The sequence below is a fragment of the Ranitomeya variabilis genome, chromosome 5 (genome assembly GCF_051348905.1).
Source record: "Ranitomeya variabilis isolate aRanVar5 chromosome 5, aRanVar5.hap1, whole genome shotgun sequence".
NCBI classification, from domain to species: Eukaryota; Metazoa; Chordata; class Amphibia; order Anura; family Dendrobatidae; genus Ranitomeya; species Ranitomeya variabilis.
This window is the reverse complement of record NC_135236.1, coordinates 41,573,682-41,862,039: the sequence shown is the minus strand read 5'-3', so window position 1 is coordinate 41,862,039 and position 288,358 is coordinate 41,573,682. Positions and strand designations below refer to the sequence as shown.

The window sequence follows — 288,358 nt, the reverse complement described above, 5'->3', positions numbered from 1 at the left end:
ACCTTTACTTACCTTCAGACGGGCTAGAAATTTGAGGGATATTCTGACTAGGAGTCATTATACAGCACAGGGACCCAGGACATTTCTTGATAATGTATCGGCCCCAGGGGGTTGCACCCCATGCGGCCGTTGCATTGCATGTCCGAATGTTGATAGGTGTGATACGTTCACCAATGCAGGTGGATCAAAGCTATACACCATCCGGAAGCGCATCACTTGCGTTTCAATATATGTTATATATTATGCCACCTGCCCCTGTGGACTTATTTACGTTGGAATGACAACTAGACAATTAAAGGTCAGAACTAGGGAGCACGTCCTTGGAATTGAGGCGGCCGCTACACAAAAAGATACATACGTCCCTTCTAAAAACAATTCCGAGGCATTTCCAGAGGTACCATCAAAGTGATAGTTCACTTTTTAGGGTTCGTGGTATAGACATGCTTAATGTCAACATTCGGGGTGGGAATCTTTTCAAGCGGTTGGGCCAGTTAGAGACACGATGGATCTGGCTGCTTAACACAGTAGATCCATCTGGCCTGAACGAAAATATCAGTTATGCCCCATTCTTGTAGTCGTCACATTGCTGCACTCCGCTTATCCGCATCCTGTTTTTGGTTTTATATGATGTTAACTGTGTGTTTTACTATTTATTAGGATTGGTTACATCACCTATTGTTCCGGGTCACTTCCATTTTTGATGAGGTCTTACAACTTGTTGCTGCAAGCAGAGGAATTAAGCTGGAAGAGAGAAAGAAATAATAAATGGACTACCCCTGATACTGTATGCCATCGTATGGACTGATTTTTGCTAGTACTGTGCGATTTGATATGGTTGTGTGAGATAATTTCATCCATGCTTATACAGTTCCACTGGGTGTGTACTTATTAGGTTTAAGCATTCCGCACTATTCCATTGCTGCTTCTTAGCTTTTATAGCTTTGTTATTATTGAGATGTGTCCTGTTCTTTATGACCTGTATTTGTTTTTTATATATCGCAAAATATTAGTGTACTGCTCTGTTGCCCATTTGGCTGTAGATTCTATGCTCTCCGACTACTATACAATATACCGTTGTTGCCCCTCTTGTTGCCCTTTACCAATATGGTGTTCCGATTCCTATGTTTTTATTGCGCATGCGCCGTTCCGTCCTGCTTGTCTCGCGCCGTCTGGGTACGCACTTCCGGATCACGTGGGGCCCCACGTGTTTCCGGTTGCGGCGTGCACCGCGGCGTCGAGATGGGCGGGCGTATTACGGCGCGCGAATAGAATTTTGGCAGTCTGTATATAAAGCTGTTATCGTGCCCTTTGTATTTACGCGCCCCCTGAGGAAGGTATTCATGCCGAAACGCGCGTCGGGGTGGATTGGAGCCCCCGTACCAGACAACACAGTCACTACGGGTATGTGCAATTATTATGTGTTTGAATGCATTTTTCAGCCACTACTATGGCTGCTAGTTACTGAATAGGAGTCATTTCTCCTTAGTATATTATCTTTTTGCTTTGTGGCGTTCAGTAATCCTGTCTGCCACTATGTAATGCACTTTATTGTACCTTCAGGGACTGGTTTTGTCTGGTTATGGGTGAGCACCAACCTTGGGCTCCTTTCACATGATGCTGGTGGCTGTTTCCATCTGGTAGCCCTGCTACACACTGTCTGTTCTTAATTTTTATGTGTATCATTTATGTCTATTTAAATAAAGTATTATATATTTAGGATCTTATGACTGCTTGGTTGCTTTTTGGTGTTTGTTTCATATTGGTGCAGTTATCCTTATGTCCATGCATGAGTGGTACACTCCTACACCCTCTGGGATTGATATTGTGTGTATTTATCCTTTGTACTACTAATTATGCATATTAGAATTTCTCTATATATTTGCCAGAATTGCCAGATGGCCAGTCTGGCCCTGGTCATGGCTCTCACTTGATGCAGTTTGGCAATTGTAACGGGGTCTGATGTGCTGGAGTACCTCTTTCAGTACCACCTCGTGGTTCAGGAGGTCCACTCTGCTTTGGCTGGATTCTGAATGAAGGATCTGGCCCTCCGATCGTACCATACGCGCTGGCGCCGTTGGGCCACCTGCAGGTTCCCACGTACAGCCTGGGTCAGCTCCTGTAGGCGGTCCCGGAATTCCAGCACATAGGGTACAATAGGTACCCCTTCTATGGTACCCTCCCCTTCCCAGTGTTCTAGCACTAAGTCTAGGGGTCCCCTTACCCGCCTCCCGTATACCAGTTCAAACGGGGAGAACCCTATGGATTCTTGGGGTACCTCCCGGTAGGCAAACAGGAGGTGTGGCAAGAATTTCTCCCAATGAGTTGTTTCAACGTTCCGTTAAAGCGTTCACACAACCCATTGGTTTGCGGGTGGTACGGGGCGCTTCTAATGGACTTTACGCCGCACAGCTTCCACAGTTGGTTGGTCACCTCTGCTGTAAACTGAGTACCCTGGTCCGAGATAATCTCCAGGGGAAATCCAACCCATGAGAAAACCTGGAGCAGGGCAGCCGCCACCGTCTCTGCCAATATGTTAGGTAACGCAACCGCCTCTGGATACTGTGTGGCATAATCTACCACTGTCAATATATACCTTTTCCCTGACGGACTGGGTTTGGCTAACGGCCCTATCAGATCGACCGCTACTCGGCTAAATGGTTCCTCCACAATGGGGAGGGGGCGTAATTTGGCCTTGCATCGATCTCCCCTCTTGCCAATGCGCTGGCAACTGTCACAGGTCTGGCAGTACTGATGAACAACATAGGTTACCCCCGGCCAAAAGAAGTTTTCTGTCAGACGATGCCTGGTGCGACTGACGCCGAAGTGCCCGGCCAAGGGTATGTCATGAGAGATTCGCAGTAACTCCTGCCTGTACTTCTTGGGAACTACCAGATGTCTTTTATAGTGGGGCTCGTCCCTGTGTGGTGCTGCTCTGTGATCCGGTAGAGGAGTCCCTGCTTCCATATAAACTGTTCCCCTTCCAGTACCCCTCTCCCCTCCTGTGCCTTCCCACGATATCCCTCCAATGAAGGATCCTCAAGTAACTCCCTCTTAAATTCAGCTGGGGTGGCCCAAGAAATGTGTCTGGCTATGGGAATACATGTAGGGCTGGGGTGTCTTACCTGGGCCTCCTCTGAGTGTGATTCTGCCTCCGCAGCTCGAGCTTGTCTCCGGGTGGTCACAGGATATGTCTCAGCCAGAGGGGCAACCGAGAAGGCAGACAACATGGGCCGCAAGTCATTTCCCAGCAAGACGTCTGCAGGCAATTCCTCCATCAAGCCGACCTCAACCAGGCCATCCCCGACTCCCCAGTTCAGGTTAATCCTGGCAGTGGGCAGTCGATGTATGGCTCCCCCTGCTACACGGACTGCCACTGTCCGGTCTGTCTTATCTTGGTCCCGGACGAGATGAAACTTCACAAGGGTCAAAGTTGCTCCGGAATCTCTTAGTCCCTGCATACGTTTCCCATTAACCCACACGACCTGTCGATGCTGTTGCCGATTATCTGCCCGGGCCGCCTGCACGGAGTCTACTTCATGCAGCACTTCCTCCATCTCTTCCATCCCCTGGTTAGTCATAGCCCCCAATGCCGGATCACCTTCGCCTTGGTAGCAGTGTACAGCAGCCCGGCTGAAGGTAGCTGTTCCCACCTTTGGCCACTGGGTACGCTGAGACCGGTTGGGACATTGTCTTTGCAGGTGGCCCAGCTGATGGCAGGTGTGGCATCGCGCCCCAGGGGGACTGTGGTAGGTCGGGTTTTGAGCTCGTCCCCCGACAATCTTCTGTGGTTTGGGGGCTTTCAGACCCATGGGAGGACCCCTAGTGACCATCTTTGATCCGGCCGACTGAGACCTCCTGGCATCATTGTGTTCGTCGGCCAGACGAGCGGCCTCCTCAAGAGTCGTTGGTCGTCTGTCCCGAAGCCATTCCTGTGTCTCGGGGGTTAGTCCATTAAAGAATCGTTCTAACAAGAAGAGCTGGAGGATGTCCTCCTTAGTGGTTGCTTGGCTCCCTTGAACCCACTGTAGCAGTGACCGCCGTAATTTACACGCCCATTCAGCGTGGGTATCGGTTACCCGTTTTATAAGTCCGCGGAACTTTTGGCAGTATGCCTCTGGTGTCAGTGCATACCGGGCCAAGATCACTTCTTTGATCCGCTCATAGTCCATACAGTCCTCATCAGGTACCGTGCGATAGGTGTCTGCTGCCCGGCCTGCCAGCTTGCTGGCCAGAATCTGAACCCGTTCCTCCGGCTTCACTTGATGAAGGGCACAGTCGCTCAAAGTCCTGCAGAAAGCCATCAATGTCTTCCTCTGCCTCTCCCAACTCTCGGAAGGCATTATACTGGATCTTTTTGTGGCTTACGTTTGAAGGTACCTGGGCGGAGGCCAGAGCTCCCCCTGCTCGCTGACTCTCCTCTCTCCGCTCTGCCATCTCCATCTTGGCCAGCTCCACTTTGGTCCGCTGTGCCATCTCCATCTTGGCTAGCTCTATCCTGGTCCGCTCGGCCATATTTTCCTTCAGATCAGTACGCACATCAGCCATCACCTCTCGTATGATCTCTACTGCAGGGTTTGGGCCATAGAACGCCAGTCTGTTCCTTACCTCCCTCTGGAATTCAGTCTCCTCCACGCTCACATTGGGGGGCGCTGCACTGTCTTGTTCCATGATGGCTGCTATCAAATCTGCTTTTGTTTTGTTGCTGGCGATTAACCCCCGAGCTTCCACCAGGTCTTTTAATGTAGTCCTCTTTAACTACTGGTAGTTGTTTTCCATTCATTCCTTTCCTCCTGTAGATGGGGTATCACATCCCGCTGTCTGCCACCAGTGTACCGGGGTCTGCTGTGCTGGAGTACCTCTTTCAGTACCACCCCGTGGTTCAGGAGGTCCACTCTGCTTTGGCTGGATTCTGAATGAAGGACGCTGGCTGGAATTCCTTGATTACATGGGCGCATATAAAATATCACTGCTTCTCCACGTATTTCCAGTGTGACAACTCTTTACTCACAGAACACAGAATATACATCACAACAGATACAGAGGGCAGGCCCATTCAAAAGTGGCAGGCCAGACTTACATTACAATAGCTGCAGGTGGCCGGAGCCTGCTGATATTTATTGTGGGAATTACAAAGGTGGGGGAGGTCAGAAGGGGGATATCTTGTCTCCTCTGCCCAGGGGCGCAGCCTGTGGGCTGATGCATTAGGGACATATATCTCACATGGAACCTATTATATATATAAATAACTGCATAACATATTCTGGGTGCTGGGGGGTTCTGTAACAGCAATTTTCTTGATTTCTTTTGTAATCTTCTTCATGGCTGCTCCTCGATTCGAACCAGTGACCTTTCACTTGGGAATCAACCTAATGGCACACTGAGCTAATAGGGAATATTAGAACTGGTTGTATTTTGTAGTATTCAGGAAGAAAAATATTTTTTCACCACCATGAGCAAAACAGTAACAATGTAGCGACGTAACAAGAATCTGCATAACTAATAATATGCTAAATAGCTGCAAATCAAATTTATGTATGAGATTACCAAGATGATTGTCTATAAACTAATGGTAGTCTCACATTAGAAGCAGTAGAGGATGGTGAGATATGGAGCCTGAAAGTCAAAAGTTCAAAACATTGTTACCCTTTTGCTCTTCACTGAATGAACCCATTATATTACATGGAATTCAGAGATGAGGACATTAAACTGTATGGGAGCCATAGAGGGGGCCATTATACTACATAGGGTTCAGAGAGGGGGACATTATACTACATAGGGTTCAGAGAGGGGGACATTAAAGTACATGGTGGCCATAGAGGGGGACATTATACTATATAGGGTTCAGAGAGGGGGACATTATACTACATAGGGTTCAGAGAGGGGGACATTATACTACATGGTGACCATAGATGGGGACATTATACTACATGGTGGCCATAGAGGGGATATTATACTACATGAAGGTCACAGATGGGCACATTATACTACATAAGAGCCAGAGAGGGGGATATTATACTACATGGGGTGCAGAGAGGGTGACATTATACTACATGGGGACTATAGAGGGGGACATTATACTACATGAGATTCAGAGAGGGGGGACATTATACTACATGGAGACGATAGAAGGGACATTACATTACATAGCGGTCATAGAGGGGGACATTAAGCTATATATGAGCCAGAGAGGGGGACATTATACTACATGGGGACTATAGAAGGGGACATCATACTACATATGAGCTGGAGAGAGGGGACATTATACTACATGGGGACTATAGAAGGGGACATCATACTACATATGGGCTGGAGAGGGGGACATTACACTACATGGAGTTCAGAGAGGGGGACATTATACCACATGGAGAGCATAGAGGGGGACATTATACTACATAGGGACTATAGAAGGGACATTATAGTACATGGGGTTCAGAGAGGGGGACATTATACTACATAAAGACCATAGATGGGGACATTATATTACTTGGGGGTCATAGAAGGGGACATTATACTACATATGAGCTAGAGAGGGGAACATTATACTACATGGGGACTATAGGGGGGACAATATACTACATATGAGCCAGAGAGGAGGACATTATACTACATGTGGACCATAGAAGGGGACATTATATTATATGGGGGCCATAGAGGGGGACATTATACTGTATAGGGTCCAGAGAGGAGGACATTATACTATATGGGAGCCATAAAGATGAACATTATACTACATGGGGTTCAGAGAGAGGGACATTATAGTACATGCGGCCATAGAGGGGGGCATTACATTACAAGAGGGCCATAGAAGGAGATATTATACTACATTGTGGCCAAAGAGGGGGAAATTACATTACATGGGGCCATAGAGGGGGACATTATACTACATGTTGGCCAGAGAAAGTGATATTATACTATACGGGGGAAATATAAAGAGACATTATACTGCATGGGAGCCAGAGAGTGGAACATTATGCTGTATGGGAGCCAGAGAGGGAGATATTTATTGCATGGAAGCTAGGGAGGGGGATATTATACTACATGTGGCCCAAGAAGGAGATATTGTACTACTTATTGGCCAGAGAGGGGAATTTTATACTATATGGGGGCTGAGAAGGGGACATCATTTTACATGGGGACAAGGGAGGGGACTTTATACAACATGGGGGCCATAGAGGGGGACATTATATTACATAGAATATAGGGGGACATTATATTACATGGAGGTCATAGAGGGGGGACATTATATTACATAGAATATAGGGGGACATTATATTACATGGAGGTCATAGAGGGGGGACATTGATAACTAGATGGGGCCCAAGAAGGAGACATTATTCTACATGGGGGCCAGAGTAGGGGACATTATGATTCATGAGGGCAAGAGAGAAGGTCATTATACTACATATGAGCCAGACATGGGGAAGGGGATGTGATAACATAATTAGTGGGACGATTAGTTCATGGGAAGAACACTCTCCCTTAAATAGTCTGCTTTGCACACTATTTAAGGGCACATGAAATAAACAATTTTATGGAAATGTATTAAACAGAAAACAAAAGAAAGGGGCTTGTTGGAAGCTGTAGAAAGAGTGGGATAATGACATGGGGCTGGCCTGTGGAATGTGAGGAAGCTGTCAGGTTACCTTTAAATACTTGGAAGTTTACCCCTCTCCCTTCCCTGTCCTGTGACATATTATAATATTATATTATTACACAGTGGCAGAGATGCACTTAACCCCTTCCCGACCCATGACGCCACGTAGGCGTCATGAAAACCCGTGCCAATCCGACCCATGACGCCTATGTGGCGTCATGGAATGATCGCGTCCCTGCAGATCGGGTGAAGGGGTTAACTCCTATTTTACCCGATCTGCAGGGAGAGGGGGAGTGGTACTTCAGCCCAGGGGGGGTGGCTTCACCCCCCCGTGGCTACGATCGCTCTGATTGGCTGTTGAAAGTGAAACTGCCAATCAGAGCGATTTGTAATATTTCACCTAAAAAACTGGTGAAATATTACAATCCAGCCATGGCCGATGCTGCAATATCATCGGCCATGGCTGGAAATACTAAAGTGACCCCCCCCCACACCCACCGATCGCCCCCCAGTCCTCCGTTATGGGGTCCGGTCCCCTCCGTCCGCCTGCCGGCTCCCCCGTCCTCCTGTCCGCTCCCTCCTTGCTCATATCCACCCCCCCTATGCTCCGATCCCCCCCCTGTGCTCCGATCCACCCCCCCACCACCCCTTCATACTTACCGATCCTCCCGGTGTCCGTACGTCTGCTCGCTGGGCGCCGCCATCTTCCAAAATGGCGGGCGCATGCTCAGTTCCCCCGCCGAATCTGCCAGTCGGCAGATTCCTTACAAGTACATTTTGATCGCTGTGGTAGGTTCTACCACAGCGATCAAAATAAAAAAAATAATAAATAAACCCCCCCCCCCTTTATCACCCCCATAGGGACAATAATAAAATAAAGAAATTTTTTTTTTTTTTTCCACTAGGGTTAGGGTTAGAACTAGGGTTAGAACTAGGGGTAGGGTTAGGGGTAGGGTTAGGGTTACGGGTAGGGTTAGGGGTAGGGTTATGGCATGTGCACACAGAGCGGATCGGCCGCGGATCCGCAGCGGATCGGCCGTGGATCCGCAGCGGATCCGCAGCGGATCCGCAGCGGATGGGCCGCGGATCCGCAGCGGATCGGCAGCGGATCCGCAGCGGATCGGCCGCGGATCTGCAGCGGATCCGCAGCGGATGGGCCGCGGATCCGCAGCGGATCGGCAGCGGATCCGCAGCGGATCCGCAGCGGATCGGCCGCGGATCCGCAGCGGATCCGCAGCGGATCGGCAGCGGATCCGCAGCGGATCGGCCGCGGATCCGCAGCGGATTGGCCGCGGATCCGCAGCGGATTGGCCGCGGATCCGCAGCGGATCGGCAGCGGATTGGCCGCGGATCCGCAGCGGATTGGCCGCGGATCCGCAGCGGATTGGCCGCTGCGAATTCGAAGCAGTTTTCCATCAGGTTTACAGTACCATGTACACCTAAGGAAAACCAAATCCGCTGTGCCCATGGTGCGGAAAATTCCGTGCAGAAACGCTGCGTTGTATTTTCCGCAGCATGTCAATTCTTTGTGCGGATTCCGCAGCGTTTTACACCTGTTCCTCAATAGGAATCCGCAGGTGAAATCCGCACAAAAAAACACTGGAAATCTGCTGTAAATCCGCAGGTAAAACGCAGTGCCTTTTACCTGCAGATTTTTCAAAAATCGTGCGGAAAAATCTCACACGAATCCGCAACGTGGGCACATAGCCTTAGGGTTAGGGTTGGAATTAGAGTTAGGGTTGGAATTAGGGCTAGGGTTTGAAATAGGGTTAAGATTAGGCTTGTGGTTAGGGTTACGGATAGGGTTAGGGTTGTGTTGGGGTTACAGTTGTGGGTAGGGTTGGGATTAGGGTTAGGATTAGGGTTGGATTTAGGGTTACGGGTGTGTTGCGGTTAGGGTTGTGGTTAGGGGTGTGTTGGGGTTAGGGTTGTGATTAGGGTTATGGCTACAGTTGGGATTAGGATTAGGGGTGTGTTGGGGTTAGTGTTGAAGTTAGAATTGAGGGGTTTCCACTGTTTAGGCACATCAGGGGTCTCCAAACGCAACATGGCGCCACCATTGATTCCAGCCAATCTTGCGTTCAAAAAGTCAAATGGTGCTCCCGCCCTTCCAAGCCCCGACGTGCGCCCAAACAGTGGTTTACCCCCACATATGAGGTATCAGCGTACTCAGGACAAATTGTACAACAACGTCCGTGGTCCAGTTTCTCCTTTTACCGCTGGGAAAATAAAAAAATTGTTGCTAAAAGATCATTTTTGTGACTAAAAAGTTAAATGTTCATTTTTTACTTCCATGTTGCTTCTGCTGCTGTGAAACACCTGAAGGGTTAATAAACTTCTTGAATGTGGTTTTGAGCACCTTGAGGGGTGCAGTTTTTAGAATGGTGTCACTTTTGGGTATTTTCAGCCATATAGAACCCTCAAAATGACTTCAAATGTGAGGTGGTCCCTAAAAAAAATGGTTTTGTAAATTTTGTTGTAAAAATGAGAAATCACTGGTCAAATTTTAACCCTTATAACTTCCTAGCAAAAAAAAAAATTGTTTCCAAAATTGTGCTGATGTAAAGTAGACATGTGGGAAACGTTATTTATTAACTATTTTGTGTCACATAACTCTCTGGTTTAACAGAATAAAAATTCAAAATGTGAAAATTGCGAAATTTTCAAATTTTTTGCCAAATTTCCGTTTTTTTCACAAATAAACTCAGAAATTATCGACCTAAATTTACCACTAACATGAAGCCCAATATGTCACGAAAAAACAATCTCAGAATCGCTAGGATCTGTTGAAGCGTTCCTGAGTTATTACCTCATAAAGGGACACTGGTCAGAATTGCAAAAAACGGCAAGGTCATTAAGGCCAAAATAGGCTGGGTCATGAAGGGGTTAAAGGGATTCTCCGGTGAAAAAAAGTTAAAATGGAGCATCATGTTCAAGCCCTGCTCCAAGCTATCCTTATGTGGGAGCCGAGGACTGCACTTGGCTTTTTCTGGTAGGATAGATGGAGAGGACCCCAAGAGCAATAATATAGATATGGTGATAACTGTGGATAGGTGATAACTTCTGTTCACCAATATCTGAGTTATCAGTATTATAAATATTATAATTACTGTGACAAATAGTATAACATGGCTATAGTGCACTGGATTATGTAGCTACAGTTGTAGTGATGCGGTTTGGCCACTAGATGTCGCAGGATAAATGCAGATGTCTCCCTGCGGCGGATGGATGGCGCAAATGCAGTTTGTGTCCCCAGTACGTTCCTATATCTATTATATACGAGTCCTGGGACGTAATCCATTGGTCGAATACATATGGGATCCACTGTACCGGGATGAGTCAAGTGTTTTTTTTTCATATTTGACTTGTGTTTATTCAATCTACATTTGCATTCAGTGAGATAAATGACATATTTCGCTTTCCATCTCATCTTATGCGTTATTATAAATTCTTCCTTGTTGTGGTTGGATAAATATCTGAACTATACGGAATTGTTCCTTCTCGGCTTCTGTGTCTACAGGGACATTATTTACCGTTCGATTACTTCATAATTTGAGAGCAAACCTCAACCAAAATCGATCTAAGAATCTATGGGCTGCACAGGATGCATATAAGAGACTGTGTGCTCATGAATATAAATCATTCTCTTGGAAATTATTGCATTACTGCCATTTATTACACTAATTATTATAATATTCACATGCTCAAAATGCATAAAATAAAATAAAAATTATATATATGTATATGTAAATAAAAACAAACTTCCTTCTCACCCCCAATGGGTCTTTGTTGTACTTCCTCATTCTCGGGTCCTCTACCAGAGGCCTGGGAGTTTGAGGGTTCTGTGCAGGATCTTAGCTGTTCCCAGCATTGTGCTTTTCTGGGCAGAGAGCTCAGATGTTGCTCCCGGGATCTGTTGTAGCCATTCTTCCAACTTAGGGGTCACTGCTCCTCTCACCACTGGAATCACTGTTGCCTTCACCTTCCACATCTTCTCCAGTTCTCCTTTGAGGCCCTGGTATTTCTCCAGCTTCTCATATTCCTTCTTTCTGATGTTGCCGTCACTTGGCACTGCCACATCTACTATCATTTATATCTTCAGATCCTTGTCTACGATCTCAATGTCTGGTTGGTCAGCCAACAACTGCTTATCAGTCTGGATCTTGAAGTCCCACAGGATTTTAGCCCTTTCATTCTCCACCACTTTTTCTGGGGTCTCTCACCGGGACTTAGGGGGCCATATCCCATATGCTGTGCAGATGTTCCCGTATACAATCCCCGCTACTTGGTTGTGGCGTTCGGTATACGCTGTTCTTGCATTTTGCATCCTGCCACTATGTGTTCAAAAGTTTCTGAGGTTTCTTTGCATAGTCTGCACCTTGGATCTTGTCTTGTGTGGTAGATTCCTGCTTCTATGGATCTGTAGTTCTTGCTCTTGTGCGGCTATGATTAGAGCCTCTGTGCTGTCTCGGAGATTTGCTTTCTCCAGCCATTGGTAGGATTTCTCCATGTCAGCCACCTCCATTATCTGTCAATGGTACATCCCATGTTCTTCCTACCAGATCTGTTGCTGCCTTAGGCTTTCTCTCAGCAGCTCATCTTTTGGTGCCATCTTTCTGATGTATTCCTGGATACTCCTTGTTGGCTTGGATGCTTATCAAGCCTCGACCACCCTCCTTTCTGTTGGTGTACAATCTTTGTGTGTTAGACTTAGGGTGGAGACCTCCTTGCATTGTGAGGAGCTTTCGTTTCTTCACATCTGCAGCTTCCATCTCTTCTTTGGGCCAGCACACTATTCCAGCAGGGTATCTGATAACTGGCGGGGCATATGTATTGATGGCGTGGATTTTGGTTCTGTAGCTTGGTGGCTATGATGCCTGACAGGAGTTTCCATGTTGTTGTAAGGCAGGTTATTGGGCGGAAATTGGATGGAACTGTTCCTTTGTGAGGATTCTTCATGATCAGCACTGTTCTTCTTTGTGTTAGCCAAGCTGGATGGTGGCCTGCTTCTAGCAGTTGGTTCATCTGCTTTGCCATGTTCATGTACCGCTGATAATTTCTTTAGCCAGTAGGTGTGGATCATGTCTGGGCCAGGCCCTGTCCAGCTCTTCATGTTCTTGACGCACTGCTGGATATCTGCTTCTGTAATGGTGACTGATTCTTGCTCTAGGTGGTTGCTGTGTTTCATTCTCAGATCTTGCAGCCATATTGCCCTGGTGTTGTGTATTTTTCCTTCTCCCATATGTTCCTCCAGTATTGTTCAGTCCCTGCTATTGGTGGAGTTGCTGCCTTTGTGCTGTTACTCTGCAGTTGGGAGTACATCTTGGATGGTTCTTTGGAGAACAGGGCATTTATCTTCTTGGTCTCAGCTTCTTTGGTGTATCTCCCTAGTCTTGCAGCGAGTGCCGTGAGCCTTTGTTTAGCCGTCTCTAGGGCTTCAGTTGTGGTCAGGCCTTTGTACTTGTGCAGCTTGGATTTATTCTTGATCTTTATACCCTTCTTTATTTCTGTTAGTTGGCTGACTTCCACGTCGGGGCAAGGCACATCCTAGGGACTATCCTCAAATACAGCAGGTAAATACCAGGTTACTTTCTTTGTTTTTTCCCTCTGTTTATTCTACAGTACTTTGGTTTATATTACACTGGCAGCACTGTGATTGCAGTGTTATATATCAACTTGTTTAGTATTGGTTTTTTTCTATTGGTTTTCTTGCCACCTCATTAATTTTGCACATGCACTTTATTAATCTATACAGTTTTTGGTATTTCACCAAGTATAATTACACTTCTTTCATGGCATATATATAGATATGCATATTTATATGTTGAATTTCCACTGTGACTATTGGCATTTGTCTGTCCCTGGTGTAGTGCCCATTTCTGGTATTCGTTTCCCACTCTACCACATTACCATATATTTTAAATAAATTTTGTTATATATACCTCACATCGGACTTTGTTTCGGGTTTTTCTTTGTGTTTTCTGTTTGAATTACCGATTTGCCCATGATATATTCCATTGGTGCACATTGGTGGTGATGGTATCCTCCTTCACATGATTTTTTACTTGTACCGTGCCTTGAGTTCTCTATATTTTGCTGAGGCAGTAGCATAGATCACATTATTAGTTTGAGTTATGGAAGGTATTGGCATCTTCTAGCATACTGTTTGGTGGTGTTCCTTTGCTGAGCCTTGGCTGTCAATCTCTGGTATTGATGGTATTTAGGTTATCTAAGATCTTCTGTTTCAGATCAGCTGCAGTGCTCTCCAGTTGCAGGATTGGATCAGGATCTTCAGGGACCATACATGGACAAGGCAGGAGAATCTGGATCCGATGAAATGCTACTATAACAGCAAACCCAATGAGAGGAGATACATGAAGCGTATGAGGAAATTCTGGATGGATAGATACAAGACCAGCAGGTCCACTGACTGAGAAACAACTAGTCACCCAACATTTCAATATCATAAAGAGAAAGCTATTATCACAACTTGAGATAGATCAACTGAACTGCAGATCCACCCCACATGAAGACCTGGAAGCTGGAAGAACAACATACAGTAAATAACAAAATCACATCAGGAAAAATAATGTCATAATCTGTACAAATCCATTGAGCAACAAACTAAAGTCCATTTGAGGGTTAAAAAATAAAAATAAGAATGCTAAAATAATGTGGTTGCATGAGGGTGAACACCCTCTTATAATTGGGGATGTGATTGTGTTTAGAATTAGGTGCTCACTTTTACATTAGTTACATAGTCGCCTTTATTTACAGTGATTTATATTAACCCCATAAAAGGTTTTACTGTTTTACGATTCTTTTCCTGACATTTTCTTAGTTGCCGTTTCTTAGTTCTGCCGTAAAAGCAGTAAATAGCTGACAACACAGCAAAGGTATCTTATTTTGAAAAGTTAACAGAAGAGTACAAAAACTTTTCCAAGGCACTGGATCTACCACAGAACACTGTGAAGACGTCATCAAAGAGTGGCTGAAATTTAGCACAACAGTGACATTACCTAGAACTGGATGTCCCTCAAAGATTGATGGAAAGATAAGAAGAAAATTGGCCTGGGAGGTTGTTGTTGTAGCTGTTTTCGCTCTGACCCAGAGTCAGTACGTCAGATCACCAGTGAGGCCTAATTGTGGAATTACGCCCTTAATTGACAAGCGCTTGGAGACAAAAGAATCACACACGTTGTTCTGTGTGATATTCACTTTTATCTGATGTAATGCAGCAAAAGGCAATATTTTATACCATTTACAACAAATGCAATTCAATGTAAGTCATGTAGCCCCCACCATCACCCAGGGTCATACTTTATTTACCATAACCCAGAACATGTTGTGGCTGACTATTGAGAACATACATGATAAGAAGTATAGTCTCCTTGAAAAGGAGACCGTCAGACTACTGCGTCAACAGATTCTAGTAATTCTAACACTTGAAGGCAAAAGGCACTTAAAGGCAAACTATTAACCCTTCTATATCAATTTCCCCCTTTTGTAAATGGTATAACCTTTGCTACGGGGTCAGCTGATGTCCACAAAGGAGCTACTGTCTCATGGATCTAGTACCCACAAGGGGACTTCCTACCTGCTTCGCCCATCCACCCTCAGTGTGGACACTCAACTTCCCCATCAGCAGTGGCCATACGGGGCCTATGATACACTACAGAAGGTTCAGCCTTAGATTTTTTTCCTGCACATACATTATTCCATAGCTTAGGTAATACATATATTAGCGCTTTTACGGCTATATAAAACAATAAGCAAAGCAACAAAATTTGCATACAAGTCTGTATAATGCCAGAAATCCATCCTGCTAGGCCATTAAACCAATTTGCTGGATTTAAAAAGGAGAATGTGTTCCCCCACCAGGAGTCTCTGTTTGCACTGTGTTGGGTTAACCATCGGTCTCTACGTTCACCTATTTTATCTATACTGGCCCTGATCTGGAGATTGCCAGCAGGGTCAATATAATTGCAACAGGTGGGACCAATTATTTGACACATTCCTCCTTCCTTTGCTGTCAGGTAATCGAGTACTATAGTATGTTGGTTAGTAACTATGATTAATTGTCTCTGTATCGTATTAGTTTCATTAAGAACCTCAATAATCTGGAAAATCTGATCGTCCAGGTAGTCAGTATCCTCCACCAATTTATCCCACATTTGTGTTATGAAGGGGTATATTAGTATACTACTGAATATTTTGTTATTCCCATTTCTACTAAATGTGGTCTACCGCTTGAGCGGGGCTTATTGTCTGCAACCCTTCTGTACATGGTGTGAATTGGGACGGCTGCTGTGTCTGTTATACTATGCGGAACTATGAAGGTGGCTGGTGTTAGTTTGGCAAGAGTGCAAACCCCTCTTATGTCTGGGCTCACCCACCTGAATGCACGATGTCCGCACACTAAGAATACTCCTTCTGGGAGAACACAAACGTGACCAGGGGTCTGTATACATTGGTATAAACTCAAAAGTCCCAACATAGGTTTATGGGCACACCAAGTATTATTCATTTGTTTTCTGCTTATACCATATGTACATTTACCCCTTTCTTTCCTTAGTGTTTCACTCATAGCTGCTTTACAGCCTTCAACACCATCTTGGTATATTGTCTTGTTAACTCGTGTTTGATCATGAGTGTATATACGGAAACAATTATTGTCCTCACCACAGGTATTTGCTCCAGCGTTTTGAAGACTGAACCATAATCCATCGTTGGGAATGGGGTCGGAACGAGGGATTTCAGTCCTCCTCCAGAATGGCCGTACTGGGCCCCTGGCAATTAGGGGAGGCCGCCATGACAGGGGAACGTGCGACGTAAGTGAGCTTATTAGGACTGCTGGGGGTGACAAGGTTAAAGGAGCTGAGGGGAGGGGAAGAGTTTTTTGAATTTGAAAGCGGAGGAGGGGTTATGGGCAGGGGGGGGGACTTTATAAATAGGGGCGGCCACGTGAGTGGGGCAACCATTTTGGGTACTCACCGGCCACAGACGAAAGCTCCAGAGTACTCATCACGATGGATGTGGAGGCCTTACTGCAGCAGTTGAGGGACGCAGCGGGCACTCAGGGCGCAGATTGGCTGCAGGCTTCGGTTTCCAGCCTGCTCCAGGGGTCGGTAGCCGGAGCCTCCATCGCTCCTCCAGCAGGACGCCGGCCACGGAGGTCCCGACCTCCGGCGCGCTTAAGCCCTGAGGCTACCCCCCGGGTCCGGCGCCGCATTAGGAGCCCCTCCAGGGACCCTCCAGCCAGGGCCGGCGGGCGCACTCCCCCTGCCCCGCGCCCACAGGCTGGGAGGAATCCTTCCAACAGGCGGGACCCACAACAGGGGCCGGGTTCCCCCCCCCCCCGCGGCACAGAGGCGCCGGGATTCAGGACCGGGAGCGGCAGGTGCTAGCGTCCCTGCTGGCCCTGCTCGGCGTGGAGGAGCGCGAGGAGCCAGGGGACGGGCCCCCATGCGGAGGAGATCCAGCGGCCGGCAATCGGCCGGCCTGTCTTCAAGTGCGCAAAGGAGAGTGGCGCAGGACGGACACCAGGGACCGGACACAGCGAGAGCGGCTCCGGTGAGAGGCGGGCAGCAGCCGGCTGCCTCTGTCAGCAGCGCTGCGGCATCACTACACGGCCGGAATCTCAGGCAAGATGGCGCCGCAGCAGGGAGCTCGGCGTCACATGATCAAGATCTTCACCAAGATGGCGCCGCATCCTGGAGTTCTGCATCTGCAATCCAGGACCCAGGACCTCCCCAAGATGGCGGCGCCCTGTGGACAGCGGCGGCAGCTCCGAGGGGCCCTGCCACTATCACCGGTTTGCCTGCTTCTGGCGGTGGGCAGCTGGTGAGGCAGGTTGACCCGGGAGCTGCGGAGCCAGCAGTATCCAGACCCAGCATTGAACCAGCACTCATTCATCAGGATCCAGGATCTGCGGCTGCTGGGTTCACAGCACCCAGGCAGCCAGGTGAGAGCCAGCATTTTTCTATATTTAACCCCTGCTTAGCTCCTAACGAGGTTAGGGAGGCAGTTATGGGGGGGGGCTAGTGGGGGGATGAGTTTAATATTACATGGCCTTAGAGATTTGGCTAGAGTATGGTACGGGGGTCCTATTGGGGTAGGGTCACCTACAGCGGCTTGGTTAGGGAGCGCAGAAAGGGCGACGGGTGTAGGTATGCTATCGGACACTGAAGTACTTTCACAGTGTGGAGGCCGGGGTACGACAGGCTCAGCTGCGTCAGGGGGAGGCAGCAACGAAGCAGAAAGGGGGTCTGGGTCAGCCGATTTGGGAAGCGGGGCCCAGAGCGCAGGGGCTAGCAAAGAGAAGGAAAACGAGGAGGCAGTGCGTTTGGACGATTCAGCAAGGAGCGAGGTATACGTGTGCTTTGAGGGGCCGCTGGGGTCACATTTAAAGGGGGAGGTGAAGGAAAAGATTTGGAAAGGGGACTATGTGGATATCTTTTCATTGCTACCGTTAGAGAGATTCAATCTTGATAGGTTACGGAGAGATGATTCAAAAAAAGAGGACGAGGAAAAAAAGAGGTATCGTCTGATCCCTCGTTCTTTTTCGAATTGGTTGCAAGCTTTTGCTATATTGGCGAGCATTATAGGGGAAAAGGCACCGGAAAATTGTTCCGGTCTCTTTTGCTACATGGACGCAATTGGTGAGGCTTACAGGGTTTATGGAGGGCAAGGCTGGCTGCGATATGACGAGCAGTTTAGGCAGCGTAAGGCAGTCCGCTCGAGCATACGTTGGGACCATAAGGACATTGCGTTATGGATGAGGGTTATGGCACCGGCTAGAGCAAACCAAGGTAATCAGCCATTTCATGGGGGCGCCGGGAATTCAGGGCAGTCGGGACATTCGGTCGCAATGCAGAAGGGACTGTGTTTTTCCTTTAATGAGGGGACCTGTAGGTTTGGGAGCAAGTGTAAGTTCAAGCATGAATGTTCAACTTGTGGGGGCACACATGGGGCAACCAGATGTTTCAGAGGGGGGAAAACAAGAGGTGGGGAAGTTGCTGAAAAAAGGGGAGACGCCGGTGCGACTGGACGCGATGGAGGCGTATCTAAATAGATACCCTGATAGAGCAGCAGCGTCACTGTTGAGGGAGGGTTTTGGTTACGGCTTCAAAATTCCATTTATTGAGCAAGATGTTTGTTTGTCAAAAAACAATTTAAAGTCGGCATTGCAGTTTCCCAATGTAGTTTCTGAGAAGTTGAAAAAAGAGGTTGATTTAGGACGGATGGCAGGACCTTTTGCAGTGGCTCCGATCAGTAATCTGAGAGTGTCACCGCTTGGAGTGGTTCCAAAAAAGGAACCTAACAAATTCAGGCTTATTCATCACTTGTCATTCCCGAAAGGTTTGTCAGTGAATGATGGGATTGACCCTCAACTGTGTGCAGTCTCTTACATGTCGTTCGACGCAGCAATGAATTTGGTACGGCTATGTGGTCGGGGGGCTCTGATGGCAAAGACGGATATTGAAGCGGCTTTCCTCCTGTTGCCAGTACACCCAGAGAGTATACATTTGTTGGGGTGTTTTTGGGACGGAGGTTTCTTCATTGATCGGTGTCTTCCCATGGGCTGTTCGCTATCATGTGCTTACTTTGAGGCCTTTAGTACATTCTTAGAATGGGTCATTAAGGATGTATCTGGTTTGAGTTATTGCTTACATTACCTTGATGATTTCATGTTTGTGGGCCCACCGCAGTCTGCAATTTGCTCAATTTTGCTACACACAATGGAGAGGGTAGCTCGGGGATTCGGAGTTCCTTTGGCGGCGGAAAAGACTGTCGGGCCAATGACCACGCTGAGTTTTCTAGGCATAGAAATTGACACCATAGCGATGGAATGCAGATTGCCTGAGGACAAGGTAGTTGTTTTTCGGGAGGAAGTTCAGAAAGCGTGTACACGGAGTAAGATAACGCTGCATGATTTACAATCTTTGCTGGGCAAGCTGAACTTTGCTTGCAGGATTATGCCAATGGGCCGTCCATTTTGTCGGCGTTTGTCTTTGGCTACGGTGGGAGTGAAATCTCCTCTCCACTTCATCAGATTGACGAGGGATTTGAAGCAGGACTTGAGGATATGGGCCCGGTTCTTGGAGGACTATAATGGCAGATCCATCTGGATTCAAACAGTTGAGAATGCGGTGGATTTAGGTTTTTGCATTAACGTGAGCGAAAAGTGTGGTTTCAATGTGCAATATTGTGGTCAGAGCGTAGTGGCGGAGTGGCCACCTAGGTGGCGTGAGCAAGGCTTGTTGCAAAATCGGGTTTTGCTACAATTGTTTCCTCGAGTAGTGGCATTGTCAGTTTGGGGTGGAATGGTGATGAACAAAAAAATCCGTTTTTCTTGCGAACACGTGGGCGTGGTGGAAGCCATCAATACGCTATCGGCAGCATCTACGGAAGTGGTCAGGGTACTGCAGCATCTGGTGTTCCTGGGCCTCAAGTTTAATTTGTGGATAGTAGCAGATGGCAAGGCAACTGTGCCTACTAACGCTGATAATGTCTTTTTCCATCCACAGTGGCATCAGTCTCAAGGGCTGAGACCTTGCTTGGATTCGGCGGGCCAGGATTGTCCAGCGGAACTGTGGAACCTGCCCTTCGGGCTGTAGGGGAGTTATTTGCTAGATCACTTTCGGATAGGTCTTGGTTGCAGTACAATCAAGCTTGGAGCACATGGGAGAATTGGAAGGGGTCATATGGGGCTGGTATGGACGATGAGTATAAGCTGTTGTTGTTGGTTGGGCATGTATGGGAGTCGGGTTGGTCAGTGTCCAAGGTGAGTAAGTTCCTAGCCAGTCTAGCGTTTGGCTTCAAGGCCAGAGGTTTACGGGATGAGACGAAATCCTTTTTGGTTGCGCAGTTAGTAAAAGGCTGGAAAAAAGGGCAGAAGTCGTTGGACGTCAGACGACCGGTTTCCTTTGAAGTGTTATTAATAATTGGTAGGCACCTGAGTTCTGTTTGTTTCTCGGAATGGGAAGTAACGTTGTTCCATGCGGCTTTTTCGTTAGCCTTTTTCGGAGCATTTCGTTTGGGGGAATTGGTTAGCCCTTCCAGATTCAAGGGAGGGGGTTTGAGGAGAGAAGACGTGGATGTTACATCCGATAGGGTGGTTGTGTTTATTCGGTCATCAAAAACGGACGTTACCGGTAAAGGTTGTAAAATAGTGTTATTTGAAGTTCCGAGTTGTCCGTTGTGCCCGGTAATCTGTGTGAGTAACTTGCTGAGAAGAGACGGGGTTCTATCTGACCCATTGTTGGTTCATGCGGATGGTTCTTTCTTATCTCGTTTCCAGTTTGTTTCGATATTTCGGAAGTGTTTGGAGTTGGGGGGAATTTCACCGGCGAAGTACAGCGGGCATTCATTTTGTATTGGGGCTGCGACGGAGGCGGCCAGGAGAGGTTTGGGGGATGAGGTGGTTAAACGAATCGGGCGGTGGGAATCGGAGAGATTCCGATCTTATGTTCGCCCGGGTTTGATATAACCGCATGGTTCCAATGTTTGGGGGTCTTTTTGTATTGAGTTTGATAGATGTTCTCCTTTATTCTCTTACAGAGCACGGCACAAGGCTAGTTTGGATTATGGGACATTCATTCGTGTTCTGGGCGGCAGAGAGGGCAGCGGTTCGTCCTGATGGTCGGCAGTTGGGTTTTTCACGTGACGTGGCAACCTTAAGATGGATCGGAAAAAGGGGAATGACGTGGAGCCAATTTTTACCGGAGTTTCATCGTTTTGTGCGCTGGGATCAGTTCCCGCAAATTTTGGTTATTCATTTGGGAGGTAATGACTTGGGGAAGAGGCCGTGTAGAGAACTTATAAAGGACATTAAGTTCGATATGTTAAGGTTGTGGGCAATGTTTCCTAAAGTTTTGGTAGTGTGGTCGGACATAGTCCCGAGGAAGGTTTGGCGGGGCGCTAGGTCATTGGAGGGGATAAACAAAGCACGGATTAAGGTGAACAAAGCTGTTTCGCGTTTCATGGCAAGGAACGGAGCGGTAGTGGTGCGGCACGTCAACTTGGAGTCCGGTACGGGAGGTTATTGGAGATTGGATGGGGTGCATCTGAACGCTGTTGGTACCGATATGTGGTGTTTGGCGATCCAGGAGGGCATCGAAACAGCTTTGAAGGTTTGGCGGGACATAAATGTCTAAGGTTTTAGGGCATTTATGTTTGTGGCATGGGGTGGTGATCCTCGAAGTTGGTGGAAGTGGAAAATGGTGGATGGATGGGGGGGGGGGATCTCAATAGGTCCTGGACTCCCCGGGGTGATTTTAAATTGGTCAAAGGGGCACAGATAATCCCAGGAAGGGATTAGTAGGGGAACCAAAACAGGTGTACGGGTTTGGCCTGGCGGGTGGAGTTTGCCTCTGAGCTGGTGCATAGCGGCTGGGGGTAAGGCGGATATAAGGCCAAAAATAGGCGGGACGTTTGGCGGAAAAATGTTGGACATATGTTTCGGGCTTCGAGGGTCACCCACTTCCGGGGTTTATTGTTTCATGATTTTGTATGTTTAAATGTTAATAAACGGCTGCTGTGGCCAATTAATCCAACCTAATTGTCTGTGTGTTTTAATGGCGTTTTCTGTTTTTTCTTAGATAAAGGGGGTGGCGGTCGTTTATGTCAGGGGTAATATGAGGTAAGGTAAAGGTTTTTATACTAAAAGCTCACAGGAGTCACGGATACCCATTGTCATGGCGACCACATTTCCAACATCTGAATCATACTCCCGCCACCACATTTGTACCTTAGGCCGTGTTATATTAAACTGGAACCAGGGATTAGTGGTCCATTCGATTATAGCCAATGAGGCAGATACATCACGGGGGACATCTTTTCCCCAAAACCTAGATTGAGTCCAAGTCTCATTGTGTATGCAGTGTGGGGTTAGTACCTACCATGGCTCCAGAGGTAAGGCTAAATATGGCATAGTCCTTGCAGATACTGGGCTGTGTGTGCAGATCCAACAGTCTTTTGGTTTCTGCCCTTCCATGTCCTTTATAAGCAGAGCATGATGTCGAATAAGCTTGTTGTCCCAGTCAACATTTAAAAGTTTATCTTGTGTCTTTGTAAAGTGCAGTAATCCTGTCACTGCCAGCAAGGTGATTAGGAGAACAGTCATTCTGCTGGTAACAGGACCTTCTTGCAGTGACTGGCGTGGATCCAGGTGGGCTTTCCCTCAAGTTTTACTGAGGTGGATGTGGTCAGCTGGACTTGGAAGGTGCCATCAAATCGTGGGTCCAGGTTCCTTCTCACGTGTCTGCGTATAACCACCCAATCACCCGGATTCAGCTGATACACATCTGCACTTTCATTAGGATCTGGAATGGATGAAAACACATGTTTATGCACCACATTAAGTCTTTCCTGCAAGGCCTGGACATAGGCTGTCATAGCACCGTGTTGCATTTTTTGCACCTGTGGGAAGTACAGACCAGTCTTTGGGGCACTACCAAACAGGATTTCAAAAGGAGACAAGCCTGTCTTTCTATTTGGAGTGTGTCTGACTGAAAAGAGTGCAAGAGACAAGCACTCTACCCCGCTCTTTCCTGTGTCTGCCATGGCCTTTTGAATTTTCAGTTTAAGTGTCCCATTTAGTCTTTCCACTTTCCCACTGCTTTGTGGTCTATATGGAGTATGAAATGCTTGCTGTACTCCCAGGGCCTGCATGACTTCCCTCATTATTTCTCCTGTGAAGTGTGTGCCCCTATCGCTTTCTATGGTTTCTGGGACACAATATCTGCAGATCAGCTATTTTATCATTTTAATCCAAAAACACCCTCTCGGCCAGCAGAGGGGCTACCTCTAAGCGGATGCAGCGGCGCACCATGGGGCATGGGCGGGAGGACGAACGTCATCTCCGCCCATCCCCACGGCAACACCGCAAACACCCGACCCGGCCGGGGGCACCACAGCGCATGCGTGGGGCGCGTTCAGGACAGAAAGCCAATACCGCCGCTGGAAACAATACAGCGGACTATCCAGTCTGACGGTTCCATAGCCACCGATGTTTTTCGCAAGAGCACGTCCACCAACGCACTGTTACATTTCTCCTCATCCCATCCGCCCAAACTTAAGAGCTCCATACCCGTTGGACAGTTTCTGCGGGACCGCAGAATCTGTTCCAGTGATGACACTTTCTCTAGGCAGGCGGGAGAGCTTACGCGTCGGTTTAAGGATAGGGGCTACAAACAGGTTGACATCCAGCGAGGGTACTCGCGGGCTTTATGTTCAGACAGGGCCTCCCTTCTGGCAGGACCACCCAGGAGGTCTGTAACTAATGACGCTTCAACACCACGCTTTATTACTCAGTTCAATTCGAATTGGTCAAAAATTAATGACATTATCAGAAGACACTGGCCGGTCCTCCTGACAGACAGGGACCTGTCTGGACAATTGACTCCGCATCCACTCATTACATGGCGGAGGTCTCGCACGCTGCGTGATACACTCTGCAGTAGTCATTATGTTCCCCCCCAAAAGTAACCCTTTTGGCTCCTTTGGTGTTGCTTCCAAGGGTCCCCCTTGGGGCTGCTTTCCGTGTGGCAGCTGTTCGGCCTGTAAATACATCCCCAGAACTAAGGAGTTCACTAACTCCGCTGGGAATAAAACATATAAGATTGTGCACCATATTACGTGCAACACAGAAGCCCGTTAAGGCGAAACGTACGTCGAGGTTCCTTCCTGCCCACACCACGCTGGTGCCCGGTTGCTACCATGTCTCAAGGTAATGTTTTTTACCATCTTCAGCATGCATACATTTTTCCTTAGACTTGGAGGTACCGGTGCTTGGTACATCTTTATGCCCTGTTTTTGATCTGGCGCAGTGACATTGTTATCTGATACTATACATGTGATTGTATGCCATTCTCACTGGGTTCACTCCATGGATATATTGGCTATTTCAACTTTTACTTTATGCATCTGGAGGTCCCAGTTATTTAGTTACATCACTGTTTGCCATTGGTCTCATTCTTGGGCATTTCCCAGCGTGGTTGTGGAGTCAGGCTGCCTGAATGTGTTGTGTCTGCCTCCAGCAATTTATTAACATCTGCTTGTGCTGGTGATATTGACAGCTATTTTATCATTTTGTCTGCAGTAGTTTTAGCATTTGCAGATTTTACCGGATAGGCTTCCGGCCAACCAGAAAAGAGATCTACACATACTAGGACGTATTCATACACTCCTACCTTGGGTAGCTGTATGTAGTCAATCTGCAGTCTCTGAAACGGGTAGAGAGGCCTGGGTGTCGCTTTCTTAGGGACTTTTACTGTCTTACCTGGGTTGTGCTGTGCACAAATGAGGCATGATTGTACGAGTTTTGCGGCTGCGTAACTGAAACCAGGAGTGATCCAGAAGGCATTTACCATGGCTCACATGTGACTTTTTGAAGCGTGAGTGGGGCCATGTGTTGCTTGCACCATAATTAGGAACAGGGACCTTGGTAGACACAATTTATCCTTATTCTCCCATACTCCATTCGAGTTCAGCTCAGCTCCCGCTCTTCCCCATTGCTCTTTCTCTGCCACCGTCCACTGCTCCCTAGGCTGCCTTGCTGCTATTTTAGCAGCCTCGTCCGCTCTTCTGTTGCCCTCTACCTCCACAGAGTCACCATTCGTGTGTGCTTTTACCTTGACGATGCCAACCTGGACTGGTAACATCAATGCCTCCATTAATTGTTTCACCAGCTCTGCATTTTTAATGGGCTTACCGGCTGATGTAAGGAACGCTCTGCTTCTCCAGATAAAGCCATAATCATGGGCTATTCCCCATGCATAATTCGAATCTGTGTAAATATTAGCGACTTTACCTGCAGCAGCTCTACACGCCTCAGTGAGTGCCTTCAACTCTGCCTCCTGTGCCGACATGTGAGGAGAGAGTGGTTCAGCTCGGATTACCTCATGTGAGGATACTACTGCATGTCCAGTGTAGAATCGCCCATCCTGGTGGTATCTGGAGCCATCTACAAAAAACTCAAAATCTGCATTAGAAACAGGTCTTTCATGAACATGTGCAAAACCCACTGTCTCCTGACTCATTAGTTCTATGCAGTCATGTTCGTGTGTCATGTCAAAGTACTCTTCCTCACTTGCTAAGACTGTCACCAATTCCCCCTTTTCTGAATCCACAGGCAGGAGGGTGGCTGGATTCAGAACATTACATCTTTTTAAGGTGACGTATTCAGGAATCAGTAGAGCACATTCAAGTCTGAGTTGTCTAGCCATCGACAAATGTTTTGGTTGAACTTGTATAAGAATGGCATGGATGTCATGTGGGGAATAAATTGTCAAAGGAAAAGTCAGCGTGATCTCACATGCTTTTCCTAGTAGTAGTGCAGCTGCTCCTACTGCACGGACACACGTAGGAGACCCTCTGATCACTGGGTCTAATTGTGCTGAGTAGTAAGCTATTGCTATTGGTCTCTGTTCCTCTCCATGTTGTTGTGTTAGTACTGCGGTAGCATGTCCTCCCTGCTCTGTACAAAACAAGAAAAATGGCTGATCATAGTTGCGAATGCCTAGGGCCGGGGCTGACACAATGAGTAGCTTGAGAGAATAGAAGGAATCAATTGCTTCTTGAGTGAGATTGTAGGGGTCTGATGACAACCTGTCATAGAGTGGTTGCATCATTTGTGAAGCAAACCTTATCCAAGGCCTTCAGTAGGTCACCAAACCTAGGAAGGTGCGTAGATGCTGGTGTGACCTGGGTAAAGGGAGATTTTGTATTGCCTGTTTCCTGTCTTCAGTCAGGTGTCTTGTACCTTCAGCAATACAATGTCCTAAAAATGTCACCTTTTGTTTGCAATACTGTAATTTGTCACGTGAGACCTTGCAACCCTTCTCTGCCAAAAGACACAGCAAGGAAACTGTAGCTTCCTTGCAGGACGTCTGGTCCGGGCAGCAGAGCAAGAGGTCATCCACGTACTGCAATAGTACAGTCTGTGGATGAGGTGGTTGCCACTGCTCAAGAGTCCCTGCCATCGCTGTTGAATAGATGGTTGGGGAGTTCTTTCCCCCTTGTGGGAGGACCGTCCAACAGTATTGTTTACCTTCGTGAGTGAAAGAAAAAAGATACTGACAGTCAGAGTGCAGGGGTACAGGGAAGAATGCATTTGCCAAATCAATAACTGTGAAACATTTTGACGTCGCTGGAATCTGTGACAGTAAGGTGTGTGGGTTAGGGACAATTGAAGTCATACTCTCTGTAACCTCATTAATAGCTCTTAAGTCATGAACCATCCTGTAAGCGCTAGGGAAACCCTTGGGTCCTTTTTTCTTAATGGGATACAAAGGGGTGTTGCAGGGGGAAGATCTTTGCACCAGAACCCCTGCCTTAACATACTCTTCAATATCCCTGGTCAGGGCCATTGATATAGCTAGGCTCAAGGGGTATTGCTTTAAGCAAGGAGGAGTGGTTCCTTCTTTTAATTTAATCATGACAGGCGGAATGGGCAGCCGACCCACATCAGTTTTCCCCTTTGCCCAAACTGTTTCTGGTACCTGATTCATTTCCCCATCCTCAGACATTTTGGTGTCAGGTGTTACTTTCACTGTTTTTGTCATATACACCATTGCTGCAATCTTACATAAGTGCTTGTCTGAGAGGGGACTTGTGACTATAATACCCTCAGGAGAGTACTGTATGGTGGCCTGGATAGCGCTCAAAACATCTGCTCCCAGCAGGTTCATAGGGGTATTGTCACTAACAATAAGTTTTGTAAGCACCTCTTGGCTGTCCCGTAATTTTAGTCTCATTTGTTTAGTCATTAGGGCTTCTGTCACTTGTCCTTCCACCCCCACACATTCCACAGTCTCGTTAGTAATCATCTCTGGCATTATCAAGTCCTTGTGTACCACAGTCCCGGCTGCCCCAGTGTCAATCAAAAAATTCTGCCTCCTTCCCGGCATTGTTATGGTGGTCATTAAGGCAGGACTAGGTCCGGAGGGGACAAGTACAGGGCACACATTTGTCACTGGGTTGCCAGTTTCCTAGTCTGAAGGAGGTGGAGGATTGGTCTGGTTAGTTTCCTTTGTAGGATTTCTACAACGGTTGGCGTAGTGCCCATTTTCTCCACAGTTGTAACATTTTACTGTTTCTAAGTCCCTGGGTCCTTTCCATTTTCTCCACTGTTTTTCCTGTGTTCCAGCATACATAACAGGTCGTTTTGTGGTCCAGGTTTGTTCAACTCCTTTAGCTACCTTCAGGAGGTCTTTTGGATCTACATTCCTCCATTCAGGTCTAGCTGTCTGTACTGCATAAGCCTTTGGTCATGCCATCAATAAATGTATTTACCAGTATTTTAACATCAAGTGGATTTATTGGACTGTACCCCATGTCTGCCCATTTTAGCTGTAACCGTCCAAAGTACATCTCTACACATCTACACATCTCTTTGCTGTGTTACGTCAGTCAGGAGTACAGATTGTTCTGATTGTTTTACTGTCGCCCATTGTTTTAGTGATTCACAGTATGTCTCTCCAGACCGTGCAGATTTATCATCCATGCACCATGCTTGATCTTTTGCCACATCTGTATGTGTCTTAATTATGTGTCCTAGTACGTCACCTGCTTTTGAACTCACCAAGCTCTCTAGGTCTGCCCAGGTGCATTTATATGCCCGCTGTATTTCCTTTATTTGTCTGTAAAATGGGAAAGGTTGGGTCTCAGGATTAGGCAACTGTTTTAACATAGCCAGCTGGTCAGAGGGGCTCCAGGGATAATATTCCTGTATCTGTCTCACTCTAGTCACCCTCCTAGGTCTTTATGTGGATGTTTCTCTGGTGTTGGGTCTGGTGGAGGAGATGACTGGATGATGATCTGTGGGGGTGACATGCTGTTCTACATTTTCCTCTCCCTCAGAAATACTGTCAGCTTCCTCCCTAAAGGTCAATGATCCCGCTACTGAGTCAGCTTCCTCTGTCACTACATGTGATCTTGTCCGGACAGGATTTAATGCAATTGGCTTAGGTCGGGTTGCAGCACAGGTCATACAAGTGTTTCTCCAGTCTGGGTTTGGCTGACCACAGTGTTTACAAGTCCATCTCTCTTGTCTCAGTCTCTGGTTATACAGAGGTGGGGAGCTAACAGTCATAGATTTTTGTGCATCAAAACAGTCATAATACACCTTGTGCCCCACCGTAGTCTCTCTACTTCCATACTGTTGTGTTGTGAATTTACTTTTTGGCTCCCTCTAGTGGCTACTAGGGATTTGACTCTGGGTATGTCTGTCATTCCTTTTATGCTCACCTGGGTCGTTAGGTCAGGGGTGTTGCTATATAAGCTCCCTGGACCTTCAGTTCAATGCCTGGCAACGTTGATATCAGAGCTAATCTGTAGTGCTCTTGTCTACTGATCCTGGTTCCTGCTTGATTAAGCTAAGTCTGCTTTTTGCTTTTTGCAATTCGTTTTTGTTTGCATTTTCTGTCCAGCTTGTATATAATCTGTATCCTGACCTTGCTGGAAGCTCTAGGGCGGCTGGTGTTCTCCCCCCGGGCCGTTAGACGGTTCAGGGGGTTCTTGAATCTCCAGCGTGGATTTTTTGATAGGGTTTTTGTTGACCATATAAGTTATCTTACTATATTCTGCTATTAGTAAGTGGGCCTCTCTTTGCTAAACCTAGTTCATCTCTGTGTTTGTCATTTCCTCTTACCTCACCGTTATTATTTGTGGGGGGCTTGTATCCTACTTTTGGGGTCCTTTCTCTGGAGGCAAGAGAGGTCTTTGTTTTCCTCTTCTAGGGGTAGTTAGCTCTCCGGCTGGCGCGAGACATCTAGCGACCAACGTAGGCATGTTCCCCGGCTACTTCTAGGGTTGGCGTTAGGAGTAGATATATGGTCAACCCAGTTACCACTGCCCTATGAGCTGGATTTTTGTACTTTGCAGACTTGCTGATATCTCTGAGACCCTCGCCATTGGGGTCATAACAGTTTGCCAGGCCAGTATTAACCCCTTAGTGACAGAGCCAATTTGGTACTTAATGACCGAGCCAATTTTTACAATTCTGACCAGTGTCACTTTATGAGGTTATAACTCTGGAACGCTTTATCGGATCCCGCTGATTCTGAGATTGTTTTTTCGTGACATGTTGTACTTCAAGTTAGTGGTAACATTTCTTCGATATTACTTGCGATTATTTATGAAAAAAATGGAAATATGGCGAAAATTTTTAAAATTTTGCAATTTTCAAACTTTGTATTTTTATGCCCTTAAATCAGAGAGATATGTCACAAAAAATAGTTAATAAATAACATTTCTCACATGTCTACTTTACATCAGCACAATTTTGGAAACAATTTTTTTTTTTGTTAGGGAGTTATAAGGGTTAAAAGTTGACCAGCAATTTCTCATTTTTACAACACCATGTTTTTTTTAGGGACCACATCACCTTTGAAGTGATTTTGAGGGGTCTATATGATAGAAAATAACCAAGTGTGACACCATTCTAAAAACTGCACCCCTCAAGCTGCTCAAAACCACATTCAAGAAGTTTATTAACCCTTTACGTACTTCACAGGAACTAAAACAATGTGGAAGAAAAAAATTAACATTTTACTTTTTTTTGCAAACATTTTACTTCAGAACCATTTTTTTTAATTTTCACAAGTGTAAAAACAGAAATTTAACCACAAATTTTGTTGTGCAATTTTTCCTGAGTACGCCGATACCCCATATGTGGAGGTAAACCACTGTTTGGGCGCACCGCAGAGCTTGGAAGTGAAGGAGCACCGTTTGACTGTTTCAATGCAGAATTGGCTGGAATTGAGATCGGACGCCATGTCGCGTTTGGAGAGCCCCTAATGTGCCTAAACAGTGGAAACCCCCCACAAGTGACACCATTTTGGAAACTAGACCCCCCAAGGAACTTATCTAGATGTGTGGTGAGCACTTTGAACCCCCAAGTGCTTCACAGAAGTTTATAACGTAGAGCCGTGAAAATAAAAAATCGCATTTGTTTTCACAAAAATGATTTTTTCGCCCACAAATTCTTATTTTCACAAGGGTAACAGGAGAAATTAGACCACAAAAGTTGTTGTGCAATTTCTCCTGAGTACGTCGATACCCCATATGTGGAGGTAAACCACTGTTTGGGCGCACCGCAGAGCTTGGAAGTGAAGGAGCACCGTTTGACTTTTTCAATGCAGAATTGGCTGGAATTGAGATCGGATGCCATGTCGCGTTTGGAGAGTCCCTGATGTGCCTAAACAGTGGAAACCCCCCACAAGTGATACCATTTTGGAAACTAGACCCCCCAAGGAACTTATCTAGATGTGTGGTGAGCACTTTGAACCCCCAAGTGCTTCACAGAAGTTTATAACGTAGAGCCGTGAAAATAAAAAATCTCATTTTTTCTACAAAAATGATCTTTTTGCCCCCAAATTTTTATTTTCACAAGGGTAACAGGAGAAATTAGACCACAAAAGTTGTTGTGCAATTTCTCCTGAGTACGTCGATACCCCATATATGGGGGTAAACCACTGTTTGGGCGCACCGCAGAGCTTGGAAGAGAAGGAGTGTCGTTTTACTTTTTCAATGTAGAATTGGCTGGAATTGAGATCGGACGCCATGTCACGTTTGGAGAGCCGCTGATGTGCCTAAACAGTAGAGACCCCCCACATATGACACCATTTTGGAAACTAGACCCCTTAAGGAACTTATCTAGATGTGTGGTGAGCACTTTAAACCCCCAGGTGCTTCACAGAAGTTTATAACGTAGAGCCGTGAAAATAAAAAAATCGCATTTTTTCTACAAAAATGATCTTTTTGCCTCCAAATTTTTATTTTACCAAGGGTAACAGGAGAAAATGGACCCCAGAAGCTGTTGTACAATTTGTCTTGAGTACGCCGACACCCCATATGTGGGGGTAAACCACTGTTTGGGCGCATGGCTGAGCTCGGAAGCAAAGGAGCGCCATTTGACTTTTCAATGCAAAATTGACTGGAATTGAGATCGGACGCCATGTCGCGTTTGGAGAGCCCCTGATGTGCCTAAACAGCAGAAACCCCCCAAAAGTGACCCCATTTTGGAAACTAGACCCCCCATGGAACTTATCTAGATGTGTAGTGAGAACTTTGAATGCCCAAGTGCATCACAGAAGTTTATAATGCAGAGTCGTGAAAATAAAAAATATATATTTTTTAACAATAAAGATTTTTTAGCCCCCAAGTTTTTATTTTCACAGGGGTAACAAGAGAAATTGGACCCCAAAAGTTGTTGTCCAATTTGTCCTGAGTATGCTGGTACCCCATATGTGGGGGTAAACCACTGTTTGGGCGCATGGCAGAGCTCGGAAGGGAAGGAGTGCCATTTTGGAATGCAGACTTTGATAGAATTGTCTGCGGGCGTTATGTTGCCTTTGCAGACCCCTAATGTACCTAAACAGTAGAAACCCCCAACAAGTGACCCCATTTTGGAAAATAGACCCCCCAAGGAACTTATCTAGATATGTGGTGAGAACTTTGAATGCCCAAGTGCTTCACAGAAGTTTATAATGCAGAGTAGTGAAAATAAAAAATATTTTTTTTCCCACAAAAAAGATTTTTTTAGCCCCCAAATTTTTATTTTCACAAGGGTAACAAGAGAAATTGGACCCCAAAAGTTGTTGTCCAATTTGTCCTGAGTATGCTGGTACCCCATATGTGGGGGTAAACCACTGTTTGGGCGCACGGCAGAGCTCGGAAGGGAAGGAGCGCCATTTTGCAATGCAGACTTTGATAGAATTGTCTGCGGGCGTTATGTTGCGTTTGCAGACCCCTAATGTACCTAAACAGTAGAAACCCCCACAAGTGACCAAATTTTGGAAACTAGACCCCCTAAGGAACTTATCTAGATATGTGGTGAGAACTTTGAAAGCTCAAGTGCTTCACAGAAATTTATAATGCAGAGTAGTGAAAATAAAAAAATATATTTTTTTCCAACAAAAAAGATTTTTAGCCCCCAAGTTTTTATTTTCACAAGGGTAACAGGAGAAATTGGACCCCAAAAGTTGTTGTCCAATTTATCCCGAGTACGCTGATGCCCCATATGTGGGGGTAAACCACTGTTTGGGCGCACGGCAGAGCTCAGAAGGGAGGGAGTACCATTTGACTTTTTTAGCGCAAAATTGGCTGTCGTGTTTGGAGACCCCCTGATGTACCTAAACAGTGGAAACCCCCCAATTCTAACTCCAACCCTAACCCCAACACAGCCCTAACCCTAATCTCAACCCGATCCATAATCCTAATCACAACCCTAACGATAATCACAACCCTAACCCCAAAACAGCCCTAATCTCAACCCTAACCATAACCCTAATCAAAACCCTAAATCCAACACACCCCTAACCCTAATCCCAACCCTAACCCTAATCCCAACCCTAATCCCAAACGTAACACTAATCCCAACCCTAATCCAAACCCTAACCCTAATCCCAACTCTAACCCTAACTTTAGCCCCAACCCTAACTTTAGCCCCAACCCTAACCATAACTTTAGCCCCCGTCGTCACAAAAAAAGTTCAATGTAACCTTTTTTTTGTACGTCGCGTCCGCCATTTCCGCGGATGCGTGGCCGTAACTCTGCCCCCTCCTCCCCAGGACATAGACTGGGCAGCGGATGCGTTGAAAAACTGCATCCGCTGCCCACGTTGTGCACAATTTTCACAACGTGCGTCGGTACATCGGGCCGACGCATTGCGACCGCCCCGTACCGACGCAAGTGTGAAAGAAGCCTTAGGCTACTTTCAGACATAGCGCATTTTTGAGCGCTATTTTGCGGGCGCTTTTCAAAAATGCGCAATGTCATTTTCGTCTGCCGGCAAAGTGAATGAGAAATTCACTTTGCCGTTCAGACACACCGCAAAAAAACGCGGCGCTTTTGTCTGCAAACACGCCGGCGTAAAAAGAATTGACATGTCAATTCTTTACGCAGCGGCGTGTCTGCGTATCCCCCTAGGGCCCCATATTACCTTCCACACACAGCGCCTTTGTCCTGGGTGTCGGCGTCTTTGTACGGAGGGGTTGACACCCAGGACCGGACGTGACGTCGGACAGGAAGAGGGAAGCCCCCGCCCCCCAGTGAAGCAGCATGGAGTCCTTCTGTGTGTGTGTGTGTGCGTGTGTGTGCGTGTGTGTGCGTGTGTGTGTCCCCATGCGACCCTAGTGCCACCATTGTGCTAAGTCGCCGTATGGGACTACTACTCCCATCCGGTATTAGGATGGGAGAGTTGTCCCTGTGTCCGGCGACTTAGCACAATTGTAAAGTTACACAAAACACCTACACACAATACACATACATGACACACAGTACATACAACATATAACACAGAGTATATACTCACCAACAGCACACTTGTAGGCGAAGCCCTCGATCCTCCAGGAAAAAATCCAAAAATAATAAACCAAATTCATACTCCCTGTCCGCAGAATCCATAAAACGAGTGTCCCACGCCGATCGGCTGCTCTCCGGCGATACACTGCCAGGAGCGAAGCTCCTAGCAGTGTATCGCGTACTGTTCCGGAGTTCAATGACTCCGGCGTCTCGGTTAACAGCAGTACAGCTGCGTTGAACTTTCCCACGCAGCACTGCCGTTAAGCGAGAGTGCCGGGGTCAATGACCGCCGGTAAACTCGCTCGCGCATGCGCAGTGACACACCGACAGGAACTATGGCTCCTGTCAGTGTGTTGCTGCAGCCGTGGAGAGCAGACATATCTCTGGATGTGTCTGTTCTCCATGGAAAATCTTGATACGTGGCACTTAAATATGTGGCAATTAAATACGTGACACGTGGCACTTATACGTGATACGTGTCACTTAAATACGTGGCACTGAAATACGTGATACGTGGCACTTTGATACGTGGCACGTGTCACTTAAATACGTGGCACGTGGCACTGAAATATGTGGCACGTGGCACTTTGATACGTGGCACGTGTCTCTTAAATACGTGGCACGTGGCACTGAAAGATGTGGCACGTGGCACTTTGATACGTGGCACGTGGCACTGAAATATGTGGCACGTGGCACTTTGATACGTGGCACGTGGCACTTTGATACGTGGCACGTGGCACTTTGATACGTGGCACTGAAATATGTGGCACGTGGCACTTTGATACGTGGCACGTGGCACTTTGATACGTGGCACGTGGCACTTTGATACGTGGCACGTGGCACTTTGATACGTGGCACTGAAATATGTGGCACGTGGCACGTGTCACTTAAATACGTGGCACGTGGCACTGAAATATGTGGGACACGTCGCACAAAAAAGTTACATGTAGTTTTTTTTGTGTCGACGGTCCGCCGAAGCACGACGCATCCGTCGCACGACGGATGCGACATGTGGCAATCCGTCGCAATGCGTCGCTAATGCAAGCCAATGGAGAAAAAACGCATCCTGCAAGCACTTTTGCAGGATGCGTTTTTTTCTCCAACGACGCATTGCGACGGAAGCCAAAAAACGCTAGTGTGAAAGTAGCCTAACCCTAACCCTAGCCCTAACCCTAACCCTAAATTTAGCCCCAACCCTAACCCTAACTCTAACCCTAACCCTAACCCTAACCCTAACCCTAACCCTAACCCTAATTTTAGCCCCAACTTGTCTTCTCCTGCCGGCCGGCAGATGGCAGCAGATGGCGGGCGCACTGCGCATGCGCCCGCCATGATGAAAAAGCCGGCTGGCAGGAGAAGACAGAAGAGGACCCAGGGACCCCGGGTGAGTATGATAGGGTCCCCGAATCCCCCTATTTCTCTGTCCTCTGATGTGCGATCACATCAGAGGACAGAGAAATAACTGATCGCTTTTTTTTTTTTTTTTTGCGGTCGCCGGTAAACTGTTAATTACCGGCGATCGCAAAGCAGGGGTCGGTGCAAATCGACCCCGATCATGTTCTTTGGGGTCTCGGCTACCCCCGGCAGCCGAGACCCCAAAGAACATCCGGGTGCCGGGCGGCGGGCGCACTGCGCGTGCGCCCGCCATTTTTTCCCGGAAAAAAGATGGCGGCGCCCATGGGGAGACACGAGGAGCACCGGGGGAGGTAGGTAAGTATTGGGGGGCTATTGGGGGCCATCGGGGACCACATTTCTCTGTCCTCCGATGTGCGATCACATCGGAGGACAGAGAAATTAAACGGCAAATCGCGTTTTTTTTTTTTTTGTTGCGACCGCCGGTAAACGGTTAATTACCGGCGATCGCAACTCGGGGGTCGGTAAAAACCCCCCGAATCATGTTCTCTGGGGTCTCGGCTACCCTTGGCAACCGAGACCCCAGAGAAAATCCGACTCTGGGGGGCGCTATTCACTTTTTCCACAGCGCCGTTAATTAACGGCGCTGTGGTTTAAGTACCCTTAGCGGCCGCCGTTAAAAGGCGTATCGGCGGTCGTTAAGGGGTTAAATGTTAAATGCATTGCAGAAGTGGGATTATAAGAAAGAAAGCTCTGAGTTTTTTTTTCTCTCTCTCATTTTTTTTTCTTTTCCCCTTTACCTTTGAGTGGCTTGTGATTGCTGCAGACATGAATGTCCAGACCTTGATTACAAGTGTGGACCAGCTTCCTGCTCGTGTGCAGGGCATACAAGATTATGTTATCAGAAATCCTATGTCAGAACCTAAGATACCGATTCCTGAACTGTTTTTCGGAGATCGATTTAAGTTTAGAAATTTCAGGAATAATTGTAAATTGTTTTTGTCCCTGAGACCCTGTTCCTCTGGAGACTCCGCTCAGGAAGTGAAAATTGTTATTTCTTTTTTACGGGGCGACCCTCAGGATTGGGCTTTCTCGCTGGCGCCAGGAGATCCGGCATTGGCTGATATTGATGCGTTTTTTCTGGCGCTCGGTTTGCTTTATGAGGAACCCAATCTTGAGATTCAGGCAGAAAAAGCCTTGCTGGCTATGTCTCAGGGCCAGGACGAGGCTGAGGTGTATTGCCAAAAATTTCGGAAATGGTCCGTGCTGACCCAGTGGAACGAGTGTGCATTGGCTGCAAATTTTAGAAATGGCCTTTCTGAAGCCATTAAGAATGTGATGGTGGGTTTTCCCATTCCCACAGGTCTGAATGATTCCATGGCCCTGGCAATTCAAATTGACCGGCGGTTGCGGGAGCGCAAAACCGCAAATTCCCTCATGGTGTTATCTGAACAGGCACCTGATTTAATGCAATGTGATAGAATCCTGACTAGAAATGAGCGGAAAATTCATAGACGCCGGAATGGCTTGTGTTACTACTGTGGTGATTCTGCACATGTTATCTCAGCATGCTCTAAGCGTCTTACTAAGGTTGTTAGTCCTGTCGCCATTGGTAATTTGCAACCTAAGTTCATTCTATCTGTAACTTTGATTTGCTCACTGTCATCGTATCCTGTCGTGGCGTTTGTAGATTCAGGTGCTGCCCTGAGTCTTATGGATCTGTCATTTGCCAAGCGCTGCGGTTTTGTTCTTGAGCCATTAGAAAATCCTATCCCTCTTAGGGGTATTGACTCTACGCCATTGGCAGAAAATAAACCGCAGTTTTGGACACAGGTTACCATGTGCATGACTCCTGAACATCGGGAGGTGATACGTTTTCTTGTTCTGCATAAAATGCATGATTTGGTTGTTTTGGGGTTGCCATGGTTACAGACCCATAATCCAGTCTTGGACTGGAAGGCAATGTCAGTGACAAGTTGGGGCTGTCATGGAATTCATGGAGATTCCCTGCCCGTGTCTATTGCTACTTCTACGCCTTCGGAAGTTCCGGCGTATTTGTCTGATTATCAGGATGTCTTCAGCGAGTCTAGGTCAAGTGCACTGCCTCCTCATAGGGAATGTGACTGTGCTATAGATTTGATTCCAGGCAGTAAGTTTCCTAAGGGGAGACTGTTTAATCTGTTGGTACCTGAACATACCGCGATGCGTTCATATATCAAGGAGTCTCTGGAGAAGGGGCATATCCGTCCTTCTTCTTCCCCTCTTGGTGCGGGATTCTTTTTTGTGGCTAAAAAAGACGGATCTTTGAGGCCTTGTATTGACTATCGGCTTTTAAATAAGATCACTGTCAAATTTCAGTATCCTTTGCCGCTGTTGTCTGACTTGTTTGCCCGGATTAAAGGTGCCAAGTGGTTCACCAAGATAGACCTTCGCGGTGCGTACAACCTTGTGCGCATTAAGCAAGGAGATGAATGGAAAACCCCATTCAATATGCCCGAAGGTCATTTTGAGTACTTGGTGTTGCCATTTGGGCTCTCTAATGCACCTTCAGTTTTTCAGTCCTTTATGCATGACATTTTCCGGAAGTATCTGGATAAATTTTTGATCGTTTATCTGGATGATATTCTGGTTTTTTCTGATGATTGGGACTCGCATGTGGAGCAGGTCAGGATGGTTTTCAAGATTTTGCGTGAAAATTCTTTGTTTGTTAAAGGCTCAAAGTGTCTCTTTGGTGTACAGAAGGTTCCCTTTTTGGGGTTCATTTTTTCCCCTTCTGCTGTGGAGATGGACCCAGTCAAGGTTCGAGCTATTCATGATTGGACTCAACCTTCGTCAGTTAAGAGTCTTCAGAAGTTCTTGGGTTTTGCTAACTTCTACCGTCGTTTTATCGCTAATTTTTCTAGCGTTGTTAAACCGTTGACGGATATGACCAAGAAAGGCTCTGATGTGGCTAACTGGGCTCCTGCTGCCGTGGAGGCTTTCCAGGAGTTGAAGCGCCGGTTTACTTCAGCGCCTGTTTTGTGCCAGCCTGATGTCTCACTTCCCTTTCAGGTTGAAGTGGATGCTTCGGAGATTGGGGCAGGGGCCTTTTTGTCGCAGAGAAGCCCTGGTTGTGCTACTATGAGACCTTGTGCCTTTTTCTCTAGGAAGTTCTCGCCGGCAGAGCGAAATTATGATGTGGGCAATCGGGAGTTGTTGGCCATGAAGTGGGCATTTGAGGAGTGGCGTCATTGGCTCGAGGGTGCTAAGCATCGTGTGGTGGTCTTGACTGATCACAAAAATCTGATGTACCTCGAGTCTGCTAAACGCCTGAATCCTAGACAGGCCCGCTGGTCATTGTTTTTCTCCCATTTTGACTTTGTGGTTTCATATTTACCAGGTTCTAAGAATGTGAAGGCCGATGCTCTGTCTAGGAGCTTTGTGCCTGATGCTCCTGGAGTCGCTGAACCTGTGGGTATTCTTAAGGAAGGAGTTATCCTGTCAGCTATTTCTCCAGATCTGCGACGTGTGTTGCAGAGATTTCAGGCTGGTAGGCCTGACTCTTGTCCACCTGACAGATTGTTTGTGCCTGCTAAATGGACCAGCAGAGTCATTTCCGAGGTTCATTCCTCTGTGTTGGCAGGGCACCCGGGAATTTTTGGCACTAGAGATCTGGTGGCCAGGTCCTTTTGGTGGCCTTCCTTGTCAAGAGATGTGCGGTCATTTGTGCAGTCCTGTGGTACTCGAGCTAAGCCTTGCTGTTCTCGTGCCAGCGGGTTGCTCTTGCCCTTGCCTGTCCCGAAGAGACCTTGGACACACATCTCTATGGATTTCATTTCGGATCTTCCGGTGTCTCAGGGCATGTCTGTCATCTGGGTGATATGTGATCGTTTCTCCAAGATGGTCCATCTGGTTCCTTTGCCCAAACTGCCTTCCTCTTCTGATCTGGTTCCTGTGTTCTTCCAGAACGTGGTTCGTTTGCACGGCATTCCTGAGAATATTGTGTCGGACAGAGGATCTCAGTTTGTTTCCAGGTTCTGGCGATCCTTTTGTGGTAGGATGGGCATAGATTTGTCGTTTTCGTCCGCTTTTCATCCACAGACTAACGGTCAAACGGAACGAACTAATCAGACTCTGGAGGCGTATTTGAGGTGTTTTGTCTCTTCTGATCAGGATGATTGGGTGACCTTCTTGCCGTTGGCTGAATTTTCCCTTAATAATCGGGCTAGTTCTGCCACCTTGGTTTCGCCATTTTTCTGCAACTCTGGTTTCCACCCTCGTTTTTCCTCGGGACATGTGGAGCCTTCTGACTGTCCTGGGGTGGATTCTGTGGTGGATAGGTTGCAGCGGATCTGGAATCATGTGGTTGACAACTTGAAGTTGTCACAGGAGAAGGCTCAGCGTTTTGCCAACCGCCGCCGCGGTGTGGGTCCCCGACTTCGTGTTGGGGATTTGGTATGGCTGTCTTCTCGATTTGTTCCTATGAAGGTCTCCTCTCCCAAATTTAAGCCTCGATTCATTGGTCCTTACAAGATATTGGAGATCCTTAATCCTGTGTCCTTTCGCCTGGATCTTCCGGTGTCGTTTGCCATTCACAACGTATTTCATAGGTCCTTGTTGCGGCGGTACGTTGTGCCTGTGGTTCCTTCTGCTGAGCCTCCTGCTCCGGTGTTGGTTGAGGGCGAGTTGGAGTACGTGGTGGAGAAGATCTTAGACTCTTGTCTCTCCAGGCGGAGGCTTCAGTACCTGGTCAAGTGGAAGGGCTATGGTCAGGAGGATAATTCCTGGGTGGTCGCCTCTGATGTGCATGCGGCCGATTTAGTTCGTGCCTTTCACGCCGCTCATCCTGATCGCCCTGGTGGTCTTGGTGAGGGTTCGGTGACCCCTCACTAAGGGGGGGGTACTGTTGTGAATTTACTTTTTGGCTCCCTCTAGTGGCTACTAGGGATTTGACTCTGGGTATGTCTGTCATTCCTTTTATGCTCACCTGGGTCGTTAGGTCAGGGGTGTTGCTATATAAGCTCCCTGGACCTTCAGTTCAATGCCTGGCAACGTTGATATCAGAGCTAATCTGTAGTGCTCTTGTCTACTGATCCTGGTTCCTGCTTGATTAAGCTAAGTCTGCTTTTTGCTTTTTGCAATTCGTTTTTGTTTGCATTTTCTGTCCAGCTTGTATATAATCTGTATCCTGACCTTGCTGGAAGCTCTAGGGCGGCTGGTGTTCTCCCCCCGGGCCGTTAGACGGTTCGGGGGTTCTTGAATCTCCAGCGTGGATTTTTTGATAGGGTTTTTGTTGACCATATAAGTTATCTTACTATATTCTGCTATTAGTAAGTGGGCCTCTCTTTGCTAAACCTAGTTCATCTCTGTGTTTGTCATTTCCTCTTACCTCACCGTTATTATTTGTGGGGGGCTTGTATCCTACTTTTGGGGTCTTTTCTCTGGAGGCAAGAGAGGTCTTTGTTTTCCTCTTCTAGGGGTAGTTAGCTCTCCGGCTGGCGCGAGACATCTAGCGACCAACGTAGGCATGTTCCCCGGCTACTTCTAGGGTTGGCGTTAGGAGTAGATATATGGTCAACCCAGTTACCACTGCCCTATGAGCTGGATTTTTGTACTTTGCAGACTTGCTGATATCTCTGAGACCCTCGCCATTGGGGTCATAACACTGTTGTATTTCCTCTGCCACATGACACCATTTATTCACTTGTTGCTCTCTCCCCTTGTCTTTTATCCAACCCCTATTCTCTTCTCTGAAACTGTGCATTTTTGTACATCCAAACATCCACATTCTGGCATTTTTGCCTTTTTCAATATTAGTCCCACACCTTTCACTGCTTCCTTTCCTTCTCTGTCTTTTACAATCTGCATAGTGGTTTTGCATCCCATTGGGGGCCCTGACTGCACACAGAATAAGTTGCCCATGGCTTCAACTTATCCGCTCAACAACACCGAGCAGGTTCACCACCTACCACTCGGTGGACTTAAAGGATTTTACCAAGCAGGTTCACCACCTACCACTCAGTAGATCAGCTGGCTAGCACAGCTCCATGGAACGGCAAGGTTACACCACCTAATGCCGTAGGCTGACTGTAGCAGGTTACCCCGTACACTACATCAGCCGTGCAGTTGGCTACCTCCTCTGTTGATCTTCAATTTGCTATATCAATCACTCAACTCGAAGCAGGTGAATCTTTTACCAATCTTTTCAATCACTTACAAGTTTCCTTCTAAGACTTGGCACAGTTCTTTCCACTTTCAATTTCCAACTTCAACTTACAACATTCCTTTCTACTTCAATACATACAGTACTATTCCTTTACACTGTACAATACCAAGGACAGAGAAACTGAGAATGCAGCCACGTGCCCCCCCTTCCTCTGTCTCACAGCCCAGAGGGGAGAAATTACAAGCAGTTCACGCAGGGGTTCGACTCCCCCCTCCCATCAGGCATTCAGCAGAGATAAGAGAGTCACAAGCAGTTGCGGCTTAATTCCAGCTCCAATCAGAATTTTTAGTGTCCCTTACACAGTAACAGCATGCAGCAGTTCTTAGATTTCAATCAGAATCAGAATCTGTCTCCTCAAAACCCTCATCCTCCTCTGGGACTGGAAACCACGGAACTTCACTGTAAGGGCAAATAACTGTATAATGTGAGAAGCCACACCTTGCCCTTTTCTGGCCAAATTCTTCCAGGAAACTTTCCAATGTCATGCCACATATAATACGAGCTATATCATTACTCAATTCATTCAATCTCAGATGTAGATTGAAATATCTGTAACGCACCCGTCCTGGGCCTTGCACAAGAACTGGAAAGGTAACAATATTAGGAGTCCATGAACAAATTCTGTAGGGCTCTGCCCCTTGACTCACTACACCTAAAACTCCTCTGCAATCTTGACAGAATGGTCCAAATTGTGCTCCTAATTCATTCATAAGTGCTCATTCACTCACCTCTCATCTCATTCAGAGGTTCTCATAGACATACATACATACAAGGCTCACACAGCCTGCCTATTTTGTACTTTGGAATTAACACAACTCTATATAAATAAAACTGCAGCAGTGTCCACTGACACTCTGAAAGCACTTTAAGGCCAAACAACAAAAACCACGGCCTTATACAAAATACAGCTTCATATAATGTACTGCCAATCCAAAATGACCAAAATAACAACACAACACTGCACAGAGTTTATCCCAGCTCTGTACTTCACACTTATACAAATACACAACCAATTAATATATTGACAAATATTACAGATGAGATCTTATTTCTCTATTATTTAACTCTCATAAAAAACAAACAAAACACAAAACTCACTGGTGATGTGGATTCTTTTAAACCGTGTTCACAGCCTTTTACCCAGAGGTATGGAGAGATCCAAAAGAGATTGCAAATGCAAAACTGAGTGTAAGAATAAAACTTCCTACCTTGCTGCAGCTGTGCTTTGCATGTCCAATCTCTCAGGAAGCTCCCACATACGGATTCCGAATAGGCTGTGAACACGGTTTAAAAGAATCCACATCACCAGTGAGTTTTGTGATTTGTTTGTTAGGCTTAAAGCAACATTAAAGGAGCTGCTGGATTTTTTAGCCAGTACTGGCTGTGCACAGCTTGTGATGTCTATCTCCCAGATTCTCCATACAGTATGTCTTACCTGTGGGGTATAGTCGCTAAATGGAAGCCTTTTCTTACACAGAAAAACATCCAAGCCCGGCCACGGTTTGCCAAAACCTCCATTAAGTTGCCAAAAAGCATGTGGAAAAACCTGTTATGTCTGATGAGACCAATGTGTAACTTTTTGTCAAAAATTCCAAAAGGTGCAAAGCTAACACTGAGCATCACCAAAAGAATACCATCCCCACAGTGAGGCATGGTGGAGGCAGCATTGTGCTTTGGGACTGCTTTTTGGAAACTGGAACTGGGGCATTAATCAAGGTGGAGAGAATTATGAACAGTTCTGAATATCAGTCAATTTTGCAACAAATCCTTCAGGCCTCGGTAAAAAGCTGAAGATGAACTTCACCTTTCTGCTTGACAAGCACCCTAAGCGACCTCCAAATCAGTAGAACATTCGTTTCACCAGAAGATGATGAAGGTTTTAGACCAGCTCAGCTGAAGTCCAGATCTGAGTCCAAGTGGATGGGTGACCTGTAGAGGGCGCTGTACACAAGAGATGCCCCAGCAATCTTACAAATGTGGAGCTACTGCAATAAGTGGGAAAATATCACCAATTCTAGATCTTCCATGTGATAGACTATGACCCCAAAAAGAATGAATGCGGTCATAAATTCAAAGGGGGACCTCAACAAAGTATTGGTATAGGGGTGTGCTGATTTATGCAACCATACACTCCCTGACAGAAGTTATGTCGTTTATCCATGTTATGTAAATAAAAGCTTATAACCTGACTTTAAATTCATCCATTGGTTGTATAAATTATTCTTTTGAAAGCTGAAACCCTCCGAAATGTGGTTTAGGTTAAGACAATAAGTTGGCATCAATGCAGAAATATTGATCAGTTAATGGACACAGAATGGTCAGATTTTGGCAAGACAAAAGTTTTGTCGCCCACAGAAAGTAATGTGATATTCAAACAAATAATTGACTTAAAATACAAATATATGTTGCATAACATTGGTGAATGAAGTTGTAGTGCTATTAGTCATATTTAATATTTTTTTGTGACGTCCATCAGCTTGAAGGACTGCATCCATGCGGTTCAACAATGATTCATACAATTTATTAATGAAGTCATCAGGAATAGCAGAGAATGCAGTCTTACATGCCTCCCAGAGTTCATCTAGATTCTATGGTTTTGTCTTCCAAGCTTCCTCTTTCATCCTACCCCAAACATGCTCAATGATGTTCATGTCTGGTGACTGGGCTGGCCAGTCCTAGAGCACCTTGATCTTTTTTGCCTGGAGGAACTTTGTTGTAGAGATGGATGTATGAGATGGAGAATTTGACCCCTTTTATGATTTGGAATATAAGAGGTAGCTAATACTTCTTGATATTTTATCTAGAACACAAGAAAACGCTAAAAAGTGCCGATTTCTGCGAAGGCTTGGGCAGTTTTGGCAAAGACGTGAAAATTTGCCAACATTTTTGGAACTTCTAAAATCCTTAAAAAGAAAGACAGGGAATAAATTGGAACAGGAATTAAGAGAGAAGTTACCAAAATATAAGAATGTGACCAAAAATCTCCCACAAAGGTCTGCAGGCTTCGAGAAAAAAGGGAAGACCTCTTGAAGTCACTTTCCATAAAAACGTAACTAATCAAGTAATATAAATGCCACTGCTCTCCTGAATCCGGCGATGTTTCTCTTGTGTTCCTGCGCCTCTCCATTCCTGAGATATGGCCTTCTTTTTCCTACACATAAGTCTAGGTTTTTTTTTACAAATAGGTGTGGGCCTCAAGTTTTCTTTGTGGGCGTTTCTGTTAATTACCACGCCCAGTTGGCTAAAATGATTACATTTATATAGAGGGATAAAAGAGCCCTATCTCAGGAATGGAGAGGAGCAGGATCAAAAGAAAAACATTGCCGGATTCAGGAGAACAAAGACATTTACAGGAGGCAGGAACTACAAAAATAGGCAGGACGCACAGAAACAAACTGGTATAAAACAAGAAAGGCAGTGGGTACGGGAATAGGAATATAGCCAAAACCTATAAGTATGAGCAAATGTCAATATTTTATTTAATTTTTCACAAAACAGACAAAAATTATTATAAACACTAAAGGAACCTAATTATGGATAATATAGAAAAACGACATAAAAAAAGATAACAGACACCAGTAATATAGAATGATTAACCAATATACAGCGCAGACTGGCCATAAAAGACAATGCAAACACAGGTGACAACAATAAAGGTGATAAAAAGATCGAGATTATGTATTGTGGTAGATCGGCTCACTCGGCCGCACACGGAGGTAGTCACAAGAACACTGCGTCTTTAAGGATACAGCATAAACCAAGTTTTATGCACAAAATAAACATGTCTCTCGGGGCAAAACAGCAAAAGAAAACGGTAGCACTATGTACAGTCCTTATTTAGTATGGGTCAGCCCACTCAGGGTTAGCAATGTCCTGCAACAGGCACCACGTGCACAAACACTTTCCTGAAGTCTTCCTCTCCAGACACTCAACAACCCTGACTGCCCCTGTAGTTCAGCTATTTAAGCCCAAACCATGATGTGACTCCTCACCCATGTGACTGGTCACATGACTGTGACATAACACAGGTACTGTCAGCACATGGTGGTTCTTGATATACAGGTGGAGGTAAGGTGGACAACCTCCCACCCGCTCTGTGGTTGTCCACATAAAAACCAGACCATTATGCAACTCATCTTAAGCCTCACAATACTTAATGTGCTGGAGGAAAGACTTCGGAGTTTATATCACTGATAGCATTAGGCGTAGAGAAACATATCTCCCCTCCAGCATTTTACTAATGACTTTTTCATATATCCCCTCCCTCTGCCCAAAGCTGGGGGTTTGACACTTTCACTCACTTAACAGGGGAGTCTAGACAAGGCATCTGAGTTCCCATGCAGATTCCAAGTCTGGTGTGACCGACTGTCTGGACAGGACGAGCTTCAACTCCTGGAGCACAATCTCAACTTCAGAGGACCGTTTGACCATCGATAGCTTTGTGCCCTTCAGAAGATTCATCAGGGGCGGCTATCATGGCGAAATACGTGGTTAAATCACCAATAATATCCCACAATTCCCAGAAATGCCCAAACCTGCCTTTTGGAGACCGGCTGTGGCCACTTTTGGATGGCCTCCACCTTGTCTATCTGTGACTTTATTTCACCACTTCCGTCAATGTAGCCCAAGTATTTTGTCTCTTCTTTCCTGAGAGTGCACTTCTTTGGGTTTATGGTAAACCCTGCCTTCCTCAGTGCTTCCAGGACCACCTGGACTGTCTGCAGGTGACTTCCCCACTCCAGGCTGAAGATTATGATGTCCTCCAAATAAGCAGCGGCGTACTTCTAGTGAGGGGCTAGGATCCGGTCCATAGCCCTCTGAAAAGTAGATGGAGCTTAATGTGAAGCGAGAACTACATAATGACATGGCGGTGGACATGGTGGTGGTGGTGGTGGTGGCAGGCATTGCCCAAAATTTAAATGAGCATGTTTTGGCTGGCATTGTAATAGGATGGGGAATATGTATTCCATGATCTTGCTAACTACCGTATTTTTCGGACTATAAGACGCACCAGACCATAAGACGCACCCCAAATTTTCAGAAGGAAAATAAGGAAAAAAAAATCAAAATTGACAAATGGGGATCCATCTTACAGTCCGAATTCAGCTTAATAGGGAAGGGATCGGCACAAGTGGAGGAGTGGTCACAGGGGTCGTTCGGTGGTCCAGGCTGGTGCCATGGCCTATGGGAAATCTCATCCCAAGCTGTTGCAGTGGTGACGGCTCTATGCTGGGGCAAGGGCTCTGTGTTGGGGCTCTGTGCTGGGGCAGTGGCTCTGTGCTGGGGCAAGGGGGCTGTGCTCCGGGGCAGGGGCTGTGCTCTGGGGCAGGGGCTGTGCTCCAGTGCAGCGGCAACGGCTCTCTGTGCTCCATGGGGGGCTCTGCCAGCATTTCGTCAAAGCCCGGAGGCCCCCACAGCCATGTTGCAGTGACCTCTGGGAACATGGCCTCCGGGCTGGGGGCGGCGCATGCTCAGATTCAAATCTCGGCAACGAGATCTCGTCCTGAGATCTCGTATCCTGAGATCTCTGGATAAGATCTGAATCTGAGCATGCGCCGCCCCCGGCCTGGTGGCCATCTTCCCAGAGGCCATGTTCCCGGAGGCCACCGTAACATGGCAGCAATGGATATGAAGGTGTGATGCCCCAGGGTCCTGGTTGTCACAGTGGCATTGCTTTCCTCACAGGGAGAGTGATGTCACGCTTTGAAGCGATGGAGGATTCCTTTTGACAGGTAACTAGCACATACAACACTGTTCTGACTCCAGGCCAGAAGGGGGAGCTCTGCAACTGACTTCAGGGGAGCTGCTCTCTCTGGTCGGGAGGAGGAGTTAGTTGATAGGCAGTTGCTAAGCAGTTAGAAAGATTTAGACAGTTGGTGCCAGACAACAGACTGGAGCAGTTTGAGGCAGAAGGACCGGTGAGGGGCTATCTATTATTTATCTATCTATCTATCTATCTATCTATCTATCTATCTATCTATCTATCTATCTATCTATCTATCATTTATCTATCTATCATGTCTATCTATTATCTATTATCTATCTATTATCAATTATCTATCTATTTATTATCTATCTATTTATTATCTATCTATCTATCTATCTATCTATTTATTATCTATCTATCTATCTATTATCTATCTATTTATTATCTATCTATCATCTATTATCTATCTATCTATTATCTATCTATTTATTATCTATCTATCATCATCTATCTATCATCATCATCTATCTATCTATCTATCTGTTAATCTATCTATTATCTATCTATCATCTATCAATCATTTATCTATCTATCTATCTATCTATCATCTCTCTATCTATATATCTATTATCTATCATTTATCTATCTATTATTTATCTATATATCTATTATCTATCTATTATTTATCTATCTATCCATCTATTTATTATCTATCTATCATTTATCTATCTATCTATCTATCTATCTATCTATCTATCTATCTATCTATCTATCTATTATCTATTTATTATCTATCTATCTATTATCTATTTTCTATCTATCTATTATTCTATCTTATTACAAGATAAGGGGCTATAATCAGAGCGATATTATGGACCATGGTGGGGTGCGGCGGATCTGCGGGATAGATATTTAGGGGCGTCTTGGGGCATGTGACTGCGGCAAACTCTCGGATCATTGAGCTGAATATCTCCGGAGCTTGGAGAGTAATAATTGGGGGAAGTGAGGACCTTGTGTATCATTACAACAGGTGCAGATGGTGATGGCGCACAGTGGGGCAGGCAGCGGATGTCGTATGTGCAGGACAGGAGGACTTTGACCATTCTGTACAGGAGCCCGGGGTGTGGGCACTCCCAGATCAATGCCACACTCAGCTCATAAGTATCATCCGGTCACCAGGTCTTATGATGCATTTGAACAGCAGAATGACCCAGCAGTAAAATATGTGATTTTGCAATAATTCCAGAAATATCATATACATGGAGACTTGCAAAAGTATTAATTCCCATAGTTTCTTCCAAGCCTCATATCCGGTCATGCAAATCTTTGAAATGTAAATCCATTGACACCTTTATATCTTCTATCTGTTGCTGCATTTTAAATCATATGCAAATGAGACATTCAGTGCTCTGGGCGTGACTGAGCACTTCCCAAGCCGCTGCCTCTCAAGGTTGTTCTCCTGCCCATCACCTCTTTGGCCTGATTAATAGCTCACTGCCAGAGATTGACAGCAGGATTTAACAGGTTAACAGCCGTGAGCGAATTTACACTCCATCCACAGCTGTTAAAGACACATGATGGCTGATTAAAGGCTCGGTGTGTGAGGACAGGACATATGACATAAATGTACGTCATATGTTGTGAAGGGTCTAAAGGGAATCTATCAGCAGGATTTTACCACACCCAAACTATTTATATGGGCGTGTAGCTTTTCAATAGACAAGTCCAGCAATACCTTTTCATTGCCAGTCTGTTCCTCCTCTACTGATAAATGAGTGTTTGAATTGATATGCAACTATCTATGGTAGATCTGAAGCCTCTGTCACTCCAGCTCTATTCCCCATCCAGCTCTGCCTCCCCCTGCTTGACTGATGGCTCCCTAGCCTTAAATAACACAGCAGAGAGGCTGCCAGTAAATCAGGAGGAGACGGAGTTGAGCTGGGAATAGAGCTGGAGTGACATAGGCTTCAGATCTACCATAGCTCTTCAGCCTCATTTGTAAATTAAATTAAACACCAAGTTCTCAGTAATGGAGGAGCGGACCGGCCATGTAAAGGTGTTGCTGGACTTGTCTTTAAAAGATCTACATGCACATATATATATAGTTTGGGGGGTGAATTTCTACTGACACTTTTCCTTTAAGACAATAATTTATGGTTAATTACATATAGTAAAATTCTATGATTGGATACAGTCATGTAATTGCCTTTATATGCTTTTTAATTATTAATAAATGACTATAACCAGTGGAGCCTGAATTCACATCCTTGTGAGTTTTTTTAATCTCCCCGGTGCCTTGGGGTGGATCCTACTTCATCTTTTCGGTGCCAAACATATATCTGTGGCTGCGCTTGGTTCTGTAGCTGTGTCTCATATAAAGTTAATGCGTTATAGCTACAGTACCAGGCACAGCAACAACTGTGTGTAAGGCGTTATGTCTGGATAAACAGTGAAGACGGATTTCTTGATGGTTACATATAGGCGTTTAAGGACCCATGGCAGCCAGCTGGACCCAAGATATCTGCCAACTCCCTACTGTCCAAAATAAAAGTACCAAAAATACAATAAAAGTAGATGTTAAAAAATATTTAAAAAAAACCAGATAGACTGAAGGCGCTACAGCAAAATCTCCATTTAATCACAAGTTTACAATATAAATTATATGGAAAAATATAACAGCTATATACACGTCGCACAATGGGACATTCAGGGCCGGGGTCAGGATACCCTTCATACTGTCACTTGGAGTTCACGCTGTCTGTCGTCAGTGATGATGAAGGGTTAATTAAGTGTGCAAGGCAGGAGCATTCAAAGGAACTAGCCCTCAATGATACAGTTCATCTTTACGTAGCATGATAGGGGGTGCGATGAGTCAAACTGTAAAAGAAGAATAAAATACATGAATAAAATAAATCCGTGACAGTAGATAAATAATTAGAACAAACAGCCTCTCCCAGGATTCAAACCCATGACCTTGCTGCAACCAGGTGGCAGTGCCAACCATGAGATCTGTGATTCACGGGCCTTGGACAGCAGTTTGCAATATAAATCTAATCAGTAAAGCAGTAAATGATATTGCCCCAACGCCCACTTGCATATTCAGGGCCGTGTTATTAATGCCACCATGTACCTTACCTGAATATAATTATTAATTAACGTTATCTCCATGCCAAGTATTTTTATGCAGTTGTATAACGATTTTTGTATTATCACCCATCTCTTAAAGAGACCTGTCACCGGGTTAAAAGTTATCAGTTTTTGCCCTTATCTTATTTCCCCTGCTCCCCTGAGTATTCCACTTTTTTCCTTTTTAAAATCTGTCAAGCTTTTCCAGAGATATGAGCCTTTTTATTTAGAGCTCATTTTTACGGTCTTTGGGGCGTGGCTTGCAGGGTAATAATGCAGAGCAGTCTAAGACACGCCCACAGTGGATCTGTTAGTCACGCCTCCTTGTGAAGACCACAGAAAAGCCTGATATCTCTGGAACAATATAGGGGATTCAAAAAAAGAAAAAAGCAGAATACTCAGCGAAACAGCGAGAATAAAATAAGAGCAAAAACTGGACACTTTTGGTCTAGTGACTGGTTATCCTTAAAGCAGTGTAAGCATCAGTATTTGGCTTACAGGTAAGTCTACACACCTTTTAGTCCTTGTTTTGGCAGGTTCCACAAAGGCAGCCAGAGAGGCCATTGATCATCTGCACACCGCACAGAATCAGAGAGAGAGCCGTTGAGGCCATGACCATAGAAAAGAGGATGACGTTGAACTCCACCACATCTTTGGGATACGTGCAGACATTCCACAAGTTTTGATTGAATAGGTAGTTGTCCTTACTGTAGGAGACAATTGGAAAAATCACGCATTCAGTCCTGAAGTCAAAAGTTACCAGCAGGTCTTCCAACTACAGCTTTAGAAGTCTCATTTAGTCAGTATACAGTGGGAAGAGGTAAATCTACATGGCAGAACAACTCTAGAGGTAGTTTTTTTTTTTTTTAAATGTGATGTGAAGAATATGTCAGGATGGGTAATTCTCACCTGAAATTTTCAATTTCCGAGTTAAATGGTCGCCCCCATTTGAGACCCAGATATAGGCACTGAGGTCCTTTCACCATTCCTACCAAAGATATCACAAAGCCGTACAGAGATCCAACAACTCCAACGGCGGCAAAGATGATTGACAGGAACATCTGTGGGAGGGAAGTGAAAAATTTTACGAGATTGTTTCAAGCCCTACGTATAATTAAAGTCAACCTTCACCAACGAAGGAAGGGCCATGCTACTGAAGAAACAGCCTTCAAAGCTCTTTTGAGCAGCATTCGAGAGTTCGATCTTCCCTCCCTTCTCAATAGATGATATAAACCTAAACAGGACAAATTTCCCATGTTTAAGGGGTTGTCACTGTTAAGAGAAGAGTTGGGAAGAGTAAATGGGACGTACAAGCAATGAGTCTAATGTAGAGATTAGTGAATTGATTAGAAGACAAATTCAGATTTGCCAGAATCTTCAATTGGATTTATGTCCTTGAAGGAGTTAAAAATATGAATAGTCATCTGTCCCTCACCTGACCTACCTCAGCTTAGCTCGTCTCCTTCTCCGGTCGCTCATTAGAGCTCTTCAGTTTTCATTTGGCCTCATGATATCGCCTAATCAATGCCGGAGGTGCCGAAAAAACACAAAGAGTGACTGGAGCTGCAGGAAGCCGTGTGGTTATACTCGTGAGGGCAACGGAGAAGCCCTAAAGCGAAGCAAATCTGAAGAAATTCAGATTTCATTTTTTTTAAACCATGTGTTCTGGAGAAACCTCAGAGCATAATAATCGTCTTTAAATGGCAAATTCGATTTGCATAAAGCACATTTTTTTGGCCAAATTTGAGCAAACCAGTCAAGTTATAATTTCAGCAGATTAAGACTCTTCTGCTAGGATGGGTGGGCGATCATATTGGTATAACCCGAACGAAGGAGGAACTATTTTACTCTGGGTGTGCTCCAATGGAGCTTTATATGGGCGAGCTTTTGAGAACCCAAAAATGCAAAAATTCTCCCACCCTGAGTCATGGAATAGACATTAATGGTGGACAGGTCAAACTTTCTGTGCTCAGTATTGCTTTCTAGTCTATATGCCCTAACGGCTGTTGCCTTGTTTGCCTCTCCGTTGAGAGTAACACTGTATTGGAACAATAGCATATGAATAGTAGACTCACCCCACATCGATTATTGCAGCAGCCCTCTCGACCGGTGGCTTGGATATGGATCGCTGGAATGAGGACCTGGGATCAGAACACATTGATTATGGGTTTGCGCAGAGGTGGAACACATGATTTTGAAGAAAACCCTTTCAGGCTGATAATCTCACCAGTATTCCTCCTCCGATAACCCCTCCAAGGTAAATAACTTCTGGAGTCATCTGTTCTGATGGTTTTGTCACTGGTTCAGTCTCCCATCCTGGAAAGAACTGGATCACATTGCAGACAATAGAGATGACAGCCAAGGGGTACAATGAAATCCCAATAAATTTTGAACATTTCCCTGTGCACATGGTGGTGGGATGAGCTAGAGGCTGAGAGCAGAAGGACAAGGCTTGAGCTGTGGTCGGAATACTGATCTGGTCCTTTATATGCCCAGCCCCAGCCCCATAGATAACAGAATGAGTCACATGAGAGTGAAGTTTGAACTCCATTTCACACAGTGAGGTAGAGTGAGCCGTCACTTTTTCCAAAGAACAACCGTCGATTACCTTATGATGGAACAATACAAGGGTCATAGAAATTTTTGAAGTGGAGCTCATCTGATGCCTCAAATGTATTCTCATTAAAGATTGTATGTGCTCCCCCCCCTCAGTAATAGGAATGTAAGAAGGGTATTAATGTGAACCAGTCAGAGCATCTCTAAACCTGGAGCTATGTTATTGGACTCTTCAGATGTTTAACTGATCTGTAAAGTCAATTTTATATGAGATTGTCTTCTGTCGGATTTTTTGGAACTGCTGTGGCTGGTATCCATTATAATGCTTACTGAACTGGGTTCCTTTAGGTCGAGGGCGGGGAACCAGTTGTTCTCAGACAGATTCCAGGTGGGTGGTAATGCAGTTTTCTGACAGCTCTCCCTTTAATTCTTGCCTAGAGTGCATGCACAAGACTATGCATACAACACTGGATTACGTCATGACGTTATTTGTATCCTATGTGATGTATACAGCACTGTCAATGTCTGTTTTGTGTTGTATACCGCAGTATACTGTATACTGCAGTCTCAAAGTATTGTATGTGTGGCGCCCCAGGGTCCTGGTCATCACAGTAGCATTGCTTTCCTCACGGGCCTTGCGCTGGCGTGTACTCCGGAGGACAGAGAATGAACTTCAATCCAATATTGCGGCCAGCATGCAGCCAGCGGGTAAGGAAAGGGTGAATCAAACACCCGAAAACCCCGCCCATATGACCCAAAACTGGTCCCGCCAAATTCAGGTGACAGGTTCCCTTTAATAGAGCAGTCTAAGTGTATTCTATGTGAGATATATATTTATACAGTATATATATATATATATATATAGATATATATATATAGATATATACAGCATAGTCTCAAGGTCTCCTATGTGATGTATATACATCAGTATCAGTGTAACCTATATGATATATACACAGCATTTTCAGTGTCTCCTATGTGATTTATCCATCATTCTCTGTGTATCCTATATGATATACATATACAGCGTAGTCTAAGTGTCTCATATATGCAAACATTAGTCTCAGTACATCATATTTGAGGTATAGACAGCAGTCACAGTGTCTCCTATGTGATGTATTTACAGCAGAGTCTCAGTGTCTTCTATGTGATGTATACAGCAGTCTCAGTTTATCCTATGTGATATATATAGCAGTCTCGGTGTCTCTTATGTGATGTATATACCACAGTCTCGGTGTCTCCTATGTGATGCATATAGAGCAGTCTTTGTGTATGCTATGTGATGCACATACTGGATCTCTGTGTCTCCTACAAGTTGTATACAGCAGATTCTCAGGGTCTGCTACAATATACAATGCATAGAGCAGTATTAGAGTCTCCTATGTGATGCATACAGCAGAGTTTCAGTGTCTTGCATGTGATACATACAGCAGAGTCTCAGTGTCTCCTGTGTGATGCATTCAGCAGAATCTCAGTCTTCTATGTGATGTATACAGCAGTCTCAGTGTATCCTAAGTGATATATATTTCACATTGACATTCTTTAGCACTATAGAGTGCAACTTCTTTTGTATATAAATATCTAAATGGTCTTGACAGAAAAAAAGGTTCCCCACACCTGTTCTAGGTTTATAACTTCCATTTTAGATCTGAATTCTATTAGAGAGGACTCCGCTAACCATAAGAGCTTATACTCTACAGGAGAGTAAAAGAGACTTACCCAGTGACTCTGGAGCTGGAAAACAACTCTGCTATACAAATTGTGCTCCACTGGGAATCGCTGATCTGTGATAGCCCAGGTACTGACCACCACTGTACAAGGTATGATGACCCGCTCGATGTCATAGCTGACGTGCATTATGGGAAGGCCCCTTCGTTGCAATGCAAAATGATGTTAGGCTGCTCTCTGATACTTCAGTAATGTGGAAAATGGTGCCGGGCAAGGTTTTTTTTTTTCAAACCACAAATTGAATCTCAAAATGTTTGAATTTGTGTGAAACCTTGAATTTCAGAAAGATCAATTTGAACTCGATATTCCGAGGACTGACTCCCTCATCTCTACTATCAATCTGCAACATTGGTGACCAGGACCAGTATTGGTTCCTTCTCTAGATCATTAGAAGTCTCATTGACCAGACCTCATCTAGGTGACCACTACTTTCCTGCCTCTTGCGGGCAACATCTACGTCAGATCATCTCAACACAAGGAATGGGGATAGAGAGATTGCAAAGAGCAGGTTGTTTCTCCACAGATGACATCACTACAAGGAACTGTTCAAATGGCTGACACCCCTAATGGGTACTATGTTTTTACTCATGAAGGCATGTGTGCACCTAGACCAGAGGTCAGTTTGCTTCTATTATTTTCAAGAGCGCGTAAATGTTACTTTTCCAAAACATCAAGAGGTTTCCTTAAAAATATGTCGACTAGGTGGCTCTATGGATAATATTACTATTGATTATATTTTTAATACATATCACCATTTGCATGTAATTATGAGTCATCGGAGAGTTACGAGTTAACTGGACTTTAATAAATAAGGAATATGTATCACATTAATGACCTCGGTGTTTGACTTTCACAATGATGAAACCATAAATACTATTAATTTTTAACTGCCTTGGACGTTGGAGTGCTTGGTTTTGGAACTTGAAACTTGATTTGCATGTAGTCATCTGTCTTCTTATTAGGTGGTTTATATTGACACATATTAGGGGGACTATTAGGTGAAGCCACAGACAGTCCATATCGTTATCCAAGACATTATATGGGTACCATCATACTGTATGGAGCACTATGTGGAGAGCAGTATAATGTATGGAGCACCAGTTGGGGCCTATTATACTGCATGGAGAAATATATGGGGTCCATTATACTGTATACAGCACTATGTGGGGCAATTATACTGTATGGAGCACTATATGGGGCCCATTATACTGTATGTAGCAATATAGGGGCACATTATACTGTATGGAGCCTATTATACACTATGGAACATTGCATTGGGTCCATTATACTGCATGAAGCATTATATGGGGCCCAATATGCTGTATCGTGCACAATGTGGGGCCCGTAATACTGGATGGAGGACTATGTGGTGCCCATAATACTGTATAGAGAACTGTGGTCCCCATAATACTGAATGATGGACTATGTGGTTGCCAAAATACTTATGGAGGACTATGTGGTGCCAATAATACCATACAGAGGACTATGTGGTGGCAATAATTCTGTATGGAGGACTATGTGGTGCCCCTAATACCATATGCAGGACTATGTGATGCCCATAATACTATATGGAAGACTATGTGGTGCCCTGTCAGGACTCTGAACATTTTTTACCTTTTGTGCATTACTGCCCTTTTCCAACATGGCGTCTTTGGTCTCATGTGCACTTGTCTTCCTGCTATAAAACTCCACCCCAGCCTTCAGTCTGTGCTAGAGTATTCTGCTTTGCATCCAGCTCCTGATTACTCCCTGGCCTTGCACCTGCACCTGCTCCTGTGAACCTGTGTTGGAGATCGTGCCACTCTGCTCTGAGTTCCTGCTGCATACACCAGTGTTCAGTAATCCTCCTTCATCTGCTGCTCGTGTTACTTCCATCTGCATTTGTTGGACATGTAAGCTGTTTCTGCTCTGCAAAACCTGAGACTATTAACCAGGCCTCCCTGGTTGAGCTAAGATATGATTTGAACTGCCTAAGGCTACGTTCACATTTGCGGTCAGCGCCGCAGCGTCGGGCGCCGCAGCGGCGCCGCATGCGTCATGCGCCCCTATATTTAACATGGGGGCGCATGGACATGCGTTGTGCTGCGTTTTGCGCCGCATGGCCGCAAGCGTTGGACGCAAGAAACGCTTCAAGTTGCATTTTTTTTGCGTCCAACTTGCGGCCAAAAACGACGCATGCGGCGCAAAACGCAGCGTTTTAGCGTGCGTTTTGCCGCGTTTTCGTTTGCGTTGTGCGCTGCGGCGCCGACGCTGCGGCGCACAACGCAAATGTGAACGTAGCCTAATAGCATATCTATCTGTGTCTGGACTAAGTTAAGGATCTATTTGTGTCAAGTTTCCTCAAGAATAACTGTGCTTCATAGACTTTCGGTTTGTTTACATCTACCTCTGAAGTTTCCTATAGACTGCTAAGCTGCGTTTATTATTTGCACCAAGTGTTGTGGACTTGAGTTTCTCTCTGCACCTGTTTGAATCACTGTGTGATAATATAGACTTTACCACTTATAAAACTGTGTCCTGTAGTTGTCTTGTTCCACGCAAAGAGTCTCCTGAATTATCCCCTATAATTATTACAGGATAATCTAGCCATAAAAAAAAAAGGAGACTGCTGGAACAATGACTGCAGAGAGCAGATTAGAGCAGGTGTTTTCCATAATTAGATCACTGCAGAAAGATGTGGAAGGTCTGCAAAAGAAGTTTGGAAGCTTTGAACACAATCAACAAGTGTTTGGACAAACTTTACAGGACTTAAGCAATCGCATGGCAGTCCCAGTATGGACGGGCTTTTCAGGACATAAGCACGCAAATAGCTGCACAAGTGACTTTACCCTCTGGGCAACCGCCACCAGCTAGCCCACCTAAGTTGCCCCCATTCAGATTTAATGGTGATCGCGACAAATTTCGTGGCTTTGTGAATCAATGTATGCTATATTTTGATGTGCATGCTGACCGTTTTCCTACTGATAGATCCAAAGTATTGTGTGTAATAATGCTACTGACCTCACGAGCGCTCGCCTGGGCGAATCCGATGATTGAGTCTCTTGACCCACGGTTAAATGACTTGGATGATTTCTTGGCCGCTATGGCATTAATGTTTGATGACCCTAATCGCCGTGCAACCGCTGAATCTGCTTTGTTGTCTTTACGCCAGGCTAGACGTTCTGTTATTGAGTATGCCACTGAATTCAGGAGATTGGCGGTAGATACCAATTGGGACAGTTATGCACAATTGCCTATTTTTAAAAGGGGTCTGTCTAGTATTATAAAAGATGAACTAGCTCGCTCAGAGTCACCACAAGAGCTAGAGACATTTATACAGCATTGTGTGCGCATTGACATTCGCCTTACTGAGCGCAGGCAGGAGAAATTTGCTGCATATAACCGTGTGTCTAACTTTTCCCTTCCTTCCAAAGAGTCTGCAGGTAAAACCTCTCGGGAGGTGGAGGAGGTGCCCATGCAAATTGATTCCGTTCAGAGACGCGAGATCAATGAGCGCTGGGAACATCGCCTTCGTGAAAGTCTATGTTTCTACTGTGGCCAGTCTGACCACTTCTTGATCAATTGTGCTAAGTGTCCTAGACGGCCTAACAAGGTGCTAGCAGCAGTAGGGGAGTATGACAACTGTGATGATGAATCTGACATCTCTGAATGTAGCCTGCCTTTAAATGCTGTATTCCATTCACTTTCTATGACTTCACCCCCCAAGGAGCTGAAGGAAAAGAACTCTCACTGTTCTCTCCCAATTAAGATCCTGTGTTCAGGAAAGTGGATTTCCAGTTCAGCTATGATTGACTCTGGTGCAGGTGGCAATTTCATGGATATCGCATTTGCCAAGGAACATGGTATTCAAATTCAGCAAAGTGCCTCTCCAATTACCATGGAAACAGTGGATGGGTCACCTTTAATCTCTGGGCCTGTGGATCAGGAGACCGTACCCCTTGAAATTTTGTTGGAGCCTAATCATCAGGAGCAACTTTCTTTCTTGCTAATTTCTTCTCCTCATTTTCCTGTGATTTTAGGCATTCCTTGGTTGCGTTCTCAGAACCCAATTATCAACTGGGAGACAAAGGAGCAACTCAGCGTTAACAGAAGCTGTCCCTGAGTCCACGGCTACAGAACCACATGTACAGGTATCTTCTTTATCTCCAGCATATAAAGAGTTCTCTGACCTCTGTGACAAGAAGAATGCAGATCAACTTCCTCCACACAGGCATTATGACTGTTCCATTGAGTTGCTTCCTGGGGCAGATATTCCTTTTGGTCACGTATACCCTTTGGCGGCACCTGAGCTTCAAGCCTTAAAGGAGTATATTGATGAAAATCTGGCCAAAGGCTTCATACGTCCTTCTTCCTCACCAGCAGGGGCACCCATTTTTTTTGTAAAGAAGAAGGATGGGACCCTGAGACCCTGTGTTGACTATCGGGAACTCAATAAGGTAACCGTACGAAACCGTTACCCTTTGCCTCTGATTCCCGAATTACTGGAAAGAGTCCGCCATGCTAAGGTGTTCTCTAAGCTGGATCTTCGTGGGGCTTATAATTTGGTGCGTATTCGTCCAGGGGATGACAGCATTCAGATGCCGGTATGGACACTTTGAATCTCTTGTGATGCCCTTCGGGCTTTGTAACGCCCCTGCAGCATTTTAACACCTTGTTAATGACATCTTCAGAGATTTGTTGGACCAGTTTGTGGTGATCTATTTGGACGATATACTAATCTTTTCTGACTCTCTACAGGAACATGAAGAACATGTCAAAACTGTTTTAAGACGTCTGAAAGAGAACCAACTGTATATCAAGCAGGAGAAATGCGAGTTCCATCGTTCTGAGATACAGTTCTTGGGTTATATCATCTCTCCCCAGGGGCTGAACATGGAATCTGGTAAGATTCAGGCTATCCTTGACTGGCCGGTACCCAAGAACGTTAAGGAGGTCCAACGTTTTATTGGTTTTGCAAATTTCTACAGACGCTTCATTCGAAATTTTTCTGATATTGTCCGTCCCATTACTTCCTTGACAAAGAAGGAAAAGCCCTTTAAGTGGTCATCACAGGCTCAAGAAGCTTTTGATCGGCTGAAGATCTGTTTCACATCAGTACCACTGTTGATACACCCAGATCCAACACATCCTTTCATTGTGGAGGTGGACGCTTCTGATAATGCTTTGGGGGCTATTCTCTCCCAAAGAACTGGAGAGAAGGGTCTGCTACATCCTTGTGCTTTCTTTTCCCATAGACTAACCTCAGCAGAGAAGAATTACGACGTGGGAGACAAGGAATTGCTGGCTATTATTGCGGCTTTCAAAGAATGGAGGCATCATCTGCAAGGAGCTGCACAACAGATCATAGTGCTAACTGACCATCGCAATCTAGAGTTCCTTAGATCCGCTAGATGTCTTTCTCCTCGTCAGGCTCGTTGGAACTTATTTTTAAATCAATTTAACTTTGTTATCTAGTACCGTCCAGGTTTTCGTAATGGGAAGGCTGATGCTTTATCCCGAATCCATGCTGCGGATTCCGTACCTGGATCCCCGTCCAAGACCATTCTATCTGATGCCAATTTCATCGGAGTTATCCACGATCAGGACTTGTGGAAGGAGTGCAGTGAGGCCTATGAAGGTGATGTATTTCTGGCCAACCCACCTGTGGATTTTAATCTTATATTTAAGGGTGGCATGTGGTTCAGACGTATCTACGTCCCGGAGGTCGTCCGTCTGCAGATCCTCAAGTTGGTACATGACTCCAAGTTGGCTGGTCACAGGGGGGTACAGAAGACACAAGAGTTCCTGAGCCGATTCTTCTGGTGGCCAACTTGCCTGAAGGATACCAAGGACTATGTTCTCTCTTGCGAGGTATGTGCCCGTTACAAGACTCCTCATGTGGCACCTACGGGTCTTCCACAACCATTACCTGTTCCATCCCACCCTTGGGGGTCTATATCAACGGACTTTATTGTGGAGCTGCCTACATCGGGGGGCATGAATACAATCATGGTGGTAGTTGATCGCCTGACTAAGGCTGCTCATTTTGTTCCGTGCACCGGCCTCCCCTCTGCTAAAGATACAGTGAACTTGGTTATACAGAATGTCTTTCGGTTGCATGGGGTGCCGGATGAGATCATCTCTGACCGTGGAGTACAGTTCACTTCAAGATTCTGGAAGGGGTTTTGCTCTGCACTCAATATTAATGTCTGTCTCTCTTCTGCTTACCATCCCCAGACAAATGGTCAGACTGAGCGTACCAACCAGACGCTGGAACAATATCTAAGATGCTACTGTATGTCAGCCATCTCCAGGATGATTGGTTGGAGTTGTTGCCGTTAGCCGAATTTTCATATAATAATTCTCAGAGCGCCTCCACTAAATTTACACCTTTCTTTGCCAATCTGGGTTATCATCCGTGTATTTTACCTAGGTCTCCAATTAATTCTCCGGTTCCAGCAGTGGAGGAAAGGCTGACTGCGATGAGACAAAATCTGGAGGTTCTGAAGGAATCCCTGACCACGGCTCAAAAACGTTATAAGAGATCGGCTGATAGATTCCGTAAACCTGCACCCATGGTCAAGGTAGGAGATTCGGTGTGGTTAGCAACTAAGAATCTGAAGTTAAATGTTCCTTCACAAAAGCTTGGACAGAAATTCATTGGCCCTTTCAAGATCAACGGTATTGTGAGCTCTGTGGCCTGCCGGCTGAAGCTACTTAGGACAATGAAGGTACACCCAGTTTTTCATGTATCTTTACTAAAGCCTGTATCTCCTAATACCTTCCAGGGACGTGTTGTGCCACCTCCGCAGCCTGGGGTGATTGATGGGCAAGAACAATTCGTGGTGGAGGAAATTATTGATTCCAGGATTCGCAGGAATCGGCTCCAATATCTGATAAGATGGCAGGGATATCCCCCTGAGGAAGACTCTTGGGAACCTGTGGGAAACATCAATGCCCAACAGAAGATTTCTCGTTTTCATCATAGATTCCCTGAGAAACCAGATCCAGGATTGTCCTGAGGCCGCTTCTAAGGAGGGAGTAATGTCAGGACTCTGAACATTTTTTACCTTTTGTGCATTACTGCCCTTTTCCAGGACGTCCCTCCTGACAGCACCATGGAGGACGTCTCCCCTCCTCCTTGCTGGGACAGGAAACACACGAGAGTTTAAATATCCGGTACCACCCCTCACTCCTCAGTGTTTTTCCTGTCCCTGCACGGAGGGACACACGAAGAGAAGCAGCATGCTTACCGAGCTCAGGGGGATCGTGCGGTTATCCAGATCCTTCCCCCTGTCAGTGGCTCAGGGTCGAAACTCCCCAGTCGGGAGTCCCTCTACCCCAAAGGCCCGGAGCGGGACTAAGCTCCGGGATTGAACCGCTCCTCCCGGTGGGGGGCTCTCGGTTCTCGACGCGGCAGCGATCCCAGCAGGTCCCCAGGCTACAGGCGTGGTGCGGGAGTCGTTACAGCTGGCCGGCACTTCCTGAGCTAAAGAGCCGCCTCACTTCCGGTTTCGTCAGAGCCGGCGAAAAACGTCACTTCCGGTGGCGTTCTAGGAGCGGGGATTTCAAACGCTCCACGGTGGAGAACGCTGTACTGAAGCGGTCGCTGTGGGTAGCGTTCAGCTTCGGACGGCGGTGCACGGTATACCTCAGAACCGGAATATGGAAGACCGAGTGGAAGAGGAAGGGGTAAGTCTGCCTGTGGCAGTATACCCCTACATCATAAAATACCGCACACCGTCTAGCCTATTACTCCCTATCTTATGTTGTATAGGATAAGGGAAACCCCGCTGCTCCCCCTGCTACGGCTAAAAAATCTGGGAAGGCCACGGCTAAGAGCATAAGATGTCCCGTATGCCACGTAAAGCTCCCAGATTCCCATGGCAAGACCCTATGTACTTCTAAGGTCATGAAGGACGAGCAGTCGTCTCTGCTATCCGAGATGAGGTCCCTAATTCGGGAGGAGGTTCAGGCTTCTATATCCAGCCTCGCACAGTCTCGCCCGTCCAGTCCTATAATGGGTCGCAAGCGTGCTAGACGGGAAGAACCCCAGGGGGAGCCAGAGTGTTCTTCTGATGAAGGTTCCGAACTCAGGGATTCCCCATCAGAAGAGGAGGGAGAAATCCCTGCAGGAAGCCATGATCAGAACAGGAAGTATCTCTTCCAGTCTGAAGAAACGGATGAACTCGTACTGGCAGTACGAAACACGATGCAGATCGAAGACACCTCCAAACCACAGTCCAGGCAGGACTTAATGTTCGGGGGACTAGTAGCTCGGAATCAGACTGTGTTTCCTATAAGTGAACATATTAAAGCTATGATCCTGGAAGAGTGGAAAGAGGCCGAGCGTCGTTTGGTTCTCTCACGTGACTTTAAAGGCCGTTTGCCATTCGATCTTGAGGAAGCTAAATTATGGGAGGAGGTCCCTAAAATTGACGTTCCCGTGGCTAAAGTCACCAAGAAAACGGCTATACCATTTGAAGACTCCTCCAGTCTTCGTGATCCTATGGACAGGAAGGCAGACATTCTCCTGAAAAGGGCCTGGGAGGCATCTGCGGCCCTGATTCGAACAAACATAGCAGCCACCTCGGTGGCCAGGTCTATGTATTTGTGGATGGGGCAGTTGGAAGAGCAATTAGCTGATAAGACCCCTAGATCTGATATTTTGCATTCCCTTCCTATCATGAAGTCCGCTATGGCATTCCTTTCAGACATGACTGCAGAGTCAGTCAGATTTTCAGCTCGTAACAGCTCTCTGTCTAATGCAGCTAGGCGGGCAGTATGGTTGAGATCCTGGTCTGGTGACAATGTATCCAAGTCCAAACTCTGCTCTATTCCATTTTCGGGACAGAGGGTGTTTGGACCAGCTCTAGACTCTATCCTTGAGTCAGCATCTGACAAAAAGAAAGGGTTTCCGGAGGATAAACCCAAAAGACCTCAGCCCTTTCGGAGAAACTTTTTATCCAAGAGGCAGTTCGATACAAGAGGCCAAGGTCGGTCCAGCAGAGGATCCTACAGAGGCTCCCGTGGACAGAGTAGCAGAAACAAAGGCTTTTTCTTTAGTCCATCCACTAGAAATAAGCCACAATGACGCCACCAACATTGGGGGAAGACTGCGGGGGTTTGCAGAAAACTGGGCTCAGATTACTCAGAGCCAGTGGGTTCGCAGGACTGTATCAGACGGATACAGCATAGAGCTTTACTCACCTCCCCCAGAAAGATACATTGCTCCTACTATAGTCACGGCAGAGTCGGCCATACTAAAAGACTTACAGGTCATGCTCAGGACAGAGGTAATAATCCCGGTTCCCCAGTCAGAGATAGGAAGAGGGCACTACTCCTCCCTATTTACTATCACAAGGCCGTCGGGCGACACTCGCACCATAATAAATCTAAAGCCTTTGAATGCCTGGATGAGATACAAACGGTTTCGAATGGAATCCATTCGATCAGCAGTTCAGCTCATAAACCAGAATGCGGTCATGTGTACTATCGACCTAAAGAGGGCCTACTACCAGGTTCCAGTACATCCTTCATCTCAGAAGCTGCTGAGGTTTGCAGTAGCACTGCCATCAGGGACCTTCCATTATCAGTTCCAGGGCCTCCCGTTCGGACTGGCTTCAGCTCCTCGCATTTTTACAAAGCTTGTATCAGAAATGGTGGCCTTCCTGCGAAGTCAAGGCATTATAATAATTCCGTATCTGGACGACTTCCTTCTCGTGGCAGATTCAGTAGATCGTTTGGTGGCTCACAGAACTCGAACAATTGCAGTAATGGAACATCTGGGATGGGTACTAAATTGGCAGAAGTCCGATTTACTACCAGAACGGAGGAAAACTTTCCTGGGTGTATGTCTGGATTCCAAATTAAGAACGTCCTTTTTGCCAGATGTCAGACGAGAGACGATCCAGACGCAGGTCAAGTACCTATTGGAACATCGAGTCACCATAAGAATGGCGATGAAAGTTCTCGGGCTAATGACAGCTTGTATACCATGCGTCAGGTGGGCACAAAGCCACTCCAGACACCTGCAGAGGCAGATCTTGTCAGTATGGGATCGTCGGCAGTCTTCCTTAGAGGCTCCGCTAAAGGTGTCAATCTTAACACGGAAGTCTCTTCACTGGTGGACACATACCAAAAACCTAAAGGTGGGTGTCCTATGGATTACCTCCCCCTACGTGGTTGTTACCACGGACGCCAGCGCTTGGGGATGGGGAGCACATCTACAGTGCAGAATCCTGCAAGGCAGGTGGCCAGCAAGCATCAGAAGCAGATCTTCCAATTTCAAAGAGCTATATGCCGTCTGGCAAGCACTAAGACACAATCAGCTTACACTCTCAGATCATCACGTAAGAATCTTCTCCAACAATATAACAACGGTCGCATTTCTGAACCACCAAGGAGGCCCAAGATATCAGCCACTGCAGGATCTGGCAGAGACTATTTTCAAATGGGCAGAAGAAACAGTATTATCAATAACGGCTATCCACCTAGAAGGCTCTCAAAATATAGTAGCAGATTATCTAAGCAGAAGGGATCTGCACCCAACAGAGTGGGAATTGGAACAGAGTATCTTCCAGACATTATGTCACAGATGGGGAACCCCCGATATCGATTTATTCGCAAACAGAAGAAACGCGAAGACCCCAAGATTCTTTTCTCTGAACCCCGCGGATCTCCCAGAAGGGATAGATGCACTGAGCCAGCAGTGGAACCAGCCTCTCTCATACGCGTTCCCTCCCCTGGCATTAATTCCAGCGGTCCTACGGAAGATCAAGGAGGATCAAGCAAAGGTCATCCTGATTGTCCCGTTCTGGACAAGAAGAAGCTGGTTTCCCATACTGGGGAGCTTAGCAGTCGACCATCCCGTCGAGCTGCCGATCAAGGGGAGAGTCATCCACCAGGGTCCAGTATACCATCCAGACCCCAGCAGACTTCGTCTTTCAGCCTGGATCCTGAAAGGGACATCCTGAAATCAAAGGGACTTTCTGATCAGGTCATAACTACTATCCAGAGTAGTAGAAAACCTGTTACTTCAGCGATCTACCAGAAAATCTGGAAACGTTTTTGTCTAGAAGGTGGCAGATCCGACGTTGTATCAGGATCTCCGGACATCCCCCGTATTCTGGACTTCCTTCAAAAGGGATTCAACCTGGGTCTCCGTCCCAGCACATTAAAAGTCCAGATTTCTGCACTAAGCTCATTTCTGGACTACCCGTTGGCATCTCACCCATGGATAATAAGGTTCATTCGGGCCACTCAACGAATGCGTCCTACCATTAGGCAGCTATTACCATCATGGGATCTTAACTTAGTCCTTAGGGCCCTGTGTAAAGGCGCTTAGGCTACGTTCACATTTGCGGTCAGCGCCGCAGCGTCGGGCACCGCAGCGGCGCCGCATGCGTCATGCGCCCCTATATTTAACATGGGGGCGCATGGACATGCGTTGTGCTGCGTTTTGCGCCGCATGGCCGCAAGCGTTGGACGCAAGAAACGCTTCAAGTTGCATTTTTTTTGCGTCCAACTTTCGGCCAAAAAGGACGCATGCGGCGCAAAACGCAGCGTTTTAGCGTGCGTTTTGCCGCGTTTTTGTTTGCATTGTGCGCTGCGGCGCCGACGCTGCGGCGCACAACGCAAATGTGAACGTAGCCTTACGCTATGGGGGATGACATGCCCATTTCTATCCGCACCCGGAAAACAGCTTTCCTAGTAGCTGTCACTACGGCCAGGAGGGTTGGAGAAATTCAGGCCTTATGTACAAGGGATCCCTATCTCCAGATCAGGGATGATAGTCTAATCTTAAAATTAGATCCCTCATTTATCCCAAAGGTAGCCTCTATCAAAAATAGGAACCAGGCAATAATACTTCCGTCCTTTTGTAATAACCCTTCTAACGAGAAAGAGAAAGTCCTTCATTCCCTGGATGTCAGACAGGGGGTCCTGGACTATCTTAGAGCTACAAACTCTTGGCGTATAGACCCAAATCTTTTTATTCTATTTGGGGGTAAAAACAGGGGTAAGAAGGCGTCTAAAGCCTCAATTGCACGTTGGATCACGGATGTGATCTCAGAAGCCTATCAGTCAGAAGGCATGTCACCTCCGGTAGGTCTTAAAGCCCATTCTACACGGGGAGTATCTGCCTCCTGGGCAGAGCACGCAGGAGCCTCAGTAGAACAAATCTGTAAAGCGGCTTCATGGGCCAGGGCTGACACATTCTGTAGACATTATAAACTCGATGTTATGTCCAGTCAGCACACGGCTTTTGGGAGGAAAGTCCTCCAAGCAGTAATCCCACCCTAAGGAGGGTCTTTGGTACTCTCCATGGTGCTGTCAGGAGGGACGTCCTGGAAAATCGGTATTAGTCTTACCGGTAATTATGTTTCCAGGAGTCCATACTGACAGCACCGGTACTTCCCCCCATTCTGTCTTTTGGTTTAATCAGTTTGTGTGCCTATATACTATTTGTTATATGGTTTATTCATTAAAAGTTTTATTTGCATCATTCCATGAGTTGGTCCTTGTTACAACACTGAGGAGTGAGGGGTGGTACCGGATATTTAAACTCTCGTGTGTTTCCTGTCCCAGCAAGGAGGAGGGGAGACGTCCTCCATGGTGCTGTCAGTATGGACTCCTGGAAACATAATTACCGGTAAGACTAATACCGATTTTCCAACATGGCGTCTTTGGTCTCATGTGCACTTGTCTTCCTGCTATAAAACTCCACCCCAGCCTTCAGTCTGTGCTAGATTATTCTGCTTTGCATCCAGCTCCTGATTACTCCCTGGCCTTGCACCTGCACCTGTGAACCTGTGTTGGAGATCCTGCCACTCTGCTCTGAGTTCCTGCTGCATACACCAGTGTTCAGTAATCCTCCTTCATCTGCTGCTCGTGTTACTTCCATCTGCATTTGCTGGACATGTAAGCTGTTTCTGCTCTGCAAAACCTGAGACTATTAACCAGGCCTCCCTGGTTGAGCTAAGATATGATTTGAACTGCCTAATAGCATATCTATCTGTGTCTGGACTAAGTCAAGGATCTATTTGTGTCAAGTTTCCTCAAGAATAACTGTGCTTCATAGACTTTCTGTTTGTTTGCATCTACCTCTGAAGTTTCCTATTGACTGCTAAGCTGCGTTTATTATTTGCACCAAGTGTTGTGGACTTGAGTTTCTCTCTGCACCTGCTTGAATCACCGTGTGATAATATAAACTTTACCACTTATAAAACTGTGTCCTGTTGTCTTGTTCCACGCAAAGAGTCTCCTGAATTATCCCCTATAATTATTACATGCCCATAATACTATATGCAAGACTGGTGCCTGTAATACTGTATGGAGGACTATGTGGTGCCCATAATACTGTATGGAGGACTATATGATGTCCATTTATTTATTTTATTTTACTCACTTATATAGCGTCATTATTTCTACAGTGTTTTACAGACATCACCATCACCATCTCTGTCCCCATTGTGGCTCATAATATAATTTCCCTATCAGAATGTCTTCGGAGTGTGAAGGAAACTGGAGCACCTGGAGGAAACCCATGCAAAGATGGAGAGAATATACAAACTACTTTAAGATTCTTCTTCGAACATCTTCATGGAGTCAGGTGACCGAAGGGTCCCATTCCTGGCTTTCACAATCATATCCATAGGTCAGTGATCGTCAATGGAGCAGATCTGCATTCTTCCAGCTGGGGCCGTGGGCCCCTAAGCTGCCATCCTGTAGAGTCTCTGGTTCTTTGGATCTCTGGATCTCTGGGCTGAATATTTGACTCCTCATACAGAGGCCTATAACCTCTTTTTATAGTTAACAAGTGTCTTTCATACCAGTATTCTCAGGTAAAGGGCTCATACCCATTTGCGAGAAAAAAACAGTCAGATTTCTGGACTGAAAAAACAGACGAGTGCTATGCGAGTGTAATGCGATTTTCGTATGATTTTTCCATGGAACATCCATATGACATGCGTATGCACCAATTCGCATGCAATGCGATTTTAACATGAGGTTTTACATACAGCAGTTTGCTGTATGTAAAAGCTCATGTTAAATTCGCATTGTAAAATACAACTGTACACATCGTTTTAAAACCAAATAATCTTCAAAACATATATATATATATATATATATATATATATATATATATATTTATGCACTGCTCAAAAAAGTAAAGGGAACACTTGAGCAGCAGAATATAATTCCATGTAAATCAAATTTCTGTGAAATCAAACTGTCCACTTAGGAAGCAACACTGATTGACAATCAATTTCACATGCTGCTGTGCAAATGGAATAGACAACAGATGGAAATTATTGGCAATTATCAAGACACACTCAATAAAGGAGTGGTTCTGCAGGTGGGGACCACAGACCACAGCTCAGTACCAATGCTTTCTGACTGATGTTTTGGTCACTTTTGGATGTTGGTTGTGCTTTCACACTCGTGATGGCATGAGACAGGCTCTACAACCCACACAAGTGGCTCAGATAGTGCAGCTCATCCAGGATGGCACATCAATGCGAGCTGTGGCAAGGTTTGTTGTGTCTGTTAGCGTAGTGTCCAGAGGCTAGAGGCGCTACCAGGAGACAGGCCAGTACACAAGGAGATGTGGAGGGGGCCGTAGGAGGGCAACAACCCAGCCTCAGGACCGCTACCTCAGCCTTTGTGCAAGGAGGAACAGGAGGAGCACTGCCAGAGCCCTGCAAAATGACCTCCAGCCGGCCACAAATGTGCATATGTCTGCTCAAACAGTTAGAAACTGACTCCATGAGGATGTTCTGAGCGCCGACATCCACAGATGGGGTCGGGAGACGCCGTGGAGAGTGATCTGCTGCCTGCAACATCCTTCAGCATGACCGGTTTGGCAGTGGGTCAGTAATGGTGTGGGGTGGCATTTCTTTGGAGGGCCGCACAGCCCTCCATGTGCTCGCCAGAGGTAGCCTGACTGCCATTAAGCCCCGAGATGAGATCCTCAGACCCTTTGTAAGACCATATGCTGGCACGGTTGGCCCTGGGTTCCTCCTAATGCAGGACAATGCCAGACCTCATGTGGCTGGAGTGTGTCAGCAGTTCCTGCAAGATGAAGGCATTGAAGCTATGGACTGGCCCGCCCATTCCCCAGACCTGAATCCGATTGAGCACATCTGGGACATCATGTCTCGCACCATCCACCAACGTCACGTCCAGGTCTGGGAGGAGATCTCTCAGTAAACCATCCGCCGCCTCATCAGGAGCATCCCCAGGCATTGTAGGGAGGTCATACAGGCACGTGGAGGCCACACACACTACTGAGCATCATTTCCTTGTCTTGAGGCATTTCCACTGAAGTTGCATCAGCCTGTAACTTCATTTTCCACTTTGATTTTGAGCATCATTCCAAATCCAGACCTCCGTGGGATATTAGCTGTGATTTACGTTGATCATTTTTATAATTCTATAATTTTTATAGTATAGAATAGAATAGGTTAGAATAGAATAGATAGAATAGAAATATTCACATAGTATAGGTCTATTTATATATACCAGTGACACACACACACACACACATATATATATATATATATATATATATATATATATATATATATATATATATATTGTAAGATTGCTCTTACTGAGTGTATTGGGGGACACTCGCTTGGCACGGGATTCAAGTACTTAGACACAGGTTTTCAATTTAACAGTCCTTGTGGTTTATTATGGAGCCATAAGCCACAGAATTATGAACAAGCAAACAGTCTTTACATCAATTCTTCACATTATAGTATACGGCTATGAAACGCGGTCACTAAACACGCCGAACCTCTGTGTCCAGTTATCGTGGGTGACCACACGCCACACAGTTCATTAATCTCCATGGAGCACAACAGGCACCAACATACGATATTACGGTTGCAGTCTCTAATCATGCTGGACCTTACTCTGTCCAGTTGCCATGGGTGACTGCACAGCACCCCATACGCTGGGTTACCTCCTAGGAGCTCCTGCTCCACATGCTGACTCCTGTCAGTACTCTCTCTCAGGGAAGCTGCCGAACAGGGATCACCGTCCCGGGCAATGCCTTGCTCACCAGGCCACCTGACAGTCCAGATCCTCAGACGGGCTGTAGCTTCCCCAAACGCAGTGCCATCACAGACTCTGCACACGCGTCTTCTCTGTGCGCTATTCAGGACATCCATCCCCATCTGGGACCGTCCAACACACAGGCCCCCAGGTCCAAGGCCTCCCCCATGTGCTCTCATGTGACCCACATGGTCACATTATATACTTGCAGCCACACCCCTAGGTGGGAGGCGTGTGTGGCTATTTCAACCTTTACAACTACAGATATGCCTCCATGCATATCCTGAGGAGCACATGCAGTGCCCCCTAGCTGTAACAGGGGTCACTGCATCACAATATATATATATATATATATATATATATATATATATATATATATATATATATATATTTCATTTGTCGGCTTCTGCAAAATCATTGCAGAAGCTGACAGGATAGAAGACATGGTTTACATACAGTGAACCATTGCAGAACAGTTAGATTTATAGATGTCAGTGACCAATACTGTTAGTAGCATGTGTGTGTAAAATTTGGGACCTGTATGTATTTAATAAAAGAATGTTTTCACAGAAAAAACTGGCGTGGGCTCCGGTACAATTTTCTGCGCCAGAGTGGGAAAGTCAGTGACTGAGGGCAGATATTAATAGCCTAGAGAGGGACAATGGTTATTGCCCCCCCGGTTAAAAATTTCTGCCCCCAGCCACCCCAGAAAAGGCACATCTGTAAGATGCGCCTATTCTGGCACTTAGCCACTCTCTTCCCACTCCCCTGTAGCGGTGGGATATGGGGTAATAAGGGGATAATGTCACCTTTGAAATCCCAGGATTACCTCTATGTGTGAGATCTTCACGGCAAGCTGAACTTTGATATACATATATGTATTTTTTTCTACCTTTCTCTCTATCTGTATTGTGCCTATGAATTGGGATAGGGTGTAATAGGGCTAGGAGGGATACCGAAGTTGAGCGGGGGCATACAAATTAGGGTGCCAACCTCAGCTGCCAGGAAGGGAGAAGAATAAACAGTAAGGGATTTGACAGGTCTGTTTATACTGCGTCCTGGCCCAACTAAGACTAACCCTGTATATTCTGTATATACACTAAGGCATCTCTGTCTGATATACATTTTTTAGAATGATTAGTCCTATACGCTTTTAAATATCAATAAAAGTTAATTTTCAGGGGTCTCATTTTTTGTTTCTCAGTTAATTGTTATAATTTGGGGATTATCAGAAATAATGTAGGCTACTTATTTTAGAGAAGGGGCAACAGGGGTAGGAATTATCACATAGTGGCTTTCCAATACTCTTTGTCATGTAAATATAGTCTTTTTAGCCAAGTGGATGTGATCCTTAACTCTTCTCTCTGGGCGTCTTCTTCATGACAACGCCCACTTGGGGAACAGTGTTTGATTAACAGTGAGGGTTAGGTAAGAAATAAGTATGTAATAATGATTAGGGTTAGATTTGTGGTTAGGAGTATTTTTAGAGTGAGAGTTAGGGCTATTTTTTAGATTAAGAAAAGGTTTAGCGTGAGGTTTAGGCTCCCCCTATGTTAGGAAGAAGTTTAGGGTGAGGGTTAGGTTTCACCTTAGGATCTGGTTTAGAATGAGCATAAGAGTAGGATCATTTTTAGGGTAAGGACTAGAGTGAGTTTTTTTGGGGGTTATGTAGATGTAAGGTTAGATACAATGAAGGACACAGTTGCTGTTGTACACTATTCTTCCATGTTGTACACTATTCTACCACGTTGTACACTATTCTTCCATGCTGTACACTATTCTTCCGTGTTGTACACTATTCTACTATGTTGTACACTATTCTTCCATGTTGTACACTATTCTACCACGTTGTACACTATTCTTCCATGCTGTACACTATTCTTCCGTGTTGTACACTATTCTACTATGTTGTACACTATTCTTCCGTGTTGTACACTATTCTCCCATGTTGTACACTATTCTCCCATGTTGTACACTATTCTTCTGTGTTGTACACTATTCTACCATGTTGTACACTATTCTACCATGTGGTACACTATTCTTCCATGGTGTACACTATTCTTCCGTGTTGTACACTATTCTTCCATTTTGTACACTATTCTCCCATGTTGTACACTATTCTTCTGTGTTGTACACTATTCTATCATGTTGTACACTATTCTTCCATGGTGTACACTATTCTACCATGTTGTACACTATTCTCCCATGTTGTACACTATTCTACCATGTTGTACACTATTCTTCCATGCTGTACACTATTCTACCATGTTGTACACTATTCTCCTGTGTTGTACACTATTCTACCATGTTGTACACTATGCTTCCATGCTGTACACTATTCTACCATGTTGTACACTATTCTTCCATGGTGTACACTATTCTACCATGTTGTAAACTATTCTTCCGTGTTGTACACTATTCTACCATGTGGTACACTATTCTCCCATGTTGTACACTATTCTCCCATGTTGTACACTATTCTTCCGTGTTGTACACTATTCTCCCATGTTGTACACTATTCTTCCATGGTGTACACTATTCTACCATGTTGTACACTATTCTTCCATGCTGTACACTATTCTACCATGTTGCGCACTATTCTCCCGTGTTGTACACTGTTCTTCTATGTTGTACACTATTCTTCCATGTTGTACACTATTCTTCCATGTTGTACACTATTCTTCCGTGTTGTACACTATTCTCCCATGTTGTACACTATTCTTCCATGTTGTACACTATTCTTCCATGCTGTACACTATTCTACCATGTTGTACACTATTCTCCCATGGTGTACACTATTCTTCCGTGTTGTACACTATTCTCCCATGTTGTACACTATTCTTCCATGGTGTACACTATTCTACCATGTACACTATTCTTCCATGCTGTACACTATTCTACCATGTTGTACACTATTCTCCCGTGTTGTACACTATTCTTCTATGTTGTACACTATTCTTCCATGTTGTACACTATTCTTCCATGTTGTACACTATTCTTCCGTGTTGTACACTATTCTACCATGTTGTACACTATTCTTCCATGTTGTACACTATTCTTCTGTGTTGTACACTATTCTCCCGTATTGTACACTATTCTTCCATGGTGTACACTATTCTCCCATGTTGCACACTATTCTTCTATGTTGTACACTATTCTTCCATGGTGTACACTATTCTACCATGTTGTACACTATTCTTCCATGCTGTACACTATTCTACCATGTTGTACACTATTCTCCCGTGTTGTACACTATTCTTCTATGTTGTACACTATTCTTCCATGTTGTACACTATTCTTCCATGTTGTACACTATTCTTCCGTGTTGTACACTATTCTACCATGTTGTACACTATTTTTCCATGGTGTACACTATTCTTCCATGTTGTACACTATTCTTCCATGCTGTACACTATTCTACCATGTTGTACACTATTCTCCCATGTTGCACACTATTCTTCTATGTTGTACACTATTCTTCCATGGTGTACACTATTCTACCATGTTGTACACTATTCTTCCATGCTGTACACTATTCTACCATGTTGTACACTATTCTCCCGTGTTGTACACTATTCTTCTATGTTGTACACTATTCTTCCATGTTGTACACTATTCTTCCATGTTGTACACTATTCTTCCATGTTGTACACTATTCTTCCGTGTTGTACACTATTCTACCATGTTGTACACTATTCTACCATGTTGTACACTATTTTTCCATTGTGTACATAATTCTACCATGTTGTACACTATTCTTCCATGCTGTACACTATTCTACCGTGTTGTACACTATTCTCCCATGTTGTACACTATTCTTCTATGTTGTACACTATTCTTCCATGTTGTACACTATTCTTCCATGTTGTACACTATTCTTCCATGCTGTACACTATTCTACCATGTTGTACACTATTTTTCCATGGTGTACACTATTCTTCCATGTTGTACACTATTCTTCCATGTTGTACACTATTCTTCTGTGTTGTACACTATTCTCCCGTATTGTACACTATTCTTCCATGGTGTACACTATTCTCCCATGTTGCACACTATTCTTCTATGTTGTACACTATTCTTCCATGGTGTACACTATTCTACCATGTTGTACACTATTCTTCCATGCTGTACACTATTCTACCATGTTGTACACTATTCTCCCGTGTTGTACACTATTCTTCTATGTTGTACACTATTCTTCCATGTTGTACACTATTCTTCCATGTTGTACACTATTCTTCCGTGTTGTACACTATTCTACCATGTTGTACACTATTTTTCCATGGTGTACACTATTCTTCCATGTTGTACACTATTCTTCCATGTTGTACACTATTCTTCTGTGTTGTACACTATTCTTCCATGGTGTACACTATTCTCCCATGTTGCACACTATTCTTCTATGTTGTACACTATTCCTCCATGTTGTACACTATTCTTCCGTGGTGTACACTATTCTCCCATGTTGCACACTATTCTTCCATGTTGTACACTATTCTTCCATGTTGCACACTATTCTCCCACGTTGTACACTATTCTTCCGTGTTGTGCACTATTCTTCTGTGTTGTACACTGTTCTGTCATGATCTCAATGGCAAGAGATCATAGCATCAGCATATAAAGGAACTAGCTCTTGGAAGATGGGAACTGAGCTGACCATGAACTAAACCTAACGCACAACTAGCAGTGGCCGGGTAGCATGCCTACGTTGATTCTAGATGCCCAGCACCAGCCGGAGGACTAAATAATGCTAGCAGAGGAAAATATTAGTCCTAGCTCACCTCTAGAGAAATACCCCGAAAGGAGACAGAGGCCCCCCACATGTATTGGCGGTGAATTAAGATGAAATAACAAACGTAGTATGAAAATAGGTTTAGCAAATTTGAGGTCCACTTACTACATAGCAGAAGACAGAAAGGACACTTTCATGGTCAGCTGAAAACCCTATCAAAACACCATCCAGAAATTACTTTAAAACTCTGGCATTAACTCATAACACCAGAGTGGCAATTCCTGTTCACAAGAGCTTTCCAGACACAGTAACGAAACTACAGCTGTGAACTGGAACAAAAATGCAAAAACAAACATGGACAAGAGTCCAACTTATCTAGTAGTTGTCTAGGAGCAGGAACAAGCACAGAGAGGCTTCTGATAACATTGTTGACCGGCAAGCAACTAACAGAGCAGCAAGGTTATATAGCGACTCCCACATCTTGATGGGAACAGGTGAACAGAGAAGATGAAGACACCAGTTCAATTCCACCAGTAGCCACCGGGGGAGCCCAGAATCCAAATTCACAACAGTACCCCCCCCTCAAGGAGGGGGCACCGAACCCTCACCAGAACCACCAGGGCGATCAGGATGGGCCCTATGAAAGGCACGAACCAGATCAGAGGCATGAACATCAGATGCATTCACCCAAGAATTATCCTCCTGGCCGTATCCCTTCCACTTGACCAGATACTGGAGTCTCCGTCTGGAAACACGAGAGTCTAAGATTTTCTCCACAACGTACTCCAACTCACCCTCAACCAACACCGGAGCAGGAGGCTCAACGGAAGGCACAACCGGTACCTCATACCTGCGCAATAATGACCGATGAAAAACGTTATGAATAGAAAAGGATGCAGGGAGGTCCAAACGGAAGGAAACAGGGTTAAGAATCTCCAATATCTTATACGGGCCGATGAACCGAGGCTTAAACTTAGGAGAAGAGACCCTCATAGGGACAAAACGAGAAGACAACCACACCAAATCCCCAACACAAAGCCGAGGACCAACACGACGGTGGCGGTTGGCAAAAAGCTGAGTCTTCTCCTGGGACAACCTCAAATTGTCCACCACCTGCCCCCAGATCTGATGCAATCTCTCCACCACAGCATCCACTCCAGGACAATCCGAAGATTCCACCTGACCAGAGGAAAATCGAGGATGAAACCCCGAATTACAGAAAAACGGGGACACCAAAGTGGCAGAGCTGGCCCGATTATTGAGAGCGAACTCCGCCAATGGCAAAAAAGCAACCCAATCATCCTGGTCAGCAGACACAAAACACCTCAGATATGTCTCCAGGGTCTGATTAATCCGCTCGGTCTGGCCATTCGTCTGAGGATGGAAAGCGGACGAAAAAGATAAATCTATGCCCATCCTAGCACAGAATGCCCGCCAAAATCTAGACACGAATTGGGTCCCTCTGTCAGAAACGATATTCTCAGGAATACCATGCAAACGAACAACATTTTGAAAAAACAGAGGAACCAACTCGGAAGAAGAAGGCAACTTGGGCAGAGGAACCAAATGGACCATCTTAGAGAAACGGTCACACACCACCCAGATGACAGACATCTTCTGAGAAACAGGCAGATCTGAAATAAAATCCATCGAGATGTGCGTCCAAGGCCTCTTAGGAATAGGCAAGGGCAATAACAATCCACTAGCCCGAGAACAACAAGGCTTGGCCCGAGCACAAACGTCACAAGACTGCACAAAGCCTCGCACATCTCGTGACAGGGAAGGCCACCAGAAGGACCTTGCCACCAAATCCCTGGTACCAAAAATGCCAGGATGACCTGCCAACGCAGAAGAATGAACCTCAGGGATGACTGTACTGGTCCAATCATCAGGAACAAACAGTCTACCAGGTGGGCAACGATCAGGTCTATCCGCCTGAAACTCCTGCAAGGCCCGCCGCAGGTCTGGAGAAACGGCTGACAATACCACTCCATCCTTAAGGATACCTGTGGGCTCAGAGTTACCAGGCGAGTCAGGCTCAAAACTCCTAGAAAGGGCATCCGCCTTAACATTCTTAGAACCCGGTAGGTATGACACCACAAAATTAAACCGAGAGAAAAATAATGACCAGCGCGCCTGTCTAGGATTCAGGCGCCTGGCGGTCTCAAGATAAATCAAATTTTTGTGGTCAGTCAATACCACCACCTGATGTCTGGCCCCCTCAAGCCAATGGCGCCACTCCTCAAAAGCCCACTTCATGGCCAAAAGCTCCCGATTCCCAACATCATAATTCCGCTCAGCGGGCGAAAATTTACGGGAAAAGAAGGCACAAGGCCTCATCACGGAGCAGTCAGAACTTTTCTGCGACAACACTGCCCCAGCTCCGATCTCAGAAGCGTCGACCTCAACCTGAAAAGGTAGAGCAACATCAGGCTGACGCAACACAGGGGCAGAGGAAAAACGGCGCTTGAGCTCCCGAAAGGCCTCCACAGCATCAGGGGACCAATTAGCAACATCAGCACCCTGTCTAGTCAAATCGGTCAATGGCTTAGCAATATCCGAAAAACCAGCAATAAATCGACGATAAAAGTTAGCAAAGCCCAAAAATTTCTGAAGACTCTTAAGAGAAGAGGGCTGCGTCCAATCACAAATAGCTTGTACCTTGACAGGATCCATTTCAATGGAAGAGGGGGAAAAAATATATCCCAAAAAGGAAATCCTCTGTACCCCAAAAACACACTTAGAACCCTTCACACACAAAGAATTAGACCGCAAAACCTGAAAAACCCTCTTGACTTGCTGGACATGAGAGTCCCAGTCATCCGAAAAAATCAGAATATCATCCAGATACACAATCATAAATTTATCCAAATAATCGCGAAAAATATCATGCATAAAGGACTGGAAAACTGACGGAGCATTTGAAAGACCAAAAGGCATCACTAAATACTCAAAATGGCCCTCGGGCGTATTAAATGCGGTTTTCCACTCATCCCCCTGCCTGATTCGCACCAAATTATACGCCCCACGAAGGTCAATCTTAGAGAACCACTTGGCCCCCTTTATGCGAGCAAACAAATCAGTCAGCAACGGCAATGGGTATTGATATTTAACAGTGATTTTATTCAAAAGCCGATAATCAATACATTGGTCTCAAAGAGCCGTCTTTTTTTGACACAAAGAAAAAACCGGCTCCTAAGGGAGATGACGATGGACGAATATGTCCCTTTTCCAAGGACTCCTTTATATATTCTCGCATAGCAGCATGTTCAGGCACAGACAGATTAAATAAACGACCCTTTGGGTATTTACTACCCGGGATTAAATCTATGGCACAATCGCACTCTCGGTGCGGAGGTAACGAACCAAGCTTGGATTCTTCAAAGACGTCACGATAGTCAGACAGGAACTCAGGAATTTCAGAGGGAATGGATGATGAAATGGAAACCACAGGTACATCCCCATGAGCCCCCTTACATCCCCAGCTCAACACAGACATAGCTCTCCAGTCGAAGACTGGGTTGTGAGATTGCAGCCAAGGCAATCCTAGCACCAAATCATCATGTAGATTATACAGCACCAGAAAGCGAATAATCTCCTGGTGATCCGGATTAATACGCATAGTCACTTGTGTCCAGTATTGTGGTTTATTATTAGCCAATGGGGTGGAGTCAATCCCCTTCAGAGGAATAGGAGTCTCCAAAGGCTCTAAATCATACCCACAGCGTTTGGCAAAGGACCAATCCATAAGACTCAACGCGGCGCCAGAGTCGACATAGGCGTCCGTGGTAATAGATGACAAAGAGCAAATCAGGGTCACAGATAGAATAAACTTAGATGGTAAGGTGCAAATGGAAACAGATTTACCAAGCTTTTTAGTGCGCTTAGAGCATGCTGATATAACATGAGTAGAATCACCACAATAGAAACACAACCCATTTTTCCGTCTAAAATTCTGCCGCTCGCTTCGGGACAGAATTCTATCACACTGCATACTCTCTGGCGATTTCTCAGTGGACACCGCCAGATGGTGCACTGGTTTGCGCTCCCGCAAACGCCTATCGATCTGAATAGCCATTGTCATGGACTCATTCAGACCCGCAGGCACAGGGAACCCCACCATAACATCCTTAATGGCATCAGAGAGACCCTCTCTGAAAGTCGCCGCCAGGGCGCACTCATTCCACTGAGTAAGCACAGACCATTTACGGAATCTTTGGCAGTAAATTTCCGCTTCATCTTGCCCCTGAGATAGGGACATCAAAGTTTTTTCTGCCTGAAGCTCCAAATGAGGTTCGTCATAAAGCAACCCCAAGGCCAGAAAAAACGCATCCACATTGAGCAACGCAGGATCCCCTGGTGTCAATGAAAAAGCCCAGTCTTGAGGTTCGCCCCGGAGCAAGGAAATCACAATCCTGACCTGCTGTGCAGGGTCTCCGGCAGAGCGAGATTTCAGGGACAAAAATAATTTGCAATTATTTCGAAAATTCTGAAACCCAGATCTATTCCCCGAGAAAAATTCCGGCAAAGGAATTCTCGGCTCAGATACAGGTGCATGACAAACAAAATCTTGCAAATTTTGTACCTTCGTGGCGAGATTATTCAAACCTGCAGTTACACTCTGAAGATCCATTACAAACAGGTGGACACAGAACCATTCAAAGATTAGAAGGAGAGAAAAAAAAAAAATTTTCAGCAGACTACTTATTTCTCTCCTTTCTCAGCCAAGGATTTTAACCCTTTAGTGGGCCGGTCAAACTGTCATGATCTCAATGGCAAGAGATCATAGCATCAGCATATAAAGGAACTAGCTCTTGGAAGATGGGAACTGAGCTGACCATGAACTAAACCTAACGCACAACTAGCAGTGGCCGGGTAGCATGCCTACGTTGATTCTAGATGCCCAGCACCAGCCGGAGGACTAAATAATGCTAGCAGAGGAAAATATTAGTCCTAGCTCACCTCTAGAGAAATACCCCGAAAGGAGACAGAGGCCCCCCACATGTATTGGCGGTGAATTAAGATGAAATAACAAACGTAGTATGAAAATAGGTTTAGCAAATTTGAGGTCCACTTACTACATAGCAGAAGACAGAAAGGACACTTTCATGGTCAGCTGAAAACCCTATCAAAACACCATCCAGAAATTACTTTAAAACTCTGGCATTAACTCATAACACCAGAGTGGCAATTCCTGTTCACAAGAGCTTTCCAGACACAGTAACGAAACTACAGCTGTGAACTGGAACAAAAATGCAAAAACAAACATGGACAAGAGTCCAACTTATCTAGTAGTTGTCTAGGAGCAGGAACAAGCACAGAGAGGCTTCTGATAACATTGTTGACCGGCAAGCAACTAACAGAGCAGCAAGGTTATATAGCGACTCCCACATCTTGATGGGAACAGGTGAACAGAGAAGATGAAGACACCAGTTCAATTCCACCAGTAGCCACCGGGGGAGCCCAGAATCCAAATTCACAACACTGTTCTTCAATAACATGTTGTCAGTAAATTACAGCAGTACATATAGAGGTGTCTGTTATCTCATTACTGGGATTGACTCATGTGACACCTGCTGGTCCATAATCTGTGTCCTTCAGCGAGTGATAAATTCTTAGCATCTGACATAAATTCTCAGGTCACCATTCAGTTACATCATCTGAATTGTTAACCCAGAGATTTGCCCTCTGGATATTACACGATTGGAGTGGTCGTCATCTGTGAGCTCATCTATTTCCTAGTAGAAAAGAAGCGGCTGCTACTCTATTACATACTATACCTGAAGATGCACAAACAGGGCCAGCTCCAGATTTTCGTCGGTCCCAGCCGAAAGAGTCTCAGTGGTAGAGATGAGCGAAACTTTCAAGGTTCAAGTTGGTTCAAAATTCACAAACGGACGGCCAAACGGTTCGAGGAATGCATCTGAACCCCATTAGGTTCAATGGGAGGCAAAACCAAGCGCATAGACAGCACCTTCAGGGGTGACACAAAGCTTGCCGAACAGCTAAAATTAGGGATAGACACCATGAAAAGTGGCATCAATTGTCCCACAGTAGAAATTTGCAAATGGCACAGCAGCAGTCAGCCATGGGCCATGCATGAGGTTTCATGGTCTGGCCCAGCATTTACAGCTTGGAACTGAGGTTTCAATGAGGACCTGGTGGTTAAGGCAGCGGTGTAAACCTTCTTAACTAAAAGAGCTCAAACTGCATGCAACACCTCCAATTTTTTACTCCAGCCACACTCAGATATCACAAGCATCAGTTTCATAGACTACTATTGATAGAAAAATATAAGAATAGTAACACAGGTAGCTGACTGAAAGTAAGTGCAAGCCTGCCTGTCTGGGAGCCCTACCTGCACAGGCAACCCACCAGACGGACACCCAACTTGGAGTCTCCAAATTTCAAAAAATTGCTTGTAACATCAGCAGCAGTAGCAACAACAGACACAGAAGCCACGACAAAGGAGACACACACTGCAATAACGCGAGACCAATACATGACACTAAAAACGAGATGATTGCCTAGTCTACCCAATTTGACTCCAGTGCAAAAGTTATCGGAGATCCATGACTTCTTCATTTTGATGAAAGTTAGTCAGCCTCCACTTTCAAGGGACAGCCGGATATGCTTATCCATCAGAACACCACCAGCAATGCTGTAGACATGTTTTGAGGGAACGTTGGCATACCGGACATGACAAAACCTCCAAGGCGTGAGAAGTGAGCTCAGGCGACTCTTCCATTTTTGAAGACCAAAATGTAAAAGGGTTCAAACCCTGCTGATGGCATTCATATTGAGCTCCAGATACTCCTGCACCATCCTCTCAAGTCGTTCACAATGTGTAAAACTTGTACTCTGCTCTGCTGGTGCAAGGGCTGGCCTAAAAAATGTGTGAAATGACTCACAGAAATTGCTTATGCCACTTACACTACTGCTGCTAATGTGTTTGCGATGATGCCTTGATGTTCCCAGGGTTGGACGTCTAGAACTTGGATGCACACTGTGTGCCTCACTGCTGTCTTGGGGAAAATTGTCTACAAGTGAGTTTGCATACTCCAGCATGTGCATATCCCTTTCCAGGGGGAGAAACATCTGGCTAAATTTACTCTTGTCCCGTGGATCTAACAGAGTGGCAACCCAGTACTCAGCATTATTTCAAACCCTAAGAATATGGGCATAGTGTTGAAGATAGTGCAGCAAGAAGGCGCTCATGTGTTGGGCTCTACCATGAGGTCCAAGTCCATGCTGTGTTGGTAGCGGGGTAACACTCCAGGTTGCTTCCTCCACCCGCTGCCGCCAACCACGGACAACAGAGCGCGTATCATTATCCTCATTATCTCCTGACTGTTGTGCGTCCATCACCTCGTCCTACTCAATTTATTCCTTGGCTCCTGCACCTTCACTATCAGTTTGTCTGGTACCATGAGCCCCCTTTGATCACTGTAAGCCACCTTCCCATGGCACCCGCCTGTGAAACAACAATCTGGAAATTTGAAATATTGTTATCCCTTCTGCATCCTCCTCTGCTTCCAGCTCTTGCTCTGGGATCATCATCTCCTCACGCAGACTATTCAAAGTGTACGCCAGCATGTAGATGACCGGAATAGTGATGCTGATGATGGCATCATCAGCGCTAACCATCTTAGTAGCCATTTCAAAACTGTGCAGAAAGGTGCAGAGGTACATCACCTGTGCTCACTTCGCAAGCATGAGTTGCTTCAGACTGGGTTGACCGAGGCTGTGTAAAAGGATATACTGCACCAGGGCTCTTTGCTGCTGCCACAGCTGCTGCAACATGTGCAGAGTGGAATTCCACCGTTTCAGAACATCACTAATCAAATGGTTAACCGGTAAGCCGAAAGACCTCTGTAGCGATGCAAGTCAATGAACTGTGGGGTGAAACCGTGCTTTCTGCAGCAGCGCATCCAGGCCTGGATAGTGGTGGAGAAATTGCTGTAGCACCAGGGTGAGGACGTGAGCCATGCAAGGCACATGTGTGAGGTTGCCATGGCATTGAACCACCACCAAATTTGCATCGTTATCGCACATGGCCTGCTCTGGCTCCAGGTTTAGTAGAGACAGCCATCATTGCTCTAACTCAGCCAGGATACCTGTCCACAACTCTGGATCTGTGTGACTGCGATCACCAAGGCATATTAATTTGAACACTGCCTGATTGCGGTGAGCCATGGTTGCGCAGTATGGAGGTGGGGGAGATTCTATCTGCACTCTTGGAATGCGTGTCTAATTAAGGGAGAGGTTGAGGGTGCAGGTGGAGGCCATAGAGGAGGTATGTCCCGCAAGCCCTGCGGATTCAAAGACTTGTGAGCAGCCCCTTGACCACCTGCCCCCACAGCCACGAGAGTCACCAAATGTTTGCTTATCCGGGTGTCAATGGTGAAATGCACCCTGGCAGACATAGATTTTTTCAGGAAACGGGTTATGTTGTCGGCAACATGCTGGTGTAACACAGCCACAGCTTTCTTAGAAAAGTAATGGCGACTGGGCAACTAGTACTAGGGGACTGCAACGGCAATCAACTTGCAAAAACTGTCTTTATCCACTAGGCGGAAAGGCAGCATTTCCGTAGCCAACAGATTGGAGATGGTGGAGTTCAAGCTCTTAGCTTTGCCATGTGTAGAGGGAAACATTCTTTTCTGTGACCATAACTGCGGGACCGAGAGCTGGCTGCTGGGCTGAGAAAAGGTGGAGTACAGAGAACAGGACAAAAATGCTGTACGGTGAGTGAGGTGCTGTCACGACTCATTTTTGGAGTCATGACAGCTCTAATTCTGCTTTAACAATAATAATAATAATAATTTTTATTTATATAGCGCCAACATATTCCGCAGAACTTTACAATTAAGCAGGGACATGTACAAACAATAAATTCGGTACGAGTTAAGACAATTTAAACAGTGACATTAGGAGTGAGGTCCCTGCTCGCAAGCTTACAATCTACAAGGAAATGGGGAGACACAATAGGTGAAAAGTGCTTGTTATTTCAGGTCTGGCAATTATAATAAATAGGGATTTTCATATAAAGCTGCATGATCCGGTCATCAGCCCGTGTGTTTAAGTGCAATCGTCAAGTATCAAGTGCAGTTATCATGTGCATGGAGGGTGTGGAGACAGATGAATAGTAGGGTGCAGATACAGAGTAATATTTGGAAGCAAGGAACAGGGCAAAGTTAGTTTACTGAGTAGTTGGTGTGGTAGGCTTGTTTGAAGAGATGGGTTTTCAAAGCGCGCTTGAATAGGTCGGGGCTAGGTATCAGTCTGATTGTCTGGGGAAGTGCATTCTAGAGAGCTGGCGCAGCACGAGAGAAGTCTTGGAGACGGAGGTGTGAGGTTCTGATTACGGGGGATGTTAGTCTTAGGTCGTTTGTAGAATGGAGGGCACGTGTAGGGCGATAGACAGAGATGAGAGAGGAGATATAAGGCGGTGCAGAACTGTGGAGGGCTTTGTGGGTGAGAGAGATGAGTTTATACTGGACCCTGTAGCGAATGGGTAGCCAGTGTAATGACTGGCACAAGATGGAGGCATCGGTGAAGCGTCTGGACAGATATATGACCCTGGCTGCCGCATTCAAGATGGATTGGAGAGGAAAAAGTTTGGTAAGAGGGAGACCGATCAGAAGAGAGTTGCAGTAGTCCAGACGAGAATGATTGAGAGCGACAGTAAGAATCTTAGCAGTTTCAACGGTGAAAAAAAAGTCGGATTCTTTAGATGTTTTTAAGATGCAGGTGACAAGAGCGAGTGAGTGATCGGATATAGGGAGTAAAGGAAAGTTCGGTGTCGAATGTGACCCCAATACAGCGGGCATGCTGCTTGGGAGTTATGGTTGAACGCTCCAGGGTAATTTCGATGTTGGGTAGAGGGAGGTTAGTAGAAGGGAGAAATATAAGAAGTTCCGTTTTGGAGAGATTTAGTTTCAGATAGAGGGAGGACATGATGTTAGAGACAGCAGACAGACAATCCTTGGTATTTTGAATTAGGGTAGGGGTGATGTCAGGGGAAGACGTGTATAATTGGGTGTTGTCAGCATAGAGATGATACTGGAACCCAAATCTGCTGATTGTTTGTCCAATAGGGGCAGTGTATAGAGAGAAGAGGAGGGGGCCTAGGACTGAGCCCTGCGGAACCCCGATAGTAAGGGGACGAGGAGAGGAAGAGGAGCCGGCAAAAGATACAGTGAAGGAGCGGTCAGAGAGGTAGGAGGAGAACCAGGAGAGGGCTGTGTCCTTGAGGCCTATGGAGCGGAGCATAGTGAGAAGGAGCTGGTGATCCACAGTGTCAAATGAGGCAGAGAGATCCAGGAGAATCAGCAGAGAGCAATGACCTTTGGATTTAGCTGTTATTAGATCATTAGAGACTTTAGTGAGGGCAGTTTCAGTGGAGTGTAAAGAGCGGAAACCAGATTGTAAGGGGTCGAGAAGAGAGTTATCCGAGAGATAGCGGATTAGACAGTAGTGGACCAGGTGTTCCAGGAGTTTAGAGATGAGGGAAAGGTTAGAGACAGGTCTGTAGTTAGCAGTGCGGTTCTGGTCCAGGGATGGCTTTTTAAGTAAAGGGGTTATGATGGCATGTTTAAATGAGGAGGGAAAGATACCTGAAGAAAGAGAGAGGTTAAATATTTTAGTCAGGTGAGTGGTGACCACTGGTGAGAGAGACTGCAGGAGATGTGAAGGAATGGGGTCACTGTTGCAGGTTGTAGGCCAAGCAGAAGCGAGGAGCTTGGAAACTTCTTCTTCTGAAACAGGCTCAAAGACACCTAGTAAGCTTGAGGTGCGGCAGGGAAGGGGATCCAGGCACTGAGGAGATTGCGCTGAGATATCCTGATGGATGTGCGGCGCGCCCCCGCACCGCCGCAGGGCCGAGGGGTACCCGGAGCCGGGCCTCTAGTTCTCAGTCTCGGGGTTGTCACGGTGGCTAGACCCGGTCCGTGGCCCTGTCCGTCAGTGGGGGACGTCCGGTGTAATAGGTGGTAGTAATGGTAGCGATGTAGCGGTGCGGTTGTGGGGTGTAAGTCGCGGTAAATAACGAGGACACCAGGTTGCAGTCTCTTTACCTCTTTACTGGAGATCTCTGAGTCCTCAGTCCAGAACACGGTTCACCAGGCTACGCAAGTCCGGCCGGTCCAATGGCACCTCCAGAGTCCTCCTCTCAGGTGGAGATCTGTGCCTTCCTTCTAGCGCTATGTGTTGTAGTCCTTCCCTGCTGTGCTCACGGAAAGTAACCCCACAACGGTTGTGTCTGTTTCTTAAGTTCCCTCACAACTCGATTTGATGTTCCTCTGTAATCCACCCCTTCCCTGTATTCAGGTTGGAATGGCACCCGTTTGTCAGGTAGGCCTGGAGTTCTTCCGGGACCCTAGAGTCGCCCCTCTCCCGCAATTGCCCCCCAAGACTTCATAGGTGATATGTGGTAGACAGCCCGCCTGAGACCGACTGTCCTGCCGCTGTTTGGAGTATGGCTTGAAGCTGTATTCTAATCCACTCCCTCGGCGTTCCGGCCACCGGTATTGCGCCTCAGCAGGGTGCTGCCTCTTTCAACAAAACCCCTGCTGGTATTCTCCTTCTGCTTGATCTCGTTTCTCACTCAGCACAATCTATCTCGCTTCTAGTCCTTTCTTGAGTCCCGCCGCTTCCAGGAGCCTGCGCGGACCCGTTACGTTCTTTCAATGCCAAGCCTCTGCCAGGATCCCACCCCTGGCAGAGACCCTACAGTCTCTCCCTTCACAACACCCCCTGCCACAGGGTGTTGCTCCGTTCAATCCCGTCAGCGTTCTGTCTAACTTCCTGCCTGACCCCCAGTTTACCCACTATGGTGGGGAGTGGCCTAATGAATAGCACCCTTACCTCCCCCCGGAGGCCCAGCTGTGAAACATATTGGTGTCTGTGATACCTGATTGGAGGAACTCCTTCGGTGCCATCGAACGTACCATGGCTCCCCTTAGCGGCGAAGCCACAGCACTGCAACGACCAGGACTCTGGGGCGCTGCACTCCCCCCTGGTTAAACACAGTACTCCGGGACTGGGAAGAAAAACAACAATACAGATTAGCAAAAAGACATACAATTTTGTTGAGTGCAAAACGATAAGTATACTTGAACAGGCTTCCCTTTATGGGAGGTGAGGACACTTTTAACGTTACTAACATGGTCAACATTATAAATTACAGGCTATGCATAACTCCTGTTACCCAACCGGGTATTCTACTTAGTGCAAATTCTGGAACAATAAATTAACATTGCCTTTAAGAAACATACACTCTTAGTTTACCAAAGGCCTTCCTATAATCACATTACAGGGTAAGGTAACTTCACATTCTCCTACTTTGAACCTGCAGGACCGCCTGTCCCTATGGCACCAGACCTACTGCCTCTCCTTTCTTTTACAGGACCGCCCCGTTCAGCCAGGGCCTACTGCCTTTCGCTACTATACATAGTATAGACATAACATTCCTTTCGTTTAAAGAACTCTGAGCCCGCTCTACTCGGCTCCTTTAAGGACTCACTCTCTAACCCCTACGGGTTCGCCTTCTGTCCTTAGTAACAAAGTAACTTTCTATGGGGACGCAGGGTTGACCTTCTATCCTCACCTTCATCATTACTTCCTTACTTTCAGCTATGCAGATCTCTATCTCTACCCCTACGGGCTCTCTGCATCTTTTCTTTCTGCAAAACATTATTTAGATTTCACATTTCAACAAATTCAACACATATAACTTAGCATGTAAAACAGTTACATTTCTTTTTCAAGCTTCATTATCACATTACTGTTCTGCAACAGTATCTTTCTCAAGTTCAATTTCACACATCCCCTTTAAGAGGGGACCAAGTCTTTCTGAGGTAGCTCGTCTTCTCAGCCTACCAGCCCACGCAAAGGTTCCGGTATGGTATCTTCGCAAAGTGTCTTTAACTAGAACCGGTAGGAAAGGTATCTTCACAAAGTGTCTTTGGCTCAAACCAATAGGGCAAATATCTTCGCAAAGTGTCTTTGGCTAAAACCAGTAGGGAGCACCTTTAAGAAGGTGCAAACTATTTACAAAAGAAAGTTCGAATCATGCACAGTCCATGATTTCTGCAGTTTGTGTAACTTGGTGCAAAAACTTCAAGAAAAAGAAAAACAAACTAAGGGGATCCCGGGTCAACAAAGGGATCCATTAACCCTGGACAGGTTTAGCAGCAACTTAAAAGAACAAACAGTAACTATTTACATTTTCACAAAGCGAAATCTTACTCTTCTTTCAGAAGTTTCCATGAGGCGCCACCTGGCGGGCGGACCCCTGCAATTCAGGTTTCAGGTCCACTCCCGCTGCCAGATACACCCCATGGGTTCAGGTCTGTTGCACGACCAGGTCGTGCGCGGCGATCAAGGTCTGTGTCCCCACTTCTCTCTGTGCTGGTACATCCGGAACATCGGTCACTCGAAGGGGCACCTCCTTAGGCACGACGGTGGTGGCGGCGATCGGGTGGCAGATCGCAAGTTCTGTGGTCAGGCAGGTGGGGCCGACCAGGGTGGTTACAGATCGGTCACACGGCGGCACTTTGGCCACAGGGGCTGGTTTCTCTTTCTTGTAGACGTTCAGAGCGAACCACCCCTTTTCCCCAAGATGCCGGGTGTAGGTAACACTGTCTCCCGGATAGAGGTCTCGATCGGGGTGACCCTCTCTAAGGTGTGACTCGACATCCCGTCGGTTAACAAAGACCTCCGCGTATAGCCCCGGTTCTTTAATGAAGCCCCAGCCTCCTTGGAGTTTAAAGACGGTGATGATGCCCTGCCTGCGCGGGGCCTGGTGAGTGGTGGGGTCCTTACGGGCCCGGTCCTTGACCGCCAAATCTTTTTGATGGTAGGCCTCCCGTTTAGCCTGATGTGTTTCCTCTTCCTCTCGCCACCGCTGTTCTAGCTGGATCTGGTATTCTTCCCAGCTTAGGGCCTGTACCATTTCTCCCTTCTGGGTCTCCACCCCGGGGAACCCCTTGAGATTGGATCCAGGGTTCACCCAGCGGCACACCGTGCGCTCCGCGCTGACCTCACACGGCAAGGGAGTAGGGGTGATTGGGGCTCGCATACGGTGTTCCATGCCCGTGGCTTCCTCCCATGGTAACAGGCGCTGAAGTCTATGGGTCCCCGGGAGAGGTGGTGCTGCTACGGGACCCACTAACACACCCTCTGCTGGTGGGGCAGGATCGGCGGACTCACCCACTGGTACGATTCCACTTTCCGCAACAGGTCCCGCTGGTTCTTCCGATGTCCGGGAATCCACTGCCGGTCCCACCTGATGCGGGGCCTGGACTCTTACATGCAGTTGGAGGAGCTGGTTATATAAATCCTCCATCTCGGCTCTCAGGAATTTGGTGTTATCCACGGAGGACAGGCTGCTGGGCTCATCCGGGTAGTCAGGGGAGACTTCCACTTCAACCCCGCTGTCGGGTTCGGAGCTGCTGGCCATAGCGTCCTCCACGTGGGTCGCTTCCTGGTCTTTTTCCCGCTCTCTCCTGCGTGAGCAGTTTCGTTTTCTCTGCCTCCGCCCCCCATTAAGGATTAGGAGGCGGATCTCTGCTGCTGACGGACACGTCCTCACTGCACAGAAATATTTAGACTGGGCGGCCATTATTCTTCGCGCTCTCCAGCTCGTCTACGCCCACTCCACGCCCCTCTTCTCTTCCTGCGCTCTCCTCAGCGCTGCAATGGCGGCGGATTTTGGCGGCAACTGGCGCAGCACAGTCTTTGTAATAAAGTACAGTCCAAGCACAACAAATCACAGTCTCTAGGCACACATGACCTGATTCTTCAGGCTTAAGTAGATCCTGTTCGTGACGCCAAGTTTGCGGCGCGCCCCCGCACCGCTGCAGGGCCGAGGGGTACCCGGAGCCGGGCCTCTAGTTCTCAGTCTCGGGGTTGTCACGGTGGCTAGACCCGGTCCGTGGCCCTGTCCGTCAGTGGGGGACGTCCGGTGTAATAGGTGGTAGTAATGGTAGCGATGTAGCGGTGCGGTTGTGGGGTGTAAGTCGCGGTAAATAACGAGGACACCAGGTTGCAGTCTCTTTACCTCTTTACTGGAGATCTCTGAGTCCTCAGTCCAGAACACGGTTCACCAGGCTACGCAAGTCCGGCCGGTCCAATGGCACCTCCAGAGTTCTCCTCTCAGGTGGAAATCTGTGCCTTCCTTCTAGCGCTATGTGTTGTAGTCCTTCCCTGCTGTGCTCACGGAAAGTAACCCCACAACGGTTGTGTCTGTTTCTTAAGTTCCCTCACAACTCGATTTGATGTTCCTCTGTAATCCACCCCTTCCCTGTATTCAGGTTGGAATGGCACCCGTTTGTCAGGTAGGCCTGGAGTTCTTCCGGGACCCTAGAGTCGCCCCTCTCCCGCAATTGCCCCCCAAGACTTCATAGGTGATATGTGGTAGACAGCCCGCCTGAGACCGACTGTCCTGCCGCTGTTTGGAGTATGGCTTGAAGCTGTATTCTAATCCACTCCCTCGGCGTTCCGGCCACCGGTATTGCGCCTCAGCAGGGTGCTGCCTCTTTCAACAAAACCCCTGCTGGTATTCTCCTTCTGCTTGATCTCGTTTCTCACTCAGCACAATCTATCTCGCTTCTAGTCCTTTCTTGAGTCCCGCCGCTTCCAGGAGCCTGCGCGGACCCGTTACGTTCTTTCAATGCCAAGCCTCTGCCAGGATCCCACCCCTGGCAGAGACCCTACAGTCTCTCCCTTCACAACACCCCCTGCCACAGGGTGTTGCTCCGTTCAATCCCGTCAGCGTTCTGTCTAACTTCCTGCCTGACCCCCAGTTTACCCACTATGGTGGGGAGTGGCCTAATGAATAGCACCCTTACCTCCCCCCGGAGGCCCAGCTGTGAAACATATTGGTGTCTGTGATACCTGATTGGAGGAACTCCTTCGGTGCCATCGAACGTACCATGGCTCCCCTTAGCGGCGAAGCCACAGCACTGCAACGACCAGGACTCTGGGGCGCTGCACTCCCCCCTGGTTAAACACAGTACTCCGGGACTGGGAAGAAAAACAACAATACAGATTAGCAAAAAGACATACAATTTTGTTGAGTGCAAAACGATAAGTATACTTGAACAGGCTTCCCTTTATGGGAGGTGAGGACACTTTTAACGTTACTAACATGGTCAACATTATAAATTACAGGCTATGCATAACTCCTGTTACCCAACCGGGTATTCTACTTAGTGCAAATTCTGGAACAATAAATTAACATTGCCTTTAAGAAACATACACTCTTAGTTTACCAAAGGCCTTCCTATAATCACATTACAGGGTAAGGTAACTTCACATTCTCCTACTTTGAACCTGCAGGACCGCCTGTCCCTATGGCACCAGACCTACTGCCTCTCCTTTCTTTTACAGGACCGCCCCGTTCAGCCAGGGCCTACTGCCTTTCGCTACTATACATAGTATAGACATAACATTCCTTTCGTTTAAAGAACTCTGAGCCCGCTCTACTCGGCTCCTTTAAGGACTCACTCTCTAACCCCTACGGGTTCGCCTTCTGTCCTTAGTAACAAAGTAACTTTCTATGGGGACGCAGGGTTGACCTTCTATCCTCACCTTCATCATTACTTCCTTACTTTCAGCTATGCAGATCTCTATCTCTACCCCTACGGGCTCTCTGCATCTTTTCTTTCTGCAAAACATTATTTAGATTTCACATTTCAACAAATTCAACACATATAACTTAGCATGTAAAACAGTTACATTTCTTTTTCAAGCTTCATTATCACATTACTGTTCTGCAACAGTATCTTTCTCAAGTTCAATTTCACACATCCCCTTTAAGAGGGGACCAAGTCTTTCTGAGGTAGCTCGTCTTCTCAGCCTACCAGCCCACGCAAAGGTTCCGGTATGGTATCTTCGCAAAGTGTCTTTAACTAGAACCGGTAGGAAAGGTATCTTCACAAAGTGTCTTTGGCTCAAACCAATAGGGCAAATATCTTCGCAAAGTGTCTTTGGCTAAAACCAGTAGGGAGCACCTTTAAGAAGGTGCAAACTATTTACAAAAGAAAGTTCGAATCATGCACAGTCCATGATTTCTGCAGTTTGTGTAACTTGGTGCAAAAACTTCAAGAAAAAGAAAAACAAACTAAGGGGATCCCGGGTCAACAAAGGGATCCATTAACCCTGGACAGGTTTAGCAGCAACTTAAAAGAACAAACAGTAACTATTTACATTTTCACAAAGCGAAATCTTACTCTTCTTTCAGAAGTTTCCATGAGGCGCCACCTGGCGGGCGGACCCCTGCAATTCAGGTTTCAGGTCCACTCCCGCTGCCAGATACACCCCATGGGTTCAGGTCTGTTGCACGACCAGGTCGTGCGCGGCGATCAAGGTCTGTGTCCCCACTTCTCTCTGTGCTGGTACATCCGGAACATCGGTCACTCGAAGGGGCACCTCCTTAGGCACGACGGTGGTGGCGGCGATCGGGTGGCAGATCGCAAGTTCTGTGGTCAGGCAGGTGGGGCCGACCAGGGTGGTTACAGATCGGTCACACGGCGGCACTTTGGCCACAGGGGCTGGTTTCTCTTTCTTGTAGACGTTCAGAGCGAACCACCCCTTTTCCCCAAGATGCCGGGTGTAGGTAACACTGTCTCCCGGATAGAGGTCTCGATCGGGGTGACCCTCTCTAAGGTGTGACTCGACATCCCGTCGGTTAACAAAGACCTCCGCGTATAGCCCCGGTTCTTTAATGAAGCCCCAGCCTCCTTGGAGTTTAAAGACGGTGATGATGCCCTGCCTGCGCGGGGCCTGGTGAGTGGTGGGGTCCTTACGGGCCCGGTCCTTGACCGCCAAATCTTTTTGATGGTAGGCCTCCCGTTTAGCCTGATGTGTTTCCTCTTCCTCTCGCCACCGCTGTTCTAGCTGGATCTGGTATTCTTCCCAGCTTAGGGCCTGTACCATTTCTCCCTTCTGGGTCTCCACCCCGGGGAACCCCTTGAGATTGGATCCAGGGTTCACCCAGCGGCACACCGTGCGCTCCGCGCTGACCTCACACGGCAAGGGAGTAGGGGTGATTGGGGCTCGCATACGGTGTTCCATGCCCGTGGCTTCCTCCCATGGTAACAGGCGCTGAAGTCTATGGGTCCCCGGGAGAGGTGGTGCTGCTACGGGACCCACTAACACACCCTCTGCTGGTGGGGCAGGATCGGCGGACTCACCCACTGGTACGATTCCACTTTCCGCAACAGGTCCCGCTGGTTCTTCCGATGTCCGGGAATCCACTGCCGGTCCCACCTGATGCGGGGCCTGGACTCTTACATGCAGTTGGAGGAGCTGGTTATATAAATCCTCCATCTCGGCTCTCAGGAATTTGGTGTTATCCACGGAGGACAGGCTGCTGGGCTCATCCGGGTAGTCAGGGGAGACTTCCACTTCAACCCCGCTGTCGGGTTCGGAGCTGCTGGCCATAGCGTCCTCCACGTGGGTCGCTTCCTGGTCTTTTTCCCGCTCTCTCCTGCGTGAGCAGTTTCGTTTTCTCTGCCTCCGCCCCCCATTAAGGATTAGGAGGCGGATCTCTGCTGCTGACGGACACGTCCTCACTGCACAGAAATATTTAGACTGGGCGGCCATTATTCTTCGCGCTCTCCAGCTCGTCTACGCCCACTCCACGCCCCTCTTCTCTTCCTGCGCTCTCCTCAGCGCTGCAATGGCGGCGGATTTTGGCGGCAACTGGCGCAGCACAGTCTTTGTAATAAAGTACAGTCCAAGCACAACAAATCACAGTCTCTAGGCACACATGACCTGATTCTTCAGGCTTAAGTAGATCCTGTTCGTGACGCCAAGTTTGCGGCGCGCCCCCGCACCGCTGCAGGGCCGAGGGGTACCCGGAGCCGGGCCTCTAGTTCTCAGTCTCGGGGTTGTCACGGTGGCTAGACCCGGTCCGTGGCCCTGTCCGTCAGTGGGGGACGTCCGGTGTAATAGGTGGTAGTAATGGTAGCGATGTAGCGGTGCGGTTGTGGGGTGTAAGTCGCGGTAAATAACGAGGACACCAGGTTGCAGTCTCTTTACCTCTTTACTGGAGATCTCTGAGTCCTCAGTCCAGAACACGGTTCACCAGGCTACGCAAGTCCGGCCGGTCCAATGGCACCTCCAGAGTTCTCCTCTCAGGTGGAAATCTGTGCCTTCCTTCTAGCGCTATGTGTTGTAGTCCTTCCCTGCTGTGCTCACGGAAAGTAACCCCACAACGGTTGTGTCTGTTTCTTAAGTTCCCTCACAACTCGATTTGATGTTCCTCTGTAATCCACCCCTTCCCTGTATTCAGGTTGGAATGGCACCCGTTTGTCAGGTAGGCCTGGAGTTCTTCCGGGACCCTAGAGTCGCCCCTCTCCCGCAATTGCCCCCCAAGACTTCATAGGTGATATGTGGTAGACAGCCCGCCTGAGACCGACTGTCCTGCCGCTGTTTGGAGTATGGCTTGAAGCTGTATTCTAATCCACTCCCTCGGCGTTCCAGCCACCGGTATTGCGCCTCAGCAGGGTGCTGCCTCTTTCAACAAAACCCCTGCTGGTATTCTCCTTCTGCTTGATCTCGTTTCTCACTCAGCACAATCTATCTCGCTTCTAGTCCTTTCTTGAGTCCCGCCGCTTCCAGGAGCCTGCGCGGACCCGTTACGTTCTTTCAATGCCAAGCCTCTGCCAGGATCCCACCCCTGGCAGAGACCCTACAGTCTCTCCCTTCACAACACCCCCTGCCACAGGGTGTTGCTCCGTTCAATCCCGTCAGCGTTCTGTCTAACTTCCTGCCTGACCCCCAGTTTACCCACTATGGTGGGGAGTGGCCTAATGAATAGCACCCTTAGCTCCCCCCGGAGGCCCAGCTGTGAAACATATTGGTGTCTGTGATACCTGATTGGAGGAACTCCTTCGGTGCCATCGAACGTACCATGGCTCCCCTTAGCGGCGAAGCCACAGCACTGCAACGACCAGGACTCTGGGGCGCTGCAGATGTGGTTGATTTTTTCTAAGAAATAAGTGGCCAGATCCTCACCGCTGAGGTTCGTGATGGGGGCCTGTACTTTAGGTTTCAGGAGGGAGTTTAAGGTTTCAAAAAGTCGTTTTGGGTTGTTGGATAGTGAGGTGTTGAGGGTGGTGAAGTAGGATTGTTTGGCCAGATAAAGGGCAGAGTTATAGGTTTTGAGCATGAACTTATAGTGGATGAAGTCTTCTGCTAAAAGAGATTTTCTCCACTGCCACTCTGCACACCTTGAGCAACGCTGAAGAAAGCATATTTGCATAGTGTGCCAGGGCTGCCTTTGTCTGTGTCGGGTCTTTCTGCGTGTAGAAGGTGCTGCTTCTTCTAGGGCATTCTTCAGTGTATTATTGAAGTGTAACAATGCTAAGTCTGGACAGGAGAGGGAGATGGGGGCTAGAGATGTGTGGAGATTGTCCACAAGCTGCTGGGTATTAATGGTATGTGTATTCCGATAAGTGTGGTAAGTGGGGATGTCCCGGGTGAGGAGACAATTCTTGACAGAGAAGGAAAGAAGGTTGTGGTCCAAGAGCGGGAGAGGGGAGTTAGTAAAGTCATGCAGCGAGCCGGGATGGGAGAAAACCAGGTCCAGAGTATTCCCGTCCTCATGCATAGGAGAATTAGGAAACTGTGAGAGGCCGAATGAAGAAGTTAGAGAAAGAAGATGAGAGGCAGATTGGGAGAGGGGATCATTGATGGGGATGTTAAAGTCTCCCATGATGATGGCAGGGATGTCACAGGATAGAAAGTGAGTAAACCAGGTGGCAAAGTGGTCTAGAAACTGGCGGGAGGGGCCTGGAGAGCGGTAAACAACCGCCACTCGCAAGGAGAAGGGCTTAAAGAGTCTGACGGCGTGGACTTCAAAGGAAGGAAATGTGAGTGAGGGACCCGGGGGGATGACCTGGAAAGCACATTGTGATGAAAGGAGCAAACCACCACCTCCACCCTGTCTGTTCTCAGGTCTGGTGGTATGTGAAAATTTCAGCCCACCAAATGAGAGAGCGACAGCGGCGGTGGTGTCTGAATGCTGGATCCAGGTTTCTGTAATAGCCAGAAGGTTAAGGGAATTAGAGAGGAAAAGATTGTGAATGTAAGTTCATTTGTTACACACAGACCGTGCATTCCAGAGAGCACAGTGGAAAGCAATATGAGAAGGCATGCACTGAATGTTAATAAGATTAGCAGGGTTTCTAAATGTAGCTGGAGGAGAGTAATGTATGCTGGTGGAGGGAGGGCCAGGGTTGGGGGAGATGTCGCCTGCAACTAGTAAAAGGAGAAAAAACAGAAAGAGCAGGTGGTGGGATGATTTGTATGAACATGTTGAGTGCTGCTTGGAGGTAGTGGCTGGTTTGGAGTAGGTAAGAAATGTCAGTAGAGCCTCAGAGTTATACATGGGAGAGGGGAGAAGGGAGTGGTGGATATAGAGAGAGTGCCCAGAATGTGTTAAAGGGCGGGCGAGTTGTGAGAAAGCAGAAGTAAAAACAAATAAGAAGCAGATTGATATGATCAATGCATAATGTAGTATGACTGACCAAGAAGCATGATTGTGGGAAAAACTTATGCACCTTACCTATCTCCTGCCCTGTCCAACTGCCTTTGTCTAACTGCCAAGCACTTTAGACTGCTGCACTTAAAATCTGTTGCACATGCGAACCCGCACGCGTGCTATCCCAGCCACACTAAATATATATGAGATGGAGTGACTGCTAGCATCAGGAACCAAATGGTCACAATCAGCAATCAACCAATTAGCATAAGGCCAGAGCAGGCATTACTATGGAGGGTAAACAACCAATGCTGAACAAGGCCATAAAGCGGTGGGACAAAAGGAAAAAAAAAGAAAAAAAAGATAGCTTTGAAAACTTTAAATCAGAAACCAAAAACAGAAAAAAAACAAAAAAAAAACACAGGAGTGATGGATAAAATACCATGTGCAAAGCTTGCTAAATATGGTTCAGTTCACACTTGCAGTCAGCACACAAATGCTTTCATTTAACCCCTTCCCAACATACTAGTACTGTTCTGCGTGAGGTGTGCTCCCGCAAACAGCAGTACTAGTATGGCTCACCAATCGCATAGCCTCACGCTGAGTGCCACGGCGATCGGGTGTGGGTGTCAGCTGTATGTGATAACTGACACCCCGCAGCAATGCCCACGATCGTTGCTAGCACCGACTGTGGGCATTTAACCCCTCTGATGCCGCTGTCAGTAGTGACAGTGGTATAGAGAAGCATTGCGCAGAGAGGGGGCTCCCTGCGCACTCCCACCAGAACAACGAGATGTCCTGATGGTTTCCATGAAGAATCCCAGCTCCAAAATGGCCTCGTGGTCCTTCTGTGTCCTGCAGGGAGGTGGCTTGTGAGCGCCTGCTGAGAGCAAGTGCTGGCATTCCTCCTTCCCTGCCTGTCAGATTGCTGATCTGATACTCTGAAGTCATTATATAGTGATGTTCCATCCTGGGACAATGTAAAAAGTAAAAAAGAAATATTAGAATGTGCAAAAATATATTTTTTTAAATTCCTAAATAAAGAAAAAAAAATATTTTCCCAATAAATGCATTTATTTAAGTAAAAAAACAAACAATAAAAGTACACATATTTGGTATCGCTGCGTCCATAACGACCCACTCTATAAAACTAGTTAACCCCTTCAGTGAACACTGTAAAAAAATAAATAAAAAATTAGGCAAAAAACAATGCTTTATCACCATACCGCCCAACAAAAAGTGCAATAAAACGCAATGAAAAAGACGGATGTAAATAAAAATAGTACCGCTGAAAACGTCATCTTGCCCCACAAAAAGCAAGCTCCATCAGCAGAAAAATATAATAGTTATAGCTCTCAGAATAAAGCGATGCAAAAATAATTATTTTTTCTATAAAAACAATAAAAGCACCAAACATAAAAAAGATATACGGTAACTGTGGAATCGCTGTAATCGTACTGACACAAAGAATAAAGCTGCCTTACCAATTTTACCACACGCAGAATGGTATAAAAAAAACAACAAAAAACTATTTCTGAATTGCTGTTTTTTGTTCATTCTGTCTCCCAAAAGTTGAAATAGAAAGGGATCAAAAAGTGTCATGTGCCCGAAAATGGTACCAATAAAACATAAGCTTGTCCCTCAAAAAATAAGCCATAATGTGACCCTGTCGGACGAAATATGAAAAAATTATAGCTCTCAAAATATAGTGATGCAAAAACTAGTTTTTGCAATAAATAGCGTATTTTAGTGCGTGACAGCTGTCAAACATAAAATCCCGATATAAATCTGGTATCACCGTAATCGCACCCACCCAAAGAATAATGTCGCCTAATCACTTATACCGCATGAGGAACGGCGTAAAAAGTAAATAAAACCAATTCTTCACCTGCTGTTGATATTTTTTCATTCAGCCTCCCAAAGATCGCTGTAAACCTCTGCACACATTTATCCTGTGCTCTGCGCTGAACGCTTACACCAGTGTTTCTGTGTAATTCTCTGAAATATGTGATTCAGACAAAACCCCTGGCAGAAGATTATCTATAATGAGGCAGATGGAGGCACTGTGGATGCCGTCTGACCTGTGATCTGGCGGTGTCTGTCTTTTTAGGATTGCATGAAAGTGCCATCGGCCACAGTTTTGTGCACTTCTGAAAAGGACACTGCTGAACAGAGGCCAGATGGAGTCCAGAGTAAATCTGCTGCCTCATTATAGTGAATGGATCCCTCGGGGGGGTTTCATCCGTTGGTTTCATCTGTTGCAACGGCCATCAACTTGCGAAAACTGTCTTTATCCACTAGGCAGAAAGGCAGCATTTCCGTGGCCAACAGATTGGAGATGGTGGAGTTCAAGCTCTTAGCTTTGCCATGTGTAGGAGGAAACATTCTTTTCTGTGACCATGACTGCGGGACCGAGAGCTGGCTGCTGGGCTGAGAAAGGGCGGAGTACAGAGAACAGGACAAAAATGCTGTATGGTGAGTGAGGTGCTGTCATCATTTTTGGAGTCATGACAGCTCTGATTTTGCTCTCATTTAACCCCTTCCCGACATGTGCCGTACTAGTACTGTTCTGCGGGAGGTGTGTTTCGGCAAACAGCAGGCAGGGAAGGGTTCCATCACACGGAGATTTAGATGGAAACCCCAAAGTAAGTGCTCAGGGCAGAGTGCCAGATAAATATGATCCCTAACGTTATGTAAAATGTTCCCAATGAAAGCTTCAACTAAATCCACAAAAAAACCAAGCTCTCTCTCAGGTCCGTCATCTGTTAATGGAAATATAGGGGGCTTCCACGTTACTGGTAGCACAAAGGCTCTGGAAAAGCTAAATGGCTTCATGCTCCCCAAAAGAAATTCAGTAAATTCTCCACTCCAAAATCCCAATGCCACCCTCCCTTCTGAGCCCCAGTGTGCCTAAACAACACTTAGCGCCCATATGTTTGGCATTTCTGTAGTGATGAGAGCCCGCCTAATTTACAGGTGCGTGTCTCCAGAAGCATGAGCTGGGCATAATGTACTGGGCACTACAACATACTGGTCACTACAGCGCTCTGGCCACTACAACGGCAGTTTGCAATTTTCATTTGGCAACATCCACTGCTGCCTGTTTATGGAAAATATCCATGAAGTCAAAATTGTTACTACATCTGTAGATAAATTCCCAAAGAGTTATAATTTCCAAAATGGTGTCACTTGAGGGGAGTTTCCACTGTGTAGGCACATCAGGGGCTCTCCAAACACGACATGGCGTCCGCTAATTGCTCCAGTAAATTTTACATTCAAAAAGTCAAATGTCGCTCTTTCCCTTCCAAGCCCTGCTGTTCACCCAAACAGTTGTTTTCCACCACATATTGGGTATCTGAGCACTCAGGAGAAATTGCACAACATATAGTATTGAGCAATTTTCCTTGCTACCCTTATGGAAGTGCAAAATTTAGAGTAAAAAAGATTTATCTGTCAGAAATTTGACTTTCTTTTTTTTCACAGCTTAACGTTAGAAACTTCTGTGAAGCACCTCAAGGTGCTCAATACACATCTATATAAGTTCCCTAAGGGGTCTAGTTTCCAAAATGGTGTCACTTGTTGGGGGTTTCCACTGTTTAGGCACATCAGGGGCTCTCCAAACGCGACATGGCAAATGGTGCCATCAAAACAAGATGTCCACTTTTTATATGTCTAGGTACATGTGACTTTGGCAACCATTCACAGAAGACCTTGTGTCATGACGTTGTGGATGGTTTCTGCGCTCTGATTGGTTGCCGGAAGCAACACACATAAAGTTAAAGGGAATCTGTCACCCCATTTTTTGCCTATAAGCTTCGGCCACCACCATCAAGGGCTTATCTACAACATTCTGTAATGCTGTAGATAAGCCCCTGATGTAACCAGAAAGATAAGACAAAGAAGTTAGAATACACTCGCCCAGGGGCGGTCTCGGTTCGATGGGTGTCACGGTCCGGTCCGGCACCTTCATATGATGACGTCCTCCTCCTTGCTTCCTTTCACGGCTCCGGTGCAGGCGTACTGATTTGCCCTGTTGAGGGCAGAGCAAAGTACTGCAGTGCGCAGGCGCCGGAAAAGGTCAGAGAGGCCCAGCACCTGCGCACTGCAGTACTTTGCTCTGCCCTCAACAGGACAAAGTACGGCTGTGCCGGAGCCACGACCGTAAGCAAGGAAGAGGACGTCATCGTAAGAAGATGGGAGGCAGCGGACCCAGACCGCGACGCCCGATGGACCGGACCGCACCGGGACCGCCCCTGGGTGAGTATAATCTAACTTGTTTTTCTTATCTTTCAGGTTACATCGGGGCTTATCTACTGCATTACAGAATGCTGTAGATAAGCCCCCGATGGCTGTGGCCGCAGCTTATAGGAGAAAAATGGGGTGACAGATTCCTTTAAGTGAAAAAAAAGCATGCGCCGTGCCTGTAATCTCTTCAGATGCTCCTTTATCCTCTCCACATCCCGTCATAAAACATGTAAAGTCGACCACCCAGCTCATCATACAGCAGAAAAATCCTAGCCAGAGTCATACAAAATCATTATCGGAAACGCAATGATTTGCCGAACTGTGACCGACTTTTACCGATTATGAGCAAATATGCTTGTGAAAAGGAAGATGAACCTGAATGTGCTACGTTCGTGCCGATTTTCAGATTAGCAAATGTTTTCCGAACACGTTTGCTTATATCTACTCACTGGGCCCCTTTAGCACATAACACAATTCATGACGCAGAGATACGTCAGAGAATTATAGGGATAGTACAATGCCAACGATTTCACTTACTTCTAACATTACATGAGTGATATCAATAGCTCAGAAACTGGACAGTAAAGTTCTTCATGCAGTATAATGAGCCCCATATATTTCTCCATGCAGTTTAATGAGCCCCATATATTGCTACATATAGTATAATGAGCCCCATATGTTGCTCCATACAGTATAATGGACCCCATAGAATGCTCCATACAGAATAATGAGTCCCATATATTGCCCCATACAGTATAATAGACCCCATAGAATGCTCCACATGGAATAATGAGCCCCACATAATGCTCCATACAGTATAATGGACTCCATATGCTGCTCCATACAGTATAATGAGCCCCATATATTGCTCCATACATTATAATGGACTCCATATGCTGCTCCATACAGAATAATTAACCCAATATATTGCTCCATACAGTATAATGAGCCCCATATATTGCTCCATACAGTATAATGAGCTCCATATATTGCTCTACACAGAATAATAAGCCCCATATATTGTTCCATACCATATATTTATTATTATACATTTTTATAGCGCCATTTATTCCATGGCGCTTTACATGTGAAAAGGGGCAAATATAGACAAATACATTAAACATAAGTAAAAAACAAGGCACACAGATACATAAGGAGGGAGAACCCTGCCTGCAAGGGCTCACAGTCTGCAGGGGATGGGTGAAGATACACTAGGAGAGGGTAGAGCTGGTTGTGCGGCGGTTCAGTAGGTTGAGGATCACTGCAGGCTGTAGGCTTGTCGGAAGAGGTGGGTCTTCAGGTTCTTTTTGTTGGTTTCTATGGAAGGCGAGAGTCTGATGTGTTGGGGTAGAGAGTTCCAGAGTATGGGGGAAGCATGGGAGAAGTCTTAGATGCGATTGTGGGAAGAGGAGATGAGAGGTGAGTAGAGAAGGAGATCTTGAGAGGATCGGAGGTGGTGTGTAGATAAGTACATAAAAGACCCCATATAATACTCTAAACAGTATAATTGGCCCCACATAGTGCTTCATACAGTATAATGGGCCCCATATATTGATCCATGCATAATGAGCCCCATATATTGCTCCATACATAATGGGCTCCTTATAATGCTCCATACAGTATATGATGAGCCCCATACAATGCTCCATACATAATGGTCTGCATATAATGCTCCATACAGTATATGACGGGCCCCAGATATTGCTCCATATATTATAGGTCCCATATAATGCTCCAATATATGATGGACCCCATATATTGTTATATACATAATGGGCCCCATATAATACTCCAATATATGATGGGCCCCATATAATGCTCCATACACAATCTGCTCCATATAATTCTCCAGTATATGATGAGCCCCCATATAATACTCCAAACACTAAAAACAATAAAAAATAAACACTCACCTCTCCTCACTTGGCCGCAGGTCTGGATTCCTCAGCGTTGCCGTCTTCCTGATCTCTGCACTGTGACTAGAACAGGGAGAGGTAAGTATTGCAAGTGCCGGGGCCCTGAGCAAATGGGGGGCCCACACCTAAGCACTGGCATTGGCCCCACATAGCACACCGATGTCCCCGACGAGCAGTCAGGGCCCCGGCACTTGCCCGGGTGCACCAGGTACTGACACCGGCCCTGTGCACAAAAAGTAAAAATTGTGAGTTTACCATGCTTCACTAGTTTTATAAAAGGCATAAGACCAATCACATGTGAACACCAATAGTTAGTGATGAGCAACGTGTGTGCGTGATTCAACAAAAGACACACAGGTGATGATAATATACACCTGACAGGAAAAAGAGCGCAAAGTCATTTTAACCCTAATCTCTAAATTTCAAAAGAAAACACAGCCGCACTGCCGCTGATATAAAACATCGATGACTACATATATAGTATTCCTCGTTGCATTGGAGGTGCTTGCAATGAAAACCAGTCCATAAAAGTGCAATTCTAAGAAAAGATGCAATAGCACTCACCAATGAGGTGCGGTAACGGTCCTTTTTATTGAAGAAACAGGTGCATAAACAAATCTTCACGGCATCGGGGGTGAGGAAAGGAAGTGAGCAGGGGAAGGCAAGACGACGGCAACCGTTTCGCGCTAATCCAGCGCTTCTACGGGTCTGATGGATCGGGAAATGACGCCAGTATAAGTAGGCAGGCCAAATGGGCTGTCCCACTCACACCGCGCGCCATCTCAGTCGGTCCATTCATTAATAATACAAAACATGACATGAACAACACTGGAATAGTTAATAACATACAAAAAATGAGTGTAAATAAGTTAAAACGAATAAAAACATTTTCAGTGAAGCTCCAGAGATAAAATACATTTATCGCGACGTGACTACACACAGCAAAGGAGTAATGCCTATAATCGTCTTTTAGTAAAGCCAGATATTTATATATACATCTAAATTAGAGGAAGGAGAGAAAATATCCTTCCAAAAAACTTAGAATCAGAAAATGAGAATACCAAAAAAGAAGAGATAGGTTAGGGCAACCTTGCTAGGGATCGAACCCGAAGGTATTAAAGAAACACTGACATGTCCAGCTTATCGTTAAAGCCGGCAGGTCCCGCGGCTCTAGTTCGCATTATCCAGCGTGCCTCCTGTCTGAGTAAGGATCTGTGTAAATCACCTCCTCGTGCAGATGGTGTAACCCTAATCTCTATCTATTTGATATCATAATCTAATCTTTTTGCTATTTACTTTAATTAAAGATTCCCCATCCTTCCCTCTCTACCCTAAGGCCATGTGCACACGTTCAGGATTTTTAGCGTTTTTTTCGCGTTTTTTCGCTATAAAAACGTGATAAAAACGCGAAAAAAACGCTAACATATGCCTCCTATTATTTACAAGGTATTCCGCATTTTTTGTGCAAATGTTGCGATTTTTTCCGCGAAAAAATCGCATAGCGGAAAAAAAAGCAACATGTTCATTAAAAATGCGGAATTGCAGGGATTCCGCACACCTAGGAGTCCATTGATCTGCTTACTTCCCGCACGGGGCTGTGCACACCATGCGGGAAGTAAGCAGATTATGTGCGGTTGGTACCCAGGGTGGAGGAGAGGAGACTCTCCTCCACGCACTGGGCACCATATAAGTGGTCAAAAAATAAGAAATAAAATAAAAAACAGTCCTATACTCACCCTCGATGTCCCGCGCAGTGTTCCCGCCTCACCGCTGCACGCTGCCGTTCGGTTCTTGTAGCTGATGTGCGGCGAAGGACCTTGCCGATGACGTCACTGTCCTGTGATTGGTCGTGAGCGGTCATGTGACCGCTCACGTGACCGTGACGTCACGGAAGGCCCTGTGCGCACAGACCAGCTATAGGAAGAGGAGCCGGACGCCGCTGATGAGATGTCTGGGTGAGTATAAGCATTTTTTTATTTTTTTTATTATTTTTAAACATTCTATCTTTTACTATAGATGGGGCATAAGCTGCATCTATAGTAAAAAGTTGGTCACACTTGTCAAACAGTATGTTTGACAAGTGTGACCAACTTGTCAGTCAGTTTTCCAAGCGATGCTACAGATCGCTTGGAAAACTTTAGCATTCTGCAAGCTAATTACGCTTGCAGAATGCTAAAAAAACGCGAAAAAAACGGGAAAAAAACGCAAAAAAAAAAAATGCGGATTTCTTGCAGAAAATTTCCGGTTTTCTTCAGGAAATTTCTGCAAGAAATCCGCAACGTGTGCACATGGCCTAACTGCTTTATTTTGGGGTTTTTCTACTTCCTCTTTGATGACAATTTGTTTGAGATCTCGGGGCATGCTGGGAAACTAGTACTGAAGAGTTAATAGTGACATTTCTTTCAGAGGCGCCAACATATCCTCAGGAGATTCTAGTCACTATACACACATCCATTCTGGTGTTTGATGGAGGAGTCCGGTTTTGGTGTTTTCCGGAGAATCTTACCCCCTGACTGCACTGTGCCTGTTGTACAGATGATGGAGGAGGATAACGCTATGAGCTGTTATAAGGGGTCGGCCTCGGCTTCTGAGTTCCATCCTCTTCCTCTTGTCACCTTCAGCTTTTTTACAGATGGTGTTATGTTTGCATCAAGAATTTGTTGAAATTTCATTGAATCTCTCCACCCGTGAAATGTTCCCTGTGCCATTGGCTGCAACACAGCCACAAAGCATGATTAATCCACCTCCATGCTTAATGGTTGGCGAGATGTTCTTCTCCTGAAATTCTGTGCCCTTTTTTTTTCCACATATACCTTTGATCATTGTGGCCAAAGAGTTCTATTTTAACCTCATTGATCCACAGGTCTTGTTTCCAAAATGCCTCAGGCTTGTTTAGGTGTTTTTTTTTTGCATATTTCTGATGCTGAATTTAATGGGGATGACGCAGGAGAGGTTTTCTTCTGATGACTCTTCCATGAAGGCCATATTTGTGCAGGTGTCTCTGAACAGTAGAACAATGTACCAGAACTCCAGAATCTGCTAAATCTTTCTGAAGGTCTTTTAAAGTCAAGTGGTGGTTCAATTTGCCTCTCTACCGATCCTACAAGCAGCTCTCACTAAAATTTTGCTTGGTCTTCCAGACCTTATCTTGCCCTCACTGTTTCTGATAACTGCCATTTTCTAATTACATTTCAAACTGAGGTAAGGAGAACTTAAAAACTATTTGCTTCTATCTTCTTATAGCCTTCTTCTGCTTTGTGCTTTTCAGTGCTAGGCAGCTGCTTAGTAGAACCCATGGCTGCTTTTTGGCACAAGGTTAGAGGAGGCTGGGTTTTTTATGAAGCTGGTGAATGTGCAGCACCCGGCCTTTCCTAACAATGATAGTGAACAAGCCATAACCACAACAGGTTAATTAACATCTGAAAACTTGGTCAAACTTATCTGAGCACAAAAATCTCCAAGGTTGCCCAAACTTTTGCATCAGCCTATTTTCCTTTTTGGAATTTTTTTAAATGTAAAAAATGAAAAAAAAAAAAAAAAAAAAAGGAAGGCAGCACTTCAGTACTTTTCAGAAAGTGACGTAGACTTTATTGGACCCACATGGTGTGGCGACGTTTCAGCTCACATGAGCCTTTTACATGCCAATATGAATGGCAAATTGCCACTTTTTCCAATAAAGGTTTCCAATTCATAATGTCTATTCTGCAAATATAAATGGAGTAGAGGAAACATTACAACCATTTTAGGGCCTATAAAATGTTCTGATGTTATTTTGTTCTTTTTATGGGAAAGGGAGTAAACAGCAAAAAAGACCAGATGTTCATTGCTGAATTTCAAACGGGCCTGGACATGTGCTGTGGTGAGCAGGGGGACCTTGCGTGCTCTGCACAATTTTAATTCATGATGGTGTGGTGTCTTACTAATGGTAATGTTTGAGATCTGGGCTGATTCCTCACCTTTCTCAGAATCATCCTTACCCCATGAGGCAAGAAAACATGGAGCCGAAGACCAAGGAAGATTGACAGTCATCTTGTGCCTCTTCCATGTTCTAATAATTGTGCCAACGGTTGTTGCCTTCTCACCAAGATGTTTGCCTACTGTCCTGTAGCCCATTGCAGTCTTGTGCAGGTCTACAATTTTGTCCGTGGTGTCCTTAGACAGCTCTTTGGTCTTGGCCATGGTGGAGAGGTTGGAGTGTGATTGATTGTGTGCACAGGTGTCTTTTATAGAGTGCCATCCCTTATTATATAGTGTTCCCCCTTGTTATGCATAGAGCTGTACTTTATTTCATAGCATTCCCTCTTGTTATGTATAGCGTTGCCCATTAATACATAGTGTCCTCTCTTTTAATGTATGTTGATGTTCCTTATTACGTAGTATTCTCTTTTGAGCATTTCACCATCCCTTATTACATAGTGTCCCATCTTGTTATATATAGTGCAGTCCCTTATTACATAGTATCCACTTTTGCTGTTCCTTATGACATGGTGTCCCCTCTTGTTATGTATGGTGATATCCCTTACTACCTAGTAATACTCTTTTGTGTATAGCGCTGTTCCTTATTACATTGTGTCCCTTCTAGTTATGTATAGTTCCTTCCATTGTTACATAGCATCTTCTCTTGTGATGTATAGCACTGTCCCTTATTACATAGTGTGTCCTCTTGTTTTGTATAGCACAATTCCTTTTTACAGTGTCCACTCTTGTTATGCATAGAGCTGTCTCTTATTATTTAGTGTCTCCTCTTGTTATGTATAGCGCCATCCCTTATTACATGTCTGTAATTATATAGCATCTCCTCCATGTTATGTTTACAGTTGTTTTTTATTACATAGTGTCCCCTCTTGTAATATATGAAGAGCTGTCCCTTATTACATAGCACCTCCTCTTGTTATGCATAAAGATGTTCCTTATTGCATAGCATCCTGTGTTGTGATCTATATCATTGTCCTGTATTACATAGTGTCCCCGCTTATTATGTATAGCATCACCCCTTATTAAATAACATTCTCTATTCTCATGTATAGCACAGTCGCTTATTATAGGTTGTAGAATCCTTTGTTGTTATGTATAGCGCTGTCCTTTAATACATATACAGCTCTGGCAAAAAATAAGAAACAACAGCAAAATGTTCAGTTTGTCTGATTTTTCTCTTTATAGGTATATTTTTGAGTAAAATCTAAATTGTTCATTTATAAACTTCTGACAACGTCTCCAAATTTCCAAGCAATAAATTTAGTATTTTTTTTCTGAAAAGGAGAAATGGTCAAAATAAAAACAAACAAACAAACAAACAAACAAACAGTGCTTTCAGACCTCAAATAATGCAAAGAAAACAAGCTCATAATCATTTAGAAACAACAATACTAATGTTTTATCTCAGGAAGAGTTCAGAAATCAATATTTTGCGGAATAACCATGATTTTTAATCACAGCTTTCATGCATCTTGGCATGCTTTCCACCAGTCTTTCACACTGCTTTTGGTGCAAAAATGTAAGCAGTTCTTCTTGGTTTGATGGCTTGTGACTATCCATCATCCTCCTGATTACATTCCAGAGGTTTTCAATGGGGTTCAGGTCTGGTGATTGGGCTAGCGATGACAAGGTGTTGATGTGGTGGTCTCTTTATTTTTGACAGAGTTGTATTGTCCCCTTTTGTTTTGTATAGTGCCGTCCCTTACTATATAGTGTCACCTCTTGTTGTATAGGGCCATCCCTTATTACACAGTGTCCTCTCTTGTAATGTATAGCACTGTCCTGTATTACATAGCGTCCTCTTTTGTTATGTGTAGCGCTGTTCCTTATTATGCAGCGTCCTCTCTTGTCATCTATAGCACCGTCCCTTATTACATATTGCTCCCATCTGTTATTTATAGCTCCGTCATTTATTACATAGTGTCCCCTCTTGTTATGTATAGAGCTTTTCCTAATTACATAATGTCTCCTCTTGTTATTTATAGGACCTTTCCTAATTACATAATGTCTCCTCTTGTTATGTATAAAGCCTTTCCTAATTACATAATGTCTCCTCTTGTTATTTATAGGACCTTTCCTAATTACATAATGTCTCCTCTTGTTATGTATAAAGCCTTTCCTAACTACATAATGTCTCCTCTTGTTATTTATAGGACCTTTCCTAATTACATAATGTCTCCTCTTGTTATGTATAAAGCCTTTCCTAATTACATAATGTCTCCTCTTGTTATTTATAGGACCTTTCCTAATTACATAATGTCTCCTCTTGTTATGTATAAAGCCTTTCCTAATTACATAGTGTCTCCTCTTGTTATGTATAGAGCCTTTCCTAATTACATAATGTCTCCTCTTGTTATTTATAGGACCTTTCCTAATTACATAATGTCTCCTCTTGTTATGTATAAAGCCTTTCCTAATTACAGTGTCCCCTCTTGTTATGTATAGAGCCTTTCCTAATTACAGTGTCCCCTCTTGTTATGTATAGAGCCTTTCCTAATTACATAGTGTCTCCTCTTGTTATGTGTAGAGCCTTTCCTAATTACATAGTGTCTACTCTTGTTATGTATAGAGCCTTTCCTAATTACATAATGTCTCCTCTTGTTATGTATAGAGCCTTTCCTAATTACATAGTGTCTACTCTTGTTATGTATAGAGCCTTTCCTAATTACATAGTGTCTCCTCTTGTTATGTATAGAGCCTTTCCTAATTACATAGTGTCCCCTCTTGTTATGTATAGAGCCTTTCCTAATTACAGTGTCCCCTCTTGTTATGTATAGAGCCTTTCCTAATTACATAGTGTCTCCTCTTGTTATTTATAGGACCTTTCCTAATTACATAGCATCCTCTCTTGTGTATTGCTCTGTCCTGTATTACATAGCGTCCCCTCATGTTATCAGTAGCACCCTCCCTTTTTACTTAGTATGGTCTATTCCTATATATGAGGAAAAAATTGTCGTAACACGCTATGCTCCCTCATCATCCTTACTTCCTATATGGGCTGCTGTGGGGGGCCATGCACTTCCAACTTCCAGGGCCCCTGGCTACCCTCAATCTGCCACTGGATAATGAATACAATTTTTAATAAAAAAGACATCAGCAGATATAAGAGACAGATGTAGACAACTGACATCACATATAGATATACAGCAGGTGAAATAAGTATTGAACACGTCACCAATTCTCTAAGTAAATCTATTTCTAAAGCTGCTACTGACATGAAATTCTCACCAGATGTCAGGAAAAAAGCATCCAATCCACAGAGGCAAAGATCAACCCAAAGATGTCCATACATGAAGTTGAATACTTCTTTCACCTGCTGTATTGCTGACAGCACAACCTGTCAATTTTATCAGTGCGATCAATGCCTTTATATTTTTGTCAGGTGGTGACACCTAGTGGTAGAAAGTGGCAGCACATCTGATGTGAATGTAAATAACGCATCATGGAATATTTGTTTTTCATATGAATATAATTGTCTAAATATCAAATTATTGGTATATGGATGCCCAACAAAATTTGTAATGGCCTCCAACTAACTTGTCATTTCTATTACTGTTTTGGACCCCAACTTACAGCACAGATACTGAACACCCAAAGGCCTATGTATAGCCTTTAGGTATTCACACATTCCTTGCCAGGATTCTCTTATTTCTCATAACTGCGATGATTATTCTTCAGTGTTTACAAAGGAGAGGACGAATGATAAAATAATCCTGCCTGCTGAACTCTGATTCAAACTCTACCTGCTGCACCATCCAGTCTGTCCTTCTGAGACCATCTGCTGAGCATCCGTTGGTCTGTCCTGGAGTGGCACCTGGCGTTCATCGGGAGCAAAGTCTAACCTCACCATCAGAGGCTCTAGTGAACAGTCCGCTGCTCGCTTAGTCACGCCCCTCCAGACTCTCCGCGGTCCGAGGCACAGTGGTTCCACAAACCACATCTGTGACAGGGAGTAATAATAAGAAAATGGAAGACCTACAAGACCACTGATAATCTCCCTCGATCTGGGGCTCCACATAAGATCTCATCCCGTGGGGTCAAAATTATCACAAGAACGGTGAGCAAAAATCCCAGAACCACACGGGGGACCTAGTGAATGGCCTGCATAGAGCTGGGACTACCGTAGCAAAGGCTACCATCAGTAACACACTACGACGCCAGGGACTCAGATCCTGCAGTGCCAGACGTGTCCCACTGCTTAAGCCAGTACATGCCCCGGCCTGTCTGAAGTTTGCTAGAGAGCATTTGGATTATCCAGAAGAGTATTGGGAGAATGTCATATGGTCTGATGAAACCAAAGTAGAGCTGTTTGGTAGAAACAAAACTCGTCGTGTTTGGAGGAGACAGAATGCTGAGTTGCATCCAAAGAACACCATACCTACTGTGAGGCATGGGGGTGACAACATCATGCTTTGGAGCTGTTCCTCTGCAAAAGGACCAGGACGACTGACCTGTGTACATGAAAGAATGAATGGGGCCATGTATTGTGAGATTTTGAGTGCAAACCTCCTTCTATTAGCAAGGGAATTGAAGATGAAATGTGGATGGGTCTTTCAGCATCATACTGATCCAAAGCACACCACCAGGGCAACGAAGGAGTGGCTTTGTAAGAAGCATATGGAGGTCCTGAAGTGGCCTAGCCAGTCTCCAGATCTCAACCCCATAGAAAACCATTGGAGGGAGTTGAAAGTCTGTGTTGCCCAGCGACAGGCCCAAAACATCACTGCTCTAGAGGAGATCTGCATGGAAGAATGGGCCAACATACCACCAACAGTGTGTGGCAACCTTGTGAAGACTTACAGAAAACGTTTGACCTCTGTCATTGCCAACAAAGGATACATAAAATATTGAGATGAACTTTTGTTAAAGGGAACCTGTCACCTGAATTTGGCGGGACAGGTTTGCCGTCATATGGGCGGGGATTTCGGGTGTTTGATTCACCCTTTCCTTACCCGCTGGCTGCATGCTGGCCACAATATTGGATTGATGTTCATGCTGTGACCTCCGTAGTACATGCCTGCGCAAGGCAAGATTTACTCTGTAATATAGGCGTGTACCATACTATCCAGCCGAGGTCAGAAAGAAGTTAAGGAAAGATTTAATGTGGACATTATTTTTTCCTTTTGAGTCCATGACGTCACATCTTTTCACATAGGGACACATTTTACAACATTTGGATCCACATTTGAAAAAACCCTTAATTGACTGACAATTGTTGGTATGAAAGTTGCTGATCATGCAAAACTAGGAGATAACAAATGACCAAGAGAGGTGGCACGTCTAGATACAACGCGATAATTGTTTTTGATCATTTTGACTAAATCTTGACCATCGTCCAAAATGGACAGATTTTTATAAAAAAAAAATTGGCTTAATTTGATGGAATCATCTGATGTATTGGAGCGCTAGAGTGGATGGAATTACAACGAAATTTTAGATAGGTATGTTGATTCTAAAGCGCGGTTTGGCTTGAACTATTTTATTAGTTCTTTGTGGGATCCAATTTTTGAAACCTCTACATTTTAGTCTCTGTTGTATATTAGAATCTTTAGCTAGAAAAGCTTCATTGATGTTGCAATTTTGCGCAAATTAGTTCTCTCACTGGAATAGTGCACATGGTATGGCTGGGGTGGTGACTACTACTGTGCAAAATTATATTTCCTGCTGTTGGCTTCCTAGGTGTGGTTGTGGTCACTGTTGAAACTGCTTGACCTGTAAGATTTAGGCCTACAAATTCAACTGAATACATTTTGGATTCTACTTTGAAGCTTAAATTTAAGGGATTTTTGCTCAAGAAGTAATTTAGGTTTTTTGCAGCAGATACGTTTGAATTCCATATCATTAAGATGTCATCTATGTATCTGCCGTACCGCCAAAGATCTTTAACAAATGGATTGTTTTAATAAAAAATCTATAACTCCTCCCTACAACTCATAAACAGGCTTGCTACTGAGGGAGAATATTTGGCCGCCACTGAAACTCAATTTTTCTGTAGGTAGCATTTGTTGTGAAACCAAAAATAATTGTATTGCATTAGAAAATTGACTACCTCTAAAATACAACCAAAGATAAGACAATGTGTGCACATACCCTAATGGAAATAAATAAGTAAAGAAGAAAGTGCATTAAATAATTAACATAGGGTATTTAGTAAACAGTTTTTGTTAAAAAAAAAGCATAAAGCTGTCCCACCGCGACAAGGTATACCCTATTGGGACTGTACCTACACTCTGTAATGTTAAAACCTACCTAGTGTGAACACTGGCAGAGAGTCACAGTGTCCCAACTGGACACCCAGCTTTGGAGAGACTATACATGAACTGCCCAGCTGGGTATACCTTGTGTTAATTATTTAATGCACTTGCTTTTTTATTTATTTATTTTCATTAGGGTATATGCACACATTGTCTTTTCTTTGGTTTTGTTTGTTTCCATGGCCAGTTTGAACATGCATGTTTTCAAGTCATACTCCGGCTAAGTTTTTTTGGGTTTTACCACTAAAATACATCTACATTCCAATGGTGATGTCGCTATACAGTCATGGCCAACAGTGTTGACACCCTTGAAATTGTTCCCGAAAATGAAGTAGTCCTCCCAGAACATTATTGCAATTATACGTTTTGTTATAGAATTTCACACAAAACCCCCAAAATGGGACTGACAAAATTGTTGGCACCCCCGACCTAATATTTGTAATGACTGCAATCGCTTCTTATAACAATTAACAAGCTTCTTACACCTCTCACCTGGAATTTTGGACCACTCTTTTTTTGCAAACTGCTCCAGGTCTTTCCCAACAGCAATTTTAAGGTCTCTCCACAAATGTTCAATGAGATTTAGATACAGAATTATTGCTGGACACTTCAGAACTATCCAGCACTTTCTTTCCATTCATTTCTGGGTACTTCTTGAAGTATGTTTGGGGTCATTGACCTGCTAGAAGACCCATGACATAGGACGCAAACCCAGCTTTCAAAGAATAGGCACTACATTTTCCCCAAAAATCCACTGGTAATCTTCAGATTTCATGATGATGCCTTGTGCATAGTCAAGGCACCCAGTGCCAGAGGAAGCAAAATAGCCTCAAAACATCTTTGAACATCCACCATATTTGACTGTAGGTACTGTGCTCTCTTCTTTTTAGGCCTCATTCCATTTTCAGTAAACAGTAGAATAATGTGCTTTACCAAAAAGCTCTATGTTGGTCTCATCTGTCCACAAGATGCTTTCCCAGAAGGACTTTGGCTTTCTAACGTACATTTTGGCAAACTGCAATCTAGCTTTTTCTGTCTCTGTGTCAGCAATATGGTCCTCCTGGGTCTCATGTAATAACGTTTTATTTCATTCAAATATCAATGGATAGTTCGCACTGACACTGATGCACCCTGAGCGGGAAGGACAACTTGAATTTCTTTGGAATTTGATTGGGACTGCTTATCCACCATCCAAAACTATCTTGTGTTGCAACCTTTCATCAATTTTTCTTTGCCGTTGTTGTGTACTGTGGACAAAGGGACATCAAGATCTCTGGAGATGGAGTTGTAACCTTGAGACTGCTGATATTTTTAAATAATTTTGGTTCTTGAGTCCTAAAATTACTGCATGACTGGGAACACTTGTGCACCCGGTCTTTTTTGACTGTCTATATAATCATATGTTCATGAGCTCTCCCAGGTCATATAATGGACAAGTGACCTTCCCTCTGTGTACCTGTTTTGTTTCCTCCTTTTTTTTCTATTTACTTTGTATTATGTTATATGTGATCTTGGTATATGTTTAATAAAGATTCACTTTTAATTAGCTACTTTCTTGGTGTTGTTGATATTCTTCTCATTTAGTATAAAATATGTCTTCTAGAGTATTTCACCTGGCGATATACCGTTTGGATATATTGGGAGGGTTTTCATGGTAGTATACCTTTGTCCTTTGATTATATGATGTGCTTGATGATTAGTTATAAGAGATGCAAAAACAATAATTTACTGCAAGAAAAAGTAAACCTGTGTGGAGGCACAAGGATCAATGGGTTCTCTTGTCGGCTTGCCTGAGACCGCGTGGACCAGGTGTCATCCCACTAAATGTCCACTCTTTCCCATGGGCATAATACTACTCAGACAATATAGGCTGAGGGTAAAACAGCATGGCAATACTTTATTGAACCAACAACAGACAATAACATGTAAAGCAGTCCCAGCAAAATACCCAAGGTGGTGCAAAATTATAGAGTCTCAACCTTACATTGACTCGCCAGGATTAGAGCAGCTGCAACTTCAGGGCTTCCAGGGTTGTCTACCCCCACCATTGGCACCACGCTTTTGGTGGGCACCCACAGAGGCGAGTTAGTGACAAGCTTAGGAAGCTGATAGTTCATTGAGGCAGGTGTCCAGGTGACTGGAGGGTCCCAACCCTTCTCTGAATGTCTCCACGGGGCCAGATGACCATATGGTTGCAACCTGGCTTCCCCAAATGTATTCAAGGATCCAGGTGACAGGTGGGTCTCAACCTGGCTTCTCCAAATGTCTCCATGTGTTCAGTGATTGTCAATGGAGCAGATCTGTATTCTTCCAACTGGGACTGTGGCCCTTAAACTGGCGTCCTGTTGAATGTGAAATCTGTGTTCCCCTTGATGGTGCCTTGGCTGTGGTTCTATAGAGACTCTCTTGAAACATAAGCCAGCAGATTCCCTTTTTAAAGTTCAGTTTTATTCAGGCATTTTTCCACAGGATTTGGGTAAGGAAGGCGGTAGGCGGTCAACTCTCATTGTTTGAGTATTTAATCAATCTGAGTAGTTTGTCCTGCACTGTTTTCAGATCAACAAACTGGATGGCCTGGTACAAAGGTAATCAACATATTAGCAAATATCGATTGTATAATAACCCTGTACCTCCTTGTACTTCAAAAATAGCAGACAATAACCTGTAGGCACTGATATAACATGTAAACAGCAGCCATTCAACAATTCACAAATATCAATTTCACAGGTCCATGTTCAGACACAAATGACAACAGTCTATGTGTCTTGGCCCACTGAAGAAAAACATCAATTCAATAGTCAATGTTCAGACTATGTCTCCTGTTATGATCTGGTGGCCTAAGAGCAGTATGAGACGTACTCTGGAGAAGGTGGTACCTGTACTGACCGCAGACCCTGAACTTAACACCGCAACTAGAAGTAGCCGTGGAATGTACCTAGCGCTCCCTAGACATCTCGACACAGCCGGAGGACTAATTACCCCTAGAGATAGAAAAGGGAAAACTATCTTGCCTCAGAGAAAATCCCCAAAAGATAGGCAGCCCCCCACAAATATTGACTGTGAGAGGAGAGGGAAAAAACATACACAGACGGAAATGAGAATTTAGCAAAGGAGGCCACTTCTAGCTAAATAGAAAGGATAGGACAGAGTACTATGCGGTCAGTATTAAAACACTAGAAAATATCCACCACAGAAAATACAAAATCTCCACAGCTAACTAAAGATATGGAGGGTATATCTGCATCTCCAGAGATACCAGCTTGGCTAAACAAATCTGTATACAGACCAAGCTGGACAAGAAAAATACATGGAAAAGAACTGAACAATAAGGCCACAACATGTGGACAGCAAAAATCAAGATCAGAACTTGTCTTTGTTGAAATGAACTGCAAAGCAGAAGAGACCAGGCAGAGATGTGAATCCTCCAGGAACAATGGCAACTGGCACTGACTAAAGGGTGAAGCAAGACTAAATAGCCCAGTCAAAATTGCAAAAAGTGAACACACCTGATAATTGCTGCGATTCAGAGACAGCAGCGCTACCACTTACAACCACCGGAGGGAGCCCAAGAGCAGAATTCACAACAGTCTCCTTGTCTACTGAAAATAGACGTCTGTCATAATTAAGATTAAATGTTGTGTCGTCACATTGCTCCCCCATCTTAATTATCAAACGAATTAGGATTCCATTCATCCTTCTCCTGGTCATCGGCTTGACCTGGGTAACTCCTTACTATGCTACGTAATCGTTGAAAACCGATTCATATCCATTGGGACCATACATGGCATCCCCTGCATGTGGTGGTTCCTGGATAAAATCCGACCAAGTGTCAGTGGCCTGGTATTCAATCCATCAAAGCTGGCACAGCTCCTGTAGTTACCATTTCTAGTTGCGGTTATGCACCCTCTCCGGTCCTCTTCTCAAGGCATATCTGATGGGGTTGTACATCCAAAACCTGCTGTGTATGCCTCATCTATGGTCTGCTGGTTCTGTCTATATCCCTTCCTCATTGTGGAGCCCTTTGGATGGTGCCCACAAGCACAAGTCCCCTGCAGCTCCCCCGGATCTGTGTAGTATCCCACTGCTGCCACTGTTATGATCCGGTGACCCTGGAGCCGCATGTGACTATCTCTGGAGTTAGTGGTACCTGTACTGACCGCAATCCTAATACTGACACCGCAACTAGAAGTAGCCGTGGGATGTACCTAACGTGGCCTAGACACCTCGACACAGCCGGAGGACTAAATACCCCTAAAGATGGAAAAGGGAAATCCTATCTTGCCTCAGAGCAGAGCCCCAAAGGATAGGCAGCCCCCCACAAATATTGACTGTGAGACTAAGAGGAAATATGTACACAGGCAGAAAAGACAGAGTTTAGCAAAAGAAGCACTACTAGCTAAAATAGAAAAGGATAGGACAGAGTACTAAGCGGTCAGTATTAAACCTCTAGAAAAATCCACAGCAGAATCTACTATCTACTACATCTTACTAAAGACATAGGATGTATATCTGCATCTCCAAAGAATCCAGCATGACAGAAAAATCCAAACTAATGTCTAAGCTGGACAAAAACACAATAGATTGCACTGCACATAAAAGCACACAGCATGCGTGCTACAGAGAACAAAATCAGACACATATCTTAACTGAAATGACAGCAGGGCAAGTGGAGCCAGAAAGAGATGCAATCCCTCCAAGATACAATGGACAACAGGCAGGGATTGATGGATCCTACAAACCAAAATACCTAATAGGACTGCAATAGGAAAGAAACACCTGCCCAGATTACAATCCAGAGACCACTGCACTACCACTAGCAACCACCGGAGGGAGCCCAAGAGCAGAATTCACAACAGTACCCCCCCTTGAAGAGGGGTCACCGAACCCTCACCAGAGCCCCCAGGCCGATCAGGATGAGCCGGATGAAAGGCCCAAACCAAATCAGTAGAATGGACATCAGAGGCAAAAACCCAAGAATTATCCTCCTGGCCGTAACCCTTCCATTTGACAAGGTACTGAAGTTTCCGTCTCGAAAAACGAGAATCCAAAATCTTCTCAACCACATACTCCAACTCCCCATCAACCAACACAGGAGACGGAGGATCAACAGAGGGAAGAACGGGCATCACATATTTCCGCAATAAAGATCTATGGAAAACATTATGGATGGCAAAAGATGCTGGAAGGGACAAATGAAAAGAAACCGGATTGATAATCTCAGAAATCCTATAAGGACCAATAAACCGAGGCTTAAACTTAGGGGAAGAAACCTTCATAGGAACATGACGGGAAGACAACCAAACCAGGTCCCCAACCCGAAGCCGGGAACCAACACACCGACGACGATTAGCAAAATGTTGCGCCTCCTCCTGAGACAATACCAAATTGTCCACCACATGAGCCCAAATTCGCTGCAACCTGTCAACCACAGAATCCACACCAGGACAATCAGAAGGCTCAACCTGCACTGAAGAAAAACGAGGATGAAAACCAAAATTACAAAAGAAGGGTGAAACCAAGGTAGCCGAACTAGCCAGATTATTAAGGGCGAACTCGGCCAATGGCAAGAAAGCCACCCAATCATCCTGATCAGCAGACACGAAGCATCTCAAATAAGTTTCCAAAGTCTGATTAGTTCGCTCGGTTTGTCCATTTGTCTGAGGATGAAAAGCAGAAGAAAAAGACAAATCAATGCCCAGCCTAGTACAAAAGGCACGCCAAAACCTAGAAACAAACTTGGAACCTCTGTCGGACACAATATTCTCCGGAATACCATGCAAACGAACCACATGCTGAAAAAACAAAGGAACCAAATCAGAAGAGGAAGGCAACTTAGGCAAAGGCACCAAATGAACCATCTTAGAAAACCGGTCACAAACCACCCAGATAACCGACATCCTCTGGGAAACCGGAAGGTCTGAAATGAAATCCATAGAAATATGCGTCCAAGGCCTCTCAGGGACCGGCAAAGGCAAAAGCAACCCACTAGCGCGGGAACAACAAGGCTTAGCCTGCGCACAAGTCCCACAGGACTGCACAAAAGAACGCACATCCCGCGAAAAAGAAGGCCACCAAAAAGACCTACCAACCAAATCTCTGGTACCAAAAATACCAGGATGGCCAGCCAACACAGAACAGTGAACCTCCGAAATCACTCTACTAGTCCATTTATCAAGAACGAATAGTTTCCCCACAGGACAGCGGTCAGGTTTGTCAGCCTGAAATTCCTGAAGAACCCATCGCAAATCAGGGGAGATGGCAGAAAGGATCACCCCTTCCTTTAGAATGCCGACCGGTTCAAGGACCTCCGGAGAATCAGGCAAAAAGCTCCTAAAGAGGGCATCAGCCTTAATATTCGTAGAACCCGGAAGATACGAGACCACGAAATCAAAACGAGAGAAAAACAAAGACCATCGAGCCTGTCTAGGATTCAGCCGCTTGGCAGACTCGAGGTAAATCAGATTTTTATGATCGGTCAAGACCACAATATGGTGCTTAGCTCCCTCATGCCAATGTCGCCATTCCTCGAACGCCCACTTCTTAGCCAACTATTCCCGGTTGCCGACATCATAATTACGTTCAGCAGGCGAAAATTTTCGGGAAAAGAAGGCACATGGCCTCATCAAGGAACCATCAGAATTCCTCTGAGACAAAACGGCCCCTGCCCCAATATCAAAAGCGTCTACCTCAACCTGAAATGGAAGAGAAACATCTGGCTGACGCAACTCCGGGGCCGAAGTAAATCGGCGTTTAAGCTCCTGAAAGGCAGAGACAGCCGCAGAGGACCAATTCGTAACATCAGCACCCTTTTTCGTCAAATCGGTCAGGGGTTTAACCACACTGGAGAAGTTAGCAATGAAACGGCGATAAAAATTAGCAAAGCCCAAAAATTTCTGAAGACTCTTCACGGACGTGGGCTGAATCCAATCATGAATGGCCTGAACCTTAACCGGATCCATCTCTATAGATGAGGGAGAAAAAATAAAGCCCAAAAAAGAAACCTTCTGCACCCCAAAGAGACACTTAGACGCCTTCACAAACAAAGCATTATCACGAAGGATCTGAAACACCATCCTGGCCTGTTTTACATGAGACTCCCAATCATCGGAAAAAATCAAAATATCATCCAAATATACAATCATGAATTTATCAAGATAATTCCGGAAGATATCATGCATGAAGGACTGAAAAACAGATGGAGCATTTGAGAGCCCGAAAGGCATCACAAGGTATTCAAAATGGCCCTCGGGCGTATTAAACGCAGTTTTCCATTCGTCACCCGGCTTAATACGAATAAGATTATATGCCCCTCGAAGATCAATCTTAGTAAACCAACTAGCCCCCTTAATCCTAGCAAACAAATCGGAAAGCAAAGGCAAAGGGTATTGAAATTTGACCGTAATCTTATTCAAGAGGCGATAATCAATACAGGGTCTCAAGGAGCCATCCTTCTTGGCAACAAAAAAAAATCCCGCTCCCAATGGTGAAGAAGATGGCCGAATATGGCCTTTCTCCAAAGACTCCTTAATATAACTCAGCATGGCGGTATGTTCAGGCACAGACAGGTTGAAAAGTCGACCCTTAGGAAACTTAAAACCTGGAATCAAGTCAATAGCACAATCACAGTCCCTATGCGGTGGAAGGGAACTGGACCTGGGCTCATTGAACACATCCTGAAAATCAGACAAGAACTCTGGAATTTCAGAAGAGGGGGGTGAGGAGATTGACATCAAAGGAACGTCACCATGAACTCCCTGACGACCCCAACTAGTCACAGACATAGATTTCCAATCCAACGCCGGATTATGTACCTGCAACCATGGAAAACCCAGCACAATAGCATCATGCAAATTATGCAACACCAGAAAGTGACAATCCTCCCGATGGGCTGGCGCCATGCACATGGTCACCTGTGTCCAAAACTGGGGTTTATTGTTAGCCAAAGGTGTAGCATCAATGCCCCTTAAAGGAATAGGGTTCTCCAAAGACTGCAAGGGGAAACCACAACGTCTAGCAAATTCAAAGTCCATTAAGTTCAAAGCGGCGCCAGAATCCACAAACGCCATGACAGAAAATGATGACAATGAGCAGATCAATGTCACAGACAACAGAAATTTAGGTTGTACGGTACCAATGGTAACTGAGCTAGCGATCCTCTTAGTACGCTTAGGGCAGACCGAAATGACATGAGAAGCATCACCACAGTAAAAACACAACCCATTCTGACGTCTGAATCCCCGTTGTTCCGCTCCAGACAGAATCCTATCACACTGGTGTCTGCTCTGAGGACAACGCCACAGCGCGCACAGCTCTGCGCTCACGCAGGCGCCGATCAATCTGAATGGCCAGAGACATGGAATCGCTCAGACCAATAGGCGTGGGAAACCCCACAATAACATCTTTAACAGATTCAGAAAGACCCTTTCTGAAAATTGCCGCCAAAGCATCCTCATTCCACTTAGTCAGCACAGACCATTTTCTAAATTTCTGACAATACGATTCTGCCGCTTCTTGACCCTGAAACAGGGCCAACAAGGTCTTCTCAGCATGATCCACAGAATTTGGTTCATCATACAATAACCCTAGAGCCTGAAAGAAAGCTTCTACATTAAGCAAGGCAGGATTCCCAGATTCCAGGGAAAATGTCCAATCCTGAGGATCGCCACGCAGCAGGGAGATGACAATTTTTACCTGCTGTATGGGATCACCAGAAGAACGAGGTTTCAGAGCAAAAAACAGTTTACAGTTATTTTTAAAACTCAAAAATTTAGACCTGTTCCCAAAAAATTAATCAGGAGTAGGAATCCTAGGCTCTAAAACCGGAGTCTGAACAATATAATCGGAAATACCCTGTACCCTAGCAGCCAGCTGATCCACACGAGAAGCCAATCCCTGAACATCCATGCTAGCACAAGACTCCTCAGTCACCCAGAGGTAAAGAGGGAAGGAAAGACAAAACAGACTACAGAAAAAAAAATGGCTCAGCACTTTTCTTCCCTTCTTCTGAGATGCATTTAACTCATTGTTGGCCAGTTGTACTGTTATGATCCGGTGACCCTGGAGCCACATGTGACTATCTCTGGAGTTAGTGGTACCTGTACTGACCGCAATCCTAATACTGACACCGCAACTAGAAGTAGCCGTGGGATGTACCTAACGTGGCCTAGACACCTCGACACAGCCGGAGGACTAAATACCCCTAAAGATGGAAATGGGAAATCCTATCTTGCCTCAGAGCAGAGCCCCAAAGGATAGGCAGCCCCCCACAAATATTGACTGTGAGACTAAGAGGAAATATGTACACAGGCAGAAAAGACAGAGTTTAGCAAAAGAAGCACTACTAGCTAAAATAGAAAAGGATAGGACAGAGTACTAAGCGGTCAGTATTAAACCTCTAGAAAAATCCACAGCAGAATCTACTATCTACTACATCTTACTAAAGACATAGGATGTATATCTGCATCTCCAAAGAATCCAGCATGACAGAAAAATCCAAACTAAAGTCTAAGCTGGACAAAAACACAATAGATTGCACTGCACATTAAAGCACACAGCATACGTGCTACAGAGAACAAAATCAGACACATATCTTAACTGAAATGACAGCAGGGCAAGTGGAGCCAGAAAGAGATGCAATCCCTCCAAGATACAATGGACAACTGGCAGGGATTGATGGATCCTACAAACCTAAATACCTAATAGGACTGCGATAAGCAGAAACACCTGCCCAGATTACAATCCAGAGACCACTGCACTACCACTAGCAACCACCGGAGGGAGCCCAAGAGCAGAATTCACAACATGCCACCGAGTTTAGAGACACAAGGGCCAGTGGGTGCTTTCATCCACTGACCCATGACCACATGGACCAGGGCTCATCCCTTTGAATACCTGCTCTCCTTTCCCAAAGGCATAATACTGCTCAGACAACACAGGATGAAGGTTAACTTCGAGGGAATACTTTATTGAACTGCCAACAGATGTAACATATAGAACAATCCCAGAAAAATGAGGCTCATCATAGTTGAAAAGGCTTTGAAGTTTGGAGACTTGAAGGTCAGTGGGTGCTCTCATCTGCTGGCACGAGGCTGCATGGACCAAGGCTCATCCCACTGAACACCCACACCTCTTTCTCATGGGCATAAAACTAATAAGACAACACAAGGAGAGGGGAAAACAGTATAGCAATACTTTATTGAACCACCAACAGACATTAACATATAGAACACTCCTAGAAAAATACCCAAAATGGTGCAAAATTACAGAGTCACCCTAACGCTGACAGTGTGGGATTACAGCAGCTGCAATTTCAGGTCTTCCAGGGCCATCTACCCCCACCAGTGGCACCTCACTTTTGGCAGGCGCCCACAAAGACAGGATGTAACGCCAAGCATAAGAAGCTGACAGTCCATTGAGGCATGTGGCCAGGTGCCCTGAGGGTCCCAACCTGGCTTCTCGGAATGTATCCACATGGCCAGGTGACCTGAGGGTCCTAACCTCACTTCCCCAAATGTCTCCATGGGTTCAGTGATGGTCAGTGGAGCAGATCTGTATTCTTCCAAGAAGGGCTATAGTTCTTAAGTTGGTATCCAGAATGTCAAATCTGTGTTCCCCTTGAGAATGCCATGGTGCATTGGCTGTGATTTTGTAGAGACTCTCTTGAAACATAGACAGATCCCTTTTATTGTTCACAGTTCTTATTCAGGCATTTTTCCACAGGTTTGGGTGAAGGTGGCAGGAGGTCAGCTCTCATTGTTTGAGGACTTAATCAATCTGCATAGTTTGTCTTTCACTGTTTGCAGATCAACAAACTGCATGGCCTGGTATAATGTTCAATCAACATATTAGCAAACATTGATAGTTCAAAGACCCTGTGTCACTGTCCTCCAAAGATAGCAGACAATAACCTGTAGGAGCTGATATAAGAGGTAAACAGCTGCCATTCAACGATTCACAAGCATCAATTTCACAAGTCATATGACAACAGTATGTTTCTTGACCCACAGAAGAAAAAATTATAAATTCAATAGTCAACATTCAGACAATAGCCTATGTCTCCTGGCCTACTGAAAATAGACATCTGGTATAATTAAGACTAAATGCTGTGGGCACCCACTGCACCCGATGCGCGTTTCACTTTGACCCCTGGATGAAGCATTTCAAAGCAAAATGTGCGTTCGATGTGTTGGTTCCCTCGATTTCTGTTCTCAGGTAATTATACCATCCTTTTGCAACTAGTTATCTTATAGGCTTCGTTACTGTGCCACACTACTGGACACCTGTGCATACCTTAACTTATTATTGCAACCTTGATGCAATACGATAGGGGCTATTGTAATGTAGTGTTTTTGTACTGTGGTTTTTTTTACTAAATATTGCCTTCTGATACACTGAGGATACATCTCCTTTTTATGAGATGGTAACCATAATATGTATGCATAATGGAACATATATACAACCCCTGGCAAAAATTATAGAATCACCGGCCTTGGAGGATGTTCATTCAGTTGTTTAATTTTGTAGAAAAAAAGCAGATCACAGACATGGCACAAAATTAAAGTCCTTTCAAATGGAAACTTTCTGGCTTTAAGAAACACTAAAAGAAATCAACAACAAAAAATGTGGTAGTCAGTAATGGTTACTTTTTTTAACCAAGCATAGGGGGAAAATTATGGAATCACTCAAATCTGAGGAAAAAATTATGGAATCACCCTGTACATTTTCATACCCAAAACTAACACCTGCATCAAATTAGATCTGCTCGTTACTCTGCATCTGTAAGGCTACGTTCACATTTGCGGCCAGCGCCGCAGCGTCGGGCGCCGCAGCGGCGCCGCATGCGTCATGCGCCCCTATATTTAACATGGGGGCGCATGGACATGCGGCGCACTTGCGTTTTGTGCCACATGCGTCGCTGCGGCGCCCGCGTCGGGGCGCAGAGGACGCAGCAAGTTGCATTTTTGCTGCGTCCAAATTCAATGAAAAAAACGACGCATGCGGCGCAAAATGCAGCGTTGTGCATGCGTTTTGCTGCGTTTTTGTTTGCGTTGTGCGCTGCGGCGCCGACGCTGCGGCGCACAACGCAAATGTGAACGTAGCCTAAAGGAGTGATCACACCTTGGGGAGCTGTTGCACCAAGTGGACTGACATGAATCATGGCTCCAACACGAGAGATGTCAATTGAAACAAAGGAGAGGATTATCAAACTCTTAAAAGAGGGTAAATCATCACGCAATGTTGCAAAAGATGTTGGTTGTTCACAGTCAGCTGTATCTAAAATCTGGACCAAATACAAACAACATGGGAAGGTCGTTAAAGGCAAACATACTGGTAGACCAAGGAAGACCTCAAAGCGTCAAAACAGGAATCTTCAAGCAGTATGTCTCCAAAACAAGAAATGCACAACAAAACAAATGAGGAATGAATGGGAGGAAACTGGAGTCAACGTCTGTGACCGAACTGTAAGAAACCGCCTAAAGGAAATGGAATTTACATACAGAAAAGTTAAACAAAAGCCATCATTAACACCTAAACAGAAAAAAACAAGGTTACAATGAGCCAAGGAAAAGCAATCGTGGACTGTGGATGACTGGATGAAAGTCACATTCAGTGATGAATCGTGAATCTGCATTGGGCAAGGTGATGATGCTGGAACTTTTGTTTGGTGCCATTCCAATGAGATTTATAAAGATGACTGCCTGAAGAGAACATGCAAATTTCCATAGTCATTGATGATATGGGGCTGCATGTCAGGTAAAGGCACTGGGGAGATGGCTGTCATTACTAGGGTTGAGCGAAACGGAACGGACAAATTCAAAAATCGACGACTTTCGGCAAAGTTGGGTTTCATGAAACCCGACCTGATCCTAGTGTGTGATCGGCCATGAGGTCGGCGATCTTCGCGCCAAAGTCGCGTTTCATATGACGTGTTCAGCGCCATTTCTCAGCCAATGAAGGAGGATGCAGAGTGTGGGCAGCGTGATGACATAGGTCTCGGTCCCCACCATCTTAGAGAAGGGCATAACAGTGATTGGCTTGCTTTCTGCGGCGTCACAGGGAGTATAAAGGGGCGTGCACGCCGGGCACCATCTTACTTCTGCCGATCTGAGCTTAGGGAGAGGTTGCTGCAGCTTCGTCAGAAGAAGGGATATAGTTAGGGAGGGAAGATTAACCCCAAACCGCTTGTGCTGTAGCGATTTCCACTGTCCAACACCACTTTTTTTTGCAGGGACAGTGGAGCCTATATTTTTGTGCATCAGCTCTGTAGCTTATTAGGCTGCCTTATAAGGCTCCCTGATAGCTGCATTGCTGTTTGCACGCTGCTGTGCAAACCAACTGCTTTTTTAAAAGCAAAAATCATGTTGCTTCTTTCTGCAGTTATCTTGTTTATTTGTCCACACTTTTGTGTGCAGCAGTCCTTTTTGTTGCTGCCATACTTGTCCTGACATCATTGTAGGGAGATTGAAATTGTACTACAGTCCTTGTATTTTTTCAGAAATTTTCCACCCACTTTCTGCCACTTACATTGTGTTGTGTTACACACTGGGCCTGAGTTGTGGTGCTGTCTCCCCCCCAAAAAAAAGGGAGATTCAAATTCTCACAAAGTGGATATACGTCAGTTCTGTTAGTTTGTCGTATATCAGCCAGCCACGTTCTGCCACATACATTGTGTTGTGTTATACACTGGGCCTGAGTTGTGGTGCAGTCTCCCCCCCAAAAAAGGGGATTCAAATTGTCACAAAGTGGATATACGTCAGTTCTGTTAGGCTACGTTCACATTAGAGTTGTGCGATGCAGCGTCGGGCGCCGCTGCGTCGCCGCATGCGTCATGCACCCCTATATTTAACATGGGGGCGCATGGACATGCGTCGCACTTGCGTTTTGTGACGCATGCGTCCCTGCGGCGCACGCGTCCGGGCGCACAGGATGCAGCAAGTTGCATTTTTGGTGCTTCCAAAATCAAGCAAAAAAAGGACGCATGCGTCACAAAACGCTGCGTTGTGCATGCGTTCACATTTGCGTTGTGCGTTGCGTCGCCGACGCTGCGGCACACAACGCAAATGTGCACGTAGCCTAGTTTGTCGTATATCAGCCAGCCACGTTCTGCCACTTACATTGTGTTGTGTTATACACTGGGCCTGAGTTGTGGTGCAGTCTCCCCAAAATAAAAAGTGAGATTTAAATTCTCAACAAGTTTATATACACCTTCTACCTTGTTTTACAGTACCATATAACGGTTGTTATTTTGGTTACATTTTCCCAAAAATGAGGAAGTCTGGTGGAAGAGGCTGTGGGCGGTCGTTGCCAGCTGGTACTGATGGTGGTGGTGGTGGTGGAGCATCTGGTGTTAGTGGGAAAAGCAAAATAGCACCTAAGGCTGGAGGTGTTGAGCCAGCGTCATCGTCTGGCTACACAAGGCCTCAAAGGCTCCCTTATCTTGGAGTAGGAAAACAACTTTTAAAGCCGGAGCAGCGGGAAAAAGTTTTGGCTTTCCTTGCTGACTCAGGCTCTAGCTCTTTCGCCTCCCCTTCAGAAAGTTCAAAATATAAAAGCAGCGAGTCGTCAGTGGATGCTCCAGGTCAGGAACAAGACGTTTCCTTGTGTCCTTCACCCAAACCAAAAGTGAAGGATGCGTCAGGCGACACTACAGGTTACTCCATGGAGCTCTTTACACATACCGTGCCTGGGTTAGAAAGGGAAATTGTTAACTGCCCATTACAAGATTAATTGGACATGGAGTGCACTGATGCACAGCCACAGCTAGATTATTATGCTGTTCCATTGACTCAGATCACTACATTGCCCTCGCAGTGTACTGAGCCAGAATCTGACCCTGATGAGACTATGGTGCCCCGTCCCGAACGCTATAGCACCTTACACGGTGACACAGAGGAAGGTGCACATGACATTGAAGAGGACGTGATAGATGACCCAGTTGTTGACCCAGATCGGCAGCCATTGGGGGAAGAGGGTGCCGCTGACAGCAGCTCAGAAGCGGAGAAGGATGATCCACAGCAGCCATCTACATCGCAACAGCTGTCATCTGGCAGGCCCGTATCAGGCCAAAAACGTGTGTCAAAAACAAAAACAGTTTTAGGACAGCGTGGCCATCTGGTGAAAGTAGCACAGAGTGCAATGCCTGAAAAGGTATTCGATAGTAGGAAGAGTGCAGTGTGGCAATTTTTTAACCAAGATCCGAATGATCACTCAAAAGTTATATGTAAGAAATGCTCAAAGACCTTTAGCAGAGGGAAGAATCTTCAAAATTTAAATACAATGTGCATGCGTAGACATTTAACCAGCATGCACTTGCAAGCCTGGACTAACTACCAAACGTCACGTACTGTTAGTGTACCTGCTCAGAATGAAGGTAGTCAGCAACGCTACATTGCTTCCCTCACTGTAAGCCCACCGGTTAGGACACCACCAGCAGCAAATGTGGAGGTATCGTCGCAAGGCCAAAGCAGTCAGGGAATCACAAGGTTATTGGTAGGAAACAATGTATGTAGGCCAACATCAAGAATACCATCACCAACCCTCTCTCAATCCGCCATGTCCACCACCACCACCGCTAGTTCCACCATATGCAGCTCTCCAGTCCAGCTCACCCTACAAGAGATTCTCTTTAGGAAAAGAAAGTACTCATCCTCTCATCCGCATACACAGGGTTTGAACGCCCACATTGCTAGACTAATCACGTTAGAGATGATGCCCTACCGGTTGGTTGAAAGCGAAGCTTTCTAAGACCTGAGGACCTATGCAGTACCACGCTATGACCTGCCCAGTCGGCAATTCTTTGCGAGAAAAGCCATCCCAGCCTTCCACCAACATGTCAAAGACCGTCTTGTCCATGCACTGAGGCAATCAGTCAGTGGAAAGGTGCACCTCACAACAGATGCATGCACCAGTAGGCATGGCCAGGGACGTTATGTATCCATCACGGCGCACTGGGTTAATGTGGTGAATGCAGGGTCCACTGGGGACAGCCATAGTGGGACAGTTCTGCCTAGCCCACGGTCTAGGAAACAATTGGCTGTAGGTGTTCGCCACCCCTCCTCCTCCTCCTCCTCCAGAAGCGAAAGCTTGTCCACAGAGCGCAGTCGCATGACCACTCCATCCGCAGCTGCCAGTGTTGCACACGAGGAGTCCCATTATGGAACAGCTAGTGGTAAGCGTCAGCAGGCTGTGTTACAAATGAAGTGTTTGGGCGACAACAGACACACTGCGGAAGTACTGGCAAAGTACTTGCAGCAAGAAACTTAGTCATGGCTGGGCAGTGTACATCTTGAGGCAGGCAAGGTAGTCAATGATAACGGAAGGAATTTTATGGCTGCCATAGCCCTTTCAGAACTGAAACACATACCTTGCCTGGCTCACACCTTGAACCTGGTGGTTTAGTGCTTCCTGAAAAGTTATCCAGGGTTACCAGCCCTGCTCCTGAAGGTGCGAAGACTTTGCTCGCACATCCGCTGGTCGCCCGTACACTCCAGCCGTATGCAGAACCATCAGCGATCTTTGCAGCTTCCCCAGCACCGCCTAATAATCGACGTTGCAACAAGGTGGAACTCCACACTGCACATGCTTCAGAGGCTGTGCAAACAGAGGCGTGCTGTAATTTATTTGTGGGAGGATACACATATACGGGCTGGCACTTGGATGGCAGACATGGAGTTGTCTGGTGTGCAGTGGCCGAAGCTACAAGACCTCTGTCAAGTCCTTCAGTGTTTTGAGGAAAGCACACGGCTGGTAAGTGCAGACGACGCCATCATAAGCATGAGCATCCCACTAATGCGTCTGCTGATGCAAAGTTTGATGCCAATTAAGGAGCAGGCGTCTGCAGCCGAGGAGGAGAGAAGCCTTGATGACAGTTAGCCATTGTCTGCTCAGGGAACTCTCCTGGACGAGGTGGCGGACGAAGAGCAGGAGGAGGAGGATGATGGGGATGAATATTTATGGGAGGAGGATGCTTCTCAGGGGCAATAGAAACTGGTGGCGTTGCAAGGTCAGGTACAAGGTTTTTGCGGGACACAAGTGATGTTGATTTGCAAGAAAGTGCTCCTCAACCCGGCACAAGCAGTGAATTGACACCTGGAACATTGGCCCACATGGCTGAGTATGCCTTGCGTATCCTAAAAAGGGATCCCCGCATTATCAAAATGATGACCGATGACGATTACTGGTTGGCCTGCCTGCTGGATCCACGATATAAAGGAAAATTACAAAATATCATGCCACATGAGAACCTTGAGCAAATATTGGCTACCAAACAAGCAACTCTTGTAGACCGTTTGGTTCAGGCATACCCAGCACACAGCAGCGGTGATGGTTCTCACACGAGCCATAAGGGGCAACATGGCAGAGGTGGTAGAGGTTCACAAATCCAAAGTGGCTTTGGACAGAGGGGTTTTATGACCAGGTTGTGGAGTGATTTCGCAATGACCGCTGACACGACAGGTACTGCTGCATCGATTCAAAGTGACAGGAGACAGCATTTTTCCAGTATGGCTACAAACTACTTTTCCTCCCTCATCGATGTTGTCCCTCACAGGTCATTCCCCTTTGATTACTGGGCATCTAAAATAGACACCTGGCCTGAATTGGCAGGATATGCATTACAGGAGCTCGCTTGCCCAGCTGCTAGTGTGGTATCCGAAAGAGTCTTCAGTGCTGCTGGTTCAATACTGACCGAAAAAAGGACACGTCTGGCTACCCGAAATGTCGATGATCTAACCTTCATTAAAATGAACCAATCATGGATTTCAAATTATTTGGCCTCACCTTCCCCTGCTGACACATAGCTTGCCTGAAAAATGTCTTGCTTTTGGCCTCCTCTTATTGACTGCTTCAATTCCTCCATTTGTAGCTGCTGATTGTCCACCATAGGCCATTTTTATACCTCCCTAAATGGGCTGACTCCCCCCACAGGGCATTGGTCACCACCTGGCACAAGCACCCGTGCGAGTGCCATTTGCCTGGACAGGTGGGTGTGCCCACTCTTGGGCGACAGCACTGGCACAGGGTCCCTCATAGTACAATGAAGTGTCTCTGACGGTGGTGGTGCACAACCAACGTCAGACACACTGTCGTAATATGAGGGGCCCTGTGCCAGTACCGCCGCCCACGAGAGAGTGTTCCCCCCAGCTCGAACAGTGCTCTACCACTTGCAATACTTACCTCTCCCTGCTCCACCATTGTGTAGTCTGTGCTGTTAAATCCTTCAATGGCACTGCCAATACAAATTTGTTGAAATGATAGATGATAGTTAAAATATACAGGGGCCCTGGCCTCCATTTAGACCAGTTAATACTTTGCACCTACTACCACTGTCTGCTACTCAGCAGAGGAGCCCACCCCTGTACCTAGCTATGTCACCTGTTTATTTATGAACAATTTTTTTGGCAGACATTTAGCCTACTTAATTATTTGGGCCTACTAACTGTGTCTGCCTCTCCTTACAGTTGTCCTCCGCTGAACAAAGCAATGCCGCCAGTTTAGTCCTGTTACCAATTTTGAACTGCATTTAGCCTACTTACTTTTTTGGGCCTACTAACTGTGTCTGCCCCTCATTACAGTTGTCCTCCGCTGAACAATGCAATGCCGCCTGTTTAGTCCTGTTACCAATTTTGAACTGCACTTAGCCTACTTACTTTTTTGGGCCTACTAACTGTGTCAGCCTCTCATTACAGTTGTCCTCCGCTGAACAAAGCAATGCCGCCTTGTTTAGTCATGTTAATTTTGAACTGCATTTAGCCTACTTACTTTTTTGGGCCTACTAACTGTGTCAGCCTCTCATTACAGTTGTCCTCTGCTGAACAAAGCAATGCCGCCTGTTTAGTCATGTTACCAATTTTGAACTGCATTTAGCCTACTTACTTTTTTGGGCCTACTAACTGTGTCTGCTCCTCATTACAGTTGTCCTCCGCTGAACAAAGCAATGCCGCCTGGTTAGTCCTGTTACCAATATTGAACTGCATTTAGCCTACTTTATTATTTGGGCCTACTAACTGTGTTTCCTCCTCATCCTGCCCATTGCCCAGCCACTGCTAGATGAGTCTGCTGGTACATTGACCCAGACAACTACATTCCCCTTGCACTCTACACAGCCAGAATCTGACCCTGCTGAAAGTCAGGTTCCCCTTCCCGCATACTATACCACCTTACACGGGGACAAAGAGGAAGGTGCAGATGAAAGTGCAGGTTCCTTCATCAGGTGGGGGGGCATACTCGTTGGCGATGTCACTGGCACAGGGCCCCTCATAGTATGCAAAAGTGTCTCTGCCGGTAGGAGGCGCCACCCGCCGTCAAACACACCACCGTACTTTGAGGGGCCCTGTGCCAGTGCCAATGCCACCGAGTGGGCCCCCCCTGCTTGCTCAGGATCACAGCACTTGCAAAGTTGAAATACTTACTTCTCCATGCTCCACCGCCGTGACGTATTCCTGGGCCCACGAAAATCTTGACCCGGCCCTACCTCCCCCACAACTTTAGCCAAATGACCCCCAGTTTTCAATGCCTAACTATTATTATAAAGTGAATTAAGATTGACAAGCTTCAGTAATAAGAATTGATGTTTTTGGCATTAAAATGGGCACTGTAGGTGTTTTCCTGTCCTCCACTCACTGCCGACTATGCTTCCCCATTGACTTGCATTGGGTTTTGTGTGTCAGTCGGCCCCCGACTTTACGCAATAATCAGCTGATTTCACCCGACCCGACTTTTGACAAAGTCGGGTTTCGCGAAACCCGACTCGATCCGAAAAAAGTTAAAGTCGCTCAACTCTAGTCATTACATCTTCAATAAATGCACAAGTTTATGTTGATATTTTGGACAGTTTTCTTATCCCATCAATTGAAAGGATGTTTGGGGATGATGAAATCATTTTTAAAGATGATAATGCATCCTACCATAGAGGAAAAATTGTGAAAATATTCCATGAAAAAAGACACATAAGGTCAATGTCATGGCCTGCAAATAGTCCGGATCTCAATCCAATTGAAAATCTTTGGTGGAAGTTGAAGAAAATGGTCCATGACAAGACTCCAACCTGCAAAGCTGATCTGGCAACAGCAATCAGAGAAAGTTGGAGCCAGATTGATGAAGAGTCCTGACACTCATTAAGTCCAGGCCTCAGAGACTGCAAGCTGATAGAAAAGCCAGAGGTGGTGCAACAAAATACTAGTGATGTGTTGGAGGGTTTTTTTGTTTTGTTTGTTTTTCATGATTCCATAATTATTTCCTCAGAATTGAGCGATTCTATAATTTTTCCCCTCTGCTTGTTCTAAGAAAGTAACCATTACTGACTACCACATTTTTTTGTTCTTGATTTCTTTTAGTGTTTCTTAAAGCCAGAAAGTTGCCATTTGAAATGACTGTAGTTTTGTGCCATGTCTGTGATCTGCCTTTTTTTCTACAAAATTAGAGAACTGAATGAACATCCTTCAAGGCTGGTGATTCCATAATTTTTGCCTAGGGTTGTACAATGAATAAATTACGCATTAACATGTTTATTTATTAAATCTAAGAGTCTTATTAGTCTGTGAGGACTACTACTTTCTCTGGGTTATCCACCTAATTGTCTGTACTAGGGTTGAGCGAAACGGATCGAACATTTTCAAAAGTCGCCGACTTTTGGCAAAGTCGGGTTTCGTGAAACCCGATCCCAGCGTGGGATCGGCCACGCAGTCGGCGATCTTCACGCCAAAGTCGCGTTTCGTATGACGCTTTCAGCGCCTTTTCTCAGCCAATGAAGGTGCACACAGAGTGTGGGCAGCGTGATGACATAGGTCTCGGTCCCCACCATCTTAGAGAAGGGCATGACAGTGATTGGCTTGCTTTCTGCGGCGTCACAGGGGCTATAAAGGGGCGTGCACGCCGACCGCCATCTTACTGCTGCTGATCTGAGCGTAGGGAGAGATTGCTGCCGCTTCGACAGAAGCAGGGATAGCATTAGGCAGAGTAAATTAACCCCCAAACCGCTTGTGCTGTAGCGATTTCCACTGTCCAACACCACCTTTTCTTTGCAGGGACAGTGGAGGCTAGATTTCTCTTCATCAGCTCTGTAGCTTATTGGGCTGCCCTAGAAGGCTCCCTGATAGCTGCGTTGCTGTGTGTGTACACCGCTGTGCAAACCAACTGCTTTTTTAAAAGCACAAATCCTGTTGTTCCTTCCTTTCTGCACAGCTATCTTGTTTGTTTGTCCACACTTTTTGTGTACAGCAGTCCTTTTTATTGCTGCCTGCCATACTTTTCAGAGATTATTGTAGGGAGATAGTAATTGTAGTACAGTCCCTTTTATTTTTTTTATATATCTTCCAGCCACTTTCAGCCCCTGAAACTGTGTAGTGTAAAACAGTGGGCCTGTATTTTTCTGCACTGTCCCACACCTGAAAAGGGAGATTAATATTGCCAATCAGTGCATCTGCGCCAGTCCTGTCTGTGGTATCTCTGTCAGTCATTTTCAGCCACAGAAACTATACTGTCATACATTGGGCCTGATTTATTCACTAGTCTCCCATATAAAAAAAATAAAAATAAAGGGAGAATAATATTGCCAAATCTGTGCATCTGTGCCAGTCCTGTCTGTGGTATCTCTGTCAGTCATTTTGTGCCACAGAAACTATACTGTTACACATTGGGCCTGATTTATTCACTAGTTTCCCATATAAAAAAAATAAAAATAAAGGGAGAATAATATTGCCAAATCTTTGCATCTGTGCCAGTCCTGTCTGTGGTATCTCTGTCAGTCATTTTCAGCCACAGAAACTATACTGTCATACATTGGGCCTGATTTATTCACTAGTCTCCCATATAAAAAAAATAAAAATAAAGGGAGAATAATATTGCCAAATCTGTGCATCTGTGCCAGTCCTGTCTGTGGTATCTCTGTCAGTCATTTTGTGCCACAGAAACTATACTGTCATACATTGGGCCTGATTTAATCACTAGTCTCCCATATAAAAAAATAAATAAATAAATAAAGGGAGAATAATATTGCCAAATCTGTGCATCTGTGCCAGTCCTGTCTGTGGTATCTCTGTCAGTCATTTTGTGCCACAGAAACTATATTGTCATACAGTGGGCCTGATTTATTCAGCACTCACCCACACATAAAAAGGGAGATTTATATTCACAACAAGTTGACATACACCTTCTACCTTGTTTTTCAGTACCATATAATGGTTGTTAGTTTGGTTGCATTTTTCCAAGAATGAGGAAGACTGGTGGAAGAGGTCGTGGCCGTGGGCGGTCATTGCCATCTGGTAATGCTGATGGTGGTGGTGGTGGTGCTGGTGGAGCATCGGGTGGTAGAGGGAAAATCAAAATAGCACCTAAGTCTCGAGTTGTTGAGCCAGCGTCATCGTCCGGCTACACAAGGCCTCGAACGCTACCTTTTCTGGGAGTAGGAAAACCGCTGTTAAAGCTGGAGCAGCAGGAAAAAGTTTTGGCTTTCCTTGCTGACTCTGCCTCTAGCTCTTTCACCTCCTCTTCGGATAGTTCAAAATTGAAAAGTAGCCAGTCGTCGGTGGATGCTCCCGGTCAGGAACAAGTTGATTCCTTGTGTCCTTCCCCCAAAACAACAGTGAAGGATGCATCAGGCGACACAACAGTTTACTCCATGGAGCTCTTTACACATACCGTGCCTGGGTTAGAAGGGGAAATAGTTAACAGCCCACTAGAAGATGATTCGGACATGGAGTGCACTGATGCACAGCCATAGCTAGATTGTTATGCTGATCCATCGACTCACATCACTACATTGCCCTTGCAGTGTACTGAGCCAGAAACTGACCCTGATGAGACGATGGTGCCCATTCCCCACGTTATAGCACCTTACACGGTGACACAGAGATAGCTGAACATGAGATTGAAGAGGAGGTGATAGATGACCCAGTTGTTGACCCAGATTAGCAGCCATTGGGGGAAGAGGGTGCCATTGGCAGTAGCTCAGAAGCGGGGGAGGAGGATCGGCAGCAGCCATCTACATCACATTTGCTTTCATCTGGCAGGCCTGTCTCTGGCCAAAAAAGTTTGGCAAAACCAGTTTTAGGACAGCATGGCCATCCAGTGAAAGTAACACAGCGTGCAATGCCTGAAAAGGTATTCCATAGTAGGAAGAGTGTAGTGTGGCAATTTTTTACCCAAGATCCGAATGATGAGTGCAAAGTTATCTGTAAGAAATGCTCAAAAACATTTAGCAGAGGGAAGAATCCCCACAATTTAAATACAACGTGCATGCTCAGACATGTAACCAGCATGCACTTGCAAGCCTGGAATAACTCCCAAACGTCCACTACCGTTGGTGCACCTGCTCAGAATCCAGGTAGTCAGCAATGCTACATCGCTTCCCCCACTGTAAGCCCACCGGTTAGAACAACAACAGCAGGAAATGTGGAGGTGTCATCGCTAGGGCAAAGCAGTCAGGGAATCAGAAGTTTATTGGTAGGAAACACAGCATGTAGGCCTACATCGAGAATACCATCACCAACCCTCTCTCAATCCGCCATGTCCACCACCACCACCACCGCATGTCCCACCATATGCACCTCGCCAGTCCAGCTCACCCTCCAAGAGACTCTCATTAGGAAAAGAAAGTACTCACCCTCTCATCCACGTACACAGGGTTTGAATGCCCACATTGCTAGACTTATATCGTTAGAGATGATGCCCTACCACTTGGTTGAAAGCGAAGCTTTCAAAGCCTTGATGGCCTACGCAGTATCACGCTATGAGCTACCCAGTCGACACTTCTTTTCGAGAAAAGCCATCCCAGCCCTCCACCAGCATGTCAAAGACCGCATTCTCCATGCACTGAGGGAATCAGTCAGTAGAAAGGTGCACCTCACAACTGATGCATGGACCAGTAGGCATGGTCAGGGACGTTACGTGTCCATCACGGCACACTGGGTTAATGTGGTGGATGCAGGGTCCACAGGGGACAGCCATATTGGGACAGTTCTGCCTAGCCCACGGTCTAGGAAACAGTTGGCTGTAGGTGTTCGCCACCCCTCCTCCTCCTCCTCTTCCAGCCGAAGCGAAAGCTCATCCACAGAGCGCAGTCGCACGACCACTCCATCCGCAGCTGCCAGTGTTGCACATGAGGTGTCCCATTATGGAACAGCTAGTGGTAAGCGTCAGCAGGCTGTGTTGGAAATGAAGTGCTTGGGCGACAACAGACACACCGCAGAAGTTCTGGCCGAGTTCTTGCAGCAAGAAACTCAGTCATGGCTGGGCAGTAGTGTTGAGCGATACCTTCCGATATCGGAAAGTATCGGTATCGGAAAGTATCGGCCGATACCGTCAAAGTATCGGATCTAATCCGATACCGATACCCGATCCCAATGCAAGTCAATGGGACGAAAATATCGGAATTAAAATAAACCCTTTATACACTTGTAGGTTCATTCTACATGAAGGAAAACAACTAAGAATAATGTAGGATGTATTGGGGGATGTGGCGGAGATATTAAAGGCACAGAGGTTTAGCCCAATGTAATAGAATAGCAGGATTTTGCGTTTTTTTTTATGACGTTCGGCGTTAGAAAGAATTTGACTATGTTAATTTTTTTTTTAATGTCAGATATTGATGTTTCACTGCTTCCACGCCCTTCACCTTTTTTTTTACTTCTCCCACGCTTTCTTCTTAATTATCCTCATCATCAGCTTCTTTGACATCAACTTCTTCACCTTATTCATCTTCTTCTTCATCTTCTACCTATTATTTTTTGGGTTACATTGTTCATATTGTTTTTAGTTTACTATTATCTTCATCATATTCTACTTCTTCATCATATTCTTATTTGTGACAGGCATTCCTGTAGTTGTTATCTATAAAAGTTTGAAGATTACACCTTCCGTTCTGCCTGTCACAAAACAGTTACATTTGTCCGCGTTCAGTTTGGCCTGCAGCATCAGGCTTTATCCAGGGGCACCACGAGGAGGAACGGACTCACCCCCATACACTGCTTAGTCTTCTTCTGCTTATAATTTACATAATATTTTTTGCTCTGATATTTTGTGTTATGCTTAATGTCCTTCTGCTCTTTGTTCTGCAGCCTCTTGTTCTTCTGCTTCTCGGTCTTCCAGGTCGTCGTCGTCTCCAGGGTCGTCGTCTCCGGGGTCGTCGTCATCGGGGTGGTCTCCGGGGTCGTCGTCATCGGGGTGGTCTTCAGGGTCATCGTCTCCAGGGTCGTCGTCATCACGGTGGTTGTCGTCTCTGGTGTCGTCGTCATCTTAGGGGTGGTCTTCCGGGTCATCGTGTTTAGTCTCTTGAACTTGGAAATGTAGCAGAAGGTACAAGAAGGCTGAGAAAATGCCGAGAACCAGCTGATGGAACTGGAACTCGGATGGCTACCCGAAGGTCCAAGAGCCAATGGAACGACCGAGGACCAGCTGACGTTACTGGAACCCGGTTACTAAGCAGGAGGTACCTGTGCTGAAAGCACTACCAAGGACCACCTGACGTTGGTGGAACTCGGATACCCAGAGGGAGGCACCTAAGCCAAAGGCTCTGCCCGGAACCAGCTGACGGTACTGGAACCAGGATGGGGAGCAGAAGGTACAAGAGCAAAAGACACTGCCGAGAACCAGCTGACGGTGCTGGAACCCGGATGGGTAGCCGAAGGTCCAAGAGCCAATGGAACTACCGAGGACCAGCTGACGTTACTGGAACCCGGTTACTAAGCAGGAGGTACCCGTGCCTGAAAGCACTACCAAGGACCACCTGACGTTGGTGGAACTCGGATACCAAAGGGAGGCACCTAAGCCAAAGGCTCTGCCCGGAACCAGCTGACGGTACTGGAACCAGGATGGGGAGCAGAAGGTCCAAGAGCAAGTGTCTGCGTGGCTTTTGCAGGACACGTTGCCGGCTGCACAGCAGGGGAACAGCTGGCGGTGCTGGACCCCACTGACACATTGGCGAGGTGTTTGGCTCTGTGCAGCCAGCACTTCCGGACAGCAACTAGCGGTGTTGGAGCCCGGGCTCTGCAGGGGGAGCAGAGTGTAGGCCGAAGCCTACTTGAACCAATTTCAAAGGTAACCTTTAACCCCCCCTCAGGGGTTAGAAAGTAGAAGAGCCACAGCTTATGCAGCAGTAGTGCTGCACAAGTCAAAGGTTGCTCTTTTAATTTCGCTCCTTGCACACGCTGAATGAAACACGTATAACATTTAGCCCTTTATACAGTCAAACTGTGTTGGAGGCGCGAGTTCCCTTTGTAATGAGACGCAGCACAGATGTCAAGAATCCCACCTTGGTGCTGGGTGCAGCCTCCTGAGCGTTGTTATTTGCTGTACAGGAGTCTGCGCTGTCGTGTTATCCCCTGGCCTAGCGCTGTTAGCGCTGCCCATCTTCTGACCTCATTTAATGTTGGCTGGTGCGGTTCGCGATGCCCATGAATCACAGCCCCGCAGTGTATTGACATAGTTAAAACACTGCGGGGCTGGGATTCATGGCCTGGCGCAGTACATATGTTCGCCTCTCGCTTGGGTTCTTACACCTGCTTCAGACTATGTGGCGTCAGCTGATCCCTTATCGCATGCCACGGCCATGAAGCCGCACAGTCTGAAGAAGGCGGAAGGAGATGAGGGACAGGCGAACTGATGCACTGCTCATGCCCATCAAACACACCCTTGCAGTCCCAAGAAATAAGACACCGAGGGGCGTTGTGTGGGTCAGGGCGGCCGCAGAGGCGCAGGCAGCCAAACAATGATGCCAGAAGACGGGCAGCGCTACCAAGGGGGTTGCAGCGTGTCATTACAAAGGAAAGTCACACCACCGGGACGGTTAAATGGTCACACAGAGGACACATTGCAGACGTGTTTTCAGTTCCACATGTGCGAGGAGAATACGTTTCTGAGCCACCTTGCACACATGCAGCATTACCGCTGTACAAGGTGGCTGGATAACGTAAAAACGCCTGGGGGAGGGGGGACAGGTTCCCTTCAATTTCAGTTCTTGTGTCTGCGTGGCTTTTGCAGGACACGTTGCCGGCTGCACAGCAGGGGAACAGCTGGCGGTGCTGGACCCCACTGACACATTGGCTGGTGTTTTTCTCTGTGCAGCTAGCACATCTGGGCCCCAACTGGCGGTTTGTTAGAGCCCAGGGTCAGCAGGAGGAGGAGGAGCAGGAGCAGGGGGAGGGGAGTGTAGGCCGAAGCCTGCACTGGCGGCAGCTTTGGGTCTGTTGTGTCTGCGTGGCGGTCGCAGGACACGATGCCGGCTGCACAGCAGGGGAACAGCTGGCGGTGCTGAACCCCACTGACACATTGGCGAGGTGTTTTTCTCTGTGCAGCTAGCAGTACCGGGCCCCAACTGGCGGTGTTGGAGCCCAGGGCTCTGCAGGGGGAGCAGAGTGTAGGCCGAAGCCTAATTGAACCAATTTCAAAGGTAACCTTTAACCCCCCCTCAGGGGTTACAAAGTAGAAGAGCCACAGCTTATGCAGCAGTAGTGCTGCACAAGTCAAAGGTTGCTCTTTTAATTTCGCTCCTTGCACACGCTGAATGAAACACGTATAACATTTAGCCCTTTAAACAGTCAAACTGTGTTGGAGGCGCGAGTTCCCTTTGTAATGAGACGCAGCACAGATGTCAAGAATCCCACCTTGGTGCTGGGTGCAGCCTCCCGAGCGTTGTTATTTGCTGTACAGGAGTCTGCGCTGTCGTGTTATCCCCTGGCCTAGCGCTGTTAGCGCTGCCCATCTTCTGACCTCATTTAATGTTGGCTGGTGCGGTTCGCGATGCCCATGAATCACAGCCCCGCAGTGTATTGACATAGTTAAAACACTGCGGGGCTGGGATTCATGGCCTGGCGCAGTACATATGTTCGCCTCTCGCTTGGGTTCTTACACCTGCTTCAGACTATGTGGCGTCAGCTGATCCCTTATCGCATGCCACGGCCATGAAGCCGCACAGTCTGAAGAAGGCGGAAGGAGATGAGGGACAGGCGAACTGATGCACTGCTCATGCCCATCAAACACACCCTCGCAGTCCCAAGAAATAAGACACCGAGGGGCGTTGTGTGGGTCAGGGCGGCCGCAGAGGCGCAGGCAGCCAAACAATGATGCCAGAAGACGGGCAGCGCTACCAAGGGGGTTGCAGCGTGTCATTACAAAGGAAAGTCACACCACCGGGACGGTTAAATGGTCACACAGAGGACACATTGCAGACGTGTTTTCAGTTCCACATGTGCGAGGAGAATACGTTTCTGAGCCACCTTGCACACATGCAGCATTACCGCTGTACAAGGTGGCTGGATAACGTAAAAACGCCTGGGGGAGGGGGGACAGGTTCCCTTCAATTTCAGTTCTTGTGTCTGCGTGGCTTTTGCAGGACACGTTGCCGGCTGCACAGCAGGGGAACAGCTGGCGGTGCTGGACCCCACTGACACATTGGCTGGTGTTTTTCTCTGTGCAGCTAGCACATCTGGGCCCCAACTGGCGGTTTGTTAGAGCCCAGGGTCAGCAGGAGGAGGAGGAGCAGGAGCAGGGGGAGGGGAGTGTAGGCCGAAGCCTGCACTGGCGGCAGCTTTGGGTCTGTTGTGTCTGCGTGGCGGTCGCAGGACACGATGCCGGCTGCACAGCAGGGGAACAGCTGGCGGTGCTGAACCCCACTGACACATTGGCGAGGTGTTTTTCTCTGTGCAGCTAGCAGTACCGGGCCCCAACTGGTGGTGTTGGAGCCCAGGGCTCTGCAGGGGGAGCAGAGTGTAGGCCGAAGCCTAATTGAACCAATTTCAAAGGTAACCTTTAACCCCCCCTCAGGGGTTACAAAGTAGAAGAGCCACAGCTTATGCAGCAGTAGTGCTGCACAAGTCAAAGGTTGCTCTTTTAATTTCGCTCCTTGCACACGCTGAATGAAACACGTATAACATTTAGCCCTTTAAACAGTCAAACTGTGTTGGAGGCGCGAGTTCCCTTTGTAATGAGACGCAGCACAGATGTCAAGAATCCCACCTTGGTGCTGGGTGCAGCCTCCTGAGCGTTGTTATTTGCTGTACAGGAGTCTGCGCTGTCGTGTTATCCCCTGGCCTAGCGCTGTTAGCGCTGCCCATCTTCTGACCTCATTTAATGTTGGCTGGTGCGGTTCGCGATGCCCATGAATCACAGCCCCGCAGTGTATTGACATAGTTAAAACACTGCGGGGCTGGGATTCATGGCCTGGCGCAGTACATATGTTCGCCTCTCGCTTGGGTTCTTACACCTGCTTCAGACTATGTGGCGTCAGCTGATCCCTTATCGCATGCCACGGCCATGAAGCCGCACAGTCTGAAGAAGGCGGAAGGAGATGAGGGACAGGCGAACTGATGCACTGCTCATGCCCATCAAACACACCCTCGCAGTCCCAAGAAATAAGACACCGAGGGGCGTTGTGTGGGTCAGGGCGGCCGCAGAGGCGCAGGCAGCCAAACAATGATGCCAGAAGACGGGCAGCGCTACCAAGGGGGTTGCAGCGTGTCATTACAAAGGAAAGTCACACCACCGGGACGGTTAAATGGTCACACAGAGGACACATTGCAGACGTGTTTTCAGTTCCACATGTGCGAGGAGAATACGTTTCTGAGCCACCTTGCACACATGCAGCATTACCGCTGTACAAGGTGGCTGGATAACGTAAAAACGCCTGGGGGAGGGGGGACAGGTTCCCTTCAATTTCAGTTCTTGTGTCTGCGTGGCTTTTGCAGGACACGTTGCCGGCTGCACAGCAGGGGAACAGCTGGCGGTGCTGGACCCCACTGACACATTGGCTGGTGTTTTTCTCTGTGCAGCTAGCACATCTGGGCCCCAACTGGCGGTTTGTTAGAGCCCAGGGTCAGCAGGAGGAGGAGGAGCAGGAGCAGGGGGAGGGGAGTGTAGGCCGAAGCCTGCACTGGCGGCAGCTTTGGGTCTGTTGTGTCTGCGTGGCGGTCGCAGGACACGATGCCGGCTGCACAGCAGGGGAACAGCTGGCGGTGCTGAACCCCACTGACACATTGGCGAGGTGTTTTTCTCTGTGCAGCTAGCAGTACCGGGCCCCAACTGGCGGTGTTGGAGCCCAGGGCTCTGCAGGGGGAGCAGGGGGAGCGGAGTGTAGGCCGAAGCCTGCACTCGAGCAAGTTGAAAGGAAACCTTTAACCCCCCCCCCCCCCAGGCGTTTGTAGCTGAAAGAGCCATTGTGTACAGCACTAATGCTGGAAAAGGTAAACTTAGCTCTTTTAATTATGGTCCTTGCACATGCGGAACCTAACAGTTATGAAATGTGTCCCCTCACAGCGTTAAACCGTCCGGTAGGTGGAACTTTCCTTTGTCGTGTGACGCAGCACAGCCATCATTTTTACCCCCTTGGCGCCGTGCACCGCCTCCTCAGCGTTGTTTGAATCTGTCCCGGAGCCTGCGCTGTTAGGTTAGCCCTTGGCCATGCACACATTTTGCGCAGCCCGTCTTCTGACATCATTTGGTGTCAGGCTGGCTGCGCCTGTGCGGGTGCGCTGGCCGAGATCCCGCCTCGCAGTGTCGTCTAATGTAATCCCACCGCGGGCCTGTGATCCGCGCCCGTGCGCAGTGCATATCCTCGCCTCTCACTCCCCTCCCTACGGCTTTTTCAGACTGTGCGGTGTCACGGCCGTGGCATGCTATTAGGGACCAGCTGACATCGCACAGTCTGAAGAAGCCGTAGGGAGGGGAGTGAGAGGCGAGGATATGCACTGCGCACGGGCACGGATCACAGGCCCGCGGTGGGATTACATTAGACGACACTGCGAGGCGGGATCTCGGCCAGCGCACCCGCACAGGCGCAGCCAGCCTGACACCAAATGATGTCAGAAGACGGGCAGCGCAAAATGTGTGCATGGCCAAGGGCTAACCTAACAGCGCAGGCTCCGGGACAGATTCAAACAACGCTGAGGAGGCGGCGCACGGCGCCAAGGGGGTAAAAATGATGGCTGTGCTGCGTCACACGACAAAGGAAAGTTCCACCTACCGGACGGTTTAACGCTGTGATGGGACACATTTCATAACTGTTAGGTTCCGCATGTGCAAGGAGCACCACGAAAAGAGGCACTTTTTCCCTTTGCATCATTACTGCTGCACAAGGTGGCTCCTTCAGTAACAAACGCCTGGGGGGGGGGGGGACAGGTTCCCTTAAAGTAAACTTGTTGTGACTGCGTGGCGGTCGCAGTACACGTTGCCGTATACACAGCAGGGGAACAGCTGGCGGTGCTGAACCCCACTAACACATTGGCGAGGTGTTTGGCTCTGTGCGTACAGCACTTCTGGACGGCAACTGGCGGTGTTGGAGCCCAGGGACAGGTGGAGGAGGAGGAGGTTGGAGGAGGTTGGAGGAGGTAGGAGGGATTGCCACACACACAGCAGGGGAACAGCTGACGTTACTGAACCCCAATAACAGAGGAGGGACTGTTGACTGTGCGTACAGCACTTCTGGACGGCAACTGGCGGTGTTGGAGCCCAGGGACAGGTGGAGGAGGAGGAGGAGGTTGGAGGAGGTAGGAGGGATTGCCACACACACAGCAGGGGAACAGCTGACGTTACTGAACCCCAATAACAGAGGAGGGACTGTTGACTGTGCGTACAGCACTTCTGGACGGCAACTGGCGGTGTTGGAGCCCAGGGACAGGTGGAGGAGGAGGAGGAGGTTGGAGGAGGTAGGAGGGATTGCCACACACACAGCAGGGGAACAGCTGACGTTACTGAACCCCAATAACAGAGGAGGGACTGTTGACTGTGCGTACAGCACTTCTGGACGGCAACTGGCGGTGTTGGAGCCCAGGGACAGGTGGAGGAGGAGGAGGTTGGAGGAGGTTGGAGGAGGTAGGAGGGATTGCCACACACACAGCAGGGGAACAGCTGACGTTACTGAACCCCAATAACAGAGGAGGGACTGTTGACTGTGCGTACAGCACTTCTGGACGGCAACTGGCGGTGTTGGAGCCCAGGGACAGGTGGAGGAGGAGGAGGAGGTTGGAGGAGGTAGGAGGGATTGCCACACACACAGCAGGGGAACAGCTGACGTTACTGAACCCCAATAACAGAGGAGGGACTGTTGACTGTGCGTACAGCACTTCTGGACGGCAACTGGCGGTGTTGGAGCCCAGGGACAGGTGGAGGAGGAGGAGGAGGTTGGAGGAGGTAGGAGGGATTGCCACACACACAGCAGGGGAACAGCTGACGTTACTGAACCCCAATAACAGAGGAGGGACTGTTGACTGTGCGTACAGCACTTCTGGACGGCAACTGGCGGTGTTGGAGCCCAGGGACAGGTGGAGGAGGAGGAGGAGGTTGGAGGAGGTAGGAGGGATTGCCACACACACAGCAGGGGAACAGCTGACGTTACTGAACCCCAATAACAGAGGAGGGACTGTTGACTGTGCGTACAGCACTTCTGGACGGCAACTGGCGGTGTTGGAGCCCAGGGACAGGTGGAGGAGGAGGAGGTTGGAGGAGGTTGGAGGAGGTAGGAGGGATTGCCACACACACAGCAGGGGAACAGCTGACGTTACTGAACCCCAATAACAGAGGAGGGACTGTTGACTGTGCGTACAGCACTTCTGGACGGCAACTGGCGGTGTTGGAGCCCAGGGACAGGTGGAGGAGGAGGAGGAGGTTGGAGGAGGTAGGAGGGATTGCCACACACACAGCAGGGGAACAGCTGACGTTACTGAACCCCAATAACAGAGGAGGGACTGTTGACTGTGCGTACAGCACTTCTGGACGGCAACTGGCGGTGTTGGAGCCCAGGGACAGGTGGAGGAGGAGGAGGTTGGAGGAGGTTGGAGGAGGTAGGAGGGATTGCCACACACACAGCAGGGGAACAGCTGACGTTACTGAACCCCAATAACAGAGGAGGGACTGTTGACTGTGCGTACAGCACTTCTGGACGGCAACTGGCGGTGTTGGAGCCCAGGGACAGGTGGAGGAGGAGGAGGAGGTTGGAGGAGGTAGGAGGGATTGCCACACACACAGCAGGGGAACAGCTGACGTTACTGAACCCCAATAACAGAGGAGGGACTGTTGACTGTGCGTACAGCACTTCTGGACGGCAACTGGCGGTGTTGGAGCCCAGGGACAGGTGGAGGAGGAGGAGGTTGGAGGAGGTTGGAGGAGGTAGGAGGGATTGCCACACACACAGCAGGGGAACAGCTGACGTTACTGAACCCCAATAACAGAGGAGGGACTGTTGACTGTGCGTACAGCACTTCTGGACGGCAACTGGCGGTGTTGGAGCCCAGGGACAGGTGGAGGAGGAGGAGGTTGGAGGAGGTTGGAGGAGGTAGGAGGGATTGCCACACACACAGCAGGGGAACAGCTGACGTTACTGAACCCCAATAACAGAGGAGGGACTGTTGACTGTGCATACAGCACTTCTGGACGGCAACTGGCGGTGTTGGAGCCCAGGGACAGGTGGAGGAGGAGGAGGAGGTTGGAGGAGGTAGGAGGGATTGCCACACACACAGCAGGGGAACAGCTGACGTTACTGAACCCCAATAACAGAGGAGGGACTGTTGACTGTGCGTACAGCACTTCTGGACGGCAACTGGCGGTGTTGGAGCCCAGGGACAGGTGGAGGAGGAGGTGGTTGGAGGAGGTTGGAGGAGGTAGGAGGGATTGCCACACACACAGCAGGGGAACAGCTGACGTTACTGAACCCCAATAACAGAGGAGGGACTGTTGACTGTGCGTACAGCACTTCTGGACGGCAACTGGCGGTGTTGGAGCCCAGGGACAGGTGGAGGAGGAGGAGGAGGTTGGAGGAGGTAGGAGGGATTGCTACACACACAGCAGGGGAACAGCTGACGTTACTGAACCCCAATAACAGAGGAGGGACTGTTGACTGTGCGTACAGCACTTCTGGACGGCAACTGGCGGTGTTGGAGCCCAGGGACAGGTGGAGGAGGAGGAGGTTGGAGGAGGTTGGAGGAGGTAGGAGGGATTGCCACACACACAGCAGGGGAACAGCTGACGTTACTGAACCCCAATAACAGAGGAGGGACTGTTGACTGTGCGTACAGCACTTCTGGACGGCAACTGGCGGTGTTGGAGCCCAGGGACAGGTGGAGGAGGAGGAGGAGGTTGGAGGAGGTAGGAGGGATTGCCACACACACAGCAGGGGAACAGCTGACGTTACTGAACCCCAATAACAGAGGAGGGACTGTTGACTGTGCGTACAGCACTTCTGGACGGCAACTGGCGGTGTTGGAGCCCAGGTGGAGGAGGAGGAGGTTGGAGGAGGTTGGAGGAGGTAGGAGGGATTGCCACACACACAGCAGGGGAACAGCTGACGTTACTGAACCCCAATAACAGAGGAGGGACTGTTGACTGTGCGTACAGCACTTCTGGACGGCAACTGGCGGTGTTGGAGCCCAGGGACAGGTGGAGGAGGAGGAGGAGGTTGGAGGAGGTAGGAGGGATTGCCACACACACAGCAGGGGAACAGCTGACGTTACTGAACCCCAATAACAGAGGAGGGACTGTTGACTGTGCGTACAGCACTTCTGGACGGCAACTGGCGGTGTTGGAGCCCAGGGACAGGTGGAGGAGGAGGAGGTTGGAGGAGGTTGGAGGAGGTAGGAGGGATTGCCACACACACAGCAGGGGAACAGCTGACGTTACTGAACCCCAATAACAGAGGGACTGTTGACTGTGCGTACAGCACTTCTGGACGGCAACTGGCGGTGTTGGAGCCCAGGGACAGGTGGAGGAGGAGGAGGTTGGAGGAGGTTGGAGGAGGTAGGAGGGATTGCCACACACACAGCAGGGGAACAGCTGACATTACTGAACCCCAATAACAGAGGAGGGACTGTTGACTGTGCGTACAGCACTTCTGGACGGCAACTGGCGGTGTTGGAGCCCAGGGACAGGTGGAGGAGGAGGAGGAGGTTGGAGGAGGTAGGAGGGATTGCCACACACACAGCAGGGGAACAGCTGATGTTACTGAACCCCAATAACAGAGGAGGGACTGTTGACTGTGCGTACAGCACTTCTGGACGGCAACTGGCGGTGTTGGAGCCCAGGGACAGGTGGAGGAGGAGGAGGAGGTTGGAGGAGGTTGGAGGAGGTAGGAGGGATTGCCACACACACAGCAGGGGAACAGCTGACGTTACTGAACCCCAATAACAGAGGAGGGACTGTTGACTGTGCGTACAGCACTTCTGGATGGCAACTGGCGGTGTTGGAGCCCAGGGACAGGTGGAGGAGGAGGAGGAGGTTGGAGGAGGTAGGAGGGATTGCCACACACACAGCAGGGGAACAGCTGACGTTACTGAACCCCAATAACAGAGGAGGGACTGTTGACTGTGCGTACAGCACTTCTGGACGGCAACTGGCGGTGTTGGAGCCCAGGTGGAGGAGGAGGAGGTTGGAGGAGGTTGGAGGAGGTAGGAGGGATTGCCACACACACAGCAGGGGAACAGCTGACGTTACTGAACCCCAATAACAGAGGAGGGACTGTTGACTGTGCGTACAGCACTTCTGGACGGCAACTGGCGGTGTTGGAGCCCAGGGACAGGTGGAGGAGGAGGAGGAGGTTGGAGGAGGTAGGAGGGATTGCCACACACACAGCAGGGGAACAGCTGACGTTACTGAACCCCAATAACAGAGGAGGGACTGTTGACTGTGCGTACAGCACTTCTGGACGGCAACTGGCGGTGTTGGAGCCCAGGGACAGGTGGAGGAGGAGGAGGTTGGAGGAGGTTGGAGGAGGTAGGAGGGATTGCCACACACACAGCAGGGGAACAGCTGACGTTACTGAACCCCAATAACAGAGGGACTGTTGACTGTGCGTACAGCACTTCTGGACGGCAACTGGCGGTGTTGGAGCCCAGGGACAGGTGGAGGAGGAGGAGGTTGGAGGAGGTTGGAGGAGGTAGGAGGGATTGCCACACACACAGCAGGGGAACAGCTGACATTACTGAACCCCAATAACAGAGGAGGGACTGTTGACTGTGCGTACAGCACTTCTGGACGGCAACTGGCGGTGTTGGAGCCCAGGGACAGGTGGAGGAGGAGGAGGAGGTTGGAGGAGGTAGGAGGGATTGCCACACACACAGCAGGGGAACAGCTGACATTACTGAACCCCAATAACAGAGGAGGGACTGTTGACTGTGCGTACAGCACTTCTGGACGGCAACTGGCGGTGTTGGAGCCCAGGGACAGGTGGAAAAGCAGAGGAACACAATGTAGGCCGAAGCCTGAGAAAGTCGAAAGGGAACCTTTAACCCCCCCCAAGGCGTTTGTAGCTGAAAGAGCCAGCTTGTGCAGCACAAAAGATGCAAAAGGAAAAGGTGGCTCTTTTCATCATGCTCCTTGCACACGCAGAACTAAACACTTATAAAATGTGTCCCCTGAAACCGTGAAACCGTCCCGGAGGTGGGACTTTCCTTCGTAATATGACGCAGCACAACCGTCATTCCTACCCCCCCGGCGCCGCGCCCCGGCTCCTCAGCGTTGTTTGATTCCGTCCCGGAGCCTGCGCTGTTATGTTATCCCGTGGCCAGGCACACTTAGCGCTGCCCATCTTCTGACATCATTTGGTGTCAGGCTGGCTGCGCCTGTGCGGCCGCGCTGGCAGAGAGCCCGCCTCGCAGTGTCTTCTGATTTAATCCCACTGGGGGCCTGGGATCCGTGGCCATGCGCAGTGCATATCCTCGCCTCTCACTCCCCTCCCTACGGCTTCTTCAGACTGTGCGGTGTCACGGCCGTGGCATGCTATTAGGGACCAGCTGACACCGAACAGTCTGAAGAAGCCATAGGGAAATGAGTGAGAGGTGGAGGTTCAGATATGCACTGCGCATGTCCATGGATCCCAGGCCCCCAGTGGGATTAAATCAGAAGACACTGCGAGGCGGGCTCTCTGCCAGCGCGGCCGCACAGGCGCAGCCATCCTGACACCAAATGATGCCAGAAGACGGGCAGCGCTAAGTGTGCCTGGCCACGGGATAACATAACAGCGCAGGCTCCGGGACGGAATAAAACAACGCTGAGGAGCCGGTGCGCGGCGCCGGGGGGGTAGGAATGACGGCTGTGCTGCGTCACATTACGAAGGAAAGTCCCACCTCCGGGACGGTTTTACGGTTGCAGGGGACACATTTTATAAGTGTTAAGTTCTGCGTGTGCAAGGAGCTAAACAAAAATAGCTACCTTTTCCTTGTGCAGCATTACTGCTGCACAAGGTGGCTCTTTCAGTAACAAACGCCTTGGGGGGGGGGGGGACAGATTCCCTTACATTTCAGTTGTTGTGTCAGCGTGGCGGTCGCATGACACATTGCCGGCTACACAGCTGGGGATCAGCTGACGTTACTGAAACCCAATAACACTGGGTCGTATGTTTTGACTGTGCAGACGGCACTTCTGAGCCTCAACTGGCGGTGTTGGAGCCCAGGAATTAAAGTTCAGGTGGTAGAAAGATGAACACAACAGGAGACCTGGATAACGTATACAGTGACCTAATTATTTAATCAGGAGGAGGAGTGGCAAATTCCTGCGAGATCCAGGCCTTGTTCATTTTCAGGAAAGTAAGCCGGTCAACGTTATCGGAGGATAGTCGCATGCGACGGTCAGTTAGTACACCACCTGCAGCACTAAAGACACGTTCCGATAATACACTGGCCGCAGGGCAAGACAGCACCTCCAATGCATACTGGCTTAGCTCTGGCCATGTATCCAGCTTTGAGACCCAAAACTTGAAAGGGGAAGAGCCGTCTGGGAGTACAGCAAGAGGGCAAGACATGTAGTCTGTCACCATCTGACGGAACCGTTGCCTCCTGCTGACTGGAGCCGTCTGTGATGGTGTAGACTTTTGTGGGGGGCACAGAAAACTGTGCCACAGTTGGGCCATACTGGTCTTGCCTTGGGCAGAGGCACTGCTTCTGCTCCCTCTTTGTGCAGAGCCTCCACCACTGCCTGGACGCACTGAGCTGCTTTGGAATGCACTAGCAGCACTTCTCTCAGTTGGAATGGAGAAGATGATGGAATTGACCAGTGTGTCTTGGTACTCCCGCATTTTTCGCTCACGGTTCAACGGTGTGATGAGGCTTTCTACGTTGTCCCGGTAGCGAGGATCGAGGAGGGTGAACACCCAATAATCAGACATGTTGAGAATGTGGGCGATGCGGCGGTCGTTTCTCAGGCACTGCAGCATGTAATCCACCATGTGCTGCAGACTGCCAACTGCCCAAGAAACGCTGTCCCCTGCTGGAGGCGTGATCTCTGCCCGCTCGTCATCACCCCACCCTCGCTGTACACACTGAGTACTGGACAATTCGGTAACTCCCTCCTCTGGACGGACGTCTTCCTCCTCCATTGACTCCTCCTCATCCTCCTCACAAACTGTCCCCTGCCTAAGCGTTTGTGAGGAACCACGTGGCGCTGACTGTCCAGAAGATGATGGAAATGGTGAATCCTCATCCTCCACCTCTTCCACAACATCATCCCTTAGCGCTTGCAGTGATTTTTCAAGCAGGCAGATAAGGGGGACAGTCATGCTGACTAGTGCATCATCTGCACTCGCCATCCGCGTGGAATAATCAAAGGGACGCAAAACCTGGCAGACGTCATTCATAGTGGCCCACTCTGTGGTTGTGAAGTCTGTACGGCGCTGAGTGCGACTTCTTTGCGCCTGAAGCAGCTGGTACTCCATTACAGCTTGCTGCTGCTCACACAACCGCTCCAACATATGTAACGTGGAATTCCACCTGGTAGGTAGGTCACATATGATGCGATGTTCCGGCAGGCGGTGTCGGCGCTGCAGAGCCGCAATGCGCGCTTTTGCCGTGCTGGAACGCCGCAAGTGAGCACACTCTAGGCGGACCTTGTGCAGCAGTGCATCAAGATCCGGATAGTCCCTCAAAAAGCTCTGCACGACCAAATTGAGCACATGTGCCAGACATGGGATGTGAGTGAGGTTGCCGAGGCCCAGAGCTGCCACCAGATTTCGGCCATTATCACACACTACCATGCCTGGCTGGAGATTCGCTGGCACAAACCACACATCGCTCTCCTGCTTGATGGCATTCCAGAGCTCCTGCGCTGTGTGGCTACGATTCCCCAAAAAAATTAATTTCAACACGGCCTGTTGACGTTTGGCCACGGCTGTGCTCATGTCGGTCGTAACAGGTACACGTTCATCACGGGTCCATGTGGAGGTGGACTGTGACGGCTCCTGCAGCGATGATTCTGAGGAACTGGTGTAAGAGGAGGAGTCAATGCGTACAGAATGGATTCCTGCAATCCTTGGAGTGGGCAGGACACGTCCTGCGCCACTCGCACGGTCTGTACCCGGCTCAATGACATTAACCCAATGGGCAGTGAGGGAAAGGTATCGCCCCTGTCCATGTTGACTGGTCCACGCATCGGTGGTGAGGTGGACCTTGCTACTGACGGCGTTCAGTAGCGCGTGTTTTATGTGTCCCTCCACATGCTTGTGCAGGGCAGGGACGGCTTGCCTGCTGAAGTAAAAGCGGCTGGGCACATTGTACTGTGGGACTGCCAATGACATCAAGTCACGGAAGCTGTCAGTCTCCACCAGCCTGAATGACAGCATTTCCAGTGACAGAAGTTTGGCAATGCCTGCAGTCAGAGCCTGTGCTCGTGGGTGGTTTGACGAGAAAGGCCGCCTTTTCTCCCATGCCTGTACTACCGATGGCTGTAGACTGGGCTGGGAGTGTGTGGATGACTGGGAAAGTGGTGCTGCGGGTGGAATTACAGCGGGTCTCTGGACAACAGGGCCAGAGGTTCTTCCACGGCGATCCTGGGAGGAAGCCGAACCAGCTGCGTGTGAGCTAGAGGAAGAGGCAACACGAGCTGAAGAGGTGGTAGCTGCCGCTGTTGGTTGGCCTACCTCTTCAGTGTGTTTTTCTAACAACGCCGGGTGCCTGGTGCGCACATGTTTCCACATGTTGGAGGTATTGAGGCTGCTGACATTTCGACCTCTTTTGACTTTGTGATGACACACGTTGCATCTGACATAGCAAATGTCATCTGCAACTGTGTCAAAAAAGGACCAGGCACTGCAAGTCTTGGGAGCGCCCTTTTTGGCTTTTGGAAGAGACATGCTCCTAACGGGTGCCAAAGCGGAGGCTGCAGGATCCGCAGTCTTCCCCCTCCCTCTCCCTCTTTGGGCCGTACGGGGAATCTCTTCCTCAGAGCTGCTCCCACCACCTTCCTGTCCCTCACGCCAAGATGGGTCGAGGACCTCATCATCTACACTACCCTCTGCCCCCAACTGCTCCTCCTGGGTAGTCTCAGCAGCAGAGCACGCACCAGTAAGTGGCACCTGAGTGTCATCATCAGCTGATGCGGCCTGCGATGTGGTGACCGGAGCCACTGGCCCACCCGCCTCTTCAGAGGAAGACAGAAAAAGCTGTTGGGCATCACTGCACCCTGCCTCTTCTTCCATTTCTCCAATGCTGCTTGGCTGGCCCCCTGTTTCTAAGCCAAGAGATTCAGAGAACAGAAGTAGAGACGGCTCCTGTCCTGGGCTCTCTGTCTGCCTGGGCAATTTGGCAGGTGGTGAAGAGACAGATGGCTGCTCTCCAGTGCTCTGTGTCTGAGAGGATGTGGCACTAATGGAAGTTGATGCATTAGCTGCCATCCATCCGACAACGGCTTCAATTTGGTCTTCACGCAGCAGCGGTGTACGGCGCTCTGACACAAAGCTGCGCATGAACGACTGTTGCCTGGTGAAAGTGGGTGCTGATGAGTCACCGGTGCCCGCAGCAGGCACAGAATCCCCACGTCCCCTCCCTGCTCCGCGCCCACGCCCACGTGCCTTACTCACTGCCTTCTTCATCTTGGTTGACTGATAAAGATAAGCAGAAAAGTACTAACGGATTTGTGTGCTTATTCCTGAGCAACTCCTCCTAACAGGTATAAGAAACACTAATTTTCTAAAGTGTGGACTAGACTTTAATATGAGCTAATGTGGCCTACACAAATGTAAAGTGGTGTAACTGGTGTGTTTGGTGAACTTTATTATTTATTTCTTTTTTGGGGGCTGAACTGACAACAGATAGAGCTGCAGTCACACAGAGACCGTGCAGACAGACGTAAACGGCGCTGCAAGGCCCAAAAACCCTCCTCTACTTTATCCTATGTAGTGTTTTTCAACAAATTAGCTGGAGACGGGTGGAAAGACACTAATAGGATTTTTTTAAATTAATTAGCAGCAGACTACACTACTTGAAAAAAAATTAAAATTGATTTGGCGGTATGACGCAGTGAACAACCCTGAGCTGGAGACAACCAGGCTACGGCTGCTCACAGACTACAGGGCGAGCTGCAGTCACACGGAGACCGTGCAGACAGCCGTAAACGGCGCTGCAAGGCCCAAAAACCCTCCTCTACTTTATCCTATGTAGTGTTTTTCCACAAATTAGCTGGAGACGGGTGGAAAGACACTAATAGGATTTTTTAAAATTAATTAGCAGCAGACTACACTACTTGAAAAAAAATAAAAATTGATTTGGCGGTATGACGCAGTGAACAACCCTGAGCTGCAGACAACCAGGCTACGGCTGCTCACAGACTACAGGGCGAGCTGCAGTCACACGGAGACCGTGCAGACAGCCGTAAACGGCGCTGCAAGGCCCAAAAACCCTCCTCTACTTTATCCTATGTAGTGTTTTTCCACAAATTAGCTGGAGACGGGTGGAAAGACACTAATAGGATTTTTTTGAATAAATTAGCAGCAGACTACACTACTTGAAAAAAAAAAAAAAAAAAAGAACAGTATGAGGCAATGAACCACCCTCCCTGAACTGAATACAATGGCCTATGTGGCTGCACTCAGACTAGAGAGTGGGCTGCACTCACACACACACACACACACACACAGACCTTGCAGATCGCTGTGAAAACAGCGCTACAAGGCAAAAGCAAGGTGAATAGTAGGTGAACACAGCGGTTGCTAAATTAGCCTTTGGAAAGCACAAAGAAGCAAATCGCTATCTCTAAACTGTCCCTCAGTCAGCAAACAGCGTCCTGTCACTAACTGAATTCACAGCAGAGTGATCGGAAAATGGCGCCAGCGACTTTTAAACTGCATCATGACATCATTTCAGCAGCCAATCACAGCCTTGCCAGTAGTTTCATGCCCTCCATGCTAAACAGGATGTGCCCACACTTGGAATCATTCTCATTGGCTGAATTTCTGAATTTTGAATCTTGGAACTTCCGATTCCGGTATCCGATACGCGGCAAGTATCGGAATACCGGTATCGGAATTCCGATACCGCAAGTATCGGCCGATACCCGATACTTGCGGTATCGGAATGCTCAACACTACTGGGCAGTGTACATCTTGAGGCAGGCAAGGTAGTCAGTGATAAAGGGAGGAATTTTATGGCTGCCATAGCCCTTTCAGAACTAAAACACATACCTTGCCTGGCTCACACCTTGAACCTGGTGGTGCAGTGCTTCCTGAAAAGTTATCCGGGGTTACCAGCCCTGCTCCTCAAGGTGCGACGACTTTGCTCTCACATCAGCCGTTCGCCCGTACACTCCAGCCGTATGCAGAACCATCAGCAATCGTTGAACCTTCCCCAGCACCGCCTAATAATCGACGTTGCTACAAGGTGGAACTCTACACTGCACATGCTTCAGAGGCTGTGCGAACAGAGGCGTGCTGTTATGTATATGTGGGAGGATACACATACACGGGCAGGCAGTTGGATGGCAGACATGGAGTTGTCTGGTGTGCAGTGGTCGAAGCTCCAAGACCTCTGTCAAGTCCTTCAGTGTTTTGAGGAATGCACACGGCTGGTCAGTGCGGACGACGCCATCATAAGCATGAGCATTCCACTAATGCGTCTGCTGATGCAAAGTTTGACGCACATTAAGGAGCAGGCGTCTGCAGCCGAGGAGGAGGGAAGCCTTGATGACAGTCAGCCATTGTCTGCTCAGGGAAGTCTCGGGGACGAGGTTGAGGACGAAGAGGAGGAGGAGGAGGAGGAAGATGGGGATGATTATTTATGGGAGGAGGAAGCATCTCAGGGGGGAATAGAAAGTGTTGGTGGTGCAAGGTCAGGTACAGGTTTTTTGCGGGAGACAAGTGATGTGGATTTGCCAGAAAGTGCTCCTCAACCCAGCACAAGCATAGACTTGACACCTGGAACATTGGTCCACATGGCTGATTATGCATTGCATATCCTAAAAAGGGAGACCCCCACATTATCAAAATGATGACCGATGACGATTACTGGTTGGCCTGCCTCCTGGATCCACGCTATAAAGGGAAATTGCAAAATATCATGCCACATGAGAACCTTGAGCAAATATTGGCTACCAAACAAGCTACTCTTGTAGACCGTTTGGTTCAGGCATTCCCAGCACACAGCGGCGGTGATGGTTCCCACACGAGCTGCAGGGGGCAACATGCAAGAGGTATTAGAGGGGCACAAATCAGAAGTGGCGTTGGACAGAGGGGTTTTCTGACCAGGTTGTGGAGTGATTTTGCAATGACCGCAGACACGACAGGTACTGCAGCATCAATTCAAAGTGACAGGACATTTGTCCAGTATGGTTACTAACTATTTTTCCTCCCTTATCGATGTTCTCCCTCACATGTCATTCCCCTTTGATTACTGGGCATCTAAAATAGACACCTGGCCTGAATTGGCCAAATATGCATTACAGGAGCTTGCTTGCCCAGCTGCTAGTGTGCTATCAGAAAGAGTATTCAGTGCTGCTGGTTCAATACTGACCGAAAAAAGGACTCGTCTGGCTACCCAAAATGTTGATGATCTAACCTTCATTAAAATGAACCAATCATATATTTCTAATTATTTTGCCCCACCTTTCCCTGCTGACACCTAGCTTTCCTGTAAAAAGGTCTTGCTTTTGGACTTGTCTTACTGACTGCTCCAATTTCTCCATTTGCAGCTGCTGTATGTCCACCATAGGCCTTTCTTACACCTCCCTAAATGGGCTGACTCCCCCCACGGGGCCGTGGTCACCACTTGGCGCAAGCACCCGTGTGAGTGCCGTTTGGCTGAACAGGTGGGTGTGCCCACTTTTGGGCGACGGCACTGGCACAGGGTCCCTCATAGTACAATGAAGTGTCTCTGGCGGTGGTGGTGCACACCCAACGTCAGACACACCGTCGTAACATGAGGGGCCCTGGGCCAGTACCGCCGCCCACGAGAGAGTGTTCCCCCCAGCTCAAACAGTGCTCTACCACTTGCAAAATTACCTCTCACTGCTCCACCACTGTTTAGTCTGTGCTGTTAAATCCTTCAATGGCACTGCAAATACCAATTTGTTGACATGATTATTGATAGTAAAAATGTTCAGGGGCCCTGCCCTACATTTACACCAGTTAATACTTTGCGCCAACTACCACTGTCTGCAAGTCAGCAGATGAGCCCACCCCTGTACCTAGGTATGCCACCTGTTTATTTGTGAATTTTTTTTTTGCCAGACATTAACCTCACTTTATTATTTTAGCCTACTAACTGTGTCAGACACTCCTTACAGTTGTCCTCCACTGAACAAAGCTAGGCCGCCTGCGTACTCCTGTAACATATTTTTAACTGCATTTTGCCTATTATTTTTTTGGGCCTACTAACTGTGTCTGCCCCTCGGTGCAATCGTCCTCCGCTGACCACACCAATGCTGCCTGCGTACCCCTGTAGCCTAATTTAAACTGCATAGAGCCTGCTTTTTTATTTTAGGCCTAGGAAGTCTGTCTGCGGTCCCTCCTTGTAATCGTCCTCCGCTGAACACACCAATGCTGCCTGTGTACCCCTGTAGCCTAATTTAAACTGCATAGAGCCTGCTTTTTTATTTTAGGCCTAGGAAGTCTGTCCGCGGTCCCTCCTTGCAATTGTCCTCCGCTGACCACACCAATGCTGCCTGTGTACCCCTGTAACCAATTTAAACCTGCATAGAGCCTACTTTTTTATTTTAGGCCTAGTAAGTCTGTCTGCGGTCCCTCCTTGCAATCTTCCTCCGCTGAACACACCAATGCTGCCTGTGTACCCCTCTAACCAATTTAAAACTGCATAGAGCCAACTTTTTTATTTAACACATACTACCTTTGTCTGTCTGCGCCACTCAATCCCGCAGTCCTCCACTGAAAAAGCTGAGCTTCAATCTTCAGGCTTTCGGCCTGTATTTAGAATTTAAAACTGCATTTGAGCTACTAGTTTGGGTAGGCCTAGTAACGGTGTCTGCCGCTCCAGGGTTTTCTCCTGTTTGGTTTTCCAGAGCTTCAATTTTCAGGCTTTCGTCCTACATTTTAAATATTAAACTGCATTTGGCCTACTACTTTGGTTGGGCCTAGTAACGGTGTCTGCCACTCCTTACTTGTCTCCTCCACTGAATAAAGCTTAGCTTCAGTCTTCAGGCTTTCGGCCTACATTTTAAACATTAAACTGCGTTTGGGCTACTAGTTTGGGTGGGCCTACTAACGGTGTCTGCCTCTCCAAGGTGTTCTCCAGGTTTACTTGCCTGAGCTTCAATCTTCAGGCTCTCATTAAGTAGTTGGTAATATAACACTGCAGTTGGCCTATTAGTTTGGTTGGGGCCTACTAACGGTGTCTGAAGCTCAGGCAAGTAAACCTGGAGAACACCAAGGAGCAGCAATCTTCAGGCTCTCATTAAGTAGTTGTTAATATAACACTGCAGTTGGCCTACTAGTTTGGTTGGGGCCTACTAACGGTGTCTGCCGCTCCTTGGTGTTCTCCAGGTTTACTTGCCTGAGCTTCAATCTTCAGGCTCTCATTAAGTAGTTGTTAATATAACACTGCAGTTGGCCTACTAGATTGGTTGGGGCCTACTAACGGTGTCTGCCGCTCCAAGGTGTTCTCCAGGTTTACTTGCCTGAGCTTCAATCTTCAGGCTTTCATTAAGTAGTTGTTAATATAACACTGCAGTGGGCATACTACTTTGGTTGGGCCCTAGTAACGGTGTCTGCCACTCCTTGCTTGTCTCCTCCACTGAATAAAGCTTAGCTTCAATCTTCAGGCTTTCGGCCTATTGGGATTTTTAAACTGCATTTGGCCTACTACTTTGGTTGGGCCCTAGTAATGGTGTCTGCCACTCCTTGCTTGTCTCCTCCATTGAATAAAGCTTAGCTTCAGTCTTCAGGCTTTCGGCCTATAGGGAATTTTAAACTGCATTTGGGCTACTTGTTTGGTTGGGCCCTAGTAACGGTGTCTGCCACTCCTTGCTTGTCTCCTCCACTGAATAAAGCTTAGCTTCAATCTTCAGGCTTTCGGCCTATAGGGAATTTTAAACTGCATTTGGCCTACTACTTTGGTTGGGCCTAGTAACGGTGTCTGCCGCTCCTGGTTTTTCTCCTGTGTTGTTTTCCTGAGCTTCAATCTTCAGGCTTTCGGCCTATATTTTTAATATTAAACTGCATTGGGCCTACTAGTGTGGTTGGGCCCTTAAAACGGTGTCTGCCGCTCCTGGGTTTTCTCCTGTTTTGTTTTCCTGAGCTTCAATCTTCAGGCTTTCGGCCTACATTTTAAATATTAAACTGCATTTGGCCTACTACTTTGGTTGGGCCTAGTAATGGTGTCTGCCGCACCTTGGTGTTGTCCTGTGTTATTTTCCTGAGCTTCAATCTTCAGGCTTTCGGCCTATATTTATAATATTAAACGAGGTGAGATCTTCCATTTTACATCTTACATTATGTTGTCATCAAGCTGCTTGCCTATGGTTCTGTATCCCATCCCAGACTTTTGCAGGTCTACAATTTTGTTCCTGGTGTCCTTAGACAGCTCTTTGGTTTTGGCCATGGTGGAGAAGTTGGCATGTGATTGAGTGTGTGGACAGGTGTCTTTTACACAGGTAACAAGTTCAAACAAGTGCAATTAATAAAGGTAATGAGTGCAGAGTAGGAGGCTTCTTAAAGAAAAACTAACAGGTCTGTGAGAGCCAGAATTCTTGCTGGTTGGTCGGTGATCAAATACTTATTTCATGCACTAAAATGCAATTTAATTGTTTAAAAAATCATACGATGTGATTTTCTGGAATTTTTTTTAGATTCTGTCTCTCACAGGTGAAGTGTACTTCCAATAAAAATTACAGACCTCTCCATTCTTTGTAGGTGGGAAAAATTGCAAAATCGTCAGTATATCAAATACCTATTTTCGCAAGGGAAAAACTAGACTAAATGGGAAGGGGGGGCCTTTGTTTCCAGCCTGGCCTACTTCTTTCCCAATCCCCTGGGGGGAATATTCAGTAATTTAGGGGGTCCAGGGGAAGGAGAATGGAGAAAAGAGCCTCACCCTTCTCTCCCACCATACCCCAAAAAGGAGTGATAGAAGATTTGAATGATGGAGCCAGTATAGCTTTACCACCTCCAGCGTTTGAGTACTTCTCAATAATTTCTAAGGATGCTACACCAAGTTGTTTTCATAGTAAAGCCCCAGGTGATTAAAATTCCTGTTTCAGAGATCGAAATAATTATAGTAATACTTGAAAGCATATTAAAGAAGGATTGGAAAATTATGTGAATTTAAGACATAGGTCAGCTTCACCTCCATCCGAAAAAAGTTTTATTGTTAAAACTACACCACCAAATAATGGAGGAGTAGGTGGCATTCAGTTATTTATCAGTTTATAGATATACATATTGATAAAATAGAAATAAAATAGTATGAAACAGTGCATAAAAAAGTTCAAGTACTCAATGTAAAGTGTATATCCCCAATCAACCCATTGACTTGTTCCTCTGATCTTCGCTGGTAGAACATCTGCTCTTCTCGGAGATTGTGGTATTCAAGGGGCGAGACTGAAGGAAGGACCACCCCTATTTATCCCACAGACTTCATTTAAAAATCTTAGAGGTATTGAACTATATTCTCTATTAATTTATGTATTTTTTAGAGAGGTTTAAGCCAGTGCACAATCAGTAAAAATAAAACAAATCATGTTAAAAAATCTAAAATAACCAAGGTCATTAATTTGTTAAAATAAATAAACTGTACTAATTATAAATATCAGGTGTGATGCAGTGACCCCTGTTACAGGTCGAGGGCGCTGCATGGTCTCCCCAGAATACGCATGGAGGCATATTGAGGCCATGGTAATGCATGGCAATCACAGGCATAACTGTGGTGATGAGTCAAAGTCCGGCATTATTGTGAATGGCCGGTAGGTGTGTCGCAGAGGAAGATACTCTGCACTGTCAGCCTGAAGTAAGGATGTTCTGGGACCTGTAGTCCCACAAGTAATTGTGTTTTTTTAGAGGGAAGCTGGCAGGGCTAGTTCTGAGAGCTGGGCGGGTCGAACTAGCCACACACACCACCCATCTATGGGAGTGGTTACAGGTTGATAATGTGACCAGGGTGTGGGTCACATGGTCGGTAGTGGTTCCTGCAATAGAGTCTATAGTGGTTCCTGTCTATGGACCTGAATTATCCTGGATAGCTTGTGTGTTGGGAGGTCCTGAGTGTGGACTGGATCCCTGAAAAGCGCACTGTGAGGCCGTGGATCTGAACACCTGTGTGTTGGGAAATCCTGGGAGTAGGATCGGATCCCTGAACAGCGCACTTAGAGACTGGTGTGTTGAATGGTCCCAGGTGGGGATGGACATCCTGAACAGCACATGCAGTAGCCTGTGTTGGAAGTCCTGGGAGTAGGACTTCCTGAATAGCACATGGGAAGGAGTGTGTGTAGTCTGTGATGGCACTACATTGAGGGAGCTACATCCCGCCTGAGGATCTGGACTGACTGATGTGTGCCTGCCAGGTAAGTTGGTAATCCCAGTTCGGCAGTTTCCCTGCAGGAGAGAGGACTGACAGGAGGTCAGCATGTGGAGCAGGAGCTCCAGAAAGGTAACACCCGGGAAGGGACTATCATAACGGCAAAGACGCATCTGCCAGTGGAACAGACTGTTGGTGCTTGTTGTGTTCCACGGACATTGATGGACTGTTCGGCGTACTATCACACATGGTAACTGGACGAAGTGAGAAGTCCAGCATGTTTAGTGTCTGTGAGTTGAAGCTGAATATAAAATGTATATAATTAACTGTGCATGTCCCGGTTTATGCTGCATAAAATAAACTGGATAGACTGTTTAAGTGAAAAACCGTGCCTGTCTGAGTGTATCCCATTGCCAAGCGAGTATTCCCCAACCCGTTAGTGAGTGCTATCTCACACAGGATATAAATAATTTGCACATTTTTTTTTACATTTACCCCAATCTCAACAATCAGTAAAATAAAATGTCTTTTTTTCATTAATGTGGACATATATAGGACAACATAAGGTCCACCTCGTTCTTGATGACTGGAGGTCCTGGGTGGATGTTGTCAGGAAGATAGTGGCAGGATGTCATGTCCCAGACATCCAGGATTATCACCCCCATTCCCTTGAAGGCCGCCCTCAGTAAAATGTCCAGCTGAAGAGACAACCAGTCACTGCCGTATATTGACTTATAACCAGTATTGGCCGATTTGATGATCACTGTCGTCTCCGGGCTTCGAAAAAGCAGAGATGAGATCGCCTGTCGAACTCTATCCAGCCTTTCTAGATAAACCATCACAGGGTAGGAAGTAAAGTGAGCCCATAGGGTGAGCACAATGACGGTGTGAGGTCCTCCACCGATCCCAGCCAAGTCAGCCGCTTCATAGTGAAGATCGGACATCATGGTCTTGCTGGCCCTCAAAGGCAGTCCATGAGCTCGCCATTGCATGACCAGACCAGCATCAGCTTCTACAGCTATCAGAGGTCCTGACTGATAATTGACATGCAGGTCTATCCTTTTGAGGCCTACAGAGAAAAGAAAATGTACTTAGGCCATATTTAGCTGTATAATGTCGCACCAAGTGATTTATATGCGTTCCTTGTTATTCTAAGAAGCTTGTTGATGGATCTCACTGACTTCAGCCAGAGCATCCAATTAAATAATTTCTATAAGAGTTGATTGATTTTCACATATACTATGGGTCACATTGTTTCTGCTCTGCCCTATTCATTGCATACTGACAATATTAATGGGTGCCAGGATGATTTCAGTTTAGGAAGAATGGTCAACCTTTAATACACAGAAATCTAAAATTGACTCCGAACATCTACATGAATGATGTCCCTCTCTTACTATATGTTCAATATCTTCCACTGGTGGTTCACCTTTTGTCTGACTAGTCCCTGAGCCATGTCAGTGGGGTCAATGAGTGGAGATCTTCCTGATCTCAAGAATGATGCAGCTATGATGGTGTCACCTTAACTGAGAAATTCATGAGCTATGTTGATGGTGCTTCTAAATCATTGGGACTGTAATTCAAGTGCCCAAAAGGCAATGCAGCCAGTGTAGTACCTAAGCTTCTTCCTTCAATAAAGCAATGGCATCTCTGATAAGTAGAAACAAGGGGCAGCTTAGCTTGCTATATGACTGCAACTCCATATTAAAGATTTTATCGCAATGAGGTTGTAATCTAATGTAGATCCACCAGATCCACCATATGTGTATCATGATATGTTCCTCTCCAAATTCACTCCGTTAGTTTTCAACCAAGGAAAAGGTTAAATGAGCAGATTAAAGTTCTTTTTTTGTGCAAAACAAGAAGTTGAATGCTAAAATTAAAACTTTCCACACTTCTCATTGTCTTTTGTCTCATCAATCTCTGTCTCCCAGAACTAATAAAGACAGCAGGTGCCTATTCAAGGAGATCTCTAGAAGTCAATGCAAACAAATAAAGTCTCCTGGTTGGGGGTAACAGGGAGACCAAGTTTCAAAGGTAGCTAATGTCATTCCCCTCAAAGTCTGGGATCTTAATGTGTGTAGCTGCTGCACCAGTCATAGTCACACTCATATGGACATCACATCTGCTTATTGAAGGAGGTCATAGAATTGGGAATTCCACCATTCATATATTCACGTCCTATCCTACTGGAAAGTTAAATCACAGAAACAAAACCTTTTAGTTCTTACTAGGTATGAACTTCTCCAGGTACTCAAACCATTGTCGCAGAGTTGAGTCCCCAAACATATGGATGTCTTTTCCTTTAAGACAAGCAAGGGCATCTGAAGACCGAGGAAAATGATGCACCTGGCACACTAAGGATGTCCAATTGTCTCCATAATAAAATCCAGATGGTTGGGTGGCATTTAGTCCAGATCTACAGGTGGGAAGCTTGGAGAGGAGATCTGCAAGACAATGGATTGACCAAAGTTAATGTCTACACAGGTCAGTGAGACTCATTCAAACTATAGTGTAACCATGGCTCTTTTTAGGCTTTCTGATATCATTGACGCTAAGGAATATTGTCACCAGATTTTTCTTCTATGATTACGTATTGAGGTCATTTCCTGGTGCTGTGTATTTAGTGCTTGAACAATCAAAACGTTTGGCAAAGGTTTCCCTTCTTTGTTTGGATGAGCATGATTCTCTTCTTGGCACAGCTCCCAGCATGTACTTGTGCTTTTCGCAAAATGTATTATATCATCAAAAAGTTAATTTATTTCAGTTCTTTAATACAAAAAATGAAACTCATATATTATATAGAGTCATTACACACAGAGTGATCTATTTCAAGTGTTTATTTCTGTTACTGTTGATGATTATGGCTTACAGCCAATGAAACCCAAAAATCATTTCCTCAGTGAATTAACAAAAAACACATGCAAAGGCTTCCTAAGCATTTAAAAAGGCCCATTAGTCTGTTTCAGTAGGCTCCACAGTCATAGGGAAGACTGCTGACCTCACAGATGTCCAGAAGGCAGTCATTGACACACTCCACAAGGAGGGTAAGCCACAAAAGGTCATTGCTAAAGAAGCCGGCTGTTCACAGAGTGCTGTATCCAAGCATATAAATGGAAAGTTGAGTGGAAGGAAAAGGTGTGGTGGAAAAAGGTGCACAAATAACTGGGATAACCGCAGCCTTGAAAGGATTGTTAAGAAAAGGACATTCAAAAATTTGGGGGAGACTCACAAGGAGTGGACTGCTGCTGGAGTCATTGCTTCACCACACACAGACGTATCCAGGACATGGGCTACAAGTGTCGCATTCCTTGTGTCAAGCCACTCATGACCAATAGACAACGCCAGAAGCGTCTTACCTGGGCCAAGGAGAAAAAGAACTGGACTGTTGTCGGTGGTCAAAGGTGTTGTTTTCAGATGAAAGTAAATTTTGCATTTCAGTGAAAATCAAAGTCCCAGAGTCTGGAGGAAGAGTGGAGAGGCCACAATCCAAGCTGCTGGAGGTCTGGTGTGAAGTGTCCACAATCAGTGATGGTTTAGGGAGCCATGTCATCTGCTGGTGTAGGACCACTGGGTTTTATCAAGACCAAAGTCAGCGCAGCCGTCTGCCAGGAAATGTTAGAGCACTTCATGCTTCCCTCTGCCGACAAGCTTTTTGCAGATGGAAATTTAATTCTCCAGCAGGACTTGGCCCCTGTCCACACTTCCAAAAGTACCATTACCTGGTTTATACACAACAGTATCACTGGGCTTGATTGGCAGCAAACTCGCCTGACCTTAACCCCATAGAGAATCTATGGTGTATTGTCAAGAGGAAGATGAGAGACACTAGACCCAACAATGCAGATGAGCTGAAGGCTGCTATCAAAGCAACCTGAGCTTCCATAACCCCTCAGCAGTGTCACCGGCTGATCGCTTCCATGCCACGCCGCATTGATGCAGTAATTACTGCAAAAGGAGCCTCTACCATGTATGGAGTGCATTTACTGAACATACATTTCAGTAGGCCAACATTTTTGGGTTTAAAATAATTTTTCAAGCTGGTGTTATATATTATAAAGTATTCTAATTTACTGAGATAATGACTTTGGGGTTTTCATTGGTTGTAAGCCATAATCATCAACATTAACAGAAATAAACATGTGAAATAGATCACTCTGTAATGACTCTATATAATATATGAGATTCACTTTTTGTATTGAAGAACTGAAATAAATTCACTTTTTGATGATATTCTAATTGTGTGAGAAGCACCTGTATGTGGCCTTTGGAGTTATTAAATGTTCCAGCGGCGGGGTAAATAGAATAAACATTCTTAGTGTCAAGCCATGGGTCACGCTGACTCAAATCCATCCCAAGGCATCCCATCTATGTTTTCTAGTAAAGACTGAACATCTTATATTTGAGGGGCCAGCAGATGGAAAACCATGAAAACATGGCCTCATATCACTACATGCAAAGTTTCAAAGATATTCTTTATTGATGCGTACAAGCAAAATTATATTGGATAACAAAAATATGTGAACCTAGACTTCCAAATGTGTAGGTTAGCATTACTGTCACCTGCATGGTTTATAAACTGAAAACAAAGGGCACCCACCTCTACCGGTAAAACAAATAATGAAGAGGCTGGTGGCAAGCAACATTTACAAATGGTAGGGAGTGTGCTTGGTCTATGACACAGATACTAGGTATAATACGATGGACAACAGGTATTAATATTGCTAAACACAGATTCAAAAGAACATAAAATGATACTGTCACAATGAATAAGAAGGAAGTTGTAATCTACTTAGTGACATTCTCTTGCCTGTCTGAACAGCCATTGTTCCTAGTGATGGGCGAACCCGTGGATGTTTGGGTCTGGTGGGTTTGGCCGAACATCTAAAAAAAAAGTTTGGATTGAGTACCAGAATGGTAATCGGACTGAATGGGGGCCCGAACATCCGTTGTTTACCACGCTGTCATCTGCATGACAACGCAGCAAACACAGGCTCTGATTGATAAGATCATTACCGTCAGTCAGATGACAGTATGAGCCAGCAGCTGTGACCGGCGGTAAAGTGTTTATCTCCAATCACAGGCATTGGCTGATGAGAGAGTACTACTCCCATCAGCTTATTCCCACTGTCACTGAAAACAGCGAGAGCTGGCACCGCTGATGGGAGAATTCATCAGTCGGCTCCTGAGCTATACATAAATGTAAAAAAAAAATGACGTGGGGTCTCTTCTATTTTTAACAACCATCGCAGGTAAAACTGACAGCTGAGGTTGCAACCATCAGCTGTCAGCTTTATCATGGCTGGTTATCAAGAATAGAGCGGACTCATGCCAGTTTTTAAAATATGGCATGGGTTCCCCCCCATTTTTGACAACCAGCCAATAGTGATGGGTGAGCACTAAAATGCTCAGGTGCTCCTTGCTCGGGTCAAGCAAATTGGAATTCTCGGGTGCTCGACCTGAGCAACGAGCCCATTGTAAGTCTATGGGAAACTCGAGCATATTTGCGGCGCCTTCCCCCGGTGGTCTTTAGAGGGTCTAGAAATTGTGGAAATTAATGGGAATAGTGATCAAATGACTTGGTAAAATCATGGGGAAGATCCCTGGAAGCATTTCTGACTCCCAGGTCAGTGCTGTGAATAATGTTGTCAGAGTCTTACGCCACCTTTACAGACTCACAATAAAACATACAAAAACTAAACCAAAATGGATTTTCCCGAGGAACATCCTTTCCAGGGTAATGACTTGTATATAAGGCAAAATAAATAACCAAAAACAAAAATGCTCCTCCACACCTTGGGCTATTTTTGATGAGTTTTTGAACTTTAACATTGCTTTCAACCAAGACAAATGCATTCACTGGGAAATATCATTTTACAACTTTAGCTGGCCATGTGGTATGTGACACCTCATCAGACACATCCTGTTTCATTTATGAAGGAGGGACTCTGAGAGTTAGAAAGCCTATTTTTATAGGGCCATCAGGCGGCATTAATATTCTTAGAGAGCCGTCAGCCGGCTATGCTTTGTTGTTCCCATTATTAAACAGTGGGTCTCCTATATTGTTATTGCCTATGCAGTGAGTGGCATGGCTGCCAAAAATTAGGAAGCACCCCTATACCCCTTTGACGAGATGTACAGGAGGGCCTTATGAAAAAATGGTCCCATTATTAGGAAGTGGGTCTCCCATAGTGTTTAGTAAGTAAGAAAAAAAATCCAGCTCCGGAGTAAAAGTCATCAATTTTATTTCCACATATTTAAAATTCGGAAAAAGCTGCTTGCAAGTAACTGCACAACTATTTCAGAAAAGAAGCCATAAGTTAGCTGAACATGCTGTGGACAAAGAGCACCATGCGTGCTCGAAACGCGTTCAGCTAACTTATGGCTTCTTTTCTGAAATAGTTGTGCAGTTACTTGCAAGCAGCTTTTTCCGAATTTTAAATATGTGGAAATAAAATTGATGACTTTTACTCCGGAGCTGGATTTTTTTTCTTACTTACTAAACACTATGGGAGACCCACTTTTTTTTCTTACTTACTCAGCAGAGGACGTTGGGCGGTGGCGTTTTCCTTGCTCGGATGTTCCTGTGGACTCTCATGGATTTGCTGATGGGGGTGAGCTGAAACATAACTTTTTTACTGTTCAAGACTCCCATAGTGTTTGCCTATGCAGTGAGTGGCAGGGCTGCCCAAAATTTGGACCCACACCTATACCCCTCTGAAGAGACGAACAGCAGGGCCTCCTGAAAACAATGTTCCCATTGTTAGCACCATGCCGGCTTCCCGGCGTGTCAGTTCACTCACCCGCACTGCAGTTTGTTTCTCTTCCTCTCATTCTCCACATGCTCCCAGCAGCACTTCCAGCCGGGTCTCTGGCTATGTTCTAAGGGCACGTGCACACTCCCGCCCAGGGCCGGACTGGGACTAAAATTCAGCCCTGGCATTTGAAGTCACACAGGCCCACTTGTCGCATGGTGACTGTATAATATCTTTGTACACTTGTAGGCTACAAGAAGTGAGGGGAGTGTAACACAACTATATAACATATAATTACAGCTGTATCCAACATTACAGCTCAGCCCCCATAGACTATAATACAGCTCAGCCCCCATAGAATGTAATGCAGCACAGCCCCCATAGACTATAATAGAGCACAGTCCCCATAGAATGTAATGCAGCCCAGCCCCCATAGAATGTAATGCTGCACAGCCCCCATAGAATGTAATGCAGCACAGCCCCCATAGAATGTAATGCAGCACAGCCCCCCATAGAATGTAATGCAGCACAGCCCCCATAGAATGTAATGCAGCACAGTCCCCATAGAATGTAATGCAGCACAGTCCCCATAGAATGTAATGCAGCACAGCCCCCATAGACTATAATACAGCACAGCCCCCATAGAATGTAGTGCAGCACAGTCCCTATAGAATGTAATACAGCACAACCCCCATAGAAAGTAATACAGCACAGCCCCATAGAATGTAATACAGCTCAGCCCCCATAGACTATAATACAGCACAGCCCCATAGAATGTAATACAGCACAGCACCCATAGAATGCAATGCAGCCCAGTCCCATAGAATGTAATACAGCACAGCCCCCATAGAATGTAATGCAGCACAGCCCCCATAGAATATAATGCAGCACAGCCCCATAGAATATAATGCAGCACAGCTCCCATAGAATGGAATGCAGCCAGCCCCCTAGAATATAATGCAGCACATGCCCATGGAATGGAATGCAGCCAGCCCCATAGAATATAATGCAGGCAGCTACCATACAATATAATGCAGCACAGCCCCATAGAATGTAATGCAGCACAGCCCCATAGAATGCAATGCAGCACAGCCCCATAGAATATAATGCAGCACAGCCCCATATAATATAATGCAGCACAGCTCCAATAGAATGGAATGCAGCCAACCCCATAGAATATAATGCAGCACAGGCCCATAGAATGGAATGCAGCCAGCCCCATAGAATATAATGCAGCACAGGCCCATGGAATGCAGCCAGCCCCATAGAATATAATGCAGCACAGGCCCATGGAATGGAATGCAGCCAGCCCCATAGAATATAATGCAGCACAGCTCCCATAGAATGGAATGCAGCCAGCCCCCTAGAATATAATGCAGCACATGCCCATGGAATGGAATGCAGCCAGCCCCATAGAATATAATGCAGGCAGCTACCATACAATATAATGCAGCACAGCCCCATAGAATGTAATGCAGCACAGCCCCATAGAATGCAATGCAGCACAGCCCCATAGAATATAATGCAGCACAGCCCCATATAATATAATGCAGCACAGCTCCAATAGAATGGAATGCAGCCAACCCCATAGAATATAATGCAGCACAGGCCCATAGAATGGAATGCAGCCAGCCCCATAGAATATAATGCAGCACAGGCCCATGGAATGCAGCCAGCCCCATAGAATATAATGCAGCACAGGCCCATGGAATGGAATGCAGCCAGCCCCATAGAATATAATGCAGCACATGCCCATGGAATGGAATGCAGCCAGCCCCATAGAATATAATGCAGCCAGCCCCATAGAATGTAATGCAGGCAGCCACCATACAATATAATGCAGCACAGCCCCCATAGAATGTAATGCAGGCAGCCCCCACAGAATGTACTGCAGGCAGGCAGCCCCCATAGAATGTACTGCAGGCAGGCAGCCCCCATAGAATGTACTGCAGGCAGGCAGCCCCCATAGAATGGAATGCAGGCAGGCAGCCCCCATAGAATGGAATGCAGGCAGGCAGCCCCCATAGAATGGAATGCAGGCAGGCAGCCCCCATAGAATGGAATGCAGGCAGGCAGCCCCCATAGAATGTACTGCAGGCAGGCAGCCCCCATAGAATGTACTGCAGGCAGGCAGCCCCCATAGAATGGAATGCAGGCAGGCAGCCCCCATAGAATGGAATGCAGGCAGGCAGCCCCCATAGAATGGAATGCAGGCAGGCAGCCCCCATAGAATGGAATGCAGGCAGGCAGCCCCCATAGAATGTAATGCAGGCAGGCAGCCCCCATAGAATGTACTGCAGGCAGGCAGCCCCCATAGAATGTACTGCAGGCAGGCAGCCCCCATAGAATGGAATGCAGGCAGGCAGACCCCATAGAATGGAATGCAGGCAGGCAGCCCCCATAGAATGGAATGCAGGCAGGCAGCCCCCATAGAATGGAATGCAGGCAGGCAGCCCCCATAAAATGGAATGCAGGCAGGCAGCCCCCATAGAATGGAATGCAGGCAGGCAGGCAGTCCCCCCCCCCCCCCAATAGCTCCACAATCCACTCATCACTCTTTGTTAAAAAAAAAAACAAACACTCTACTCACCTCTCTCCTCGTGCCCCGCGCTGCTCTCCTCTGGCTCCGGTCTCAGCAGCTGCAGTCTGCCCGGCGTCCGGTCACACAGCAGGTGCGCGATGATATGACGTCATCGCGCACCCGCAGTGTCAGCGGCAGGCAGAGCGGGGAATGATGGGAGAGGGGGCGTCAGCGGACGCTCTCTCCTCCATCATTGCATTCAACTGTACCGGCGTCTATGACGCCGGTATAGTTGAATGCGGGGCCGGGAGTGTGCCGCATCAGCGGGGGGAAGAGTGCCGACAGCGGCACACTCAAGCGGCCCACTACTGCCATCGGCCCTTCTGGCATTTGCCAGAACTGCCCTATGGCCAGTCCGGCCCTGCTCCCGCCCTCTTAAAGGACCAGCACGTGCACTTGCTATTTCCTCCCCAGCCAATGGTTTTGAGGCATTATGTATATATTGTTTCCTCTCCACTGGGGAGGTGCTTGAGCATCATTAATGTTTCAGTCTATGTTGTGTAAGGTCACATACCAGTGCAGGTCCTGCTTGCTATACTCTAAATACAAATCCTGCCTTCTGTACTCCTAGTACAAATCCCGTTTGCTGCACTCAGAAGCAAATCCTGCTTGCTGCACTCAGATGCAAACTCTGTCTCTGATACAAGCTCTGCCTGCCACTCAATTCAGTCAGTCCTTCGGGTCCAGCTGCTGCGCTACCGTTGGTCTGCCTTGGAGTGGTACCTGGCATTCATCAGGAGCCAAGTCTAACCTCACCATCAGGGGCTCTAGTGAATAGTCAGGTGATCGCTTAGTCACGCCCCTCCAAGCTCTCCGCAGCCCGTGGCAAACTGGTTCCACAAACCAAGAGCATAACACCCATTATTAGTGGTTCTCCCATACTATTTGCTTATGCAGTGAATGCACGGCCTGGCCAAAATTTAGATGCACCTCAATACCCCTTTGAAGATACGTACAAGAGGGCTTCCTGAAAACATTTTTCCCATTATTAGGACATATCATGTTTACAGAGTGGGCACAGATTAAGGACCTCTGCACCCTTCTGCACAGTTTTGAAATGGCTACAAAGATGGTTAGCGCTGACGACGCCTTCATCAGTGTTGTGAATTAGACTTTTTTGGTTCCCTCTTGTGGTTACTAGTGATATGACTCTGGGATTTTCTTCCCTCAGTTTGCACCCACCTGCGTCGTTAGTCCAGGGGTGTTGCTATGTAAACTCCCTGGATCCTTAGTCCAGTGCCTGGCATCGTTGTAATCAGATCCCTTCTGTTTGCTCCTATCTGCTGGTCCTGGTTCGTGCAAAATTAAGCTAAGTCTTGCTTCTTTGTTTTTTGGGTTATTTGCTTGCTCTCATTTTTTGTCCAGCTTGTACTAAATGTTATTTTTGACCTTGCTGGAAGCTCTAGGGGGCTGGTGTTCTCCCCCCGGGTTAGACGATTCGGGGGTTCTTGAATTTCCAGCGTGGATATTTTTGATAGGGTTTTTGCTGACCATATAAGTTATCTTACTATATTCTGCTATTAGCTAGTGGGCCTCTCTTTGCTAAATACCTAGCTCATTCTTACGTTTGTCTTTTCCTCTTACCTCACCGTTATTATTTGTTGGGGGCTTGTATCCAACTTTTGGGGTCTTTTCTCTGGAGGCAAGAAAGGTCTTTCTTTTCCCTTCTAGGGTTAGTTAGTTCTCCGGCTGGCGCGAGACGTCTAGAATCAACGTAGGCACGTTCCCCGGCTGCTGTTATTTGTGGTGCTAGGATTAGATATATGGTCAGCCCAGTTACCACTGCCCTATGAGCTGGTTTTTGTGTTTGCAGACTTAGTAGTTATTTCTGAGACCCTCTGCCATTGGGGTCATAACAGTATGCCAGGCCAACATTGAATGTTTAATGCATTGCAGTGGGACTACAAGAAAGGAAATTCTGAGTTTTTTTTTTTTCCTCTCTTTCTCCCCTTTACCTTTGAGTGGCTTGTGCTTGCTGCAGACATGAATGTCCAGACCTTGATTACAAGTGTAGACCAGCTGGCTGCTCGTGTGCAGGGCATACAAGATTTTGTTACCAGTAGTCCTATGTCTGAACCTAAAATACCTATTCCTGAACTGTTTTCTGGAGACCGATTTAGGTTTAGGAATTTCAAGAATAATTGTAAATTGTTTCTTTCTCTGAGACCCCGTTCATCTGGAGATTCAGCTCAGCAAGTTAAAATTGTTATTTCTTTTTTACGGGGCGACCCTCAGGATTGGGCTTTCTCGCTAGCGCCAGGAGATCTGGCATTGGCAAATATTGATGCATTTTTTCTGGCGCTCGGATTGCTTTACGAGGAACCCAATCTTGAAATTCAGGCAGAAAAAGCCTTGCTGGCTATTTCTCAGGGTCAGGATGAAGCTGAAGTGTATTGCCAAAGATTTCGGAAATGGTCCGTGCTTACTCAGTGGAATGAGTGTGCTCTGGCCGCAAATTTCAGAAATGGCCTTTCTGAAGCCATTAAGAATGTGATGGTGGGTTTCCCCACTCCTACAAGTCTGAATGATTCCATGGCGCTGGCTATTCAAATTGACCGGCGTCTGCGGGAGCGCAAAACCGCTAATCCTCTGGTGGTGTTGTCTGAACAAACACCTGATTTAATGCAATGTGATAGAATTCAGACTAGAAATGAGCGGAAAAATCATAGACGTCAGAATGGATTGTGTTTTTACTGTGGTGATTCTACACATGTTATATCAGCATGCTCTAAACGCCTAACAAGGGTTGTTAGTCCTGTCGCCATTGGTAATTTGCAACCTAAATTTATTTTGTCTGTGACTTTAATTTGCTCATTGTCTTCCTACCCTGTTATGGCGTTTGTGGATTCAGGTGCTGCCCTGAGTCTTATGGATTTGTCATTTGCCAAGCGCTGTGGTTTTGTTCTTGAACCGTTGGTAAATCCTATTCCTCTTAGAGGTATTGATGCTACGCCATTGGCGGAAAATAAACCGCAGTTTTGGACGCAGGTAACCATGTGCATGACTCCTGAACATCGGGAGGTGATTCGTTTTCTTGTTCTGCATAAAATGCAGGATTTGGTCGTTTTGGGTCTGCCATGGTTACAGACCCACAATCCAGTCTTGGATTGGAAGGCAATGTCTGTGTCAAGTTGGGGTTGTCAGGGAATTCATGCTGATTCCCCGCCGGTGTCTATTGCTTCCTCTACTCCTTCAGAAGTTCCTGAGTATTTGTCTGATTATCAGGATGTATTCAGCGAGTCCAGATCCAGTGCTTTGCCTCCTCATAGGGACTGTGACTGCGCTATAGATTTGATTCCTGGTAGTAAGTTTCCTAAGGGACGATTGTTTAATCTGTCTGTGCCTGAGCATGCCGCAATGCGTTCGTATATCAAGGAGTCTCTGGAGAAGGGGCATATCCGTCCATCCTCTTCCCCTCTTGGTGTGGGATTCTTTTTTGTGGCCAAGAAGGACGGATCTTTGAGACCTTGTATTGACTATCGGCTTCTGAATAAAATCACTGTTAAATTTCAGTATCCTTTGCCTCTGTTGTCGGACTTGTTTGCCCGGATTAAAAGTGCCAAGTGGTTCACCAAGATAGATCTTCGTGGTGCGTACAACCTTGTGCGCATTAAGCAAGGAGATGAATGGAAGACTGCATTTAATACGCCCGAAGGTCATTTTGAGTACTTGGTGATGCCTTTTGGGCTCTCTAATGCTCCCTCAGTGTTTCAGTCCTTTATGCATGATATTTTCCAGAAGTATCTGGATAAATTTATGATTGTTTATCTGGATGATATTCTGGTTTTCTCTGAAGATTGGGACTCACATGTGGAGCAGGTCAGGATGGTGTTTCAGGTTTTGCGTGAGAATGCTTTGTTTGTTAAGGGCTCAAAGTGTCTCTTTGGAGTACAGAAGATTCCCTTTTTGGGGTTTATTTTTTCCCCTTCTGCTGTGGAGATGGACCCAGTCAAGGTCCGAGCTATTCATGAGTGGACTCAACCCATGTCAGTTAAGAGTCTTCAGAAGTTCTTGGGTTTTGCTAACTTCTACCGTCGTTTTATCGCTAATTTTTCTAGCGTTGTTAAACCTTTGACGGATATGACCAAGAAAGGTTCTGATGTGGCTAACTGGGCTCCTGCAGCCGTGGAGGCGTTCCAGGAGTTGAAACGCCGGTTTACTTCGGCGCCTGTTTTGTGCCAGCCTGATGTCTCACTTCCCTTTCAGGTCGAAGTGGATGCTTCTGAGATTGGGGCAGGGGCCGTTTTGTCACAGAGAGGCCCTGGTTGTTCAGTAATGAGACCATGTGCTTTCTTCTCTAGGAAGTTTTCGCCTGCTGAGCGGAATTATGATGTTGGAAATCGGGAGTTGCTGGCCATGAAGTGGGCATTTGAGGAGTGGCGTCATTGGCTCGAGGGTGCTAAGCATCGTGTGGTGGTCTTGACTGATCACAAAAATTTGATGTATCTCGAGTCTGCTAAACGTCTGAATCCTAGACAGGCCCGCTGGTCATTGTTTTTCTCCCGTTTTGACTTTGTGGTCTCGTATTTACCAGGTTCAAAGAATGTGAAGGCTGATGCTCTTTCAAGGAGCTTTGTGCCTGACTCTCCTGGAGTCGCAGAACCAGTTGGTATTCTTAAAGAGGGAGTTATCTTGTCAGCCATTTCTCCTGATTTGCGACGCGTGTTGCAGAGATTTCAGGCTGGTAGACCTGACTCTTGTCCACCTGACAGACTGTTTGTTCCTGATAAGTGGACCAGCAGAGTCATTTCCGAGGTTCATTCCTCGGTGTTGGCAGGTCATCCGGGAATTTTTGGCACCAGAGATCTGGTGGCTAGGTCCTTTTGGTGGCCTTCCTTGTCACGGGATGTGCGGTCATTTGTGCAGTCCTGTGGGACTTGTGCTCGAGCTAAGCCTTGCTGTTCTCGTGCCAGCGGGTTGCTCTTGCCCTTGCCTGTCCCGAAGAGGCCTTGGACACACATTTCCATGGATTTCATTTCTGATCTCCCGGTGTCTCAGGGTATGTCTGTCATCTGGGTGGTATGTGATCGCTTTTCGAAAATGGTCCATTTGGTGCCTTTGCCTAAGCTGCCTTCCTCTTCCGATCTGGTTCCTGTGTTCTTTCAGAATGTGGTTCGTTTGCACGGCATTCCTGAGAATATTGTGTCTGACAGAGGATCCCAGTTTGTTTCCAGGTTCTGGTGATCCTTTTGTGCTAGGATGGGCATTGATTTGTCGTTCTCGTCTGCCTTTCATCCTCAGACTAATGGACAAACGGAGCGAACTAATCAGACTCTGGAGGCTTATTTGAGGTGTTTTGTTTCGGCAGATCAGGATGATTGGGTGACCTTCTTGCCGTTGGCTGAGTTTGCCCTTAATAATCGGGCTAGTTCCGCTACTTTGGTTTCTCCATTTTTCTGCAACTCTGGTTTCCATCCTCGTTTTTCCTCGGGACATGTGGAGCCTTCTAACTGTCCTGGGGTAGATTCTGTGGTGGATAGGTTGCAGCAGATCTGGAATCATGTGGTGGACAACTTAAAATTGTCACAGGAGAAGGCTCAGCGTTTTGCCAACCGCCGCCGCGGTGTGGGTCCCCGACTTCGTGTTGGGGATTTGGTGTGGCTGTCTTCTCGATTTGTTCCTATGAAGGTCTCCTCTCCTAAATTTAAGCCTCGCTTCATCGGTCCTTACAAGATATTGGAAATCCTTAATCCAGTGTCCTTTCGCTTGGATCTTCCGGTGTCGTTTGCCATTCACAACGTGTTCCATAGGTCTTTGTTGCGACTCTACGTTGTGCCTGTGGTTCCTTCTGCTGAGCCTCCTGCTCCGGTGTTGGTTGAGGGCGAGTTGGAGTACATGGTGGAGAAGATCTTGGATTCTCGTCTCTCCAGACGGAGGCTTCAGTATCTGGTCAAGTGGAAGGGCTATGGTCAGGAGGATAATTCCTGGGTGGTTGCCTCTGATGTGCATGCGGCCGATTTAGTTCGTGCCTTTCACGCTGCTCATCCTGATCGCCCTGGTGGTCTTGGTGAGGGTTCGGTGACCCCTCCTTAAGGGGGGGGTACTGTTGTGAATTAGACTTTTTTGGCTCCCTCTTGTGGTTACTAGTGATATGACTCTGGGATTTTCTTCCCTCAGTTTGCACCCACCTGGGTCGTTAGTCCAGGGGTGTTGCTATATAAACTCCCTGGATCCTTAGTCCAGTGCCTGGCATCGTTGTAATCAGATCCCTTCTGTTTGCTCCTATCTGCTGGTCCTGGTTCGTGCAAAATTAAGCTAAGTCTTGCTTCTTTGTTTTTTGGGTTATTTGCTTGCTCTCATTTTTTGTCTAGCTTGTACTAAATGTTATTCTTGACCTTGCTGGAAGCTCTAGGGGGCTGGTGTTCTCCCCCCGGGCCGTTAGACGGTTCGGGGGTTCTTGAATTTCCAGCGTGGATATTTTTGATAGGGTTTTTGCTGACCATATAAGTTATCTTACTCTATTCTGCTATTAGCTAGTGGGCCTCTCTTTGCTAAATACCTAGCTCATTCTTACGTTTGTCTTTTCCTCACCGTTATTATTTGTTGGGGGCTTGTATCCAACTTTTGGGGTCTTTTCTCTGGAGGCAAGAAAGGTCTTTCTTTTCCCTTCTAGGGTTAGTTAGTTCTCCGGCTGGCGCGAGACGTCTAGAATCAACGTAGGCACGTTCCCCGGCTGCTGTTATTTGTGGTGCTAGGATTAGATATATGGTCAGCCCAGTTACCACTGCCCTATGAGCTGGTTTTTGTGTTTGCAGACTTAGTAGTTATTTCTGAGACCCTCTGCCATTGGGGTCATAACACATCAGCATCACTATTCCGGTCATCTACATGCTGGAGCTGACTTTAAATAGACTGCTGGAGGAGATGGTGGTCCCAGAGGAAGAGGAGGAAGCAGAGCAGGATGCGTAAGGGATAACATTGTCTCTAAGTTCAAGACTAAAGTAGTGAAAAGTAAACTTGGCTCTCAACTATACATCAAACAAAGAAAATTTTACTGCAGCCAAACAGTAGTACAGTATCCAGACATTTCGGTCCAACACGGACCTTCATCAGTGTTCCTTTCTGCTATTTGTATATGCAGAGAAAATATGAGAAAGCAAGACGAAGGGTCTGCTTATTAACCCATGAGAAAGCCGCAGGACTCATAAATTGGAATGCCTTTATCTAGGGCTCCTAAGATACCCAATGTAGTAAGGGAGTAACCAGCAGCGGACACCGCGTTATACAACACTAGTATCTCGACCACTATATTGCGACATTATCTACTCCCCTACTCCATTGGGTATCTGAGGAGCCCCAGTTAAAGGCATTCCAAAATATGAGTCCTGTGGCTTTCTCATAGGTTAATAAGCAGACCCTTAGTCTTGCTTTCTCATCTTTTCTCTGCATATACAAATAGCAGAAAGGAACACTGATGAAGGTCCGTGTTGGACCGAAATGTCTGGATACTGTACTACTGTTTGGCTGCAGTAAATGCAGCCATGGTTGGTCTACATCTTCTAGGTTAGTTGTAATGGAAGACGTGTTGGCTCCAATTATACAATTTCTATTCTAGTGAAAGTTATTCCACTTCGGTGGTGTCAGGCCCTCATTTTTTTAAATGTGAAAACCAGAGGTTGGGTGTCCATATGCTTGATTGGGTGTAATTCAAGAACTGTCGGTCTCTATTATACTATTTCTACTCTTGTGAAATTGATGCCACTTCTGTGGTGTAAGACCCTCATTTGTTTAAACGTGAACACTCCTGGCTGGATGTCCATCTGCTGTATTGAGTGAAGTGGAAGACCTGTCTGTCCCTATTATACTATTTCTACTGTGGTGAAATTGATGCCACTTTGGTGGTGTCTGCCAATCATTTTGGAAAATGTGAACACTCCTGGTTGGATGTCCATCTGTTGGATTGGGTGTAGTGGAAGACCGGTCAGTCCCTATTATACTATTTCTACTCTCGTGAAATTGATTCCACTTCTGTGGTGTAAGGCACTCATTTGTTTAAATGTGAACACTCCAGATTGGGTGTTCATCTGCTGGATTGGGTTTAGTGGAAGACCTGACAGTCCCTATTATACTATTTCTACTGTGGTGAAATTGATGCCACTTTGGTGGTGTCTGACAATAATTTTTGGAAATGTCAAAACTCCTTGTTGGGTGTCCTTCTGCTGGATTGGGTGTAGTGGTAGGACTGTCGGTCCCTGTTATACTATTTCTACTGTGGTGAAATTGATGCCACTTTGGAGGTGTCTGCCAATAATTTTGGGAAATGTGAACACTCTTGGTTGGGTCTCCTTCATGCATGTTGCCTGTAGCAGTAGGCCTCCGAGACCGTCAGGCCTCCACTTCCTTGCACTATACTACCAATGTTACTATGCTTAAATTTTTATGACAGTGGTAGTCTAGAAAACTGATATTTGTGCCACCTGAGTGTGGCTCAGCATGAAAGCAGGTAGAGGTGTTGCATGTGGTATCAGGACTCCCAGCACAGGAGGCCTACACCGATCCTTCACCCACCACATCTTAGTGTGTCATTCAATTTAAAACTGTAAATACTGTCCCAGACCACAATACCTCATGCCTGGCTGATTGCTGCAGAGCCAGTCTAAAATTTGTACTGTGGGTGAATTTAGGCCACTTTCCTGGTGTCTGTCCCTCATTTGATGTGTTTTGACAGCATTTGGGGCCATTATAAGGTGTTGTGTGCAGCGCCCCCTCCACCGCCGCAGGGCCGAGGGGTACCCGGTACCGGGCCTCTGAGTCTCTGCTTCTGGGGTTGTCACGGCGGCTAGGCCCCGGTCCGTGACCCTGCCGTGGGGGGGGGCGCACAGTAAAATGCAAGGTGTGGGTGTTGGTAGTAATGATAGCGATGTAGCGGTGCAGTTGTGGGGGTGCAGGTCGCAGTAAATAACAAGGACACCAGGTTGCAGTCTCTTTACCTCTTTACTGGAGATCTCTGAGTCCTCAGTCCAGAACACGGTTCACCAGGCTACGCAAGTCCAGCCGGTCCAATGGCACCTCCAGAGTCCTCCTCTCAGGTGGAGATCTGTGCCTTCCTTCTAGCGCTATGTGTTGTAGTCCTTCCCTGCTGTGCTCACGGAAAGTGACCCCACAACGGTTGTGTCTGTTTCTTAAGTTCCCTCACAACTCGATTTGATGTTCCTCTGTAATCCACCCCTTCCCTGTATTCAGGTTGGAATGGCACCCGTTTGTCAGGTAGGCCTGGAGTTCTTCCGGGACCCTAGAGACGCCCCTCTCCCGCAATTGCCCCCCAAGACTTCATAGGTGATATGTGGTAGACAGCCCGCCTGAGACCGACTGTCCTGCCGCTGTTTGGAGTATGGCTTGAAGCTGTATTCTAATCCACTCCCTCGGCGTTCCGGCCACCGGTATTGCGCCTCAGCAGGGTGCTGCCTCTTTCAACAAAACCCCTGCTGGTATTCTCCTTCTGCTTGATCTCGTTTCTCACTCAGCACAATCTGCCTCGCTTCTAGTCCTTTCTTGGGCACCGCCGCTAAGCTGAGCAGGCACGGTCCCGTTACGTTCTCTCAATGCCAAGCCTCTGCCAGGATCCCACCCCTGGCAGAGACCCTACAGTCTCTCCCTTCACAACACCCTCTGCCACAGGGTGTTGCTCTGTTCAATCCCGTCAGCGTTCTCTTCTAACTTCCTGCCTGACCCCCAGTTTACCCACTATGGTGGGGAGTGACCTAATGAATAGCACCCTTAGCTCCCCCCGGAGGCCCTGCTGTGAAACATATTGGTGTCTGTGATACCTGATTGGAGGAACTCCTTCAGTGCCATCGAACGTACCATGGCTCCCCTTAGTGGCAGAGCCACAGTACTGCAACGACCAGAACTCTGGGGCGCTGCACTCCCCCCTGGTTAAACACAGTACTCCGGGACTGGGAAGAAAAACAACAATACAGATTAGTAAACAGACATACAATTTTGTTGAGTGCAAAACAATAAGTATACTTGAACAGGCTTCCCTTTATGGGAGGTGAGGACACTTTTAACGTTACAAACATAGTCAACATTATAAATTACAGGCTATACATAACTCCTGTTACCCAACCGGGTATTCTACTTAGTGCAAATTCTGGAACAATAAATTAACATTGCCTTTAAGAAACATACACTCTTAGTTTACCAAAGGCCTTCCTATAATCACATTACAGGGTAGGGTAACTTCACATTCTCCTACTTTGAACCTGCAGGACCGCCTGTCCCTATGGCACCAGACCTACTGCCTCTCCTTTCTTTTACAGGACCGCCCCGTTCAGCCAGAGCCTACTGCCTTTCGCTACTATACATAGTATAGACATAACATTCCTTTCGTTTAAAGAACTCTGAGCCAGCTCTACTCGGCTCCTTTAAGGACTCACTCCCTAACCCCTACGGGTTCGCTTTCTGTCCTTAGTAACAAAGTAACTTTCTATGGGGACGCAGGGTTTACCTTCTATCCTCACCTTCATCATTACTTCTTTACTTTCAACTACGCAGATCTCTACTTCTACCCCTGCGGGCTCTCTGCATCTTTTCCTTTCACAAAACATTATTTTCAGATTTCACAATTCAAACAATTTAAACACATATAACTTTTCATGTAAAACAGTTACATTCTTTTTCTCAAAGCATCATCATGTTACCGTTCTAAAACAGTATCGCTTTCAAGTTCAATTCCACGCATCCCCTTTAAGAGGGGACCAAGCCTTTCTGAGGTAGCTCGTCTTCTCAGCCTACCAGTCCACGCAAAGGCTCCGGAATGGCATCTTCGCAAAGTGTCTTTTAACTAAAACCAGTAGGAAAGGTATCTTCGCAAAGTGTCTTTTAACTAAAACCAGTAGGAGGCACCCTTAAGAAGGTGCAACTATTTACAAGGAAGTTCGAATCATGCACAGTCCATGATTACTGCAGTTTGTGTAAAACTTCTGGAAAACAACAATAGTGACCCCGGGTCAACAAAGGGGTCACCTTTTAAAGTTTACCCTGGACGGGTTTAGCAACAAACAATCAGGAACAGTTAAAGGAAAACTATTTACATTTTTCAGGTTTCCGAGGTTTATTCTTCTTCAGGTGGCTTTGGTTCCGGGACCCCGGCCACTGTAGCGCCAGTGTCCGCGGTGGGTCTTCCCAGTGCAGTCAGACCACTTGACGCCTGAACCTGAAGACGGATCCTGGCTGCCAGCTCAGTTGCTGCAATGATATGGGCGGTGGCAATGTTGGTAAGCTCCGCTACATTTAGTTCGATCGCAGCTGAGGTAGTAGATGACACTCTCTCAGATCCACATCGGCGAACGTTGCGGGCACACTCTTCCCGGGCACTCCGATGGCGGATATCTCCTGACCGTGCAGGCTTCAGACCCTGGTTCACGGCTAATGCAGCGGAGACTTGCCCCATCTCTTTCCAGTCTTTCCATTGGGAAATCAGGCACTGTTTATATTGTTCCCAAGTGAGCACGGCAACGGCGTGGCTTCTTCTCCAAACCCCATTCGACTTAATCCGGGGGGCCTCCCACCGGAGAACCACTCCCTCTGAGCTCACATCTAGGAACTCCCCCATTGCGGTCGGTGGCAGGGGTACCAGACCCTTCATCACTTCGGGGGATGATGCCACCATTCCCGCCATGAAGAGGCGGCTACTGTTGTGAGAGGGGTCGGTCGCGAGAGCGGGATCGAGCGGGGAGGCAGGGGTGTCTTCCGTACCTACGCCTGATGTGGTTCCACCGATGTCGCTCCGGTCCATTAACAAGGGTGCTGGAGTCGGCTGCAGCCCGGACTGCGGCTCCTCCAATAGGATTCTCGGATTCGGCTCCGCTTGCTGTAGTTCCTCCTCCTCTAACTCCGAAGTCAGGATTGGTGGACGTAGCCCCGCTGTCGGGTCCGCAGGCTTCCGGTCCATCGTTGGTGAAGAAGGGCAGGCCGGAACTGCTCCTTCCTCGCTCAGGCACTCGCCGTTCATCGTCGCTGCCCGATAGTCGGTGGCAGTGCATGCACCTAACTCCGCCATTTCTCCGAGGTCGGGCTGCTCCATCCCCAGCCCCTCGCTGTTGCATATCAAGGGGTGTTTCTCTTCCGTTTTGGGGCAGGCCATTCCTCTGCAACCAGAAGTGCAGGGGGCGGTAGCCATTTCTCGCGCCACACTGGGAGTCTCCGCCCATAACACGCCCTCCTTCCCCTTGGATGTAGCAATGGCGGCGCCTTTTGGCGGGAACTTTTGGCGGCTAATGGCGCAGCACAGTCTTACAATAAAGTACAGTCCAAGCACAGTAAATCACAGTCTCTAGGCACACATGACCTGATTCTTCAGGCTTAAGTAGATCCTGTTCGTGACGCCAAGTTCTGCAGCGCCCCCTCCACCGCCGCAGGGCCGAGGGGTACCCGGTACCGGGCCTCTGAGTCTCTGCTTCTGGGGTTGTCACGGCGGCTAGGCCCCGGTCCGTGACCCTGCCGTGGGGGGGGGCGCACAGTAAAATGCAAGGTGTGGGTGTTGGTAGTAATGATAGCGATGTAGCGGTGCAGTTGTGGGGGTGCAGGTCGCAGTAAATAACAAGGACACCAGGTTGCAGTCTCTTTACCTCTTTACTGGAGATCTCTGAGTCCTCAGTCCAGAACACGGTTCACCAGGCTACGCAAGTCCAGCCGGTCCAATGGCACCTCCAGAGTCCTCCTCTCAGGTGGAGATCTGTGCCTTCCTTCTAGCGCTATGTGTTGTAGTCCTTCCCTGCTGTGCTCACGGAAAGTGACCCCACAACGGTTGTGTCTGTTTCTTAAGTTCCCTCACAACTCGATTTGATGTTCCTCTGTAATCCACCCCTTCCCTGTATTCAGGTTGGAATGGCACCCGTTTGTCAGGTAGGCCTGGAGTTCTTCCGGGACCCTAGAGACGCCCCTCTCCCGCAATTGCCCCCCAAGACTTCATAGGTGATATGTGGTAGACAGCCCGCCTGAGACCGACTGTCCTGCCGCTGTTTGGAGTATGGCTTGAAGCTGTATTCTAATCCACTCCCTCGGCGTTCCGGCCACCGGTATTGCGCCTCAGCAGGGTGCTGCCTCTTTCAACAAAACCCCTGCTGGTATTCTCCTTCTGCTTGATCTCGTTTCTCACTCAGCACAATCTGCCTCGCTTCTAGTCCTTTCTTGGGCACCGCCGCTAAGCTGAGCAGGCACGGTCCCGTTACGTTCTCTCAATGCCAAGCCTCTGCCAGGATCCCACCCCTGGCAGAGACCCTACAGTCTCTCCCTTCACAACACCCTCTGCCACAGGGTGTTGCTCTGTTCAATCCCGTCAGCGTTCTCTTCTAACTTCCTGCCTGACCCCCAGTTTACCCACTATGGTGGGGAGTGGCCTAATGAATAGCACCCTTAGCTCCCCCCGGAGGCCCTGCTGTGAAACATATTGGTGTCTGTGATACCTGATTGGAGGAACTCCTTCAGTGCCATCGAACGTACCATGGCTCCCCTTAGTGGCAGAGCCACAGTACTGCAACGACCAGAACTCTGGGGCGCTGCATTGTGCATGCGTTTGTTTTTGCTTCCATTGACCTGAATGGCGTTCGGCAATGTTCGGCGAATATTGCAAATTCGATGATCGTAATCCTAACCAAACATTGAAATATTCGCTCATCTCTACCAGTCACCAAGTAAAAGTTAGTCTGTTTTTATGAACCTCATGTCTCCTGGATTGATTTTTTGCCATGGTTCCAGAAGAGGGATTCCTGGCATTTGAAGAGGCCTGCGGCCCTGCAGTAAGCTTGATGCACCCCACACACAGCAGTACATCGGCACTGGGACACGTGTTGTCTGTAAGACGCCAAAGTAAGTGGGAACAGAATCTCGCCCACAGCTACCTTGCTCGGGCATCTTACAAAGCCAAAACCCCAACAGGATATTTAAGGTCTGAAACCTTGGTGAAAGTTATCTAAGCACACAAACCTTCGAGGTTACCCAAACTTTTGCATTGGCCCATTTTCTTATTATAATTTTTAAAATGTAAAAAAAATGACAATACAGATATATTTTTTGCCTAAAATACAAAGGAAATGTGTCATCTTTAATGTTTTTAGAGATCATTTCATCTTCAACTTACTTAACTGTTCACAATAACAGTAATTTTGACCAGGGGTGTCCAAACTTTTACATTACACTGTATGTCTGTCTGACTGATATTAGAGATATAAATCTGTTGATCTCAGGAGAATGGCTGCCAAAGTAGTAATATGAGATTAGCAATGATCTGACATGCTGGAGGTAGGTGGACAGACGGCAAACATATTCTAATAACTGAAAACAAGCACAGACTCATAAAAAATAGGCCATGTCTCAAAGCAATTGTAGATCTATACAGACCTAAATTGTAACCGATCTATGATTGCATCGAATCAAGACTATCCCATTTCTGGACTGATTGACCCTGTCCTTGCACAAGAGTGAGATCTGTTGTGGATTGATGTACTCTGTTCACCGGCTTGAAACTGAGACCTTGGATGTTTTTAAGAAGATTTAGCTGTATTTAAGTAAAACATATCCTAAGTGTATGGTGGTCTACAACCTTACCAGAGAAGCTCTCATCTGGCTTGATGATGATTGGTGGAACGGAACCAGATATAGTCTTGTCGGTGACAGGGCTAAAGGAGGAAAATCATAGATAATCTGAACAGTGACTAATCTTATTTCTAGAGACTGTCGGAGCCACCACCAATCTAAACCAAAAATCATTTCCTGCATTTTATTTATACAGGAGAAAATTTATTCATTTGGTCCTTTTAGAGAAGCCATGTCAGTATTACATAGCTACCGAATGGGAGCCCTGTGAACCTCTTCTTACTTGCACGCATACTCAACTCCTCTTTCAATTAGTCGTCCTGGTGTGACATCATATGTGCATTAAAATGATGTTGCGTGAGGCTGGCTAATCAAAACAGAAGCTGAAGATGCTGGCAGATAGGAAACAGTTTGCAAAACTCCCGCTAGCAAGTCATGGAATACTGACCTGCTGAGAATGTATTCGCTTGTCCATAACTAAATGTGTACGGTGTAATGTATGGATTGATCACATCTATGAGTATCAAAATGGATCTATTGAAGTAAATGTGTAGAACAGATTCGGTAATAGATATAGACTATGTAGAACATTCCAGAGAACTGGTGAAGCACATGTAAAGTATTGGAGTTGGCAGTGGTAGGTTTAGTTTGTGGACCATGTTACTCTTAGATCTTTAGCAGAACAGAAAGCATGGGTAGGGCGGTAAACAGAACAAAAGGAAGAGACATAGGGCAATGAATAAGAGCGGAGAGAATGGGTAGACAGATAGACAGACGAGGAATGTGATTTAAATTATTGCCGCACTGTGAAGAAAATGAATATGGAAGTAGATAAAGATGAAGATGAGATGTAGGGCAGTTTAGAACTGTGGAGAGCTTTGAGGGTGAAAGTGATAAGTTTATGCTGTTTACTATAGTAGATGGACAACTAGTGCAATGACTGGCACAGCGAGGAAGTATGTGTGTAGTGGCTGGACAGAAAGATAAGCCTGGCTGCTGTGTTTAGGATAGATTGGAGACAGGGGGATTTGTTGTGCAAAGGATCGATTAGTAGTGAGTTACAGTAATCAAGAGAAGAATTAATCAAAGGGACAGTAATAATTTCTGCAGTTTCTAGGGTAAGAATATAGAAGATTCTAGAGATGCTTGTGAAGTGCATGTGACATGATGATGTGAGTGATTCAATATACCATATATACTTGAGTATAAGCTGAAATTTTCAGCCCATTTTTTAGGCTAAAAGTGCCCCTCTCGGCTTATACTCGAGTCATTATCCCAGGGGGTGGGAGAGCGGCAGGAGTGGCGACTGTCACATCATACTCACCTGTTCCTGGCGCGGTCTCTGCACTTCCCTGCTTCTCCGATGGTCTCCGGTGCCCGCAGCTCTTCCTGTATTGAGCGGTCACGTGGTACCGCTCATTAAAGTAATGAATATGGACACGACTCCACTCTCATAGGCATGGAGCGTGTATTCATTACTTTAATGAGTGGTACCATGTGACCGCTGAACACAGGAACAAGCTGCCGGCGCGCACCAGAGACGATCAAAGAAGCAGGGACATACAGAGAGACCACCCCGGGAGGGTGAGTATGACGGGGAGGGTGAGCGATGCGATATTCACCTGTCTCCGTTCCACCGCCGGGCCCTATCTTCTGCATCCTCTGGCTGTGACGTTCAGGTCAGAGGGTGCAATGACGTAGTTAATGATCCCCCTCTGCCTGAACAGTCACTGCAGAGACCTGGAAGACACAGCGGTGCGCAGCGGTGGAACAGGGACAGGTGAATATCGCAAGTGCCGGGGGCCTGAGCCAGTGGCGACACTAGCACCTGGCACTCAGCGACGGGAGGTGAGTATGTCATTTTTTTTTAATCGCAGCAGTAGCATACAGGGCATATCATTCTATGGAACATCTTATGGGGCCTTCAACCTTTGTGCAGCATTATATGGGCATAATATTCTATGGAACATCTAATGGGGCCATCATCAACCTTTGTGCAGCATTATATGGGGCATGATATTCTATGGAGCATCTTATGGGGCCATCAACATTTGTGCAGCATTATAAGCGCATAATATTCTATGGAACATCTTATGGGGCCATCATCAACCTTTGAGCAGCATTATATGGGGCATGATATTCTATGGAGCATCTTATGGGGCCATCAACATTTGTGCAGCATTATATGGGGCATAATATTCTATGGAGCATCTTATGGGGCCATCAACCTTTGTGCAGCATTATATGGGGCATAATATTCTATGGAACATCTTATGGGGCCACCAACCTTTTTGCAGCAATATATGGGGCATAATATTCTATGGAGCATCTTATGGGGCCATAATTAACCTTTTATGGAGCATTATATGGGGCATATTTTAATATGGAGCACCTTATGGGGCCCATCATGAACTGTATGGAGCATTATATGGGGCTCATGATTCAATATGGATATTCAAAAACACTTAACCTACTGATGTCTCAATTAATTTTACTTTTATTGGTATCTATTTTTATAATTTACCAGAATTCCCACCCTAGGCTTATACTCAAGTCAATAAGTTTTGTCATTTTTTTATGGCAAAATTAGGGGTCTTGGCTTATACTCAGGTCGGCCTATACTCGAGTATATACGGTAAGTAGTAAAAAAAGATGTGGGTCTAACATAGCTCTATGAAGTCAGGTATCTTGGCTAGGAGTTATGTTAGTATCACATTGAAATGGAAATATTAGGTTCAGGAAGAGTAGTTTTCGTCAGCAATGAGGTTATTCTTCAATGAATCAAAAAAATTCAAAGATAAATTCAAGAAGCAAGTGTGCTGTCTCGTCTGTTTAAGGCTAAGTTCCCATGATGAGTATTAGATGAGTGCTTGACATCCCAGATTTATTTCAGCATTTCTGCATCTATTAACTAAATTAATGCAAAAGTAAAAAGAACAGCTCACCACACCTCTATCACTAACATTTCAGGTGCTCGGCAGCCTGAGGAGGCACAAAGATAAATGTGACTGAAGAAAAAGTCAGCACTTCGTCCTCTAGGAAGAACTCTTGATCTTAATTCAAAAAATCATGTAAAAAGACGTTTAAAAAATGCGGATCACAACGTCTTATGCGTTTCAGAAAAAATTGTCCTGAATCATAGCTGGTCAGTACATGTTACCATCACCACTGAAAAGATGATAGCGCACCCCTCCCCCTTTAACATTTCTCAAATCAGGTTACGGTTCATTAATGGGTGTGCATTCTCCACATGGAGATAACCTATAGGTATAAAGCACAAACTCAAAATACAAAAACATCAATCAAAAATTAATAAAAGCAGATGCCTGGATCAACCCATCAATAATGGTGAACAAGATCTTGCGTCTCAAGTTTAACCCATTGGGCTGCCTGGTCTGTAAAACAAAAATCCAGTAGGCTTCTCTGGTTTCCCCTCAAAATAGGCTCATCAGAAGTTTGCCCAAGGCACTTTATTACTGAGGCCATCAACTTCTATACGAGCCAAGTAGTCTCAAACTCTTTTTGATTTTTTTTATTTGCTCCCGATGAGCATATTTTGAGGGGAAACGCGTCAAGAGCTGCATACTCTGCATTTTCTAGATTATCGATTTTTTTGGCTTTTTTGAGACCATTAAATATACATATGATCCTTGATCATACCTGTGCTGACGAGTTGTCTGTTTGAACTATTGTCCAGTGGACAAGGCTTTAATATCCGTTCAGAGGTGTTTAGGTTGGCTCTCTTCCCTTTATTATTATTATTTTATATCAAACCAGTAGTGCCTTACAGGGACCCTCAGGGAGAGCCATCGTGGAGCGGTTGTGCCATTTGCGTTCAAGAGGGTGCCAACGTCCGCTGACCGGTAGGGGCCAGTTTAGGGTATACTATAGGGTTACTGCCCTCCCACCTGTATCAACAGCCTTGTTATACCTTTGGATATAGTATCTTTGACTGAGGATTTTCTTTTTTCTTTGTTTATTGATTATTTTTCATTTTCTGGTCCTTTTTTGTATTTTAATTGATACTAATAAACAGTGATTTTATGTGAATCTACTAGTGAGTGCATACACTTTAAAAGTCATATACGGTGAACACACAAGTTATCCTACAATATTCTGGTTTCCAGATAAATTTATCCAAAAGTACCAGAGTGTCTTTAATGTAGCCCAAGGTATTTTTAATTCTATGTTGTAAAATACCATCTAACCCGGCACTTACATTTTCCCGGCTACAAGATGTCTCATATGGGGTGGAAAAATGCCTTTATGCAATTTTGGTAGAGAATGAAAAATGGTCATTTTAAGGCACTCGGGTACCATAAGCATTTCATTGAAAATCTCTAAATCAAAACCCTGGTTTATCAATCTCATCAAAACATTTTTGTATAAATTGGCGAGGTTAGCTTCTAGCCTACGGTAAGTAGTTGTATCAAAAAGTTGTTCGTTAGCAATTTTAGAAGATTTCTATCTAAAGTGGCTACAGCCCTGTCCTTATCTGCTTTTCTTATTATAATGGATGTATATGATTATAGTTCTTTCAACACTTTTTTTCTAGTCTGAGTGAGATTGGAAATAATTCATTATGGTTTTATTGGAATTTCTCTTAACCCACAATTTTTTTTATGCTTAATGGACAGTATTACCTACAGATAACTGAAGCATCCATGGAATTGAAGGTGTCTCACTCTTTTGCCAATATTATTATGGTCTGGTATGAACATCATTTCATATTTCTTTCTGATAATGAGTTGCCTGATTGAGTTATCTGGTACGGTCGATACATTGATGATATTATCATCACATGTTCTAGAGATGTATCTTCTGTGCCAGACCTACAGTCCTATTTCAACATCAATAATCATAATTTACAATTCACTGTGGAGTGGAATCAAAATAATTTTTTTTTAATTACATTTATTCATTCCGGTCAATACTGTGGCCAATAAAATAATCACCACAACATACTGTATAAAAAAAACAGTCTTGGGTAACATTATTGCATGTGACATCCTGCAATCCTAAGCATGTCAAGTCAGCTATCCCCACAAGAGAAATTACACGAGCTAAACTAAATTGCTCTGATCCTGATAACTGGTAAAGGGAACATGATAAAGTTTGCTTTAGACTAGAGGAACGAGGTTACGCGTCTTGGTCAACTGATAAAGTGATTAAAATAGTGGAACAGAAAACTAGGACAGACAAGGTACATAAAGAAAGAAGAAAAAAAGAAAAAATGAAATGGATCACTATGCTTTGGATAACAATGTTGGGGAAATTTTCTTTTCCACCCAGTTCAGTAATGAATTTAATTACGGTACATAAAAAAAAATCTTTCGTAACATTTTATCTATCCTGAAACAAGATATGGCGTTGTGTTAGATCATTACAAAAGGAGTATGCATTATTCCGAAGAAGGCTCCGAGTTTATCACAAAAGTTGTCTCCCACGCTGTTTCAGAGTTCAGATAAAACAGGAGATTCATGCCTAAAAAGCATCGGTTGCTATGAATGTGGACATAATATATATAAATTATGCAGGTATTTATCTGTGCCTTAAATATTTATGTCTATGAAAACAGGTCAGACATTCCCCATTAAATCCTATATCAACTGTAACAGTAACTTTGTAGATTATTTAATAAATTACAGTAAGTGCAAAGTACAGTATGTTGGATGGCCCACATGCCCTCTAAGGCTAATTTCACATTTGCGTTTAAAAACGCAAATGCAGGTGGTGAAAAAAACGCATGTAAACGCGTGCAAACGCTGCGTTTTTTAGATGCATGCGTTTTCTCATGCGGTAAAAAAACGCGGCGTTTTGACGTGGTTACATGCGTTTTTCCCTGCGTTTGCATTTTTGAAACGCATGCTGAGAAGTGTGTGACAGCTGCCAATCATCAAAATCATCTAGAAAACCCACTATAAATAGAAAAAGCTAGGGTTAGGGTTAGGGGTAGGGTTAGGGTTAGGGTTAGGATCCCTAGGGTTAGGGTTAGGGTTAGGGGTAGGGTTAGGATTAGGGTTAGGATCTCTAGGGTTAGGGTTAGGGTTAGGATCCCTAGGGTTAGGGTTAAGGTTAGGGGTAGGGTTAGGGGTAGGGTTTGGATCCCTTTATCACCTTGATGGTGGGGGGTGGCTTATCAGTGTGTATTCTTGTTTTTTTCTATTGAAACGCATGCATTTAAAACGCAACCAAACGCATGTGCTTAAAAACACATGCGTTTACATAGACAGCAATACGTTTTTTTGCCGCAAAAAAACGCATGCGTTTTTTGCGGCAAAAAAATGCCTCTAGAAATTACTACATGTTGCATTTCTGCAACAGAATGCAAGCATAGAAAAGACGCATGCGTCAACAAACGCGGCAAAACGCATACAAAAAAACGCATGCGTTTTTAATGTTAAATATAGGGAAAAAAAACGCATGAGTTTTTTTGCGCTAAAACGCAGCGGCAAAAAACGCAAATGTGAAACCAGCCTTACAGTAAGAATTTGGGGGCATATTGCGGACAGTGGCAAAAAAGATCTTAAGGGTGTTTTAGCAGTTTCATGGCATCTTGCCGTTGTTCACACAGGAGATGTCATTAGAATGGACGTTACTGGGATAGAAAGGGAAAAAATGGATGTCAGAGGAGGAGATCGTAGGAGGTGCTACTAAACACAGAAGCCCACCGGATATTTTTTTCACAGACCAGTCAAATGGATTAAACTTGAGACAAGATCTTATTCACCATTATTGATTGGTTTATCGAGGCATCTGTTTTTATAAATTTTTGATTTATATTTTTGTGTTTTCTGTCTGTAGTTTTTTGTATTTGACCTGAAATGTAAAAGAGGATGGGTGCGATATAATCTTTTTAAAGGTGATGGTAACATGTATTGAACAGCTATGATTAAGGAATTGTATTCCGAAATGCAAAAGATGTTTTAACACGAACAGCAGTTCATAGAAACATAGAATGTTAGAGTTGGAAGGGACCCCCTGAGTCGTCGTGTCCAATCCCCTGCTCAATGCAGGATTTACTAAACCATCTTATTGAAGGAGAACTCGCCACCTCTCGTGGCAGCCTCTCATACTCATTGATCACACTCACTGTCAATTTTTTTCTCTAATATCTAATCTGTATCTTCTCCCTTTCAGTTTCATCCCATTGCTTCTCGTGTTCCCATGTGCAAATGAGAATAAGGATGATCCCTCTACACTGTGACAGCCCTTGAGATATTTGTAGACAGCTATTAAGTCTCCTCTTAGCCTTCTTTTTTGCAAGCTAAACATTCCCAGATTCTTTAACCGTTCCTCGTAGGACATACTTTGCTGTCTGCTCACTATCCTGGTCGCTCTTTTCTGAACTTGCTCCAGTTTTTCGATATCTTTTTTTAAAATGTGGTGCCCAGAACTGGAAACAGTATTCCAGATGAGGCCTGACCAAGGATCAATACAGGAGGATAATTACTTGTCATGATCAAGGTTGTAATACATCACTGAACTGTGTTTGCCTTTTTTGCTGCTGCATCACACGGTTGACTCTTGTGCGGACTGTGATCTATTTCTTAAATGTTGTCTATGCATTTGATTTTTTGAATAAAGAACATGAGTTCATCCTGGACTATGGAGTGATGAGTTTTCCTTCAGTCACTATTAGCTAAATTAGGTTACTTGTGTTTGGTGGAAAATCTACACAAACCAGCAAAAGTAAGTTGCAGATACCAAAAATGTACCGCAGGTCAGTGTTAAAAAAAAAAGAGCATGACATTTCTATAAATCCCGTACACTTTCCTCAAACTGTAAGATGTTTTGCAAAAATGTGCACTATGAAAAACTCCCCAAAACTATTTGTGGGAACCTTAGACATGATGATCTACTGTATAAGCTAGAGCTACCCGAGAATGTGAGCCAGAGTATTCCTGAACCAGGAGACGCTCAAGTGTGTGAGGTGGTAAGATAACCTTAATAACAGTGTAAAAAATCACATGTGACCTTGGTTCCACTGATTTGTCTTTGGTAAAACCCTCCAGGAGGTTCTACTGTCTGGCAGTGTTGATCCAGAAGAAGTTAAGATCCACATGAATCAGTTGTTAATTGCCTAACATTAGTGGAAAATTCCTTGGCGGAGTTGCCTGACACTGATTACTTTATATTGTCTAACAAGTCCGTGTAGTTGTGATGTCCATAGATACTTCCACTGCGCGACTTTATTGGTCTTTTCTATCTACTGAAATAAAGGTGTGATGAAAATTTTTGTGGAAAGAAGGCATCACTCACCCACTAAGAAGAGAGTCCTCCAGAGCGTTTGTCACTTTTCGGTATCCACCCATCGAGTGAAAGATTAGTGAATGGCACGGCAGGTTCTCAGGTCTCACACAATGCCACTTGTCACCACTAACAGGATCTATATATGTGCAGACATCTTCTCCAACAGACTGAAGATTGCACTCTGCCACTGCGCTGCTGCCATTATAGCGGAAATATCCTCTGAAATATACCTTAAAATCAAAACACATTGAGAAAAACCATTACCAGCAGAATGGAATTGAAGACACTAAAGAAATTGAACAGAATTAGAAAAAGTTGCTTGCTTACTTCAAGAAATAATACTACAATTGTCTTCAGGTTGAGACAGGTATTGCAGCTTAGATTCAATAAATTGAATACAGATGACTTGCAATAGCACATACAACCAGAAGACCGGAGTGGAGCAATCTCTGGAACAAAAATGTGATTTTTTTTCCAATTTTGTATAATCTTTATAGAGTGTAGACCTCGTCATTTTCATTGTATCTCTGCCCATTGTGTTTTTTTGTTTTAACCAAGAGCAGGAAAAGGTAATGATAAAATCCATGAGGAAGAACCTTACTTGTATTCTAAAAACATTATATATGCTCTCATTAAATCTCTATTCACAAAACTGTTTAGGCCCCAACCTCCCACTATGCTTAGAATCATCCTTCAGACATCCCAGAAGCTCGCATTTCAAGACACCTTTGTATAATCTTTGCCTCTCCACAACATATTTTTAGAAAATAACTTTTACAATGACGTTTTATGATATTTTATATCTTATTTTTAAAATTCTTAAAAGATTTCGGCTGCTGTCATTAAATAGAAAGACAAATTGGTCATATAAGCTATACAATATTGTCTCTACCCAAGACCGGGACACGTTTTTAATGTTCAGAAATCAAAAAGTTCCAATTCAATGACGAGAAGTGGAGAAAACTTATGGTTTATTGATAAGAATCCAATTATAGATAAATATTAAGTTTTAATGTTTATCATATAATTATTTGTCTACTAAGGATGGGAACAATTGTTTGGAGATGGGGGAATTTCATGAAAAGATGTGCCCAATTTAACAATGCGAAGAGCAGGTATATAGACGACATTTCCCAAGCCTTTATTTGACTTTTGGCAACTAATAAATTCCTGTTCAACTGTATTATGGGAATAGCAAATAGTCCTTTGGCTGAACCATGGGTAGTGACATGTTTACTAGTACATATCAAAGAACAATGTTGTATAAATGCTGGTAGCACTGCTAACTGATCCTATTTTATCACTAGGAGTTTCTGAAAATGGAGTCCATCAAGATATTCCAAGGCTCAGTTGGTCAGCGGGCAGAAGACCTGTAGATTTTCTTAGCATCTTTTCTCCAGCCTGGCCATGTATATGAGCAGGAAAGTACTTCACTTGTATACTTGTCTGGATAACCAAAGAGAAGAGAAAAATTTGCCCAAAGCCTCGTATTGCAGATTAGGCAATGTCAAATGTTATCCAAATAGACTTCAACATAGTTATGGAAGACAACACTTAGGACAAATGGCTTAAAGGGGCATAATAGAGACTTGTCATTGGAAATATTTAAAATCCTTGAGGTCTCTCATATCCCCCCTCCCATTTTTTTTCTTTAATCTACCAGTTGTCTTGAGGAGACAAATGATGGATGTCTGTTTCCCTGACAAACTGGTGGCAAGTGGTGAGATTTTACAGAACATCAGTGATCTGGTTTGAGAAATCACTCCTGTCACTGAAAACTTGCACCGTTCTTGCAAGAATCCTGTGCAAGGTTTTAAGGAATCAGACTCAGTGCTTTAATATTTTTTATCTGGAACATTACTGTACGTGCAGCAGTTACACCCCCCCACTTGTTTTTCTGTCATATCTTTTATTTGGCAATGATGGCTACGTTGGGTGAGCCCTGGTATTACCAGCAGTCCAAAGACACTCTTATTGCCCTCTGTAGGATGAGACCAGTCAGTACACCCTGATGAAGGACCAGCTCCAAAACGCGCGTTGGGGCATGTGCTGCACTTGGAGATTACCGGTACCCAGGTAATTTATTTTACAGCCCACAGAACTCTGCCTTCATTACACCCCTCACTTCAGTCACTTCCACTATGTGGTCTATTACAGTAAACGATCTATTTGATGCTCACTATTCACTACTAAGCAGTTTTTTGTTATATACACATTGTTTGGCGTTATTAGTTGTCCAATTTTGCACATAGTATTTGCACTGGCACCTAGTGTGCAGTTATTGTGGTTGGTATTCTATTCATATATTTTTATTTCAGTTTGTATCACTGATTGTTTAGCATAATATTTTTAGTTCGTTTTTCAGCTATTTTGATGTTATATATATTATTTTCACTGGTATTAGTGGCATATGTTCTCTGCAGCTTTATTCTGACAATATATATTTTGCTAGTATAATTTCTTTAGCAATTTTTCCTGGTGCTGTTTTCTCTAATTTATGGTGTTACATTTTATTATATTGTATATTATACTTTTTATCTATATAAATCATGTGTTATTATTTGTGTGGGCTCCTCTTGTGCTGGTAGTGCTATGTACCACTACTAAATAAAGGTATTTTAACCGTAATATTGTTTATTGTCCTATTTTATTTTACCTTTTGTTCGGGTTTTTCTCTTTGGGTTTCCTGTTATGATCCGGTGATCCTGGAGCCGCATGAGACTATCTCTGGAGTAGGTGGTACCTGTACTGACCGCAATCCTAATACTGACACCGCAACTAGAAGTAGCCGTGGGATGTACCTAACCAGGCCTAGACACCTCGACACAGCTGGAGGACTAAATACCCCTAAAGATGGAAATGGGAAATCCTATCTTGCCTCAGAGCAGAGCCCCAAAGGATAGGCAGCCCCCCACAAATATTGACTGTGAGTTTAAGAGGAAATACGTACACAGGCAGAGAAAACAGAGTTTAGCAAAAGAGGCCCTTCTAGCTAGATAGAAAGGATAGTGCTGAGTTCTAAGCGGTCAGTATTAAAACAGTAGAAAATTCCACAGCAGAAAATACTATATACTACATCTAACTAAAGACATAGGATGTATATCTGCATCTCCAGAGAAACCAGCATGACAGAAAAATCCAAACAAGTCAAGCTGGACAAAAACACAATAGATTGCACTGCACATAAAAGAACACTGCATGCGTGCTACAGAGAACCAAAACGAGGCACTTATCTTAGCTGAAATGACAGCTGGGCAGTGGAGCCAGTCAGAGATGCAAACCCTCCAAGATACAATGGACAACTGGCAGGGATTGATGGATCCTACAAACCTAAATACCTAATAGGGCTGCAATAAGCAGAAACACCTGCCCTGGCCTATAATCCAGAGACCACTGAACTACCACTAACAACCACCGGAGGGAGCCCAAGAGCAGAATTCACAACAGCTTCCCCATACAGCAGTGAGTCCAGCAACACCAATTACTTTAAACTCCGTCCCGAGAATTTTCCTGTGATGGACATGGACGGGGACTTGGACATATTTCTGCAGGGGTTTGAAAATGCCTGTAGACAGTACCAGCTGCCGGAGGACCAGTGAGCCCGATATTTAACTCCAGGGCTCAGAGGAAAAGCTCTGGAGGTGTTTTCTTTTCTCCCTCGAGACCAAGATGGAGACTATGAGGCCATCAAGCAGGCCCTGATAAGTACCAGATAACTCCTGAGGTCTACCGGAAAAAGCTCCGAGCCCTCCAGCGTGGACCACATGATGGCTACAGTGATGTGGTGAACAGGCTCAGAACCACCTTTGCACCTTTGAGCAGTGGGTCAAAGGACTGTCAATCACCACCTGTGAGGAACCCCCCGGAGAAGCCCATCTCCGAATCCCCAACGAAGGGGGTATTATCGGATCCCAAAAGGGTGGCCCGTAATCTAGGCTTAAGGAGCGATCTGTTAATCAGCTCCTATGCTACATCAGGAAGAGGGAGGTGTCATAGGTAATATTAAAAATCTTTGAGGTCCCTCATATCCCACCTCCCTTTTTTTTTCTTTCATCTACCAGTTGTCTTGAGGAGACAAATGATAGCTGCCTTTATGTAAAATGGCAGTGACAGAGATGTTAAGCAGATTAATTAATTGATTCTGAGATTGTTTTTGTCGTGACATATTGTACTTCATGTTAGTGGTAACATTTCTTTGATATGACTTATAACTAATAAATAACATTTCCCACATGTCTACTTTACATCAGCACAATTTTGGAAACAACATTTTTTTTTGTTAGGATGTTATAAGGGTTAAAATTTGAGCAGCGATTTCACATTTTTGCAACAAAATTTACAAAACCATTTTATTTAGGGACCACCTCACATTTGAAGTGAGTTTGGGGGGGTCAATATAACAGAAAATACCCAAAAGTGACAACATTCTAAAAACTGCACCCCTCAAGGTGCGCAAAACGACATTAAAGAAGTTTATTAACCCTTCAGGTGCTTCACGATAACTAAAGCAATGTGGAAGTACAAAATTAACATTTTACTTTTTTCACAAAAAATTTACTTTGGAACTATTTTTTTTTTATTTTCACAAGGGTATCAGAAGAAAATGGACCACACAATTTGTTGTGCAATTTCTCCTGAGTACGCCGATACCCCATATGTGGGGGAAAGCCACTGTTTGGGTGCATGGCAGGGTTCAGAAGGGAGGGAGCACCAGTTGACTTTTTTGAACGCAAAATTGGCTGGAATCAATTATGGCGCCATGTCATGTTTGAAGTCCCCCTGATGTGCCTAAACAGTGGAAACACCCCAATTCTAACTCCAACCCAAGCACCAACACACCCCTAACCCTAATCCCAACCTTAACCACAACACACCCCTAACCCTAATCCCAACCCTAACCATAACCCTAACCACAAACCTAACCCTAACACACCCCTAACCCTTATCCCAGTCCTAACCTGAAACCTAGCCCTAACCCTAACCCTAGCCCTAACCCTAGCCCAACTCACTTTAGCCCAACTTTGACCCTAATGAAAAAATGGAAATTAATTTATTTTTCCCTATGTAAGCGGGTGATAAAAGGGGGTTTTATTTACGATTTTTAATTTTGATCACTGTGATAGTGTCTATCACAGTGCTAAAAATTGACGAGTAGCTACTGGGGGGGGCAGATGGGGCCATCGCCCCAAGCCCTGCGCTCTGAGGGGGCCCACCTGGAGCTGCGCTACTTTAACTGTATTGGTGTGCACAGCGCGCCGATACAGTTACATTCTGTGGCAAAGCAGGGAGAATTAATCTCCCTGCACTGCTGCCCAGCCGCTATGGGGCCCCTGAGCAGGTGGGGGGCCCCAGTGTCAGCAGTGGACCCCCCCACCTGTCATCGCAGGCTCAGCTGCTTTGGCTACATGCCGATACAGCTGATCGCATTGATGGGAGTAGGAGCGCTACGCTCCCTCTCCTATCATCCCCCTCTCAGCATCTGATGTCACCGACGCCAACACTGACAGGGGTCACGATGACGTCACTGCTCGGCACCCACGGTCCGGAGGTGTGCGGGCGCTCAGAGCAGCAGAGGAACCAGGAAGAGAGGTATTTATTTTTATGGGGGCTGCCTTATACTACAGAGTATGCCTATGAAGGGATTCCTTATACTACAGAGTCTGCTTATGGGGGGCTTCCATATACTACAGAGTAATGCCTATGGGGGGATTCCATATACCACAGAGTCTGCCTATGGGGGGGATTCCATATACTACAGAGTCTGCCTATGGGGGATTCCTTATACTACAGAGTATGCCTATGGGGGCTGCCTTATACTACAAGGTCTGCCTATGGGGTGTTGCCTTATACCAGAGGGTCTGCCTATAGGGGGCTACCTTATACTACAGAGTCTGCCTATGGGGGCTGCCTTATATTACAGAGTCTGCCAATGGGGTTTGCCTTATGCTACAGAGTCTGCCTATGGGAAGAGGATTCCTTATACTACAGAGTCTGCTTATGGGTGCTGCCTTGTGTTATAGAGTCTGCCTATGGGGGCCGCCTTATACTACAGAGTCTGCCTATGGGGGCTGCCTTTTACTACAGAGTCTGCCTATTGGGGCCACCTTATACTACAGAGTCTGCCTTTGGCGGCTGCCTTATACTACAGAGCCTGCCTATGGGGACTGCCTTATGCTATAGTCTGCCTATGGGGGCTGCCTTATGCTATAGAGTCTGCCTATGGGGGCTGCCTTTCTGCTATAGAGTCTGCCTATGGGAGCTGCCTTATGCTATAGAGTCTGCCTATGGGGGCTGCCTTGTACTACAGAGTCTGCCTATGGGTGGGATTCCTTATACTACAGAATCTGCCTATGAGGGGCTTCCTTATACTGCAGAGTCTGCCTATGGGGGCTGCCTTATGCTATAGAGTCTGCCTATGGGGGCTGCCTTATGCTATAGAGTCTGCCTATGAGGGCTGCCTTATGCTATAGAATCTGCCTATGAGGGCTGCCTTATGTTAAAGAGTCTGCCTAAGGGGGATTCCTTATACTATAGAGTCTGCCTATGGAGCACGCACCTTTGACCCCAGTGGAGCCGGAAAGCGAGACGCTGCAGTCCGGGATGACAACGCCGCAGCACCAGTCCCTGCAATCAGCGATCCAGACCCCAGCGGAGGTGGAGAAAGACACCGGCACAGGCGAGAATTCTACGCAAACTGCCCCGGTAGCTGAAGACACCCTGGTGGGACCCCTAGAACCCCTGCCAGCTTTATCACCTGGCCAGTCAGTAACTGTTACCGTAACATGGGACCACAGGATAGACATAAGACATGATTTAACTGACCCAATGACACCAGAATCATCGCCCCTGAAGGCATACAGACCAAAAGAAGCCATACGCTGAAGCACCCAAAAACTGACCTTATGGGATTCCCAGGAGAGGCCCATGCAGCAGCTAACTGTGTGGAAATACTAGCAAAAAACAGGTCCCACAAAGCTAAACCTGCAGACAGAGTACCATTAAGATCAGGATATTATGCCCTACATGGAAAAAGGTGCTGAGGACAGCAAATCCATATCCGTGTAGCCACTGAAAGTGGAGTGCATACCCAGGCTACACAAACTCCAAATGATGGACTGTTTCCTATTGAATCCTCAGTTGTGACTAGTGTTGAGCATTCCGATACTGCAAATATCGGGTATCGGCCGATATTCGCTGTATCGGAATTCCGATACCGAGCTCCGATATTTTTGCGATATCGGATACTGGAATTGGAAGTTCACATAGTGCAATGATGCACTATAATGGAGTGTGGGCGGTGCGTGGGCGGAGACTGCATGTATGTGCGGGCAGGGTCTGTTCATGACCATGGGGGATCTGTACAGGCCTCTTGGGGGTCTGTGCGTGCCTGCCGGGGGTCTGTGCAGGCTGCCAGGGTCTGTTCGGGCCTGCCGGGGCTCTGTGCGGGCTGCCGGGGCTCTGTGTGGGCTGCCGGGGCTCTGTACGGGCTGCCAGGGCTCTGTGCGGGCTGCTGGGGCTCTGTGAGGGCTGCCAGGGGTCTGTGCGTGCCTGCTGGGGGTCTGTGCGGGCTGCCGGGTATTTGTGCGGGCTGCCGGGGGTCTGTGTGGGCCTGCCGGGGCTCTGTGCGGGCTGCCAGGGCTCTGTGCGGGCTGCTGGGGCTCTGTGAGGGCTGCCAGGGGTCTGTGCGTGCCTGCTGGGGGTCTGTGCGGGCTGCCGGGGGTCTGTGCGGGCCTGCTGGGGGTCTGTGCGGACTGCCGGGGCTCTGTGCGGGCTACCGGGGCTCTGTGCGGGCTGCTGGGGATCTATGTGGGCTGCCGGGGGTCTGTGCGTGCTTGCCGGGGGTCTGTGCGGGCTGCCGGGGGTCTGTGCGGGCTGCCGGGGGTCTGTGCGTGCTTGCCGGGGGACTGTGCGGGCTGCTGGGGGTCTGTGCGGTCTGCCGGGGCTCTGTGCGGGCTGCCGGGGCTCTGTGTGGGCTGCCGGGGATCTGTGTGTGCCTGCCGGGGATCTGTGCGGGCTGCTGGGGCTCTGTGCGGGCCTGCCGGGGCTCTGTGCGGGCCTGCCGGGTCTCTGTGCGGGCTGCCGGGGCTTTGTGCGGGCTGCCGGGGCTCTGTGCGGGCTGGCGGGGGTCTGTGTGCGCCTGCCGGGGGTCTGTGCGGGCTGCCGGGGGTCTGTGCGGGCCTGCTGGGGCTCTGTGCGGGCTGCCGGGGCTCTGTGCGGGCCGCCGGGGCTCTGTGCGGCCTGCCGGGGCTCTGTGCGGTCTGCCGGGGCTCTATGCGGGTCTGCCGGGGCTTTGTGTGGGCTACCGGGGCTCTGTGTGGGCTGCCGGGGCTTTGTGTGGGCTGACAGGGCTCTGTGCGGGCTGCCGGGGGTCTGTGCGTGTGTGCAGGCATCGTCTGATGGGACTACAAGTCCCATCGGACGATGCCTGCTACAGTGACAGTGATTGGCACATTAGCCAATGATGGGACAGTAGTAGTCCCATCATCCGGCTAATGTGTTGAATGTAAAAAAAAAAATACTACATACATACTACATACATACATACATACATGTTGCCCAAAAACAATAAAAAAGGAGACTTGGATGAAGATTCGCTAGTGTGGTTATTGTAGGCGAATTCTGCCCAGGGAAGAAGAGACACCCAGTCATCATGGTGAGCATTGGTAAAATGACAAAGATAAGATATGAGGACTTGATTTACACGCTCCACCTGGCCGTTGGACTGGGGATGATAAGCAGAGGAAAAATCCAATGATACCTGCAGAAGACCACAAAGCGCTCTCCAAAAACGGGAGGTAAACTTGACTCCTCGGTCGGAGACGATATGCTGAGGGAATCCATGGAGTCGAAAAACTTGAAGTAAGAAAATCTTCGCTAGGTCAGGAGCAGATGGAAGTCCAGGTAGAGGAATGAAGTGAGCCATTTTGGAAAATCTGTCTACCACCACCAAAATTGCAGTGCAATTAGAGGACTTCGGTAAGTCAGTGACAAAGTCCATAGAAATATGAGTCCAGGGGACGGATGGCACAGGAAGTGGAAGCAGTGAACCAGATGGCAGCTGTCGAGGAACCTTGTTCCGGGCACACGAGGAACAGGAAGCAACAAAATCCAACACATTCTGGCGAAGAGAAGGCCACCAATAATGAAGAGAAATCAGAGAGAGAGTCTTCTTACCTCCAACATGTCCAGCGAACTGAGAGGAATGACCCCAACGTAAGACCTTTAACTTGTCACGATTAGATACAAGGGTCTTCCCCGGAGGCGGCGTGATCACATCTAGAGGAGCCAAAGAAACAATCTTGGCTGGATCAAGAATGTGCATAGGTTTCTCCTCCACATCTGAGGGTTGAAAAGACCGTGACAAGGCGTCAGCTCTGATGTTCTTATCTCCAGGTCGAAAATGTAATTCGAAATCGAAACGGCCGAAGAACAAGGACCATCTGGCTTGTCGAGGATTCAGCCTTTGAGCTGACTGGACATAGGCTAGATTTTTGTGGTCCGTAAAAATGACAAAAGGATGAATAGCCCCTTCAGGAAGGTACCGCCACTCCTCCTGGGCCAATTTGATGGCAAGCAATTCCTTGTCACCGATGGAATAATTTCGTTCTGGAGGAGAAAATGTCTTGGAGAAGAAACCACAGGACACTAATCGACCCGAGTTAGACCTCTGTAGCAGTACAGCTCCGGTTCCGAAAGAGGATGCATCCACTTCAAGAATGAATGGCCTATTGGTATCTGGTCGATGAAGCACCGATGCAGAAGCGAATTCTTGCTTCAGAGTTTGAAAGGCTGTCTCAGCCTCCGGTGACCAGAGATTAGGATCGACCCCATTGCGAACCAAGGCGGAGATTGGCTTAGACAGAGAGGAGAAGTGAGAAATAAATTGACTGTAGTAATTGGCAAAGCCAAGAAAACGCTGAATAGCCTTTACTCCAGATGGCCGGGGCCAATTCAGAATGGCAGACACCTTTTTAGGATCCATCTTCAGACCATCCTCGGACACGATTTACCCCAGGAAAGGCACGGAAGACTGTTCAAAGATGCACTTTTCAATCTTAGCGAAAAGATAATTCTCTCTTAGACGGAGTAAGACTCGGCGAACGTCCCGTCAATGGGTGGATAGGTCTGGAGAGAAGACGAGGATGTCATCCAAATAGACCACAACACTGGTATAGAGATAGTCTCGAAAAATGTCATTGACAAATTCTTGGAACACTGCGGGCGCATTACAGAGCCCAAAAGGCATTACCAAATACTCGTAGTGCCTGTCCCGAGTGTTGAATGTGGTCTTCCATTCGTCTCCTGCACGGATGCGAACCAAGTTGTAGGCTCCCCGAAGATCAAGCTTGGTGAAGATTCGTGCTCCTCTCAGACAGTCGAAAAGTTCAGAGATTAGAGATAAGGGGTATTTGTTCTTCACAGTGATGTTATTTAATCCCCTGTAATCAATACACGGGCGAAGAGTACCATCCTTCTTCTTCACGAAAAAAAAAACCTGCTCCAGCTGGATAAAACCTCTAGCGAGATTCTCTTGAATATAGTCCGACATAGCTTGAGTCTCTGCAGGAGAGAGGGGATAGATTCTACTTCTAGGAGGCGTGGTACCAGGAACGAGATCTATAGGACAGTCGTAGGGTCGATGTGGAGGAAGAGATTCTGCCTCCTTTTTATCAAAAACATCCGAAAAAGAAGAAAAAGCCGAAGGCAACCCGGAGGGAATGGGAGAGGGACAGGGAGCACGCACAGGATGAACCGGCAGCAGACAACGAGACCGACAGGAATCTCCCGATCGAAGAATGTTGCCTTTATGCCAATCTAAAAAAGGTTCGTGGAGTCACAGCCACGGAAGGCCAAGGAGAATAGGATGAGAAGTGTTGGCTAAAACAAAGAACGAGATTCTCTCCCTATGAAGAGCCCCTACCTGAAGCTCTACCAAGTGCGTAACTTGAGTTATGGTTTCTTGCAAGGGTTTTCCGTCAACAGAAGCGAGAAGAAGAGGATTCTCTAAAGACCTTACGGGAACTGAGAATTTAATTACCTCCTCCAGCCTAATAAAATTTCCGGCAGCACCGGAGTCCAAATAAGCCTCAAGAGAAAAACGTTTACCAAGAACATGTAACAAAACGGGCAGAGTGAGGGGTTGAGAGGTTTCACATGCACCTAGGGAGGCCTCTCTTACCTGACCTAGGCGAAGGAGTTTTCCGGACGGTCTGGGCAGGCACGGAGGAGATGTGAGGAACTTCCGCAGTAAAAACAGAGACACTGGGAGCGCCTCTCCTTGCGACGTTGTTCGGAGAGTTTAACACGATCAACTTGCATAGGCTCTGGAACGGAAACAGAAGTAGAGACCCTGGGCCATGGACTGGGAGGTCCACGAGAAGATATAGTAGAACAAGGAAATTTTCTCTCCCGAGCTCGTTCTTGAAAGCGAAGATCTATTCGTGTTGCTAAGGCAATTAGATCTTCCAAATTAGTTGGAGTATTACGACCAGCTAATTCATCTTTCACACGGCTAGAAAGCCCTCGCCAGAAGGCCCCTACTAACACCTCATTATTCCAGCCTAGGTCAGAAAATAAGGTCCAAAACTGGATAGCGTATTGTCCAACAGTTAACGACCCCTGGAGTAAATTAAACAATGCCTCAGTGGTTGAGGCCAAGCGACCTGGTTCATCAAAAACCATACAAAAAGTCTCCAGAAATGGAGTGAGCTGAAGAACCACTGGATCATCCCGCTCCCAAAGAGGATTAACCCATGCCAAGGCATCTCCCTCCAGATGAGAAACAATAAAAGCTACCTTGGCCCGATCCGTGGGATACGGTGTGGGGAGGAGCTCAAAATGAAGACGGCACTGATTGAGAAATCCCCGACATAGTTTGGGTTCTCCATTAAAGCGAGGAAGTTTGGCTAAACGAGGATTGGGATGGGGAGCTAGAGCTGGTGAAGGCCCGGATGCGGCAAAATGAAGAGATTGGAGGCGACTATCAACTGATGCCATATACCCCAGAATATGGGACTGAGCGTCACGCTGCTGTGCCAGCTCTTGTTGCAAACTGGCCAGCTGGGAGGCATTCCCCAGATCGGAGGACTGAAGAGCAGAGAGAAGGGAGTCCATAGACTTCATAAAGGACATCATCCGAGTCTGGTTCTCCCGTAGATAAACAAGCTCTTTCTGAGCAGCCGCAGCTCCAGCGGGATCCATGGCCTTTGCGTACTGTTAGGACTAGGTAGTGGACCCTCTGGGCCAACACTTCAGAGCCCCCGAGAGCGAGTGAACCAGATGGTGCCACCCCCTGTACAGAGAGCGTTAGGGACAGGCCCAAGGAGGGTGAAGCTGCAACTGCCGGAGCCAAAGGGATGACTGAAGATATAGCAGAGGAATCAGAGGACGGAGGGAAGAAGGTGCAACTGAAGAGGCTAGAATGGCAGAGGCACCGGACAGATAGAGGTAGTAAGAGACAACGTACTGACCAGGAAGATGAGGGCAGACGTGGACGAAGACAACGGAGACTCGGAAGTAGCAGGCACAGCAGGAATTAAGGACCGGCAGGTATGACAGGAACACAGAACGAGAAGGCACGTCAGGAACATAGGACTGGAAAGCAGGTCAGGAACACGGGACTGGAAGGCACAGCGGGAACACGGGACTGGAAGGCACGTCAGGAACACGGAACTGGAAGGCACGTCAGGAACACGGTACTGGAAGGCACAGCAGGAACACGGGACTGGAAGGCACGTCAGGGACAAGGGACTGGAAGGCACAGCAGGAACACGGGACTGGAAGGCACAGCAGGAACACGGAACTGGAAGGCACGTCAGAAACACGGGACTGGAAGGCACAGCAGGAACACGGGACTGGAAGGCACGTCAGGAACACGGAACTGGAAGGCACGTCAGGAACATGGGACTAGAAGGCACGTCAGGAACACGGGACAACCTGGAAACAAAGCAAGAGACGCACAAAGCCTAGGAATTTAAGGAGATGCTGGTATTACCCAGCGAATGCAATAGACGCAAAGGCGTCTTACCTGGTCAGATGCAGGAAAGAAATACCCGATGGGCGCCGCCATATTGGGGCGGGGCCAGCGGGTCACGACCTCCCAGAAACCCCGGCGGTGAGAGAAGCACATCTGCAAATGCGCGGACCGCCGAAGGGACGAACACCAGGGAAAGCAGAGGAAGAGGAGCGAGGAGGAGCGTCGGGAGTGCGCCGGCCAGACAGGTAAGTATTGCGAGGTGTAACACATACAGACATACAGTACATTAAACATATATTACATACTCACCATTACTTGTCACTTTGTTCCCCGAAGCCAGTGTCATCTGTAAAAAATACTAAAATAACAAACAAACAATATACTCCCTGATCTGCAGAAATCAACGAGTGTCCCACGACGATCTGCCGTGGAGAACGGCAGCATCAGCTGATGCGACCGCTCTCCAGGGGCTCCAGGAACACAATGACGGGAGGAAGGTATCCTTCCGCACTGTATTCCTCCGCCGCTGTAAAAAAATAGTCCCTAGTCTCACTTTTGGCATTGCTGTGTGAGAAATTTTCCCACGCAGCAATTGCCGTAAAGTGAGACTTTGAACTATAGTAACCTCAGTGATGCACTGCAGGAGCCATTGTCTCCTGTCAGTGTGTCACTGAGGGTCCTATAGAGCAGTGACATCACCCGATGTCACTGTTCTATAGGGGAGATCGTCGTGGCCACTCGTTATTAATTGGACTATGGTGGACAGGTAGTATACGGTTTCTTATTTTATGTTTTTTGCAGGCGCTGAAGTATGGTAAGTATGGTTAAAAAAACAGATCCGGCGGAAAAAAACAGATTAGGTGGAAAGAAACGGATTCGGTGTGCAAATAGGAAAGGTTTATGGACCTCACCTGGGAGAGGGACCCTCTATTGCCTCCAAACCGGCCGGACCACAGCTACCCCTGCACTTGGTACCCTGGACTGAGGCTGACTGCTACCATCTGTAAACCAGGTAAAGACTGAAAACCTGTGTCCTGGTTCTTTACTCTACTATCCACCACACCATCTGTGCCATACACCTTTGGAGCCCTGGAGACCCCGCTTCACCTGTGGGAAGGGTCACCATCTTGCTGCATAACATCACCCCAGAGGACCCCTTTAAGCAGCGTCGATCCTTACTGACCGAAAACCACAGGTGGCATCACGAACATAAACATTACAAATCCCCTTAAAGACCTTTCCCTTTAATTGGGCGCCCAGAGCCACAGACCAGGTCGCAGCCACCGTGACATCCCCTTTAAGACCGGACCTGGTACCGAGTACCCCACTGCGCAGGCGGGCGACTCCCCTTACATACAAATCATTACCCTGGAAAGGATGTTCCTTAACATATTTCCCAGGAAAATCCATTTTGGTTTATTTTTTGTATTTTTTATTGTGAGTCTGTAAAAATGGCATAAGACTCTGACAACATTGTTCACAGCTGTGACCTGGGAGTCAGAAATGCTTCAAGGGGTATTCCCCATGATGTTCCCGTGTCATTTGAGCACTGATCCCATCGATTTCTGACGTTTTTAGATCCTAAAAGGACCCGGGGAGGATCACGGTAAAAATGCTCGGATTTCCCATAGACTTACTTTGGGCTCGTTGCTCGGGTCGAGTACCCGAGTATTCCAATTTGCTGGACCTGAGCAACAAGCACCCGAGCATTTTAGTGCTCGCTCATCACTACAAACTATAGATAAAGAGCTGGAAACCCACTCAGAGGGTAAATTGTTTCAGAGTGGAATAATGCAACCTGGTTCAGGTGGAAATTGACAGATACAGGAGTCATCCCAAGATCTGGTTGGACAGCTAAACCAGGTGAAATCTAAGAGCAAAGGAGAAAGGAGAGGCTGAAGAATTTGGAGTGTATCCTCTTCGGAATGCAGAACATCAATGTACTGGTAACATGTGATAAATCATCATCCATTACATTAAATTCATAGGGTTTCCTGGAGCAATGACAGAAAAAATGTGAGTTTTCTGACCAGGATAAAATAAATGAGGTTCTCCACAGTTTCAGACTAACAAAAGTAAATTAGGATTGTAGAAAGGAAGCCTCACAGTGACCGGAACCCACAACTTGTCATTGAGGAAAGGATGTATCAGGTCTAAGACGATCTCTGCACCTGAGCCTAGAACTTAAAGCTTTATGACTTTGTAGGGTGAAAAGGAGAGTTGGCGCCCAGATACTATTTCTTCCCACAGAAAAGACATAGGTCAAGTTATTGAAGATTGTGAAGAGACAATGAAGATTTTCTTATTTTTCTCTTTGTTGTCAATTGGAGCGCCCCCACTGCCGCAGGGCCGAGGGGTACCCAGTACCGGGCCTCTGGGTTTCTGTTCTGGGGTTGTCACGGTGGCTAGGCCCGATCCGTGACCCTGCTGTTGAGGGGCGCCCAATAGAAGGGTGACAGTTCGGTGTGTGGTGCAGGACGCAATCAATCACAAGGACACAGGGGTGCAGTCTCTTTACCTCTTTACTGAAGATCTCTGGGTCCTCAGTCCGGATCCCGGATAACCAGACTGCGCAAGTCCGGCCGGTCCGATGGCACCTCCAGAGTTCTCTTTGCAGGTGGAAATCTGTGCCTTCCTTCTAGCGCTATGGGTTGCGGTCCTTCCCTGCTGTGCTTACGGAAAGTCCCCACAACTGTTGTGTCTGTTTCTTAAGTTCCCTCACAACATGATTAGATGATGTTCTGCTAATCCTCCGTCCCTCCCTGATGTTACGGTTAGGACGGCACCCGTTTGACGGGTAGGCTCGGAGCTCTTCCGGGACCCTAGAGTCGCCCCTCTCCACAAGTTGCCCCCCAAGACTGCATAGGTGATTTAGGTTAGACAGCCCGCCTGAGACTGACTGTCCTGCCGTAGGTTCGAAGTATTACCTGAAGCTGTATATAGAAATACTTCCTTCGGCGTTCCGGCCACCGGTTGTTTGCGCCTCAGTAGGATGTTGCCTCGATCTTACAGCACGACCCCTACTGGTATTCTCCTTCTTGCTTTGATCTCGTTTCTCACTCAGCACAATCTATCTCGCTTCTAATCCTTCCTTGGGCACCGCCGCTATGCTGAGCAGGCACGGTCCCGTTACGTTCTTTCCTGTAGCCAGGCCTCTGTCAGGATCCCACCCCTGACAGGGACCCTACCGAATCTTCCCCCACAACACCCTCTGCCACAAGGTGTTGCCTGGTTCCAACCCAGTCAGCTTTCTGCCCAACTTCCTGCCTGACCCCCAGTTTTACCAGTGTGTGGAGAGTGGCCTAGTAAATAGAACCCTTAGCTCCCCCTGGAGGCCCGGCGGTGAAATGTATTGGTGTCTGTGATACCTGCTCAGATGAACTCCTTCAGTGCCATCAGACGTACCATAGCTCCCCTTAGTGGCGGAGCCACAGTACTGCAACGACCAGGACTCTGGGGCGCTGCACTCCCCCCCGGTTAAATCCAGTACTCTGGGACTGGGAAGAAAACAACAATACAGGTTAGCAAAAAGACATACAATTTGTTGAGTGCAATAACAATAAGTATACTTGAACAGAGCTTCCCTTTATGGGAGGTGAGGACACTTGAACGTTACAAACATGGTTAAATATCATAGCAACATGCTATAAGTAACTATTCTTACCCAACCGGGTATTCTACTTAGTACAAATTGTTGAACAATAATTTAACATTGCCTTTAAGGACGTACACTCTGAATCCGCTAAAGACCTTCTTATAATCATATTATAAGGCAATTTAACTTTTACATTCTCCTTCTTTAAATCTGCAGGACCGCCTGTCCTAACGGCACCAGACCTACTGCCTCTCCTTTCTTACAGGACCGCTCCTTTCAGCCCGAGCCTTCTGTCTTTTCAACTACTATACACAGTATAGAACATGACATACTTTCAGTTTAAGAGCACTGAGCCATCTCTATATGGCTCCTAAGAGGACTCACCAACTAACCCCTACAGGTCCACTTTCTGTCCTCATTTTCTATCAACATTATTAAACATTAAACTTCCATCATTACTTTTCTTACTAACATGTATGCAGGACACTACGTCTACCCCTACGGGCCTACTGCATCTTTCTTCTAGCTTTCACTTTCTACCAGAGAACATTATCAGCATTTCTTTACAATTAACTAGTTGGATACATATAACTTTTACATGTAAGCATTATTATCACTTTCTCTTGTCAGGACATTATTGCTATCTGTCTGTCTTAAAGCAATACCGTTCCTTTAAGTGCAACACGTGAACATCCCCTTTAAGTGGGGACCATGTCTTTATGAGGTAGCATATCTTCTCAGGCTACCAGTCCATACTCAGCAAAGGCTCCGGTGCGGTATCTTCGCAAAGAGTCTCTCTTTAAGTAAAACCAGTAGGGAGCACCTTTAAGAAGGTGCAAACTATTTACAAAAAGTTTGTATCATGCACTGTTCATGATTGCGGCAGTTCTGGAAACTTTTGCAAAACTAGGAAAAAGTAAACAAAACAATAGGGATCCCGGGTCAACAAAGGGATCCCTTTAAGAGTTAACCCTGGACGGGTTTAGAGCAGCAAAAAGCAGGGAAGCAAACAGTTAACTATGTACAATCTTCGGTTCTCTGAGGTTTAGTTGGACGGCTTCTAGGGCTGCACCTGGCACTTAACCCCTCTTGGCCCAGGAAGGGTGAAGTCCAGGGTCGCACCCAGTGCTGGACAAATGCCGTTAATCCGTCTTTCATGTACGGTTAGGTCATGCACAGCGTTGGAGGTCCGCGCAGCTTGAGTAGGGGCAGTTGCTGCAGCAGAGGTAGCGGCTGCTGCAAGATCAGTCACTGGAACGGAGTCAGCAGCTGTGACACTAGCAGTCGCGGGAGTGGTGTCAGTCATCAGGGCAGGGTCGTCCTTCATACCTGCTTCAGATGCGGTCCCTCCGGTGCCGATCTGCTCCGTCTCCGCTGGGATCTGGAACGCTGGCTGCAGGGCCTTGCGCTGCGGGGTTGTCATCTCCGTTTGCAGCATCTCGCTTTCCGGCAGGGCCTTGCTTTCTGGCGTTGGAGCGCTGGAACTTCTTTCCTGCTCCGGACCAGACGAGGCTGCCGGCAGACGTCTGGCTAGGCTCCCGATGATGGTCTTCTTCCACCCGGCCTCGGTGCTCGGCTGCGTCCGCAGGAGTTGGTCGCTGAGCTCATCCACTCTGGCCTGCAGGAAATCAGTATCAGCGGTGGAGGCCTGGTCACGGTGTCCCTCCGGGTAGCTGGGGGAGTCCTCTGCTTCGACCCCACGCTCCGGTTCTGGGCAGCTCGCCATGGCGTCCCCCATGTCGCTCACTTCTTCTCCCTGGTCCTTTTCCCGCTTTCTCCTTCGTGGGCGGTTTAGTTTTCGTTGTCTCTGCCCACCATTGAGGATCAGGAGGCGGATCTCGGCTGCTGACGGACACGTCCTCAAGGGGCAGAAATACTTAGACTGGGCGGCCATTGTCCTTCGCGCTCTTCAGCTTGTCTACGCCCACTCCACGCCCCTCTTCTTCTCCTGCGCTCTCCTCAGCGCTGTAATGGCGGCGGTTTTGGCGGCAAATGGCAATAGCACAGTCTTTGCAATAAGTCACAGTCCAAACACAGTAAATCACAGTTCCAAGGCACACATGACCTGATTCTTCAGGCTTAAGTAGATCCTGTTCGTGACGCCAAAATGGAGCGCCCCCACTGCCGCAGGGCCGAGGGGCACCTGGTTCCGGGCCTCAGAGTCTCTGTTTTGGGGGTTGTCACGGTGGCTAGGCCCGTTCCGTGGCCCTGCCTGTCAGGGGGACGTCCGGTGAAAGCATAGATGTGGATAGTGTAGTTGGTGTGGTGGTGCGGGACGGAATCAATCACAAGGACACAGGGGTGCAGTCTCTTTACCTCTTTACTGAAGATCTCTGGGTCCTCAGTCCGGATCCCGGATAACCAGGCTGCGCAAGTCCGGCCGGTCCGATGGCACCTCCAGAGTTCTCTTTGCAGGTGGAAATCTGAGCCTTCCTTCTAGCGCTATGTGTTGCGGTCCTTCCCTGCTGTGCTTACGGAAAGTCCCCACAACTGTTGTGTCTGTTTCTTAAGTTCCCACACAACACGATTAGATGATGTTCTGCTAATCCTCCGTCCCTCCCTGATGTTACGGTTAGGACGGCACCCATTTGACGGGTAGGCTCGGAGCTCTTCCGGGACCCTATAGTCGCCCCTCTCCACAAGTTGCCCCCCAAGACTGCATAGGTGATTTAGGTGAGACAGCCCGCCTGAGACTGACTGTCCTGCCGTAGGTTCGAAGTATTGCCTGAAGCTGTATATAGAAATACTTCCTTCGGCGTTCCGGCCACCGGTTGTTTGCGCCTCAGTAGGATGTTGCCTCGATCTTACAGCACGACCCCTACTGGTATTCTCCTTCTTGCTTTGATCTCGTTTCTCACTCAGCACAATCTATCTCGCTTCTAATCCTTCCTTGGGCACCGCCGCTATGCTGAGCAGGCACGGTCCCGTTACGTTCTTTCCTGTAGCCAGGCCTCTGTCAGGATCCCACCCCTGACAGGGACCCTACCGAATCTTCCCCCACAACACCCTCTGCCACAAGGTGTTGCCTGGTTCCAACCCAGTCAGCTTTCTGCCCAACTTCCTGCCTGACCCCCAGTTTTACCAGTGTGTGGAGAGTGGCCTAGTAAATAGAACCCTTAGCTCCCCCTGGAGGCCCGGCAGTGAAATGTATTGGTGTCTGTGATACCTGCTCAGATGAACTCCTTCAGTGCCATCAGACGTACCATAGCTCCCCTTAGTGGCGGAGCCACAGTACTGCAACGACCAGGACTCTGGGGCGCTGCACAATCATATACAGTTCTGGCAAAAATTAAGAGACCACTGCAAAATTTTCAGTTTCTCTGAATTTTCTCTTTATAGGTATATTTTTGAGAAAATGTAAATTTATCTTTCATTCTATAAACTTCTGACAACATGTCTCCGAAGTTCCAAGCAACACATTTTGTATTTATTTTCTGAAAATGAGAAATGGTCAAAATAACAAAAAAATGCATTGCTTGCAGACCACAAATAACAAAAAAACAAAACAAAGTTCATAATCATTTAGAAACAACAATAATAATGTTTTAATGTTTTAACTCAGGAAAAGTTCAGAAATCAATTTTTTGTGGAATATCCATGATTTTTAATCACAGCTTTCATGCATCTTGGCATGCTTTCCACCAGTCTTTCACCCTGCTTTTGGGTGACCTTATGCCACTCCTGGTACAAAAATGTAAGCAGTTCTTCTTTGTTTGATGGCTTGTGACTATCCATCTTCCTCTTGATTACATTCCAGAGGTTTTCAATGGGGTTCAGGTCTCGAGATTGGTCTGCCCATGACTGGGATTTGATGTGGTGGTCCTTCATCCACACCTTGATTGACCTAGATGTGTCCTGCTGGAAAAAACAGTCCTCAGAGTTGGGGAACATTGCCTGAGCAGAAGGAATCAACTGTGGTTCCAGGATAACCTTGCATGTGGCTTGATTCATACGTCCTTAGCGAAGATTAACCTGCTCAATCCCAGCCTTGCTGAAACATCCCCAGATCAACACCTGGTCATCTAATGTTTAGACGGAGACCTGGAGAGCCGTACAAGCCACAGTGTCTTGCACCCACTGTAAAATTTGGTGGAGGATCGGTGATGATCTGGGGATGCTTCAGCAAGGCTGGAATTGGGCAGGTTAATCTTTGCGAAGGACGCGAGAATCAAGCCGCATACAAGGTTATCCTGGAAAAACAGTTGATTCCTTCTGCTCAGGCAATGTTCCTCAACACTGAGGACTGGTTTTTCCAGCAGGACAATGCACCATGCCACACAGCTAGGTCAATCAATGTGTGGATGAACGACCACATCAAATCCCTGTCATGGCCAGCCCAATCTCCAGACCTGAACCCCATTGAAAACCTCTGGAACGTAATCAAGAGGAAGATGGATAGTCACAAGCCATCAAAAGAACTGCTTACATTATTGTGCCAGAAGCAGTGTGAAAGACTGGTGGAAAGCATGCCAAGACGCATGAAAGCTGTGAGTAAAAATCATGGTTGTTCCACAAAATATTGATTTCTGAACTCTTCCTGAGTTAAAACATTAGTATTGTTGTCTGAAAGCACTGCATTTTTTTGTTATTTTGACCATTTTTCATTTTCAGAAAATAAATACAAAATTTATTGCTAGGAACTTCAGAGACATGTTGCCAGTAGTTTATAGAATAAAAGAACAATTTAGATTTTACTGAAAAATATACCTATAAAGAGAAAAATCAAACAAACTGAAAAATTTGCAGTGGTCTCTTAATTTTTGCCAGAGCTGTATTTGTAATGAGTTGTGTGATGGTGAGTTACTACTCACGTGCAAGCCATGAGACAGGGCAGTCAGGAGCAGTGCCGGCTTTAGACAAAAGTTTAAAATGGGGCCCCAAGTGCTCACATATTGGACCATCACACTGAAACATTTCGGTTGTATTTACATACGCAGAATTCTGGCTGTTAACCCCTTTGTGACATGCGCCATACTAGTACTGCGCTGCGGGCACTGCATTTGTGCCAGCCGCAGTACTAGTACGGCGCACCGATCACCGCGGTCTCGCACTGAGCGCCGCGGTGATCGGGTGCGGGTGTCAGCTGTATATGACAGCGGACACCCCGCAGCAATGCCCATGATCGGCGCTAGCGCCGATCGTGGGCATTTAACCCCTCTGATGCCGCTGCCAGTAGTGACAGCGGCATAGAGGGGGCTCGCGCAGGGACGGGGGCTCCCTGCGCTCTCCCACCAGAGCAACGCGATGCGATCGCGTTGCTCCGGTGATCCGGAAGGAGTCCCCGGATCCAAGATGGCCGCGGGACTCCTTCCGGGTCATGAAGTGACGTGGCTAGCCGGCGCTTGCTGAGAGCAGGCGCCGGAAAGCCTCCTGCACTGCGTGTCAGATCACTGATCTGACACAGTGCTATGCACAGTGTCAGATCAGCGATATGATGAAATATAGTGATGTCCCACCCTGGGACAATGGTAGAAAGTAAAAAAAACAAAAACAGAATGTATAAAAAATAAAAAAAAATCCCCAAATAAAGGAAAAAAAAAATTTCCCAATAAATCCATTTATTTATGTAAATTTAAAAAAAACAATAAAAGTACACATATTTGGTATTGCCGCGTCCGTAACGACCTGCTCTATAAAACTATCCTACTAGTTAACCCCTTCAGTGAACACCGCAAAAAAATAAATAAAAAACAAGGCTAAAAACAACGCTTAATTATTATACAGGCGAACAAAAAGTGGAATAACACGCGATCAAAAAGGCAGATATAAATAAACATGGTATAGCTGAAAACGTCATCTTGTCCCGCAAAAAAAACTCCACCATACAGCGTCATCAGCAGAAAAATAAAAAAGTTATAGCTCTCAGAATAAAGAGATGCAAAAACAATTGTTTTTTTATCTAAAATAGTTTTTATTGTGTAAAAGTGCCAAAACATAAAAAAATTATATAAATGAGGTATCGCTGTAATCGTACTGACCTGAAGAATAAAGCTGCTTTATCAATTTTACCACACGTGGAACGGTATAAACGCCCCCCCAAAAGAAATTCATGAATAGCTGGTTTTTGTTTATTCCGCCTCCCAAAAATCGGAATAAAAAGCGATCAAAAAATGTCATGTGCCCGAATATGGTACCAATAAAAACATCAACTCGTCCCGCAAAAAACAAGATCTCATATGACTCTGTGGGCCAAAATATGGATAAAATAGCTCTCAAAATGTGGTGATGCAAAAACTATTTTTTACAATAAAAAGTGTCTTTCAGTGTGTGACGGCTGCCAATCATAAAAATCCGCCAAAAAACGCTATAAAAGTAAATCAAACCCCCCTTCATCACCCCCTTAGTTAGGGAAAAATAATAAAATTTTAAAAAATGTATTTATTTCCATTTTCCCATTAGGTTTAGGGCTAGGGTTAGGGCTAGGCTTAGGGCTAGGGTTAGGGCTAGAGTTAGGGCTAGGGTTAGGGTTAGGGCTAGGGTTCGGGCTGGGGTGTAGGGTTGGGGTTAGGGTTTCAGTTAGAATTGGGGGGTTTCCACTGTTTAGGCACATCAGGTACTCTACAAACGCGACATGGCGGACGATCTCAATTCCACCCAATTCTGCGTTGAAAAACTAAAACAGTGCTCCTTCCCTTCCAAGTTCTCCCGTGTGCCCAAACAGTGGTTCCCCCACATATTGGGTATCAGCGTACTCAGGACAAATTGGATAACAACTTTTGGGGTCCAATTTCTCCTGTTACCCTTGGGAAAATAAAAATTTGGGGGCTAAAATATCATTTTCGTGGAAAAAAATATATTTTTTATTTTCACGGCTCTGCGTTATAAACTGTAGTGAAACACTTGTTGGTTCAAAGTTCTCACAACACATCTAGATAAGTTTCTTGGGGGGTCTAGTTTCCAATATGGGGTCACTTGTGGGGGGTTTCTACTGTTTAGGTACATCAGGGGCTCTGCAAATGCAACATGACGCCTGCAGACCAATCTGTTGTGATTTTGCTTTTTGCTCCCTCTAGTGGTCATTAGTGAATTGACTCTGGAGCGTCTGTCTTTTTCTTTATCCTCACCTGGGCCGTTAGTTCTGGGGCGTTGCTATATAAGCGCCTTGGACCTTCAGTTCAATGCCTGGCATCGTTGAAATCAGAGCTAATCTGTTGTGCTCTTGTCCTTTGATCCTGGTTCCTGTATTTCAAGCTAAGTCTTCTTCCTTGCTTTTTGCTTTTGTTTTGTTTTGTATTTTTGTCCAGCTTGTTCCAATCTGTATCCTGACCTTTGCTGGAAGCTCTAGGGGGCTGGTGTTCTCCCCCCGGACCGTTAGACGGTTCGGGGGTTCTTGAATCTCCAGCGTGGATTTTTATAGGGTTTTTGTTGACCAGATAAGTTATCTTGCTTTATTCTGCTATTAGTAAGCTGGCCTCTCTTTGCTGAACCTGGTTCATTTCTGTGTTTGTCATTTCCTCTTACCTCACCGTTATTATTTGTGGGGGGCTTGTATCTTGCTTTGGGGTCCCTTTCTCTGGAGGCAAGAGAGGTCTTTGTTTTCTTCTCCTAGGGGTAGTTAGATTCTCCGGCTGGCGCGAGTCATCTAGCGATCACCGTAGGCATGATCCCCGGCTACTTCTAGTGTTGGTGTTAGGAGTAGCTATTTGGTCAACCCAGTTACCACAGCCCTATGAGCAGGATTTTTGTATTTCGCAGACTTACACGTTCCTCTGAGACCCTGTCCACTGGGGTCATAACAGTATGCCAGGCCAGTATTAAATGTTTAATGCATTGCAGAAGTGGGATTATAAGAAAGAAAATTTTGAGTTTTTTTTTTCCTCTCTCATTTTTTTTTTTTTTTTTTCTTTTCCCCTTTACCTCAGAGTGGCTTAAGCTTGCTGCAGACATGAATGTCCAGACCTTGATTACAAGTGTGGACCAGCTTGCTGCTCGTGTGCAGGGTATACAAGATTATGTTACCAGAAATCCTAGGTCTGAACCCAAGATTCCGATTCCTGAACTGTTTTCAGGAGACCGATTTAAATTTAGGAATTTCAGGAATAATTGTAAATTGTTTTTGTCCCTGAAACCTTGTTCGTCTGGAGACTCTGCTCAACAAGTAAAAATTGTTATTTCATTCTTACGGGGTGACCCTCAAGATTGGGCTTTTTCGTTGGCGCCAGGAGATCCGGCATTGGCCGATATTGATGCGTTTTTTCTGGCGCTCGGTTTACTTTATGAGGAACCCAATCTTGAGATTCAGGCAGAGAAAGTCTTGCTGGCTATGTCTCAGGGCCAGGACGAGGCTGAGGTGTATTGCCAAAAATTTCGGAAATGGTCCGTGCTGACACATTGGAACGAGTGTGCACTGGCCGCTAATTTTAGAAATGGCCTTTCTGAGGCCATTAAGAATGTTATGGTGGGTTTTCCCATTCCCACAGGTCTGAATGATACCATGTCCCTGGCTATTCAAATTGACCGGCGGTTGCGGGAGCGCAAAACCGCAAATTCCCTCATGTTGTTGTCTGAACAGACACCTGATGTGATGCAATGTGATAGAAAAACCGCAAATTCCCTCATGGTGTTGTCTGAACGGACACCTGATTTGATGCAATGTGATAGAATCCTGACTAGAAATGAGAGGAAAATTCATAGACGCCGGAATGGCTTGTGCTACTACTGTGGTGATTCTACACATGTTATCTCAGCATGCTCTAAACGTATATCTAAGGTTGTTAGTCCTGTCACCGTTGGTAATTTGCATCCTAAGTTTATTCTGTCTGTAACTTTGATTTGCTCATTGTCATCTTATCCTGTCATGGCGTTTGTAGATTCAGGTGCTGCCCTGAGTCTTATGGATCTCTCATTTCCTAAGCGCTGTGGTTTTATTCTTGAACCATTAGAAAATCCTATCCCTCTTAGGGGTATTGATGCTACGCCATTGGCAGAAAATAAGCCGCAGTATTGGACACAGGTTACCATGTGCATGACTCCTGAACACCGCGAGGTGATACGTTTTCTCGTTCTACATAAAATGCATGATTTGGTTGTTTTGGGGCTGCCATGGTTACAGACCCATAATCCAGTCCTTGACTGGAAGGCTATGTCAGTGTCTAGTTGGGGCTGTCTTGGTATTCATGAGGATTCCCTGCCTGTGTCTATTGCTTCTTCTACGCCTTCGGAAGTTCCGGAGTATTTGTCTGATTATCAGGATGTCTTTAGCGAGTCCAGGTCCAGTGCATTGCCTCCTCATAGGGAATGTGACTGTGCAATAGATTTGATTCCGGGCAGTAAGTTTCCTAAGGGGAGACTGTTTAATCTGTCGGTACCTGAACATACTGCTATGCGTTCATATATCAAGGAGTCTCTGGAGAAAGGACACATCCGTCCGTCTTCTTCCCCTCTTGGTGCGGGATTCTTTTTTGTGGCTAAAAAGGACGGATCTTTGAGGCCTTGTATTGACTATCGGCTTTTAAATAAGATCACTGTCAAGTTTCAGTATCCTTTGCCGCTGTTGTCTGACTTGTTTGCCCGGATTAAGGGTGCCAAGTGGTTTACCAAGATAGACCTTCGTGGTGCGTACAACCTTGTGCGCATTAAGCAAGGGGATGAATGGAAAACCGCATTCAATACGCCCGAAGGTCATTTTGAGTACTTGGTGATGCCTTTTGGGCTCTCTAATGCCCCTTCAGTTTTTCAGTCCTTTATGCATGACATTTTCCGGAACTATCTGGATAAATTTTTGATCATTTATCTGGATGATATTCTGGTTTTTTCTGATAATTGGGACTCGCATGTGGAGCAGGTCAGGATGGTCTTTAAAATTTTGCGTGAAAATTCTTTGTTTGTCAAGGGCTCAAAGTGTCTTTTTGGTGTACAGAAGGTTCCCTTTTTGGGGTTCATTTTTTCCCCTTCTGCTGTGGAGATGGACCCAGTCAAGGTCCGAGCTATTCTTGATTGGACTCAGCCCTCGTCAGTTAAGAGTCTTCAGAAGTTCTTGGGTTTCGCTAACTTCTACCGTCGTTTTATCGCTAACTTTTCTAGCATTGTGAAACCTCTGACGGATATGACCAAGAAGGGCTCCGATGTGGTTAATTGGGCTCCTGCCGCCGTGGAGGCCTTCCAGGAGTTGAAACGTCGGTTTACTTCGGCGCCTGTTTTGTGCCAGCCTGATGTCTCGCTTCCCTTTCAAGTTGAGGTGGATGCTTCAGAGATTGGAGCAGGGGCCGTTTTGTCGCAGAGAGGCCCTGGTTGCTCTGTTATGAGACCTTGTGCCTTTTTCTCTAGGAAGTTTTCACCTGCGGAGCGAAATTATGATGTGGGCAATCGGGAGTTGTTGGCCATGAAATGGGCATTTGAGGAGTGGCGTCATTGGCTCGAGGGTGCTAAGCATCGTGTGGTGGTCTTGACTGATCACAAAAATCTGATGTATCTCGAGTCTGCTAAACGCCTGAATCCTAGACAGGCCCGCTGGTCATTGTTTTTCTCCCGTTTTGACTTTGTTGTCTCGTATTTACCAGGTTCAAAGAATGTGAAGGCCGATGCTCTTTCCAGGAGCTTTGTGCCTGATGCTCCTGGAGTCGCTGAACCTGTTGGTATTCTTAAGGATGGTATTATCTTGTCAGCTATTTCTCCAGATCTGCGACGTGTGTTGCAGAGATTTCAGGCTGATAGGCCTGATTCTTGTCCACCTGACAGACTGTTTGTGCCTGATAAGTGGACCAGCAGAGTCATTTCCGAGGTTCATTCCTCGGTGTTGGCAGGTCACCCAGGAATTTTTGGCACCAGAGATCTGGTGGCCAGATCCTTTTGGTGGCCTTCCTTGTCTAGGGATGTGCGGTCATTTGTGCAGTCCTGTGGGACTTGTGCTCGAGCTAAGCCTTGCTGTTCTCATGCCAGCGGGTTGCTCTTGCCCTTGCCTGTCCCTAAGAGACCTTGGACACATATCTCCATGGATTTCATTTCTGATCTTCCGGTGTCTCAAGGCATGTCTGTTATCTGGGTTATATGTGATCGCTTCTCCAAGATGGTCCATTTGGTTCCTTTGCCTAAGCTGCCTTCCTCCTCCGATCTGGTTCCTGTGTTTTTCCAGAACGTGGTTCGTTTGCACGGCATCCCTGAGAATATTGTGTCAGACAGAGGATCCCAGTTCGTTTCCAGATTCTGGCGATCCTTTTGTAGTAGGATGGGCATTGACTTGTCGTTTTCGTCTGCTTTCCATCCTCAGACTAATGGACAGACGGAGCAAACTAATCAGACTTTGGAGGCTTATCTGAGGTGTTTTGTCTCTGCTGATCAGGACGATTGGGTGACCTTCTTGCCGTTAGCTGAGTTTGCCCTTAATAATCGGGCTAGTTCCGCCACCTTGGTTTCGCCGTTTTTCTGCAACTCTGGTTTCCACCCTCGTTTTTCTTCGGGTCATGTGGAACCTTCTGACTGCCCTGGGGTGGATTCTGTGGTGGATAGGTTGCAGCGGATCTGGAATCTTGTGGTGGACAACTTGAAGTTGTCACAGGAGAGGGCTCAGCGCTTTGCCAACCGCCGCCGCGGTGTGGGTCCCCGACTACGTGTTGGGGATTTGGTGTGGCTTTCTTCCCACTTTGTTCCTATGAAGGTTTCCTCTCCCAAATTTAAACCTCGTTTTATTGGTCCTTACAAGATATTGGAAATTCTTAATCCTGTGTCCTTTCGCCTGGATCTTCCTGTGTCGTTTGCTATCCACAACGTATTTCATAGGTCCTTGTTGCGGCGGTACGTTGTGCCTGTGGTTCCCTCTGCTGAGCCTCCTGCTCCGGTGTTGGTTGAGGGCGAGTTGGAGTACGTGGTGGAGAAGATCTTGGATTCTCGTCTCTCCAGGCGGAGGCTTCAGTACCTGGTCAAGTGGAAGGGCTATGGTCAGGAAGATAATTCCTGGGTGGTCGCCTCTGATGTTCATGCGGCCGATTTAGTTCGTGCCTTTCACGCCGCTCATCCTGATCGCCCTGGTGGTCGTGGTGAGGGTTCGGTGACCCCTCACTAAGGGGGGGGTACTGTTGTGATTTTGCTTTTTGCTCCCTCTAGTGGTCATTAGTGAATTGACTCTGGAGCGTCTGTCTTTTTCTTTATCCTCACCTGGGCCGTTAGTTCTGGGGCGTTGCTATATAAGCGCCTTGGACCTTCAGTTCAATGCCTGGCATCGTTGAAATCAGAGCTAATCTGTTGTGCTCTTGTCCTTTGATCCTGGTTCCTGTATTTCAAGCTAAGTCTTCTTCCTTGCTTTTTGCTTTTGTTTTGTTTTGTATTTTTGTCCAGCTTGTTCCAATCTGTATCCTGACCTTTGCTGGAAGCTCTAGGGGGCTGGTGTTCTCCCCCCGGACCGTTAGACGGTTCGGGGGTTCTTGAATCTCCAGCGTGGATTTTTATAGGGTTTTTGTTGACCAGATAAGTTATCTTGCTTTATTCTGCTATTAGTAAGCTGGCCTCTCTTTGCTGAACCTGGTTCATTTCTGTGTTTGTCATTTCCTCTTACCTCACCGTTATTATTTGTGGGGGGCTTGTATCTTGCTTTGGGGTCCCTTTCTCTGGAGGCAAGAGAGGTCTTTGTTTTCTTCTCCTAGGGGTAGTTAGATTCTCCGGCTGGCGCGAGTCATCTAGCGATCACCGTAGGCATGATCCCCGGCTACTTCTAGTGTTGGTGTTAGGAGTAGCTATTTGGTCAACCCAGTTACCACAGCCCTATGAGCAGGATTTTTGTATTTCGCAGACTTACACGTTCCTCTGAGACCCTGTCCACTGGGGTCATAACACCAATCCATCTAAGTCTGCATTTCAAATGGCACTCCTTCCCTCCCGAGCTCTGCCGTGCGCCCAAAAAGTGGTTTCCCCCCAATATATGGGGTATCAGCGTACTCAGGACAAATTGGACAACAACTTTTGTGGTCCAATTTCTCCTGTTACCCTTGGGAAAAAAAAATTGCGGGCTAAAACATCATTTTGTGGAAAGAAAAAATGATTTTTTAATTTTCACGGTGCCACATTCTAAACTTTAGTGAAACAATTGGGGGTTAAAAGTGCTCACCACACATCTAGATAAGTTCCTTAGGGGGTCTTTTTTCAAAAATGAGGTCACTTGTGGGGGGTTTCCACTGTTTAGGCACGTCAGGGGCTCTCCAAACGCAACATGGGTTCCGATCTCAATTCCAGCCAATTTTGCATTGAAAAGTCAAACGGCGCTCCTTCCCTTCCGAGCTCTGCCATGTGCCCAAACAGTGGTTTATCCACATATATGAAGTATCAGCATACTCAAGACAATTTGCACAACAATTTTGGGGTCCAATTTATCCTGTTACCCTTGGGAAAATAAAAAATTTGGGTCGAAAATATCATTTTTTGTGAAAAAAAAATATGATTTTTTTTTTACGGCTCTACATTATAAACTTCTGTGAAGCACTTGGAGGTTCAAAGTGCTCACCACACAACTAGATTAGTTCCTTAGAGGGTCTACTTTCCAAAATGGTGTCACTTGTGGGGGGTTTCCACTGTTTAGGCACATCAGGGGCTCTCCAAACGCAACATGGTGTCCGATCTCAATTCCAGCAAATTTTGCATTGAAAAGTCAAATGGCGCTCCTTCCCTTCCGAGCTCTGTCATGTGCCCAAACAATGGTTTACCCCAACATATGAGGTATCGGCGTACTTAGGACAAATTGTACGACTTTTGTGGTCCAATTTCTCCTGTTACCCTTGGTAAAATAAAACAAATGGGATCTGAAGTAAAAATTTTGTGAAAAAAAAGTTAAATGTTCAATTTTTTTAAACATTCCAAAAAATCCTGTGAAGCACCTGAAGGGTTAATAAACTTTTTGAATGTGGTTTTGAGCACCTTGAGGGGTGCAGTTTTTAGAATGGTATCACGTTTGGGCATTTTCTGTCATATAGACCCCTCAAAGTCACTTCAAGTGTGAGGTGGTCCGTAAAAAAAAAATGGTTTTGCAAATTTTGTTGCAAAAATGAGAAATCGCTGGTCAACTTTTAACCCTTATAACTCCCTAACAAAAAAAAATTATGTTTCCAAAATTGTGCTGATGTAAAGCAGACATGTGGGAAATGTTGTTTATTAACTATATTATGTGATATAACTCTCTAATTTAAGGGCATAAAAACTAAAAGTTTGAAAATTGCTAAATTTTCACAATTTTCGTCAAGTTTCAGTTTTTTTACAAATAAATGCAAGTCATATCGAAGAAGTTTTACCACTATCATAAAGTACAATATGTCTCAAGAAAACAGTCTCAGAATCACCAGGATCTCAGAATCACCAGGATCTGTTGAAGCGTTTCAGAGTTATGACCTTATAAAGTGACAGTGGTCAGAATTGTAAAAATTGGCCCTGTCACTTAGGTGAAAACAGGCTTCGGGGTGAAGGGGTTAAACAAGTGTGATCGATAATATAGAAGTCATACGATGCTTGTTTCCTGGCTTCTTTACATCGGCTTAGGAAGAATGATGGGGACAGAACTATAACTAGTAGATCAATCTATCCCCAGACAGTATTATGCTATCAGCAGCATATCTGCAGTTTTCACAGGGCGATGTGCTGCTGAGAACAATTTTTTTTGCATCAACATAAACAATCCAATCAGAATCGGCAGCATTTTGCTTGTTTAGTATAATGCACCCCATAGTCCTCAACAGAGGTATAATGCAGCTCCACAGGGGTATAATGCAGCCCCACAGGAGTATAATGCAGCCCCACAGGGGTATAATGCAGCCACACAGGGGTATAGTGCAGCCCCACAGGGGTATAGTACAGCCCCACAGGGGTATAATGCAGCCCCACAGGGGTATAATGCAGCCCCACAGGGGTATAATACATCCCCACAGGAATTTAATGCTGTCCCACAGGAGTATAATGCAGCCCCACAGGGGTATAATGCAGCCCCACAGGAGTATAATGCAGCCCCACAGGAGTATAATGCTGCCCCATAATGTATAATTATATGCGTAATCAAAAAGCATCAATTTATAGTCAGCCTGAGAGTATAAAACTCTCCCCAGATGCCCCAAGGGCAACCACTCAATTGGACAACTCCAGAAGTATAGAAACAGAAAAAAATGGAGTAAACCAGTCCCAAACAATATATTTAAAAAGCAAATCCAAAGTTTATTATACAAATACAAATAAATACCAAAAACATATATGTAATTATATCTGCTGCATGCAGCATATATCAAACAGGAGAATAGGACAAAGAGAACATGACGGTACGTCAGGTTGCATGTGGTTTTAACAGGAATTCATCCCTAAAGGATGCACATCATATACATAAATCATTAGATCCCGAGAATAGTAAAGAGCTCAACAGAGCATAAATAACGCATCACCCTATTCCCGGAATGGTGACCATAAAACGCATAATCACATTTTAGATTGTGCATGCTTACCCATAAGACAGAGGGAGATCCAACCACAATTCACCTGACTGCCCCGGACACGCGTTTCGCGGTAAGCTTTTTCAACAGGGGTTTAGTATAGTGACCGTCTAATGTGTTTAAATATCTGTGGTACCGGAAGTATGGCCTTTAAATGGTGCATGCGCACTCGCGGACCGCGCACGTCACCACTGTGGCCGTCACAACAGCGCGCCCATAGAGGCGGAAGTCCGCCTTATGACGTCATCTTGTATGGGCGTGCCATTCATATAGATAACCACTAGAGGGGACGGGCGCTAGAACCGACGAACACGCAAGCGCTCCACCGGCCACCATTTTGGAGAAGACCAAGAGCGCGGCCATGTTTGGAGGACCAGTATTAAGATAACAGTTACTGCCATAATCAGCGTACCCTTACAAAGAATAACCCACAAAAATAACAGGGAAATATTCTAAAAAGCAGTGAGTATGTCACATAAATCAAGAAAAACAGCACTTGAACTATCATAAAAATTCATACATGTGCAATAGAACAAATACCCCACATTAACCCACTAAAGTGCCGATAGTGCATAATAAGTACAGTACGACGAAAGAAGAAATCTTCATCAATGTTCTGTGATCCATGTGAATAAAGATGCGTCCACCATATTTCTTATGGTCTCTAAGCTCATGGTCAGAAAGAGGATTAAAAGCTAAAATAAAAGAACACAAAAAGACAATAAATAACAATAAAAAAATTAATTAAAAATGAGTGGACAACAGGGGATATCAACAGAGAGAGGAGGGAAAAGTTATCCCATATATCATTACCAAACTAGATTAGCAGCACAGACGGAACGAAACGAAAAGGTAGAACAAGAAAGGCCAGCCACAAAAAGGGAGCAAAGGTCAACTTTTCGTTAAGTCCTTTAGGGGCAATGGTATCAAGGGTGACGATCCATTTGCACTCACGTTGTGCCAGGATCTTAACCATATTGCCACCCCTGATACCACCATGAACTCTATCTATGCCCCTCACTTTTAAGCCACTGGGGTCGGATCCATGGTGTGTCCGAAAATGTCTCGGCAGTGTTTTAAGGCTAGATATATCTATCACATCCTTGGCTGACACAATATCTCGCACGTGTTCACGCGTCCTAACCTTCAGTTCTCTTGACGTGAGACCAATATAAATAAGGGAGCAGGGACATGTGGCATAATATACCACAAAAGTAGAATTACATGAAATAAATTCACGGATCTTAAATTCCCTGCTCCCATCCGATGTTCTAAAGGTCCCACATCTCAAGATGTTAGGACATGCGACACACGTCCCACATGGATAACTGTTGTGAACTCTGTTTTTGGGCTCCCTCTAGTGGTCACAAGCGGTACTGTGTAGTGTTGTCTTTCTGCAGGTTGGCAGCATCAGCTGGTTCGTTATCCTTGGTTGGTTTCCTATTTAGCTCACCTGGATATTCAGTTCCTTGCCTGCTCTCAATGTATTCAGTGCTCTTCAGATTCCTTGTGACTACCTTGCTCCCAGTCTCTCCAAGACAAGCTAAGTTTTTGTTTGATCATTTTTTGATTATCAGCATTCATTATGTTTTTAGTCCAGCTCGCTAAAATGTGATTTCCTCGCTTGCTGGTTGCTCTAGGGGACTGAGTTTCTCCCCCCACACCATTAGTTGGTGTGGGGGTTCTTGAAATCTCAGTGTGGATTTTTTGTAAGGGTTTTTTGCTGACCGCACAGACCCCTTTACTATTTTCTGCTATCTAGTATTAGTGGGCCTCATTTGCTGAATCTGTTTTCACCCTGTGTATGTGCCTTCCTCTTACCTCACCGTTATTATATGTTGGGGGCTTCTACATCTTTGGGGATTATTTATCTGGAGGCAAGAGAGGTCTTTCTTTCTCTCTAGGGGTAGTTAGTTCCTCAGACTGGCTCGAGACGTCTAGGATTTTCAGGCACGTTCACCGGCTACTTCTAGTGTGTTTGGATAGGTTCAGATTTGCGGTCAGTCCAGTTTGCCACCTCCCTAGAGCTTGTCCTATGTATGTTACTTAGCTGGAGTAATTTGTGATCCTCAACCACTAAGGATCATAACAGTAGAGCAGGCCAAAAAGTGTTTAATGCATCGCAGAAGTGGGATAAAAAGAAGACCTGAGTACATTTTTTTTTTCTCCTCCCGCTTTTCCTTTGCTGCAGTCTGTTTAGCTTCTTTCATCCCCTTGAACTCTGGGTGGTTTTGAGCTCAGCTGCAGACATGAATGTTCAGACTCTGACTTCTAGTGTGGATCATCTGACTGCACGGGTGCAAAGTATTCAGGATTTTGTTATTCATTGCCCTATGTCAGAACCAAAGATACCGATTCCTGAGTTGTTTTCTGGTGATAGATCTAGGTTTCTAAACTTTAAGAATAATTGTAAGTTATTTCTATCTCTGAGACCTCGTTCCTCTGGTGATTCCACTCAGCAAGTTAAAATTGTTATCTCCTTGTTGCGTGGCGACCCTCAAGATTGGGCTTTCTCTCTGGCGCCAGGAGATCCTGCATTGCTTAATGTAGATGCATTTTTTCTGGCTCTTGGACTGCTTTATGAGGAGCCTAATCTTGAGAATCAGGCAGAAAAAGCGTTGCTGGCTATCTCTCAAGGTCAGGATGAAGCAGAGGTATATTGTCAAAAATTTCGGAAATGGTCGGTGCTTACTCAATGGAATGAGTGTGCCCTGGCTGCAAATTTCAGAGAAGGTCTTTCTGAGGCCGTTAAGAATGTTATGGTGGGGTTTCCCACCCCTACAAGTCTGAGTGATTCTATGGCTTTTGCCTTTGCCTATTCCGAAAAGGCCTTGGACGCACATTTCCATGGATTTTATTTCAGGTCTTCCGGTATCTCAGAAAATGTCTGTCATCTGGATGGTGTGTGATCGTTTTTCCAAGATGGTCCATTTGGTGCCCTTGCCTAAGTTGCCTTCTTCCTCCGATTTGGTTCCTCTATTTTTTCAGAATGTGGTTCGCTTGCACGGCATTCCTGAAAATATTGTGTCTGATAGAGGATCCCAGTTTGTGTCCAGGTTTTGGCGGACTTTTTGTGCTAAGATGGGCATTGATTTGTCTTTTTCGTCGGCCTTCCATCCTCAGACTAATGGCCAAACCGAGCGAACTAATCAGACGTTGGAAACTTATTTGAGATGTTTTGTTTCTGCTGATCAGGATGATTGGGTGACTTTTTTGCCATTGGCCGAGTTTGCCCTTAATAATCGGGCTAGTTCTGCTACTTTGGTTTCGCCTTTTTTCTACAATTCTGGTTTCCATCCTCGTTTTTCCTCGGGTCAGGTTGAGCCTTCTGACTGTCCTGGGGTGGATTCTGTGGTGGATAGGTTGCAGCAGATTTGGAACCATGTGGTGGACAATTTGAGGTTGTCACAAGAGAAGGCTCAGCGCTTTGCCAACCGCCGCCGTGGTGTGGGTCCCCGACTTCGTGTTGGGGATTTGGTGTGGCTGTCTTCTCGGTATGTTCCTATGAAGGTCTCCTCTCCTAAATTCAAGCCTCGCTTCATCGGTCCTTATAAGATCTTGGAAATCCTTAACCCGGTGTCTTTTCGTTTGGATCTCCCAGCATCATTTGCCATTCATAATGTGTTCCATAGGTCTTTGTTGCGGAGGTATGTGGTACCTGTGATTCCTTCTGTTGAGCCTCCTGCTCCGGTGCTGGTCGAGGGCGAATTGGAGTACGTGGTGGAGAAGATTTTGGATTCTCGTATCTCTAGACGGAGGCTTCAGTATTTGGTGAAGTGGAAGGGCTATGGTCAGGAGGATAATTCCTGGGTTGTCGCCTCTGATGTTCATGCGGCCAATTTGGTTCGTGCCTTCCACGCGGCTCATCCTGATCGCCCTGAGGGTCTTGATGAGGGTTCGGTGACCCCTCCTCAAGGGGGGGTACTGTTGTGAACTCTGTTTTTGGGCTCCCTCTAGTGGTCACAAGTGGTACTGTGTAGTGTTGTCTTTCTGCAGGTTGGCAGCATCAGCTGGTTCGTTATCCTTGGTTGGTTTCCTATTTAGCTCACCTGGATATTCAGTTCCTTGCCTGCTCTCAATGTATTCAGTGCTCTTCAGATTCCTTGTGACTACCTTGCTCCCAGTCTCTCCAAGACAAGCTAAGTTTTTGTTTGATCATTTTTTGATTATCAGCATTCATTATGTTTTTAGTCCAGCTCGCTAAAATGTGATTTCCTCGCTTGCTGGTTGCTCTAGGGGACTGAGTTTCTCCCCCCACACCGTTAGTTGGTGCGGGGTTTCTTGAAATCTCAGTGTGGATTTTTTGTAAGGGTTTTTTGCTGACCGCACAGACCCCTTTACTATTTTCTGCTATCTAGTATTAGTGGGCCTCATTTGCTGAATCTGTTTTCACCCTGTGTATGTGCCTTCCTCTTACCTCACCGTTATTATATGTTGGGGGCTTCTACATCTTTGGGGATTATTTCTCTTGAGGCAAGAGAGGTCTTTCTTTCTCTCTAGGGGTAGTTAGTTCCTCAGGCTGGCTCGAGACGTCTAGGATTTTCAGGCACGTTCACCGGCTACTTCTAGTATGTTTGGATAGGTTCAGATTTGCGGTCAGTCCAGTTTGCCACCTCCCTAGAGCTTGTCCTGTGTATGTTACTTAGCTGGAGTAATTTGTGATCCTCAACCACTAAGGATCATAACAGATAACATCCCCGTCGTGGATTATTTGCACCAAAAAAGTTCTTTGTTTTAGCTACATAGTGGCTACTCAGTAGACTATCTCGCAAATTTCTTCCCCTACATTGTGTCATCAAGGGGAATTTAGGGAGTTGTGATGCCAAGACACTATCGGTCAGCAGTATCATACAGACCCGTGGAAGCGCAGTGAGAGCGCGAAACAGCTGTCGTCTTCACACTGCTGACAGGAGCTCCTTGTTTACTCTCCCGGCCATGATGTTTTAATGAACATTTAATAAAGCAAAGTCAAGCTTCAGATCGGTGAGTGCCCTCCTTCCTTTCTTATGCAATGCACTGTGGTTGAATCTCCCTCTGTCTTATGGGTAAGCATGCACAATCTAAAATGTGATTATGCGTTTTATGGTCACCATTCTGGGAATAGGGTGATGCGTTATTTATGCTCTGTTGAGCTCTTTACTATTCTCGGGATCTAATGATTTATGTATATGGTGTGCATCCTTTAGGGATGAATTCCTGTTAAAATCACATGCAACCTGACGTACCATCATGTTCTCTTTGTCCTATTCTCCTGTTTGGTATATGCTGCAAATGCATGTAGAAAAGCCGCGGAGACACCATCACGTGTTTCTCAACCCAAGCAATGAATAGCCAGGTCTTTCACCGGGAAGGAACAACCACGGGAAGGGCAGCATCCAATAAAGGAAAACCACCTATGCCAAAACATGGTATCCATCCACAGACAGCTGTTTCGGGGTATTTTCCCCTCATCAGTGTAGAGTAGGAAACTGGCTATTAGGAGCAGTGCCTGGTAAAAAGACTATAAACATAAGGGTGAATGACCTCGGGGAGATCAAAACATCCAACACCACGGAGACACCATCACGTGTTTCTCAACGCAATGAGGGATGGGGGCAGTGTTCTGGATCACTGCGTTGAGAAACACGTGATGGTGTCTCCGCGGTGTTGGATGTTTTGATCTCCCCGAAGTCATTCATCCTTATGTTTATAATGATATATGCTGCATACAGCAGATATAATTACATATATGTTTTTGGTATTTATTTGTATTTGTATAATAAACTTTGGATTTGCTTTTTAAATATGTTGTTTGGGACTGGTTTAGCCCCATAAAGTATAATGCAGCCCCATAAAGTATAATGCATGCCCATAAAATATAATGCAGCCCCATAAAGTATAATGCAGCTCCATAGAGTTTAATGCTGTCCCACAGGAATTTAAAAGATATATAGATACACCGCACACTCTCTTGGTAATTGTATGCAAAAAATTATAAGGTTTTATTCACATTAAGTATGGGAGCAAAATTAAACATGTACAGTGAGCGACCAAAATATTTTGACGTTTCGACCCTCTTGAGTCTTACTCAAAGTCGCTTCCTGCGGGAGCGCCGCTGAGCATCAGCATATGCCAGGTCCCTTACCTAATTTGGACATTGTCCTTCTCTATTCATACTAATACTGCATACCAGCAGCAACCCTTATACCCTCTTATGGATCTACCCTAAATCTACATTCTACTTTGAAGCGACTTCATGAGTAAGACTTGGGAGGGTCGAAACGTCAAAATATTTGTACTGTACATATTTGATTTTGCTCCCATACTGATGTTATGTGAACAAAACCTTATAATTTTTTGCATTCAATAACCAAGAGAGTGTGCGGTGTGTCTATATATCTCATGTTCAGGGACTTTTTACAGTCCATTACACCAGCACCACGCTCTTACCAGGCTGAGTGCACACCATTATTACTTATCCACAGGAGTTTAATGCTGTCCCACAGTAGTATAATGCAGCCCCACAATAGTATAATGCAGCCTCACAGGAGTATAGTGCAGCCCCATAGGAGTATAATGCAGCCCCACAGGTATAACGCAACCCCACAAGAGAATAATGCACCCCATAGGAGTATAATACAGCACCAGAGAGGTATAATGGAACCCCATAGAGTATATTGTAGCCTCATAAAGTATATTGCAGCCCCACACGAGTATAATGCACCCCACAGGAGTATAATGCAGGTCCCCTAGAGGTATAATGCAGTCCCACAGAGGTATGATGGAGTCCCATAGAGTATATTGCAGCCCGATAAAGTATGTTGCATCCCCATGAAGTATATTGCAGCCTCTAAAGAGTATAATGCAGCCCCATAGAGCATAATGCAGCCCCCATACAGTGTAATGCAGCCTCCATACAGTATAATACAACCCCACAGGAATAATGCAGCCCCACATGAATGTAATTCAACCCCAAAGGCATGTAATGCAACCCCATAGAGTATAATGCAGTCCCATAAAGTATAATGCAACCCCATCTAGAATAATGCAGCCCCCATACAGTATAACACAGTCCCACAGAGATATAATAATGCCCTATAAAATACAATGCAGCACCACCAGAGTATAATGCACCCTCATAGGAGTATAATGAAACTCCACAGAAGTATAATTCAGCCCCATAGAGTACATATAGTATAATGCAAGCCATAATCCTACAGCATTATTGCCACCATGTACTCACAGATTTAAAAAATAAATAAATGCAATACTCCTCTCCTCATTTCCTGCCCCGTTCTCCGCAGTGCATCTCCTCACCTTAGCAACTCCATTGCATGACACAGCGTGGTGTGCGATGAAGTGATGTCATCATGCCCCCTGTGTCAAAGGCAGAGGGGGGATGATAGGAGAGGGAGTGTCAGCTGATGCGCTCTCCTCCATCATTGCTTTCAATTGTATTGGCATCTATGATGCTGATACAGTTGAATGTGGGGGGGCACTGGCACCAGTCCCCCCTCACTCACAGGCCACATAGCGGCCATGTGGTCTGCTGCTATTAGCAGTACGCCACTGACTGGGGCCCTTGGGGTAGTCTGGGCCCTAGGCAAATGCCTAGTTGGCCTGCCCCTAATGCCAACCCTGGTTAAAAGGTCAGAGGTCAGATACCAGGAGAGCTCTTAGTACATAGGGATAATGAAAGGGCATGGTGTGATAACAGTCCAGGGTCAAATGCCAGGAGGGTACATCAAGACAAAGGAGAACATAGTCAGGAGCCAAGTCCAGGATCAGATACCTGAAGTCAGAGAGCGTCAAAAGCAGAAGGGATAATCCAAACGAATAGTCATGACAATCCTGAGGTTCAGAAACAAGATCAAAAAGTCATACAGAGAGCAAGCAAACACACCTAACCAAGCTAAGCTACAACTAACAATCTGCTGATCACAGCAAGCTAAAAAGCATGCAAATAATTGAGGACAGGAGACGTGTGGAAACGCCCACATGCTAGATCAGAATGAGCAGCAGGGCTGTCAATCAAAATGCTGACAGCCCAGCACACCACAGGATCAGATTGGATGACTGGACTGTCACTCACAAAACTGACAGTCCAGCACACTACAGATTCAATGGGGTGGCTGAGCTCTCACTCACAGCATTCCTAGGCCACAGTCAGTGATGAAACCATGACAGTTGAGTAATTTACTCACCAGTAGTCCTTTTCTGACGTTTCCAGCAGAGCTCCAGTATCACATGACCGCATTTGTGATCTGCCGAATCACACAGCATTTGTTCAAATTTTATAGAGAACCTCAGTCTAAGTTTCATAGACTTACATTGAAAAAAGTCGCCGCTCCACACAGAAGTCACTGTGTGATTTGGCAGGTTACAAACAGCAGAAGATAGCAACTGGTGAGTATATTACTGCACTAATTACATATACAGACCTGACTGCTAACAAATGAAGAAATGAAAAAAAATTGACCGAAGTGCTCCTTTGACTTCACGGGCTCCTCAGGTAATACAGCTGTGGAAGAATTATTAATGGTCAGAGCCAAGATAGTATACAGATGTGAATACAGTCTTTCATGAGAACTTTCACACAAACACAGATACAATCTGGTCACTAGGGAAATTAGGTTGTCCAAGAATGATCACAAATTTGATCTAGATGTGACTAGATAGATATTTTATAAGCTGGATCACCTTTCCAGGATGACTTTCTCTCTTCTTCTTCAGAACATCAACAGCCTCACTGGAATGAAGTAGCCTGATGTGCACTTCAGCCTCCCCTGTCCACGGAAGGAGGAACGTAGCTACATAACTACCATTACCATGGTCCTTCACCTGTCCTGTCACTCCGGCCTTCACTTTTCTGGAATGAAGCTTAGCCTGGAAGAAATCTCCTCCATAGTTCTTAGGTTGTCCAAAGTGATCACGAGCCGTGATTAACACTTTCAGAAACTCACCAACCCTATACATATCCCGTGGATTTAACAAATGGTAATCACATTTCTCGGGACTTGTTGAGAAATTAACGTGACTGACGGTTGATGGAGGCTCAGGCCAGTCAATGAGCTTGAGAAGTTCTGATAAACTGGACTTCATTGGAAAGACCGTCGTAAAGGAGTTGCTGATGTTGGGTTGTTTGAACACCTTGAATGGTGGAGGTCTGTATTCATCCATATTGTCCACCGCTAGGAACCTGTAGAAAAACTGATGATACAAGAATGTTAGGTGTTGTAATAGACAATCGTGGAGAAGTTTATTTGACTTGTTCAGTAGATTTTCCCATCATCTTTCCAATTATATTCCCAGCATTATTTATACTCTATGGAGAAGTCCTATCATATCAATTATTTATTTTCAATTTTCCAGATGTCAAGTTGTGGCCGTATTATTTACACGAGGCCTTCTTGCGCTGGATGTTTTGCTCTGTAAAGGTTTATACTATCGCTTTACACATCTATAATTATAGATATGTCTATGGTTTGTATATACAGTAGTTATGCATTGGCTTGCCACTTGAGATGAACGAATGTGATTGGTGATACTCAGATATGACTGGGTGCCCCAGTGTGCTTGGCACTGGACAGGATTGGTTGGTGCTCGGATTTGAAGCACGAATTCCCTCCCCACATGTTTGCACCTATTACACAGCCAATAAGCATGCAGTGATTGCCAGCAAAGTACTGCAGTGAGCAGGTGTCGGCAAAGTTCAGAGAGACCCAGCGTCTGCGCACTGCAGGATCTGTCTTGTGTGAAATTTATTTGGATTGAAATAAAAAAGGAAAACTGGCCTGCTACAAACGTAGTTGTTCAAAAATTGACTATTTTCATATACACAGTAGAACTTAGTTTGTGTGAAAACTCGTTGTTTACAAATAAAAGCAAAAAATGGCCTGCTACAGGTGTAGAAATTTGGTCCCTCAGTACTCGGTCCCCAGCCACCACTATTTCTCCCGATGTGGCGTCCCCACCTTCTACCAGCACATGTCCAGGAACATCACCCATGCCTATACCAATGTAGGGAGGAGAGCCAACTAATAATAATAATATTATTTATATAGCACCAACATATTCCGTGTCTTGCGTGTGGGGACTGTCACCAGTGTTTCAAGGGGAAGATATTTCAGACCAGAGCAGTTCAGGACACCTAACTGATGGGGCGGGTCCGACATAAATAGCAGTCTGAGCAGGAAGATGAGACTTTTGGGGGGGAACGAGCTTATGAGTAGGGAGACAGTTGACTCCTTCTCGACGGACCCACACCAGCTAGCTGTCCCTGTATTCCCGGCTAGCTATACTGCCTACACATACTACCCCCAGCCCAAAGAGACATCTGCACCAGGTAGTGACCAGGATAGAGTGCATTCCTTGGCTCTGCTCACCACCGCGGAGGCATTGCTTAGTCCCATCCTTGCAGTGCCTGGTGAGGACCGGCCTGTGGCTGTGTCCCCTGGACTGTGTGCTCCTACTGCGGCCTTGTCTACTGAACTTTCTGTTTCTCCCACTGTACGGCCGACCATTACCTCTACCCCACTGTGTGCCCAGATCAGGAGATCCCGTGCCGAAGAACCAGAAGGATTCATTGTTGCCAGGAGACAGGGCATCGCCCTTCTGCAGGACCGGATCGGAGACATCTCGCGACGCCTGCGGCGCTGCCGAGGGATCTTCCTGCCTCCTTCCTCCAGCGCACAGAGACTGATAAGTTAACCTATTACTTTCTTCTGCATATGACTTTTTCCCATCCTCAAGTTTACATCCGCTACCCCCCTGCTTGTACCATTACTGTTTATATGTATAAAGAACCTGTTAACCCTTGCTCTGCCGCCTGTGTGTCACTGCATCCTATGCACCTGCTAACATACTACACCAACGTGATTACTGGGATTGTCCACTTAATAACCAAGACGTAGAAAAGCACTTGTGGCCAGGGATGCTGCATTTCCCTGATGGAACACTGAGTGAACAATGTAGAACCTGGGGCTGTGTGCCACCCTGTTACGGCGCATGGGTTTCCGACGCTGAGCATTGCTGGCCCTACTTCTATCAGGGTTTCCTTCACCTCCTACACCAGTTCCTGCACCTCCTCCTGCTTCTCCTCATCCTCCATCTCCAATGTCCTATCTCGAAGCACATGGTCCACATCAGCCTGAGGCAGGAAGCTCTGCAGCACTGCCTCAGTGAAGCGGCAACAGGAACATCATTTGTCTTGAAGATAGAGTTATTGAAAAAAATAGCAGACCAGACAGCTCTGTGGCTTTAGAAGGCATAGTCGTGTTTGATAATGGCCGTCACCTTGTGGCAGCCATGAAGTTTGGCAAGCTCACACATGAACCATGCTTGGCACATGTGCTGAACTTGGTATTTCAGTGGTTTCTGAAAACCTACCCAGATTTTGCTTCTGGTCAAGGTATGCCACGTCAGCGCCCATTTTTGAAAGTCAGCTACAGCTGCTGTCGCTCTAGCAGTAATACAACAGCGCATGCAAGTGCCAGCTCACCCATTTGTGTGCAGTGTCACCACACGCTGGTGATTCGCCCGTCAGGGCCGTGGGGTACTTGATACTGGGTCCGGTCGCAATTAAAGAGGTGGTCACAGTGGCAGTGACCCGGTCCGTGGCCCTGGGCACCCAAGTAAAAAGGACGGTCTTTAAAGGGGTTGTGGAAATAAGGAAAGTTTGTGACGCCACCTGTGGTTCTCGGTCAGAGGTGACCGACGCTGCTTAAAGGGGTCCTCTGGGGGCAATGGTGCTGCAGCAAAGATGGTGTCACTTCCCACAGGTGAAGCGGTGTCCTCAGGGCTCCCGGGGTATTTGGCAGGGATGGTGAATGCCGCAAATAATTGGAGGACACAGGGTTACAGTCTTTACCTGGTTTACTGAGATGGTATTCAGCCTCAGTCCAGGGTACTGGTAACAGGTGTAGCTGGAGTCCAGGCAGCCTGAAGACAGGTGGAAATCCCCTTGACAGGTCAGTTTGGGAGCCTTCCATTATGCACTGGTCTGTGGTCCCTTGCTGCCTGTAGCTCTCTAACAAGGCCCTCTTTCTTCCCTGTCCAGGGACAGTACCTGCACGGTAGGCAACTTGAGCCGCCTCTTTTGGGTCTCTGTTCACAGTGACTCTGGAGTCGAATTGCTGCTGTACCTCAGGTATTATGTGGGCAAGTCCCTTTTAGTTTCCTGCCCTCCGGTTCTGCCGTGGGGCTTGCAGTCCCCCTCAGCCTCGGGCTCTCGGTACCGGGTTTCTGTGCTCAGCTTAGAGAGGCCCAGTAGCAGTCTTTCTCTAACTCCTAAGTACCTCTGTGCTCCTTCACTGTCTGCTACCAACTGTCAACTGTCTGCTTGTCTGCCTAGCAACTGCCTCATCCTCCCGACCAGAGAGAGCAGCTCCCCTCAAGTCGGGAGTAGAGCTCCCCCCTCTGGCCTGGAGTCAGAATGTGTTGCATGTAAGGTTACCTGCCAAATGGATTCCTCCTGTCTCCAGGCATGGGCTTACCCTCCCCGAGAGGAAGGCAATACTTCTGTGGTACCTGAACTCCTGGGGTGCTGGAAGGCAACACTGCACATGCTGGCAAGGATTTGTGAGCAGCAGACACCAGTGGTTGAGTACCAGATTCAACACACCTGTCGGTATTCTGGTCAGCCTCCGCACAAAGAACTGAAGAGTGGACATGTGCTGTTCTTAAAGACTTTGAAGACTCTGCAAATATGATGAGCCGTGATGACGCCATCATCAGCGCAATGTGTATGGATGACCTGGTTTGCAATTTTTGGCAGACGTTGCACTATGTGCAGAGCCTTTATGAGTGCAGAAGTACTATAACTATACTTTGTTCACGATATTTGAATGAGGTGCTACAGTTGGTCCCTTGAAGGGTGTATGGATGACCCTGCTTGTCATTTTTTGCAGGCTTTGCACTTAGTGCATAGCCGTTATGAGTCTAGGAGTATCACTACACGACAATCTAAGCAGAATATGTAGGAGGCCCTGCTTTATGTCAATGCAGGGTGTATCAGAGCCTCTCTGAGTCTCTAATTTTTAGCAGTTTCTTGCTTTCTTCATAAATTACACAGAAATTTCCAATTTTTTTTATTCAAAAATTCTGTTTTGGTATACTTAATTTTTAATTCTGTTTTGGTATACTTATTTTTTTTTAAATCCTTTTGAAATGCTGCCTTAAATACAAGTAAAATATGACTGTAAACTTCTCGTGGTTTTGGAATGTTTTATGGTCAGTGTTTAAGTGTAGCAAAAATGTGACCCCATTGTTCTCAGTAGTGATCAGTCAGAGATGCTTACAGGGGCCTTTCCCATGCTGTTCTCCTTCCATTCAAAACTTTTCCCATCCATTTGAACATTATCATCACTGCCCCCCCAGACCTCATTGTAGGGTCTGCAGGAAAAATGCTCTGCTTTACCATTAACTTTCATTATACTCGTTACTCAAAATGAGCATGTGAGCATTAGGAATTGCTCGGTTCGAGTGACGAGCATTTTAGTGCTCTCTCATCTCTATTTGCCACTTTTTATTCATTAATTGGAGTTTTACACATTTTTCCAATCAGTTTTTCTTTGACCACATCATCGACACATACCCTAGTCTGAGACATCTTTCAAACAGTCTGGTTCCCTTTCCCCAATTGGCTCTAATGACCACCATTTTTTAATCCAATAGCCCCCTAGTTGCAAATCCTCTCACCACTATCATACCTCCGTGCCATTTATTTATTACCTACATCTCTTATATGATGGTCCGCACAGACCCCAACACATACTGTAGTATAATGTTCCTCTCATACTGTATGTCTCCACACATAGTATGATGATCCTCAAGCCCCCATACATGGTATAATGGTTTGCAAAGCCTGTTACCCATGAAATGTTGGTCCCCACAGCCCCCCACATACAGTATGCTGGTCCTCACAGCCACTTACACATATTATAATGGTCCTCACAGCCTCTTACCCATGAAATGTTGGTCCCCACAGCCCCCCACATACAGTATAATGGTCCTCATAGCCTGCCACACATGGTATGGTGGTCCCCACATACCCCCACATACAGTATCATAGTCCTCTGTTATGAACTGGTGGTTTAGGAGCAACATGGGACGAGCCCTGGAGGAGGTGGTACCTGTACTGACCGCAGTTCCTGAGCTTAACACAACACTAGAAGTAGCCGTGGGATGTTCCTGTCACTCCCTAGACACCTTGTCACAGCCGGAGGACTAACTACCCCTAAAGATAGAAACAGGAAAGCTATCTTGCCTCAGAGAAAATCCCCAAAGGATAGACAGCCCCCCACAAATATTGACCGTGAGTGGAGAGGGAAATGACATACGCAGAATGAAACCAGGATGAAGCAAAGGAGGCCACTCTAGCTAGATAGATAGAATAGGACAGAATACTGTGCGGTCAGTATTAAAAAACTAGAAAAATCCACCACAGAGTTTACAAAAATCTCCACACCTGACTAAAGGTGTGGAAGGTAAATCTGCTTCCCAGAGCTTCCAGCTTAACTGAATAAATCCATACTGACAAGCTGGACAAGAAAAAACATAGAAAGTGCAGAACGATAAAGTCCGCAAGATGTGGACAGCAAAAGAAGCAAGCAAGGACTTATCTTTGCTGAACTGGTCAGAACATCAGGGAAATCCAAGCAGAGATGTGAATCCAACCAGGAACCATTGACAACTGGCACTGGCTGAAGGATAGAGCCAGGCTTAAATAGCCGAGCCAGAATAGACGATCAGTGGAAGCAGCTGCTGACTGCTAAATCCAAGGAGCAGCCGTTCCACTTAAAACCACCGGAGGGAGCCCAAGAGCAGAACTCACAAAAGTGCCACTTACAACCACCGGAGGGAGCCCAAGAGCGGAATTCACAACAGTACCCCCCCCCCTTGAGGAAGGGTCACCGAACCCTCACCAGAGCCCCCAGGCCGATCAGGACGAGCCAAGTGAAAAGCACGAACCAAATCGGCGGCATGAACATCGGAGGCAACAACCCAAGAATTATCCTCCTGGCCATAACCCTTCCACTTGACAAGATACTGAAGCCTCCGCCTCGAAAAACGAGAATCCAAAATTTTCTCAACCTCATATTCCAACTCCCCCTCAACCAACACTGGGGCAGGAGGGTCAACAGTGGGAACAACGGGCACCACATATCTCCGCAACAAAGATCTATGGAAAACATTATGGATGGCAAAAGAGGCTGGAAGGGCCAAACGAAAAGATACCGGATTGATAATCTCAGAAATCTTATAAGGACCAATAAACCGAGGCTTGAACTTAGGGGAAGAAACCTTCATAGGAACATGACGAGAAGATAACCAGACTAAATCCCCCACCCGAAGCCGGGGACCAACACACCGACGGCGGTTGGCAAAACGTTGAGCCTTTTCCTGAGACAACGTCAAATTGTCTACCACATGAGTCCAAATCTGCTGCAACCTGTCCATCACAGAATCCACACCAGGACAATCAGAGGGCTCAACCTGCCCCGAAGAAAAACGAGGATGAAAACCAAAATTACAAAAGAAAGGCGAAACCAACGTAGCCGAACTAGTCCGATTATTAAGGGCAAACTCGGCCAACGGCAAGAAAGCCACCCAATCATCCTGATTAGCAGACACAAAGCATCTCAAATAGGTTTCCAAAGTCTGATTAGTTCGCTCAGTTTGGCCATTTGTCTGAGGATGAAACGCCGAAGAAAAAGACAAATCAATACCCATCCTAGCACAAAAGGCCCGCCAAAACCTAGAAACAAACTGGGAACCTCTGTCAGACACAATATTCTCTGGAATGCCATGCAAACGAACCACATGCTGAAAAAACAATGGAACCAAATCAGAGGAGGAAGGCAATTTAGGCAAAGGCACCAAATGGACCATTTTAGAGAACCGGTCACAAACCACCCAGATAACAGACATCTTCTGGGAAACAGGAAGATCCGAAATAAAATCCATGGAAATATGCGTCCAGGGCCTCTCAGGGACCGGCAAAGGCAAAAGCAACCCACTAGTGCGGGAACAGCAAGGCTTGGCCCGGGCACAAGTCCCATAGGACTGCACAAAAGAACGCACATCCCGTGACAAGGAAGGCCACCAAAAGGACCTAGCAACCAAATCTCTGGTACCAAAAATTCCAGGATGACCAGCCAACACCGAACAATGAACCTCAGAAATTACCTTACTTGTCCATCTATCAGGAACAAACAGCTTCCCCACTGGACAGCGGTCAGGTTTATCAGCCTGAAATTCCTGAAGCACCCGCCGTAAATCAGGGGAGATGGCAGAAAGAATCACCCCTTCCTTAAGAATGCCAACCGACTCAAGGACTCCAGGAGAATCAGGCAAAAAACTCCTAGAGAGGGCATCAGCCTTAACATTCTTAGATCCCGGAAGATACGAGACCACAAAATCAAAACGGGAGAAAAACAGAGACCATCGAGCCTGTCTAGGGTTCAGCCGCTTGGCTGACTCGAGGTAAATCAGATTCCTATGATCGGTCAAGACCACAACGCGGTGCTTGGCTCCCTCAAGCCAATGTCGCCACTCCTCAAATGCCCACTTCATAGCCAACAACTCCCGATTGCCGACGTCATAATTGCGCTCCGCAGGCGAAAACTTTCTGGAGAAAAAGGCACACGGTTTCATCAAAGAACCATCAGAATTCCTCTGAGACAAAACGGCCCCTGCTCCAATCTCAGAAGCGTCAACCTCAACCTGAAAAGGAAGAGAAACATCCGGCTGACGCAACACAGGGGCAGAAGTGAATCAGCGTTTAAGCTCCTGAAAGGCCTCAACAGCCGCAGAGGACCAATTCGTCACATCAGCGCCTTTCTTCGTCAAATCGGTCAGGGGCTTAACCACACTGGAAATGTTGGCAATGAAACGGCGATAAAAATTAGCAAAGCCCAAAAATTTCTGAAGGCTCTTCACAGATGTGGGTTGAATCCAGTCATGAATGGCTTGGACCTTAACAGGATCCATTTCTATAGACGAGGGAGAAAAAATAAAACCCAAAAAAGAGACCTTCTGAACTCCAAATAGGCACTTAGACCCCTTCACAAATAAAGCATTATCACGAAGGATCTGGAATACCATCCTGACCTGCTTCACATGAGACTCCCAATCATCGGAAAAAATCAAAATATCATCCAAATACACAATCATGAATTTATCAAGGTAATTGCGGAAAATATCATGCATGAAGGACTGAAATACAGAAGGAGCATTAGAAAGCCCGAAAGGCATCACAAGGTATTCAAAATGGCCTTCGGGCATATTAAATGCAGTTTTCCATTCGTCACCCTGTTTAATACGAACAAGATTATATGCCCCTCGAAGGTCAATCTTAGTAAACCAACTAGCCCCCTTAATCCGAGCAAACAAATCAGAAAGCAAAGGCAAAGGGTATTGGAATTTGACCGTGATCTTATTAAGAAGGCGATAATCAATACAGGGTCTCAAGGAGCCATCCTTCTTGGCAACAAAAAAGAATCCCGCTCCCAATGGTGATGAAGACGGCCGAATATGCCCCTTCTCCAAAGACTCCTAAACATAACTCCGCATGGCGGCATGCTCTGGCACAGACAGATTGAAGAGTCGGCCCTTAGGGAACATACAGCCAGGAATCAAGTTAATAGCACAATCACAGTCCCTATGTGGAGGAAGGGAACTGGACTTGGGCTCATCAAATACATCCTGGAAAGCCGACAAAAACTCAGGGACTTCAGAAGAGGGGGAAGAGGAAATTGACATCAAAGGAACGTCACTATGTACCCCTTGACAACCCCAACTAGTCACAGACATAGATTTCCAATCCAGCACCGTATTATGTACCTGTAACCATGGAAAACCCAGTACAACAACATGCAAATTATGCAGCACCAGAAAACGGCAATCTTCCTGATGTGCTGGAGGCATGCACATGGTCAGCTGAGTCCAATACTGAGGTTTATCCTTGGCCAACGGTGTAGCATCAATGCCCCTCAAAGGAATAGGGCTCTGCAAAGGCTGCAAGGAAAAACCACAGCGCCTGGCAAATTCCAAGTCCATTAAGTTCAGGGCAGCGCCTGAATCCACAAATGCCATGACAGAAAAGGACGATAATGAGCAAATCAGGGTCACAGATAAGAGAAATTTAGGCTGTACAGTACTGATGGTAACAGACCTAGCGACCCTCTTAGTACGCTTAGGGCAAACAGAAATAACATGAGCAGAATCACCACAGTAAAAACACAGCCTATTCTGATGTCTGAATCCCTGCCGTTCTGCTCTAGTCAAAATCCTATCACATTGCATAGGCTCAGGACTCTGCTCAGAGGATACCGCCATATGGTGCACAACTTTGCGCTCGCGCAGGCGCCGATCAATCTGAATGGCTAGAGACATAGATTCGCTCAAACCAGCAGGCGTGGGGAACCCCACCATAACATCTTTAAGGGCTTCAGAAAGACCCTTTCTGAAAATTGCAGCCAAGGCATCCTCGTTCCATTTAGTGAGCACAGACCATTTTCTAAATTTCTGGCAGTATAATTCTGCCGCTTCCTGACCCTGACCCAGGGCCAACAAAGTTTTTTCTGCATGATCCACAGAATTAGGTTCATCATACAATAATCGGAGCGCTTGAAAAAATGCGTCTACATTAAGCAATGCCAGATCCCCTGATTCAAGGGAGAATGCCCAGTCCTGAGGGTCACCACACAGCAGCGAGATGACAATTTTAACCTGCTGAATGGGATCACCAGAGGAACGGGGTTTCAAAGCAAAAAACAATTTGCAGTTATTTTTGAAGTTCAGAAACTTAGATCTGTCCCCAAAAAACAAATCAGGAGTAGGAATTCTAGGATCTAAAGCCGGAGTCTGAACAACATAATCTTGGATACTCTGTACTCTTGCAGCAAGTTGATCCACACGAGAAAACAAACCCTGAACGTCCATGCCAGCGCCAAAATCCTGAACCACCCAGAGATTAAGAGGAAAAAAGTGACAAAACAGACTGCAGAAAAAAAAATGGCTCAGAACTTTTTTCCTTCTTTTGAGATGCATTTAATTCATTTTTGGCCAGTTATACTGTTATGAAATGGTGGTTTAGGAGCAACATGGGACGAGCTCTGGAGGAGGTGGTACCTGTACTGACCGCAGTTCCTGAGCTTAACACAACACTAGAAGTAGCCGTGGGATGTTCCTGTCACTCCCTAGACACCTCGTCACAGCCGGAGGACTAACTACCCCTAAAGATAGAAACAGGAAAGCTATCTTGCCTCAGAGAAAATCCCCAAAGGATAGACAGCCCCCCACAAATATTGACCGTGAGTGGAGAGGAAAATGACGTACGCAGAATGAAACCAGGATGAAGCAAAGGAGGCCACTCTAGCTAGATAGATAGAATAGGACAGAATACTGTGCGGTCAGTATTAAAAAACTAGAAAAATCCACCACAGAGTTTACAAAAATCTCCACACCTGACTAAAGGTGTGGAGGGTAAATCTGCTTCCCAGAGCTTCCAGCTTAACTGAATAAATCCATACTGACAAGCTGGACAAGAAAAAACATAGAAAGTGCAGAACGATAAAGTCCACAAAATGTGGACAGCAAAAGAAGCAAGCAAGGACTTATCTTTGCTGAACTGGTCAGAACATCAGGGAAATCCAAGCAGAGATGTGAATCCAACCAGGAACCATTGACAACTGGCACTGGCTGAAGGATAGAGCCAGGCTTAAATAGCCGAGCCAGAATAGACGATCAGTGGAAGCAGCTGCTGACTGCTAAATCCAAGGAGCAGCCGTTCCACTTAAAACCACCGGAGGGAGCCCAAGAGCAGAACTCACAAAAGTGCCACTTACAACCACCGGAGGGAGCCCAAGAGCGGAATTCACAACAGTCCTCACAGCCTGCCACACATGGTATTGAAGCGATGGCCGGGGGACCACCACTGTGCAGGAAGACTATTGTACACAAGATGAGGTGCAAACAACAAAGGGTAGATTTATTGGGAGATAGGGAATGGAAGGAACAAGGAAGATGCAAACAGGGGTTAAAAATAGCAAAAGATAATGCACATGAGTTATCTTGTCCGTAAAATAGCACGGTGCTTCAACAATTACAAACTCAGAATTTGTCTCACAAGCAACTTTAAACAATAAAACAAATATCGATGCTACTCTATGTATAGCCTCCCTGGCCTTTACTACGCAGGCCACACAGCTCCCGTGTTCTGACTACTGAAGCCTGCACTAGGCCCTAACTGGTGCACCATACAGGAACAGACTCAAGGTGATGTTGGGGACACAGGTCCAGTCCCAGGGGGCCCCCAGAAGTCCAACACGGTGGTGCGCACGGATTCCTGTCAGCTCTGCGAAGCGTGGTCTTCTCCTTGCTTCCGGATACTAGGGGTGCACCTGGAAACTGTAAGTCCCCTTCTCAGTATCTTCGTGGCTTCACAAACTAGCACAGAACAGCCACCTTTGCTATAACTGGAAAAGTCTATTTAAAAAACACAGTCCGTCTCAAGCTGTGTAACCCTTCTTGCAGCAAAACAAGACACCGTCTTCTAAACCAGCTTCTTCTCACACACGCTGCATCAGCTCCTTCCCTCCACACTGCACTGACTGGTTCATCAGAACGATTAGAGCAGGGGGGGGAACAGACCATTCCATTTCACACCAGACAACGGGATGCAGCCTCTTAAAGTGACAGCGTGTTTCTTACTGTCCATAACAGCACCACCCTCTTACAGTATGACGGTTTCCACAGCCCCCAACATACAGTATGCTGGCCCTCACAGCCACTGACATATTATAATGGTCCTCAAAGCCTCTTACCCATGAAATGTTGCTCCCCACAGCCCCCCACATACAGTATCATGGTTCTCACAGCCACTGACATATTATAATGGTCCTCACAGCCTCTTACCCATGAAATCTTGGTCCCCACAGCCCCCCACATACAGTATCATGGTCCTCACAGCCTGCCACACATGGTATGATGGTCCCCACAGCCCCCCACATACAGTATGCTGGTCTTCACAGCCACTGACATATTATAATGGTCCTCACAGCCTCTTACACATGAAATGTTGGTCCCCACATCCCCCCACATACAGTATCATGGCCCTCACAGCCTCTTACCCATGAAATGTTGGTCCCCACAGCCCCCCACATACAGTATAATGGTCCTCACAGCCTGCCACACAAGCTATGACGGTCCCCACAACACCCCACATACAGTATCATGGTCCTCACAGCCTGCCACACATGGTATGACGGTCCCCACAGCCCCCCACATACAGTATCATGGTCCTCACAGCCTGCCACACATGGTATGACGGTCCTCACAGCCCCCCACATACAGTATCATGGCCCTCACAGCCTCTTACCCATGAAATGTTGGTCCCCACAGCCCCCCACATACAGTATCATGGTCCTCACAGCCTGCCACACAAGCTATGACGGTCCCCACAGCCCCCCACATACAGTATCATGGTCCTCACAGCCTGCCACACATGGTATGACGGTCCTCATAGCCCCCCACATACAGTATCATGGTCCTCACAGCCTGCCACACATGGTATGACGGTCCCCGCAGCCCCCCACATACAGTATCATGGTCCTCACAGCCTGCCACACATGGTATGATGGTCCCCACAGCCCCCCACATACAGTATCATGGTGCTCACAGCCTGCCACTAATGGTATGACGGTCCCTACAGCCCCTCACAAACAGTATCATGGTCCTCACAGCCTGCCACACATGGTATGACGGTCCCCACAGCCCCCCACATACAGTATCATGGTCCTCACAGCCTGCCACACATGGTATGATGGTCCCACAGAGCCCCACATACAGTATCATGGTGCTCTGTTGTGAATTTGGTTTTTGGGCTCCCCCGGTGGTCACTGGTGGTACTGGACTTGTGTGCTTCACTTTCTCTGTTCACCTGTTTCCATCAGGATATGGGAGTATCCTATTTAGCCTTGCTGCTCAGTTATTCTAGTGCCGGCCATCAATGTAACCAGAGCCTTTCTGTTGCATGTTCCTGCTTCTAGACTACTATCAGCTAAGTTGGACTCTTAGTCCTAAGTTTGTTTTGCATTTTTGTTCCAGTTCACAGTTATGTTATTTTTCTGTAGCTGGAAGCTCTTGTGGGCCGAAATTGCCACTCCGGTGTCATGAGTTGACACATGAGTCTTAAAGTAATTCCGGGATGGTATTTTAATAGGGTTTTCAGCTGACCGTGAAGTTCCCTATTGTATCTTCTTGCTATCTAGTAAGCGGACCTCGCTTTGCTGAACCTACCTTCATACTGCGTATGTCTTTTCCTCTGAACTCACCGTCAATATATGTGGGGGGCTTCTGTCTCCTTTTTTGGGGGAATTTCCCTAGAGGTAAGCCAGGTCTGTCTTTTCCTCTATTAGGGTTAGTTAGTCCTCCGGCTGGCGCTAGGCGTCTAGGGATAAAACGTAGGTACGCCACCCGGCCACTGTTAGTTGTGTGGTAGGTTTAGCTCACGGTCAGCTCGAGTTTCCATCACCCAAGAGCTGTTCTGTTATTTATGTTCTCTGACGTTCCCTTGCCATTGGGAACCATGACAGTATGGCCGGCCCAGTGTTAAAACCGTTGGCAGAAGAAAGGAGAGAAAAAGAAGTCTGCAGATTTTATTTTATTTTTTTTTTTCCTCTGAGCTTGCTCTATAGTTGACTTAGTTGCATTTCTGCTCTAATTGCAGCCTTTGTCTCTCTCTCTCCTTCTAATCCTTGAATGGCTCTGATCTCACCTGATTAAAATGGATCCTCAGAGTTTGGCTACAGGTTTGAATGATCTTGCTACGAAGGTTCAAAATTTACAGGATTTTGTTATTCATGCTCCTATATCTGAACCTAGAATTCCCATTCCAGAATTTTTCTCCGGGGATAGATCTCGTTTCCTGAATTTCAAAAATAATTGTAAATTATTTCTTTCCCTGAGATCTCGCTCCGCTGGAGATCCCGAACAGCAGGTTAGGATAGTAATTTCCTTGCTGCGGGGTGACCCTCAAGACTGGGCATTTGCATTGGCACCCGGGGATCCTGCGTTGCTCAATGTGGATGCGTTTTTTCTGGCTTTGGGGTTGCTTTATGAGGAACCTAACTTAGAGATTCAGGCTGAAAAAGCCTTGATGGCCCTATCTCAAGGGCAAGATGAAGCTGAAATATACTGCCAAAAATTTCGTAAATGGTCTGTGCTTACTCAGTGGAATGAGTGCGCCCTGGCGGCGAATTTCAGAGAGGGTCTCTCTGATGCCATTAAAGATGTTATGGTGGGGTTCCCTGCACCAACAGGTCTGAATGAGTCCATGACAATGGCTATTCAGATTGATCGGCGTTTGCGGGAGCGCAAACCTGTGCACCATTTGGCGGTGTCTTCTGAGAAGGCTCCAGAAAATATGCAATGTGATAGAATTCTGTCCAGAAGCGAACGGCAGAATTTTAGGCGAAAAAATGGGTTGTGCTTCTATTGTGGTGCTTCAACTCATGTTATATCAGCATGCTCTAAACGTACAAAAAAGGTTGATAAGTCTATTTCAATTGGCACTTTACAGTCTAAGTTTATTCTGTCTGTGACCTTGATTTGTTCATTATCGTCAATTACCGCGGATGCCTATGTCGACTCTGGCGCCGCTTTGAGTCTAATGGATTGGTCCTTTGCCAGGCGCTGTGGGTTTGATCTAGAGCCTCTGGAAGTTCCTATACCTCTGAAGGGTATTGACTCTACACCATTGGCTAGTAATAAACCACAATACTGGACACAAGTGACTATGCGTATGAATCCAGACCATCAGGAGATGATTCGCTTCCTTGTGTTGTACAATCTACATGACGTTTTGGTGCTTGGATTACCATGGTTACAATCTCATAACCCAGTCCTTGACTGGAAAGCAATGTCTGTGTTAAGCTGGGGATGTCAGGGGGCTCATGGGGACGTACCTTTGGTTTCCATTTCGTCATCTATTCCCTCTGAGATTCCGGAATTTTTATCTGATTATCGTGATGTTTTTGAGGAGCCTAAGCTTGGTTCACTACCTCCTCACAGAGATTGCGATTGTGCCATAGATCTGATTCCGGGCAGTAAATTTCCAAAGGGTCGTTTATTTAATCTATCTGTACCTGAACATGCTGCTATGCGAGAATATATTAAGGAGTCCCTGGAAAAGGGACATATTCGTCCTTCTTCATCTCCCTTAGGAGCCGGTTTTTTCTTTGTATCTAAAAAAGATGGCTCTTTGAGGCCGTGTATTGATTATCGACTCTTGAATAAAATTACAGTCAAATATCAGTATCCTCTGCCACTGCTTACTGATTTGTTTGCTCGAATAAAAGGGGCTAAGTGGTTCTCTAAGATTGATCTCCGTGGGGCGTATAATTTGGTGCGAATTAAGCAGGGGGATGAGTGGAAAACCGCATTTAATACGCCCGAGGGCCATTTTGAGTATTTAGTAATGCCTTTTGGTCTTTCAAATGCCCCTTCAGTCTTTCAGTCCTTTATGCATGACATTTTCCGTGAATATTTGGATAAATTTATGATCGTGTATCTGGATGATATTTTGATTTTTTCGGATGACTGGGATTCTCATGTCCAACAGGTCAGGAGGGTTTTTCAGGTTTTGCGGGCTAATTCCTTGTGTGTGAAGGGTTCTAAGTGTATTTTTGGGGTTCAAAAGATTTCTTTTTTGGGGTACATTTTTTCCCCCTCTTCCATTGAGATGGATCCTGTCAAGGTTCGGGCTATTTGTGATTGGACGCAACCTTCTTCTCTTAAGAGCCTTCAGAAATTTTTGGGCTTTGCTAATTTTTATCGTCGATTTATAACTGGTTTTTCTGATGTTGCTAAACCTTTGACTGATTTGACCAAAAAGGGTGCTGATGTTGCTGATTGGTCCCCTGCTGCTGTGGAGGCCTTTCGGGAGCTTAAGCGCCGCTTTTCTTCCGCCCCTGTGTTGCGTCAGCCTGATGTTACTCTTCCTTTTCAGGTTGAGGTCGATGCTTCCGAGATCGGAGCTGGGGCGGTCTTGTCGCAGAAAAGTTCCGACTGCTCCGTGATGAGACCTTGTGTGTTCTTTTCTCGAAAATTTTCGCCCGCCGAGCGAAATTATGATATTGGTAATCGGGAGCTTTTGGCTATGAAGTGGGCTTTTGAGGAGTGGCGTCATTGGCTTGAGGGGGCTAGACATCAGGTGGTGGTATTGACCGATCACAAGAATTTGATTTATCTTGAGTCTGCCAGGCGCCTGAATCCTAGACAGGCGCGCTGGTCATTGTTTTTCTCTCGGTTTAATTTTGTGGTCTCATACTTACCAGGTTCTAAAAATGTGAAGGCGGATGCCCTTTCTAGGAGTTTTGAGCCTGATTCCCCTGGTGATTCTGAACCTACAGGTATCCTTAAGGATGGGGTGATATTATCTGCTGTTTCCCCAGACCTGCGACGGGCTTTGCAGGAGTTTCAGGCGGATAGACCTGATCGTTGCCCGCCTGGTAGACTGTTTGTTCCTGATGATTGGACCAGTAGAGTCATCTCGGAGGTTCATTCTTCTGTGTTGGCAGGTCATCCCGGGATCTTTGGTACCAGGGATTTGGTGGCTAGGTCCTTCTGGTGGCCTTCCCTGTCTCGAGATGTACGAGTTTTTGTGCAGTCTTGTGATGTTTGTGCTCGGGCCAAACCTTGTTGTTCTCGGGCTAGCGGATTGTTGTTATCTTTGCCTATTCCGAAGAGGCCTTGGACTCACATCTCTATGGATTTTATTTCTGATCTCCCTGTTTCTCAGAAAATGTCTGTCATCTGGGTGGTGTGTGACCGTTTTTCAAAGATGGTTCATTTGGTGCCCTTGCCTAAGTTGCCTTCCTCATCCGAGTTGGTTCCTCTGTTTTTTCAAAATGTGGTTCGCTTGCATGGTATTCCGGAGAATATCGTTTCTGACAGGGGGACCCAGTTCGTGTCTAGATTTTGGCGGGCGTTCTGTGCTAGGATGGGCATTGATTTGTCTTTTTCGTCTGCGTTCCATCCTCAGACTAATGGCCAGACTGAGCAAACTAATCAGACCTTGGAGACTTATTTGAGGTGTTTTGTGTCTGCAGATCAGGATGACTGGGTTGCCTTTTTGCCGTTGGCGGAGTTTGCCCTCAATAATCGGGCTAGTTCTGCCACTTTGGTTTCTCCTTTCTTTTGCAATTCGGGGTTTCATCCTCGTTTTTCTTCCGGTCAGGTGGAGTCTTCGGATTGTCCTGGAGTGGATACTGTGGTGGATAGGTTGCATCGGATTTGGGGACAGGTGGTGGACAATTTGGAGTTGTCCCAGGAAAAGACTCGGCATTTTGCTAACCGCCGTCGTCGTGTTGGTCCTCGTCTTCGTGTTGGGGACTTGGTGTGGTTGTCTTCTCGTTTTGTCCCTATGAGGGTTTCTTCTCCTAAGTTTAAGCCTCGGTTCATCGGCCCGTATAAGATTTTGGAGATTCTTAACCCCGTGTCCTTTCGATTGGACCTCCCAGCATCTTTTTCTATCCATAATGTCTTCCATCGGTCATTATTGCGCAGGTATGAGGTACCGGTTGTGCCTTCCGTTGAGCCTCCCGCTCCGGTGTTGGTTGAGGGTGAATTGGAGCACGTTGTGGAGAAGATCTTGGACTCCCGTGTTTCCAGACGGAAACTTCAGTATCTGGTCAAGTGGAAGGGCTACGGTCAGGAGGATAATTCTTGGGTGACAGCCTCTGATGTTCATGCCTCTGATTTGGTCCGTGCCTTTCATAGGGCTCATCCTGATCGCCCTGGTGGTTCTTGTGAGGGTTCGGTGCCCCCTCCTTGAGGGGGTGGGTACTGTTGTGAATTTGGTTTTTGGGCTCCCCCGGTGGTCACTGGTGGTACTGGACTTGTGTGCTTCACTTTCTCTGTTCACCTGTTTCCATCAGGATATGGGAGTATCCTATTTAGCCTTGCTGCTCAGTTATTCTAGTGCCGGCCATCAATGTAACCAGAGCCTTTCTGTTGCATGTTCCTGCTTCTAGACTACTATCAGCTAAGTTGGACTCTTAGTCCTAAGTTTGTTTTGCATTTTTGTTCCAGTTCACAGTTATGTTATTTTTCTGTAGCTGGAAGCTCTTGTGGGTCGAAATTGCCACTCCGGTGTCATGAGTTGACACATGAGTCTTAAAGTAATTCCGGGATGGTATTTTAATAGGGTTTTCAGCTGACCGTGAAGTTCCCTATTGTATCTTCTTGCTATCTAGTAAGCGGACCTCGCTTTGCTGAACCTACCTTCATACTGCGTATGTCTTTTCCTCTGAACTCACCGTCAATATATGTGGGGGGCTTCTGTCTCCTTTTTCGGGGGAATTTCCCTAGAGGTAAGCCAGGTCTGTCTTTTCCTCTATTAGGGTTAGTTAGTCCTCCGGCTGGCGCTAGGCGTCTAGGGATAAAACGTAGGTACGCCACCCGGCCACTGTTAGTTGTGTGGTAGGTTTAGCTCACGGTCAGCTCGAGATTCCATCACCCAAGAGCTGTTCTGTTATTTATGTTCTCTGACGTTCCCTTGCCATTGGGAACCATGACAGTGCTCACAGCCTGCCACTCATGGTATGACAGTCCCCACAGCCCCCCACATACAGTATCATGGTCCTCACAGCCTGCTACACATGGTATGACAGTCCCCACAGCCCCCCACATACAGTATCATGGTCCTCACAGCCTGCCACACATGGCATGACGGTCCCCACAGCCCCCAATATACAGTATCATGGTCCTCACAGCCTGCCACACATGGTATGATGGTCCCCATAGCCCCCCACATACAGTATCATGGTCCTCACAGCCTGCCACACATGGTATGACGGTCCCCACAGCCCCCCACATACAGTATCATGGTCCTCACAGCCTGCCATACATGGTATGACGGTCCCCATAGCCCCCCACATACAGTATCATGGTCCTCATAGCCTTCCAAACATGGTGTGATGGTCCCCACAGCCCCCCACATACAGTATCATGGTCCTCACAGCCTGCCACACATGGTATGACGGTCCCCACAGCCCCCCACATACAGTATCATGGTCCTCGTAGCCTGCCACACATGGTATGACGGTCCCCACAGCCCCCCACATACAGTATCATGGTGCTCACAGCCTGCCACATATGGTATGACGGTCCTCACAGCCCACTACACGTGGTCTGGTATGACACGAGCTGCTTTTTGTTAGGTCTGGTCTAAGTCATTTGGAGCATAAAAACAATAACTTTAGATAATGTATATCATGCATAAAACATTAAAATAAAATACTACCAAAGAAAATGTGAAGAAAAAAAAACATTTAGGCTCCGAAATATTGCACTGAAGGGATCTAAAGATTTTGCTGAAAATCTTGTGGGTATGCTCTGGAATTATCTGTTACCTGTCGTAATTTTCTGAAGTACTTCTCCTGGGAACCCCATCAAAAAGTTTCATATGAATGGTTTTGCCATGTAATTAAATGATTACACGTAATTATTAATATGTTCAAAGCAAATGTTATAAAACCTCGCATAATAATTAATAATTTCAATTTAATTAAGAGTCATTTAGCACTGACAACTCTGCCTGACTCGAGTTTCGCCCAGACTTGTTCCTCCGGGAATAAATCACAGAAGCATATATATACTGCCAGGCAGAGGAATGTCGGTTCCCTCCTAATTCATGGTGTACAAACTATTCGCTATTATTCACTTTTATTGCTCCAGCACTTGTGATATCCGTACATGCGGCACAGCGGGAGCTCCACTGTACAAAATTATTTCTATAAAATAAATCAATATATGCATAATGTTATCTGAAGCCGGAGGAAACAGTCTCCTTGCCGGTCTCGTTCACAGTTTGGGCGACAAGACCATTGCAGCCACTTCTGTCACCGCAGATTGACAGCCATCAAGGGACACAGGCAGAAGCACCAAGAAGTTGCGAGGGTCAGGCAGGAGAGACCCTGATTCCAGTGATGTGTCACTTACTGGGCTGTTTTTTTTTTGCTGTAACATTAATAAAATCATTGTTTTATCAGCAGGAGATTATCACTGGGGGACTAGTAAACCTGCTTCCAGGTAGTTCAACCCTACCCACACCACTGATTGACAGCTTTCTACCTATGCACACTGTACATGAAAAGCAGCCAATCAGGTGTCTGGGCGGGGTTATAAAGGGTTCAGCATTCAGAGAAATGCTAGATCTACAGCAGAAAAAACAGGGTTTTTTTCAAAACTACAGCAAGCAGCCCAGTAAGTGATACAGGGTTAAAAGTTGACCAACGATTTCTCATTTTTCCAACAAAATTGACAACACCATTTTTTTTAGGACCACCTTACATTTGAAGTCAGTTTGGGGGGGTCAATATAATGGAAAATACCCAAAAGTGACACCATTCTAAAAAACTGCACCCCTCAAGGTGCGCAAAACCCCATTCAAGACGTTTATTAACCCTTCAGGTGCACCACGAGAACTAAAGAGCGGTTTATACCTTGTGGGAATAAAAGGACAAGAAATAGGAAAAACAAAGAAGTAAGAGGGGCAATTAACAGTAAAAAAAAAAAAAAAAAAAAAGCGTTTACACTACTAAAGCAGGATGGCACCGGTGAAGCTCTAAAAAACTATAGGGAGAAAAATACTTTATCTAAAAAACTAATTAAAGCTGCCAAAAAGGAAACAGAGAAGCACATTGCTAAGGAGAGTAAAACTAACCCCAAACTGTTCTTCAGCTATATCAATAGTAAAAGAATCATAAGAGAAAGTGTAGGCTCCTTAAAAAATTGTGAGGAAAGAATGGTTGTAGATGACGAGGAAAAAGCTAATTATTAAACACCTTCTTCTCCACGGTAGAAAATGAAATGCTAGAGACGAAGAAAACCCTCTATTAAGGGTCACCAATGTAACCCAAGAAGAGGTGCGAAACCGGATAAGCAAGATTCAAAAAGATAAATCTCCGGGTCCGGATGCTATACACCCACGAGTACTAAGAGAACTAAGTAATGTAATAGACATTATTTCTTATTTTTAGGGACTCTATAGTGACGGGGTCTGTTCCACAGGACTGGCGCATAGCAAATGTGGTACCAATATTCAAAAAGGGCTCTAAAAGTGAACCTGGAAATTATAGGCCAGTGAGTCTAACCTCTACTGTTGGTAAAATATTTGAAGGGTTTCTGAGGGATGTTATTCTGGATTATCTCACTGAGAATAACTGTGTAACTCCATATCAGCATGGGTTTATGAGGAATCGCTCCTGTCAAACCAATCTAATCAGTTTTTATGAAGAGGTAAGCTATAGGCTGGACCACGGTGAGTCATTGGACGTGGTATATCTCGATTTTTCCAAAGCGTTTGATACTGTGCCACACAAGAGGTTGGTACACAAAATTTGAATGTTTGGTCTGGGGGAAAACGGGTGTAAATGGGTTAGTAACTGGCTTAGTGATAGAAAGCAGAGGGTGGTTATAAATGGTAGATTCTCTAACTGGGTCGCTGTGACCAGTGGGGACCACAGGGGTCGGGGTTGGGACCTATTCTCTTCAACATATTTATTAACAATCTGGTACAAGGTTTGCGCTGCCCGCAACAGGACTCTAGGCTCAGCTGCACATAATGCTTTGACACCATTGGCTATTACACCTATGGTAGACCCATGCTGCTATGTCCACATACAGCCAGGTTATTTGATTGCATGGTGTTCATATTTGATTGGGGCACTGTGGTTTGTATATTGTACATCGGTCTATAGCTTATTTGTCAAGCTTTTACATTACCTATTAGCTATGCTTTCATATGGTTTCCTTTATTATCTAGGGGATGGGATATACCGGGCCATTTGTTGCTGAGATACTTATAGGGTCTTACTAACTCTTATTATGATCCTGGAATTCCTCTATGTCCAGAAACTATCAATCTATTAAGGTTGTATTGACTGTGTGGCAATGCTGTCTATGTAGATACGGTGGTATTAGACACTTACTCTACTACTTGTGTGAGGACTGTGGAGACCTGGGTGTCGTAACCAGTGCCTTCCCCCCTCCCATCAATCCCGTAATGAAACACACACAGTCCTGGGTTGGGTTGAACAGGTCGGTCACAGTTTATTAATTAGATAAGCTGAGAAGGGCAATTACATATCGTAACGGCCGCTCGCGCCGAGCTCCTGTCCGTGATCGACAGGGGAATTGGACCAACGAGCGACTACGACCTTTGCCCTCCTCCGCTTCTTCCGCCACGGAGGATCCCGTGTATTACCTACGCGGGACTCCGACCCCACCCATCACTTTTAGGGCCTGTTCAACCCTGTCCTGTAAACCAGACAGAAAAATATCGAGGCCAATGTCCGTTAGGTGAACTCCGTCCGGTCTTAATTGTGGCGTGTTTTTCTTTTGTAGGTATTGGTGATGAATCACGATACCGCCTCTTCCTCTCACATATTTTCCGATCCGAGCATTGAATTTCACCCTTGTCCGCTCTATGGCTTTTTTATCTCTTGCACCACGCCATTCGGCCCGTGGTGTTATCTCCGACCACACCAGAATCATGTTCCTGAACAGACTGCTGAACCGTTCCGTATCCGTTGTCACCCATTTGTACAATTCGGCCACCTTTTGTTTGCCCAGGTCATTGCCACCCGCGTGCAACACCAGTATCACCGGGCGTTCCGCCATCCTGGCTATGCCCACCATCTCTTTGAACACCTGGTTCCACCGGAGGCCTCTGATACCCCTCCAGTTAACTTTTATTCCCGGGATGTAGAGATTTGTTCCTCCTGGCCGCAATTTGGCCCTCTTTTCGGCCCAGTGTACGTAGGAATCTCCTACCACCCAAACTTCCACCCCTGTAAGAGACAACACATGTTAATTAAGCAAGTCGGGTCTTATGTATCTAGCGAAGCATGCGGACTTCCAACGACCCATTCTCTGAACTTCGGCCTCCGGCACTCCCGCCCTAGCTGCCTCTGTGGCCGCCCCTATCCGAAACGAATGTGTTCCGTACTCCTTTGGATTTGCGCCGGTTTTTTCCAAGCATAGCTTGAACATTGCCTGGAATTGGTACTTGGTCAGAGGGGACCCGTCTGTATGAGTGAAGAAAAATCTACCAGCGTGTCTTATTACGGCGTATGTTTTAACCATTTTTAGTGGCAAGCTGGGCCATCTGTAGAGTTAACCAGGACCCATGTGCCCCTACCGGTGGGATCGCATTTAGATTTTCTAACCCTGATGCGCAGGGCGTCGCTGCATATAACTATGTCCTCGTTAATTAGGCCTCCTTCCGCCGCGTTTTTTGACCGCGGTAACAATTCGCTAATACGCAGTGCTCCGAAAAAATCGCAAAAGCTGCTGATATGAGGGCCACCTCATATTGCGATGAGCAGACTGACGGGGATATCGCAATCAGGTCCTGCAATAGTCTCAGAGAAATGGGGCGGCGACATTCTTGGCTTGGCTGAAGCCTTTTCCAACCTTTTATGGCTTGTCTTATGCAGAAGGATTTAGTAACGTCTAACCATCCCAATAATTGAAAGAAAAATGCTAGCCCCGATAATTTCCGTTGTGCCAAGGTGCCCGACGCCCCGCCTCCCCTCATCCGTAATAGGAAATCAGTTGTCACTGCGCTTCGCGCTCCGTCGCTTTCGTCGACTGGCCTACCCTGAATTAGTGAGCACCACTCCTCCCAAGCCTTACCATACACCTGCCAGGTAGCTGGCGAAACGGAGGCCCTGATTAAGGGCATCAATGATTGGCCACAGTGTCCCACAGTGACAGTGGACACAGAATACCCCGTGTTTGCGCGATGGGCGGCTGGATTCTGAAAGCCTGCCAATTGGAAAATAATAGAGGGTTAATGATATTATCATCTACTTCCGCCACCACAGTGACTCTACACCAAATATTGCTTTCAAGGCAAATCAGCGCTAGCCGGCGCAAGAGAGCGAGTATGGGCAGGGATGAAGAAGACGTGATTCAAACTCTTTGCCGTTTTCGTATTTTTTGTTTGGAAACGAATGTTCGTGTTCCTCAACTGAACGGCCCATATCTCCAATGCTGCTACCACCGCAAACAATTCCCATAGGGCCGGGTCTTGCCCCCATTTTGTTGTCGTCCATCTCTCTGGCCAACGCGATTTGCACCATTGGTTTTTATAAATTGCTGCAAATCCTTCTTTTTTGTTCCACCCTACTGTCAGCCCTAAATCCTTGCTTGCGATCTCTCTCGCCATAACGCACGTGTGACCGTTGTACGATTGCAGGAACGTTTGCCATACTAGCAGATCTGCTTTCAGCGATCGAGTGAGCCTGATTCTATGGCCAGGCTGAGAAGCGCCTTTTGTTGCCAAGGATAGTCTGCGCGAGAATGCTCTGCCGACCGGCATTACACGACAAGCGAACGTTAGTAGGCCCAGTAATGCCTGCATTTGCTGGAGGGTTACCTTGTTAACCACGCGGAAGCCTTTCAACATTTGTAGGGTTTTTTGTATTTTATCCTTTGGTAATCGGAAAACCATTGAAGTGGTATCTATTTCGATGCCCAAGAACGGCAATACATTACAAGGTCCCTCCGTTTTTTCCGGTGACAATGGCACGCCGAATTCGTGTGAGATATATTTGAATTTTTCAAGTAGCTCGGAGCAGAGTTTAGAGTTTCTGGGGCCGACGAACAGGAAATCATCGAGGTAGTGAATTAGGGATTTACTGCCCGTTTCGTATCGAACTACCCAATCTAGGAATGTGCTGAATAGCTCAAAATAGTGACATGAGATGGAACATCCCATCGGGAGACACATGTCGAAGTAATACAGCTGGTCCACTTTGCAGCCCAGAAGGTGGAAACATTCGGGGTGCACGGGTAGTAAGCGGAATGCCGATTCAATGTCGGATTTGGCTAGCAGGGCGCCGGGTCCGGCTGCCCGGACTAATTCTACCGCTTTATCGAAAGACGCGTATGAGACGGAAGCTTCTTCTGGGGAAATTGCGTCGTTAACCGAATCGCCCTTTGGGTGAGATAAATGATGGATTAGGCGGTATTTACCGGGTTCCTTTTTTGGTATAATGCCTAGCGGTGATATTTTAATGTTTTTGAAGGGGAGCGCTTTGAAGGGGCCGGCTATTCTACCCAACTCGACCTCCTTTTCAATTTTTTGTCTAAGTATTTCGGGGAATTCGCCAGCCGATTTTAGGTTATCGGATAGGGTTGGCGTTCTTGTTAGCCTAAAGGGAATAAAGAACCCGTCGGAGAAACCTGCTTGCAGCTGCTGAGCCGCTTCCTTATTGGGGTAGAGCTTTAGCCAGGGGGCCATCGCGGTTACGCTCACTGGGGTTCTGCCGCGTAGACGCTTTGTATGGCTGACGAGTGCACCTTGACGCTGGGTGACCCCCCCCGCAAGCGTAGCAATCATGTCTGAATTTGCATAATGTGTGGAAACGGCAGTTTCCCTCGTTGAACAGCCAGCAGGCCCCGGGTTTTCGTACGACCACTGAGTTTTGACCTGCGGCTGTGGAGTAATTAGTGGTCGAGGCTGAAAAGGGGGGCTGCTTTTGGGACAGCATCAAACGCAACCACACGTCCGTTGCTTTAACTCCCCAGCCTAGATCGGGCTGTAGGGCCAGACGCCTGCGAAACTCCTCGTCATACCGCCGCCAGGCTGAACCGCCATGCGACTTGTACGAACTATATATCATGTCTTGATATATGAACAGTTCGGAGCAGCGTTCCGGATGTTTCTGGCCCATAATACAGCCCAATACTGCGAAGGCCTGGAGCCAATTATTCATGGTTAATGCAATTCTCGATCTCCCCCTATCGAAACCCCTCTCGTTAGGTTTATCCACCGTTTGCTGGTCTGCTGATAACAGCGACCATATATCAATATAATCGTTGCTCCAGATTTTCTCTCTAGTTTCCTGATCTATATGGGCGCCTAGCGGGCTGATCCCGCAGAAGAAGGCGTCTTTGTGTAGATTAGCGGATTGTGGTGCTGAATTGTTCACCACCTTTCCGCTCGAGTGTGATAGCTGTAGGATTATTTCCTTAACCGCTGAAGTTAGCTCCATATCTTGTAACATCTCCTTGCCACCCTTGGAACACTCACCGCTGTGTGACTCTGGACGAGTGTACACCGATCCTGGAGGAACCCCCGCAGATGTTGACGGGGTGATGTCGCAGGACGGGGAAACTCTGGCTCCCGCTACAGCGAGGGATTGTCCGATGTGCTGGCCGATGATCCGAGTCTCGTGCGTTGGAGCCCGATTACAACCACATAGTGGCGGATTACTGGCTCTGTCTTCGTCGCCTGCACGGTTGTTGTTGTTGTGGCTGGAAGCCACGGGGGATTGTTCTCCCCGGCTGAAAGCCCTGGAGGGTGCGCGTGATTTTGAAGTCTTGTCACGTGCACGACAGCTTCTATCCAGGCTCTGCGATACATCGGACCCCACGGATGATGCTGATGACTGCCATCCTGAGGCCCGCGATCTGTGGCAGCTCCTATGGGAGCTGCGTCTGTGACGGTGACGGGAGGGGCGTTTAGAGGGGTAGCGCGAATGGCGACGGGAGTTATCGGAGGAAGATTGTGAGGACGTGCGGCGTCTACGCCTTCGTCCGCCATTACTATGCGGAGTCATGGGAGGGATTCTATCAGTAGCCCTAAGGGAATAATTGGCCGTAGACGGACCTGTAGTGTTACTTAGGAGGGGGGGGGTTAGGAGGCCCCCGTATTCGGCACCATTACTGGGATTTAACAGGGCAGCGGCTATCGGGTAATTATTATTGGGAATATGGGCAGTGTTGGGCGGTGCGAATGTGTCCGTGATTGGTGCCGTTAACGAAACTTCACCGTAGTTTTTGTTGCGCAGCTGTTGAGCGCCTCGATCGGTCCTTGCGGACCGAACAATGCGCTCCTCAGCTGCCCTGTAACCTGTACTGCCCGACCCCTGATACCCCCGTGCAGGCAACAGTGCTGCGTCTGCCGGGGGTATGCTGGAGGTCGGACCTGGCAGGGGATCTGCGCACTGATCGGTCAGATTCGACCAATCAGAGCACTCAGGGGGCTGCGTGGCATTAATGCCAGCCTCCCGATTACCCCCTGCGGGCGGCGTATATGTGCCCGCAGGGAAGGCAATGGGGGACCGGCCAGCGCTGCCATCACTGGGAAACTGCGGTGACCGGAAGTCGGGGGGCGGGGACCGGAAGTGCCCGGCCGGAACCTTTGCAGAGCCCCGGGCCGACACTGAGGGCGCAGGAAGCCGCCGGCTGCAGCGAGGCAGCGAGGACGCCCCCTCCCCTACCTGGAGACACTCCGGGGCGCGGGGTAAGCGGGCGGATCGCCTTCCCCCCGGCGCCGCCGTCAGCGTCTCCGGAGCGGCCGGGGAAAGGGGGGATGCCGCGCACCACCTGGCGCTGCCGTGCTTAGCCACACCAGCCTGGGACGGAGCCCCCGGCGCCGGACACACACCGCCGCCTTCCGCCCCAGCAGAAGCCTGTACAGACTCCGCCCGCGATGGGACGCAGCCCACCCTCCGACGGGTGCGACGCCCGGCCCTGCCCCGCTTCCTTAGCGAGGTCCCCAAGCCCTCTGCAGCCGCGAGCCCTGGTGACTGCAGCGGCGCCGCGAGGGGCCTCCGCCTACATCTCTGGGCCGCTCCAACCTCCGGTCCCCCGGGCGCTGGCGTTCCGGAAGGCAGCGAAGGTGAGCTAGACCCGAGGGGACCCGGGGGCGACGGGGCGAGGGAGGATAAACCAGGGGGACCCGTGGGCGGAGGGGTGAGTGAGCACAGCTCAGGGGGACCCGGTAGTGACGGGATGAGGAAGGACAGGCCGGGGTCGGGAGAAGGCCCAGAGAGGTGAGCCCTGACGCCGGTAATAATGGCCTGAAACCAGTGCTCACCTCTCTGCTCCACTCCTTTCAGCAGGGCCTCGACCAGGGGGTCCGGCATAGCTACGCAGGGGACAATGCTTCCAGGTGTCCGCCGGGAGGAAAAGAGAAAGTTCCCGGCCGGACACCTGGATTTAACCCCTGTAGGAGTGGTCGTAGGACCCCTCCCCTCTAGTGACCACTGGCCGGCCGGGGGTCTTCCAATTAGTGCATCACTAAGGGGGAGTGATGCCAGGGGGGAACTGGCACTGACATCCTTTAATGCTGCTCTATCTAGGTGCTCCCCAGTCAGAGACGCGCACCTTATACAGTACCGCGTCTGCCATTCTGTGCGGGCTACTAGCCCTATTTTGGGCTTCTGTATACGGCATAAAAATGCCTTTTTAAAATGTTTTTAATCGTTTGTGTTTTGCCACTTATATGGTTGTTCTTTAACCCCTTAGTGACAGAGCCAATTTGGTACTTAATGACCGAGCCAATTTTTACAATTCTGACCAGTGTCACTTTAAGAGGTTATAACTCTCGAATGCTTTATCGGATCCCACTGATTCTGAGATTGTTTTTTCGTGACATATTGTACTTCAAGTTAGTGGTAACATTTCTTCGATATTACTTGCGATTATTTATGAAAAAAATGGAAATATGGCGAAAATTTTTAAAATTTTGCAATTTTCAAACTTTGTATTTTTATGCCCTTAAATCAGAGAGATATGTCACAAAAAATAGTTAATAAATAACATTTCCCACATGTCTACTTTACATTAGCACAATTTTGGAAACAATTTTTTTTTTTGTTAGGGAGTTATAAGGGTTAAAAGTTGACCAGCAATTTCTCATTTTTACAACACCATTTTTTTTTAGGGACCACATCTCATTTGAAGTCATTTTGAGGGGTCTATATGATAGAAAATAACCAAGTGTGACACCATTCTAAAAACTGCACCCCTCAAGCTGCTCAAAACCACATTTAAGAAGTTTATTAACCCTTTACGTACTTCACAGGAACTGAAACAATGTGGAAGAAAAAAATGAACATTTAACTTTTTTTTGCAAACATTTTACTTCAGAACCATTTTTTTTAAATTTTCACAAGTGTAAAAACAGAAATTTAACCACAAATTTTGTTGTGCAATTTTTCCTGAGTACGCCGATACCCCATATGTGGAGGTAAACCACTGTTTGGGCGCACCGCAGAGCTTGGAAGTGAAGGAGCACCGTTTGACTGTTTCAATGCAGAATTGGCTGGAATTGAGATCAGACGCCATGTCGCGTTTCGGGAGCCCCTAATGTGCCTAAACAGTGGAAACCCCCCACAAGTGATACCATTTTGGAAACTAGACCCCTTAAGGAACTTATCTAGATGTGTGGTGAGCACTTTGAACCCCCAAGTGCTTCACAGAAGTTTATAACGTAGAGCCGTGAAAAAAAAAAATAGCATTTGTTTTCACAAAAATGATTTTTTCGCCCACAAATTCTTATTTTCACAAGGGTAACAGGAGAAATTAGACCACAAAAGTTGTTGTGCAATTTCTCCTGAGTACGTCAATACCCCATATGTGGGGGTAAACCACTGTTTGGGCGCACCGCAGAGTTTGGAAGTGAAGGAGCACCGTTTGACTTTTTCAATGCAGAATTGGCTGGAATTGAGATCGGATGCCATGTCGCGTTTGGAGAGCCCCTAATGTGCCTAAACAGTGGAGTCCCCCCACAAGTGATACCATTTTGGAAACTAGACCCCTTAAGGAACTTATCTAGATATTCGGAGAGCACTTTGAACCCCCAAGTGCTTCACAGAAGTTTATAACGTAAAGCCGTGAAAATAAAAAATCGCATTTTTTCTACAAAAATGATCTTTTTTCCCACAAATTTTTATTTTCACAAGGGTAACAGGAGAAATTAGACCACAAAAGTTGTTGTGCAATTTCTCCTGAGTACGTCAATACCCCATATGTGGGGGTAAACCACTGTTTGGGCGCACCGCAGAGCTTGGAAGAGAAGGAGTGTCGTTTTACTTTTTCAATGTAGAATTGGCTGGAATTGAGATCGGACGCCATGTCACGTTTGGAGAGCCGCTGATGTGCCTAAAAAGTGGAGACCCCCCACAAATGACACCATTTTGGAAACTAGACACCTTAAGGAACTTATCTAGATGTGTGGTGAGCACTTTAAACCCCCAGGTGCTTCACAAAAGTTTATAACGTAGAGCCGTGAAAATAAAAAAATCGCATTTTTTCTACAAAAATGATCTTTTTGCCTCCAAATTTTTATTTTACCAAGGGTAACAGGAGAAAATGGACACCAGAAGTTGTTGTACAATTTGTCTTGAGTATGCCGACACCCCGTATGTGGGGGTAAACCACTGTTTGGGTGCATGGCTGAGCTCGGAAGCAAAGGAGCGCCATTTGACTTTTCAATGCAAAATTGACTGGAATTGAGATCGGACGCCATGTCGCGTTTGGAGAGCCCCTGATGTGCCTAAACAGTAGAAACCCCCCAAAAGTGACCCCATTTTGGAAACTAGACCCCCCCATGGAACTTATCTAGATGTGTAGTGAGAACTTTGAATGCCCAAGTGCATCACAGAAGTTTATAATGCAGAGTCGTGAAAATAAAAAATATATTTTTTTTAACAATAAAGATTTTTTAGCCCCCAAGTTTTTATTTTCACAAGGGTAACAAGAGAAATTGGACCCCAAAAGTTGTTGTCCAATTTGTCCTGAGTATGCTGGTACCCCATATGTGGGGGTAAACCACTGCTTGGGCGCACGGCAGAGCTCGGAAGGGAAGGAGCGCCATTTTGGAATGCAGACTTTGATAGAATTGTCTGCGGGCGTTATGTTGCGTTTGCAGACCCCTAATGTACCTAAACAGTAGAAACTCCCAACAAGTGACCCCATTTTGGAAAATAGACCCCCCAAGGAACTTATCTAGATATGTGGTGAGAACTTTGAATGCCCAAGTGCTTCACAGAAGTTTATAATGCATAGTATTGAAAATAAAAAATATTTTTTTTTCCCACAAAAAAGATTTTTTTAGCCCCCAAATTTTTATTTTCACAAGGGTAACAAGAGAAATTGGACCCCAAAAGTTGTTGTCCAATTTGTCCTGAGTATGCTGGTACCCAATATGTGGGGGTAAACCACTGTTTGGGCACACGGCAGAGCTCGGAAGAGAAGGAGCGCCATTTTGGAATTCAGACTTTGATAGAATTGTCTGTGGGTGTTATGTTGCGTTTGCAGAGCCCCTGATGTACCTAAACAGTAGAAACCCCCCACAAGTGACAAATTTTGGAAACTAGACCCCCTAAGGAACTTATCTAGATATGTGGTGAGAACTTTGAATGCTCAAGTGCTTCATAGAAGTTTATAATGCAGAGTAGTGAAAATAAAAAAATATTTTTTTTTCCCACAAAAAAGATTTTTAGCCCCCAAGGTTTTATTTTCACAAGGGCAACAGGAGAAATTGGACCCCAAAAGTTGTTGTCCAATTTGTCCTGAGTATGCTGGTACCCAATATGTGGGGGTAAACCACTGTTTGGGCGCACGGCAGAGCTCGGAAGAGAAGGAGCGCCATTTTGGAATTCAGACTTTGATAGAATTGTCTGTGGGTGTTATGTTGCGTTTGCAGAGCCCCTGATGTACCTAAACAGTAGAAACCCCCCACAAGTGACCAAATTTTGGAAACTAGACCCCCTAAGGAACTTATCTAGATATGTGGTGAGAACTTTGAATGCTCAAGTGCTTCACAGACGTTTATAATGCAGAGTAGTGAAAATAAAAAAATATTTTCTTTCCCACAAAAAAGATTTTTAGCCCCCAAGTTTTTATTTTCACAAGGGTAACAGGAGAAATTGGACCTCAAAAGTTGTTGTCCAATTTATCCCGAGTACGCTGATGCCCCATATGTGGGGGTAAACCACTGTTTGGGCGCACGGCAGAGCTCAGAAGGGAGGGAGCACCATTTGACTTTTTTAGCGCAAAATTGGCTGTCGTGTTTGGAGACCCCCCTGATGTACCTAAACAGTGGAAACCCCCAAATTATAACTCCAACCCTAACTCCAACACACCCCTAACCCTAATCTTAACCCGATCCATAATCCTAATCACAACCCTAACGATAATCACAACCCTAACCCCAAAACAGCCCTAATCTCAACCCTAACCATAACCCTAATCAAAACCCTAAATCCAACACACCCATAACCCTAATCCCAAACGTAACCCTAATCCCAACCCTAATCCAAACCCTAATCCCAACTCTAACCCTAACTTTAGCCCCAACCCTAACCTTAGCCCCAACCCTAACCATAACTTTAGCCCCGTCGTCACAAAAAAGTTCAATGTAACCTTTTTTTTGTACGTCGCGTCCGCCATTTCCGCGCATGCGTGGCCGTAACTCTGCCCCCTCCTCCCCAGGACATAGACTGGGCAACAGATGCGTTGAAACCTGCATCCGCTGCCCACGTTGTGCACAATTTTCACAACGTGCGTCGGTACGTCGGGCCGACGCATTGCGACCGCCCCGTACCGACGCAAGTGTGATAGAAGCCTAAGGCTACTTTCACACTAGCGTCGTACTCGGCCCATCGCAGTGTGCCAGGCCGACGTACCGACGCTAGCGTTGTAAGCGCCGCACAACGGGTGCAGCGGATGCTGTTTTTTCAACGCATCCGCTGCCCCATTGTGAGGGGAGGCGGGGGCGGAGTTCCGGCCGCGCATGCGGCATGCGCGGTCGGAAATGGCGGACACGTCGCACAAAAAAGTTACATGTAGCTTTTTTTGTGCCGACGGTCCGCCAAAGCACGACGCATCCGTCGCACGATGGATGCGACATGTGGCAATCCGTCGCAATGCGTCGCTAATGCAAGCCAATGGAGAAAAAACGCATCCTGCAAGCACTTTTGCAGGATGCGTTTTTTCTCCGACGCATTGCGACGGAAGACAAAAAACGCTAGTGTGAAAGTAGCCTAACCCTAACCCTAGCCCTAACCCTAACCCTAAATTTAGCCCCAACCCTAACCCTAGCCCTAACCCTAACCCTAACTCTAGCCCTAACCCTAACCCTAACCCTAACTCTAACCCTAACCCTAACCCTAACTCTAACCCTAACTCTAACCCTAACCCTAACCCTAACCCTAATTTTAGCCCCAACTCGTCCTCTCCTGCCGGCCGGCAGATGGCAGCAGATGGCGGGCGCACTGCGCATGCGCCCGCCATAAGGAAAAAGCCGGCTGGCAGGAGAAGACAGAAGAGGGCCCAGGGACACCGGGTGAGTATGTTAGGGTCCCCGAATCCCCCTATTTCTCTGTCCTCTGATGTGTGATCACATCAGAGGACAGAGAATTACAGATCGCTTTTTTTTTTTTTTTGCGGTCGCCGGTAAACTGTTAATTACCGGCGATCGCAAAACAGGGGTCGGTGCAAACCGACCCCGATCATGTTCTTTGGGGTCTCGGCTACCCCCGGCAGCCGAGACCCCAAAGATCTTCCGGGTGCCGGGCGGCGGGCGTACTGCGCGTGCGCCCGCCATTTTTTCCCGGAAAAAAGATGGCGGCGCCCATGGGGACCCACGAGGAGCACCGAGGGAGATAGGTGAGTATTGGGGGGCTACCGGAGGCCATCGGGGACCCTATTTCTCTGTCCTCCGATGTGCGATCACATCGGAGGACAGAGAAATTAAACGGCACATCGCGTTTTTTTTTTTTTTGTTGCGACCGCCGGTAAACGGTTAATTACCGGCGATCGCAACTCGGGGGTCGGTAAAAAAACCCCGAATCATGTTCTCTGGGGTCTCGGCTACCCTCGGCAACCGAGACCCCAGAGAAAATCCGACTCTGGGGGGCGCTATTCACTTTTTCCACAGCGCCGTTAATTAACGGCGCTGTGGTTTAAGTACCCTTAGCGGCCGCCGTTAAAAGGCGTATCGGCGGTCGTTAAGGGGTTAAATAAAGTTGTGTCTGAACTTGCTGTCACGAATCCACACCGCTGCCCCCAATTTGTCACGATTCACACCGTGACCGTCACCTCTACGTCACGGATCGGGGTGACTTTAGGCCAACAGATGACTATCACATGTGCAGGGGGGCTTATCTTAGTTATCCCTCCACTGCTACAATGTGATGGAAAAGAAAAACACCCACAAAGCTATTGACCTCTTAGTTTACAGCAGGGGCTTATTTTAGGTATCCCACTGATCTTCAATATCCCACGAACTGCAGGGATTTATGTATATCCCGCTTACAGTTCCACTTGAAACTTGCAGCTCTCTGGCACCCCCCTTACCCTCAGGTCAGATTAGGTACTGCACCTAGGGTAATTAGTCGCCAGAAAGGGTGCCTGCTATGTACTGGCTATTGGGCACGCTGCAACGAGGCAATATAAATACTCCCACTCAGGCAGGAAAAATAATTATCAACGCCGCGGTCGCTACAGCGACTCCCAAAGGCCCAGCACAAAGGTATGCTGCCACCAGCTTCGATTAAACGGGTCCGAAGCTAACCCAAAAGAGTAGCGTAATTCCCTTCAGAAGGCTTAGGGGACGTTTTAGAACAGGAGAACGGAAACTAATAATTTATATATTTTACTCCGAAAATGGCAGTGTTTATATAAAAATATTACAAGGATGTTACAAAATGAGACAATTGAAAATGTACAAGGTAATTATAAAATAAAAGGATTAAATGAGAAAAGGTAAAACTCACATGTTCTCAGTTCATTTCAGGCAACCAGGCTAGTGGGTGGAGTTCCCATATGTCCCAATGCATCAGGACTAGCAGTCAGGCTTCTCAGGTCAGAACTCACTCCCCTGGGGGCCTGGCAGTGGCAGTAACTTATAAACCATAGCCAGTGACATTACCAACAGGGCTGGCTTACCCAGACCCTCCTCTCTCTTCAGTCTTTGTAAATTTCACACAAGTTTGTCTAATGCCTGTATCTCCGCTCCAGAACATGTCAGAATCATAACACACCCAGCATTTATCTTGCATTAAGATTTGCTCTCTATAGATACTAAATTCAGGCTAGTAGGGACACTCAGTTCCAGAGAAATCCGTACTCTGTCCTTGTTGGACTTGGAAGCTCCTGCTTACAGTGATGAAGAGATGCGCCGATGGACTTTAGCAATATGTACTCATTATTTTCCTAGCCTAAATCGTTTGCCCAATATCTTGCAATATTAGGACAAAGGACCTCATGTTTTACAAGGGAGACCCAACCAGTTTAAGCTGGTACAACTGTCTATGCATCTATCCCGATCATAAAAATTCCTATAGGAGGGGCATGAGGGATTTGGGGGCTGAAAGTCAGGAATGCAGCAAGAAGCCATAAAAGCTCTTCTACACACACATTCAGAAACACACGGAAGGGGGGTTATTTAGCCCGCAGCTTTTGGGACCATGGTCAGAAGTGCAAAAATCCCTCAGCTATGGTTTTTTCCATTATCGGACATACATTTTCCTCACACTTGCGTTTTTATCTCATGTGTGGTGATCCCTGTTTATAAAGACCTGGTCTGTTTTTCTTGTTACTATTATTGGATTTCTGAGGGATGTTATTTTGGATTATCTCAATGAGAATAACTGTGTAACTCCATATCAGCCTGGGTTTATGAGGAATCGCTCCTGTCAATCCAATCTAATCAGTTTTTATGAAGAGGTAATATATAGACAGGACCATGGTGAGTCATTGGACGTGGCAGATCTTGATTTTTCCAAAGCGTTTGATACCGTGCCACACAAGCGGTTGGTACACAAAATGAGAATGCTGGGTCTGGGGAAAAATGTGTGTAAATCGGTAAGTAACTGGCTTAGTGATAGAAAGCAGAGGGTGGTTATAAATGGTATATTCTATAACTGGGTCACTGTGTCCAGGGGTCGGTGTTGGGACCTTTTCTCTTCAACATATTTATTAACGATCTGGTAGAAGGTTTACACAGTAAAATATCAATATTTGCAGATGATATAAAACTATGTAAAGCAGTCAATACAAGATAAGATAGTATTCTGCTACAGATGGATCTGGATAAGTTGGAAACTTGGGCCGAGAGCATGCAGATGCGGTTTAACAATAATAAATGTAAGGTTATACACATGTGAAGAAGGAATCAATATCACCATTACACACTGAACGGGAAACCACTGGGTAAATCTGACATGGAGAAGGACTTGGGGATCCTAGTTAATGATAAACTTACCTGGAGAAGCCAGTGCCAGGCAGCGGATGCCAAGGCAAACAGGATCATGGGGTGCATTAAAAGAGGTCTGGATACACATGATGAGAGCATTATACTGCCTCTGTACAAATCCCTGGTTAGACTGCACATGGAGTATTGTGTACAGTTTTGGGCACCGGTGCTCAGGAAGGATATAATGGAACTAGAGCGAGTATAAAGGAGGGCAATGAAATTAATAAAGGGGATGGGGGAACTACAATACCCAGAGAGATTAGCAAAATTAGGATTATTTAGTCTAGAAAAAAGATGACTGAGGGGGCAATCTAATAACCATGTATATAAGGGGACAATACAAATATCTCTCCCAGGATCTGTTTATACCAAGGAAGAGGACGGTCACAAGGGGACATTCTCTGCGTCTGGAGGAGAGAAGATTTTTCCACCAACATAGAAGAGGATACTTTACTGTTAGGGCAGTGAGAATCTGGAATTCCTTGCCTGAGGAGGTGGTGATGGCGAACACATTCAAAGGGTTCAAGAGAAGCCTGGACGTCTTCCTGGAGCGTAGCAATATTGTATATCACAGTTATTAGGTTCTTTAGAAGGACGTAGATCTGGGGATTTATTCTGACAGAATATAGGCTGAACTGGAAGGACAAATGTCTTTTTTTGGCCTTGCTAACTATGTTACTATGTTACTAAAGCAATGTGGAAGGAAAAAATTAACATCTTACTTTTTTCACAAAAAATGTACTGCAGTGTGATTTCTAGAAGTGTGTTCTAAAAGTGTGGATTACATTAGAATTAAAACCTGAAAGATGTATACAGACTGTGCCCTGCTACCTACCACCATCGCACTCTAACAAGCATCTCTATTCTTCCAACAGGTATGTTCATCCACCCAGCTCTCCTGCTATGAAGTGCACATAGTACATCACCCAGCTTTGCACACAGACTTTCCTCTGCTTTTTGCTTTCATATGGTATGTTCATCCACCCAGCTCTCCTGCTATGAAGCGCACATAGTACATCACCCAGCTTTGCACACAGACTTTCCTCTGCTTTTTGCTTTCATATGGTATGCCTTTCAGCTAACCCCCGCTCACCCTGTGATATTTATGACCTTGTTTACTTAGGCTTGATTGTATGCATCTGGTCCACTCTTAATTCTCTGACCAAGATGAGCAGAGACCACTCCTCTCTGCTTCACACCTGAACGCACTTAGTTTTCCATATATTGTATAGCACAAGTCTGCATGACTTCAGTCTGCAGTGTGATTTCTAGAAGTGTGTTCTAAAAGTGTGGATTACATTAGAATTAAAACCTGAATTGAACCTGATGGGAACTGAAGGTAACTGGCCAGTCACTGTAAACAATGTTTCTGTTTGTTGTCACTTTTACCCCTATATTCTTTCACTTTCTGCTACCTCCCCCAATCCCCACACCAAGTAAGGAACTGTTCATCTCCTCTTCAATCCTCCCCATCCATCTCACCTCCTCCTCAGAACTGTTCCTTAACATACAATCCTCTGTCTCAAAGCACAGGCAGCCCCCTCATGCCCTCTCCTGCTCTCACCTGCTAACACTTTCTCTGCTACTTCTCACTGCTGGTGATATCTCTCCAAATCCTGGTCCTCCTCACCATATTCCCACAGTCATTTCTACCTCCCACCCACGCTCCATCACAAACTTCCGTAACCTCTCTAACCTTATACCCATTCACCCAGCCCCCGCTTCCCCAGTCCCACTAACAGGAGCTCTGTGGAATGCTCGCTCTGTCTGTAACAAGCTTCCCTACATCCATGATCTTTTTGTTACTACCAAACTTTCCTTCCTCGCCATCACCGAAACCTGGCTCACCCCTTCTGACACAGCCTCCCCTGCTGCACTCTCTTACGGTGGCTTCCACCTTTCTCACACACCCCGCCCCAGCAGCAAGCATGGCGGAGGAGTTGGTTTTCTCCTGTCAGATACCTGCTCCTTCACCCCAATCCCACTGCCACCCTCTGTTACCCTCCCTTCCTTTGAGGTGCACTCTGTGCGCATCTACTCCCCCTCCAACCTCCAACTGGCTGTCATTTACCGCCCCCCAGGGCCAGCCACCATCTTCTTTGACCACTTCACCACCTGGCTACTTCATTTCCTTTCTGCAGACATCCCCACTATCATCATGGGCGATTTCAACATCCCCATTGACACTTCCCTCTCAGCTGCCACTAAACTTCTATCTCTCACTTCCTCCTTCAGCCTCACTCAATGGTCTTCTGCAGCCACTCACAAAGATGGTCACACACTGGACCTCATCTTCACCCGCCTCTGCTCCCTATCTAACCTCTCTAACTCACCTCTTCCTCTCTCTGACCACAACCTTCTCACATTCTCATCTCTCTCCACTCCATGTCTACAATCCCCACCCCACAAACTTTCACACCCTCGCAGAAATCTTAAACATCTTGACCTACATTCATTCTCTGAATCCCTCCTCCCTCTCACAGACATAAGTTCCATACACAATGCGGATGACGCTGCCACTCTATATAACACCACAATAGCTGTAGCTTTGGAATCTGCTGCCCCACTTACACATACCAAAGCTCGCAAAATCAACAGACAGCCCTGGCACACCAGCCTGACCAAAGAACTGAGGCGAGCTTCCAGGGCTGCTGAGCGCAGATGGAAAAGATCCCACTCCAACGACCACTTCATCGCATTCAAACAGTCCCTCACTACTTTCAAGACCACACTCGCCACAGCAAAACAAACCTACTTCTCATCTCTCATATCCTCCCTGTCTCACAACCCTAAACAGTTCTTCAACACCTTCAATTCTCTCCTCCGTCCCCCAGCACCTCCTTCCTCCCCACTTATCTCCGCTGAAGACTTTGCCTCATTCTTCAAGCAGAAGATTGATAACATCAGAGACAGTTTTGTTCAACAAGCCCCAGAGCCCTTCCTCCCAACTTCCCTACCCTCCACCTCCAAAACCAACTTCACCATTACAGAAGATCAACTCACCACTCTACTCTCAAGATCGCATCTCACCACCTGTGCACTTGATCCGCTCCCATCCCACCTCATCCCAAACCTCACCACAATCTTCATCCCAACCCTAACCCATCTATTCAACCTATCACTAACAACTGGTGTTTTCCCCTCAAGCTTTAAACATGCCTCCATCACACCTATCCTCAAAAAGCCCTCTCTTGACCCATCCTCTGTATCTAGCTATCGCCCTATATCACTTCTCCCCTATGCCTCAAAACTACTGGAACAACACGTCTACCTTGAACTGTCCTCCCATCTCTCTTCTTGCTCCTTCTTTGACCGCTTACAATCTGGCTTCCGGTCACACCATTCCACTGAAACTGCCCTACCTAAGGTCACCAATGACCTCTTAACTGCCAAGAGCAAGTGACATTACTCTGTTCTCCTCCTCCTCGACCTGTCGGCTGCCTTTGACACAGTGGACCATTCCCTATTGTTACAGACCCTCTCATCCCTTGGCATCACAGACTTGGCCCTATCCTGGATCTCCTCATACCTAACAGACCGGACATTCAGAGTCTCCCACTCACACACCACCTCCTCACCTCGCCCCCTATCTGTCGGAGTCCCACAAGGTTCAGTCCTTGGGCCCCTGCTCTCCATTTACACCTTTGGCCTGGGACAGCTCATAGAATCTCATGGCTTTCAGTATCACCTCTATGCTGATGACACACAGATCTACATCTCTGGACCAGATATCACCTCCCTACTAACCAGAATCCCTCAATGTCTGTCCACTATTTCATCCTTCTTCTCCGCTAGATTTCTCAAACTTAACATGGACAAAACAGAATTCATCATCTTTGCCCCATCTCACGCGACCCCCCCAACGAACCTATCCATTACAGTAAATGGCTGCCCACTCTCCCCAGTCCCACAAGCTCGCTGCCTCGGGGTAATCCTTGACGCTGATCTCTCCTTCAAACCACATATCCAAGCCCTTTCCACTTCCTGCCGACTTCAACTCAAAAATATTTCACGAATCCGTTCATTCCTCAACCAAGAATCTGCAAAAACCCTAGTCCATGCCCTCATCATCTCTCGCCTCGACTACTGCAACCTCCTGCTCTGTGGCCTCCCCTTGAACACTCTCGCACCCCTCCAATCTATTCTAAACTCTGCTGCCCGACTAATCCACCTGTCCCCCCGCTATTCTCCCGCCTTTCCCCTCTGTCAATCCCTTCACTGGCTCCCCATTGCCCAGAGACTCCAGTACAAAACCCTAACGATGACATACAAAGCCATCCACAACCTGTCTCCTCCATACATCTGTGACCTCGTCTCCCGGTACTTACCTACACGCAACCTCCGATCCTCACAAGATCTCCTTCTCTACTCCCCTCTTATCTCCTCTTCCCACAATCGTATACAAGATTTCTCTCGCGTATCACCCCTACTCTGGAACCTTCTACCACAACACATCAGACTCTCGCCTACCATCAGAATCTTCAAAAAGAATCTGAAGACCCACCTCTTCCGACAAGCCTACAACCTGCAGTAACCACCAATCAACCAACCGCTGCACGATCAGCTCTTTCCTCACCTACTGTATTCTCACCCATCCCTTGTAGATTGTGAGCCTTCGCGGGCAGGGTCCTCACTCCTCCTGTACCAGTTATGACTTGTATTGTTTAAGATTATTGTACTTGTTTTTATTATGTATACCCCTCCTCACTTGTAAAGCGCCATGGAATAAATGGCGCTATAACAATAAATAATAATAATAATAATAATACTTTGCAACAATTTTTTTAAATTTTTTTTACAAGGGTATCGGGAGAAAATGGACCACAAAGTTTGATGTGCACTTTCTCCTGAGTACACTGATACCCCGTATGTGAGGGAAAGCCACTATTTGGGCGCATTGCAGGGCCCAGAAGGGAGGGAGCACCGTTTGACTTTTTGAATGCAAAATTGGCTGGAATCAATGGTAGGCGCCATGTCACATTTGGAGACCCCCTGATGTGTCTGAACAGTGGAAACCCCCAAATTCTAACTCCAACCCTAACACACCTCTAACCCCAACACACCCCTAAACCTGATTCCAACCCTACCCGTAATCCCAACCCTAGCCCCAACACCACAACACAATCCTAACCCCAACAAAACCCTAACCCCCAACACCACCCTAACCCCAACAGAACCCTAACCTCAACCCTAACCCTAGCACCAACCCTAACCCTAGCCCAACTCTAACCCTAACTCTAACCCCAACCCTAGCCCCAACCCTAACCCTAACTGCAAAGAATGGAAAAAAAACATTTTTAAAATTTTATTATAATAACTAACTAAGGGGATCACTATTTTTTTTTTAATTTGATCACTGTGATATTACAGTGATCAAAATGAACCAATAGGAAAAATCTCCTATTGTCACCGGTCGGCAGATCACGGCAGGGGCACTGCGCATGCGCCCACAATTTTCTCCCAGGAAAAAGACGCGGAGGGTCAGGGGATGGAGCAGGAGGGTCCAGGGATGGTGGATGTACCAGAGGGGCTTGGAAGTCCCCATTTCTCTCTCCTCTGACATGCTAGATCATATCAGAGGAGAGAGAAATGAATGGGTAATCGGATTGTTTTTTTGCAAATGGTAAAAAACTGACCCAAATCATGTTCTCCGGGGTCTCAACTACCCCCGGTAGCCAAGATCCCGGAGATTTTCCCACTTGAGGAGGCACTATACCCTTATTACTCAGCACTGTTAAAAAGAGGCACTGAGGAATAAGGCCCCTTAACTGCCACAGTTAAAAGGTGTATCGGTGGTCGTTAAGGTCTGGGCTTTAACTCGGCCACTCCAAAACATTTACATGTGTCCCCTTAAACCACTTGAGTGTTTAGCAGTATCCTTTGGGTCAATGTTTTGTTGAAAGGTGAACCTCCGTCGCAGTCTCAAATCACTGATAGAAAGAAAAAAGTGGGTTGCCACCATAGTTATGCTTGTGGAGAAAAAGCAGGAGATAAAATAGAATCCTGGCACTTACATGCATTGAAGTTCATTGAATGTACACGTGGTAATCCAAATCACAGACATTTAAGCTCATCTCAGGCTTTCATCAATAATTAATAAAAGCCTGGGATGGGCTGTTGCACCTGTTATTTGGATTTCCATATATGCATTAAGTGAACTTCAGTGCATGTGAGTGCCAGGATTCTATTTTGTCAAATCAATGACAGACTGAAACAGGTTTTGCTTAAGAATATCCCTGTATTTCGAACCATCTATCTTTACCTCAAATCAGACCATTTTCCTTGCCACTGCTGCAGAAAAACAACCCCACAGCATGATGCTGCCACCTCCATGTTTCACTGTGGGGGTGGTGTTCTTGGCGTGATGAGCTATGTTGGTTTGGCGCCAGACATAGAATTTACCTTCATGGCCAAAAAGTTCAATTTTGGTCTCATCCGACCACAGCACCTCCCTCCATACATTTGGGGCGTCTCCCAAATGTCTTTTGGCAAACTCAAAATGAGCCTTACAATTTTTGTGTGTAAGTAAAGGCTTTTTCTGCCCACTCTTCCATAAGGGTCACCTCAATGGAGTGTACGGCTTATTGTGATCATGTGGACAGATACTCCAGTCTTTGCTTGAGAACCCTGCGGCTCCTTCAGGGTTACCTTTGGTCTCTGTGCTACCCCTCTGATTAATGCCCTTCTTGTTCGGGCTGAGAGTTTTGGTTGGTGGCCCTCTCTTGTCAGGTTTGTTGTTGTACCATGTTTCCATGTGATGATAATGGATTTGATGGTCCTCAGGGGAATCATTAGAGATTGGGATATTTTTTTTTTTATAACCCAAACCTGACTGGTACGTCTCAAGAACTTTGTCCCTGACTTGTTTGGAGATCTCCTTGGTCTACATGGTGTTGTGTCTAGATCTCCTTGGTCTTTTTAGTATTTGGAGATCTCCTTGGTCTTCATGGTGTTGTTTGAAGATCTCCTTGGTCTTCATGGTGTTGTTTGAAGATCTCCTTGGTCTTCATAGTGTTGTTTGAAGATCTCCTTGGTCTTCTTGTCTAGAAGCTTTTTGGCTTGTCAACATGTACAGTACAGACCAAACGTTTGGACACACCCTCTCATTTAAAGATTTTTCTGTATTTTTGTGACTATGAAAATTGTATATTCACACTGAAGGCATCAAAACTATGAATTAACACATGTGGAATTATATACTTAACAAAAATATGTGAAACAACTGAAATTATGTCTTATATTCTAGGTTCTTCAAGGTAGCCACCTTTTGCTTTGATGACTGTTTTGCACACTCTTGACTACCTCTTGAAGCTCATCAAGAGAATGCTAAGAGTGTGCAAAGCAGTCATCAAAGCAAAAGGTGGCTACTTTGAAGAACCTAGAATATAAGACATAATTTCAGTTGTTTCACACTTTTTTTGTTAAGTATATAATTCCACATGTGTTAATTCATAGTTTTGATGCCTTCAGTGTGAATGTACAATTTTCATAGTCATGAAAATACAGAAAAATCTTTAAATGAGAAGGTGTGTCCAAACTTTTGGTCTGTACTGTATATAGATCATAACAGCAAGTGGGGAGAAATACTCATCGTTTTAAGATGTTCAGACACGCCTCAACGCGTTTCACCATATTGGATCATCAGGAGGCCATGATATGTGGATGCACAATCGGACACTGACATCTCCTGCACTGTTTCTTCTGTTATCGGAAATATCAGGACATGTGAAACAAGCCTAAGATAGTAAATTTGGCTTGAGCAAATTGCAGGACCTAAAAGTACTAAATTACCATCTGTAAGCTTACTAGGAGACAAACCTCAAGGCCACGTTCTTACGTTCAGTATTTGGTTAGTATTTTATATCAGTATTTGTAAGCCAGAATCAGGAGTGGGGGATAAATGCATAAGTAGTGACGTGTTTCTATCGTAGTTTTCCTCTGATTGTTTCACTCCCGCTTTGGGCTTACAAATACTAATGTCAATTTCTGAACAACTACTATAAGTGCAAACGTGAAGATCAGAGAACTAGAGATGGGTGTCATGCTCCAACAAGAAGCCATACAGTGCATGGCGAGATGGAAGGAAAGGGAAGCACTGCAACTAGGGAAGATTAGAGGAGAACTAGAGATGGGTGTCATGCTCCAACAAGAAGCCATACAGTGCATGGCGAGATGGAAGGAAAGGGAAGCACTGCAACTAGGAAGATTAGAGAACTAGAGATGGTGTCATGCTCCAATAAGGAGCAATACAGCGCATGGTGAGATGGAGGGAAAGGGAAGCACTGCAACTAGGGAAGATTAGAGGAGAACTAGAGATGGGTGTCATGCTCCAACAAGAAGCCATACAGTGCATGGCGAGATGGAAGGAAAGGGAAGCACTGCAACTAGGAAGATTAGAGAACTAGAGATGGTGTCATGCTCCAATAAGGAGCAATACAGCGCATGGTGAGATGGAGGGAAAGGGAAGCACTGCAACTAGGAAGATTAGAGAAGAACTAGACATGGGTGTCATGCTCCAACAAGGAGCAATACAGCGCACAGGGAAAAGGGAAGCACTGCAACTAGTAAGATTAGAGAAGAACTAGAAATGGGTGTCTCGCTCCAACAAGGAGCCAAACGGCACATGGAGAGATGGAGGGAAAGGGAAGCACTACAGCTATAAAAGATTAGAGGGACAACCCTGAACCTTGCCCTAAGCAACCCTAAGCTCCCTGATGTCCCTAGACAGGTTCTTTTACCCTGTGCGGTGGTCGTGTTTCTATTCCTGCCTTGCCCTAAGTACGGCCCTAGCTAGTGCAGGGGGCAGCAGGAACACTAGTCCTGCTTTATAACCCCTTTCTGACATTAGACGTACTATCCCGTTGAGGTGGGGTGGGCCCGTATGACCACCGACGGGATAGTACGTCATATGCGATCGGCCGCGCTCACGGGGGGAGCGCGGCCGATCGCGGCTGGGTGTCAGCTGACTATCGCAGCTGACATCCGGCACTATGTGCCAGGAGCGGTCACGGACCGCCCCCGGCACATTAACCCCCGGCACACTGCGATCAAACATGATCGCAGTGTTCCGGCGGTATAGGGAAGCATCGCGCAGGGAGGGGTTCCCTGCGTGCTTCCCTGAGACCCCCGGAGCAATGCGATGCAGCAGGCCCGGATCCAAGATGGCCGCGGCATCCGGGTCCTGCAGGGAGGTGGCTTCACAGCGCCTGCTCAGAGCAGGCGCCGGGAAGCCTCCCGGAGCTGTGCACGTCAGATCGCCGATCTGACACAGTGCACAGCAAAGTGTCAGATCGGCGATCTTACACTATAACATGATGCCCCCCCCGGGGCAATGTTTTAGTGCAAAAAAAAAATGTTCACATGTGTAAAAAAAATTTTTAAAAAATCCCCCAAAAAATAATAATAAAAAATATATATATTGTTCCTATAAATACATTTCTTTATCTAAATAAAAAAAGCAAACAATAAATGTACACATATTTAGCATCGCTGCGTCCGTAATGACCCGACCTATAAAACTGTCCCACTAGTTAACCCCTTCAGTGAACACCGTAAAGAAAAAAAAAAAACAAGGCAAAAAACAACGCTTTATTATCACACCGCCAAACAAAAAGTGGAATAACATGCGATCAAAAAGACGGATATATATAACCATGGTACTGATGAAAACGTCATCTTGTCCCGCAAAAAACGAGCTGCCATACAGCATCATCAAAGAAAAAATAAAAAAGTTATAGTCCTCAGAATAAAGCGATGCAAAAATAATTATTTTTTCTATAAAATAGTTTTTATCGTATAAAAGCGGCAAAACATAAAAAAATGATATAAATGAAGTATCGCTGTAATCGTACTGACCCGACGAATAAAACTGCTTTACCCATTTTACCAAAGGCAGAATGGTATAAACGCCTCCCCCAAAATAAATTCATGAATAGCTGGTTTTTGGTCATTCTGCCTCACAAAAATCAGAATAAAAAGCGATCAAAAAATGTCACGTGCCTGAAAATGTCACCAATAAAAACGTCAACTCGTCCCGCAAAAAACAAGACCTCATATGACATGCAAAATTTTTTGCAATAAAAAGCGTCTTTCAGTGTGTGACGGCTGCCAATCATAAAAATCCGCTAAAAAACCCGCTATAAAAGTAAATCAAACCCCCCTTCATCACCCCCTTAGTTAGCAAAAAATAAAAAAATAAAAAAAATGTATTTATTTCCATTTTCCCATTAGGGTTAGGGTTAGGGCTAGGGTTAGGGCTAGGGTTAGGGTTAGGGCTAGCGTTAGGGCTAGGGCTAGGGTTAGGGCTAGGGTTAGGGTTGGGGCTAGGGTTAAGGCTACAGTTAGGGTTGGGGCTAAAGTTAGGGTTAGGGTTGGGGCTAAAGTTAGGGTTAGGGTTTGGATTACATTTACGGTTGGGAATAGGGTTGGGATTAGGGTTAGGGGTGTGTCAGGGTTAGGGGTGTGGTTAGGGTTACCGTTGGGATTAGGGTTAGGGATGTGTTTGGATTAGGGTTTCAGTTAGAATTGGGGGGTTTCCACTGTTTAGGCACACCAGGGGCTCTCCAAATGCGACATGGCGTCCGATCTCAATTCCAGCCAATTCTGCGTGGAAAAAGTGAAACAGTGCTCCTTCCCTTCCGAGCTCTCCCGTGCGCCCAAACAATGGTTTACCTCAACATATGGGGTATCAGCGTACTCAGGACACATTGGACAATAAATTTTGGGGTCTCCTGTTACCCTTGGGGAAATACAAAACTGGGGCTAAAAAATAAGTTTTGTGGAAAAAAAAGGATTTTTTATTTTCACGGCTCTGCGTTATAAACTGTAATGAAACACTTGGGGGTTCAAAGTTCTCACAACACATCTAGATAAGTTCCTTGGGGTCTAGTTTTCAATATGGGGTCACTTGTGGGGGGTTTCTACTGTTTAGGTACAATAGGGGCTCTGCAAAAGCAATGTGACGCCTGCAGACCAATCCATCTAAGTCTGCATTCCAAATGACGCTCCTTCCCTTCCGAGCTCTGCCATGTGCTCAAACGGTGGTTCCCCCCCACATATGGGGTATCAGTGTACTCAAGACAAATTGGACAACAACTTTTGGGGTCTAATTTCAACTGTTACCCTTGGAAAAATACAAAACTTGAGGCTAAAAAATAATTTTTGTGGAAAAAAAAGTTTTTTTATTTTCACTGCTCTGCGTTATAAACTGTAGTGAAATACTTGGGGGTTCAAAGCTCTCACAACACATCTAGATGAGTTTCTTAGGGGGTCTACTTTCCAAAATGGTGTCACTTGTGGAGTCCTTTCTGAGCTCTGCCATGTGCCCAAACAGTGGTTTACCCCCACATATCGGGTATCAGCGTACTCAGGACAAATTGTACAACAACTTTTGGGGTCCAATTTCTTCTCTTACCCTTGGGAAAATAAAAAATTGAGGGTGAAAATATAATTTTTGTGAAAAAATATGATTTTTTATTTTTACGGCTCTGCATTATAAACTTTTGTGAATTGCTTAATGGGTCAAAGTGCTCACGACACATCTAGATAAGTTCCTTAGGTGGTGTACTTTCCAAAATGGTGTCACTTGTGGGGGGTTTCAATGTTTAGGCACATCAGGGGCTCTCCAAATGCAGCATGGCGTCCCATCTCAATTCCAGTCAATTTTGCATTGAAAAGTCAAACGGCGCTCCTTTCCTTCCGAGCTCTCCCATGCGCCCAAACAGTGGTTTACCCCCACATATGGGGTATCAGCGTACTCAGGACAAATTGTACAACAACTTTTGAGGTCCAATTTCTTCTCTTACCCTTGGGAAAATAAAAAATTGGGGGTGAAAATATAATTTTTGTGAAAAAATATGATTTTTTATTTTTACGGCTCTGCATTATAATCTTTTGTGAATCGCTTAATGGGTCAAAGTGCTCACCACACATCTAGATAAGTTCCTTAGGTGGTGTACTTTCCAAAATGGTGTCACTTGTGGGGGGTTTCAATGTTTAGGCACATCAGTGGCTCTCCAAACGCAACATCGCGTGCCATCTCAATTCCTGTCAATTTTGCATTGAAAAGTCAAATGGCGCTCCTTTGCTTCCGAGCTCTGCCATGCGCCCAGACAGCGGTTTACCCCCACATATGGGGTATCAGCGTACTCAGGACAAATTGTACAACAACTTTTGGGATCCATTTTCTCCTGTTCCCCTTGGTAAAATAAAACAAATTGGAGCTGAAATAAATTTTTTGTGAAAAAAAAGGTAAATGTTCATTTTTATTTAAACTTTCCAAAAATTCCTGTGAAACATCTGAAGGGTTAATAAACTTCTTGAATGTGGTTTTGAGCACCTTGAGGGGTGCAGTTTTTAGAATGGTGTCACACTTGGTTATTTTCTATCATATAGACCCCTCAAAATGACTTAAAATGAGATGTGGTCCCTAAAAAAAAATGGTGTTGTAAAAATGAAAAATTGGTGGTCAACTTTTAACCCTTATAACTCCCCAACAAAAAACAAATTGGTTCCAAAATTGTGCTGATGTAAAGTAGACATGTGGGAAATGTTACTTATTAAGTATTTTGTGTGACATATCTCTGTGATTTAATTGCATAAAAATTCAAAGTTGGAAAATTGCAAAATTTTCAAAATTTTCGCCAAATTTCCATTTTTTTCACAAATAAACACAGGTAATATCAAAGAAATTTTACCACTATCATGAAGTACAATATGTCTCGAGAAAACAGTGTCAGGATCACCAGGATCCGTTGAAGCATTCCAGAGTTATAACCTCATAAAGGGACAGTGGTCAGAATAGTAAAAATTGGCCCGGTCATTAACATACAAACCACCCTTGGGGGTAAAGGGGATAATATAGACACAGAGGGAAATAGTCAAGAGTAAAAGAAAACAGTTAAGGAATATAAGGTATATAATTGGACAAGATGGGAGAGTCAAACCAAAAGGGAGATTAGGAGAAGGAAGACACCAGACAAACTTCCAAACAGTAATCTCTGGGACTCTTTCCACAGCTCCCAAAACAATTCCAAGTTATAGCAAGCTATCACTGGCAACTACCTAAGCTAAGAGGCGAGAACATACCAGAGGGGGGTGGAGAAAATCAGACCAGCTGAGATAACTCAGGTCGGAAAGTTTTAGGAGACAAGCAGGAGAGTTTAACCCTTGCAAGCAATGAATAAGGGAAATCTGCATAGCTAACTGGAAAGCAAAGCACATCCAACCAGTGCAGGGGTGCATGTAGCAAAACACTGCAGTCTTATGAGCCCTGAAATAGGAGGAAACCACTCTCTGTCTCGGTATCCCTGTGACAATGGGTGAATGGATTCATTGGACTCCAGGTCATGGCTACATGGCTGGTACCCATTTACAACTGCGGTTCTCCCACACACAATGTAATGTTTATTCAGATGCTTTATTTCCTAATGTATACTAATAAGCTGTGACATCCTCCCACTTTCCTGATTCACTACAAGGAGGCTGCTGCTTTCTTTGCCTCAGCTTTTATACTGGCTATGATAGTCCTTCCTGATTGGTTGTGCTATTCCATGTGATGTGATAATTACAAGGCATTGTAGGCCATACCCGCACTGCTATGCTTGAGGTCATGTGAACCTTCCCTTCTATGGCAGATGCAAACTTTTGCATTGTGAAAAATAGTAGTGGGCATTGGGTTTTTTTCTGCAATCGCTCACTAATTTTTCAAATTTACAAAGTACCGCAAAATCCTACACAAATTCAATTACTTTCGGGGTTGTACGTTAATAAAACGTGCACTCCGAGGGTGGTTAGGTGAGACGCCCCAGATATATTGTATGATTTGTCTCTAGGACGTGCCTACTGTGAAATGTCTTATTGTTTCTCTCGTATCGGTTCCTTGCAGGGCCGGACTGGCCATAGGGCAGTTCTGGCAAATGCCAGAAGGGCCGGTGGCAGTAGTGGGCCGCTTGAGTGTGCCGCTGTCGGCACACTCCCCACGCTGTCGCGGCACACTCCCGGCCCCGCATTCAACTATACCGGCGTCATAGACACCGGTACAGTTGAATGCAATGATGGAGGAGAGAGCGTCTGCTGACTCTTCCTCTCCCATCATTCCCCGCTCTGCCTGCCGCTGATACTGCGGGTGCGCGATGACGTCATATCATCGCGCACCTGCTGTGTGACCGGGCGGGCAGACTGCGACTGCTGAGACCAGAGCCAGAGCAGCGCGGGACACGAGGAGAGGTGAGTAGAGTGTTTGTTTTTTTTTAATCAATGATTGATGACTGGATTGTGGAGCTATTGGGGGGGGGGGGCCTGCCTGCCTGCATTACTTTCTGTGGGGGCTGCCTGCCTGCATTACTTTCTATGGGGGCTGCCTGCCTGCATTACTTTCTATGGGGGCTGCCTGCCTGCATTACTTTCTATGGGGGCTTCCTGCCTGCATTACTTTCTATGGGGGCTGCCTGCCTGCATTACTTTCTATGGGGGCTGCCTGCCTGCATTACATTCTATGGGGGCTGCCTGCCTGCATTACTTTCTATGAGGGCTGCCTGCCTGCATTACATTCTATGGGGGCTGTGCTGCATTATATTGTATGGTGTCTGCCTGCATTACATTCTATGGGGGCTGGCTGCATTCCATTCCATGGGCCTGTGCTGCATTATATTCTATGGGGCTGGCTGCATTCCATTACATGGGCCTGTGCTGCATTATATTCTATGGGGCTGGCTGCATTCCATTCCATGGGCCTGTGCTGCATTATATTCTATGGGGCTGGCTGCATTCCATTCTATGGGCCTGTGCTGCATTATATTGTATGGGGCTGTGCTGCATTACATTCTGTGGGGCTGTGCTGCATTACATTCTATGGGGCTGTGCTGCATTACATTCTATGGGGGCTGCCTGCATTACATTCTATGGGGGCTGCCTGCATTACATTCTATGGGGGCTGTGCTGCATTATATTGTATGGTGGCTGCCTGCATTACATTCTATGGGGGCTGGCTGCATTCCATTCCATGGGCCTGTGCTGCATTATATTCTATGGGGCTGGCTGCATTCCATTCCATGGGCCTGTGCTGCATTATATTCTATGGGGCTGGCTGCATTCCATTATATGGGCCTGTGCTGCATTATATTCTATGGGGCTGGCTGCATTACATTGTATGGTGGCTGTGCTGCATTATATTGTATGGGGCTGTGCTGCATTATATTCTATGGGGCTGTGCTGCATTATATTCTATGGGGCTGTGCTGTATTACATTCTATGGGGCTGTGCTGCATTTAATTCTATGGGGCTGGCTGCATTACATTCTATGGGGGCTGTGCTGCATTACATTCTATGGGGCTGGCTGCATTACATTCTATGGGGGCTGTGCTGCATTACATTCTATGGGGGCTGTGCTGTATTACATTCTATGGGGGCTGTGCTGTATTACATTCTATGGGGGCTGTGCTGTATTACATTCTATGGGGGCTGTGCTGTATTACATTCTATGGGGCTGGCTGAATTACATTCTATGGGGGCTGTGCTGTATCACAGTCTATGGGGGCTGTGCTGTATTACATTCTATGGGGGCTGTGCTGTATTACATTCTATGGGGGCTGTGCTGCATTACATTCTATGGGGGCTGTGCTGTATTACATTCTATGGGGGCTGTGCTGTATTACATTCTATGGGGGCTGTGCTGTATTATAGTCTATGGGGGCTGTGCTGTATTACATTCTATGGGGACTGAGCTGTAATGCTGGATACAGCTGTAATTATATGTTATATAGTCGTGTTACACTCCCCTCACTTCTTGTAGCCTACAAGTGTACAAAGATATTATACAGTCACCATGTGACAAGTGGGCCTGTGTGACTTCAAATGCCAGGGCTGAATTTTAGTCCCAGTCCGGCCCTGGTTCCTTGTACAAACCTGTTTAATTATCTCTCCAAACATTTCAAAAAAGATTTTCCTCTCGTATTTGTAAAACTTTTTTCTACTCCTTTTATTGAACTTTGTGTTTGATAAAAAAAAATATTGTTCTGCTCATTAAAATATACATCCCTACTGAGAACTGCCTAAACCAGATCTATCACTTCATGAAATCCTGTCCGGTCGAGACGTGTCATTCTAAAGGGTTTTCTAGCCCAAGTTACAGGTCTGAAAATCACTAAAATATAATATATATATATTTACAGTTGAGCATCACCATAATTGTACTGACGCAGAGAGTCACTTCTTCAGGTCACTTTTGCCTCACAAAGCACGCTGATAGAACAACCAGACAAAAAAAAAAGAAAAGCGAGCAATGACAAAATTGAGTTTCCTCATCACACTTTTTTCCTGTTTTTTTTCAGTACATCATATGGTGTCCTTCAAAACTACAGCTCATTCCATAGAAAAAACTAGACCTCGCACTTCTGTGTGGATGGAAAAAGTAAAAAAAAAAAAAGGATCTGTGTCTGATAAAGCGAGAAAGAAAAATTGATAGTGCAAAAGTAAAAACTGGCTCCACGGAAAGCGATTCGTAAAATATATATATTTTTTAGCCATTCATTAATATGCAGATACTTTATCTAGAATTATTCTTGCGCTTGTATTTCCACTGGCTCCGCGCCCCCGGGGGAGTGTAATATGTTTTATTACGAACTCGTTACTTATGTAATAAGTAATAAGATTACTCTACTGTATACATGGTAGAAAAGACATCGTTTCCGGCCCCGGATATCATAAATTAACATCAGTCGTATTTTGGAAAATTTTTACAGTGAAAACCTAAAAACACAGTCCTAGACAACAACCCCCATCAGGTACTATCCCTTACATTATGGTCCCCCACGTACTTACCCCTCCAATCCATCCCATACAGCAGAGCAGGAGCAGGAGTCTCTTGCTGGTCCACATCTGTGACTGTCGGAGGACGGGTGTGTGACTGTCGCACTCACTAGTCGGACACACCTCACGTTACTCGCAGCAGAGAAATCTCCCAGCACTTCATATGCTCACAAACAGGCTCGTTCACATTGTAAAAATTCTGATATGCGTTATGCAGCAGGGGTTAAATAGATTTGCAAGGCTGTGGGGGTTAAATATTTTTGCCAGGCTCTGTGTGTGTGTGTGTGTGTGTGTGTGTGTGTGTGTGTGTGTGTGTGTGTGTGTGTGTGTGTGTGTGTGTGTGTGTGTGTATGTGGGGGGGTGGGGTGAATACTCTTTCAAGGCTGTGGCATGGGAGTACTTTTTCCAAGCTGGGGGAGTGGGGTGCAAAAAACGATTGCAAGGCTTAGGGGATTGAATACTTTTGCAAGGAACTGCATATGTGTGTACATATATATATATTTATATACTAGATGGTGGCACGATTCTAACGCATCGGGC

General features: G+C 46.4%; 2 protein-coding genes across 2 annotated transcripts; both read right to left on the bottom strand.

Moving 5' to 3' along the window:
* Positions 1-49,786: 49,786 nt before the first annotated feature.
* LOC143774284 (transmembrane 4 L6 family member 4-like) lies at positions 49,787-52,768 on the bottom strand. Its single transcript, XM_077261710.1, has 5 exons — positions 52,523-52,768; positions 52,371-52,436; positions 51,205-51,356; positions 50,810-51,002; positions 49,787-50,046 (listed from the first exon to the last, which is right to left on the bottom strand). The coding sequence occupies exons 1-4, from the start codon at positions 52,703-52,705 to the stop codon at positions 50,813-50,815; spliced, it is 591 nt and encodes a 196-aa protein (XP_077117825.1). The 5' UTR covers positions 52,706-52,768; the 3' UTR covers positions 49,787-50,046; positions 50,810-50,812.
* A 107,936-nt stretch (positions 52,769-160,704) lies between these two features.
* LOC143774283 (NXPE family member 3-like) lies at positions 160,705-287,989 on the bottom strand. Its single transcript, XM_077261709.1, has 6 exons — positions 287,831-287,989; positions 234,643-235,152; positions 194,013-194,233; positions 185,763-185,833; positions 164,108-164,323; positions 160,705-162,945 (listed from the first exon to the last, which is right to left on the bottom strand). Exons 1-6 carry the CDS (start codon positions 287,885-287,887, stop codon positions 162,413-162,415), a joined length of 1,608 nt encoding a protein of 535 aa, XP_077117824.1. The 5' UTR covers positions 287,888-287,989; the 3' UTR covers positions 160,705-162,412.
* Between the last annotated feature and the right edge of the window lie 369 nt (positions 287,990-288,358).

Excerpts from the sequence above, each read along its gene's own strand:
- LOC143774284 (XM_077261710.1), bottom strand. The coding sequence starts at position 52,705 with ATGTGCACAGGGAAATGTTCAAAATTTATTGGGATTTCATTGTACCCC. Across the intron at positions 51,357-52,370 it reads GCTGCAATAATCGATGTGGG|ATGTTCCTGTCAATCATCTT; the intron begins GTGAGTCTACTA and ends TCCCTCCCACAG. Across the intron at positions 51,003-51,204 it reads TCGGAAATTGAAAATTTCAG|TAAGGACAACTACCTATTCA; the intron begins GTGAGAATTACC and ends TGTCTCCTACAG.
- LOC143774283 (XM_077261709.1), bottom strand. The coding sequence starts at position 287,887 with ATGTGGACCAGCAAGAGACTCCTGCTCCTGCTCTGCTGTATGGGATGG. Across the intron at positions 235,153-287,830 it reads GTATGGGATGGATTGGAGGG|TTTTTCTACAGGTTCCTAGC; the intron begins GTAAGTACGTGG and ends TTGTATCATCAG. Across the intron at positions 164,324-185,762 it reads GCCAGATGAGAGCTTCTCTG|ATCTCCTCTCCAAGCTTCCC; the intron begins GTAAGGTTGTAG and ends ATTGTCTTGCAG.